General features: G+C 32.9%; 2 protein-coding genes across 5 annotated transcripts; one reads left to right on the forward strand and one right to left on the reverse strand.

Moving 5' to 3' along the window:
- Positions 1–39,287: 39,287 nt before the first annotated feature.
- Positions 39,288–109,964, reverse strand: LOC118185925 (dnaJ homolog subfamily C member 11). Of its 3 annotated transcripts, XM_085818115.1 has the most exons (18): positions 109,862–109,937; positions 105,223–105,341; positions 104,138–104,267; positions 102,236–102,309; positions 97,060–97,161; positions 92,260–92,321; positions 87,680–87,851; positions 78,092–78,159; positions 69,107–69,171; positions 68,895–69,019; positions 62,967–63,046; positions 62,670–62,786; positions 60,099–60,254; positions 56,416–56,485; positions 54,722–54,840; positions 52,885–52,978; positions 43,023–43,152; positions 39,288–39,483 (listed from the first exon to the last, which is right to left on the reverse strand). In XM_085818115.1, coding segments are annotated over exons 2-18 (1,626 nt in total). In that variant the 5' UTR covers positions 105,283–105,341; positions 109,862–109,937; the 3' UTR covers positions 39,288–39,481. The 3 variants fall into 3 exon arrangements, with proteins under 3 accessions (XP_085674241.1, XP_035211787.1, XP_035211786.1); XM_035355896.2 differs by lacking the exon at positions 105,223–105,341 and having other exon boundaries at positions 109,862–109,964; XM_035355895.2 differs by lacking the exons at positions 39,288–39,483; positions 105,223–105,341 and having other exon boundaries at positions 43,015–43,152; positions 109,862–109,964.
- A 352-nt stretch (positions 109,965–110,316) lies between these two features.
- On the forward strand, positions 110,317–243,574 carry LOC118185924 (cotranscriptional regulator ARB2A homolog). 2 transcript variants are annotated; one of them, XR_015041574.1, is made up of 12 exons: positions 110,317–110,511; positions 115,734–115,797; positions 121,322–121,417; positions 127,155–127,255; positions 134,944–135,009; positions 140,926–141,053; positions 149,838–149,976; positions 150,460–150,582; positions 152,392–152,508; positions 191,859–191,946; positions 210,413–210,496; positions 242,904–243,574. XR_015041574.1 is itself a non-coding variant. In XM_035355894.2 (11 exons), exons 2-11 carry the CDS (start codon positions 115,755–115,757, stop codon positions 243,011–243,013), a joined length of 1,011 nt encoding a protein of 336 aa, XP_035211785.1. In that variant the 5' UTR covers positions 110,319–110,511; positions 115,734–115,754; the 3' UTR covers positions 243,014–243,574. The 2 variants fall into 2 exon arrangements, 1 of the variants encoding a protein (XP_035211785.1); XM_035355894.2 differs by lacking the exon at positions 210,413–210,496 and having other exon boundaries at positions 110,319–110,511.
- Positions 243,575–243,793: the final 219 nt, after the last annotated feature.

The following is a 243,793-nucleotide window of genomic DNA, read 5'->3' on the forward strand; positions in this document are numbered from 1 at the left end:
ATGTAAAATTATAAAATTTATCGCGGCACTAGGTCAGGATATCTGCCAGCCCATTTAATCAACATAAGGTTTTCCACTGCATTTATCCAGGAAACTACAATTTACACACGCATACCTTATATCTTATACCTAAACAGAACTTAAACTGGTTTGAGAACTCTTGCACAATAGCAAATATTTAATGAACTTTAACGCTGTCATGTGTCCTTATTAGTTCTATACAAGCACAGAATTATGTGCTTTTGTCAGTATTATAACTACTCTGCAGCATGTCTTCCTATTAGCATCATATCAGCTCTCTGTATCATATGTTTCTATTAGCACTTATTACTCATATACTATCATATGTATCTTTGTCTAGCTTAATATTTATTTGCACAATGTGCTTTATTCGTATTATATCTGCTTTGCTATTAGTATCATATCAGCTCTGCACCATGTATATTTATTGGCATCATATTTACTTTGTACCAAGTGTTTTTACTCGTTCTTCACCTGTACTGCATCTACTCAGCACCATGTCATTTAATTAGCTCTATATTTGTTCTGCATCATGTATATACATTAATATCGTATTTGCACTGCATTATGTATTTAAATCGTATGACAGCCTAAGTTCGTGCACTATGAGTTGTCTAATCCTAAGTTTTTTTTTTTTTTTTTTTTTACACATATACTATCATATGCATTATGTGAAACACTAACTGTTTACCCCAAATATTTGTCTGCATTAAATATTTTCATTTGTATTACATCTACTTTACATCATGCGTTCCTATTAGTACAACATATGATCTGTACCATATGAGCCTATAAGCTATTTATCTGTTCTGCATCATGTATATTCATTAGTATCATATCTGTTCCGCATCAAATGATTTTAATCGTACTATACCTGCTCAGCGGCATGTGGCCCTTTTTTTTTTTTTTTTTCCTCATATCTGATCTGCATCATACGTGTTCATTAGAATTTAAACTGCACTGCATAATGTATTTTCATGTATCACTATTAGTATTATATCTGCCCTATGTCACGTTTTTTAATTAGCTCTATATTTGCTCTGCATCATGTGTATATACCAGCATCATACCTGCTCTGCATAAAGTGTTTCTATCATGTGTTCGCCTAGGCTCCTGCACTATGAGTTGTCTCATTAGAATATTACTACACACATACTATCATATGTTCTAATACCAACTGTTTACCCTAATATTTATTTGTATCATATGCTCCTATCTGTATTACATCTGCTTTGCATCATGAGTCTCTATTAGTATAACATATGCCCTGTACCATGTGTATCATATTCATGCTTGCATCATGTGTTTCTCATTAGTATTATCTGTCCTGCATCATGTGCTTTTAAATAGCATCATCTCTGCCCAAAGTCATGTGTTTTTATCAGTATTATAGTTGCCCTGAATCATGTCTTTTATTTAGCTCTATATTTGCTCTGTATAATGTGTATATACTATTAACATATTTGCTCTGCATCATGCACTCCTATCATGTGTTAGCCTAGATTCATGCACTATAAATTGTCTCCCCATAAGTATTATTACTCATATACTACCATCTGTTTCATATGTAAACCAAAAGTTCATCGCTAATAATTATTTGCAACTTATGTTATTATCTGTCTTAAAACTGCCCTGCATCATGTGTTTGAATTAGTATACACGCGTGTTTTATATCTGGCAATGTTACACGCGTGCTTTATATCTGGCATGCACCATGTGTTTTCACTAGTATCACCGCTTTATCTCTGCTCTGCATCCTGTGATCTTACCAGTTTTATTACACGTTTTTATATGTCACATAGTATTACATCTGCCCAGCATTATATGTTCTAACAGCATCACATGAATGCATTATTAGTACTCTACTTAGTAGTTTGTGAGTATGTTCTGTGTGTTTTAAGTGTTTTTATGTGTACTGTATGGTCTAAATTCAATGTTGTTATGTGTATTATGTCTTACATTATTATGCCCCCCTTTTTTTAAGATTTCCTGTAACCACTGTAATCCTAAAACTTTCAAATGTCGTACACATCACTCGTAATGTAGACTATGTCAACCGCCCTTGTATGGCCATGTAACTTTCTCATTAAGATTCAAATATACTCCCGAGGCAGCCTGATGAGGCTCCAGGGAGTTGTTGCCACTAGATAGGGGAGGACGCGGGGCATATGCCTGTTTACCTATGTTAAACATCAGGCGCCCTCGTCCTCCGTCACTTGTCACCTGTATTTTCTGTATTGTATTTTATACTTATTACTGCAATCCCTGTGTGATCCTTTGTGAGATGTGAGAAATTGTTTCTGTTTTTAATTAAAAAAAAAAAAAAAAAAAAAAAAAAACATGAATAACATGAATAGGTCAAACTTAGTGTGTAAAAGCAAATAAATTTAAAATAAAAATATGATAAAATTAAATTAACCTTTAACTGCTGTGAGCGGTCTCTCAGACCGCGCGACTTTTTCCATTAAATTCTTCCACCTCTTAGAATAATTAATGGGTATTGCCATTCTTACTACCTTCCTAAAACAGTTGTCCAAGGTCACATACCAAGTTGCATTTGGCTAGCTCTATTTCTTGTTTTTTTTTTTTTTTTTTTTTTTTTTCACTTTTCGTTGTTGTTACATATTTTACTTTTTTATAAATATCCTTGAAATTGCTTCAAATGCGTGCAGGAAACGTTCTATATATCTTACTCAAGACCAAATTGAATAAATAGTTCGAAATTGGTCTAATTTAGAGTTCTCTGATGAAAGTTCCTACGATGCAATTATTGAAAGCGACCACGACACAAATTCAGAAATATCTGTCGATGAAAATGAAAAATCCAATTTGTCAATAAATTAAGTCAATTTGTGCTCCAACTTCAATGCCTTATTGCCGAGTGAGACCAACAATAAATTTTCAGTTTTATGCACTGAAAAATCGGTCTTCATGCCTGCTGGCCGGACTGCATGTTTTTTTGCGTAGAAACTCTAATTTTAATAGTGAAAAGGGAAAAAAAAAATAACTGTTTTTAACTCTGTTTGGTGTTTTATGCTTTCCTGCGTTTTACAAGTTTAATGAAGATGTTTTGAGTTTTTAAGTATTCTTGATTTGCCGCGAAGTTAGAACTGAATTAATTCAATGAGGAAATTCGAGGAAATAAAGTTCAAGGCAATACAGCAAAAGAAAATGGCTATAATTTAATAGGTCGTACAAAGAAGTCATGTGGTGTCTGCATCAGATATTTATATTATATACACTCATGTCCATAAATTAAGGATAATGCAAAATCAGGCAAAGGAAGAGTTAGAAGCAAAACAAATTTGACTTATTTGTAAAGCTTATTTATTAAACAAAAGGTAAACAGCAAAAAAAGATGCTATATGTTTGATATTATTAAAAAAATTAGCGATTTCTTTCTCCCTGGAGCAAATTACAAAAAAAAAAAAAAACCTATTTACAAAAAACCAATATTACATGGTTGGTATGATTGTTAATACATTGTATGTTTCCCAGACGATGCAATACAGTCCGTACAACGCCTAGGCATGCTGAGTATCAAATTATCGATCAGATAGATCTTGGGAGATATTACACCACTCAAAAAGCAATGCTCTCCGAAGTTCCGGTAGACATGTAGGAGGAGGTTGACGGGCTGCAACTCGTCGGCCAAGCATGTCCCACACGTGCTCTACTGTATTCAAGTGCGGTTAGAATGCTGGCCAGTCCATACGGGTGATATCCTCCGATTGAAGGCATTCGCTTACGATGTTTGCACGGTGAGGACGGGCGTTGTCATCCATAAACACAAATTGTGCGCCCATGGCGCCCCGAAACAAACGTACATGTTGTTCCAGAATGACGTCCCGATAGATTTGGCTTGTCATGATTCCAATTTGAACATGCAGGTCAGTTCTGGGACCCAGAATAATTCCACACCAAACGAGCAGTCCTGCACCACCGTAACGGTGTCGTTCAATGATGTTTTCTTGGTGGTAACGGGTACATGGAGCTCTCCTAATGAAAGTCCGGCGAGAATCAGACTGTAAGCTAAACCTGGACTCGTCGGAAAACATCACACAAGCCCACTGTTGCGGTGTCCACAATGCACGCTCTCTACTCCAGGCTAACCGCAGGCGACAGTGAGTTGCAGTAAGTGGAACGCATCTGACAGGTCTACGAGCATATAGACCAATCTGCCCTAAGCGTCTCTACACGGTCTGCCTAGAAATTGTCGAACCAGTGGCTGAAGAGAGCTGACGAGACAGGTCTGAGGCTGTGCTCCGCTTGTTTCTTTTGGCAGTAACTGCCAAATGCCGGTCCTCATTCGGTGTTGTAACTCTGGGGCGACCTGTGCTGTAACGTACACATTACCATCATCTTGGAATCGTTGCCAAAACTTGGAGATGACACTCTGGGCAATTCCAAGGTCGTCTGATACTTCCAGTTGGGTACGCCCATATTCCAGACGGCCGATAATTCTACCACGTAAAAAATTATCCAAATGCGTCCTTTGTGTCATAACTATTCGGTTATTGCAGTGAAATGCTTATAAAGCGCCTGCGAAAAATTTTACTTCTTTGCCTGTATTCCTTATATATCACTCTTACACTCTCGTCATTCTGACGTACCATCGGTGTCATCTGGTTACTTCCTGAAATTTGCATATGATTCTTGAAGATGTGTGTAGTGATTTTACAGGTGATATATTTATTTTAAAGTTCGATTTCCGAGTGACTCCGAATTATCCTTAATTTATGGACATATGTGTAGATTGGTGCAATTTGGATTTCACTCGTCAAACATTTGAATCCCAGCAAAAGCACTTGCATTTTTCTGTGTTTCACATTCCAAAAAAGCCCTAGTGTTTTCTATTAGTGTAGAAGAACTATTATGAAAACGCTGCGCAGAATTAATACTATACGAGAGACAATTTCTCTGCGGGCACATGATAAGCGCAGCAGCTGAAAAAAAAAACCGACTTCGATGCCATGCCGGTGTCGGTCTTATGCAGACCTGCAAAAAAATAATAGTTTGATCAAATTCTTTCTTGTTGATTATGCCCATTGCTAATGGTAAACCTCATCTACGGTATAGTAATGTCGTATTAATGTAATATACCATTGCTAATGGTCAACCTCGTCTACGGTTATGCTAATGTCGACTACATGCCGTATCCAGCCTCTGCCGTATCCTTCCTGCGCTATGACGATATTGTACTGGTGTCGATTTTATGCCAATATCGAAATGACGATTTCGTATAGGTAATAAATATTGCTGTGAATTTTAATATAATTATAATTAAAATTATTGTATTTTTCTGTATAATGCAGCGTGAGACAAATTTTAAGAGAAAGCCATGCCGGAAAAATACAGGGGCTCATGCATTTAACATTGAGTAAATTTGTTTAACGTTTGTAGTGTAACTACCCATTATACTGTGTGATACTGTGAACACTGGTACGATTATTTCTGTGGAAGATTCCAGAATTCTGAAATATTTCTTTTGATAAAAAAAATAAATTTTGTTAACCTATTATCGGATTTATGCATTCAGTTTACTTTATCTAGAAATGCTAATTAGCCCACTAACCCTCCCGTAGGCGAATTATCTCTCTGTCTGAATGCCTGAAGCAACGACACTCATGAAACGGTTAAAGTACCTTTTTATTTAAACATATTTTCTTTTATATAGTTAAAACAGAAAGCACTCTTTGCTATACGTTTCCCAACTCGTGGTGATGCGAAATATAATAGAACAATTTCCAAAATTAAAGTTCAATGGGAAACATCAGTACTTAAAGACTACAAAATTAAAATTAATTACAAGATTAGCAGCTGGCTCACTATTCTACCGAGCGCCAGAATTTAAGCGTTGGCAGCGATAGAAAGCAAGATCGGTTAATTACAACTACCAGAGCTAGCAAGAAACTAACAACCGCATGCCAGAAACATGCTCTGTCTTAAAATCTAAAAAAACCTTCAGTTTAAATATGGCTATTCATATGCACTCTGGTGAAGAATACGAAAAGGAGAAGTTACAGTAAAGGCTGAAATTATAAATAGCGGTGTAATTAATACAGTACATCTCCAGTTATCCGAACTTCGACTATCCGAATCGCTTTCACAATTTCACAATTTCTCAGAATTAACTGAAGGAAAGATGGAAAAGGAAAAAGAAGTTCGAAAAAAGGAAAGGGAACAGCTAGGAGAAGATGAGGATGACGTGTCACTTGAGGAATTAAGAAACATTCTTTTGAAAATTCCTGGATGTTCAGAAGTTAGTGCTGAGGATACAGCAGAATGGATGGCGTGTGATTCGTCAGACCCAGGGTTTCAAGTTCTAAATGATCATAAACTTATTGTGTGAGAGAAGAAAGTGTCGAGGAAGAAGATGACTTTAATGTCGATGTTGAAACAGACACGGGACCATCAACTAGTTAAGCGTTCGCCGACCTTGAAACTCTGTTGAAATGGATGGAGCGTCAGCCCGGGTGCTGCAACATGCAACTTCACAATCCAATTATCCGAAATTTTGATTATCCAAATGGGGTCCGCCCCAGTTCATTCGTATAATTGGAGTTATACTGTAAAATCTTGCTTACAATATCATTATAGCTTTCTATTCTCCATCGTGTCGGTAATTATTGCTGTTCACTTGATAGCGACGATTCTGAGCTAGTATTCGATTCTACGCAGCGTCGATGGACCTGCTAGAACGTACGATTTTTATGCAGGATGGCGCTCCACCCCATATTGCTAGACGCGTGAAAGATTTCTTGCGCGCGTCGTTTGGTGATGATCGTGTGCTCAGCCTCCACTTTCGTCATGCTTGGCCTCCCAGGTCCCCAGACCTCAGTCCGTGCGAATATTGGCTTTGGGGTTACCTGAAGTCGCAAGTGTATCGTGATCGACCGACATCTCTAGGAATGCTGAAAGACAACATCCGACGCCAATGCCTCACCATAACTCCGGACATGCTTTACAGTGCTGTTCACAACATTATTCCTCGACTACAGCTATTGTTGAGGAATGATGGGGAACATATTGAGCATTGCCTGTAAAGAACATCACCTTTGCTTTGTCTTAATTTGTTATGCTAATTATTGCTTTTCTGATCAGATTATTGCTTTTCTAATTATTGCTTTTCTAATAAAACCCCATGTAATTCTAAGCATGTGTGTCAATTTTTACCTCTCTATCTACATTATTCCGTGATTTATTAAGTTTTCAAATTTATACTGACTTTTTGATCACCCAGTATTTCTCAACTAACCAATTCAATTCTGCATTCGCGGAAAGGCAAAAATACATAAAAACTCAAAACATCTTCATTAAAAATTGTAAAATACAGAAAAACATAAAACACTAAATATAGTTAAAAACAGTTAAAAAATCTTTTACAATTAAAATTAGAGTTTTTACGGAAAAACATGTAATTCTGCCAACGGGCGAGAAGACAAAATTCGCAATGCACAAAATGGAAAGTTAAAACTTACTGAATAGGTTTTTGTATTAAACCTATTCAATAAGTTTATTTAAGTATCTATTTAGTTAAAACTTATTGAATAGGTTAATTTGCATGCAACAGTTGTAGAATTATAAACGATTTAAAAGTTTAAATGATGTTAGGCCTAACAAGGCTATTATTTGCTTAGATTCGAAACTCTTAGTAGAACAGTGAATTTAATCAGTTGGTGCCCGAACTTCAGAGCATTTTTAAACAGTGGTACCAAAAGTTAAAGCAAAAAATGTCCAATTTGCCAAAATATAAGAATAAAAAAAAAGTGACCTCACCGAGACGGGTAACAGAGTGGGAATACGTTTGGTGAGGCCTATTGCAACGAGAAAGGGAAGTGCACAATTAAATGTTATAGCAATGCCATATACATAACTTCAATGTCCTACGACTCTTAGTTTTTGAGTTATAGGAGGTACGTACGTACGTACGTACGAACGTCACGAAAAAATATTTCTTCTGAATCCATTTCACAGTCCATTTTGGGAAAAAGAGTCCTTACGTAAAGATTTTTTACGTAGAGATGCCACGCAAAAGCATCGTTCACGTGGTTTCGAGAGCGATCAAAATGGATATTTTTGATGAAAAATTCTCGGTATCATGCTATCAGGAATTTTTTGGCGATTACAATACTTCTTTTACTTTGTACAAAAGGTAAAAAACAAAAAACAAACCAAAAAAAAAAAAAATCTGAAATGTTTCAGATTTTAAATTACGTCCAAAGGGGCGTTTTTTAACATTTTGTGTGTTACCTTTCTTTATTAAATATCATGTTCCTCGCACTTAAACCATAAGATCCAGTGCAACAGCAATATCGCAAAATAGTTTTAAAACGAGCATATCTTTAGAATTTCCGATACAGAGACTCACGCGCTGGAGATAAAAATGTTTTTTCTGCACAACGTTGCCATTGCTCGCTTTGAAATCCTTGAGTTTGTTAATCAAAAATTCGTCAAAGTTTTAAAAAATAGGAAATCGATCATAAAACAAATTTCAAATTTCAAATTTGGTCTTCCACATGCTCATATTCGTTGGAGGATTACGTTATTCAAAATTCGATGACTCTATGTACCGTTGTTTTATCACAATACGAGAAATATACATACATTTATGCAGATTTTTCATTATTTAATTTCTTCAAATATAATGCAGGACTCTAACATTTTATGGCAACAGTTTGAAAAGTGAACCGACATTTATCCGTCCGACGCAAAATGCCAAAACGAAACTAAGAGTCCTTCGGGATTCAAATCCCTTTGGACTAAAAAAAAAAAAAAAAAAAAAAACTCAGATAATTTTAAATGAAAGAAAACATTTCCTACTTAAAAAATGTCCAGTATTTATTCGATGCAATCTATTTATTTCTCCAAAATATGATTTCACTTATGTACACGCTAAGCAAAAAAAAATGGGGGGGAACAGTTCTATATCTCCCGTTCTACTAGGCCGATTGGCGAAATTTAACTTGCATTTTTAAGGCTAGAAAGCGCAACTTAATATATGTATTAGACTTATATATAGCATTGTTCTGATAGAGATATTGTGGCATAAAATCGGACTTTCTTTAAAACGACATACCGATTTTTTTTCGATTCTACTACTCAAATTATGCCGAAGTGCTAAATTTTGTAAAAATCACACACATATTTTTAAAAAAATCAACTCTCAAAATTTTAGGTTTTTCATGTTAATGTTAAATGAATTTGCTTACTTCTTTCGCAACTTGAAATTTAGGATCAATCCAAATAAAATTCGAAAATATTTTCTGATTTAGTTTTAAAATTTGTACTTTTTAGTAATTTTTAAAAGTTTTTCAAAAAATGTTTTTAATTGTAAATTTAAAAATTTTGCCATCACCTTAAAGCAGATGCATTTCTAGGCATACCTGCAAAAAATTAGAATTCTTTATTCACAATTTCCCAAGTGAATTCATGTGTAGGTGGCATATTTACTGTAAGCGAGATTAATATCAAATGTGGGTTTATGCACTTATTAAAAATTATTTTCAAATGAACGAGCAAGTTTTGTTTCCTATTAAAACGAGCAAGTTTTGTTTCCTATTCAAACGAGCAAGTTTTGTTTCCTATTCTTTCAGTGTGAAAGAGAAAGGAGAATAGGTTACCGTAAATTAAGAATTTCGCAAAGTAGATTATTCTTGGCGCAAACTGAACAAAGTGCGCCAAGATAAATCTTTTAATTTCTCGAAAAATTTCTCACCAAATTTTACAAAATTTAACATTTAGGCATAGAGTCGTAGAAGCGAAATAATAGCAGAAGTACGATTTTTTGTGGCAAAATACCTATGTTAGAACAATGGTAAATATAAATCTAATATATATCCTAAGTCGCCCTTTCGAGACATGAAAAACGCAAATGAAATTTCGTCTGTCGGCTCAGTAGAACAGGAAGTATATAGTACTGTTCCCTTTTTTTTTTTTTTTAGCTGAACGTAAGTAAATGAGACTACTCCTTAGAGGCATTTGGATTAGTATATACTTCGTACCCTCGTAAAGTAAATTATAAATTTCAAATAACAAGTCAAATTACCGTATATACCCGCGTATAAGTCGACCCCCCACTTCCGAAATCGATCGAGAAACTTAGAAAAAAAAATTTTTTTTAAGTACTACATTTATTCAAAATCATCTGAGAAAAAAAGTAAATATACGATAAAAAATATAATTGGTAAATAAACAAAATCAAAATCCTTCAACGTCCGATTCATGGTCAGATTCGCCAAACATTTCATAGAACTCATCTGTCGTCATTGGCTCGTCATCATACATATTTTCAGTCTCGAACTTTGTATTGTTACAATCACTACTAGAGCCTTCGTCGTCATTTTCACTTTCAAAAACAGCATCATCTTCCGTGCCGTCTAGTTCGTTGCTAATACAACATTTTTTAAATGATTTTATAATCATTTCAGAGGGTATTTCGTTCCAAACATCTTTAACCCACTGAGCAATTAATGTAATATCGGGCTTTTTATTGTTCGGGGGCCGAAAATTCTTTGGTTTAATCGAAACTATTGCTTGTTTACATTTGAAACAGCAGAATAGTGGATTTGTTGCCAATCTAGAGAGACTAAGCTTCGCAACACAAAAATAACGCCTTCATTTATTATTGCGAATTAAATCGTGCTTAATCCTTTTTGGAATTTTTTCGAGGAAATAAGTGTTTAAGATTTACTTCGTAATTTTTAATGCAGATATTTTGAGTTTTTATGTATTTTTGCCTTGTCGCGAAGTCAGAGCTGAATTAATTGAATGAGAAATACTAAATCGTCTGTGAAAAACTGTTTCTTTTCTGCTTTGTTTGCTTAATTTCTTTCATACATCGTTTTAGCTTTATTATAGTATTTGAATAGAACATGTAGCAACGATAATTCTTCAAATGATATAAATTTTGTGCATTCAGAGTGTCCTTATAGTAAACAAATATAGTGAATTTTAAAGAGTGCATTTATTCTATTGTGGTTTATGCGCTCTCGACGAAGTAGATTTAATTCAATCCAATCAATTTAAATGAAATTCAAGAAAAAATGCGTATAGTTTAATATTCCGTACAAGGAAGTCATGTTGTGTACACATCAGAATTTTTCATATATTTTCATCGAAAGTATTTTTATCATTATTAATTATTTATTTATCCCGTGATCCGCCATTAGGACTATACGGAAACAGAGGAATAATCCGGTGAAGGGCGTTTTAAAAGGAAACGGACTATCCGAGTTGCTTTAGTTTGGTTTAGTTGATAAGAACAAAGCACACTACGGCTATCTGCCTAATGAGAGGGACGCCTTCGTCGAGGACTTTTTAAGGAAAAGTTGGCTCGTATACACGTTACAATGATGAAAACCACGAAAACGCCTATGCAGCCAGCTCGTTCATCGGAAATCGAAACCTGGGCCGGACTACCAGTATTCAGCATATTTTACGACTCGTTCCCTGTTGAGCGTATCTTTGTACCATTAAAAAATAAATTTATCGTACAATAAGCAATCACGCGCATTGCAGTACACCCTAAATCATTTATTAAAAAATTTCGATTCTTCATATTGAATTTTAGAAGTAAGGTTATTTGTCAAGCTATCCGAAAATGTAAAGATCTAAATTATTAAATGGCCAGTTTGATAGTTTAACAAACATGTGCTAAAAAAATTAAATTTTTAAAACGTCTGCACCGAATGTTGAAAAATTTTTCGAAGAATGTTGCATTGCCATACAAATAACCACGTATGAAAAATTCCAGGAAAATTGTGTAGATGAAAGAAGACTAAAATTAATTTCGCAATGTGATGCAAAAAAAACAAAGGAAGCCTAGCAGATAAAACAGCATAAATAGATTTTAAAAACCACTTATCTTAAGACCCATTCAGTTGATGTTATTTTCAAATAAATATAGTAAATTAAATCAACAACTTCCTATTAATTTTATTAATGAAATCTCTTCTTCTTAAATAATTGTAATGTTCTACTTATTTATTTATTTATGTTTTGAGACACTGACATTTTTTTATCGTTCCATAACTAATATGTTAGAAACTAAAACACGATTTTTGTTTTAATTCAAATCCTTTTTTACCAGTTTTAACGGATAAATTAATAAGATTACTCTAACGCTTTGTTAAAAAACTTACATAATTGTAAGAATTCTAACGGGTGTTCCAAAGCATAAAAAAGATCAAATTTTTCGAAATTTTAATTAATTATCTAAAATTATTAGGTTAATAAGTACTAAAAAACAATATTTTATTGCCTAGGTTAAAATTTTAATATTAGTTTAGATTTCAGAACATAAATTTAATAAAAGCATAAACAAAACTAATAAATAATACTAATTCATAATTTAATAATAATAATTTATAATTTAATAATAATAATAATAATAATAATTAATAATTTTAATAAATAATAATTTAATAAAAGCATATCAATCTTTGTAAATTACTTACGAAAAATTTTGAGTTATTTCCATGCACCAAACAGGAATATTTTTGAATGTTTAAAAAATATTGATTTCTTAATTAAAAATAATAATAATAATAACTTATTTTCTAAAAGTATCAAATATCTTAAGGAAATAAGCAAAATAGAACATAGATCATTCTATGCGAATGAAAACTCAAAACAGCATAAGCAAATTAACCTCGAACAGAAACATTTTCAATCAATACAGTACGAAATGTGAGAATCGTCCCTTGAGGAAAAGAGCGTCGCGGTGTCAAAACATCGTCTGCGCTCCAGAAATCTGAGCTTTCGTACGGCACCGACGATTTGTCAAAGCGCCTTGCTCTTCGACTCGAATTAGCATTTTGATGAGAGTGAAACGGAGCGGTTCGAAGCTGAGGCGAAAAGATATTAGTATCTTGTCGAAAAGCGGATATTTTCTCGAATTTTAAAACGATTCCGGCAAAGCCCAAGATTGCGAGAGACGTCACCCGGAAGTTCTCTGATATTACCCAGTCGCTCCACAAACCGATCTCTTTCGAATAATATTGATGCGCAGATTTTAAACGCAGATCTGAAACACAGATGTTTCTACAGAAAAATGCTGAGTATTTATTTGAACACGATAAGCCATAGTTTGTGCTGTATTGCGAATTGAATTCTATTGAAAAGATTAACTCTGTTCTGACCTAGTTGATTCTGCAATAGTGAGTAGCTTAAGTAGGACTTTTACAACTAAACATCACAAACTTCTGTCGCAGTACTTGTCAACAATTTTCACTTCATAGATAACTCACAAGCATGAATAATATCACAACAAATAATAAAACACCATTTTCTATTTAACATGAGTAATTTTTTTTTGTTTCATATTTTAAATTCAAATGCTAAGATCTTTCTTTCAAATATTTTTGCATTGTAAGATGCAAACATATTAGTTTCAGTTAAGTCTTCCTATGGACATATTACACAGTCAAAGCATTTCGGAAAAGCAGCTGTTTAGTAAAATTTTTTTTGCTTTGTCACGTGATATAAAAAAGCCAATCACAACGGATCACTTTAGGGTTACCATGCAAAGGAGAAACTAGTATCCACTACAAACAATGACTGATGATGCGAGGTTCGATGCTGATAAGAAGGAAGAAAAATCGTGCATCTTCCTTTCAGTGGTAAAGAAGGTAAAAAAATTGTTCGAAACAGTTGTTCGTCCAAAACAAATGGATGTCTGATAGCAGCCTTATACTACATTCAATATGGACAAAATAAACGAAATAAATGGGATGAAAATAGCTAATCCACACATGCTCAGCGATTACTATCTGACGAAAATTTTTTGTCGATTCTTGAAATAAACTGTCAGATTTGAATGGGTGAACCTGTGATTAAGTTTTTAAAACACTATAATATTAATATATGTAATATTTATTTACAAATATTTCCTTTAATATAATTATATATAAGTACGCTAATAAAAATAATTTCGTGACAAAATACATGTTTTAATATAAATATTTGCACTTTTCGTTTGGCATAATTAGCACGTATATTATTTCCTCATTTTAGTGAGATGATATTTCACTAAAATGAGTTTCTTCAATGATTAATTTTCTTCATTTTAGTGAGACACTTAGCTTATTCTTATCTGTGTCTCGGGTCGAAGGAGCTTCCCGCAGTTCATTACAAAAACTTTTCAAAAGTGATGTCTTAAAATTTTTGCAAGTGATGTCTTAAAATTAAAACTTATTTAACGCATGTATACAGCAGCAAACAATAAGAGAATGTTTCTAGGTTTTTTCGTCGATGGCCGGAAATCCCACTTTTGCAGTAAATCTAATACATTTAATTCAATGCAATCCTTCGTTGATCAGTTTTCCTTCTTCCCTTTTTGAATCCTTGACAAATCATAACTTGTTGCATCCCGGACTATTTCTCATTCTTTTTTTTAATTCCTACTGTTACTACTATTAGCTAACACTCTCCCTATATCTTGTTCAAGTTTTCAATCATTAATAAAATACTTTTTATTCATCCACTCAAGTTTAAATACCTTTTTAAAACTGTTAGTGGATGACACCTGATGTTAATAAACAACTTATAAATAACGGTACACGACTGTGATAAATGGGATTGTAGTATTTAACAAAAATAAGTGGCAACAGTAAGTTCTAAAGATTTTTAAAGTGTATGGAATTAAAGAATTATAGTTTTATAGATTTGGATGACGCGGATGTAAGGTCCCATTATGTAGCGAAAATTCTCCCTATATTTCTATGTTAAAATATAGAGAGAATTTTCGCTATATATGTTTAAAATATATGTTTAAATATAACCCTTTAAAATGTCCCTTGCTTCACAAACGGAGAATGCGAAAAGGAAACGAAAAGAAACTACACAACGCAAGCGACGATTAGGGAAAGAAAAATAGCAGCAGGTCAAACATATGTCGCCTTGAGTCGTGTGAAATTATTAAATGGAATATTAATTGAAGAACTGAACTGCTCGAAACTCACTGGAAAGGTTGCTTGCAATAATGAAGTATTACAAGAAATAGATAGAATGAGAAATTATAGACCACCATCAGCTTTATATATTAGAAACGAAAAAATGTTAATAAAAAGTAACTAAAAAATATTTTTCTTTGTTGACCTAAGTAGGAATTTAATTTTTTTTATATTACTTGTTAGTACCACGCTGTCACACATGTTTTAGTAGCATTATGAATTAACAAGAATTAAAATCTGTAAATCGTTTTACATTTTAATGAACAGATATTTCATCAACCACTGCATAAATGCACTTCAGCAAATGTTAACGTAAATCATGTACAGTGCATTTGCACCAAGCCAGTTTTGTCTGTAATCGAAGTTTACAAGGAATGGCATTATATCGCTGTACGTCACATTTTCAAGGCCACAACCCCCGAGAAAGCCGTAACATTTAGCTTTCGTTTTCAACAAACAAATTAGTGTCATCAGTTCCAGGTCACGAGCAAGTATTTTACGAATCACGCGTTCGACACACTTCAGTTCGAAGCTAACTGAACCCTGCAATTGGGAGACCTAACCTTAAGCCGGTCGTTGTTTAGGAAAATGGATACCATAATACTAAATATTAAGTGGAATGCGGATGACCTGTTACTCAATCCATTCCTCTATATTCTTTGTTGAAAGTGGTTATCAAGGAGAAAGATTTGCACTTATGTTAAGAAAGAAAGATGATGCGAGTTTTACACATGAATTGCCATTCTAGCTAGTAATGTAGGGGAAGTTCTTACGTCACTTTTTATGCAACAGCATTAAGCCTAATTTGGCAGAAGATGTACACACAATAAACGCTTGTTTGGGTCTTGGATCATAGCTTTACTGCTGGCTTTAGCTACTAGGAGCTCTTACCAGTATATTATCATTATACCATAGGCCATAAAGTTAAAAATTTAAGAGGTGTATTTAAAAATACACCGCGACCGAAGGCAAGATCAATAAATGAGAGAACTCATAAAATAAGTTTTGCTAAATTGCATATCATGGCATATCATGGGTGATTATATCAATGGCGGCGAGAGGCGAAATGAACGTCTAAGCTTCTGGGTGAGTCTAGAAGAGCAAAAACACGTGATCAGCGTCCGGCATTAAGATTGTTCGAGGAGTCAGAGTTCGAAAAATGAAGTTTTTTTTGTAGTTTTTGGAAATAAATAAAGTTCGAAGATAGTAAAAGCAACATCTATCTGCGAATTTAAGGGGACTCATACACCATAAACCCCTCATGATCTTCGAATATGTGTTGCAAGAATTGGGATATTTTATTTATTTTAAAAGCAATTACTTCCAACTTTTTACAACTGACTACATAATATAGCTGCTTTGGAAACTAGTAACCAGAAAGTTTGTGCTGTCACAAATATTTTTGTAATTTAATCCTCTTTGTGACAAAATATTTCGCCATGTTTCCACTTTGCGCGCATGATATTTTAAAAATGGCTAATGGTACATTCTTGAAATTTAATGGAATTCTTTATGTGGGCACTATTTTCTAACTGAACCTACAATCTAATGAATATTTTAATATTGAAAAATTTTATGGACAAAAACATTACAAATTTTTTTAACAAAATACATTTTATAAACTCAACGCAAAATAAAATAAAAATTTAACATGAAATTTTTAGAATTTTAGGTTCACAGTAGTTTCCAAATGTTATAAAAGCTATATATTAAATATGGAACTAAATTATGAAACAGAATGTTTTAAACTGTGCGCGCAAGTTGGAAACATGACGAAAAATGTTGTCACAAAGCGGATTTAATTATAAAAATATTTGTGGCAACACAAACTTTCTGATTACTATTTCAGAAAGCAGCTACATTATGTAGTCAGCTGTAAAAAGTTGGTAGTAATTGCTTTTAAAATAAATAAGTTATCCCAATTCTTGCAACAGTCACCTATTCGAACATCTTATGGGTTTTAAGGTGTATGAGTCCCCTTAAGAGTCCTATGTCTTTTGAAACACTTGAAAATCATATAAACTTGCAATATAATCATTAAATGAATAGGAAACTGTAAAAGGCGAAATGAAGTCATGTGGCTCACTAGGGCTAATGAGTGAGAGTAATTTGCTCAAATTATTTTAACTTAATTAACCGCTTCCTCACGGCAAGCTGAAAATGATATAAAAAAATTGCAAATGTTGAAATTGAGTATCTCCATCAAATTTGTAGTCAGAGAGACAAACTTCTTGTATTTTTATATTTTCATAACGAGAATGAAACTTTCCCAAATATAAGTATAGGAACCGGGAAGGCCACACTAACAGTTAGATTCGTTATACGCCCAATAAATTTGCCTTGAAGGATTATTAAAAGAAAAATTTCAGATTTTAATTTTTCTTTCTTTTTATTTTATTTTTTTTTTTTTCACTTAACATTGCGAAGACATGAATATTTTCGTCAATTAAAACACTTCTGTAACTCTAAGTATATAACTACGACCAACAATTGTGAAAATAAAGGCCTAGTAAAGACTTTCAAGCCAGGTAAGGTGAGTGCGTTTATATATATGTTTTTAGCATTGCCGATGGAGTTGCAAAACTAGATGTTATAGCAGTCCCACATACAAAGTTTTAACGCTCTAAGTCTAATTGCTTTTGAGCTATGCGAGATGCGTACGTACGTACGTACAGACGTCAAGAAAAAAGCCTATTTTAAATCTACTTCACAGTGCGTTTGGGTAAACAAGAATCCTTCATTCAATCCGTACATACAGAAGTCACGCAAAAAATAGTCAAAATGGATATTTCCGTTGAAATATGATAGCCGAAAATTTTCGCGATTACAATACTTCTTTTACTTCGTAAAGGAATATTTCGCTAGGAGCGCTCAAATTTTTACTTTTATTAATTACTGGAGGACTCTAGCATATCTAATGATAAATATAATACTAGCTCGTACACTTAAAACATATTTCATTAAGATCACATATTAATAATCGTAAATAAAATTCTTCATAACACAGGTAAGATCCGGAGGCTCATAAAAACGAATAGTTTAACAAAAACTCGTTAAACAAAAAATCAGTGTTAATTACATCATTTGCGTGTGAAAAATGAAAGATAATTAATGGCTTCGAGATCACAAACCCATTAATCAGCATTCTTAATTGATGCAAACGTGATTGCACATCATTACTTATTCTGATGCACCTACTGTATAAGCTGCTTTTATTCCTGAAGTGTGGTTAAGTTTCTCGAACGTACGTTTTTCCACAAAAGGATTTAGGCTGTTCTAATTCTCTCAGTAATACGGTTATAAATGGAAGCAACTTCGCATACAAGCCATACTTTAAATTATACAAACATGAAGTTTTTTTTTTTTTTTTTTTTTTTTTTTTTTTAAACTCTGTTCCTCTGTTTTAAAAAATCTGTGATGTGGACACAGCATGACTTGTAGGGCATATTAAATTATACAGATTTTTTGATGCATTTCAAGTAAACTTATTTCCTCGAATTTCATTATTGATACATTTCTCATTCAGTTAATTCAGTTATCATTTCGCGGCAAGGCAAAAATACATAAAACTCAAAATATCTTCAGAAAAAATTGTAAAATACAGAAAAACATAAAACACCAAATACAAGAATAGTTAAATTTTTTTAAACAATTAAAATTAGAGTTTCTTCGCAAAAACAAGCAATTCGGCCAGGGGGCAGAAAGACATACTTTTCGGTGCACAAAACTGAAAGTTTACTTTTAGTCCCACTCGGCAAAAAGACACTGAAGGTGCAGAAACTGACTTCAGAAATTCACTACTCTACCATCACTTTCAAATAATTCTACTTCACTTTTTTTTAGGCTTAGTAGCACTTAAACAATTTTTAAATTGTTGATCATTCTACAACTATCGCATGCAGATTAACTAAAAGCATAAGAACCGTAGCCGAAGCATAAGAACAATATAATTTAATCACTTTGTAAGATTCTCCACTGTGTACCTTAAGTTACAGTTGAATGTGAAGAATCTTAAGAACTAGTAAGCGAATAATCGCTTGAGTTCGTGAGATAGAAAACAACAACTAAGAGGGGTGAAATAACCCTTTATTATTCTAACTAAAGTTTAACAGAGCTCCGTCTTGGAGTTGTACAATAAAGCCGACACTCGGGCTTCAACTAAGGAAACTAAGAATTAAAACTTAACTAAAAGGATATAGCCGAAGCTATCAAGATTCTAACGGAGTTGGCCCCTTAACACTAATTGACTGCGAAGATATTAAGGATCTAAAGCACGGCCGAGCGTCACAATAGCTTAAGAGAGGGTAGCCTAAAAAGGCGGACGCGTGCTAGCTAGAATCTCTGGTTCTCTCTGTCTAAGACAGTAGAACTTCGCGGTTAAATACCACTCGTCCTCAATTTGTATTCAGACGTGATTCTAAAGCTACGTTCTGGTCGGAAGTGGTAAGTTGAAATTAAGAAGCGATAGGAAAGGAAGTTTAACTCAAAATTGAGCTGTTAATAAAATTGACATAATCCGTACAACTTACAAAGCAAAAAATGCACAATTCATCAACATATAAGAATAGAAAAACTGAGCTCACCGAACCGGGTAACAGAGTGGGTATATATATATCTCTTTATATACTTTTAGCGCGGCTGATTGTAACCAAAAAGGGAGATGCACAACTACATATTATAGCAGTAACATACATAAAGTTTCAACTTTTACGATTACTCGTTTTTGAGCTATGCGATGCGAGGTACATCTGTATGTGCGTGTCACGAAAATATCTCCTCTGAATCCATTTTAAATCCTTTTTTCAATCTGTTTTGGGAAAAGGAGTTCTTTGTTCTGCCCATAGGTACAGATATCATGCAAAAAAATCGCTCAAATTGATTCGAGAGCGGTCAAAATGGATATTTTCACCGAAATATGATATCCGGAATTTTTCGCGATTATAATGCTTCCTTTACTTCGTACGAGGAAGTAAAAAAGTATCTCAGAACATTTATAGTCAACTATATATTAAAACTACAAACACAAATAAATAGTAAAAAGTATTATAATAAATAAATGACTAATAAACAATTGTCCCCCTCCCGGTTCTCGTAAGTTAATTTATTCTCTAATAAGCATTCCTTTTAGCTGTAGAACTTCTCGTCGTTTTTGATATTCGGAAACAGTTTCAGATTTCTGAACAATTCGAAAAAAATTGGGGTGGGGGAGACTTCCAGTTTGAAAGAGTTTATCGTTCGAAAAATAAATAAATAAATAAAATAAAAAACATGAAAATTGCGAATAATTTCTCTTATCTTCTGATATAAAGATAATACCTACCGTCGTCACATCATAAAACTAAATCTGCATTCTTAAATAAAAAATAAAACTAAAACTCAAAAACAATTTCAATTTTAAACGCGCCGCAGCTTTTGAAATTGAAATATTTCTTGAATTAAATTTTAGTTTTGTTCAAAAGCATTTCTCTTCTCTGCATTTCTTTTTCTTCTTTTCATATTATAAAACTTTAAATTTTATACAATAGAGGAATATTAAAATACTAAAAGTATATATTACTCTTGGAATAAAATTTAAAAGATATAATGAGGAAAAATAAGAAATGCTTCATTATAAATATTATTATAGAACATCATCATAATTTTTTTTTTTTAATTTAGATACAGACGATAGCAGACACAAATTAGAAATTTTGCTATCGATCTTTTATACATCATTAAAGATGCATTTTCTTTATAAGGTATTTCTAATGCCTTCTTGGCGAGCCTTCGTGGTACAGTCGTCTGCACGCTTAGCGCGTAATTAAAAGGTCCGCGGTTCGATTCCCGGCGAAAGCGTAGCTAATTTTTCATCACTCTTGCTTCCGAAATAAACCTAATGTCTACAGTGGCGCTCGAACTAAAAAAGGTGAATGATGATTCTCCTCACCCAGGAGTTGGCGAATGGGTCCCCTAAAAACCCTAGTCGCCCTTTAAAAGGGGGAGTATACAAGGTATTTCTCCCGCTTTCTTGGTGAGCCTTCGTGGTGTAGTGGTCTGCACGCTCAGCGCGTAATTGAGAAGTCCGCGGTTGGATTCCCGGCGAAGGCGTTGCTAACTTTTCATCACTCTTCCAAAATAAACCTAATGTCTCTACATCTTTATGACACTCATTGTATATAAAATGATATCAGTTGCATAATATCACAAAGACGCGGAGAAAATTGTTTATCGTATACATTCAGCAACACACTATTATAATATTAAATGAAAGATGTTATCTATCATCAGTTGGCAACAACATCTATTTATTGAGAAAGTGATTTTATCCAAACTGGATGGAGTACTATTTCGAAGAAGTTTTCTTTCAATGTGTTAAAAAAATGGTGTATATTTTAAGGCTGAAAAAGGCTGCCAAAGAGGAGATTCTCAAAAAATTCTAGAAATTTACCAGCGAATAAAAGGCTTCTTTTAGCCATAAATCCATATTTATGCATATGCAATTATTTCAAAAATGCCGCACTATAAACCAACCAAACTTCCCACACAAGATCCTTATCAAAATTTGAAGTTACTTTTTATCTCGAAATGTCATTCTTTTTTAAAAATCTTATTACTGTCTACTGAGATTTAATATCCTGACTTTGTTTTGAAACATAACGGAATCGAATTTGACGTGTTTCTTTCAAAGTCAAATCGGAAGTCCTGACCACATGCAAAATCGTAGTAAGTATATTTACGAAAGTTCCCAGAATCTATCCTTCTCTCTTTCCCCCCTCCCCTCCGAATGCTTGGATAAATACAATGCTTTTTCTTTGCCCTGATTTCAACGCATTTCTCTATTTTCTCTGTATTTCCTATTATAGATTAGTCATGATCTATAATGTTATTAGTTAGTTATAGATTAGTTCATCATTTAGATTAGTCGAATGGTCGTTTGTTAGTTATGTCGATTGTCGTCGAGATTTGTTAGTTATGGCGACGATTTATTGGTTATGACGAAAGTCAGTTACATAATATGTCAGTATGGGATTTCAAAAAACCCATGTTTGCGATATTATCGTCATATGAGGATTTGTAGGTACTTTATTTTTGTCGACGATGTTTTTAAACTGAGAAGTTTTTGAACCGCATTATTTTCGACGACGATGTTTTGTATCACAATGTTTTCGTTTTTGCCTTGCGTTGTTTTCTCCGCGATGTTTTCGGCTGTAACCGGGTAGTCGGTGCAACTGGCGTCGTGAGTGCAAACCTCGTTCTCTGAGTCACCAATCAATGGTCTCTGCGGCTACTTGTATCCCGATTACACGTCGAATCGTTGGTGATGATGAATGAGTTACTGCAAGAGAAGTGCTGACAATCGCTTTGTCCTCTTTCTAGCCTGACCACTGACTTCTGACGCAGCTGCGGTTCAAGTCCTGGTTCGAATCCAGGAGAGGGATGGGTGTTTGCAAGTGTATAGAGTCTATTCGGCATAGGGGGTACTTAAAATTAGTGAGCCGTAAGTCTCTCGAGTAGTTTTGTTGTAGGGAAAGATATGTGTGGGATCCTTGGACCGACCCCGAGATGTTTCCCCATCAAAATTGGAACGTAGTTGCACAGTTCAGTGTGGTGGTACTATACCTATACGACCAATGATGAACTTCTGGCGTTCCCCCCACTTGTATCCGCTAGCATCTTCGAATGGTTGAGCGATCCTTCGATGTGATCATCCTGTTTGTTTCGGGTCGATTGCACGTCTCACAGCTGATGACATGCGTTCACACTTTGTCCAAACATGTTTGCGAGCTATTGGTATAGTTGAAGTAAGTAGATGGAATCAAATCTGAATTGAAGGAATGTCCTAGAATTGGAATTTTTCCTCTATACATCATCCGAATGTTCATTTGCTGAGCTCTGTATCTCCCGTTACTCATTCATTGATCGCAAAAAACTAATCATTCGTGAGTTGGATCCAAAGGCAATCTTATTTATTTATTTATTTATTGTCTATCAACTGAAAGGGCAAATTTTTCAGAATCTTTAAACAGGTTACATTTTCCCAAAGTGTGATCCTATTTTCCATATGCTTCACAATGCTCTCTAACTGCCCTGTGGGCCGGTAACGCTCCTTTATACCTCCTCAGCGCCCGTGTTGGAGAACTATACTTTATATGTATCTTATGATAACTATATTATAGAAGACACCGAACACACTTTAACTTCTATTTCAGTTTCATGATATAAGCATGTTCTTATGCTATTTCCTTTTGCTGATAAAGATTGGAAACGTCGTGGATCGTGTAACAATACCAAGGAGGTTAGATGTTAGAATATATGGAGTAAGCACGACGTCACGAAAGTGACGTGAAAGAAATGTCAACAGAGTGACGTAACGCTATACAATGTACGGATGAGATCACGAAACATATTGTTAAATAAAATTACACTGATTTTGAGAGCAAATATCTATGTCCGGAGGCTGAGAAAAGTGTCTTTAAGCGTAATTTGCGTAAAATACCACTGAAACTTTCATTGGTATTCTAGATTTTACCTTGTCTTATAACTACTCAGGGGCGAAGCTAGAGTTTCCAGCGCCCGGGGACAACTGATGAATTTGCGCCCCTTTCTGTGTGCCAAAAATGGAAAACATTTCATTAAAAAATTTCGTAGCATCAATTTGGCACCCCTTGGATCAATTTGGCGCCCGGGGACAGATGTCCCCCCTTGCCCCACCCTAGCTACGCCACTGTAACTACTACACTATGATCAATGCTTGGCTTGTGGGAAGTACGGAAATGCAGCTCATTTTATGGAAGAATGTAAACTGACCGAGAGTCTGAGGACGAGATTTGGAAAAATAAATGAACAGAATGTAATTGAAAAAAAAAGAAGATTCTTGAATAGCTATGCAACAAAAATTATGAGGATAGTGAATGAAAACAAGACTATCACAGGAATAGGACATTAAATATTTTAGTTTATCTTTTATTTACGAGTTTATGCGTTGGGTGAGTGAGTTATGTGTCGTCTTACTATTTTTTTGTTTTCTAACCGATTATGCTTATGATTTTCCTTATTTTGTTTTGTGTGAGTGTATTTTTAAAGATACACAATCTGTGTTAATCTGTATTTTAGTCTTTTGTTTTTATCTTTTAACTGTATTTTTGTTTGTCTGCGTCGGGGGTGCTGCGTTAACCATGAGACCGATTATTATCAGCCAGGAGGGTTGCAGCATACAGTGGGGCAACAGCCCTAGTGGGCCAAGGCTAGCAGTGCCCCGAAATCTGCTTTCTTGACCGTGGGCCCTGGGGTGCGTAAGCATATGCCCTGAACAAGTGGTCAGCTCAATCTCGAGCATATCGTAAATGATCTGTATCTGTATCAGGTATCTGCAGCGGGTGTAAGTTCTCCCCCCGGGGGTCGACGTAGAGAACTCTGCGAAGCTACTGGCTAGGATCTGTACCTAGGCAGTCTCGGCCACGGGGGTATAAAATTTATAAACTTGGTGGTTCTGAAGGCTCTGGGAAAGGTCACTTATTGGCCGGCCCCGGAGTCTGGCAAGTCCTAGCGCGGCGTGGTTCTAGTAACCCAGGGGTCTCCCCCGGGGTCGCTGGGTAATGTCCCGCTGCGACGGGCTCGCCCAAGCGACTGGTAGGAGCATCAGACGACCGGTGCTGTCTGGGGTCTATCTCCAGGTGGTGAGATGCTCTCCTGGAGGGTAATAGTGGAGGTTGAATCTCCACGATGTGCCCAAAGGGGGAGTAGACCTGTAGTGGGCTTAAGTTCCCGGAGCAGGGAAGCCAAAATCCTCTAGCGGATGTAAGTAGTATTATCAATGTATTCAGCATCATGAGTAACATATCTACATTAAGTGTACTTGGCATTATGTATCCTGTATATAGTCAACCCAAGTTTATTCTGTATATAGTCGTCGTAAGCAGTATTATCAGTGCATTCAGTATTATGAGTAACATACATTAAGTGTATTTGGCATTATGTATTCTGTATATCGAATGCATATTCAAAAATTGATCCTCAGCATAAGTACTAAACTACACACAAATGTGTGCTTAATGTGCTAATTATGTGTATCTTCCTTCTGCTAAGTGCATGTACCTCCTTTATTAATAGTGTTTATGTGTCATGTATGTGTTATGTTAATGTTTTTTTAATGTGCAACCAGTATGTTATGTAATGTATACCTTGCAAACCTAAAATCTGTAATAGAACATAAACAGCCAATGTATCTCTCATCTGCCCCTGTATGGCAAAGTAATAATTCTTTTAAGATCTCAATAAACTCCCGGTAGATAGGGGAGGGCGCGGGACATATGCCTGTTTATCTCTGTTAAACACCAGGCGTCCCCGTCCTCCGTCACCTGTCGCAGGACCCCCAATGTTTAGTCCCCAAGTGAACTTGGTACTCATTTTATCGACCCGCGAGATGGAAATCAAAGGATGAAAGGCTGAGTCGACCTTGACCAGCCCGGGGATCAAACCCCGAACCTGTGGTGCTGCTATGCGTTGCGGTAGCCACTGCGCCACCTTATAACTACTATTTACACATTTTATGTACTTCGATTTTAATGAATTTGAAATAGTTACTTGGAATCCTTGAGATCTTTCTATGTATTAAGTAGAAAGCCATTTATGTTAAGTACTAAAATTAGAACAGGAGACTTACAAACGTTCCTTGATGAAAGCTAACATGTAGAAAAAAACCGATTAGAATGTAAACAAAACCCACGAGAAGTTCGCCTGGGGCAGCGGCTATGATAAGTCGTGATATCATACCGTGACGTTTCATTGTGCGGGTCATACGGAGGGGGCTTACTCCATTGATTCTAACCTCCTCGAACAATACCAATGAAGAGCCTGGCTACCCTCTAATAGAAAGCTCATGGAGGTAGGAAAGGGAGGAGGGGCCATTCCGCGCTAGAAGTGAAGCACTGCTTTGAAGCTTGGGTCACCAGACGGGGTGTTCTTTGTTTACATTCAGAAGCTCGCTTAACAAGATTCTGATAGTATTTCGACACACGACAGTTCCATAGAAATCGAAAAAGGGACACTCTCGCATGAAAGAAACATTCATAGTGTGATGGATAATAGCAATTTGTATAGTTTACTGACATTTACGCAAAAATCACATCTTGGTTATTTTTCGATAACTAACAACAGCGATTTTGATTATGAATTTGTCTTATAAAATTCTAAGCTGTTGCACTACAAAAATATAGATTTTAAGAAAATTGCTAAAAGAGATCTGCCAAAATTTATTTTCTAGAACATTTGAAAAGTTTGAAACTTGATGGCTAAATGTAAATATAAAATTATGTATGTTAAAATATTTGTAATTAGGCACATAGGTCAGATTAAGTTTTTATTAAATAGAGTAACGCATGCAAGGGATATCTGCCTAAAGAGAGAGATGCCACCGTGGAGGAATTTTGAAAAAAAACTGACCTTTGAGTGGGTATTAAAAATAATACTTATAATTTTCATTCAAATTATATTCATATATATTTTTTATGTAAAACTTTCGGGTGTATGCTAAATTAGTGTAAATTACTTTACACGAAAAATATAGTGAATGCACAGAAATTAAAGATTTCCACATGCCGGAAATGAAAAATAGGAAATATGTATGGGTATTTATGCATGTGCTTGCAAAAAGCTTTGACAAAATACTTAAATATTCATTAAATTATTTATAAATGTATTTGAAATGAATTTATTCACTTATAAACAACTGTGAAAGTAATGCGAAGAAATCTAATTATTAAATGTATCTAATTTATAATGATTATAAATGTTATCTAAGTATATAATAACCTTAATATTGACTTGTAAACATAAATTGAAATCCTGTTGACAAATACGTTATAAAACTATTTAAGCAAGAATTGTTCGTATTGGAATGCAATCTGTTAAAAGGTTTTGTAAAGCAAATGCTATGAGATGCGCACTTAAGAACGTAATAAAGAGTTTTGGAATATGTATTGTTGAAATGAAGGGTAAAAAAAAAAATATCTGATAAGTATAATTAAAAGAATTATTCCCTTTACATTTTATAATAACTCAGTTACAAGTTTTAAATAATACTTAAAAAAAAAAAAAAAAAAAAAAAAAAAAAAAAAAAAAAAAACTTATTTTATTCCCTTTCAGAAATGTTCAGAGAAAGTCAAGTACTATTTAATACCTATTTAATTATTAGGAATTAGCGAAATACTTATTTAAAGTATTTCGCTAATTCCTAATAATTCTCTAATTTAAAATGAACCGAATAGAGCATTAATTATAAATTGACTTACATTTTTCGATTTAAAAGAAGCCAAAAAATCATGTCATATTTAAGAAAGTATTTTAGGAAGAAGCTCTATAAATAGAAAAGAAATAATGCATAATTTTAATATTAATAATACAATAAACTTTGATCTTAATTTTTGTACCTTAACCGAATAAAATCGAATTACCTTAATTTTTTTTTTCTAATGTAATTAACGAAAACTTGTGAAAATATTTCGTTCAAATTAAACCATTCTGAGAAAACTGTCCTGTGAAAAGTATAGCATTTAATTCCGTTCAGAATGAAATGTTGTTTTCACATACTTAGGACTCTGAAGTGTTGTAGAAAAAGAAAATATATACATTTATATGTATATTTGCGACGTAATTACAAAATATTTACACCCGAACGCGTCAAATCCCATAGAACTCAATGGTAAATGACCCAATGTTTTGGTCACCACGTAGGGATCGCCGGTGCTTCAGAGCAGGGTACGGAGAAACTTGTTTATCGCGACTCCATCTTACTTCCTACCTCCATGAGAAAGCTTCTTTAACTAAGTGGTGCGGGAAAGATTTTTTGCTCCGACTTAGACTGAAATTTATTTCTTATGTAAATGGTTATTTTGCCCACTACACTGCAGAAATCGCTGGCCAGTACTTCATTTCCTTAGAGTGATAGTTTAATTTGTCATACGTATTAGTCTAGAATGAAAGTTTCAAAACTCTACCTACACAAGCACATCGCTTCGTTCAAAAGTAGCTGTCTAAATCATCTATTTTTAAATTAAACGTATGTTATAACTGGCGAAAATAGTTGCTTCTGAAAAACTATCTCAGAAGATAAGCATAACAAGAGAAAAATGCAGACATACAAAGCGCCTTGTTAACGGGCTTTTGGAAGATTTACTACCGACCACCATTCCATAGCTAGTGGACGAGAAACCGCCATTTACAGCATCACCATTAAGGAGGAGTCGTGTGGTCCATCTTCAACAAGTTCCCATTCCAATGTATATAATTTGGCGCTGGAACTGGCGTGCTCTGCTTTCCAATCCGACCTCTCCACTCTTTAATTTGCCATTTATTGACCCAATGGTTCTCCAGAAAAGAAAACAGGAATAAGAAAAAAAAAAAGACTTCGATCGTTTTCCACCCATTATGCTTTCTGAGAAGCAAGTGAATAGTTTGCGTTCAAAAAAGAATGAACGGTGGTTTATTTTGCTTACGCCCATATATAAAACTTAAATAAACGAATCACGAATAAACTCAGAAAACCTATTTTGCTTTATACTGAAAGTAATTTAGAGTATAAATAAGAACATTCGCTGGTATTATGTTAAAGACAGCGAAAGGTTAGTCTGCATCAGATATTCTGCACTACATAATAAAATGCAATCTAATTTATACATACAGTCGATTGAATCGAAGAGCTACTTCGGAGACGTTCTCCTGGCAGAAGGAGCAAACATATTTTAAAATAAACAAGCAATAACCTAAAATATAGACTTTTTTTAACTAAATGAAACTGAATAACAATTGAAAGGTAGCAGTCAGTTTAACGCCTCTGAGAAAATTTCTCCGACAGACGATGTGGGCATGTTTAATTAAAAAGTTTTCGAAACCAGGAAACATGAAAATTTAATTGTGTTCTCGCTGGGTTTCGCACCACGGATTATCTGCTTAGTTGGTCCGGTTAAGTACTTATAACACAACAGCACGCACAGGAGAATACGATAATTTCTTACATTATCCTCTATGTTAAGGAGATTGGGAAGAGGCATGAGACTCAGTCGACTAAATCCAGGTGGTTACGAATAACCGTCCGACATATTTTAGTTCAGGCACCAATATAATGCACATTCGGTTTTTCGATGTTAGAAACTTGAAAAACCAACAGTGCCTCCAACGGGATTTGAACTACGGATCTTCCACTTTCTAGCCACTTACACCACGATAGTAAGCACAAGGGAATAAGATAATTCCTTACAATATAATAAATAACAGAATTTAGCTACACATTATATTTTAGCAGACAAAGCTAAGCCAGTAACAGTCTGTTTCTTCTTCTTCATTGGCTCAAGGGCTCGGGTGGGCCCTGGGCTTTTCCAGAAGTTTCTGCTTTTGTCAAAATTTTCCAGTTTTTGACTTTTAGAATGTTTAGGTGATTTTCAGTCCGTCCATATCACCGGGTCATTCGATCCATATCACCGGGGGGAGGGGGTCTACCTGAGGTCTTGTTTCCATGGGCTTTGCCAGAACGATTTTCTTACAACACTGATCTAACGGTCTGTTTAAAACAGAAAATACAGGGTGACACAAGAAACGAAAATTTTTTAACAATCCAATAAAACCAAGAGTGAAGGAAGAAAAACATTTTATTCATAGTAATTGAAACCTTAAAACTTGCCATTTAAAAAACATTAATGGAATTAATCATATTTTTAAAAAATTACGTCCTTTAGATGGCGTCTTCCTGTACGAACGCATTCTTGAAATCTGCTGTTGAGATTCCTCATTGACCGCTGCAACATCTCAGCTGGGATTTCATTCCGAATTCTCTGTTTTAACTCATCCAGAGTTCTTGGTCCAGTCATGTACACTTTTACTCTTGAGATAGCCCCACAAGAAAAAAATCTGGCGACCTAGGGGGCTAGGGAACGTTACCGAATCTTGAGATCACACGGTTACCGAACAAGTCTCACACAGCTTCCATTGATTGCTGTGCAGTGTGTGATGTCGCTTCATCTTGTTGAAACCAGGTTTCTTGGTGTGGTGTATTTAATTATGGCAAAGCACACGAGGGCTATCTGCCTAAAGTGAGGGATGCCTTTCGTGGAGGACTTTCTAAGGGAAACTGGCTCGTATACACGTTACACATGGGGAAAACCACGAAAACGCCCAAACAGCCAGCCCGTTCGCGGGATTCGAACCTCGGACCGAACTACCAGTGTTCAGCGTCTTTACCGCTCGGCCGACGTGTGGAAAATTGTTCAATTCAGATGTAACGAAAGATTGTAACAAATCCACGCAACGATCCGCCTTGAGAGTTACAGTGATCCCCTGTTCATTTTTAGAAAAATAAGGTACGGTGATTCCATGTAATGAAACAGTAAGGTGACCATAGTGCCCCTTACTAGCGTGTAAAGAGTGCTTATGAACTTAATTAAAGCATTTGTGGTTAATTAGGATTTGCGTCTGCTGCCCGTTCCACTGATCCATGGTTACTAAAATGGTGGAGTGTTTACTTGCTCAAGGTCACTGTCCCGCACGACTGCTGCCACTACACATTTAAAAAATTCCCGTTATTCTGTGTCACCCTGCATTTGAACACATTACATGAAATAATGAAGTTTTGAAAAGGTCAAGTAAAAAGCGTGTTGACTAGCATTCTATCTCTTGGATAACCAAATAAATTTTGACAGCAGTTCATGGAGGAAGGAGGGATCAGAAATGGGGATGTCTTAATTTTCAAGAACAAATTTCATAAATTTCCAAAATAAAGTTATATGCTCCAGAATATTTCCAAGATAATTTTAGGCCATGACAAGATTACGAGATTCAGAATCTAATAGCTTTGAGACAAGTCCGCTGTTTGCGCTATTCAAATTTGATCAGAAAGACGATTCGAAAAATTTGTTGCTTGAGCAAAAACTGAAGCCATTTCAAATTTCTGACGTCATTTAAAATTATGGTGAGATAAAATGTTAAAAACTTAAACCAAACAAAATAACTTTGGAGAATGGTAAATCAAAAGCAAGGTCACAGCCACATCTAGTGGCAAAATTTTGGCAGGCAATAGCCGCTTCTAATCATGAAATTTATGAAGGCATAAGACTTTTCACAGCTATGCGAAGATATGGCAACTCATACAGAGACCAATATGAGGAGAGAAAAAAATACAATTTTTTCATGCCCGTGAGTGGGAATAAAAATTTAATATTTGTACCTGGCATATCTAAATGTAGCTTAGTAATGTTAAACAAGAATGTCTGAAATTCTTCAAAATCTCGGAGGAAAAAAAAAAAAAAAAAGCAACATGGTTAAACGCTTTTAAAATCTTCTCTTTAGAACAAATTGACAGATAAAATATAGACTTAACTCTGTTTCACGCCGTGTCTATATGCGTTGTTGTTGTTGCTAATGCTCACTTGTATTAAAAAGTCCTCCACGAAGGCATCCCTCCCTTAAGGAAGATAGCCATCGAGTGCTTTGCCATAATCTAATAAACAAACCAATGCTCACTTGTCTGACCTATATTCAGCCCAAGCCCATGAAATTACTTTTGGTAAGTAGTGTAAGTTTACGCCTGCCGTTGGCAACAGCATTGAGCACCTTACAGATGGCCCTGCGATTTAGCTTACTTCCGCCCCCAATTTTGATGAAAAGCACCCTGGGGAGGAACAGATCCAAGGGTCTCTCATCCCCTCTTCCCTTACCACAACCTCTCAAGAGGACTTTTGGTTAGCCGCATATTTAGAGTGCCCCCATGCCGCACGGACCGTATACATTTACAAACATCCATACATTCTCCGGGATTTGAACCCATTCCTTCAACATGGCAGTCAACGACGCTAACCACTATACCGGATGAGTGGTTGGTGTCAATATGTTATTACTGACACTGTTTGAACATAATTAACTAAACAAATTTTGAGAGAAGGGGAAAAAAAAAAAAACTTTTGAAGTACATTAATGAGATTTTCCCACTCTTTCATAATTAATATGGTTTTATAATTAATATAAATATAAATAAACAATTCTTATTTTTTCCTTCTTTATATTCAGAACAACATGTCTGCAGGTTATATAAATTTGAAACTATTGCATGATACAACACAACGTCCATTTTCAGACTTTCTATATGAAATGGAATTGAAAGAACACATAATCATCTTTACAAAAATGTAAAAAGGTTTTGCCCTTGAGTGAAGAATAAAACAGTAATTTGAAAAAATAAATTCAGTGATTTTTCTCTAACTCATACGCACACTCCTCTGGAAAGAATGAAATAAGAGATACACGACAGCATGCATTGCGAAGAAAATGATATTTCAAAAGATGAAATTACCTCAGAATGAGCCTTGTAAAGAATTATAGCATGTTTCCGTGAGTGATATCATAGTGTAAATGATCAATACGTCCAGCTTGTAACTGGAAGATCCATAATTCAGATATCGGAAACACAGTCCATTTTTTGAGCTTCCAGCCCTGAAAAATACTTAGTGGTCTCTAAAATTTGTCAATATTTTTACACTTTTCAATAAAAAATCGCTCCTCGAGCAGTCTCTGGCAATTGAGCGTTTTAACTTTGAATGAGAGATACCGTGTCTTCCAAGGCGAAGGCTCCTTTACTAGCGCTCTGTAAATATATAATGTCCATGCTGCATGGGAGCACTCTAAATATGTGGCGAGCCGAAAGTCCTCTAGAGAGGAGAGAGATCCTCGGATCCGTCCCGAGGTACTCTCCATCAAAATTCGGGGCGGAACTGAACTAAGTTGCACTGTCACCTGGAAGATGCTCAAGGCTGTTGCCAACAACAGGCATAATCTTGTGCTCTTTGCCATGAGGTATTTTGTGGGCTTGGGCTGACTATAGGTGAGACTATAGTGAGCATCAGTCAACAACAATGTTTTAGGTATCGTTTATAATTTAAACAAGTATAAATATTGTTGTAATTAATAAAAATGTTAATTGAAATAAAATTTTTATTACTGCTTAATAAGAAAGTAAACAATGCAATTACTTTTAAAAAAAGCTAGAAATTTGCTGCAGACAATGACTGATGCATCTGTAAAATGTTTCACAGTAAGTAGTACAGAGGTTTTCAATGCCTCTTACAACCAGTCCTCTTCTTTCAATTTGGGTTAATCTTCTTTGCAAAATCAAACAGTTCCTATGCCAATTTTAACAATTTGTTTAATTTCTTGTAAGTAAGTTCTTGTAAGTCTTTATCTTTTTCACTATTGGTTGCTGTTATAAGAATTAATTCTTTGATTTCTCCTTCTTCCATACCTCAAAATTCTTCACAGTCAATGGCTTTTGAAATTTGTACAATTTCTTTTCACTTTATTTTCAATTGATGGAAATCCATTACAACTGTTGACAATTTCTAGTCACGGCTGATCCCAGCAAGCATTCAGTGTTGATGAATTTATTTTTCCTATACAATGAGTGAATAGCTGAATAACTGAAATGATGTGCATGGTCTCTTGTAAAGAGAATGTTGCTATGGTAATGTGACCAACACTTTGAAGTATGAAAGAAATTCTAGCATTGAACAAATTAAACAGAAAAAAAAAAAAAAAAAAAAAAAAAAAAGATAATATATGTGTGCAAAATAACCTTCCACAAATCCCCACTTGGTAAAGGTTACTGCAATATGAAATTTGTACCTTCAATATCTATTTGTGCAGAGGTCAGACTATATGGAGATGCCGTCCATGCAATCCAAGTGAGGCCAAAAAGGGGGTGGGAAGCACGCCCTTAGTAGTCGCGGCTTAGAAAGATTGATGCACTCTTCAACCAATGAGGCAGAACCTAACCACACCCAGTTTCCTTCCTGTCATTTGTAAGATTTTTTATTGTAGGCACACTATCTTTAAATCTGAAATGAGTAACTTACTGTTTTCATAGTCAGATGGAATTTGTGTGCATTGTGGTTCCCAAATGAAGCTTGTTATGTTGAATGAATTGCACATTAACTGAAGTTAATTATGTAATCTACCAAACTTTTATCTGTTTTATTTACATTTGCAATTTGAAGCTTCTATGCAATACATTTTATTATTTTTATAATTACTGTGGCTTCAATGACACAAACATATTTCTTCCTTGAAAACTTACACAGTAATATCATGTTATTATTATTATTTTTTTATAAAATGGTATTATAATATGTTATAAGCTAACTAGTAGTTATATACAGGGTGTCTGAGTACCATGGTTCAGAACTTCTAGTATCATTACGGTGCACCCCGGTAAATCGGAACAATATCGCAATGCAAGTCGGAAATGCTCTCCTGATGCGTTGATGTACTCATGTTTTCCTTATGTAACCATATATCTTAAATAAATATAAGAATTTTTTGTGAATAAAAACGTTTTACTGATGATTAGTTTTTGATCTTTTAATGAATAAGCATCAGTCCATCTTTTAACATACAAATATGATTTAAATTTTAATATAATAGGCTAAGTGCTATTAAAATTCCTGTGCAATAAATATAATGACTTAAACATGTATCAAACAAATGTATAAACTAGGCTGAACTTCTTAGCAAAAGTGGAAAGATAAAATGAACTAAATTATAGTTTACAATTTAAATTATTCTGAAATGAGAGTGGGGGGATTACACACACAAAGAGACTGATTCTATTGAAATGAGTTAAATAAAAAATATATTATGTAAAAATATGTATGCTATCATTAAAAAGTGCTAGCATAAAGTATTGTTAACAAAAAAGTAACTTAGTACTCAAACCATACATTGTTAATACTTTAATTGTTCTACATTATTATAACATGGATTATTTATAACCTGTTATTTAGTTATTTCCATGTTTTGATGTTATAATAATGTTTCCCTGTAGTACTTATGTTTGGAAAAATTGTAACTAGAATGAACAATAATTAAAAAATACTTAAATTCTGCATTATTTTTAAAACTCGCACAACAAATCTGACTAAAAATCACATATTTTCACACAAAACGTAAAGTCTCTATCTTCAAATCAAATCCTATTATTAAATATTTCCTTGAACAGAAAATTAAATAAAGTGAATTACATAAAATATAAGACTTGTAATATAACATGATCACACTTTAAAGTAGACTACTTTCTTTTCCATAAAGAGGTAGCCGCTCCCCATACCCTTTTTTACTATCCATGTTGCTTTTACACCTCAGTTAAGAATATCACATTTATTATTATTCTGAAAAGAAAATCTAAGAATTACACATTTCTTCGTGCACGCTACACCAAGGAAATACTCGCACTCTTTGCTGACAGCTTTTCAAACACATACTTTAAATATTCTATTTATTTATGCATGTTTAACCGGCTGATGTTTAACCTTACTTCACTTAGTAAGAATAGCATTTTCTTGCTCTCACATGGCATGGCTTATTTACTTCTCCTAGCATCTCCTAGCTCTCCTCCTACTGCAATAGCAGAGATGCCATCTCCATGTATTCTAACACCCTTACTATTTTCATAAAAACTCCAGTTATAACAATAAAAATATTTTGTGGGTAAGAGCAAGTCAGTGATAGACTAGATGGGATGATCAGTTATGGAATGAAAGATCCACACCCAGATTTTTGCAAAAATTCTCATAGACGATATCATATATTTCAGATAGATATATGAGCCAAGCTTTTATTAATCATAGACATTTTATGAAAAATTTAATATAAAATACTAGAATACATCCTTCCACTACATTTCAAAGTATATAAGACACTATCTTCATGCCCTAAGATCAATCAAAATTCCCAAGAAATTTTTAAGTGTGAACTACAGAAGAACAATGCTTAAGTTAATTAAATGCTTTGCAGTAAATGAATGTTATGTATTAGTTGAAGAAGGCAGAATTGTGAGGTTAGTGCGCAATGCATATAATTTTTTTCTAAATTCTCACTTTACTTTCACTTTTTTTTACAGTACGCATTCATAAGTTATGTCAACTGGTCCAACATGAAACAAATGTTGATGGAAATCCATTACATCAGTCAATTTACCATGAAGTACATGAATTTTCAGTAAAAGTGTGTTTGATGATAAACCAACTGGATTGGAAATCAAACATGACCACAAATCTTTTTATCAGTTTTGAAAGATGCATTTCCTGTTTTCAATAAAAAAAACCCGTATTCATATCTGGTAAACTTTAATGATGGGGTAAATGCAGTTGAAGATTTGAGTTAAAACCAAGTGTCCACTTGAGTTTTGCAGAATATGGCATTTTGAAGTGGTGACTATCTGATTTGGAGTCTGCAGGCATCTGAGATACTGTAAATGTAGAAAATAAAATGAGCTTCGAAACTGAAAGTTTATGAGGAAAACTCCAATAGAATTTCCCAATGCATTTGCATGAAGTATGCAGTGAATATTAGCACAGTATTCTATTGGGTTACCCATTTCCCCTAAGGACTTGTCAGTCATAAAAGATGACTGTTGGTTATGAAGACAAGAAACATCAACAGACAAAAGAAGATTATTATTTGTACTGGGCTTAAAAAAGGCAGAAAATCATCAATCAGCCAGAGAGGAAATGTCACAATTTAATCAGCATTGGTAAACCGTTTTCACAAAACCTTCATAAAAAAAAATGATTTGTGTTCAATGAGTCGCTCATTATTTGATAAGACATTGTTGAAATGACAGTTCTGATCACAATAGATGAAAGAAGGAGTTTTGTGAATCATTGTGAATTCCAGTGAAGAATATCATCCTTTCCATGACTCAAATTTTGACATGCACATTCTCTACAGTAAATGATGGCATCTGCCTAAGATTGCCAATATATCATCATGAAAGAGACATTTGCATGTAGAAAACTGTGAATGACAGCAAAAATTGCACAGAAAAAAGGCCTGACATTTTTAATGATCAGCAGTTCATTTTGAATGCTAATGCACACCTAATAGGGGAATTTGTGACAGATCTGCTGATGAAATATGAATGGAAAATTTTACTTCACTCATCACAGAAACTGCATATGAATCTGCCAGGCACCAAATATTTTTCAAAATTGCAAAAGCCCCTACACAGGCAGCATTGCCCTGAAAGATGATCGTTCAATGGTTATCTATGCTACATGAAGATTAGACTGTATGAGGAATGCTAATCTTCCGAGACATAGACTATGGCTATTGGAAAGCAAGAGCATTACACAGGACAATAACGATAATCTGCCTCAAGTAAAATAAACCTGACACAATAAAATCAGAATGCATTATATTTCAAAGGATCTTGATTTTGTAGTTTGTGACACTCTGTTTGTCATTACCTGATTTAAAAGTAACATGACCATGTTAGTAATTCACAGAAATAAATATATTTGCCATTGTGTTTGTTACTCTGTTGGTTAGTGCATGGTAAACAGCTTGAAATCAATTACATTATTGCACACAAAAATGTAATTTTGAAAATTAAACTGTCGATTGACACAGATACCCCAATTTCTATTTCAATATCATTGCATTTCAAAAATAAAGTTATTTTGCAAACAAATCTTAACCTTCCAGCCCGCGCATCATGCACAAAGTTTACGACAAATTCGGTTTTTAATGAACATTTTCCGCATATCGCAGCCGAGACATCTAAAAGTCATTTCTATTCCTCTTTTCAACCCTTTCTTACATCATGGAATAAGCCAATAAGAAGTCATATACCTCTCTTTTTTTTCTTTTATTGGGCTTTTGTGCTACGTGGCAGCTTCTTCGTAAAAATTACGATGCGCACATGGTTGTGGGTGAAAATTTGAAAATGCTTTTTTTTTCCTCAAATAGTTTGTAATTTTGTGTTATTAATTGGTGTGTATTATTTTAATTTGTATAAATTTGACTCTATAATTTTATATTGGTTTTCATAACAAAAAATATGAGCAACCAGCTGATTTTGCTCGCATTCTTCAAAAATTATCTGAAAGAGAAGACAAGAAAACCTTTAGATGTGAGAACAATAGCGGTTTGAGTGAAGAGAGTATAGAGATAAATAATATCTGTCGTGAATCTGAACTATAAATTTTGGATGATGATGATAATAATGATATAGAAAAAAGGAATGATTATGATATGTTCTTTGTTTGTAAGGATAACTCTTCTAAGTGGCGAAAACAAAAGTATGTAAACTGCTCAAAGTCGAATAAGATGAATATTGTGAAAGTGCTACCTGGCCTAAAACACCATGCCAAGGATATAGAGGATGAAATATGATCATTTTTGAAAATAATTGATATAAATAATGCTTGATGAAATTTTGGAATGTATAAATAAACATATTTGTTTGATAAAAGCCAAATATTCAAGAGACAAAGACTGCACTGTTACCTCAATAATGGAAATGCAGGCACATTTTAGATTGTTATTTATGATAGGAATAAAAAAAGGACAGCAAGTAAATGTAAAAGAATTGTTCTCAAGTGATGGTACTGGAACTGAAAAAACAAAAGAAGCGATGAGCTACAAGAGATTTTTATTCCTGACAAGTTGTCTTAGATTTGACGATAATCAACAATACAGGACAGATGAATATTAAAAATAGCTTGGACTTTAAAATACAGTTATTAAAGAATAAATTTAAAATTATCAATAATGAAATACATAACTAATATAAGCATTTAAAAATAATTTACTTTCATTTGAATGTGACATCATTTGTATTTTGGAATAATAAGGTTAATATTTTATTTCTTAACAAATTTATTACCAATATTCGCCCATTTATGTCGTTTTTTGTGCCAGAAAAGGTAAAATAACAGATGTCATAAAAAATACGATGTGCGCATACTCATGTAAAATTACCAACCGCGTGTGCTGGAAGGTTAAATTTGTATCAATTTTTTACAATGAAGTGGAATTTAAGAGGCCAAAGGGATATATGAAACTCACAAGAAATATCTAAGTGGACAGAGAAAGCCACAGTTTGGCCATGTTTGTTCTAATGGTTTGTGATAAGTTTTCCATCATTCTGCAATAAACAAATTTAATTCATCTAGGTACAAGTTCTTTTCATTAAGATACTTCAAAACAGCAAAAATCAAAATCAACATAAGTATCAACATTAAAAAAAAATTATTAATGAATTGAACTTAACAATATAAAATTGACTTTTGCTGTTTGTCAGAGCTAAATGTGCCTTATTCTCTACACTTATTCCACAATTTTAATAGAACTGAAAATCAATGATATTTACTGATTTGGGACAATGCTGATTATAATTCACTTATAATTTCAACTACACAAAAGAAAATGAAGTAATTAATACAAATATTGAGGTATCTCATAAAATGTAAGTCAGGAAAGCATTAAATAATTTCACAGGAAATAAAACAAACACAATTTCAGAAGAAAATAATGTATATTTTTTATGAAACATTACAATAAAACAAAATTTATTATGATCTATTTATAGCATGTGAAAATGATGCCACTAGATAGAAATCTACACAAAGTAGTGTTCACTCAGTTTTCTTTCTTTAGATATATTTAAAACTCTGACAATTTTCAGGCTTTAAATATTCCAATTTCTAAAACTCTGAAATAAGAAACAAAAAAGTTCTTAATTATAATAAAAGTATTACAGGACAACAATGCAAAAATTCTTTAATTTTTCATTCCGATTAACAATCCCATCTTGTTGCTAAATGTTTACTTAGTGCAGACGTATATTTGTTTATAAATTTCCATTTCCTAGGTCCCATTGAAATGTTTGCAGAATTTCATACATGAAATATTTGTCATACAGTCAATGAATGCAAAGGGAACATTCCATAGTGCCATAAGCAATATCATTTATTACTAGCTGCCATTTGGTAAGAACACCATTAACACCATTTTATCTTTGTATAATTGACACTAATTCTAAAATACAACGGAGCTTAAATCTGAGCAAATGCTTAGACATGACTTTTTATAACTTGATAAAGTTGAACTATATGAATAATGAAAGATGTAAAAAATTTGCATGGTGTTTTTCAGAAAAATTCTCCTTCTCAAACCAAAGTATCCAGGTGATGGTGAGTTCAAGAGGGGGTAATATTCTTTGTAAAATGAAGATTGGTTGTATTGACTGGCCACCACTTGAACTGATTAAAACATCATGCCTGTCAAGCAGATGTTAGAAGACAATATAATAAGAATATAATTTATGATCAAATTCAAGGCATTACAGATATTAAATTGCCAACTATTAGAAATATTCTTCATGAAAAACCTGGCATCAGAATGTTTTTCAATTCCTCATTGCCTAATAGTTAAATAAAGTGGTATTCAAACTTCATGGAAATGCGACCCCATAAAAATGCAAATGAATTCAAAAACAATTTTACGACTCCAATCGGAGCATCGAGCCTTAGTTATATACCATCAGTTCAGATGTTTTAGGAATTTTAGAATTTTCATGACTCTGCATGGAATTTATGACCCACAGTTTGAATACCAGTGGTTTAACACAAACACTATTAAGTACAAGATGTATTCAATAAGTTTTAACTTTAATATATTTGTACAACATAAATGTCTAAAATTACTTTTTAAGTTTTCTATGTAGTTAATCTTGACTGAAATGCATTTAGCACAATGAATTATTAAGCATCAGATTCCAGCAAGGGGGAAAAAAAACTGTCATAGCCTTCAAACCATTCCTAAATGGCATCCTTAAAAACATTGTTCTGTAATGTGAACTGCATAAGTGTTGTTCGATTTTTGAAATCAAATGAAGTCACTTGGACCTAGGTCTAAACACTGGATGGAAGATGAAATTTGTGTTGCTGAATAACAGCCTCGGAATTTAAGCTTTGTGTGCTTCAGCACTGTTGCGCAAAAGCAACAACACTGTTCTGCTGAATTTGTCAACAGCATTTTACCTTCATGGCTTGTCAAAGTTGAGTCACTATGTAAAAATAATAAACACATATTAGTGTACCACTGTATGGCATATAAGCAACAACTGCATTCAGTGACATATTAGTCTGGGATACTGTGACAAAATACTCTTTAAGCATGTACAGACAAAAATTTCTCAAATAGCCATATATGAGAAATATCTAAAAGTACATCTATCTCCTATAAAAAGGACAAAAAACATAAAGCAATTTTTTCCCTCTAAAATACAATATGTGTTTGCTGCACAATGGTTGTTCTTACATTCTCTAGAAAGGTTGATTAAAATAAAAATATGAAAAGACATACGAGGGTAAGTTGAAAAATAAGTTTCCCCTGTCGACTGTGGTCAGAGTTGTGTATGAAAATCAAAAAATAGAATGAGACATTAAAGATATGACATACCATTATTTTTCCACATAGGTACCAAGTACATTGAGACATTTGTCATATCACTTGATAAGCTTCAAAAAGCCTTCCAGGAAAAAAATCAGGGCTTTGCATATGGAAGAAGCATTGAACGGCTTGTTTCACTTCAGTATTGCTTCCAAAGCACCTTCCCCCGAGATTTTTCTTCAAAGCCGGAAACAGATGGAAGTCGCTTGGTGCGAGATCAGGACTGTATGGCGGGTGGTGTAGGCGCTCCCAACCAAGAGTTGCAATATGGTTTTGCGTTGCCGTCGCCAAATGTGGTCTGGCATTGTCATCCAACAGCAGAACGCCAGATGTGAGAAGGCCAGGCTGCTTTTTCCGAATCGCCTCTTTAAATTTCGACAGGGTGTCACAGTAGCGTGTAGCATTGATGGTTCCAACCTCCAAAAAGTCCAGCAACAAAAGTCCTTGGGCGTCCCAGAAAACTGTGAGGAGCACTTTACCTGCAGAGGGAGTTGTCTTGAACTTCTTTCGGACAGGTGATGACGGATGTTTCCACTCCATAGATGCGGTCTTTGATTCTGGTGTGAAATGAGGGACCCACGTTTCATACCCCGTCACAATCCGAAACAGAAAGTCATTGCCATCTTCATGGTAACGCACGAGATGCTCCAGGCTAGACCCCCATGCGTTTTTGCTTGTGTGTCAAGGTCAATTGTTGGGGCACCCATCGTGCTGACACTTTTTTGTATCGAAGAATGTCGTGGATGATGTTTTGAGCTCATGTGAGATTCCAAGTTCTTCCGCTACTTCATCGATAGTGATATGCCGGTTTGCTCTAATGATGTCATCCACCTTCCTGACATTTGCATCTGTAGTGGCCGTGCGCGTCCGTCCAGCTCTCGGTATGTCCTCCACTTGCTGACATCCATCACTGAATGTACGACACCATCTCTGCACCATTTGCTTCGACATCACACCTGGCCCATAGACTTCCACGAGGCGGTTATGAATTTCTGTTCCTGATACTCTACGTGCCCATTCATAGCAGATAACCGCTCTCACTTCCTCCTTTGACCATGAATTCAAAACGCACCTTCTCTCCATACCTACCGGGGCTCAAATGAGAGGCTGGTCTCTGCTTTGCGCAGGCACTGCAACAGCACCATCTGCTTGATTTGCAGCGACCTCTACCCAATGGTGTATCGGTGACTCGCGCGTTTTCCTACTGTGTCGCCTTTCAACGCTTCTTAATAATAATAAAATAAAGGTATGTCATATCTTTAATGTCTCATTCTATTTTTTGACTTTCATACACAACTCTGACCACAGTCGACAGGGGAAACTTATTTTTCAACTTACCCTCGTATATTACAAAAGGTTGCCAAACTATGAAGTAAGGCTAATATCTAACATCAAAGAACATATTTCAAATAGCATTTTTTACAAAAGGTAATTAGATTATGAATAATAAAAGATATAAAATAAGACACAAGATGCTCCCTATTCTCTTTTGTTAATAACATTCTTGGAAAAAGGCAGTAATATGCATTTTCGCATTCTGAATAACGCACATGAAATAATTTGATCCTTGAAAGGTCTTCAAATCTGAGCATAAAGTATTACTCATACAGTTTTTTTTTATCAAATCATTCACCTAATATCTATTAATTAGATAATTTTAATAACAAAGAGTAAAAAGGAGAATAATGAAAATGTAATGGCATGGTAAAAAATAATTAAACATCTTTTAATAGATAATTTGTTATTCATATAAAAGCTATTATATCAAAGGATGAAATCCAAAATCTTGCTACTTACAATTTCTTGGTATCCTAAGCATTTCATTATCTCCTATAGTTATGGAATGAGTTAGTTTTCTGTACATATAATCCACACGTAAGCATTTCTCTTCACCCAAGCAAGGGTCATAAAATCCAGGCAGATTACTCTAAGAGATAAATATATACATATTTATATTTATATGAATAAACAATTTTCAGTACTTTTATGTATTATATGAATAGGCATTAGTAATTCATTGAAATGCATCTGTAATCATACGAATACTTAATATTTAATCAATTTATTTACATACAATAATGCCTCAAATCTGCCAGTGATACATTCCAAGCCTTAATAATGAATGACACACATTGTCATTCATCATGGCCAATAGTATTCCCATGAAATTGAGGTAAAAATGTATCATATGAAACTGGCCACTGCATATATAAACTATCACATATACCAGGGATGGCCAAAGTACGGCTCTCGTAGGCGATTTGTGTGGCTTATGCATATAAAATATATGTATGAAATATGGTAAACTAAAACTATTCAGAGTCCCAAAGGAAGAAATTAATTAGTTTAGACTCTTTTTTACAAAGTTATCAGCGATTTCTTTCTATTTAAAACCTTCTCCACTGCTTCTATAATGATGTAAATATGAACTTGTGGCTTTTAGAAAATCTAGATGAGGCTCTCGAACATTCCTAAATCCAAACGTGCGGCTCTTAATGACATGAAGTTTGGCCAACCCTGACATATACAGTGGAACCTCGAGATACGAGTACCTCTATATACGAGAAATTCAAGAAACAAGGAAAGCATAAGCGAAAATTTTGTCTTTAACCCTTTCAGGACAGGCGTCCCATATACGCATTCCTTAAGAACGTCTCTTACAGCCGGGCATCCCATCCACACATCACTAGAGATTGTATTCAGAGGACAGGTGATGCGCATATGCATTTTAAGCTGGAACATTTTTCTGAAGGCCACTAGATGGCATTCTATGTCCATTACTTTTGAAATGAACACAGTTTTAGGTTCCTGACCTTGAGTTTGATATATTCTGTCTGACTTTGGTATTTTATTTATCAACTGTTGCGAGGGTGGGGAGGGAGGGAAAGTATAAACAGAGGTGGGCTCTTTATTCGCCATGTGCTAATATAAATATGTCTGTTTTATATCCAATTCCTTTTTTTATTCTATTTTTTCCTCTACTATATATGGTCTTTTAGGGTTACTAGATAGCCCGATCAGTTTTGCATTGCCTTCAGATATATTTCCGTTTTTTCTCTTTTTATTTCGGAAAGTCTCACCTCCAGTCTATTATGGCGGGAAGCCACTATTTATCAGAGGAAGAATACCCTCGTATGGTTAATGGATCATTTACTAACACAGATGAGAGTGATGATTCATTTTCTAAAGAGTTAGAAAGTGATACTTCTCCATGCTTCGAGATTTAACTCACTCAGTCTTCATTTTAAATTTTGTTACTTCTTACTGTAAATAGTCTTTATTGTGTTGTTTTATTTTTAAACTTTATTGATGGATTTTATCAATTAAAACTTTGGAATAATTTGAATAGCGCTTCCGAAAATTATTTTACAAGATAAGGAAATTTTTAAGTATATTATCATGTAAAATAAAGAAAAAAAAAAAAAAAACGTTATTAAGTGTTAATTTTAACATATATAAGAGCTCAAGTAATAATCTAAAATGATACCAAAAAATTACGATGCTAGAAGTGAAATTTTTTTTTTTTTTTCTGATTTTTTTTTTTAAATATAAAATTAGGCTTAGCGATGCAAAACCTCCGTCCTGTATGGTAAATGCCTTTGATTCCCTTCCGTCCTGCATGAGCATCTTAAACAAAGGTGCGCCGTCGCGAAAAGGTTAAATATGAGCATTTACTCGAGTAACGAGCAACGAGCCAGGTTGTTGGTATGCGTGGTGCCATTTCTGATCCGGCTCGACTCGGGAATTCCCTTGTCAGATCATTCGGTCTTTTTTTATCTATGTGCTTGTGCGTCAATTGTTTATAACATTTAACGGGAAAATAATCATTTCGTGAGGCCTCACTCTACAAATTCATTTTCGAAGTCAGTCAAGAACTTCTGTGTAGAACTGTCCATTGATAGTCATGTTATAGGAGGAAGAAATTTATCATGAACGAGTCCATCGCAATCAAAGAAAGCGATTAACATGACCTTGATTTTAGACTTTTCAAATCAAAATTTTTTCTGTCTTGGTGAACTTGGAGACCGCCATTCGAAGCTTTGACGCTTGGTTTCAGGGTCATATTAATAACACCAAGACTCGTCTCCCGTGACTATCCTATCCAGCAACACAGGATCAGCATCAGCGCTTTCAATAAATTCGCCACATGCGTCCAGTCTCAATTACTTTTCTTCGTCCCTTAAATGGTGAGGAACGAATCTGGAACAAATCTTGTGTTTGCCTAGGTCTTGCGTAAAAAATTTGCCAAACAGTCTCTTCGTCCATGTTCAATTCATTGCCAAGTACTCGAATAGTCAATCGACGATCACATTTCACCATATTGTGAACTTTTTCAATTGCTTTCGGCGTGCTTACAGACTGCGGCCGACCTTTGTGTGAATCATGTTCGACGCTTTCGCGCCCATCCCAAAAGCGTTTAAACCATTCAAAAGTTCTTAAATGGGATAATGCTTCTTTGTCGTAAAATTGTTTTAACATTTCGTAGGTTTCTGCAGCTGTCTTGTCCAATTTGAAGCAAAATTTAATGTTAATTCTTTGCTCCATTTTCCCTTCGACAATAGGAATTTAAGAGCTACATTTTAATGCGCCTTTCCACGAGAACCACTTACTTCAGAACGGCGCCGACTGCACTGCACATGCGCAAGAAAACGCTCTTCAATATGCAATCATTAGAGCCATCTTCTAACTTTTTGTTCTTCTACAGTTACGTCAGTCCTGGAAATTAATAGCCGGACTTTGTATATATTGTTTTATAAGAAACTAATAATAAAGTTAAATAAATAATTAAAGAATTCTCTTACAGCATTGCTGCAAGGAATGAAATTTGAATTTACCAAATATTCTCTATTATATAAAGCTAATTTAAATTTTGAACTATGAAAATTTAATTGTATACAAATGCATAAAATTTTTTTAAAACTTTTTACCACTAAAGAAATTAAAGTAAACCAAACTATTAGAACATGAAATATGTAGTTACTATTTAAAATGAGAAATATCAATCTAGGTAATTAGCACTAAAACTTAATTTGGTTTAGTTTAATTTCTTTAGTTTGTAGCCTTGGCTACTAATGTTTAAAATTAATTTAGGAACAGCATGAATTATAAACAAATAGCTAAGTTTATTGCATTTTATTTTCCAGCTATTGAAATGCGACGCTACTAGCAACGTTTTGAAACCAAAACCTTAGCAATCATTAATCAGAACTAGAACTAGTTGTCATTCAGCATAAAGAAATTTAAATATGAATATGAACTACTTATTGCCATTCAGCATAAAAGAAATATAAATATGAATATTAACAAAATATGAAAGTTAATTTTATAAAATAATTAAACACAAGAACAAATATATGAAATAAAAAATAATTATTTCTCATGCAATAACTGGGCCACTACAAGTTTACCAGTAAGAAGTTTTAAAAAAATTTTATGCATTTGTATACAATTACATATTTTTAGTTTAAAATTTAAATTAGCTTTATATAATAGCGAATATTTGTTAAATTCATATATATATATATATGGGATTCTAACTCCGTAGCCTAATATTTTTCTCGTGAGGTACTTTGATTTTAACTGTTTACTGCACAAGTGAAATTGATGGAACTCTCGCTACTTTCACGAAAGTGAGATGAACGATGTTATATATGTGTTAATAGATGAATGATGTCATATATGTATTAATGTTTCGTTAAATGTGCTTTGTTTCAAAATGAATTGTGATTGCCCAAGACAAGAACCCACATATACATGCACCAACTGAAGTAAATTTAAAGATATGTTAGTACAATACCTGCTGCTTATTAAAATTACTGCAAAATTTTTAGAATTTAGTGAAGCATCAGGCAACAGAATTTAGGATTCACAGAGATTGTACTAGATGGCAAAATGTCTATACATGGCACTTTTTAAACATAAGCATCTTTTAGGCAAACTTAAAATCTTGGATTTATCATTAAGAATATCTGCTAGGCATTTAACAATGGAATGGGTATTTATTTCTGTTATACCAGAGAAATTCATTACATCATGCTAAGCATCATATATGATGCAGCATGCTCAACTGTTATTAAGCTGTTTCCAATGTTCATCCTATTTCTTTAATATTAGGTCAGTTTACTACAGGTATTGTGACTGCTGTTAGGTAGCTCTGAAGCGCATAACTAGACTTTGTACATTTGTGGCAACCCTGTAGTTGCGCTCTGTTCTAGAGAATTGTAGCAAGAACCGACTGAGTCGGTAACAATGATCTGAACTCTCGTTTGAGAGTAAATTAAAAAATTTAAAATTTTGTAAATAAATTTTGTATATAGTTTTAGTTCATGTGTGATTTTCACATACTGAAGTGACTTTATTGAAACGTATCTTGTGAGGTAAAATTATGACTAACCTGCATTTGAAATGGATTAGTATGGGTCCTACGCGACAGGACTGAAAAACTTTAGCAGGTAAGCGCATGCTTATTTATAGGTTAGGTTATTTAATTACAGCAAAGCCTCAAGGGCTATCTACCTAAGGGAAGGGATGCCTTCGTGGAGGACTTTCTAAGGAGAACTGGCTCGTATACATGTTACACATGGGGAAAACCATGAAAACACCCATGCAGCCAGCTCGTTCGCGGGATTCGAACCTCGGACCGAACTACCAGTGTTCAGCATCTTTACCGCTCGGCCACTATTGGGCCATGTTTATTTATAACTTGATATATTTTGATATAGTTTAAGGTAGTGGGAAATCTTGATAAATTGAAGCGGAAACGCGCAGTTTTGCGTACCGCTACTACAAAACTGTTCACAAAAAAGCCATTTTAATGAAAACGTCGGAATTGAATCATGCACAAAAAATTGATCAGTTACGTTTTCTCAAAGACCAGTTAATTGAAATGTATGATGGTCTTAAACAACTTAATTCTGAAATTGAAAATGGTTTAACTCTTAAATATATTGAATTCGAAATTGAAGTTGTTGAGGATTACAATGAAAAAATTATTGAATAGAAAATAGAATTACTCGGTATTTAGATAAAAATTTTAACTCTACCCTCAAATTAATTCTCATGATTTTAGTGTTTTAAGTACTGAAAATAATGTTCCTAGTAATAATACTTTACCTAATTTTAAAGCTTCCAAAACTTACGATTGAAAAATATTATGGTGATTTTTGCTTATGACTTGAGTTTTGAATCCAGTTTTCAAATGCTATAGATACACTGACTACCAATAAGTATTTGGACACCTATGCAAATGACGATATCTGCGGTCCTAAGGTATGTCACAGACTCCGCCAGTATATATCGTGTAGGAAACAGCATCGGCTTTAGTCGCATGCAAGATGCCTCGAAGTTCGGAGCTCTCTGATTTCGAGAAAGGTGTAATTATCGGGTATCACAAATATGGCCGATCCATAAGGGACATATCTAGCGATCTGAAGTACCCAAAATCGACAGTGGCCTATGTGATTAACAAGTGGAAAGTGAGCGGTGATTGTCGGAATGTGCCCTGAGTCGGCAGGCCAATGAAACTGGGAGATAGAGACCAACGAGTGCAATCCAGAGAAATTCGTAAATTTTAAGTACTGAAAATAATGTTCCTAGTAATAATACTTGACCTAATTTTAAAGCTTCCAAAACTTACGATTGAAAAATATTATGGTGATTTTTGCTTATGACTTGAGTTTTGAATCCAGTTTTCAAATGCTATAGATACACTGACTACCAATAAGTATTTGGACACCTATGCAAATGACGATATCTGCGGTCCTAAGGTATGTCACAGACTCCGCCAGTATATATCGTGTAGGAAACAGCATCGGCTTTAGTCGCATGCAAGATGCCTCGAAGTTCGGAGCTCTCTGATTTCGAGAAAGGTGTAATTATCGGGTATCACAAATATGGCCGATCCATAAGGGACATATCTAGCGATCTGAAGTACCCAAAATCGACAGTGGCCTATGTGATTAACAAGTGGAAAGTGAGCGGTGATTGTCGGAATGTGCCCTGAGTCGGCAGGCCAATGAAACTGGGAGATAGAGACCAACGAGTGCAATCCAGAGAAATTCGGAAGAACCACACCCAACCAATGGCCCTCATCTGCGAGGAGTTTCAACAGGCATCCAGGAGTATTGTTTCAATGAATACCATCCGTAAGGAAGCACATATGCTTTGTTTTCATGGTCGTGCTGCTGCCCATAAGCCTTTGATCACAAAGTGCAACCGCGCTGCTTGGTTAATGTGGTGCAAAGCACATCGAAATTGGATCGTATATCAGTGGAAACGGGTTCTTTGGAGGGACGAATCAAGGTTCACCCTTTACCGTTCAGATGGCAGGGTTTGGGTCTGGCGTCTACCTGGAGAACGTCTCCTGCCAGAATGCATTGTGCCAACAGTCAAGTTCGGCGGAGGTGGAATTATGGTCTGGGGGTGTTTCTCCTGGTATCGGCTGGGACCCTTGGTCCCCATTCATGGTAAGCTCAACTCCGATGCCTACTGCACTATTTTGGATGACAATGTGCTTCCTACGTTGTGGCAGTTTTACGGGTTGGATGCCTGTTACTTTCGGAACGACAATGCCAGTTGTCATGCTTCGACGCTAACCATGGCTTGGTAAGGTGCCAATGGAGTTCATCGAATGGACTGGCCTGCCCAGAGTCTAGACCTGAACCCTATCGAGAAGCTTTGGGACGAGTTGCATCGCCGAATTCAGGGCTGCACTACCCGTGCAAAATCGGTGAAAGAACTTTTATGTCTTCTCCAAGCCGAGTGGAAGAAAATACCACTAGCTGTCATACAAAGACTTGTGGAAAGTATGCCCCGGAGGTTCCATGCTGTAATTACCTCTCGTGGAGGCTCTACCAACTATTGATTTTGAATAAAGTTAGTTTTTCTTTTCTATCACAGGTGTCTGAATACTTATTGGTAGTCAGTGTAGTAATGAGCATTTGACTCCATTTGATAAATTTTGCTATTTAAAATCATTGCTAGGTGGAAGTGCAGCTAATGCTGTATCTGGGTTTTCATTAACTAATGAAAATTATAGTTCTGCTATTGCCCTTTTGAAAGAACAGTTGGTAGAACCGATATCATGATTAACGCCCATATGAATAAGTTTTTAAATTTGAATCCGGTAAAAAATTCTGCTGACTTAAAAGCTTTGAGAGAGCTCTATGACAACTGTGAAATTCAGATTCATAATTTAAACTCTTTAGGGATTGCATCTGGAAGTTATGGTCATTTATTATTATGCAAAATTTTACTTGATTCCGTCAGATATTGCTTTGGAATTTAATCGAAAACGTGCCAAAAGTTCGGACTGGGACATTAATGAACTAATATCCTTTATTAAAGAAGAAGTAGAATCACGTGAAGTTACGATGCATTTGAATAGTTCCGTAAAGATATCTCATGATAAACCAGAAAAATATAGAAACCAAAATTTTAAACGTAATATTCCTACAGCATCTGCTTTTTCAACTAGTGTTAAGAATAACTGTTTTTTTTTGGGGGGGGGCAGCAGTTCAGAACATAATACTAATTTATGTAAATTGCTTTTGATTCCTGAGAAGCATAAAAAACTAAAGAACAAAGGGAAGTGTTTTGTATGTTTTAGAAAATTCCATATTGCTGCAAAGTGTAAATTTCTAAATGAGTAAAATATGTGGTGGTAAGTTTTAGAATATTTCGATATGCATGAAACCAAAAGAAAGGCCCCCTGAAGTTCCTAAAAATGAAAGTGATACCATAGTAACTTCCATTTCTCAATGTGAGAAAAACTCAGATTCATTTAATGAAGTTGTATTGCAAACATGTTCCGTAAAAATATCATCCGATTTAATGTCAAAAATTGCTTTATGTCTTTTTTACAGTGGTAGTCAACGGACATTTATTACAAAAGAATTAGTATCATATTTAAAACCCCCAGTTATAAGAAAGGAAAAATTGCTAGTATACTCTTTCGACGTGATTAAAGCTAAGCAAAAAATTTATGACGTCGTCAAAAACATGAAAATTCCCAAGCGAAATATAGGGATTGAGGCATTGGTTACAGATACAATTTCTACCGCTTTGATTTATCCACCTAGACTAAACACAGATGTCAAAAGCAAATTAAAGAAATACAAGCTGTCTAATTGGAATACGTCATGTGGCTCTCCTGTACATTTATTGATAGGCACCGATTATCCCTGCCAAATCAACAATCCAGGCACAGTAGAAAAAATAACAAAGTCGCTCTTCGTGTGTGAAAGCTTATTTGGATGGTCGCTTAGTGGTTCTGTAACTAATGATGAATAGCGAAAAAATAAAAATGCTTCCGTTTTCAAGTTAGCTGTTGAAAATGCAAAAGAGGTAGATTTAAAGAAATTATGGGACCTTGCAGAAATTGGAATTAGTGACGATGAATTTTTGAAAATAGAAAAAGAAATCATTAATAAATTTGAAAACGATTTAAAATTTGTTAATAACAGATACGAAGAGAAATTATTGTGGAAGGACAGTAAGGAAGGGTTAGAAACTAATTTCAAAATAGCGAATAATCGTTTTCCAAATTAAATCGTAAGCTCGCGAAAAATGACGATCTTCTCCAACAGTATAAAGATACTGTTACTGAATAAAAGGGAAATAAGGTACTTGAAGAATGTTCAGATAATGACGTTGAGAATGGTTATTTTATGCCACATAGACCCGTTATGAGGGATGACACATCCACCACTAAAGTGAGGATGGTCTTTGATGCTTCTTCAAAAGAAAATCAGTTTAAATCTTTAAATGATTGTTTATGGCCAGGGCCAAATATAAACCAAAACATTTTAGATATCAATTTTTGAAAACATGAAGTCGCATTTTGTGCAGATCTAGAGAAGGCTTTTCCCCAAATTGGCTTAACACCAGAAGACCAAAATTATCTGAAATTTTTGTGGTTTGATAATATGTCAGTTGATTCATTCAAAATTCTTAGATTTATGCATGTACCATTTGGTGTTACTTGTAGCCCCTTTATTTTAGCTGCTACTATCAAATATCATATACAGAAATATAAGAAGGAACATCATAAAGTTTACGAAATGTGATATACATGCCTGTATGTTGATGATTTAATTTCCGGTTCAAACTCAGATGAAGAGGCGTACTATTTATCTTCTACTGCCGCTAAAATTCTGTTCTAGAGAATTGTAGCAAGAACCGATTGAGTAGTGAACAATGATTTGAACTCTCATTTGAGAGTAATTTAGAATAGTTAAAATTTTGTATATAGTTTTAGTTCGTATGTGATTTCCACATATTGAAGTGACTTTATTGAAACATATCTTGTAAGGTAAAATTATGATTAACCTGCATTTGAAGTGGATTAATAAGAGGTATGACACCAATTGGGAAGAGTCTAACATATGCAGAAGAAGGATTCTCTTTTGTTTTAATTAATAATATTTATGTATTTTCATACAATAAATAATGTGTAAACAGCTTTACTCCCTTTATTACATCTATCTCATTCCTTTAAAAACAAAATCTACATTTAAAATAACATTTACATTTAAAATTTGATTGCAGAAATCATATAAGTAGTAACATTTAGCTTATAAAGAATTATGTAATTCTTCACATTCAAAATTTAAGCAACAGAAACTAAACTTTAATAAAAAGAAAAAGTAATTTTTGATACCTTAGATCTGTCTGGAAGAGTTAACCTAGAGTCTTTAACTAAACACTGTAACTGGACTGTAGCATCTAAAATATTCTTTTTTGATTCTATATGACTAAAAGAGAGGAAAAAGATCAATCAAATTAATATAACTTTGATTCATCAATAAAATGATTTAATAAATCAATAAAATGATCAATAAAATGATATCAATAAATCAATAAAATGATAAAATGATAGAAAATAAAAACCCAGAGAGATTTCTTAAAAGTCAAAATAAATTTTGACATAGCCAAATATAAAATTTTGAAAAAATGTAGAAATAAAAATTGCAAAAGCCTGAAAATACTTTAAGCAGCAGAGGAATAAATAACAAAAATATTATTTTAATTAAAATTGATATTACTGAGGTTTAATTTGTGGCTATTTACTATAAATCTATATAAAATTTTATTTGAACTAAAATTTAACACATCAGAATAAAAATGATAATATCAAAGAAGCAGTTTTTACTAAAGAAGTAAACAATAAAGCAATGAATTACTGAATTAAACTTAAACAAATTAGCTTTTAATGAGTGAAAAATTAAGCAGGAATAAATATTAGGTTGAAATATTATTGAAAAAATAAAATCACAGAATGGAAATTTATCAGCCTTTGCTGCCATCTGTAAGGAAAGCAGCCATAAAAGCTATTTTAATTTATGCATTGGTTGATGCTTTCTTAATTACTTATTATTTTTAAACTACTTCTTATGCTATTATCACTTTATCTTGCTGTAAAATCATGGGATAATTTCTTTATTTGCTCTCCATGAGGAAGAGACCACAGATTTAATTTTGCTCTTTTTTCAAATAAAAATTTTTGTACTAAGTACATATTAATGCAACCACCTTAGTACAGTGATATTCTTTAGAGAACAAAAATATGATGATTTATCATTGCAAACAATTATTTATTACACACATGCACATTCAATAAATATATTTACTTTCAATAAATATATAGAACTCAAGGTGCTGAAGAAATGGGGGGTGGGGGAGGTAGCCCCACAGATATCAAGCCATAGGTCTTTTAGCTTTTGAATTTCTTAGTATGATCTGACACTCATTTATTAGAAAACATTTTTATAAGGATTTTTCTGAAGTAAATAAAAATAATTTATTAATTATTATTCAATAATAAAATATGATGTAAAAAATTAGTAAAATGATTTTGAAAAAATGTTTATGAAAATATTTACCAATAAATAAATATCAGATCATACCAAGAAATTCAAAAGCTAAAAGATCTATAATCAGGTAGATAAGGCTTGATATCCTTGAAAAAATTGCAATGAAATACGGTGATTCAGTCATAGCAAAATTAGACATTAATGACAAGAAAATGAATTCTTCTTGCAAAAAATATATTACAAAAGATTTCTGATGATGATATTAAAAATGGAAAATATAATGATGGAAAATGAGATTGGTGAATGGATAAATGAATGGTGATAAATGAGATTTGAAAACAGATAAATGTTTTGATTATTACATATTTTTAGTACCAGAATTCTGCATAAAATATGCATTATTTAAAAATTTTTAGTGTCATTTGATAATTTTTATGTGTAAAAAATGTATAAACTATATATGTATAAACTAAAATTATTCTATCAACTTTCTAAAAAAACAAGAGCTCTTAGAAAAGCAAAATATGAAGAAATATTAAGAAAGCAAAGAATAGTAGCTTAACAGAACATGGAAGCTGAATACACAGCATAAACGGATACTTTACATATATACTATTAACAGGAACCTTTTAAATAGGGTAAAAAGTATAAATATTAAAGTAAGTAATTAAATTAAAAACATACTCTGGTTCAAGATTTGATATTTCTTCACTATTTCCATAAATAGCTTGTAAAATAATTAAACCATTTTTAGCTTCTTCTTGAGCTCTGATTCTTTTATAGGTTTCTTCCATAAGTGATACCTAAAAACACAAGTTTGAGTAAATATTTCCAGTTAAAATACTGATTTCAGTACACGACAGTCACGACAACATATGGGAATTTTACATGAAGATTTTGTTAAAAGCCTTAAATAAATATATAAATAATAAATAAACTTATTCTTACAAAAGACTAGTTAAAAAAAGGAATGAAAATATTTAGAATTTGAAAGATAATTTAGACATCCTTACATTTTAGATAAGAGCTGAAATAAACTATGAAAAATTAATACATAAATAATAGATAAAAAAACTTATTCTTAAAAGGTCTGATAAAAATAAAAATGAATGAAACTGCTTAGAATTTTAAAGATAATTTAGATGTCATTACATTTTAAGATATGAGATGAGATAAAATATGACAAAATACATAAAAAATTATTTAAGTGGTTTGTATTATAAAGTTTCTAAAAACAATACAGAGAATTTTATGAAAATAATTTCAATACAAGACAACTATATTTAAAACCAGGACACCAATTATATTTCAGCTCAACAAATCTAAATGCCACTAAAATTTCACTCCAAAACTCAACACAGAATTATGTGATTTCCAGAAATCTGAACTGCTTTTGGCAAAATCCAGCATTTTACTTTTATGAGCAAACTTAAAAGCAAAGAGCTGAAAATATTACAGACATAATGGTTATCTTGTTCAAAACCTACAAAGAAACTTCAAATGATTCCTTTACAATAAAATGCAATTTTTTAAGTGGTCCTTGAGGAGCAATGGTTCCAATTATTAAAATATTTACCATGCATTTATGAGTTAAGAAGTTCCATATCTTCAAGTGCAAAATTTGGAGAAATGGAAAATGATGTAAAAATATTATACTCTAATATGTAAAAGAGTTTTCACTGGTTAAATTTTTTTTTTTTTTTTTTTTTTTTTTTTAATAAGACAAATATTTATAGCTCTGATGCTACACACATACTTTAAGAAAGTAAAAACTACTACTGCCTTACACCCGTTTGGGCTAATAAAAATTGTTATAATGGCACAAATTCTATTTGATATACAGATTTCTGTTTTCCATCAAATTAAAAAAATTTAATTAAATTTATTTAGCACATAAACTAAATCAGCAACAATAAATAACCATAAGGCATTTTTTTTTTAATGCAGCACAGTGAACATATGATCTATAAACTAGCTTTCAGCTTTTTTAATTAAGCAAATAACTATCAAACTCTATCATTTTCAAAGGTGCAAAGACATGTTTCTCTTCTTACACTGCAAATATCAGAAGAATAAACATAGTTAGAAATGAAGAAATTTATTTCATTTTTGATGGTCATCAATGAGCTCAGCTTGCATTCCAGTTACACACTGAAGAGGAGGCAAACGAATACAGATCACATTATAAATTTACAACTGATAGACATTTTGCATATTTGGAAAAATTTGCTTAATCTCACAAATGTTGAAGGGTTAAATAAAAATTAATTTAATCTTTTACTAAAAATTTAAGTTCAAATTTAAATAGTAAAAAGGCTACTTCAATAAAAGATAATTATGATGCAACAAAATTAGCAAGGTCATATGTAAAAACTTACTGCTATTTCTGCTTCTCTCTTCCTCTCTTCCATTTTCTGTGCATTAGCTTCCTTTGACTTTTCTGCCTCTCTAAATGAAAAAAATATATGTGTAAATCAACATACAGAGAAAAAGCCAGTATTTTGCATCAATAAATTATTTTTAATACATTTCTCTATATCCAAACTTTATTGCAATCTATAATATGCCAATTCCTTAAATTAATGATGATTACATTTGAAATTTGTAATTCATGTGAATCTGACCACAGTATTAAGTCGAAAATTATGATCAACTCCTGTTTTGCTGGGGGGAACAGCAGATTAACTTTGAAATAAAAATCACCTAAAAAATTAATCTAAAAAAAGGAAAAAGAAAAATGAAAATGTAAAGGGGGAATTCTGCTACCCCCCAAAAAACTTTTAATAGACGTTTTTTTGAGTTCGGTTTAAGATTGTTTGTAACTTAATTTCTTCTTTTCTAATAGTGTTTGTTCATTTTCCAATGGCTTCTTTTTGTTTTGTATGCAGATTTAATTTATGTGATCAAACATACTTATTCTCCAAATTAAATTGCTTAAAAATCTAGGTAAATTATGAACACTCTTTTTTCTTAATATGGGTTATTTTTCTTTCCTAATTTTCTTTTAACTGCCCTTGGATTAACTACGATTTTGAATTAACAATTATGCCACCTCTGAGTGCTCTGAAAATAAGCTGTATGTTATTGAACTTAGTATTATAATGATGGATGAAACACTTTCTTTCAAAAAGCATTTTTTAATGCTGCACAGTAGACATATGATCTATAAACTGGCTTTCAGCATTTTTAAAGCAAAAAAGCAACAAACTCTATCAGTTTCAAAGGTGCAAAGACACGTTTCTCTTCTTCAGAAACAAAAAAACTTTTTCCTGTAAAAATGACTGATAACTAAAATGACTAAAGAAAACGAAATCAAATATAGTGCCATTTCTTGTGGAAAATAGCAAAGACATTAGACACACTTTTTTTTTTCATTTGTTTGTTAATTTATTGCATTCTACAGTTAGTAAATTGGTAATATTTTGATGAGCAATTGGACAGGAAAAGTACCAGTTCACTTAGCAGATGCATAATATAGTCTGGTGCCTGCTAGGTGTTTAAACTGACAACATAAAATTTGAAATTTACGGTTACTCACAATTTAACTAGATCACAAGATTTTACATGGATTACGTAATTAAACGTTAAGATGAAGATTATTAGGTGGACATAACTGTGGGAAATATTTACTCATGATTACATAAAAAATTCTAACTGCTTCTTTTCTACACACTAATCCTTTCATACATTATTAGGATTTACAATTTTACAATTATAATTTTATCTCACGCTGCAATGGATATATATATATATATATACACACACAGATAACTTGTGAAACTTGCTCAAAATTTAACAACAGATGCAAATGATACTTCTTGAAGTTTACATTTATTATCATTCTATTGAGGAACCATCTTGATAAAAGTGCATTCATAGACTTATTTATAAAATGTGTAATACTGAATTTATATTTAATTTTATTTATGCAAATAATTCTATTGAAATTAATTTTTTTGTTAATTTAAAATATTTATTAAATATAATAAGAACATTTTCTTGTGGGTAAATAACGCGCAACAAATCTATATCAATATAATACTGTAATTATACATTTCCATGTATAATAGCAATATGTTAAAAAATATTTTAATTATTTCATGTAAAGAGATTATCATATTTCTGGGCATTCTGATATACTTCAGACAAATGGAATATTGGAAAATATTGTAATTTACTTTATATATACCTTTGTTATTTTTGTCTTGTCCATGTATTTCATGGCAGAATGGTTGCCAGAGCCTCAAGGAGGTTGACTTCTACTTCCCATTCCCACTCTTAGGCCAAGGGTCTCCCACTCTTCTCCCCTACCACCAAGCTACACGAGAGGCCTTTCAGCTCACCATTATATTTTGAATGCCCCCATGCCGCGAAGGCACTATACATTTACAAACATCCATGCCTTCTCTGGGATTCTAGCCTGAGCCCTCCAAAACTGCACTACACTACCATAACTATGTAATGTCTGGGCAGCTATGCTTTTGTTAAACTTTATATATTATGAGTAACCTTCAATTCAGAAGCAATTCTCTCTTTTTTTTGGTCACATCAAATGCATGAGTTCTACTCATCCCATAAGTACACTTGGAAATGCTATAAATGATGACATAATATCTGTAAGCTATTATAGCTTAATTTTAGCAATTTTCATGGTGCAGTATCACTTTGAAAGGTGATTTGAGTTTTTGGCTGGCTGCTTTAATTACACTTATTAACTTTTCAATAATATAATTTTATTACCCAATTATTTTGGAAAAAAAATAATTAATTGAATGAAAATGTTATTAGTTCTTAATTTATAATATATAACTTTTAATTTCAATTCATACAAGAGAATGCAATCATTTAAATATTTTGGGGGAAATTGTGAGATATTTAGATAAGAAGAATTAATGTTATTTGAAAATATTAGATTTCATTTCAACTCTGAAAAATTAGAATGGTGACTTCATACATCTTTCACTAATCCAAAACAAGTTTCATTATATAATAAGTTTTCTGAAAAAGATTGCCAAGGACACCTATGATAATTCTACTGAGTTCATACAACATCAATTACTTCATTCAATAAACAGAGTTTGCATAATTGTAGTAACATTTGTTTTGACTTAACTTATTTTTTAAACTTATTTCAGAAATGTGCTGCATAAATATAAATAAATTTGAATATTTTAAGAAAATCTTTAGTTATATAAAATATGTTTCAAAAATTTAGGTTTTAACTATTCAGAACTACAAAGTTATACATAATTCTTATTATAAATAAATGACAGTATGAGCATTATTTTAAAATTAAATGCATAATAATCAACCAGTCTTAAAAACAAACTAAAAAAAATTCAGATTTTAAATTACGTTCAAAGGGGCATTTTTTTAACATTTTGTGTGTTACCTTTACTTATTAAATATCATGTTCTTCGCACTTAAACCAGAGGAGAATTCAGTTCAAGAGCAATATTGCAAAATAATTTTAAAATGAGCATATCTTTAGGATTTCTGATACACAGTCTTTCACGCTGGAGATAAAATGTTTTTTCTGTACAACATTGCCATTGCTCACTTTGAAATCCTTGAGTTTGTTAATCAAAATTTCATTAAAGTTTTACAACAAATGAAATCGATAATAAAACAAATTGCAAATTTCAAATATGGGCTTCCAAATGCCCATATTTGCAGGAGGATTATGTTATTCAAAATTTGATGGCTCTAGGTACCGTTGCTTTATAACAATGCGAGAAACATACATATATTTATTCATTTATTTATACATATATAAGATTCTTCATAATTTAATTTCTTTAAACATAATACAGGGCTCTACTATTTGGTGGCAACAATTTGAAAAGTGATTTGCCGTTTATAGTTTTACACACAAAATACCAAAATGAAATTGATAGTCCTTTTGGGCAAATTGCCCCTTTGGACTAATTATCATTTAGATAATAGAAATCTTGTTTAGCATACTGGCTTTTTTAATAATTTAGTATATATATATATGTTTAAAAAAACTGCACACAAATAATAAAACTGGAGGAAGAATTTATGAATTCTTATTGCATACTTTTTCTTTTGCCTCTCATGGTATGGATCAATTACAAATTTTTTCATAACAAACCAGCCTAAAACTGGAGTTACTGTAGCATAAAATACAGCACTTGGAACTATATCTTCAGACAATAAGATAGGGAAAAGGTACGTTTGGTTTGCTCTAACTAATCTGAAAGACAGTAAACAAATTAAAATCAATTCTTGAACAAATATTATTTATGTTTAGGTGATTAAATAGATGGAAAAAACTTAAATTTCTATCAGTTAATTTTTAAATATAAAAGTATCAAGAAATATAATTTTTCCAGTATAATAACAAAACTTATAAATAACTAGCATATTCTAAAAAAGCACTCTTTTTAAATTGTCATAAAAAATACAGGGCATTTGAAACAACAAACCCCATAACTACAATAATTATTATTAATTAAAATAATTCTAATAATTAAAATAATTATTAATACATTATTGAATTTTCCAAAGGGCTGTACTATGTATATATAGTATTTGTATGAATGATCGCATTACCTATACAAAAGAGGGTAATGCAAGATGTATTTATTGGTATTGGGAGATTTCTATATTTTGTAATTTAGTTTAAACATTCTATTTATATATACTTCTTGCAGCATTCTTATACTTTTGACAACAATTTATACACTTCTGGCAGGAACATTCTATTTATATACTTCCTGTTACTAACTTATCCATTTTAGTCTCAATAGTAGCTAATACTGAGTGACGATTTTCAACTGTACCAATTCTTATTTTGTGTTTCCTTTACTTTGGCAGAAAAAATTTATTAATAGTTTTGTTTAACTCCAATACTTGTTCTGTCATTTGCAAACTCACTACCTCATGTTTCTTAGTAAAAATTATTCCCACCAGTTTCACCTCACTCCACAGCAATTGATTAATCTTTGTTAGCAGCCAATCAGAACTCTTCCCTTTAAAAATCATCTCATCAAATCTGAAACCACTAATAGAGGGCCATATAAAACTTTCCCCCATCATTTAGTATTACAGCCTTTAAAAGTTTGCAACCTAAGGGCAGTGTTATAAATGAACATAATTTTTTTAAAGAAAAATGACTAACTTTAGAGTGCCATTGCTGGAGTTTAATGAAAAATGTAAGTAAATTTGATTTTTGGCCATAGTTTTGTAATTATTTGTGACATAAGACAAATATTTTTGCTATTATGTTTGTAATAAGTTTCTAGTTTTTAAGAAGTTTGAAATTTTTTGCATATCTTTGTTTCAAGTGTTTAGATTAACAATCAGAAGAATTTTATGGAGAAAATGAAATGCATATTCTGAGAATTCTGAATATTCTGAGACAATTACATGGGAAAAACTCTTAACATAAAAACTAAACAGAAGACATTTTTAAAAATTAATTACATCTATTTTGCTTTTGCTAAGAACTGTTTTGTAAATTGTGCTTTATAGCATTATACTATGTTTATTTTTCAGATTCAAAATATTATATAATTAGTAGCCAAAATGAAACTTTATAATATGACAGCAAAAAATAAAAATGTTTCAATTTTAAATTATTTTTTAAGCATAATTTCAATATATTACCATTATTTTAATGAAATTTATCAATGTTACGTTTTAAAAAAATCGTCCACAAATTCCTAGATCTGGGAATTAAAAATTTCTATAGAAGCTTATCTTAAATATGACTAAATATTGATAAGTTACCAAATATAGAACCATTTAATATAAGAATTCCCATCCCCAAAAGCAAAATGGCGTTCAAGAGCTCTTCATTAGAAAAAAATGAAGTTATTTTGAAATGCTTATGTTTCAGTTCTTGCTCAGAAATTCGAGTATTCCAACATTTATATTAAAAACAGGAAAAAATTATAACCCATTCAAAAGATAACCATATTTATCATGAATCGCCAAACATTTTCCTTCCAAATGCTAATTCATACTCAAACCAAAGGACTCTTAAGGACTATACAAACCCTATTCTATATATTATTGTGACTGCTTACCTGATAAATGACATTACTGCCAATACCATAAACTTTCTACAGTAACCTTCAGCTTATTTTGCACTGACTAAAATAAATTTAATAATTATATTAAGTAAAAAATTGTTTATGAAATTTACTTACAGTGTATTATTTGCAATTCTTTATTTTTCTTTTCCTGATACATTTTACAAGGGAATGAATGCAATTCAAATTTTAATAATTATATAAATTTACTTCTAGATTTTCTTAACATAACATAGAATGCAAACTTAAAAATGCATGAAATGCAAACTTAAAAATTGTCAAAATGGTAATTTGGATATTTATTTACAGTAATGAAAAGCATTTCATGATAATTCAATTTTGCTTTTTTACTTTATTTTAATATGAAAAAATTAAATAAGATTTTAAAAGATATTTGGAATGATTTTTCTTTATAAAACAGCGTGAGGAAAATAATATAACCTTGAAAAAATTTTAAATGCAATAAATAAATAAATATAAAAATTGAGAGCTGCCTTTTAACCAGATCAAATTGATGTTCATTTTTAGAATACAAATTAAAAAAAAAAAAAAAAATACAGAAAGATGCTTACTTTAACTTTAGGCTGACACCTGAAGGCACACCTACCACCACTGCAGCACCTACAGTGCTACGCTGTGAGATTTTTTTATCACAACCATATTCTAAAATAGCACCAAAAACTCCAAATCTTTAAATACAAAAGAAAATATATTTTAATGACTTACAGATTACTTCATCAAAATTTTAACAAATACACTAACAATCAAGACTATTTCAATACCAATACATGCATTATATGATATATTCATAGGAAATAAATAAATTACAGAAATTTATTTTAAAAATAAATAAAAATTTAAAGGCTTACTTAATAGCACATTTTGCTCTACTTTCATCTTCAAGTTTTCTTGAATAGCTGAGTGTAATGAAACTTCCTCGCTTTCCAACCTAGAAAAAACATATAGTTTATAATACTAGGCCATGTGTCATAATATTTTTTAAATAAAAATGTTAACAATTCATGATCACTTAAAGAGTTTGCTCATCACAAGAGCTACATGTAGGCAATGAGTTAATGTACTTTCATTTTCAAAACTTTTTTTCCCAATTTTTTATTTACTGATAAGTGAGGATGGTGGTGTATTGAGAATATGGCAAAGCAGACTAGGGCTATCTGTCTAAGGGGAGGGATGCCTTCGTGGAGGATTTTCTAAGGGGAACTGGCTCGTATACACGTTACACATGGGGAAAACCATGAAAACGCCCATGCAGTCAGCCCGTTCACGGGATTCGAACCTCTGATAAGTGAGGAAGATGCTACATCAATCATCTATGAAAATGACCGTAAAGTGAAACTATGTATACATGTGCATGTGTAGGTATGCATGTCTGTGCAAGGTAAAAGTATGTAAATCAAAATTTTAATATTAATTTGTAACAGTCCTTTAATCCTTATTCTAATCTAGACATTTCCCTTTTCCATCTTTTATATGACATAGACATATTTTATTTCTAAAATAAGAAGTGCTGGAGCCCTATGGAAGACCGTCAGCAAAGAGGAACTAGAGTAACTAACTAAATAAATAAAATGACTATTAAAACTCATTAATAATTTAAAAATTAAATAGTTAATTTTCAACAAATTAATTACTAGCTATTTAATTAAGGTTTATAAATTATTATTTAATCAATAATTATTATATAATTAATTCTAATTTAATTGAAAATTATTATTTATTGAAATAATTAAAGATTAAAGTAATTAAATAATTAAAATTAAATTAAATGTAAAGAGATAAATTAAAATTTAATAAACAATTTTAATATAATTTTATTGCTAAAAAATTTTTCGAGATAAAATTTCTACTGAAATTGTTATTTAATTACATAAAAGAAGTGCCACAGGACTCTTATTTAGGGCTCCAGTGCGTTCCGCCTAGAATTATGATTTATTACAAAAACTAAGAAGCACCGGAGCTGGGATCCGGTGGGCTCCGGCCCAATTTAAGATTTGATCGTAGGGGGAAAAAGTTCTTTTATCATCCCAAAAATTAAATATACTTAAAATATAGCTGATGAAAATTCAGATAATGCTAAAAACAGGGCGAAACAGAATGATGGTATGAGTGGATGGAAGCAAAAAGTAAGAGGATTCTTCGTGAGAGAGAATGTTCTCTTTGACCGCAGCTCTCTGCTGATATAATTATAGCCATCAAGCGGATGTATGTCATTGGCAAAATGAGTCCTGAATCTGACTCCTAAGGATGAATGTAAAATTGCTGGTTACACTTTTTAAATTACATTTAAGAACACAAATTTTCCTTCCTGCGAGGATACCTAACTGTAACCATCGATAACAATATACTAGGTACGATAGCATGGCAAGAAATTTACGCGTTCCTAAACAAATTCCCCCAAAATGCCCTTCTTAAAGGGAAAGGTTTCCACATATGAGTGAGGGGACTTTATCTGAACGTCTCATGAGTTCGTATTTCTAGGGAAATAGAGTATTGCAAAGTCTGCTTACTGTTAAACTAAAACGTTAAGAATTCTATTTTTTTTTTTTTTCCTTATGAAATTGTGGCGCAATTTTATAAAAAGAAGTACCGGAGCTCATCTTATTTAGGGCTCCGGTGCACTCCGGCTAGAATTGTACTTTATCTTAAAAATTGAGAAGTACTGAAGCCGGTCTCCGGCATAATTTAAGCAATGGACATAGATAATAAAGAAGTCGACAACTTTCCTTTCAACTGATCTTCCAACTGAAATACATCACCCTTGCTTTTTGCCCTTTGGCCTAGCCAGCATGATGCTTCATCTCTCTTCGAAATGATATACATAGGATGTTTAAACATTTTCAATATGATTTCAGAGTTATTTAATTAATGTTTAAAATGTAAAGAGTATTTTTTAAATGTTCAACCTGATAGCCTCTTTTCTCAATTATAAGCCTGCATCATGATTCCCATGATTTGATGATGGGCTTTTTGTAAAATTTCCTGGGACTGATTTCCATTCCTCTCCCACTACTTTCCTGAGTCCAACAATCAAGTGGTCTTGTGCTTAGAAAGAGCTCTTTAAAAAAACTTCAAAAACCACAATTGCCAATAGGTGAAACGTCAACAGGAATTCATTTTATAGGCATATATGCAATTCCTGTATCAGTCTTCATTTTTCCAAGGAATGAAGTGGTACTTTGTCTTGATGAAGTTTGATTCTCTGAAAGTGTACAAAGAAGTGAAATTTCTTCTGCAAATATCAGACACAAAACTTTCTTTTTATAGTACATTGAGTAGATGTTAACATTCCCCCCCCCCCACGCATTTATTTTTAATTTCCCACTGTAAGAGAATTATGTGACAATAATAAACCCATTGCAGAAACTTTCTTTGCAGTGACAGAACAACTTATACCTTTTTTTTTTCTCTTTGTTTTCCACAATAAATAGACCTCTTCTTGTTGCAGTCATTTAGGTATAGCCATGCTTCACTAAGGGTCGCAATATATTTCCATTATCTCCTGCTAAACAATTTTCATATATCATTCTACAAATTACTCTGTATTGAACTACATGCCTCAGCAAAATTTGGTGAACATTATGTTTTTTTAGCTTTTTAAAGTTCTAAAACTTGATTTATTATTTTATTTATTGTTGCAACAAATTTATTTAAAATGTTTGCAATTGATTTCTGCATCAGCAGATTTTCTGTTGTTACCAATGATTTAACTTTAAAAACAGTAGGTATCTTTTTCAAGAATTCACATGCAATTTCGGGAAGGCTTCTTTCTATGTAGAAGTGACAATTATAGTTTTTTTCTTTCTAATTAATAATGCCGCTTATTTTGGCTTAGAAACTTTAATATCCTGCATTTCATAACAATTTTTTAAATTATGGAACAGAAATATTTCTCTTTGGAAAATACAAAAACATATCATTCAATCCACAGCTTGTTAATATACAACATTTTGACAGGCCAATAAATTTAAAAGTAGCAGATGATATTTTTCATTTCAAATAATAAGCTGTTCATAGAATTTTTTATTCCAAACATTTGCTTTTGTTTAATTCTCTATCAAAATCATTCTAAAAATAGGTAAATACCTTCTACATATCGTAAAATAAATAAATATTGTAAATATCCTCTACATATTGTAAAAGAAATATCGAGTTTTAACGAAAATTTCCCACCACCGCAAATATCTTCTGTACAAACAGTCTGCATTTCTGCATTGTCATGTTTAATCATATTTTGTCAAACGATTTTTGGCATTTGAAAGAAAGAGACTTGCTTTAGAACATTGCATTGCAAAAATTTGTAAAATAATATCACTTTCATTAAGTAAAAGATGGCTGAAATGGAACTATCATGCTACCAGATTAGAACCATCATTTACTTCCAGTTCTGTTGCAAAAAGTCAAATACAGAATGTCACCAAATCTTGTGTATAGCTTTAGGAACTAATGGTGCATCATATGACACTGTGAAGGTTTGGAAGCAGAGCTGGTTGGCCTACTGAGATTGACGAGGCCCGCATGTGAGAACTTATGAAAGAACATATGCAACCACTCGAGAGCTTGCTAAGGATTTAGACATCAGTGTCATGCCATTAGTCATGCTATGCATTGCATAAAATTGATGTACAAGTTCAATCGCTGAGTGCCACATGAGCTGACTCAAGCAGATAAGGACAGACAGGTTTGGGCCTACCCTAATCTGCTTAAATATCTACGCAAGGACAAAATTCTGGACGAATCGTCACTTCTGATGAAAAGTGGAGCTACTTGAACAACACAACGAAAAGGGGATTGCTCTGAGTCCGGTGAGTCTGTCAGCAGCGTCGCAAAGTGCAATTTGACTAACAAAAAGATCATTCTTTGCATCTGGTGAGATTGCCACGGTATTAACCATAAAAAGTATCTGGAAAAAGGTAAAACCCTCATCAGTAGTGTGTACAGAAGGATGCTAGTCCATGCTGATGCTGCTATCACAGAAAAATGTCGAACTGAGTTTTGGTGCAAAAAGATAATGTTCCATCAAGATAATGCAAGATCATGTGTGCCTGGATTCCCTGGCTGTACTCTGTGCGGACTTGATTGGTTCTTTTGCCATACCCACCATATAGCCCCAATATAACTACTTCAGACTTCTGCTTTTTTTTCCTCACCTGTAGCTACATCTCGCTGGTGCTATCTTCCATTCTGCACAGCATGCCCAAAATGAGGTTGAGCTGTTTTTGGAGTTGCAGCCACCAAGTTTCTGGGCTGAAGGCTTTGAAAAACTACCAAAACATTGGCAGAAAATCATAGATCTGGGTGGTGATTATTACCCATACTAAAGGTACTGCTTTCATGTTTTCTTGCAACTTTATTCAGAACAATTTTTGGTGAAAAACTTTCGTTACAACCAGAAAAATATCATAAACACTCTTTACATTTTGCAATATAACATTACAAAGATTGTTAAGACACTGTTATTTTGTGTTGACTTGAAAAATTAGTGTCAGTTTTAAATAAACAAAGGAAATATTTAAACTGGGCTATGACTTCAACTTCTTCATTCTGAATTTACAACATATCATGACTTAGTATTTTTATAGTATGCTGCATCACCTGTTTTCAAACACATTTCTAAACTGTTACACACGCATAAGGATCGCAGATGCAACATAAAAGTAGTATTTAAATAAAACCATACTTTTTGGCAAATAGATAAGTGGTTTAAGAATACAGTTTGTAACACTCGCAATTTTTTTACTGTTGGGCAGAGGTTTGGTTCATTTGATTATGGCAAAGCACACTATTTGCCTAGAGGTTGAGTTGCCTCTGCAGAGGACATTCCGAAAGAAATTAGTTCGCATTCATGTTAACATGGGGAAAATCACAAGAACAACCATAAAGCCAACCCGTTCACCTGGAATCAAACTAAGATCGAATTACCAGTGTTTAGCGAGTTTACTGCTCAGCCGAAGTTGGGCCCTGTTGAACAGAGGAAGTGTGAAGAGTAACTCGACCTTCGTCAAAATACTAAAATAGTTTTATGAGGGAAATATGTTCTCTGTATTTGACCTGACAACTAAATAAGCAAATAGCTGGCTCTGAAAAGATTATGGAAATAGATGAAATTGTGTTCAACTGGCAGCAGAAAAGAAACCAATGCTGGCAAGGTTCTTCTACAGTAGTGGATATTTGGTGGATTATGTTGAGAAACTGGGAAATGCTTTCTTATTCAGATTCCAAATGGACAGGCAAGTATACTTACAGCAAACATTTTGGACTATGTATAAGAGGGATTGATGATTAAATCAGACTACTGGTGAGAATACAAAACAAAGGAAGTGGAAAAAGCAGGCTACAATTATTACACTGTGAACCAGATATTTGATTTCAATGATCCAACAATGGCTGCTCATACACATCTGTGTTAAGTGTTAGAATAAAAGGCATGGATTGGCATTATCATGAGTTCTACCATGCAGAATTCATGGGGTGAAAGTCCTTGGGCTAAGAAAATGTTTTTGATGCCATATTAAAAAGAAATTGCAAAAATATGGCAGCCATAAACTGTGTGCAAGAATTAAACATGAACATTGTGATAATCTTGGCCCCATCTAAATAATAGAGGCGATAGTAATAAATAAGTACCTTTTTTACTTTGTCATTAGTACAAAAGAGAGATAACAGATAGCTCAGCATACATGAACCTCATTTAAAATACTTGAATTTTTTAACAAATACTATGCATCATAATTCAACAGATTTAAAAATAAATTAAAAGTTACTAAAAGAAACTACACCTGTAATCCACCAACAAAATGGCCTTTTTCAGAATCATGCACAATCATTGTATTTACAGAGGAAGCAGTTCCAGCTTTCCATGTTAAATAGCCAGCAGTATGTTTGTCCAGCTGACGAGCCATCACTAAAATTAATTTCAGGAGATAATTAATGCAAAAACAAGTTTATGTAAATTAGATTAATAGTTATTATATAATAAAACAGAACATACTTAATTCTAGGCCAGGAGCTATCCCTAAACTTGTAAACTGGAAAGTTGTCTGAAGAGTACCAAAACTTTAAAAAAATAAAATAAAAGATTTCAGGGAAAAAAACTATCTAAAAAGCATTTTTAATACACAAAGATGAATAATTTTGTTATTTATTTATATTATTTTATTATAAGCAATTTATTTTATACTGAATAAAATGTATAGCATAATATTCATCAATTACAGAGACTGTGTATGAGGTGCACTACAATACTGGGAAGATAAAAATTTCTCAAAATGCGAATGGCATATATGGAATGGATGCAGCTCAAGGTTTTATTTTCAGACATTATACGCTTAGGATGAATTAAGTCTGTAAGGGATTATTAATATTTTTTTTCATATGTTCTACTAACACCGAGGCCAACATACATAGCTAAAGGATTAGCATTCTGTTGTTATTAAGGACAAACCTAACTTTTTAAGACTTCCTGGTAAAAAAGATCATACAGCCAGTAATAACAAAACTAAAATGTCATAGATGATACTTCGTCAGAAATTGATTAGCCCAACTAAGTCCTTCTCGTATCATAGTCAGCATATCCAGCTTGCAATATAAGACTTTAATTTTTGGAGGGGGTACAGTTGATTTCAAGATTTCTTGCTCTACACAAAACCTAATGACTTAACAGTCTGTAGTAACATTACACTAAATCTTAATATGTTCTAAAATATCTCAGATTTTGTTTTCAATTTGTTTACAAAAGTGTTTAACATTTCTTTTGTTTTTAAAGTTTTCCTTCCATGGATTAAACTGAAGGATATTAAATAAGATAATGGTGGAAATACTGCTTTTTTTTAGAAATAATTTTGGCTGAAACAGCCACAATACTCACAGAAATTTGTAAGGTTAGGTTAGCTTATTAGAATATGGCAAAGCAACCTAAGATTATATGAATGAGGGGAAGGATGCCTTCATGAGAGACTTTCTATAAGAAACTGGCTCATATTCATGTTATATACAGAGAAACCACAAACCACAAAAACCAACCGTACATTCAGCTAGTTCACCCAGGATCAAAAAACAGCTAGTTCACCTATTCAGACTCCCAGAATTTAGCAGTCTTAACCACTTGATCAGTAACAGGGTGAAATTTCAAAGGACAGTGCTATGAATGAAATATATTTGAGACATTTATTGTTTTCAAAGGGGGCCAAATATCAATTGAAGGTTATGTGCATCTCAGTCACCTTTCGTCATGTAGACAAGATGGAAATATAGAAAGAATTCACCAAGCTATATCTGAAATTGCTATCAGATCATTTGGCTTATCAAAACTGGTGATACACAATTCAAACCAATGAAAGACTTTACGAAAAAATTAATTGATGAAATTAACATGCAATCTGATTATCATTGTTAAAGAAATAATGTGCACACTAAGCTTTTCATTTGTTCTCATGAATAAAATAGCATCTCACTGGGAAACATTTAACTGTTATCCTAGCAGCTTGGTGAACACATTGCATGTAACTGACAGCATTCTAGATGATTATTTTTAATAGTATCAAATTAAAAAGTTGCTATAACATGTGTTCAAAAAGAATAATAACGAAGTTATAATATATAAACTTTTTAGAATAATATAATTAAAACCATTTCCATTCCACCACCCATCGTTAATATTTTTTTGTGAGGGGGGGGACAGAGAAAATGACATTATTTAGCTACTCATTACTGCATACAAATCAATAAATGAAGGACACTTAACATGCATTTACAAAAATTTTAAAATTAATTTCATGTTAATTTTGAATTATTAATTGTTGAATATAATATTATAATATATGGTTATTATAGTTATAATACTATATATTATAATTTATATTTACATACTGTAAATATATTATGCATCAGAGGATTTCATATTTTAAGCAAAATCACTTTTTTTATTCAAAAATACAAAACTATGAATCTTTGCAAGATTTAAAACATTTCTGTAATCAGAAGTACATCTCTACAATAAAAATAAAGGCTGGATAAAAAATTGAAGCTTGGTCACAAAAATAAAGGCTGGGTTAGGGCTTTTGAGGACACAAGTGTGTATTAAAATATTACATTAGCATACTTGCCAAACTACAACACTAAACAAATCAGGAGATTTTTTAAACAATAAAAATGTATTTTTTAATAACAAATTAACTTTGTAGAGTTATTAATATCTGAAAGCTGAGTAACTAATTCTTATATGCAAACAGTACAAAAATACTCACATGTAAAAAACATTTTTATTATTTGCATCTTTTTAAAGAACAATAATGCTTTAATCAGTTTTCGTACAAATGCTCTGAACAGTGGCAGACTTTGCTTTCATTAAGAAAAAACTTCATAATTTTGTTCATAGCAACTGCTACACAGGCCTGCTTTTACTAATAAAAGTTTTTCTAACGTGTCATCACTCATATTAGGTCTAAACTCAGCCCTTGCTTTTGCAACAACACTGAAAATCCTCTTGAACTCTGCAATACTATGGGGAATTGTCAGGATGGCCAATAATATTCTAGACAGTTCATTATACTTTAAAACTCCATCAACACCTTTTCATTATACTTTAAAACTCCAACAGTTTTCCAATTAAACTCCACTGGGGTCAATCCTAGCTGGTTTTTAAAATTTTACTCAAGTTTTCTAACTGTAACCTGCAAAACTGCTACTGCAATTTATCAGTTGCAATATTAATATCATTGTCTTTCATGACTGAATGGAGCAAAACTGAAAACTATTAAAAAATATATTAGGAAAAGATGCATTTGCTACAGCAGAAACATCTGCAACTTTCACATATGAAATCACTTCATCGTTGATTGGAAATTTATGCAATATGTAATCACATATCTGGCAGAAGTAGCTTCTAATGTAGAATATAAAACTTATTTTTAGCTTACTCTGAAAAGTACTTCCCCTACTTTGTCAGTTGCAGCTCCTATTACCAAATCTTCATCTTTCTTCTAATTTTCTCTTTCATCATAAATCACATTATATACAGAATTAATTGGAAGACAAATATTGGTTTTGCAAACTTTGATAAAATGTCTTTAAACAGATGCATAAATTACTGGTTGCAAAACATGAATTAATGGAATTCTGCTTTGTAGAGCTGTGTTAAGAACATCAGGTGATGGCAAAATGAATTTTAAAAAAAAGCAAAAACTTTATTATTTAGGTTCGAAGACAAAAACATAAATGTTCTTTCTTCCCAAGATAAACTTACAGTAATTGAAAAATGTTTCCCAAGTTGAGCATTTTTTTAAAAAATTTTATTCAAGAAAAATTTGTATCAGCTTCAATCTAATATTTTGCAGTATTACTTTAAGAATTGTTAATTAAATTGCTCACTAGTGCAGAAATTACTTAATTTTTCTCAAACCTACTTTTAACAGTGGAAGTAGTAACTATATTTCCATTTACTTTAGTTATTGTATAACTTTTGAAGTCTTTCAACTTAACTCTACTAGCATTTATTTCTTTAAAAAATGCAAGAAATGGGCTCCATTGGTCGAAGGTTCTAGATAAACATTTCTTTAAAGATAGCCAGCATGTACATACATGCTTCAAAATTTTTCTTATTTCAGTATTATGCAGCTGTTGGAATTGTTTCAATTTTTCTTTCCTTTTAGAGTTTTCAATAATAAATATCGACAAGCGTTCATCTACACTTATTGATAATGAAGCTGCTCTTTCTACAACTGCTAAATTTAAGAGGTGGCAGGTGCACCTTATAATCTGCAAATCTTAATTTTCTTTTTTTAAAATGCCTACAGCAACAGTCTTCAAGCCTACCATTACTGATGCATTATTGGCATCAAGTCCTAAACAATTATCCTCAGCAATTGCATTTTCTTTTAAAGTTTTAATAATTAGCTGAGCTATATTAAAGCCTGTCAAATGTCCTCCTGAAGTGTGGACAGAAAATAAATTACACTCAGTTTCTAAAGACACTGGATTTAAAAAAAAAGAAAACAAAAAAAAAAGAAAAGAACTTTGAACTGGCATTATTGGTTCCATCCATAGAGAAGCAAAATGGAACTGTTTTAATGGAATCAGTAACTGAAGATTTATTTTTGATAGCTATTTCTTTAACAACTGCAGCCATTTTGGTCCTTGAAATTGAGAAATTCTTAGTAATTTCGCAATCGGGAAAATATTTTTTTAATAAAGCTGCAGTATGATCTAATGCATTCAGTGGCAGGTTGTGCACCAGTAAAAAGGCTGAGAACAGGCATCCTGCATTAAAAAATTTTTGGTCTTTTGTTTCCAAGGAATTTAATTTTTCAGTTTTTCAACAGAACTCATGTTGTCCTTGTGTATGCACATGTTTGAGAACATAGGCCCTTCCACTGTGTGAAATCAAAAAATTGCAGCGACACATGTTACACATTGCAAATATATTACATTTCCTTGAAGAAATAACAGAAATCATCTGTGTATGATTTTTGAAAAGTACATGAGTATTTTACCTTTTTTGCAGACATAAACAAAAGATCTCAATTTCTTAAACTATTTTTTGAAAATATATGCACTCACACCACTCAGTGACACGATGAATGAAATAACAGCCTTGATCTTACTTCTGTGCTCATTGGCTAATACAATGCCAGATGACAGGCAGTGGTGCTCGATGCTCATTGGAGAACTGGAACACGAGGTTTTCGGACATATGCTCTCACTCACAAAGAAGAAGCATGCCATAATTTCTCACATAAAATGACTTTGTTTTCTTTTGTATGTACTCTAAAGAAAAACCGAGGGCTTTCAGATGCCCCAAATCACATTTTTGGGGGGAGGGGGCAAATAACAAAGTATTAAGCCAAGCTACATAAAAATTGCGAGAAATTTTAAAAATTAGAGAAAGTCGGGAGAAATATGTTGTAAATCGGGTTGATGGAAGAATGGTTGGAAATTGGGAGAGTCAGTTACTCTGCATTAGTATTTTCAACAGAACCTACTTGTGGCTTTTAACAGAAGCTGGATTGAACAGACAAAACAGGAAAACAATTTTTTTTTTCTTTTTTTTCCAATGCAAAGCAGTTTTCTTGTGAAATATTTTTAGGGAATATTTATATTATTATTGTTCTTAATATAATTTCCTATGAAAAGTAAACAGCATAATCTCATGGCATGCAACACTAATAAACAATTTAGAGTTTACACTGAGATACTTGAAAAAATTCTAACTGTACACTTTAAAAGGAAAAGTCCATAAATTCTGCTATAAACACCAAATCTCCTTCCCACCAAAATAGAAAGATATTTTAATGGTGTAGTAAATTTTCTAATGTAATAATTCTAATTTGATGTAATAATTCTTTCACAGTGTTGTAAACTCACCTCTTTCTTTTCTAGTGTCATAACTTTCTCTTATGTTCAGAAAAATGAAGAAAAATTATTCCAAAAATTGAAACGTCTCATTACCAGCGTCTTGGTTCACAGATCATACTTGGCAATATGACAAAATACTTATGAAAAATAAATAATAAATTTCTACATAACCTTATTAATTAATCACTCGTAATTGCCATTTTGTCCTACTTCTGTAACTACTTTTGTACAGCCTAATAAATTTTTCAGAATTAGATGATTGGGAAACATCGGTTGGATGTCACATTTTTGGATCAATTTGGTGAACCAGTTTATTCTTTATTCACATCTGATCGCTGGATACTTCTCATTTCAAAACCAGCATTATATAATAAAGTATGGAAGAGAGAAATATTTAGATTAAATTAGAGAATTAAGGGATTATTGCAAATTAAGTTAAAGCTAGTACCTGGATTTACATACAGTTGTTACACACACACATCATAATTCTGTTAGAGATGAATTAAGAGAAAGCATCAATTGTTTTTTAGTCATAGCCAAGATGGTTATAGATGTTGCTGGCATACAAATAGGAATACATAATAACTTTAGGGAATTTGGGAAACTACAAATAGCTGGATATTTACCACATAAGATTTATTCCTTGATGAATAATCTCTTAGAACGTATATTCTTGATTTACACATTACTATGGAGGTAACAAGTGCCCCACATTTTACATACAACTTACCATATTTCAAGACAACAGACATACACGAAAGCAATGAGATGCACTAGCAAGGCATGAGCTAGCAGAAAAAGTGACTGTACATTTCAGCAAAAGGGTACATATCTATACAGAGTTGAAATCGTTTGTTTAAGATCTGAACCAAGATTGGGCAAGCGCTTATGGAGCACACACACATATATCATGGAATATCAGTAAATTTTACACTAACTAAAAGTTGATGTAATAAATATATGAAGATTATACAAAAAGTAAGTTTCCAAATACAATAATTCCTGTACTTGACAGATGGATACACTACATCTTCAATGACTAAAGAATGTGTCATATATAAAAGTTCATATTTTGAAATGCTGACAAGTGTAAATCTTGCATAGAAGATGTTTAAGACTACACAAGGTCAGATCAACTGCTAAATTCGTTCCATAATTTATTTTTTGAATGCAAGAAATATGCAACCATGTAAAACTGCATCTATGTGGGGGAATGTAGAGAAGATGGGTCAGTCATTCAGTTCAGGCAGAATGAATGTCCATAATGAAGCGAGAAGCGTACAGCCATTTGCTGAAAATAATGAAAAGGTTCATGAAACTCATGCAAAAATTTATGCCAACAAACATTTCCTGATCTCCAATCCTTCAGTGGTGATTCTTGAAATTTTGTGTATTGCTCTGCATGAAATTTTACTGAATGCTAAGGTTACAAAAAGTGTGAGCAAAGAGGGCACCGAAAATGTTTACACAAGAGCATAAAGGTAAATGCTTTGATCTTTCTGAGCTTATATGATGTTGAGGGGAATGAACTGTTGAACCACATTATCAATGGAAATGAGACTCTGATTTCTCATGTCATGCCATCATTGAAAAGAGAATAAATGGAATGGAAGCAACCTGCCTTGCCAAACTGGCAGATGTTCAGATAGACCATTTTAACATGGCAAAATCATATGTACTGTTTTCTGGAACAAAAAAGTTGCCATATTGGTGGATTTTATACCCAGAGACAAAACTGTCAATGCTGCTACTTATGGTGCAACATTGGAAATAAGAGACGTGGTTTGCTGAATGACGGTGTCATTTTATTTCCTGACAATGCCTGATCACATTCCACTGATGTAAATCAAGGTTTCATTGAGTCCTTTGACTGGGAACAAATGAATCATACACCATATAGCCCTGATCTGGAACTAAATGACTTTTTCTTATTCTTACACTTGAATCGATATTTGAGCGGCCAGCATTTTAATGACAATGAAGAAGTGAAAGATGCTGCAACATCCTGTCTAACCTGATAGGTGGCCACCTTTCATAATGCTAGCATAAAATCATTGTTTCTTGATATGATAAATGCTTTAATGCGCTAAGTAATTATGTTGAAAAGTAGTGTAATGTTTGTAATGCAACTTACTTTCTGAACAACCCTAGTATTTTCTATTTTCAGATTATAATTTAATCAGCAGATTATAAAAAACAATGGGCCGCAGGAAAAGCATGGACAATCTTTAAACTTGAAATATAACTATAGAAACAGAGAAAATTTCTGATCAGTATAGTAATTTTGACCAATACATACATCCCTTTTCATATGGAATTCTGACTGAATGGAGCATAACATATTTTACTTCTTCTCAATGACATATAATATATAAATTTGTGGTTTTACTTGCAGCACCTGCATATAAACTTATAATGATAATATATAAAAAAAATGAGGTACTATTCCCTTTTGAGGGCCGTAAAAAAATTGCAGCGAAAATATACGCGCAAAAGCACCAAAACTAGCAAACGCGCCCATTTAACAGCGTGCCAAATCTAACCTACGTGCTGATTTCAGATTGCATAAGTTTATATAGTTCAATATTTCTTAAGACGCTGCTGAAATACTAGTTTAATTTTTAAATCCTTTTTTGATTTTAGATTCTTTTTTTGATATCCTATGGATTTAACAATTTGGGAATTGCCCATGATGAAAAGCGTGCAATAGAATTTTGGGTAAAGTGTAGAATCACCCACTGCTTGACACGTTTTTAAGAATTGCACATATTCGGTATCCATGTACACATCGACCTATTTTCACTTAAAAAAAATTCCCAAATTGCACAAAAATGGCACTGCGCACCTTCTTGACTTTAGCTATGTACACATCGACCTATTTTCATTTAAAAAGTAAAAGAAAATTGACAAAAATCCAATTGTTTTTAACCCTTGTAAAAAGTGGCAAACAAATAAGTGGGCGATTCTGCACTTTACCAAGAATTTTTTTTCAAAGAAAAGGCATCATTCATTATAGAAAATTATGTTTGAACAACCAATGAGATGAAACTATGCTTTAGCAATAACTCGGTAGCAAAATAGCGATGCAGGCATCCATTCAGTTATGTTTAGCAATTTTCATATAAATTATAATAATAATTTAAAATAGTTATTTACTCTTATGCTTCCATTCAGTCATGTTTAGCCTTATTTATATAAATAATAATAATAAAAAGTATTATGTGAAATTAACCTTTCATCTAAATTAAAACATCAATCTTAGATAGTTATTTACTATTATACTTTCTTTCTTGCGTTAGGGTTGCCACAATTATTTTTGGCAGCACTTATTTTGGTATCAACAATAGTTTGGCGATTTTTTACAGCCCTCAAAACCATATAGTACCAAAAATGAAAATATAAGCAGAAAGGTATATAAATTCTAAGCTGCTTACAGACTTGAAAATAAAGAATTTCTAGCAAAATTATGCACTTTAATTTTAAAATAGCAAGATACAAAGCCATATTATTATTATATATTTCTAATATTTTCACATGAATAAAAAAAAACATACTACATATACAATCAATTACAATATGATTAATATAGTTATAAAAATATTTAATACATCAACTTTCATCTTACCATAATTTTGTAAAAGTGCGGTAACCTTTGACTGAAAGTAGAAGACCATTACCAGCACCAATTCCACACTGTAAAGAAACATTATCTATCAAAATCAATTTGCATAAAAAATTAATTTATATAAATAGTTATATAAAAACTGGTGTTATACCATGTGCATGGATATTTCTAATATTTTATCACTGATGTGCAGGATGATTTTCCTAAGCAATCACACATTTTCAAGCAGAATTACTTACAGATTACAATGCTAACTTATTTGGTGCTGCATAAAATATTACAAATGGCATGCAAATAATTTTTAGATACTTGTCATAACACAAAAGTATTAAACTAATATATAATAATCTGAAATCTTTTGCAAATATAACGCTGATTTTTGTAGCTTGACATCTAAATTAATCTTTACAGTTTACTGAACAATTTTACTCTTTTTTCAGTACAAAATTCTTTTATATATTTTATAAAATTCTTATAAACTGACCATTAAAATACTCAATAATTCAAGTTACTTAATTGTCAAATAGAAATAATAAGCAAAAAAATAAAAATATATACAGTCAAAAGTCTTTAATCTGGATGTCCATAATCCGGAATGATCTATAATCCGGACCTCAAAGCTACAAACTTTCTGCGCATGCGTTAACGCATGCACATAATACCTTTATGCATGTGCATATGCATTTATGCATGCGCGTTTAATGTATAACGGTGCAAGCTAAGCTAAAATTATCTAATTATCTACTTCAGTTAGATCATAATCTATCAAATACAGAAGACAAATTCTTAAAATTTTCATTATTTCATTTGGTAAACAAGAATGATGAATTACGAGGGCCATCCAGGAAGTAGATTACGTTTCCGTCTGTGTCCGCTAGGTGCGGGGCTAGCGCGGCCATCTTGGGGTCAGAGCGTTGCGCAGCTCAGTCTGCATCTAGCCGTGCTAGTGAGAGGTTCGTGCTGTGCTCTGTTCAGATACTGTGACGGTTTGAAATGTCTGCGTTAATTGAAAATCCCGCGAGGTGCGCTCAGTAATAAGGTTTCTGACTGCAAAAAACTGTAAACCGATAGAAATCTATCGGCAGCTTCGTGAAGTGTATGGGGACAACATTATCACTGAAGGTGGAGCGCGTCAGTGGGTCATAAGATTTCAAAATGGCCGAACCAATGTTCACGACGAAGATCGAAGTGGGAGACCCAGCATAGTGACCGCCGAACTTCTCGAAAAAGTCGATGCTAAAGTCCGTGAAAATCGAAATTTCACAATAACGGAACTTTCTTTGAGTTTTCCACAAATTTCGCGAAGTTTGTTGCACGAAATCATCAGCGAAAAGCTTGGTTACCACAAGTTTTGTGCAAGATGGAAGGCAAGAAGAGGTAACGAAGTGGTTGAAGGCGCAGGCGGCCGAATTTTTCGACGAAGGAATTTCCAAGCTCGTACAACGCTACGATAAATGCCTTAATTTGTATGGTGACTATGTAGAAAAGTAGTATTTGAGTGTGGCTTTCATCTGTATATAATAAAATTTGTTTCCTATACTTTGTTTATTTTTTTATTCCAAAACGTAATCTACTTTCTGGATAGCCCTCGTATAATACTTTTTTTAAACTATATGTATACACAATAATTGGGCGAGTTTGCCTAATTTCAATTAAAAAACACCATAAAACCATAGAAATGCTCAAATATCTCAAAATTTAAGTAATTTTTCTAAACTTCTCTTTATTTATAAGAATAAATATATTTGCATTGTTAATATCCGGTGGGTTAAGTTAGTTATTGTTAAAAATAAAATTATCATGTGATCAGACGCCGTGATAAACGGTCGTCTGAATTCTTTTTCCAGCAGACCTTGCAGCAAACGTTTATGGAAAAATAGACTTTAGATTTTGGGTGTAACATATTTTCTTGCTTACTAGGCTAGTTTTATTTCTTGTTCTCAGATTAATTACACATTATTGTTAATCTCAGATTAATTACGCTTGGATTTTTCAGTATAATATGCTGTGTGTGATGTCAATCAAAATCAGAAAAAACTAGACAACATGGTCTTCATTCAAGAATCTCGTTCAATTTTCTAGTGATGATAATGTGATTTTTTTCATGGTGCCAAAACCCGAGAAGGCTTATTTCTTTCGGATTGCACTAGGCTAAAATTTGAACACTTGGATTGCAAGTATTATAACTTTGTAATTTAATAGTTTTTTTATCACTTGAATTGTTATTATTTTTAATTTGGTTTCATGTATAAAATGGAAACTCTTGATAAGTTGAAATACAAGAGGAAGGTTATCAGAAGTGCTTGCACGAAATTAATTACTAGAATTGACTCTTATTTTGAATCTTGAATTGACTCTTAGTCTGGATATTCATAAAGATGAAAACATTCAGGAGAATTTGTCGGAATTTTTGTTAAGTTTTGAAGAAAAACAGAATGAACTTCTAACTTTAAACTTGAAAATCAAAGACCTAATTCAAGATAGTATAATGTTCGAAATGGAAGTTCACTCGAGTATAATGAATCTATAAGTAATATTAAATTCAAAATTAAAACAAACTTAAAAAGGTATGAAAGTGAACAATTTAAATCTTCTCAAAATGTTAACATTTGTAACACGAATATTTGCAATACATCATCTTCTATAAATTTGCCTAAATTTCATATTCCCACTTTTAATGACGATTCTAGTTTATTTCAAGAATTCTTCAATAGTTTTTCAAGTGCAATTGACTCTAATGATTCATTAAGTAATGTTGAGAAGTTCATATATCTAAAATCTTTTCTTTCAGGTGAAGCTTACAAAATTGTTTCGGGATTTGCGCTCACAGACAAAAATTATAAATCCTGTTTGAATTTGTTACAGGAGCGATACGGTAATCAAGAACATTTGATTAGTTGTTTCATGAATAAATTATTCGAAATTGAGCCAGTTAAGTTTTTTTCAAAATCTCCTTGCGCTTCGAAAATTGTATAAAGAAAGTGAAATTAGTATAAGAAATTTAAATTCTATGGGAGTTGCATCCGGAAATTACACTCATTTGCTTATACTAATTTTATTAAAACAATTACCTCACGATTTAGTAATAGAATTTTATCACAAAAAAGATCCTAAAAATTCTAGTGATATAAATCAGCTAATGAATTTTATCAAACATGAAACTGAATGTAGGTAAGCTGCAAGAACTGATTCTGGGCTTTCTGTAAAGACATGGGAACCTTTAAAAGGAAAGGATCACTTTCAACCTCAGGCTAGATTTAAAACCAATATTCCAACACCAGCTGCATTAAATACGGTAGTGAAAACATGCAACTTTTGTAATTCTAATTCTCATTCCAGATTAAAGTATAAAACGTTTACTGATGAATAAAAGTGATACAAACTAAAAAAAGAGGGATGCTGTTATAGATGTTTGGTTAACAAACATTTAATTTCGCAATGTAAAGTAAAAATAGAACCTTGTGAAATTTGTCAGAGTTTATAGCATAATTCATTATTCTGCCCCATAACAAGGAATAAACATACATCAGAAATTAAACCGTCAGTAAAGGCTGAACTTATTCAAAGTTCTAATAAACAAGCTGTTATGTCTTCTGTATTTAAGTCACAAAACTATGTACAAAATTACACTACTTTACTTCAGACTGCTTGCGTACAAGTGGAAAATAATTTTAAGCGGTTAAGAACTTGATAATAATTGAAAATAATTTTAAACGGTTCATTGATGTTATTTGATTCGGGCTCGCAGAAATCATTTATTCGAAAAGATTTAGAAAGGGCTTTCAATTCCCTTAAAGAAAGAAAGGCTTTTATTTTATACTTTCGCAAAACATAACCCTTATGAAAAGGATTTTGAAGTCAATAATATAACTCTTAGAAGCAAATATCCTCCTTATTCTAGCATAGATATTCACACTTTAGTATCTGATGAAATCAGTGGAGTTCATATGTATTCTAATATCAAACGTGAATTATTAAAAGATTTAACTCCATGTGGCTTTGAAATTTCTGAAGCATTACAAGATAACAAACCAGTCCAGGTACTCTTAGGCACCGATTTTACGTTTTCGACAATAATCGGGGAAGTTAAAAAATAAATAAAAACTTATATTTTCAATAGACATTATTCTGTGATAATATCACAAGGCAGATTCCGGAAAATCATCTGCATAATTCTACTTCCTGTTTGAAGATTGCATGTACTTCGGTAGAAAATGATTTGGAATGTTTGTGGAGTTCTGAATCCTATTTTCTTGAGAATGGAAAAGAGAAAATCTCGGATGATATTACAGAATTCGAAATGCAGTTATGGTTTATAAATGGAAGGTACAAGTCACCACTTTTATGGAAGTCTGAGGCTTTACGAGAAAATCTGTCTAGTAATTTAGAAATTACGACTAAAAGATTTGCTGCATTAGAAAAGAAGTTTAAGGCTGATGAGTTATTATTTGAGAGATATAATGCTCATCAATTATAATAATAATATTGAAGGAACAACTAAATGAAGGAGTTATTGAAATGTGTAACAATAGTTGTTTCACTGGATATGTAATGCCTCATAAAGAAATTTTCACGGAATATTCTTCTAGTACTAAAACTAGGGTAGTTTATGATGCCAGTAGTAAACAAGGAAGTTGTAATAGTCTTAATGAATGTCTCCTTGCTGGAAAGAATTTAAATGCTAATTTTTAGATATTATTTTGAAGTTTAGAGAACATAAAATTGGATTCTGTGGATACATTGTGAGGGCATTCCTTCAAATTCAAGTCACGAGAGATGACCAGAATTATTTATGTTTCCTGTATTGTAAAAACTACGACAAAACCCAACCGATAACCATGTATCATTTTAATAGACATTGTTTTGGTGTCACTAGTTCTTACATTTTGGCTGCAACATTTAAAACTCATATTAATACTTACAAGAATAACGAAACCTCTTGCATATGAAATGTTGAATAGTTCTCTTTATGTGGATGATCTTTTTCATGGAAGTTCCACTGTTCAAGAAGCTTATGAGTTATCTTGTGATGCTGTTTTGATTTTAAAGGATGCAAACATGAAATGAGAAAATTTGGCACTAACTCTAAAGAAATGAAAGATTTATAGAAGAATTCTAATTCAATAATCAAAATAAATGAATATTCTGATTCTGATTTAAAAGTATTAGGACTCAGTTGGAATAATATTGAAGACACATTAAGTCTAGACTTAAGGTCATTCTTATCCACGTTGGATGGTAATGAATGTATTAAAACGTACTACACATAGCCATAAAAATATTCGATCCATCTGGACTTATCTCTCCATTTCTAGTTCGAGTGAAGTGTATGTTATACATGTTCGAGTGAAGTGTATGTCATATTACAAGAGCTGTGGCAGTTAGGGGTAGAATGGGATGAGATGTTTTTCGGAGAAATTAAAGAAAAATGGCATGCATGCATGGTGTAATGAAATTAAAGAACTTCAAAATTTGAAAATTCCTCGACATTATTTTCCTGGCACAAATCTGAAGAGGGAAGAAGATTTACACATCCATATATTCTCTGATGCTTCATTAAAAGCTTTTGGAGCAGTTGCATACTTTAGGTACAAGACATCGTATGGCACTTTTAAAACTAGCTTCATACCTTCCAAATCACGAGTTGCGCCAATTAAAAAGGTGACGTTACCCCGACTAGAATTGATGGGTGCAGTAATTGCAGCAAGATTAGCCAAATATTGTAAAAATCCTTTTAAAATTTTAGAAAATATCATTCTATGGAGTGATTCAACAATTGTGTTACACTGGATAAAAGGCACAGCATCTAAGTGGAAGCAATTTGTTTCAAACAGAGTACAGTCAAAAGTCGTTAATCTGGACTCGTCGGGACTTCGGCGATTCCGGATTATCGATTTTTCCGGATTATAGATCATCAGTTTAAATCTCGTAAGATGGCATGCAGAAATTCTAAAATTAAAAATATGAAACCGTAATTTATGAAATAAAGAACAATTATAATCTAAAAGGTATCAAAATTTACAAAAAAAAAAAAAAAAAAAAAAAAAAGCTTAATATTTATTTGTTTACTTTAGTAAACATTTCTGTCAATGTAAGTTGTTTAAGTTGCTTCATTTTATGTGATAATACTCTCTCTTTAATTCTATAAAAAGACATAATTTCTTGTTCAGTTACTAAGTTCCGCTGTTCAAGTCCCGTTAATTGCTGTGCCGAGAATACCGACTAACTTGTCAATCGAAATTTTTTCGTTTTCACTAACCTTGCTGTCACATTCTTCATGTCTTTATCCATTTTTTGCAGCAATTCCACTTTTTGTTTGTTGGACATCGAAACATACTTTCGTTTTGTAGATCCTTTGGAAGTTCCAGCATCGGAAATTCTATTTGACATAATCGAAAGTTCAAGTTTACTTTTATAAAATTTCTCTTACAGTCTGCAAAAAATGATAAGCCTGATCCAATTCCAAGATTAAGGAACAACGCAATCTGCAACATTAACTGAAATAGATAATTAGATAATTTTAGCTTACACTGTCCGTTATACATTAAACGAGCTGGCGAAAACGTATTCTGCACTTGCGCACACGCATATGCGCAGTAGTCAAGGTCTTACGCGCACGCGTAAAACGCCTGTGCGCATGTGCCAACGCGGTGCATGCGCAGAAAGTTTTTAGCTTTGAGGTCCGGATCGTAGATCATTCCGGATTATGGGTGTCCGAATTAACGACTTTTGACTGTATTAGAAATTCATAAAACTACAGATCCCAGTGCATGGAGACTGTGAACAGGTAAAGAAAATCCCGCTGACTTGTTAACAAGAGGATTAACTAGTAAAGATTTGCTAACTTCAAAAAAATGGTGGCAGAGCCCAAAATGGTTATTGTACCCAGAGAATACTTGGCCCCAGCTGAAGAGATTTGAATATGACTCAATAGACCAGGAGATTGAAGCTGAATATAAATCTTCTGCTATAATTAGTTCTGCAATTGTTTACAAACAGATAATTGATGTTAATAAGTTTAATTGCTTACACAAACTACTGAAGGTGATTTCTTGGGTATTGCGGTTTGTTGATGTTCTTAAGAGGAAAACTAGTACAATGAGTGCTCTTACTACTGAAGAATATAATCGTGCTGAACAGTTCTGGGTCAAAGCAAAGGGACTTTTTCTCTGAAGAAATTAATTGTTTGAAGAATGGCAAGCCTTTACCAAGACTCTATGTTGTTGTGCTTAAACCCATTTTTGGAATAGGAAGGTGTATTGCGAGTGATAGAAAGGCTTGAGAAAACTCATTTATCTAGGGATGAAAACCACCTTTTTATACTACCGTCAAAATCTAAACTCAATTACTGATTTGGAAATCCCATAATAAAGCATTTCACTCCGGCGTATCTCATATGTTGGTGCAGGTGATAGAAAAATACTGGAGACTAAAGGCCAGACAAGTTATAAAATCTCTTCTAGGTAAATGTGTTATTTGCAAAAGATTCAGCATTTCTCCAGGAGACCAGATGGTTGCTCTATTACCAGCTCTTCGAGTGGAACAATCAGCCCCATTTACAGTAATTGGGATTGATCATACTGGTCTCTGTTATTTGTGAAAGATAGTAAAAACAAACAATATATTCTATTGATAACCTGTGCTGTTACAAGAAGTGTTCCTCTGGAACTAGTCAGTAATATGACGGCAGATGCATTTTTGCTTGCCTTCCGATATTTTGTATCTCGAAGAGGCGTGTGTTCTGTGATCTTTTCTGACAAAGCACGTACTTTCAAACGTGCTGAACTTGAGCTGAAATAAATTTGGTCAGTAATGAATCATCCCGAAGTAAAAACATTTTATGCTGCCAACGGAATTAAATGGAAGTATATTGTGGAAAGAGTGGCCTACTGGGAAGGTTTTTGTGAATGCATGGTGCGTTCCGTGAAAGTCGCTCTACGGAAAATCTTTGGAAAGTCATCTCTAACCACTGAGCAATTGCAAACTGTTCTTATCGAAATTGAAGGTATGATTAACTCTCAGCCAATTTCCTGTGTTGGAAGTGACTTGGATGAACCACATGCTTTAACTCCACATGCTAATTTCCTTTTAGGGAAAAGAATATCATTGTTCAGGGAGACTTCAGTTTTAGTTTTAGTAATAGTTTTAGTTAAGGAGGATCATTTACCCCGAAATTTCTGGAGATTAGGGAGAATCCTCGAGTTATTTCCTGGAAGAGATGGCAAGGTGAAGGCTTGCAAGGTAAAAACCGAGTCATCGGTTATCAGACGCCCTGTACAACTTTTGTACAATTTAGAACCTCAGAGCTAAAGTGTTAATCGTCAGTGTTAATTTACAAATATGTATTGTGAGTATATCTTTTTATGGCTGTTTATTATTTTTTGAATTATTCTGTTAAAATTTGTAATTCTAATAATTTCCAAGCACAAATTTAATAATTTAAAGTATACTTAAGTTCACAGAGTCATGGTATGCTCTTATAGGGGGCCATTGAATAATCTTCTAAAAAAGTGAATATTGCTTTTTTGAATTTGATAATGTTATATTTAAATTACTTAATGTTTCATTTGAATTTTCAGTTATTTAGATGATATATATTTTTTTCTTGTGTCTAGAACTCGAATGTTTTTTGTAGTATGAATTTATACTGTTTATATACAAGTTTGATGAACCCCCTGTGGTTCATGGGGGGGCAAGTTGTTAAAAATAAAATGATCATGTGATCAGACGCCGTGATCAATCGTCGTCTGAATTCTTTTCCCAGCAGGCCTTGTGGCAAACGTTTATGGAAAAATGGACTTTAGATTTTGGGTGTAGCAGATTTTCTTGCTTACTAGGCTAGTTTTATTTCCTGTTCTAGGATTAATTACGCATTATTGTTAATTTTGGATTAATTACTGTTCTCAGATTAATTATGGTTAGATTTTTCAGTATAATAGGCTTTCTGCGGGTGATGTCAATAAAAATTAGAAAAAACTAGACAGCATGGTCTTCATTCAAGACTCTCGTTCAATTTTCTAGTGATGATAATGTGATTTTTTTCAGTTAGGGCCACTAAGAAAGTATTTACATACCTGTAATGTCTGAATCACACTTAGTACTGAAGTGCAATAAATAACTAAACAAACATAACAATTTAAAATTATTAATATTTTAATAAATCTGTGAATTTTACATCATTTCCTCTGCATTTCAAAAGCAAAATATTTAAAATTAAAATTATATTAAAAAATATTCATTGGGAGAGAAAAGTAGAACATCAGACTGCTGAAACATTATATGGAATATTTTAAAATTAAAATAATTTTTCATTAAATTAGATGACCACTAAGAAAAAGGTTTTTAATTTTTTTTCTAGCAATTCATCAATTATATTTTAAGTATTGATATATTCAATAATTCTTATTCTATATTAATACAGCCATATAGCTCTTTGCCCACACTAGACCTTTAGTCATACTCTTTCACTTCTTAATCTCCAAATATAATTCTTTCAGCTAAAAACTTATTTACACAAGTTAGTTATTATTTAAGCATTCATCCTACTAGACAATAGGATTTATATATTTATACAAAAAAATTATTTACCTCCATCCAGCTACTAGCTGAAAAAACATTTTTCCAAGAACAAGCTATATTTCCACTGCCTGTACCATTCTGTGTATTAAGATTACCACTCAAAGATAAAGTGTCTTTAACACTTATGGGAGCTTCAACAGACTGAGATATTGACATAGAACTAATTTCAACAGCTGGAAAACTGGAACAAATTCATATGTTAAATGATAATTTTATCATTATTATTCCAACTGAAAATTATGATTAGTGCAAAATTTTTTCAATAACAATTCATGTGAAAATTATTGAGAATACAATACTATAATTTGTAAATATAATACAATGAGAAGTTAGAAAAAAAATCTGATAGCATAAGACTGTAGCGTGAGATAAATTTTATAAAGGATAAAATAATATTATAAAAAGGGAAGGCTATACCAGAAAAGTAAGAATACAGGGGCATATGCATTTAACATTGATAAATCTCAATGTTATCTCAGTAATTTGTATTAAGATTGAATAAATGTAATTGACCACTATGTTAGCTGTAACAGTTATTCCACCCTCGTATTGCTTTCCAGTAATTTGGAGAAGCAGAAAGTACTAGAAATATCTCACGGCCGGTTGAAACCTATTTACGCCCAAAGAGAGGGCATCTGCTCTCAGTTGTTTAGTTAGCTGTCGTTGTTATTGTTGTGAGTTCAGCGTGAGATTGGATTAGCTTTCTCTTTAGATGCGCTTTGAATTGCATTGTGTAAAGTAGTTTGAGTTGTAACTACTGATTACACTGTGTGATACTGTGAACACCTGTATAAATATTTCAGTGGAACATTCTAGAGTTCTGAAATATTTCTTTTGATAAAAATAAATTTTATTATCTAATATCGGACTTGTGCATTCAATCTATTACAAACTGTATGCACACACTAAAAATTTAGAAAAATTATAAAATCAGTTTAAAATATTTATAAATTTTTATAATTCAGACTACATGCTCTTCAGCGGTTACCGCTGAAATAATGGTTTTTTAGTTTTAATGAATAATACAAAATATTATTAAAAGACTTTTATAAAATGCTTTTAAAACAATTTTAATATGACATGCAGGGTGATTTTCAGACTGCTGCATATTTGACTACATGCACAACTGTCGAAAATTATGGGATCCAGCCTGGAAAAATGGAGCAACTTAGCGTCGCATGGCATGCGCAATTCAGCAGAAATCTGGAAAGCTACTGAGCTATGTCACCTACAAAGCTGCTCAAACTTTCCTCCTTATTTTTAGTTTTCTGAAGGGACCTTTTGATCCTTTCTTACACATCTGAATCCTATCATTTTATACCAGCATTGTGTCTTATAGGATTAAGTTATTTTTTCTAGTTTTCTAATTAATTTATAGTTAGCCTAATTAGGCTTGTTTATGCCAACTTTCAAGGCAGAGTCAGCTCACATGATAGTTAACCTGTGAAGCCATTAGGCTATAATTTCATTACTTCTCAGTCTTTCATTACCTTTTAAATTAAGTAAAAAAAGTTGGCTTTTTAAACATGAGTTGATGCCATCTGCGAACTGAGTTAAATCTTTGCGGCATGGTGGTCAATATATGTCCTACCTAATTAATATTTATTTTCTCAGTTAGCAATTTCCGTTAGAAATTTTCTAATCTTTTAAAAATAATCTATTTTAGTTATTATTTTTCTCAGTATATGTTACTACTATACCAGGGCTTAAGTTTATAAGCAAAAAATATTCAAAATAGGATCACAAGAGTGATATCCATGTATCTCGCATTTTTTAATATTTTAAAAATTTTGGTATACAATTTATGATACGTATGATTCTTTTTAATATTCAAAGGTATTTTATTTTCAAAAATCTTAATTGGATTCAATATTTTATAACATTAATTTTGCAGTTGAAATAAGTGGGTTAAAATTTGTCCCACCACACACTTGAATTTCCGCTCAATAGATGGCAGCACTCACGATTATTTTTTCTTTTCTTTTTTGCATCTACTTTTTTCGTGATTGTGCGCGCTTTTACATCCGTTGTATGCTCTGATGTGCTAAAATGTCTAGAAAAAAATTAACAACTCGGGAAGCTTTGAATCTTTTTGCTGAATTGCCATCCGATTGCGACTCAAATGCTTCAGATGTCAGTTCTGATTCAGATGAAAGTGAAATCCAAGAGAGAATAACTGAGGTTGAAGTTATTGCTGAAGAAGAAAGGGAAGCAGTTATAATTTCGCTTTTTAAAGACACAGACTCATCTATGCATGTGGCACTGTAAATGTGGATCGGAAGTATCTACCCAAATTTTAAAAGACAAATTTATGTCAAGAGAATATATAGACTTTACAGTTAGCGATGATTCAATTTATTGCATAAAATGGAAGGATAAAAGATCCGTATCTATCCTGTCTTGCTTGGAAAAGGCAACTGAAATGAAAGAAATTAATAGAAAAGAGTGAGATGGAAAGACAAAAAAAAAAAAAGTACTGTGCCCAAACAGCATTATTCCATACAATAAGAATATGGGATATGTCGACTGATTGATCAACTGACAGGGCTATATGAAATAGACCGCAAAAGCAAGAAATGGTGGCACATGATTTTTTTTTACTTTTTAGATGCGAGTATAGTAAACACATTTATTCAAGTTTGTTTGCGAACCTGATCATGATGTAAAAACAATGAAAGATTTTCTTCTCTCAGTTATAGAAGGTCTAATGGCACTTGCAGGCAAGAAAGAGCTGAAAAGAAAATTGAAATCCCCAGTTCAAATAAAAACCCGTTCGTACAACCAGAAAAGAGACTAAAAAATGTAAGCAAAACGCCAAAGAGAACGAGCAGGAGAAGATGTGCATATTGCAGCATATCGAAAGAAGAACGACGAACATTTTGGATGTGTGAAATATGTGAAGTGCCTCTATGCTTACAAAAGAATGAAACAGCATGTTTTTCAAAGTTTCATAAAAAATGATTTTTTTTCAATTTTAATCATATATAAATGTTTTTGAATCAAGTGCCAATTTCAATATTTTATTTAGTATCATATGTATGAGTATCAAATTTTAATCTTAAAATAATATTCAAGAAAATATTTTCTTTTGTTCCTAAAATTTAAAAATATTAAATATATACTATATGCAAAATATGCATATGCAAAATTTTACAAGTCATGCATATATGCAATAAGTACAAAATGCATTTTAGTGTGTTTATTATGAATATTTTAGAATGAACGCTTTATTTTGTTTATTCATTCCACATATGATTTTTTTTCCTGCTATACACCAATATGCTATAAGACATGTGCTAGTTGCATGGTGGGACAAACGGTATCCCACCTTCCACCGTAAAAAATAAAAGCGCAGAATTTTTTTCAAGCCTTAAAGGCACTTAAGTAAGTCCATCTGACTTATTCTAAGGCATTTTTTTAAAGATTAAAATATATTTTAAATATGCGTGTCGCAAAGGGTTAATAAAAGGTTCTTTATACCCTTCTCCTGATTTTGTACTTTAAAGACTTATAAATTATTCACTAAACAGTCTTCTAACGTCGAGCTCAGTGTATGATAGCCAAGCATTCAAGATATTATAATGCTTAAAAGTTTAAAATACTTTTTTTATATTAAAAAATGTTTAATAGATTTAAAAAAACCTAATGTTATTTATAACAGAGACATTAATTCCATACAAAAAAGAGGCAGCCATAGCATAGCAAGAGATTAAATGTATTCACATATCACAAGGCTAAATTTTATACAAATGATAAGACAAATATATTACATAGAAAAATATCAATGAATATGAAAAGTTTAATGAATTTAATATTAGAAAATGCATAATTCCCCAATACTTTTATTCTAGTAAACGGGTTATAAAAATTAGATATTATGTTCATAAAAAATGTTTTAAATTCTGCTATTTCATTCAATATTTCATTTTTATAATATTCTTCATTACATAAAGTAAGTAAAAAAAAAAAAAAAGAAAAGAAGAGAAAGAAGCTTCTTGTTTATAATATTAAGTAATAATTCAGAATATATATAATTATGATGATACTTTTAAATGTTAAAAGCTATGCTATGTATGACTCTTGCTATGCTATGTAAAATACTAATAAGCTGTCCAAAACTTTGAATTTCTGCAGCATTTATATATATAAACATTTTCTGAGAAATAGTTCTAAATAATTCAAACAGTTACTAGAGTAAACATTGATCATTCAAAAATTCCATCTTGTTGGTGCAGTTGGTCAAAACATAAGTATTAATAAAATTATTTACATGAAAATCGCTTTTTTGGGGATCACAGTATGAAACTCCCTGACTAAAATATTTAAATTTTTATTAAAATATTTAATAACTTTTCCCTGACTTTTTTGGTCAATTTTTGAATTAAGTTGCTTTTCCTAATAGCATGGCAACCCTGAGTTAAAACGCTATTGCAATTTACAAAGGCAGAAAACAAACAAAAAAAAAAAAAAAAAAAAACAAGGATTAAGTTTCAATATAATTTAAAGAATCCAACAAGATGCAGTTTAACAGTAATTATATGCTCAAAATTGAAAAATGCTTTCTATTAAAAATAAAAATTTCTTCTTACCCAGTATCTATATCATAGGTTTCAAACAGATCTGTTGCATTAACACCTACACTTATGGTACCCTAAAAAAGTGTACAGTTATCCATTATACTGCTGTGTCAATAATTTATGGTTTGAAAAAAATTTTCATTAGTACAAAACTGATGTATTTCCAAATGGAACAAAATGTAATTTTAACAATAAACTAAAATTCATATAGTAAGTCATTTAATAATTCATTTTACAATATAATTTTTATTAAGGTAATACAAGAATAGTTACTAATACTTTATTTAAATTTAATAATGAAGCATTTATGCTAATAATTTTAGATAATATAAAATTCCAATTCATTGTTGTAGTAATTCACGTTATATCATTAGCAGTGCTGTTTTACATGCTAGTTTGCAGGAAACTTTTTAAATGTAGTAAGTCAAAAGTAATTCAGTTTTCGATTTAAAATACTGAGTTAAAATTTTGATTAAAATATTCAGTTAGCAGTGGTGCAGTTACAGCTTTTGCTGCCCAGCATGGTCCACCTGCAACCCCCCTAAATGCATGAGAAAATTAGACCTGTAACATAGCAAAATAACATAAAAGAAATAGATAAAAGATCTGCATTAATTTTTGAAATAACACTTTAATACCAACATTCTTAAGTGTTATTTACTTTGTTCGTTTTTCTGCTTGCAAAATCATTGATGACATTCTAGAAGTTTTTTCATTACTCCAGTTGCTTTTCTCTAGATAGTATAGCAGTTATTAAGTATAAGATACTCATTTTTAGGTCTTATGTTTTAAGGTTATTATTTAAATTAACAAGTTGTTCATATTTACAGCCTTCACCGTAACTTCTCCTTCCCATTTTCTCACCAGATTGTAAGTGAGGTTAGCTAGTATTTAAACTGAAGTTTTTGGATAGTAAAACAAAGCGTGTTTCTGGTCTGTGTGTGCAAACTACATTTAGTTCCTGCCAGTTTGATAAGTTGGAACTATTTAGCTCTGCATTTTTTGGCTACTATTCTACATCTTAACATGAATTTGACTATTCTGTTTAGGTACACTCCCATGAGCTGTAGTTGATATGTAATTTTATTGTAATCAGTCTTAAGTTAGTTGAGATACTATTTTGAAGCTTTGTATTTTTCGATTCGGAGTAGGGTTTACCCAGGTGTCTTACACACCATTCAAAAAGAGAATGTTGAGTTGTTTATTGATGAAAAAGAACCAGTAGATCACAGATGAAAACATACAATTCCTGAAGAAATTATCTCTAAAATAAATGAGTTTATCAACTTTCTCAAGAGGAGAATTATTCCTTAAAACAGAGTAAGACAATATACATGCCAGAAGAACAGAACACTGCGAAATGACATCACATGTACAAAACGAACATTCTAGATTTGTATGATAAATTCAGAGATATTTTTATTTTAAACTTCAAATTTGATTATTCAAGAAAGAAAAAGCAAAGAATGACATGCTTCCTAAAAAACTGGATTCATTTATAATGCAAATTTCATTAAATAAACTTGAAAGTTTATTACAGATTTTTTGATGAATTTATAATAATATTTTCTTCATCATTAAAAGTTTATGAACATAAATGGTTTTTCCCTCTGGGTCTTCAAATCCGATATTTCTATTTAATCACAGATTATCATGCAACTCTTATTATGCATATGCATCAATATCACTTCTGCAAAACTACAGATCGATTGATAGTGAAATGTTGGTATTTCAAAAGAAGTACATCATCCTCCAAAATTTATTAAAACTATTCTGAGGGCACAGGATCTCAAATTTTGGAACTTGATTAAACTTTTGTTAACGTCTGACTATGAGTTTAAAAATAAAAAAAGTGCCCCATAAATAAAAGAAATTTACATAATGAGAGTAGTTTAGGAAAAACTGAAATGTACCAAAACTGATCCATATCAATAATATCAAATAGAAAATATTCTTTATAAAAATAAAGAATATTTTCTATTCAAAACTAAAAACCTAAACATACAATGAAATATTTATTAACCTGTTATCCAGGTTATGGTTCTTGGAAGTTTAGAGGACTCTATTGACTTAAAATGATTCTAATCCAGGTCTTAATTTCTAAAATTACAAGAGCCGTAGCCCTACCGTAGACCCTCAGGAAAGAGGAGCAAGAATAAATAAATAAATAAAATAATTAATTATTAAAATAATTAATGATTAAAGTGCTTAATAATTAAAGAAATCTATTAAAATTTATTTCTTTGGTGATTTTAAATAGTAGATTATTAGTCCAAATCGTCTCCTGGTAGAACAGTGCTTCGGTACACCAGGGTACCTGGGCCGGAGGCCATTAGTCCAAAGTCCCTGAGGGATTTGTTTTCATTTTGTGATTTTGTGTCAAATCACTCTGAATGTCCATTTCACTTTTCAAACTGTTGCCACCGAATATTATCGCCCTGTATTATATTTGAAGAAATTAAATAATGAAGAATCTGCATAAACGTCTATGTGTTTTTCGCATTTTGATAAAACAACGGTACCTAGAGCCATCCAATTTTTACTTCCTTGTACGAAGTAAAAAGGAAGTATTGTAATCGCGAAAAGTTTCAGGTAGCATATTTCAACGAAAATATCCATTTTGACCGCTATCAAATGCAATTTAACGATGTTTTTGCGTGATATCTGTACGTAAAGACAGAATAAAATACTCTTTTCCTCCAAAAAAATTATAAAACTGCTTTAAAATGAATTCTGAAGAGAATTTTTAATGGCGTCTGTACGAACATATGTACGTACGTACATATGTATGTATCTCGCATAACTCAAAAACGAGTAGCCTCAGAACACTGAAATTTTGCATATAGCACTGTTATAACATGTAGATGTTATATTGGTTGCAATCGGCTGTACCAAACGTATATAAATATATTTATATATATATCCACTCTGTTACTTGGCTCAGTTTCTTTGCTCTTATATATTTGTAAATTGTACATTTTTTGCTTTAAAAATGATTGAATTATGTTGTTCTTATCTTCTGGTTGAGGTTTTTATGCCTTTAGTAAATCTGTATGCAATATTTTTAGAATTATCAACAATTTTAAAATTGTTTAAGTGCCGCTTAGCCTAATTTGATGGCGGCCATTGCTCTTGTTTACATTTGAAACAGCTGAGTAGCGGATTTGTTGCCAGTCTAGAGAAACTTAGCTTCGCAACAACAAAGATAACGCCTTCATTTATTTTTTAAATCATGCTTAATCCTTTCTGGAATTTTTTCGAGGAAATAAGCATTTAAGATTTACTTCGTAATTTGTAATACAGATATTTTGAGTTTTTATGTATTTTTGCCTTGTCGCGAAATGAGAACTGAATTAATTGAATGAGAAATACTCAATCGCCTGTGAAAAACTGTTTCTGTTTTGTTTTGTTTGCTTAATTTCTTTTATATATCGTTCTAGCTTTATTATAGTATTTGAATAGACCATGTGGCAACGATTAGATAATTCTTTAAATGATATACATTTTGTGCATTCTGAGTTATAATATGAACGAAATATAATACTGTTAAGTGAACCTAGCGCCACAGAGTTGCTTAGCTAAACAAATAGAGTGAATTTCAAAGAATGCATTTATTCTATTGTGGTTTATGCGTTGTTGACGAGGTAGATTTAATTCAATCCAATAAGTTTAAATGAAATGCAAGAAAAAATGCGTATAATTTAATACTCCATACAAAGAGGTCATGTGGTGTGCACATCAGATTTTTAATGACATAATCCTACTGCGAATATGGGCATCTGAAAGCCCAAATTTGAAATTTGTTTCATTATTGATTTCATATTTTGTAAAGCTTTAACGAATTTTTGATTAACAAACTCTGCGATTTCAATGGCAATGTTGTACAGAAAAGACATTTTTATCTCCAGCACGTGAGACTGTGTATCGAAATACTAAAGATATGTTCAATTTAAAATTATTTTGCGATATTGATCTTGAACTGAATTTTATGGTTTAAGTGCAAAGAACAGGATATTAACTAAGTGAAGGTAACACACAAAATGTTTAAAAAATGCCCCTTTGGACGTCCAAAGGGGCGTTTTTAAAATCTGAAACCTTTCAGATTTTCTTTTTTGTCTTTTTTTAATTTATCTCTAATTTTAATAAATCTAATAAGCAATTTTTAACATAATTTTATTGCTAAAAATAAAATTTTTGAGATCAAATCTCTACCGAAATTATTGTTCAATTCCATAAAAGAAGTACAGAAACCTTCTTAGTTAGGGCTCCGATGCGCTCCGGCTAGAATTAGAATTTATCCTAAAAACTAATAAATACCGCAGCCCGGCTCTGGTGGGCTTCGCCACAATTTAAGCTCTGTTCAAATCACACATGAAACCAATCTGAATTAACATCTGTTCTTGAACTCATGTATTTGTGGAAAAGCAAACTGATTTTTTAAACCTCTGAGTGGCATGACTAGCTTTATTCAGTCATGAGAATTTTTGTCATTTGGTATTATATTAGTTTATAATTTAAGATATTTTGCTTCCTTACTTCCTCTAATAATGAAAATGTCATCTTAACAATACGTTTATGAAAAGAGATTGAAATAAGTAATTATACAAATTTAGGTAATAAATGCTGTTTAAATACACATCTTCTTGACAGATCCCAAAATCAGAATTCCTCAGAGCGTTAAATATTCCACAATGATTTTGTATTACATTACATTTGGATATTTTCTTCTAATAAATTTATGAATTTTCTTTTCAAGACTACGTTATCTGCTAAATAACCAAACTAAGCCAAAATAAAATGAAAGAAAATTACTTTCGGATTTGTTCTTTGTTGTAGTCTTCTTTCTTCTCTTTCTTTGAGTAGCTGCTCATATTCTTCTCTGATTTCTTGAGGAGTCTTTGTCCTCTGGACTATCTACTTAAAATAAAATATATCCTATTATAATTATCATAGACATGAAATGCTAAACTTCCTATAAACACTAGCCATGTAAATTGTAATGGAATTTATGAAGGACAGAAAATTTTTAATGTGAATTACTTTTAAAATTTCAAAATTAAATATCAATATATCAGGCATATAAAAAATCCCTCTAAGCAGCAAAATGCACTTATTTGCTTTTCTGTACATAATTGGTTATGAAACAAATTTCTGCCAAGAAATTAAAAATATAAATACAGTTTTCCTTTTTTTAAGATATAAAAATTTTTCTACATTAAAAAATATTTAGTATACAACAAAAACATAAAACTTTCAAAAATAATTTTTCTACATTTGCAAAAAGTATTTAATATTTACCTTTAATAAATCTATTTTAACTGTTAATCAGTATGCATCCTAACAACTAAAAATTTTGACAGTAAGAATTTTCTCTTCTTTTTCCAAATGCAATTATATATAATACCATATTTACTCAAAAATAAGATATCATTTAAATTTCAGGACAAATTTTAAGAAATAGAAACAAACAGGTGAATATTTGATGAAAGCATGGTTCTGGTTAGAACTGATGTATAATCCCAACTACCTTAGTAAGACTAACCAAATTTTCAGAATATACAAAACACTAGAAACCATGTGCATACAATTATTCAATCTTTAATAAGCAGCATCACCATTTTCATATACATTTTTTTATTGTAGTTCATGTTCCAAAGGGTTTTATAGACAAACTGTGATATGATATATATGTAAAATATAAGAAAATATGATGACTTTGCTCTGCATGAATAGGCAACCTATAATTAAATTTCCGCAATTTTAGGATCTTTCCCTAGACCAGTACTTTTGAGAACATTTTGGCGTGTTATATAACTGCACTATAAATTGAGTATGCCCCATTTTTCGTGTTCTTGAGCTTTGTCATTCCTGTTCCTGCCTCCCAAAATATTACACATTATACAGTCAAAAGTCGTTAATTCGGACACCCATAATCCGAAATGATCTATAATCCGGCCCTCAAAGCTAAAAACTTTCTGCGCATGCGCCAGTGCAGAATACGTTTTCGCCTGCACGTTTAATGTATAATGGACGGTGTAAGCTAAAATTATCTATTTCAGTTAATGTTAATGATTGCGTTGTTCCTTAATCTTCGAATTGGATCCCGCTTATTATTTTTTGCAGACTGTAAGAGCAATTTTATAAAAGTAAACTTGAACTTTCGATTATGTCAAATAGAATTTCCGATGCTGGAGCTCCCAAAGGATCTACAAAACGAAAGTATGTTTTGATGTCCATCAAACAAAAAGTGGAATTGCTTCAAAAAATGGATAAAGACATGAAGAAGGTGACAGAGTGGTTAGTGAAAACGAAAAAATTTCGATTAACAAGTTAGTCGATATTCTTGGCACAGCAATTACGGGACTTAAACAGCGGAACTTTGTAACTGAACAAGAAATTATGTCTGTTTATAGAATAAAAGAGAAAGTATTAGCACATAAAACGAAGAAACTTAAACAACTTACATTGAAAGAAATGTTTAATAAAGTAAACAAATAAATATTAAGTTTTTTTTTTGTAAATTTTGATACCTTTTAGATCTCTTTATTTCATAAATTACGGTTTCATATTTTTAATTTTATAATTTCTGCATGCCATCTTACCAGATTTAAATTGATGATTTATAATCCAGAAAAACCCCTAATCCGGAATTGCCGAAGTCGCGACGAGTCTGGATTAAAGACTTTGTACCGTATATATATATATATATATATATATCTATATATGTGTATATATATATGTGTTATATTATTATATATATATATGTGTGTGTGTGTGTGTGTGTGTGTCTAATAGAAACAAATTCAGAAGCACTTGATGTAGGAATGCAGATAAATTGATGGTGCAGCCTGTAAATAGCATAGAACTTAGATCCACGTTAAAGAGGAAGAATTCTGGTTGCGTAGAATGCTAAAATGTTGAATCCATAATGAATAGGAAACTTGGCAGCCAAGTAAGACTAAATATTCATTTTTATTTCAATTGACATTTGTGGCCACAACTTACTTAGCACTCTAATTGTGCCTATTTCCATTTTTGATACTGTTGCAATAGAAACAGAGCATAATTAAATAGCATCCAAGCAGCACAGATATAGAAGCAAAAGTGTGCAATTATCCAATATGGAAGCTCACCAAAAGAAGGTTTTGGTTTATGTTAGAAAAGTTTCAGACCTCAAAATGTTGAGTTGAAGTTCCAAATTAGCTACATCTTCAGCATTACGCAAGCCATGTTACATAGACTGATCTAGAAATGATGCAGTTCAGAAAAGTTATTATGATTTTTAGAATAGAGAGGATTGAACTAAAAGCTGTAATTAAATTATAAAGCTGATTTCCATATTTTTTCTTATATATATGATATATATTTAAATGAATAAATACAAAGAAAAAAGGAGTTTAAGACTGAATCCAGTTACACACTAAAAGCAGGAACAAGTGGTGGTAATAATGCAAAATAAATTAAAATAATATGTTTAAAATACATCCCATATTCAATTAAAAATGAACCATATGAAAAAAAAAAAAAAAAAAAAAAAACCACACACACACAGCAGCAAACTGTATGACAACAACTATATGAAAAAATGCAAAAACTAAAAAAGAAATTTACACCTTTTGCTGCATCATCATCGGGGGTTGGTGCAATGAAAGGAGTAAATACATCAGCCAGTTTCTAAACCAATTGAGCCATGAAGTTTACTACTTAAAATAATCTCACAATCTCAAGAAATTTCATAGTAATCTGCATTTTTATCAGACCACATATTTAAGCAAAGTCCAATTCCTAGAGGTATGTAGAGCAAAAAATTTCCACCTATCATAAAATTCGCCCCTGTTCCTCTACTTTTCTTTCTTTTGTTTTTAATATGGTTTGTTCTAGATTGAATATGGGATGGATTTAAAATTATTTTGCATCATAGATACAGTACGAAGTCTATAATCTGGACGTCCATTATCCGGACCTCAAAGCCACAATTTTTTTTTTTCCGTTTTTTGTGCTAAACGCATGCACGTTTAGCACAAAAAACGAAGCAACTTAAACAACTTACATTGAAAGAAATGTTTAATAAAGTAAACAAATAAATATTAAGCTTTTTTTTTTTTGGTAAATTTTGATACCCTTTAGATCATAATTGCTCTTTATTTCATAAATTACAGTTTCATATTTTTAATTGTATAATTTTTGCATGCCATCTTACCAGATTTAAATGGATGATCTATAATCCGGAATCGTCGTCCCGATGAGTCCGGATTACGGACTTTATACTGTATATGTAAAATATAAAATATGAAAGACAATCACTAAACAAATTTTGACAACAGACCTTTAAATTTCTGATTTAAAATATAAATACAGCCTCTTCAAGGCATCCACACTCCCCTGTAGTATTTCGCATCACAAAAGCTTTTGCCCAGTCACCATCCAGAGCTCAGAGACTTTCCGAGCTTAGAAATACTACTGCAACTATTACACATCCTCTTCTGCTGCTTGCTTATGCATAAGAAAGCCACGTCTCTCACTTAACTGCATTTTTCAACAATTTAAAATTTAAGCTGCGTATTTTAGAAATTGTGGGTCGTTTACAGCAGCTCCAGTGTTACATCACAGATATGTTCTATAAAATTAATAAATTATATGTTGAACTTACCCCATTAACTCCATCATTCCATTTATGCAAGTTTCAAGTTATCAGCTATCTCTGTCCTCACTACAACTGCTACATAATTGTTTTTTTCACAATCCCATCCAAAAGATTATCTCATTTGTATATATATATATATTATCTTTTTTTTATTTTAAAATATGCACTTGTAGGATTTGCCTGTGATGCCATGAAATTTCCACCAGAGCAAATGAAAAAAGCTTGTCTTAATAAGTATTATTGATTTTCAGAAAAATTCATAGTTAAAGACTAAAAATATATATATCATTCATGTATGCAACAAATAATTTCAACAATAAAACCAAACCAACCAAAACAAAAAATCTGATGTTGCCAAAAAGGTGTTCTGAATTCAACCTTTATGTCAAAAGAAAAAAATATCACATAAAACTTTCAAAGTCCGAGTCAGTAGTATCCAACTTTCCAAATAGTTCATAAAATTCACTTTAACTCATTGGGATGTCTGGATGTACATTATCATCACTTTCAGTACTAATTCAGAAGTCAAACAACAAAAATCAGCGTTATATTTACAAAATTTTCACAGGACTAGTTTCGATGGTCTCACCGAACCACCATCTTCAGCTGCAAAACCACAAATGAACAAGATAGGAACAAGATAGGAAGATAGATTTTGTTGTTTGACTTCTGAATTAGTATTTATTCGGCGTGTTATTGTGTCTTAATCACTTTCAGTACTATAATTTCTGTCCTTTTCATACACAAAATTGTCTTCATTGCCATCCACACAGTTACTGATTGTACAGCACTTTTTAGTAGCCCAAACTAACACTGGCAATTCGATTTCAGGCAAATAGGCTGGCTACAAGGATATTTTTGTAGTTCCCTTGTGTGAGATATGAGCTAGTTTCCCCAAGAAAGTTCTTCCTGAAAGCACTCATCCTCTTAGGCAGATAGCCCTCGCATTCTTTGGCAAACAAACCCAGATGGAACCATCAAAATTCTGCTTTTTGCCAGAGTTAAAACTAATGTATTGGCCTCTGAATTTTAAGATCAATTTGCATACACAATTTTTTATTTAGAGATTTGCAAATTTTGTGTTTCACTTTACAGCAATACGATTGGAAAATATTTCAGCCATTTTACCTGCTTGGCAGTATTTTTGCCCTCGTGATGACATGTTTGAACATAACACAGAATTTCTATTTTTTTTTTTTTTTTTTTTTTTTCCATTTTGGCTTATGTGCAGGTTTTTAATTTTGAATAATTTTTTGAAGAAAGCACACATTCTCTGTTTATAAAAGATCAGCTGCTTACATTCAGAAATATACGATAGTTAGCATAGAATACAGTAAAACTTACCTGCCATCCTTCTGTTTCTAAACCTTTTAGACCTAGTGTATCATATATGGCACGCTGATGTGGGTCACTCAGGACTGAAAAACAGGACATATTATTTTAAAAAACAAGAAAAAATATTCATGGCCTTTTTTATGTTAAAGCGATACTACATGAAGACTTTTTTTTAAAATTTAGATCAGGGGTCCTCGCATGTTTTAGCCAGTGGGCCATATTGGCTCTTTCACGGAGCTTTGAAGGCCAAGACCCAGTTAGCTCATCATATCGTGGTGAATCATACATGTTTTTTAAACAAGGCAGCAAGATTTTTGGTTATTGAATCTATACCAATATGATGAAATAAAGAGAATTTTTTTTAGACTTTCATGCAGTTCACCTAGCATAAATTTCTTAAAAATGTTTAAGCATTTGCAAAAATATTCTTGTCCCAGAATACCAGAGATTTCTTCCATTTGAAACATTTTTTTAAATGGGTTTAACTCCCTGTTGTAACAATTTATCAGCACATTTTGTCTTCATTTTGACGAGGTGCCGATTTTCACTCAAAGTTATTTCATATTTTGAGCAAGTTTTATGGGGGGGGAAGTTAAAAATTAAAATAAATCACAACATAAAGCAAAAATTAAGATTTAAACAAAATTGCTGCTGAAAATTTCTATGAACAAACATAGAATACTACTATGAAAGCAGTTAAAGATAACACACGAAATCTTTATTTTCATAAAAAGTATGACAAATTCTTAAATATAGTGTTACTGATTACACTTATTGAAAATTTAGAAATGCTCATAATGCGCTTTAAGAACGTGCATGAGAGGCAATATATAAACTGGCTGTTATATAAAATAGTTAATCTGTATTTCACCTTGCTTACATAAAATTAGTTTTAAAAAAAACCTTTAGCAGGGTGGATTAATAGTACCTGCAGGCCAAATCTGGCCCATAGGCTGTAGTTTGGAGAACCCAGCTTCAGAATATTTCCTCAGTACCAAGCTTTGCCAGTTTTGGTTTGACATATTTCCTGATGATACCTGTCTTTATAACCATCCCTCAGGCAACCAAACTTTTTTTTTAATCTAATCTGCAATGTATTTCACTTTCTAGTATTTAGAATATTTCACAGTACAGCATCCATGCATACATAACTCAATCTTCTTCAGCAGAAAAAAGAATGGAGGCAAGTTAAACTTTTATTAAAAAAAAACTTGTAGTTGATTCCCTGTTAATGTCAAAATAAGAAAGAAGCTCCACATACAGATAATTCCCCAAAATAATGAGAACAATTTGCAAATGAACTTCTATATGACAGTATTGGACAATCTACTATTAACCATTTGAGTCGCAGGGGTATTGAAAAAAGACCATCGAAGAATCGCAAACGATGCAATCGTGCTTTCTCTAAATGAGTACGAAAAGACCCAAGCAATACGATAACGCTTGTTTTATTTTATATTGAGAAATACCAAGCGTTGTGATAGCACTTTGTTTATTTTACATTGATGTGATTTAAATCAAGTGCCCACATTATCAACATCAAGTGCACCATTAGTTGTCTACAATGTTCAAAATGTACTGGATTTTCTCGACAGAAAATCTCAACAGCACAATCGCGCTGCTTGGAACTCAAATGGTAAATGAACTTTTAATATTTTAAGATTTAGTGATAAGTAATATCAGATTTAATAGGAATATATTAAAATATTTGTATGCTGTAATATATTCCTACTAAATCAGATAGATGCCTGGTCATTTTTTAAGGATATTTTGTCACATTTTTTCATATTATTGGAAAAGCAGGACTACATTGTACATGATAAAGAATGATCAAAGGAAAATTGTTTTTCAATATACAAAATACTTTAGATGTAATTTATAACACATCATTTGAAACAAAGTAAGCTATACCTTCATATGCTGTTTTTGTTTTATTAAAAAGAATTTCAGCATTCTTTTTTTTAATTGGATCTAAATGCTTATCAGGATGATAAAGCTTGCTGAGGCATCTATAGGAATTTGTAATATCTTCAGTAGTTGCCTAAATAAAAGAAAAATAATAATTTTAATAGAGGGGGAAAAACGATATTCAGATTATTTTTAACATAATTCAGTATGAGCTGTATCATGTACATAAATGCAGATAATAATCAAATATATATAATCAAATATATATCAAATATCAAATATATAATCAAATATTTATTTTTCAAACTATGTTTATTTTATAAAAAAATAGGATATAAAAAATATTTATAATATAATATAAAAAAATATTTATTTTATAAAAAAGGAGGTTAAAAATTTTATTCATTTAAATAACTTTAGTCTTCATGCCCCTCTTAACTTTTAGCATATTTTAAATTCATCTAGTTGTATAATGACTAAAAATTAAATCACTGACAACCAGTGTTTCTTAATCTAATATACTGCCATTGTCTATCACTTTAAAATAGGCATTTAGGGTTATTTGTTTCATAACCATCATAAAGATAGCTACAGCAGATGGTTGAATCTCCTAGTTCTTTTTTCCTTACTTCATTTCAGTTTCGCTTGATGAAAAGTATACGAATGAAGGCTGACTTGAACTATAGTCTCAAATGAGATGGAGACAATAGGTCTTAAGCAGTGAGGACAAAATGTGTCATTTTGCACATGAGGGAGTGTCAGAAAGGCCTATTTTAAAGTAAAAGACTATAGTTATCAGGATTTCAATATATTCTTAAAATACTATATAATAACTTATACATTCCTATAATGCCCTTATGTATTATCCCGTTGACCGTGAAATTTGACTCTCATCGAACCACGAAAGCTCGCAGAGATCCTGCAGAAGTTGCATTGATCATTTCTGCAGAATTCTGAAGCAACTGATGGTTCTTTATTGAACAAATAAACAATATTAGATACTCGTAAAAAGCTTTTGCCTATTTCTGCTATTTAGTTAGCCCTCCAATTTTACTAGAAGCTCTGTTTAGAATATTATAAATACAAACTTCCCACAGATTATTGTTCCAATCTATTAGCTTTTTGTTGGCCATATTGTATCCATTCATGCACAATGGTTTTAGTCATAGGATCCCATAACTTTGAAAATAATCCACCTCTTCCTCTTCTGAAAAAGAAAAGCCTCAAATTTTAATCTTTTTTTTTTTCCAAAATACAAGAAAAGCTTATAAATAAAAGTTAATTCATATCCTTATTCATAAAAAAAGAACATGCCTTAGTGGGCTTACATCTAAAAAAGCGTAAGTGCTCTGAGTGTGCTGTTATATCATGCTTTTCCATAACTGATTTTAAATCGCACTGCTTGGCGATAGTTTCACAGTCAATGGGATAATTTGTAAGTACTTGCCCTTACTTAAAGTCAATACAGTCAAAAGTCGTTAATTCGGACACCCATAATCCGGAATGATCTATAATCCGGACCTCAAAGATAAAAACTTTCTGCGCATGCACCGCGTTGGCACATGCGCACAGGCGTTTTACGCGTGCGCGTAAGACCTTGACTACTGCGCATATGCGTGTGCGCAAGTGCAGAATACATTTTCGCCTGCGAATTTAATGTATAACAAACAGTGTAAGCTAAAATTATCTAATTATCTATTTCAGTTAATGATTGCATTGTTCCTTAATCTTCGAATTGGATCTCGCTTATTATTTTTTGCAGACTGTAAGAGCAATTTTATAAAAGTAAACTCTAACTTTCGATTATGTCAAATAGAATTTCCGATGCTGGAACTTCCAAAGGATCTACAAAATGAAAGTATGTTTTGATGTCCAACAAACAAAAAGTGGAATTGCTGCAAAAAATGGATAAAGACATGAAGAATGTGACAGAGAGATTAGTGAAAACGAAAAAATTTCGATTGACAAGTTAGTCGGTATTCTCGGCACAGCAATTAACGGGACTTGAACAGCGGAACTTTGTAACTGAACAAGAAATTATGTCTGTTTATAGAATTAAAGAGAGAGTATTATCACATAAAATGAAGCAAAATAAACAACTTACATTAAAAGAAATGTTTAATAAAGTAAACAAATAAATATTAAGCTTTTTTTTTTTTTTTTTTTTTTTTTGTAAATTTTGATACCTTTTAGATCATAATTGTTCTTTATTTCATAAATTACGGTTTCATATTTTTAATTTTAGAATTTCTGCATGCCATCTTACGAGATTTAAACTGATGATCTATAATCCGGAAAAATCGATAATCCGGAATCGCCGAAGTCCCGACGAGTCCGGATTAACGACTTTTGACTGTATTCTTTCCATTTAATTTTTACTTTTGCCAATGGATAGACATTTGCTCATTCAGCATTTGTTAGGAATTATAATCAAACTCAATGGTCATTTAGCCAACCCATCAATGAGATAAATGTCCCATTATATAATGAATATTTCAACACATTCAACAATACCACAGATAAAAATATATACATATAAGTTAATATTTTGAGTGAATAAATTTTAATTAATGATTAATATATTTAAATAATTAAAGTGTTTTCATCAATTTTTAATAGACATATTTACATAGCATTATTTTAAGGTTTTGTACAAATTAAATGCACAGTCATCAACTTAAGACAAAAACGGAATAGTTGTCAACTTAAGATCAACAGAAAATTAAGACTCAGTACACGGAATAAGAAATAAAATCTTAATTCTTATTAAATTTTCATTAATGTTTTACCTTAAAACATACATAGAAATTCTTAGAAAATAGAAACTTCCATCAAAATCTGAAGTCCCAATCACATTATGTTTCGGCTATGCAGGACTTGACGTCGAAAGGGACAATTCTCAGAACCCGCACAATTCCAGGAAACCCACGTTGCTAGGTTACCATTTTCCTTTACTACAAAGACTTGAATGCCTAACACTAATCGATTATCGCTCAGATTGGGATTACATGAGGCTTCAGAAGCAGAACTTTCGTCTGATTGGTTGTCTCTACCCAGGATTGAGGTCCAGCCGAGACATTTTTGGTGAAGTTTGAAAAAATCCTGTGTAACCGCAACATTGTTTCTATAGCTAGGCGGGACTTCACTTCAGGTGCGGCTCTTTTAGGTCAGACTTTGCTTCAGGTGCGGTTCTTTTTTCTAGGAATCCTCCCGTTTAAACCAGTGCTACAAGAATCTCGTTTCTCAAAAAAGTTCCATTTAGCAGGGACAGTAGCCATGTTTGATAAACTCTTTACTTTCTTCCTTTCATACCCACAGGATAGGATTGAATTGATTATTTATCTCGAGCAAAGCACATGAAGACTTTCGACTATGCTCCATCCCAGTCAGTGATATTAAATAGGAAGCGTTAGATATACAGTCAAAAGTCGTTAATCCGGACTCATCGAGATTTTGGCAATTCCAGATTATCGATTTTTGCGGATTATAGATCATCAGTTTAAATCTGGTAAGATGGCATGCAGAAATTATAAAATTAAAAATATGAAACAGTAATTTATGAAATAAAGAACAATTATGATCTAAAGGGTATCAAAATTTACAAAAAAAAAAAGCTTAATATTTATTTGTTTACTTTATTAAACAATTCTTTCAACGCGCGCATGCGTAAAGCATACATTACACATAGTCGAAATTAGAAAATTGCAACCAGAAAACTATTTGATGTGTATTCGTGATATTTATAATGAATTTGATTTAAATCATATAAAAGACAGAGTACATCAAGATGAAATACTACATTTAGTACTGAACTATAAGCCGAATAAAATAAAAACAACTGCCCTGAAGATATGGATAGTGCTGACAGATCAACTTCCAGTTCATTGCACGCTGCGACACTCCCCTCCCCCGCAGAGCAGCGTGAAATTGATTAACAGATTTTGGAATGGTTAGAGAAACAAAGGATATGCCTTTATCCATTTTTTGCAGCAATTCCACTTTTTGTTTAATGTTTGTTAATACTTTCGCTTTGCAGATCCTTTACATATTAGTAAATATATATCGAAAATTCTATTTGACATAATTGAAAGTTCAAGCTTACTTTTATGCAATTGCTCTAACAGTCTGCAAAGAATAATAAGCCGGATCCAATTCGAAGATTAAGGAACAATGCAATCTGCAACATTAACTGAATTAGATAATTTTAGCTTAGCTTATACCGTTCATTATATATTAAACACGCATGCGTAAACGTATTATGCGCATGCGCACACGCATATTCGCAGCCGTAAAGGTCTTACGTGCATGCGTCAAAGCGACGCATACACAGAAAGTTTGTAGATTTGAGGTCCGGATTATAGATCATTCCGGGGTATCATTATGGGTGTCCAAATTAGACTTTTGACTGTATCTCCTAGAGGTGTGATGTTCTAGAGAATCAAACATATCCATTTTAACTTTTTTAAACTCTGAAAAAGAAAGTAGAAACTGATTGTGATTTTTAACTCGCACACATGATGATATTCCTATTAACAGTCTTCGGACCACACTGAAGTGTCTAGTCCAACGACCAACCTTCATCATACTTTTGAATACATCACAACTAAGTTACATGTGATTTAGGAGGTGTTGCTTTACAGTTAAAAATAGTAAGTAAATTAAAATAGTATCAACAGCGCTACAACTCTTTCAAAATTAGTAAAAAGAAAGTTGTTAACCAGATAAGATGAAATCAAGCTGAGGAAACCACTAATTGGTAGCAAACAATGTAAGCAAATAAGCAGCAGAATGAATTAACAGTATATATATATATATATATATATATATGAATGATAAAACGTCCCTTAAAAAAGGGTAAAAATATCATTCTTGTTTTTTTGGCGATTCTTTTTTGACACCCAGATTGGTGCCAGGAAGGCACAATTTAAAAATAGCCACTACACAAAACCAAAATAAGAAGTCAAAGGCTTGCACAAACTTGATGCTCATGTATACATCGATCTATTGTCACTTTAAAACAAATTAGGAGAATGATGATGTCATATAAGATTAAAAAAGGTACGGTAACCCTAAGGTGACCACAATGGAAGCTAAAACCAAATTAAAGTTATCATGATAACCAGAAATGGGGTTCCATTGCCTAAATTGAACGAAATTTGTCTCCAATTGAAGGGGCACCCAATTACCCAATTCTACACCAGAGACAAAAAAAAAAAAAAAAAAAGAATTACGTCAATGTGCTATATTGAAATGCCAATCTGAGAAAGAATATAAAGCAAAACTGAATGTTAAAAGTATTCCTACATATTACTGATAAAGCAAATGCTCAGTACTTAATAAATATTAACAAAAAAATGAAAAAAACAAAATACAAATTTTAAAAAATCAAGATTCTTTCATATATGATTCCATTTATCATTTTTGATCATTCGGTTTATCAACCATATTAATTTGCTAATGTTGTATCTTAGTTATGATAAAATTAGAGAAAACAGAAAGAAGAGATGTAGGGTTTAAACAAATTGAAAGAAAGAAATTTATCATATCAATCTTTACATAAAAATTAAATATTTAAATCAATTTTGCTTATAAAACTTCCCAAGAAGAGTGTAAAATGTAATGTAAAAAAATTATTATTTACAATATACGTAGTTGAATAAAATAATTGATAATTTTATTAAAATAAACACGGGTAATAAATACTTGTAGGATTTAAAATTAAATTACATTTTTGCCCAAATTAAGTATAGCATAATAATCGTCCTCTAGCGAAGGGTCATCGAAATTTTCCAGCGGCATGGAGTGCGCCATGTTTATTTACTGTGAGTTGTTGCCAATTAGAAATAGTGTTAAACACTTAGAGAAAAATAATTAATTAAAGAAATAAAAACTGTATTACTGATAAATTATATTTAAAAATTCTAATAAAGTAAATTATTTTGGAAAGCTTCTTTTAATTAAGATATTCATAGTTCATTCTATAGAACATTTCTATAGACTATAGAACTTCTATTTCTATTTTTCATGAAAATTTTATGGAACATATCAATAGATTTTGGGAGTTTTGATAGATATATATTATAAATATGACAGCGTAAGTATTGTCGAGAAATTAAAAAATTACTTAATCTAGGAAAATTTTCCAAACCATCAAAATAAAACCAGGGCAGCAACACCTCAACTTTAAACTTGCCGCAATTTTCGCATTAAATGCGCGATTATATGTTGTGATTAGTTTTGTGGTTTTGAATTAGTCATACGGTTTGGTGTGAAGTTATTAACTAAATTTCGTCTTCTTTTACTCAATCAGTATTATCCTGAAGTTGTTACGATTAGCTTTAATATTTTGCCTATCACTGTGGCTGTACAAAATTGTAGTGAGTTAATTTTATAGTAATTTCTTTTTTAAAAATATATGTAGCTTCATTCCTGTGATTGACATCTGTTGTACAGTTATGATACTGTTTATAAAGAAGCATTTGTATAAAGACCTCTGTTTGAATTCATAATAGCATAGTTTCTGCAATTTTTATTCATCCTGTCTTTCAAATATTGTAAAAAGAAATTTCATTCAAAGGAAATAAAAAGAATTCATTCAAATTTCCAGGAGTGATAAATTGTATATATTTTAACATCGAAAGTCATTTGCAAATACCAATGTATAAAATCGGGCAAATTTAATTCCTAAATAATCGAAAAATTAGATTGCCATTCTAATTTGTTATTAAATACATTTTCATTTTAATGTATAGCTCAGATCTAGTTTAAATAAATAAGCTATTAAAGAATTCAAACTGTACTTAGTTATAAATTTCTTTGTAATTTTGTTTATCCAAAGTAAATTAATACGAATAAACAAAGCAATTATATTTTACTCTCATAAAAAGAAATCGGTCATTTTTTATTATTATTCATGTTATGTTATTTTAATTGCCCTGAATACTGATGGATCTCAGTTTTCAAAATATTAACGAATGTAAAATATGCATTTTTCTGTACTCTTCTGTTATTCGGACCAGACTCGGAAATGTATGTGTGCAAGTACATACATATATACATGCATATGCATAGACTCCAACTACTACGGATTCTCCGTAGTTTCTACGGAAATTCATGAAAAACTACGAGCTACGAAAAGTATGGAAAAAACTACGGATTTTACAGAAACAAGAGCAGGAGAACCAGTACGCAAAACGGAACCAACTAATTCATCCGATGATTGGCTGAATACTCGTATTATCATATATCACGTGTTGAGTGCGTTCCTAGTTTTGAAGAATTAGCCAATCGTAGATCAGTAACTCCAACCGTTAATGACTTATCAATAGTTCCACCCAATTGTCTGTCTCCCAGGTTCCTCGCTGATGCGTGTTTAGGCTGCATTGTGTAGTTTACGGCGAGAGCTTAGCGTGTGTCTTGTGAACTGTGAATCAGGTGAAAGATTGGTACTTTTCCGTTTTGCCGGCGCAAGCGATAAAATCGCCAATAATGGTACAACCGATGCCAAACGTAATATTCTCGCTGGTAACCTTTTACGCCTCATTTTCAAAACAAGTCGCAGCTTTTTCTTATCAGATTGATTGTTTCTTTCAATACTGGCATATAATTTCATAGAATTTTTATCAGATAGTTCAGTTTTATGTCTAAGGCCATTTTCGGTAATTAAGTCAATTAGGATGCAATCACAGCGCTTACCCGAAGCCGAAAATATAGAAAAGGTAAAGTCAAGGGTTAAATTCATCAATTCTAATGAGAATGCATTAGCGAAGTAAAGCACTGCAGTTTTACAAAATTTCTGAGTAAGCTATTCGTACGAATTAAAATTTCTTGCATTTAAACTTGTGTTCCAAATTAAGATTTAACTTGAAATTAATGTAGATAATTACTGAGAGCATTAGATTTTTGTAGAATAGTTTGCGTGAGATGAGATCGCTTGGGGTCACGTGATGTGAACCGGCGAATCAGGATGTTGAACCATGAAAGCATAGTAAATTCTTAAATTAGTGTCTTTTTATAAATGTATTGTCTTTATTTATTGGCTTTTTATAAAATTTTAAGCAATATTAAAATGTTTATACCTTCAAAATAAAAAATTCTTAGAACTAAAATTTTTTAAATATTTTTTATGTGTATACTGTATGTTGTCGCCAATAAAGTCTGCTTGGCGAGATTTGCGCCGGCGAAACGGAAAAGTACCGAAAGATTTTTAATCATAATGCTGCCTCGAACGAAGAAGCCAAAATTATCAAAGCAGAAGTTTAAAGATTCATATTCTTCAGAATTTCCATGCATTAAAGCGTCTGAAATTTCTGTGAATCACGCACACTGCAGTGTATGCAACAAAGACTTCTCAGTTGCTCATGGCGGAAAAGATGACTGTAAACGGCATGTGTTTTCTCAAAAGCATATAGAACTTGGCACCGTAAAATCTAAAGAAATAACAAATTTCTTAATAAAAGATGATGAAACAGATCCTATAAAAGCCGAATGCTATTTTGTTCGTTTTTTAATTGAACATAATCTACCGCTTTCTGTTTCGGATCATTCCAAAGAGCTTTTCAAAGCAATGTTTCCGGATTCTGCCATAGCAAAAAAATTTAGCTGCGGTCATACCAAAACTGCTGCTATTGTGAAAACGCTTGCAGAAAATACTGTTGCTGATATAAAATCAGTGTGCAGTACATCATTTTCTCTAAGTACTGATGGAAGTAATGATAACAATGATAACAAACTGTACCCATTGGTTATAACATACTACAGTAAAGAAAAGGGAGTGATAATTACTTCATTGATTTCTATTTTAGAATGCACGAATAATACAGGAGAAGGTATTTTTAATTGTATAAATGAAAACTTTAAAAACAAAGGTTTAGAATGGAAAAATTGCTTATCATTTTCTTCAGATAATGCTAGTAATATGATTGGAAAGTTTAAAGGTGTAGCATCATTTATCAAAATGCATCAACCAAGTATAATCACCCGAGGTTGTCCGTGCCACCTCTTGCATATAGCTGCAAAAAAAGCTACTGAAAAATTAATTGGCTCAGAAATTGAAATGTTGATAATAGATATATATTTTTACTTGGAGAAAAGTTCGAAACGGAAGCATAGCTTCAAAGTTGCTCAACAAATTTTGGGACAGAATGCAAAATCTCATAAAATTTTGAAATATTGCAGTACGAGATGGTTGTCTCTTTTAGAATCTATAACAAGGATTTTGGAACAGTGGGATGCTGTGATAAATTTTTTTGGAGATAAACCAGATAACAGTGAGAATGAAGGAAAGAGATTGCAAAACATTAAAAAAATTTTACAGTCACCGACCACCAAATTGTACTTGTTATTTTTGAAAAATACTTTGCCTTTGTTTATAACAGTAAATATTAATTTGCAACAACAAGCTCCTTATATACATAAATTGAGAAGAGAACTTTTTGAACTTTTAATGAATTTATTTGTTAGATTCGTAAAACCATCAGTAATTTCTAAAGAAAATGAAGATGTTACTCTAACGTCTATTCCATTTCAGAAGTATAGTAAACAAAAAGAAAATGAAAATTTAGTGATTGGTGTGGAAACAAGACTATATTTAAAAAATGCCAAGTTGAATGAAAGTGAAGTGAAATCATTTTTTAATTCTGTGCGAGTTTTTTTGTAACTGCATGTTCATATATAATTGATAAATTTCCACTGAGTGATCCATTTCTAAAACATGCTGAAGTTGCTGACATCAACTTGAGAACTGAAGTCTCATTTTCATCTGTTCTTTACTTGATGAATACTTTTCCATCCATTATTGATGAAAAATGTCTTAATCAAGTAGAAATTGAATTTTCCATGTATCAAGTAGATGATTTGAAAGAAATTGTAGATTTGCGTATTGATATAGCATGGGGAGAAATTGCCAAATTAAAAAATATGAATGGGTGTATTAAATACAAAGTATTGCCTTCTGTAATGCTTGCTGTCTTAATAATACCTCATTCAAATGCAGCTTGCGAAAGAATTTTTTATATTGTTAAAAAAAATCAGACGGAATTTCGACCAAATTTAGGTCTTAAAACTCTTGAAGCAGTTTTGATTGAAAAAATAAATATGCAGGCAAATGAAGAACTGTGTTATAAAAAAACATTCTCAAAATCAGAACTTAAGCTTGCTAAGCATGCTACATATAAATCTTTGCATTCATAGATTATGCGTATTTTGTTTAATACTTATATGTATCATTCTTGGTTATTTAAATTTTATTTCCCTGTAGAAATCATATCCAGAATAAAGATATGATTTATAGCTTCTGATTTTTTCTATGATTAGTAGTGATTTGAAGTACTTTTTATTAGTGAATGCTTGAGGAGTTAAAAGAAAATTTCTAATTAAATGTGCATATAATTTACAAGGTATATTTTTAATTATTCAGTTTTATATGTATATGGATTTTAAATGTAATAAAATTGATTACAATTAATTATTAATTTAAAATTAATGAATGGTTAATTACAACATACGCTACGCGCACATTTTCAAAGTTGTAAAAATGTCGTTCGCGCGTTGACTACTGACAAGGTTTGCTGAAGGTTGGAGTCTATGCATATGTGAACACATCCTTTCATACATACCCAATAACTGAATCCAGACCCAATAACAGAAGAGTACCAATTTCTCCTTTTTAAACTAAAGAACTCGGTGGCACAACAGCCCTAGTGGGCCACGGCCTGCAATGCCCCGAAATCTGCTTTCTCAACCTTGGGCCCTGGAGTGTACCAGCATGTGCCCTGGACAAGTGGCCAGCATGTTGCACAACCCCCGGTGTTTAGTCCCCAAGCGAACTTGGTACTTATTTTATCAACCCACTCAAGGGATGAAAGACTGGCATCTATTACTTCTTTTATATTAAAAAAATAAGCTATAATTCATTATGTATATTTATGAGGGAGTCGAGTCGGAGTCATTAAAATTCCAGGATTCGGAGTTGGTCATTTTCCCTACTGACTCCACAGCCCTGATTTTGAACTAACATTTTTATAGCAGAATAATTATTTTTTGACTTTTTTCTGGTTTTCATATGTATCCTATGAAGGAATGTAAGTAAAGTTAATACTGTTAAATAAAGTATAATATATTTTTGAATTTTCATCCATTTTTTCATTGCTAATCATTTTCTGTGAAGGGTAATTTAATATTCAGTCTGGAAATCTGATTTTCAGATTTAAATAGCTTCACATTCTATGGTGTTTCATCTTGAACAGCATTTCATCTGAGCATCATGAAACATTATTTCTTTTTGTATGGGATTTGAGATGTGTGATAACATTTTCTATTGTGATTGAATTAGAATATTTTTTAAAGTGCAATAAGTTGTGATAATATATAAATAAACAGAAGAATCGGCTTTAACAATGCTGTGTTGCTGAATGTCATTGAAAAATTTAGTTATTATCTGGATACTTTAAAAGCTAGAATGTGTTACATTTTTAGATCAGATATTAAATGAGATGTTTCCATTTCATGCTGTCTAATTGAAAGTGTATGTCATTAACCACAAAAGAGGCAATACTCACAATCATTATGTAAACTGACAAATAATATCTTATATTTTCAGATCGTGTTTTTATCTTCCTATATGGTGGATGACATTAAAAGTACTAGCACTGAAGTTAATTCTAGTAAGTTGTTAAAGAATAATTTATAATTCAATATAAAATTTAACTGTACATATTTTATGTTTATTCATTTAATTTAAAAACTTATTAGTATTATTACTAGTTTTCATTGAAATTATATGTTTTATAGAAGTTTACATAAATTTGTTAATAAATTGTTAAATTAAAAAGAGTACTGTTATAGTCTTTATTATATATCCTTTTTGCTTAATATACAGCATATGTATGTTATTGTCCAGAAATTAAACGCAAACGCTATTTCTGCAATTGAAAAATCAGGTGCAGTTGATAAAAGACAAAAAAAAAAAAAAAAAAAAATTGTGTGTGAAAGAGAGAGAGAATTAAGTGAAAAGTGTTTAAAAGAAATTCTTAGTATGAGAATAAATTATGAATGTCTAATTACCATCCTGTTTCAAAGGCTTCATTTGTTTGATTTCATGTTTGAAATAAAATGTTTAAAAGACCATAGACTAATTGCTATTGCCAAGTAGCTTGAAAATAGTATGTAATGTGATGTCTTGGCTCTAGGCAGTGTTTGAAATGAATAGAATGTGCTGTTTGTAGTCCTGTATCTGTTCTTGGATTCTGAAGTAGAGCTGTTCAGACTTGGAAAATGTACATGAATTTCTCAAGAGCTGCTTCTGAGAAATCAACTCCTCTTCCTCCTCCCATTTTAGGGTTTCTACGTGAAAGAGTTTGATAAAGCTGATGTCCTGTCTAGCTACATGGGATTTTGAAATTGAGACAAAACTGTTTTGCTTAAAGCCATGCCCATCATAGGGTTTTGCCAAAGAACTGATTTCATCCTGAAAGTGAGAACTCACAGAAATATTTCTTATAATGATCTGTTGAGGGTAAGCAATAAAATGTGATACTAATTTGATTTCAATAGGAATGTGAATATACTAATAAATTTTTAAAATGTAATAGCTCTGTTTAAAATTTGTCGAGACTGAGCTTCAAATCTAGCAAACTTGAGCAGTGGCATATCGTTATGAACTGGAAAAGTAAACATTAAGCCATCATATTCAGAGCAGATAAAGAGTCTGTTTATTTGTCCTCAGATTCTATGTGTCAGTTAATCTGACAGAAAAGATGTAATGTATATTTTGTAAGAATCTGCAAGAAGGAGGCACATTTAATGTTGTTAGGCTATTATAATGAAGATGCTTCAATGCTAAATAAATGCATCAAACTGTAGGTATAACAAAATGGTTTAATGCCTGCTGAGCAGTTTTGTAGCAAAGTTCTTCAATCTTGTATTTGAGCATTCCATTTTTACTGTAGTGGAAGAATTTCTTTTCAATGATTATAATTCGACATTTAATTTTATAATAGCAGATACATCTCTGGAAACTAAGGTATTGAGTGGTCAGTAGACTGTAGGCTTCTCACATCTTAGTTAAAGCAATGATACCATTTTTTAAAGTCTCAGAAACTAGAAGAATTGTGATCTCATCTGATCTGTGTAGGAAGTGTGGTTAAAGTATATTTAAGGGTGTCCCCGTTGGATTATCGCTTAGTTGTCATTTCATTTATCACCAAGTTGTTGTTTCATTTATGGTAACCTAAATAGTTGAATGTTATGGAAACCCTATTATGATGTAATTGATTGGGTAATTGCGGTGAATTTGACTGATGGGAAAAGGTTTGTAAATGCTTGTTTGCTTGTTTGTGTGTTGGTTAGGAAGTATGTTGCTTATTTTGTGGTTTACACGGTAAAATGGCTGAATGTCATAAGATTAATTTGAAGTTTCTGTGCGATTTGAGACGAAAGAAAGAAAAGCATTAGTTGACGGGTGTGTAAATGAAGGTTTACTTAGTAGCCATTATAAGTGTCCTGTTTGTACGAAGGAAATGTGTATGGTTAAATGTCGGAGGATATTTTTTACTCTTATTTTTGGAAATTTATGTGGCGACGCCAGTATACAGATAATTTTGGGAAGTTTTTTTTAGGTGCTTACTTTGACTTTTTGAGTGAAAATAGATCGATGTGTACATGGACAAAGCCAAGGGAATGCACAATGTGAAGTTTGTGCAATTCTCTGATTTTTTTTTTTTTTAAGTGAAAATGGTCAATGTGTACATGGATACCGAGTTTGTGTAATTCTCTACTTGTTATTTTGTTTTTGTGTAGCTGCGTTTTTTGGCACTAAAACTGGCACTACACCAAGCCAAAATAACAAGTCAAAGAATTTCAGAAACTCGGTGTCGTGTACTGCCAAAAATCGGCAATTTTTGCCAAGGGCCACCCATAAATATATTTTTACCGGAAGTGTTAGTTTGTCATGGGAACTCCTGAATCTTTTTGTCCTAAGCAGAATGCAACTCAGTTTAATGTATTCTTTACTGAGATTTCTCACCTCCTATAAGAGATAATATGTATATGTGACTATTATTATATATGTATTTATATATATATATCATTTGCTTCCTTGGCCAGCTGCCTAAAATACTTACTATAAAAATAAATATATATATATATATATAATATGATTTTAATGAGTCCACTAGTAATTAGTAATAACAGATGAAGGATGCATTTATTACTTCTAAATTGATTAATTTCTTAATCAATAACAGACAAATTAAATATGAAAAACATTAACTATATTATGCTCTAATGAATGATCCCATACTGGCTTGTGGAAGATAAAAATGTTTTATTTTGGACTGTGGCAATATATTTCTTTCAAATCATTGAGTTTTCTGATTAAATTTGAAACATAAATATCTAATGCTTTGCCAGGAGCCAACATATTCTTTTAAATTACTTCTAAATTGATTAATTTCTTAATCAATAACAGACAAATTAAATATGAAAAACATTAACTATATTATGCTCTAATGAATGATCCCATACTGGCTTGTGGAAGATAAAAATGTTTTATTTTGGATTGTGACAACATATTTCTTTCAAATCATTGAGTTTTCTGATTAAATTTGAAACATAAATATCTAATGCTTTGCCAGGAGCCATCATATTCTTTTAAATTATCAAGTTTATTAATCAAAATTCGTTACAACTGTGATATACGCCCTAATTTCACCAAATGTGGCGATATGTGCTCTGCGCTGGTTTTTGGCGCGATTGTGTGTTGTATGGCAACTCTGTTGATGTTGAAAAATTTTTCACTGGAGTTCGTTGGTTCCCGTCATGCTTTGTGTCTGAGAAGCTAGGGGGGGGGAAAGATTTAATGGTGAAAGTTGTTGAATTGAAGTTCGGCATAAGGAAATATCATCGTGGCCATCCTGTTGAGGGGCAATGGGTATTTGGAGATGTGGAAAGAAGGTATGGGATATTATTTTTAGTGGCTGTGCATGATAGAAGTAGGGATTTGTGATTATTTATTATTTTATTTATTTGTGAACCATAGTATGAATTTTCTGGATAGTGTGTCTGGCTGTCATATAAATACGATAGTGATTACGTGGCGGCATGTTAAAGGCGGTATGAAATTGGTATTTCTGCTGTTCAAAAAAGCATTAATGGTAAGTGCATTTTATTTTATTCTTGTTCTTATTTTGTAGAATGTTATGTTCATTGTTTTTTTAGTATGAATTTCTGTCGTAATTGTTGTTTTTTTGAATTGTTTGAAATTTATTTTAGTTATTTTGTTGATTAGTGCGTACCGTCTAAATTGTGCAATTCGTAGATGTTTTTTAAAGTTGAAACAGAACGCTGTGTACACGGTATTCTTTGAAATTTATTGTTGTTATGTTAATTCATTAAAGTGAGGTGTGCGTAGTTCGTAGATTCGTTTGTTGCCTAAATCGTGCAATTCGTAGATGTTTTTTTAAGTTGAAACAGGATGCTGTGTACATGGTATTCTTTGAAACTTAGTGTTAAGTTAATTTATTAAAGCAAGGTGTGCATAGTTCGTAAATTCGTTCGTTGCCTAGATTGTGCCATTCGTAGATGTTTTTTTAAGTTAAAACATGTCGCTATGTACATGGACTCTTGTCAAATAATTTTGGTTAGAAACTTCACGGTTTTGCTATCTAAATTTCTTGTTTTTGTTTCGGATTTTTCGCTTAAATTGTGTGTTCAAAACGTGGTTTTTGCATTAGCGAAAACCGTGTTTCTGGAGACATTTTAGGCTTAAAGTTCGAAATGTAGACAAAAAATTTAGATAGCAATATGGCAGCATAGAGTTTCTTGCCAAAAATATTTGGCGAGAAATTTGGCGCCTTGAGGGCGCATATTAGAGTAGTTCCCAAAATTCCATTAAATTTGCACAAAATATTAAATGGAAAAAAAAAAATTCAAAGTTTGTGTTTCAAAGTGCACATGTTTGGATAGAAGACTTTTTGTTCAAAATTTGATGCCTCTTCGTGCTGCTGTTTTTCCACAAGGCAAGAACATTCATACACATATATTCTTCATTGACTAAAATAGAGAATTACTGTGCATCCATTTTCTGGCTAGGGCTTTCAAGCATTTCTTACTCTTAGAAAATACATAATAAAATTTAATTTGTTCTTAATTTATACATTTTTTGGAGGAGATAGTGTAATGTCTCATGTTGTTAAATTTGCAGTGCTTTTATTTGCATATTGCAGCCATGAAATTTTTTTTTATGTAGAGATGCAGCGTGTAGTTAAGTTTTAGACATCAATATTCAGAAAGCTCCTGATGTGTGCAATGTTTTTTCCCTCCCCTTTTGCTTGTGCTTTTCCCCCTTGTTTAGCATGAGTAAAAGTAAGCTTCCTATGCTGTCTTAAAATGTTGCAAATAATTTTAGCTCTGAAATAGAGGCTGGTTACTTGGGTTATCTGTTGGGAACGAGCTCATGCATTTGTTTTTCATGATTATTTCCAAAATAATTTATTCACTGTATTCATTGCCTGAATATTATTTTAATCACAGAAACAACATTCTATCGAAAAGAGTCTTATTTAGCAGTACTGTGATCTAACATTCTAACATATTTGAACTTGGCAGTTGTCTTGTGAATAAATAACATTGATGAAAGTCTGCCATACTGAAAACAAAATTCTGAAATGCATAAAGTTCTGAGATGGTTTTTAATATTTTAAATATGGCCCTTTTGTTTCATTTCCTATTGCCTTTGCCATTTGTAAATATAGCAAATGTTTTCAACACTTAGCAACCAGTTTAGAATAGGCTGTTTATTTTTCTTACATGTATTTGACATTATAGTTAATCTCATCAGTAAAACAGGCAATGCACACTGAACAGGCTTCTTGCTAATTAAGAAATGAAAACAATTCTTGAGCAGTTTACTGAAATTGAAAGGAGAAACTGCTGTGAAGTATGACAGTCATAAAACCAGTAAGAGGAAGGTTGAAATTCTATTAAAAGCTCGACACATTATAGCCTCAAGAAAAATTAGTAGCTGCTGTCTGGGAAGTTTTGACCATATATTCTGCATGTATTGAATGTTTTGCAGTGTTGCACGAAAGTGGGAAACATTCTCTAAATTCGGTATGCAGGTGTATTATGTGCTTTTATTTCTGTTTACTATGTTAAGTATCTTCCATAATATATTATTTTTAATTGCAGATCAAGACGAGGAAGGAAATTCAATCATGAGCAAAATTATATACTATGATGAATTTCCTAAAACATTTGAAGAATTTGGGTATAAGTTTAATGAATGTAAGTCTTTTATTCTTGCTATCCTACCTCATTGTTAAAGCAAATCTTTGAAATAATTTCTCAGAACAAAAAATAAATAAATAAATAAAATGACAATTAATAATTAAATGATTAATGGTTAGAATAATTAAACAAATAATATTGAAATTTAATAAAATGTAGAGATAAATAAAAATCTAAGTTATTAAATAAATGGTAAATAATTAAATTATAAAATAAAGTACTGGATCTTGACTTGTTTGGGGTTTCGGTTAAAATTACAATTTCACACAGAAAATAAAAAATAGCTCAACTGGTGTCTGGTTTTATTTGAGCTCTGAATATAATGCACTACTTCAAGGGATGATAGATATAGACTGTTCTTTTTCCAGCACATCAATAAAAAATGTTAAAATGGTTAAAGTGTCAAAAATGAAAATATAGAGAAAATTTTAACTGATGACCTGTAGTTATAAAAACAAAAAGAGAAGTATCCAACATTTCCTGACCACAATTTCCTCTTGGTATAATTTTAGCTGTCAAGCAGAATATGACAGGGAAGCAAATTTTCACTGAATCCGTGAGTTAGCTGAAAAAAAGAGTGACAAGTGACAATTCTGATCCCCCATCTTTGGTTACATTGTTCCAAGAAGTCTGCAGGTGCTCTTTTGCAGGAAGACACTGTGTAATAAATAAATAAGCCTTTGGCATGTGGGAGGGGGGGCTTTTCTTTCCTTAAAAGTCTCGACCTTCATCCAAGAGGGATTCTCAAGGAAAGAGGAGCATGCATTCAGAAATTAGATTTTATTAATATAATTTTATTAATATAATTTTATTATTAAAAATAAAGTTTTCGAGAATCAGATTTCTGCTGGAATTGCTTTCTGTTACATTAAAGAAGTGCAGGAGCCTTCTTATTTAGGGCTCTGGCTATATTTATGATTTATCCAAAAAGTAAGAAACACCAGAGTCAAGCTTCAGTGGGCTTCTGTACAATTTATGCTCTGCTTGGTAGTTTATTTTGATAATTTATCTATTTTGTTTTAAACTTAAATTTATAAATTTAAATATATAGCTTTGTATTTAATTGAATGCATTGCTCTGCTAATTATTAATAACTTATAGAACCTTTTATTTTATTTATTTATTTATTTTTTTTTTTTTTTTGTTCTTTTTTAACTGATTTCTAATTCCAAGGGGTTTGATGTTGGTGACACTGAATAGAAGCTCTACAAAATTATGATAATAATGTGAAGATGTGTAAATGTGTCACTTAATAAAAAAATCTAGCATTTTAAAATTATTGTCAGTTACATATTTTTTTTTTTTTTTTTTTTTTTTTTGGTGAGCAAAGAAATAGTTTTGTCACAATTTGTATGTACTTCTATTTTCTTTACTCTGTCACATGACTATAATTAATTGCTGTAACATTTTTAAGTTCCAATATTTAACTATTGATAAGAAGTATTCTTTTGTTTTGCAACAAATCCTGTAGGCAATTTTGTTCTGGTAATGATCTCCCACCATGGTTCTTTAAAGCCCAATTATCTCCTAATAACCTCCCTAGTAAATGAGATTTCAGTAACTTGTATAATTTTATTTTCTTCACCTGTCTTTTGATTTTCTGTCTTATCCAGTAGAATGCTAACAGTTTCACATAGATGATTAAGCTAGTCAACTGTCATTTTTGGTGACAGTTTGAATTCCCTTTCTGAGTTTTTCATAGATATAATTTCAAAATACCAACTATAATTGAATCTTACAAGACTTCGAAAAATTTTTTACTATAACTCGTGTCAAATCTTAACGTGATCATATCACTATTTTGACAAGTTTTTATTTAGGAAGCATTAAAGAAACAAATTTAGTTTCTATGTCTACCCATGGCAAAATGTTTGTTATTCTTGCTTCTGGTCATCATTATCAAATGCTTAATTGAGAAAATGCAGAAAAATGTTAATATGAAAGTGATAGGTTCAACAGTCATGATAAATGAATTATAGTAAAAAAAGTACTTATGTATTAATGCAACCACCTTGGCACCATTTGGCAATTTTTTACGGATGAAAAAGGAAAAAAAGTATCTGGTGCAAGTTAGTGGTTTTTGTGACTTTTTTTTAAGATTCCTAAACTATTGATATTGTAAAGTATCGAATACTACCAACATATGAAAATGAAACATAATTAGTAATTTAAAATATATTTTTTTAAAAAAATAAAACGCATTTTTCCTCCAAATCTTTCTGTAATTTTTTTTTGTGTTGTTCTTTTTCCAAGTACACAGTAATATGTTTGTACTTAAAGGAATATCAGAGAATTGCATAGATATGGCATCACACAAACTTCGGTAACATTGGATATCTACCAAACACATCTCTTTCTTCTCCGATCTAGATATTCTGTATTCTTGAGGAAATTTTACTGCAGTTTCTTCCATTACTGGCAAATTCCACAAGTGCATATTTTGAGATTAAGTTCAAGTCATAAATTATCACAATTTGTTTATAAGAGCTGTTGGAATACAACAAAAAAGAATGCATGCGAAAACAACAACTTTGCTTGACTGAAGGATTGTTATGGGCATGGTTGCCAGAATTTGGCACATTCTGAAAATTTGGTGACTTGCGATAACATGCAAGCATCATAAAAACAGGTGTAACCCTGGAAAATAGTGTGGTAAACAGAAGTAAATGCACAAGGAGGTGAAGATGTTTTCCTTTGTCATTAAGAAAGTATAACTAAAGATATTCAAGGAGCACCAAAATATTCATGCATATTTTTGAGAATTCAAAATGGATTATTCTTCTAATACTGGAGGAGCTTGTCAAAAACATTTATATGCATATAGTTCAAGTAACAAAATTTATATTAACCCTTTCAGTCCTAATGGGCACATGCGTCCGAAAGATTAGATTCCTTTCCCTATTGGGTAAATAAAACCCCACTTTTAAATGCGTGTTTTTTTTTTTTTTAATTATGTTTGCAGTTTTTTTAAGGAATTAGGGAACAAATATATGACTAAAAGATGGCATGCAGAAATTCTAAAATTAAAAATATGAAACCGTAATTTATGAAATAAAGAACAATTATGATCTAAAGGGTATCAAAATTTACAAAAAAAAAAAAAAAAAAAAAAAAAAAAAAAAAAAAAAAAGCTTAATATTTATTTGTTTACTTTATTAAACATTTCTTTCAATGTAAGTTGCTTCATTTTATGTGATAATACTTTCTCTTTAATTCTATAAACAGACATAATTTCTTCTTCAGTTACAAAGTTCCGCTGTTCACGTCCCGTTAATTGCTGTGCCGAGAATACCGACTAACTTGTCAATCGAAATTTTTTCGTTTTCACTAACCTCTCTGTCACATTCTTCATGTCTTTATCCATTTTTTGCAGCAATTCTACTTTTTGTTTGATGAACATCGAAACATACTTTCGTTTTGTATGATCCTTTGGGAGCTCCAGAATCGGAAATTCTATTTGACATAATCGAAAGTTCAAGTTTACTTTTATAGTATCGCTCTTACAGTCTGCATAAAATAATAAGCCGGATCCAATTCGAAAATTAAGGAACAACGCAATCATCAACATTAACTGAAATAGATAATTAGATAATTTTAGCTTATATCGTCCATTATACATAAAACGCGCACGCGAAAACGTATTCTGCGCTTGCGCACACTCATATGCGCAGTCGTAAAAAGTCTTACGCGCACGCGTAAACGCCTATGCGCATGTGCCAACGCGGCGCATGCGCAGAAAGTTTTTAGCTTTGAGGTCCGGATTATAGATCATTCCGAATTATGGGTGTCCAAATTAACGACTTTTGACTGTATAAGAATTCTGTTGTCATTTCTTTCTTTGCATCGATTAGCTATAAAATTTCAGGTACTCTTCTGTTATCAAAACTGGATTCAGAAATGTATGTATGCATGTGTTCATGTGTGTGGTGTATATAAGTACATACTGAGGTATGTATGTGTATTCATCATCAGATGGCCCCAGTAGCTTGGCTTCCTTCAGCTCATTCTTATTGCCTTATTTTATCTTAACACTGGCTTCTCTTTCATCATTTGCACTTCTGCATCTGAAGAAAGAGGTTCTGCATTTAAACCTTTGGAACTAGTCCTGCAAATTTATGAATATTATGCTGATTCTTGTTACTTTAACTCCTTCAATAATCATTATTAGTATGTTATTTTAACTTAGATACAAAAAGTTATCAAACTCTGTAGCAAAATAAAAGTTGAATAATTGAAAAAAAAAATGACTTAACTTCAAATTATTATTTTTAAGGTCAAAGGAGGAGAAAAAAAAATTCCCCTTTAAAATTATCCATTTTATTTCTAGTACTGTTGGTCATCCATTAAATTTCTTCCATTATTCCTGATAATACTTCATAATACAGTACAAAGTCTTTAATCCGGACTCGTCGGGACTTCGGCAATTCCGGATTAGGGGTTTTTCTGGATTATAGATCATCAATTTAAATCTGGTAAGATGGCATGCAGAAATTATTAAATTAAAAATATGAAACCGTAATTTATGAAATAAAGAGCAATTATGATCTAAAAGGTATCAAAATTTACAAAAAAAAAAAAAAAAAAAAAAAAAAAAAAAAACTTAATATTTATTTGTTTACTTTATTAAACATTTCTTTCAATGTAAGTTGTTTAAGTTTCTTTGTTTTATGTGCTAATACTTTCTCTTTAATTCTATAAACAGACATAATTTCTTGTTTAGTTACAAAGTTACGCTGTTCAAATCCTGTAATTGCTGTGCCGAGAATACCGACTGACTTCTCAATCGGAATTTGTTTTGTTTTCACTAACGTCTCTGTCACCTTTCTTCATGCCTTTATCCATTTTTTGCAGCAATTCCACTTTTTCTTTGATGGACATCGAAACATGCTTTCATTTTGTAAATCCTTTGGCAGCTCCAGAATCAGAAACTCTTTGTGACATAATCGAAAGTTCAAGCTTACTTTGTATAAAATTGCTCTAACAGTCTGCAAAAAATAATAAGCCGGATCCAATTCAAAGATTAAGAAACAACGCAATCCGCAACATTAACTGAAATAGATAATTAGATAATTTTAGCCTAGCTTATACCGTGCGTTATATACATTAAACGAGCATGCGTAAACACTACGCATGCACAGAAAGTTTGTAGCTTTGAGATCTGGATTATAGATCGTTCCAGATTATGAACGTCCGGATTAAAGACTTTGTACTTTATACAGCAGTAAATTCTATCTGCAAGTTTAAATTACTCTTCCAATTTAATTGCTAGATTAGAAAGGGAATTTTTTAGATGATAAAAGAATTAAATCTATGTAATAGTTTACAGAAATAAATATGATTCCACATTATGTTTGTGAAAAATAATCATTAAATGGCCTTACCAAGTTTTGTTTTTTATTCATTATGCATTAATAGTTGCTGGTTGCATTAATAGTTGAAAAATATAGAATAATTGTCTTATTAGCTAATTATTGTAATATATTTTTATTGTTCTGAGTAGTGTGAAGTTTTAAATTACTGGTTGACAGAGAAATAAGTTGCATGGAACTTAAATATTTCCTTGATAATAAAGGCTGGTTTATAAGATGAAACATGTAAGGACTATCTGTTTAAAGAGATGATATGTATAAAACATAAAAGTGTTTATTTGAATAGAATAGAATAAATTAGAAATAATTTTTATCTTAAAAAATTGTATTATATATATAATTATTTATTTTCCATCATAATCCAGTTGGACAGCTACAACATATCACAACTGGAGAGTCCTTTGTATTTGATGTAAGAAAAGATGATCATGTTTACAACCAAAAACGCTATGAAGCAATTGGAGAAGTATGTAGAATAATATGAGATTTATTTATTTTTAATATGTATTAACATATCTTTTGAAATACTTTTCATGTTATATAATTCTGAAATCTGTTGTTTGTGTTTTTTATAATTCCTTGCTGAAGAAATTTTAAATTTATTCATCTTCTTCAAATTATGATTTTTATTTTTCCTGAAACTTGTGAATCATATATTATAATGGATTTATAGAAAATGTATATACATTATATCAGTGTTAAGTATTATTTTGATAACAATGTTTAATTAAATTAAATAAGCCTTCCTATATATTTCAGTTACCGCATTTGACGGCATATAAGACGCACTTTTTTTCCTAAATTTGGTCTCAAAAAAGTTACCTGCGTCTTATACGTGAAGGACACAGGTTAACTTTCAATACTGAATGCTATTTTTAGCCCGGATAAAGGTCTAGACACACATAACTGTTTCCACATCTGCCATAATTATTTTGTGCATGCGTGAAATATCTGTCGCCAAAAAGCGCCAAAGCTCGAAGCTGATGTCCAGGTTCGACGGTCACATTACGTCTATGGAGCCTTTCCTTCTTTACATAGACTATTTTGACTCAGCCGACACACTTGTCGGTATCAGTGCTTAAATCTATTTGTTTTAAAAAAATACCCTGGAAACTATGACTGCAGGAAACCAGAGATTAAGCTATACAATTCAGTATAAACTAGGAGTGTTTCTTGTTTTCGATTATGATGATAGTGAAAAGGATTTTTATGGTTTTGAAAGTGATTAAAGTCTAATTTCATGAAGGCAACGTTTTCCTCGAATCTGTGTTTTTTGTTGTTTCTGCTTTATTTTGTATTATGTTTGATTGCTTGCCATTCATTCATTTATTCATTATTGAAATTTACATATCATGTTCAAAATAGTTTGACGTTTGTTAATTTTCCTTAATAAAAATCTGATGTGTACACCACATGACTTCCTTGTACGGAATATTAAATTGTACGCATTTTTTCTTGAATTTCATTTAAATTGATTGGATTGAATTAAATCTACTTCGTCGACAGCGAATAAACCACAATAGAATAAATGTACTCTTTAAAATTCACTATATTTGTTTACGACACTCTGAATGCACAAAATTTATATCATTTGAAGAATTATCGTTGCCACACGTTCTATTCAAATACTATAATAAAGCTAAAACGATGTATGAAAGAAATTAGCAAACAAAACAGAAAAGAAATAGTTTTTCACAGACGATTTAGTATTTCTCATTCAATTAATTCAGTTTTCACTTCGTGACAAGACAAAAATACATAAAAGCTCAAAATATCTGTATTAAAAATTACTAATTATTAAAAATTAAGTAAATCTTAAACACTTATTTCCTCGAAAAAATTCCAGAAAGGATTAAGCATGATTTAATTCGCAACAATAAATGAAGGCGTTATTTTTGTGTTGCGAAGCTTAGTCTCTCTAGATTGGCAACAAATCTACAATTCTGCTGTTTCAAATGTAAACAAATATGTCCACCATGTTATTTAAAACTTAACCGCACCTAAACAGCTTTTAAATTGTTGATAATTGTACAAATATTGCTTCCAGAATTATGAAAGGCATAAAAACCTTAACCGGAAGATAAAAACAACATAATTCAATCATTTTTAAAGCAAAAAATGTACAATTTACCAGCATATGAGAGTAAAGAAACTGAGATCACTGAGCCGGGTAACAGAATGGATATATATATAAATATATTTATATACGTTTGGTGCGGTCGATTGCAACCATAATACAAGGTGCACATCTACATGTTATAGCCGTCCTATATACAAAATTTAAACGTTCTGAGGCTACTCGTTTTTGAGTTATGTGAGATACACACGTTCGTACAGACGCCACGAAAAATTCTCTTCAGAATTAATTTTTTTAGAGGAAAGGTGTATTTTATTCGGTTGATCTTTACATTACGGTAACTTGGCGATTTTTTGGCGAAAATTTGGCGACCAACTCCCCTACAGCAACCCTCTATTTTTTTTCCCCGCCGCCATTTTGTCTTCACGAAGTAAAGACGTGTTTCTTTTCTTCTTATCTACTGAACACTTCTTCCAACAATCTACTAGCTGAATTACACTTATGCTAGAAATTTTATCAAACAAAATTGCTTAATCATGACAAATATTCACTGCAAAATTCGGAAAAAGTGCACAATACCATACACCTTACGCGTTTTTCAAAATAACACATACACATAAACCATGTACACGCCGACTTATTTTTACTTAAAAAAACATCCCAGAATTGCACAAAAATGGCATTGCGCACACTCTTCACTATATCCATGTACACTGCTTTTTTCTCATAAATTCGAAAAATTTCACGAAAATACATGACAATTTTCTCAATCTTTAAACCCGGTAAAAAGAACATATATGAAATTACCTGATCGCGAAAAAGTATTTACCCTTTACAAATATGAACATTTCCACATATAAAATAAATAAAATATCCAAAAACTTTTACCTCTAAATCATCTATTACATTATACACGTCACCAACGAATTCATACATGAAGCATTACAAATATTTAGTATCAAATATTTAAATTATTTCCATGCACGTTTATTTCAACTTAAACGTAAACCAAATTCCTACAAGCATAAAATTCACAAAATAACTACCATTTCATTAAAATATCACTGAACCATGTACACGTCGACTTATTTTTACTTAAAAAAACATCCCAGAATTGCACAAAAATGGCATTGCGCACACTCTTCACTATATCCATGTACACTGCTTTTATCTCATAAATTAAAAAAATTTCACGAAAATACATGACAATTTTCTCAATCTTTAAACCCGGTAAAAAGAACATATATGAAATTACATGATCGCGAAAAAGTATTTACCCTTTACAAATATGAACATTTCCACATATAAAATAAATAAAATATCCAAAAACTTTTACCTCTAAATCATCTATTACATTATACACGTCACCAACGAATTCATACATGAAGCATTACAAATATTTATTATCAAATATTTAAATTATTTCCATGCACATTTATTTCAACTTAAACATACACCAAATTCCTACAAGTATAAAATTCACAAAATAACTATCATTTCATTAAAATATAATTAAATTCAAAAACACCACTTAAAATATACATGAGCACATACATTCAATTAATAAAAATTACCTTACAATCCTAATTACTTTAAACTAAATCATTGCTAATAACAATTTTCCCAATAATACCAAATTCCTTTCCACCTTACATTTCCAACAATGCATAAAAATAATTAAAAATACTAACTTACCTAATCTCCTTCAGAATCTTCATTACGTGGCGGATACACTTTTCTTCATTCTCTTTCAGAATCTTTAAAATCATACTTATCTTTCAAAGCAAGATACCAGGTAAAATAATAAAACATGTTTATTTCTCTCACACACAACCTTAAAAAACATTTCTTACTATCCTTTTCAATACCACTAAATACCCATTTCGAATTCACTTTACTTATGGCCATGGGATCCAAAAATTCACAAACACTATTTCATACAACACAGAATAAAGCCAAATACAAAATTTCCAGATTTTTTCCCAATTTCCCCCCTTTTCCGATTAAAGAACCGTAATTCGTCCATTAATATCACATGACATATCCCATGATCTCTCATTTCCCCCACACAAAATAATGCGTAATCGGAACTCAGTACTGCTCACATTATTACCAAAGTCCCAGGTAGTAACCTTTATCGCCTCCAAAATGTCGCCAAACTACCAGTTACCATAATGTAAAGATCAACCTTTTATTCTGTCCTTATGCACAGATATCACGCAAAAACATCTTTAAATTGCATTCAATAGCAGTCAAAATGGATATTTTCGTTGAACTATGCTGCCTGAAACTTTTCGCAATTACAATACTTCCTTTTTACTTCGTACAAGGAAGTAAAAATATGTTTGGTAATTGCATTCAATGATTGTTTATTTGGCTTTTACGAAACGTGAGAACTAAAAGAAACCACATTTTAAGTTATTGTGGTACCGCGCTGTCGCGCTGACTATTAAAATTTTTTTCCTTGCGTGTGGCCTTCTAAATAAGGGTGCGTCTTATATGCCGTCAAATACGGTATATGCGAAATATAAGTACAGTCAAAAGTCGTTAATCCGGACTCGTCGGGACTTCGGCAATTCCGGATTATAGATCATCAGTTTAAATCGCGTAAGATGGCATGCAGAAATTCTAAAATTAAAAATATGAAACCGTAATTTATGAAATAAAGAACAATTATGATCTAAAGGGTATCAAAATTTACAAAAAAAAAAAAAAAAAAAAGCTTAATATTTATTTGTTTACTTTATTAAACATTTCTTTCAATGTAAGTTGTTTAAGTTGCTTCGTTTTATGTGATAATACTTTCTTTTTAATTCTATAAACAGACATAATTTTTTGTTTACTTACAAAGTTCCGCTGTTCAAGTCCCGTTAATTGCTGTGCCGAGAATACCGACTAACTTGTCAATCGAAATTTTTTCGTTTTCACTAACCTCTCTGTCACATTCTTCATGTCTTTATCCATTTTTTGCAGCAATTCAACTTTTTGTTTGATGGACATCAAAACATACTTTCGTTTTGTACGATCCTTTGGGAGCTCCAGAATCAAAAATTCTATTTGACATAATCGAAAGTTCAAGTTTACTTTTATAGTATTGCTCTTACAGTCTGCAAAAAATAATAAGCCGGATCCAATTTGAAAATTAAGGAACAACGCAATCATCAACATTAACTGAAATAGATAATTAGATAATTTTAGCTTACACCGTCCATTATACATAAAACGCGCACGCGAAAACGTATTCTGCGCTTGTGCACACGCAAATGCGCAGTTGTAAGAGGTCTTACGCGCACGCGTAAACGCCTATGCACATGTGTCAACGCGGCGCATGCGCAGAAAGTTTTTAGCTTTGAGGTCCGGATTATAGATCATTCCGAATTAACGACTTTTGACTGTATATACATAAATTGGAATAAACTTTTGTTAAAAAAAAGGGGGAATGTAAAGAGCTCAGTACGTACGTACTGTCGCAACCATCGGGGCGTAGCTTTGTGATTTTTTTAATGGATGAAAATATAAAAGTTACTTTCCAACAAGCACGGTAACGTTGTAACGACGTTGCAAACTCGTGGCAGATGTCGTTGCAGTGTTTCGTCTTTAAGGTGCCCAGATGTCTGCAAAACTCCACTGTTTTGCAACCGTTGTAAAGACATCTTTATTACATCTTTGCAGATGAGGTTTGTGTTGAATAGACATTGTTATTGTATCTTTCTCAGGTTGTATTTTGGTTGTGAAAGCATTATATCATGTCTTAACGACGTCTAAATGTTCACAGAATTTGACCTTTTTGCAACAGTTGTAAAAACGGCATTATTATGTCCTTGTGTTACATAATGATTTATGCAGAAAAATAAGTTTAATAATTAATTTCTTTTTATTCTTTTTTGAAATTTTGTATTCCTTGTATTTTTCTAAAGTAAAACCAGAAGATCATACAATTTTTTCTCTGTAGTCTAAATATGCATAGTTAATAATAGCCTTAATTATTTTCAGTACTTTAAAGTATGTTTTTTAAATAACTTAAAATCTAAGTTATGATTATTTAAGATTTCATCATTTTTTTCTTAATCTTTTAGTATGTAAGTGAGAGTAATTATGAAAGTGGTTATTATAAATATATAGCAATAATAGTAGGCTTTAAGTAAATAAAACTCAATCAGACATAAATAAAAGTAAAGCTATATATGTGGGTAAAAAAAAAGAGTGTTTCTGATTATAACAGCATTATCACATTTACTTCTGTTAAATCTGAGAGACAATGAAAATTGCCCCTGTCATGATAAATTAGGAAGCATAAGGTAACATAATCAATATTTTACCTGAATTCGAGTATAAATTTATTCTCGTTTCATAGTAAAAAATATAACCATTAACTTTTTTATCTCCAAGATATGCAAAGGAAAGACTGTATAAAGTAGTTAATAAATGTGATCAAATACAAATCAGCAAAAATAAACCTAAAACTAATAACTAAAAAAAAAAAAAATGCTTCCCATATTCATATTGTTACAAAATGTACAGGCGCGGTGAGATAACTTCCCTGCAAAGCAGTTTTACAGTTGCCATAAAAATGGCAAGGGAAGGCAGGGTTACCACATTTGGCAAGAAATCGCCCATTTGGCGACAAAATTGGCAATATACCATGGATGGTTGGAGAACCTTCTGGAACGAATTCTTACCGGTTTAGCCTAGAATGTTCTCAAACACAAGTCGAAAGCTATATAAACCCTGTTGGTCCGCAGTCAGTTAGTGTGTGTGCCTCGTCTAGCGAGCTGATAGTCAGCCTTCGGGAGAGTGCCTCGTTGAGAGGGCGAGTGAGTGTGTCTCGTCTAGAGTGCGAGAGTATCATCTAATTAGTCCGTGCGGAGACGATCGAGTTGACAGCCGGCCAGCTAGTGCCGAGTGTGTCGTCGAGTGCACCAAAGGAGTCTCTTAGTGCATTGACGAGAGAGAGTGTTGAGCTTCAGGAACGACTGAAATGAAGAGTCGAGTGCATCGCGAGTTGCAGCCTGGAGAGTCTCAAGAGTACGTGGAGTTCTGAGAACGACCAAGCAGAGTCGGGAGCTGTAAGCTCTGGTGCTTTGCAGGAAGCTATCTCCACTGTGATAGCCTGATAACCTGAAGGCTGTGTCGCTGATCGTGTCAGCGTGTTTATAGTAGTTCATCGACGAATGTAAAACGTGTTTTGGAGCTGTCCTGACAATACTGGTTAATAAAGTGTGTTTCGATACTTCATCAAGTGTCATCGTTATTCACTCCAAATCCACACAAACTCCGTACGAATATGAAGAAAGAAAATAACAAGCAGTTTTAAGGTTGCCGTGAAATGGCAAGGAAGGCAGGGTTACCACATTTGGTGAGAAATCGCCCATTTGGTGACAAAATTTGTTATATACCATGGATGGTTGGAGAACCTTCTGGAACGAATTCTTACCTGTTTAGCCCAGAATGTTCTCAAACACAAGTCTAAAGCTATATAAACCCTGCTGGTCCACAGTCAGTTAGTGTATGTGCCTCGCATAGAGTGCGAGAGAGTCAGTATCGAGTTGGTGTCTCATCTAGCGAGTCAATCAATCCCTGCGGAGTCGATCAAGTTGACAGCCGGGCAGCGAGAGCTGAGTGGGTCGTCGTATTGCACCCAAGGAGTCTGTTAGTATATTGCGGTTAGTGCATCGTCGAGAGAGCGTGTTGAGCTCCCGGAATTCTAAATCAATTTCTTGTTTATGCAAATTAATCAATAGAATAACTCATCAAGTTTTAATACCTCTGTTGTGTTGAGAAAAAATATTTTTATAATTTCAAAATTTTGAAATATTGAATGCAGAATTTATGCTAAACATTAGTATATGTGTTTCTAATTAACTTTAGGAACACTTGCAGAAAATGCTGTCGTGATGTTTAGAGAAAGTGTATGGAATTAGATGGAAGTTTTTTATTTTTAGTTCTTGTTTGAATCAGTAAAATATTTTTGTGTTATTTTTTACTTCAAGAAAATAATAGACATTTCAAAACTGTAATGCTTTGGCAATATAGTTTCATATTTAGATTAAAGAAAATAATATTTGATTCTTTTTCAGCTTGTTACTGATTATGTGTATAATTTGCTGATTGAGGAAGGAAATTTGCATAAGATGACTTTGCCTGTGAGTATCTTCATTTGCATTTCCTTTATATGAAACACAAGTAAATTTACATATTATTTATGATGTATTTGTCTAATAAGAGATATAGAAATTATATGTAAACTTTATTTTATGAAAATAAATATAATTATCTTAATATTATTCTTGAGATATAATACTTTCTTACTTTATTAATACGAAATTTCAAGGTACTTTTATTTCATTGAAAAATATATTCTGAGAATTTTAATTCAGTTTAACTATTCTGCTTTAATTATTTATTCATTTTTCAGAAAAAGACTGCTTTAAAAATTTATTTCCAACTGCTTGCTAAGAGGTTATTACATAAAGAAATCAATATGGGTATTGGTGCTTTATTTCATGCTATAATCCTTTACTTGGGTGATGTGGTGGTTTGGTTAGAAAACTTTTACTTTAAGGCTTTAACTAACATTGATGATCATTCATTTAGGGCTATTTTTTCATGTTATTTGACTCTTGATTTCTTAATACTTTGAGATAACGCTTATCCACTACACTTTGCATTTACTGTAGCGACTTGATTTTCTTCTATGAATTCCAAATTCTTTGGATGTTAACCATGTCAGTGTGGACTGTTGACTTTGAAGAGATTTGTGCAGGCATGTTAAAATCATGAAACCGAAATAATAATGATGAAGACTACTATTTATTCTTCAGTAGGATGATGCTTAAAGCTTAGTAGAAATATTGTGTTAAAATATCAAATTAATCTGAAGCAAATAACCAGTAAAATATTTGCAGACCTGGGAAGGAAATTCTGTGATGTATATTTAAAGGAATTATTGTCTTAATGCTTCACATTAGATTTTGAATTCAGTGTAGTATATGAATTGAACCTTCCAGTCTTCATATTTATTTATAGGTTAGATTCTTTTTTATACTTTAAGCAAATGGAGAAAAGTAACTTTGCTGTTGGAAGGGTTAAGAAACTTAACTGTGTTTTTCATAAAATCTGTGAATAAAAATTTTCATGCGTTCTAAACTTATGGTATTATTTGCAGAATGTTTATTATTCACATTCTGTTTGTTATAAAAAAGGAATAAAGAACAAAAGAAAAATGTCAGTTAGAGATATAATTTTTGTATATCTAAATATGAAGTTATTATTATCCAATAATTTAATTCTGTTTACTAATGCCAATAAATTAGACCTTTCTGAGAGTTAAGTATTTGTTTTTTACTTTTCTACTTAAAATAGATAGAAAGAACAATGTACTGTCATTGTGTTTTTTAACTTTGTTTTGTCTTCCTAATAAAGCAAACTGGCTGCCTGGTGTTTTTTATATCTTTCTGAATCCTATAAAAGCCACTTAATTAGCTATTATTTACATAGCGTATTCGGAAACTAAGTGCCATTTCATTCTAGCGCCATCGCAGCGCTGTGGTAGGCGTTCCGTGCATACACACTAGTCTTTCTTGTTCACTGACTTTTAATTGTCGTCATATTGGTTGCTCTATGTTGTGTTTTCAGTTTGCTGTGCACATTCAAAATGTTTAAGACAATTAGTTCTCCCGCTGACTGTGAGATTCGTGCCGTGATTAAATTTTTGAACGCGAGGAATGTTAAACCGGCCGAAATTTATCGTCAAGTGACAGAAGTTTACGGTGAATACGCGATAAGTGATGGAATGGTGAGAAAGTGGGTAAGAATGTTTAATGCAGGTCGAACAAATGTCCACGCCGAGGCTCGGATTGGTCGGCCTTCTGTTGTCACGGATGATTTGGTAAGGAAAGTTGATGAAGCAATTCATGAGAACAGACGCTTCACAATGACAACTCTTTCAGAGGCATTTCCACAAATTTCACGCACTGTTTCGTTCGAAATTGTGTCTGACCGCTTGAATTATCGCAAACTGTGTTCCCGATGGGTTCCAAAAATGCTCACTGATGTTCACAAAACAAAGCGACTTGGTAGTGCCCTGACATTTCTCACGCGGTACAGTGATGAGGGAGAAAACTTTTTAAACCAAATTGTGACAGGTGATGAAACTTGAGTATGTCATTTCGCACCAGAATCGAACAACAATCGATGGAGTGGAGACACACTCATTCTCCGAAAAAACAAAAGTTCAAAGTGACAATGTCATCACAAAAAATCATCTGCACTGTCTTCTGGGATAGGAAAGGCGTTTTGCTTACTGAATTTCTTCCCGGAGGTGAAACCATTAATGCGGCACGATAATGTGAGACTTTAACAAAACTAAGGCCTGCCATTCAAAACAAATGAAGAGGAATGCTCAGTAAAGGAATTGTGTTGTTCCATGACAATGCTCGGGCCCATACTGCTGGTGTCACTCAATCGTTAATTCGACAGTTTCATTGGGAGCAGTTCGATCACCCGCCGTACAGCCCAGACTTGGCGCCGCCCGACTATCACTTGTTCCTGCACATGAAGTGCGAGCTTGGTGGCAAGCGCTTTGGATCTGACGATGACATGAAAAATGCTGTGGAGTCATGGTTATCGAAACTGGCGGGAAGTTTCTTTGACGATGGTATACAAAAACTGGTCACCCGCTATGACAAGTGTTTGATCATTGGCGGAAACTATGTTGAAAAATAGTTTAAGACATGTATTTTCATGTAAAAATAAAATTGGATTCGAAAAAATTGTTTTACTATTTTTTTTTTTTTTTCAAACGGTACTTAGTTTCCGAATATGCCTCGTACTTTCAAATGTTAGGCAGTGGGCAGTTACGTCTTATATATGTAGTATAAACAACTGACTACATGTCATAAGATGACCATCATTTATTGGTTGTCCCAAGCTACAAAGGAAGGCGAAAAAAATGAGCATCTCTGTCTAATATGCTTATTTGCGAAGTGGAAGAGGGTGCAAAACGACATCTGAAGGGTGCATGGGCCATGCGAGCAGTATTTTTGTGCATGACCCACATCCGCCACACTGTGCTTGTGTCTTAGTTGAGCCAAAGAAAGTGTATATTGAGCTTTGCCAATGCAGGAGTGGCTATATCAGGCCACAGAGGGAAAAGTATACTCTAAGTTTACTTTACAGGCCTATCCAGCCAGCCTTCATACTTTTTTCTGCATGCATGAAACAGTAGTCCAGCCGGTTTCGAGGGACACATTTGTCAAAAGTTCAAAATTCTGTGATACTGTTCTGTATGAGTTCTTATTACACAAATTATGTGTTTTTTTTATGCAAAAATTAGTGGTTGGCCTTGTTAAGTTACTTTTTCCTTCGTAATGAGTTTGGTGAAAAAACGCAAATACAATTATGATTATATTAAATAAAGTTTTGTTGCTATACAAAAAAGTGTCGACCAGCCACAATGTATTATTTGTTACGGAGTATTGAGCAATGATGCTATGAGATGACCTGGTCGAGAGCGACACAAAACAAGCCGAAGGAAGTTTTTTGCTGCAAAATGTGCAAATTTGAAGCATCTGAAATTGGATAATACTGGATCTTTTGCTGAGTCATCTGAATAAGCATTCGAAGCTTTGTATGAGTTAACCCCATTCCTTGCAAAGACCAAGAAAAGTCATATTATTGGAGAATGACTTGTCAAATCTTGTCTATTGAAAGCAGCTGATATTGTTCTTGGACTAGAAAGTAAACAAAAGTTTTCACAAATACTGCTTTCTGAGAACACTGTGAAAAAAATCACATTGATGATATGGCTAAAGACATAAAAAATTAGTTAGTGCAGGCCATGAACTAATCAAATTTTTTCACAATACTGTTGGATGAGAGTACAGATGTTGCAAAATGTTGTCAACAGTTAGTTTTTGTTCAATTCATACAAAATGAAACAAAGGCAAGATGCTGTTTTCTGCAGGGTTGACTACTTCAAAAGCAATTCAAATAATGACAGCAATCTCTGGATTTGTTTGCAAATATGTACTGTCATGGCAAAAGCTGATAGGCATATGCACAGATGATGCTCCATTAATTAGATCTTGCTCAGGATTCACATAGACGGTCATATAAAATATACCAATGCTACAGCTACTCATTATATTATCCGTTATCAAGCCTTGGCAACTAAGACACTGCCAAACAAATGCAGCGATCTCTTAGAATTATGCATCAAAATTGTCGATCATATTAAAAAGAGTGCTTTAAATACTCAAGTTTTTATAATCCTGTGTGAAGATTTGGGAACAGAATATAAAAAATTTGGGAACAGAACGACTTTTTATAACCCTTCTGTTATTTCATACAGAAGTATACTGGCTCTCGAAAGGAAATATGTTAGGAAGATTATTTGAACTTTGAGATGAAGGGATTCAGTTTTTGGAAATTCTAATTCAAACTGAATTATATGTAGAATTCTGAAAGCCAAGTGTTCAAGTTGTATTGGTTTATCTGTCCTATATTCATTTGTTGAACCATTGAACTTGAAATTACAAGGTGAAGGTTCAAACATAATTTATCATCAGGATGCCATGCAATTATTCCTGCTTTCCCGAATTATTTCGAATCCTGAAAAAAGGGTGCTTTAAGGAGGTTAAGGATACTGATACTAAGAATAAAATATCAGATTATTTGCAGCACCTCACTGATGAATTCAAATGTGACTTCCCTAACTCATGTGTTAATATTTATAGAATGATGGCGGATCCTTTTCACGTTGACATAGATGTGGTACCAGAAACACCACAAGAGCAAGCTCTGGAAATTAAAAATGATTCTGCAGCCAAATATGGCTATGGGAAGATGGATAAGCCATTATTTTGGGTAAAATATCTGAGAGTTTACCCCAGCATAACAGAACAAGTGCTACAACTGTACTTAACATTTTCAAGTGTGCTTAATGTGTGAACAACTAATTTAGATTTTTCTCTCTGTAGCCTAATCTCCAACAAAATACAGAATACGTCAAACTCTGCTTTACCTTCTGTTAATTGTCACTGCTGGTAAAAATTGTTCTTTAATTCACTTTCATTAACTGCAAGAATATTAACATCTGCCGACTGGTAACGTACCAAATATTATAAGATAGCCAACAACTGCAGTTTAATTTATGTAGATTTCAGGATCTTACAGACTTAATGTTAGTAAAAGTGCTCTGAAATTTTATTTGGAAAACATGATTAGTTCAATAATTCACATATATTTGATTCAGACTTTGAGAAAATTGCCCAACACTTAATAAAGAACATAGACACTGAATATAGTGGTATAGAATTGGATAAAATTATAAGTATAGTCAATCTGCAGTTTTCTTATTTTTAGTTTCAGAAAAGATTTGTTAAATTATTTTTGTTATTCATATTTGTAACATAGTATTGAACAGGAGAATTTATTTTGAGTGCTTTTTGAAATTAATTTGATTAATTTGAGTTATTAAAAACTGTTAGAGGGAAAAATCGTTACTTTTCTGATTAATTATTTGCAACTTCAACCGAAATGTTGTGAATTTGTGTCTCACTCATATGAATGAAAAACCAAGAAGCATTAATAATAAAACACTTGCCTTTTTAGAGAAATCATACTTCTTTGTTCTGTTATTCACCCCATGTATACACCAATCTGTTTTCTCTTAAAAAGTCATCAGAGAACTCCATAAAATCCACCTAGCACAATATTGGTATTGTTCACCATCCAAAATAGATGTGCTACTGAGATTTTCTTAAAGAGTTCTGAACACATTTTCATTAACTCTTTAGGAGAATTAATTGAATAGCTCATTCTCTAATGTAGTTAGCAATAAATATAAATTAAATGAAATATTTTAGTTATTTAATGTGTGTCATAAAAAAATTAATGTGATTTTATTTTTGCCATAATCTTTTCTTAAATAAATTTAAAAACAAAAACTCCATGAGTATTTCTAAGACTCTTTCTGTAAAAATAGCTTAAATGTTTGAAATGTTTGAATATGTGTGTAATAAATAATATTAATTTACTATGATTTATTATTTAATTAGATAGATGCTAATGAAGATAGGGAGCCAACTACATTCATTTTTCATAGTGATGATGCCTTTACAAATGATAAACTTGTTATTTTAATACATGGAAGTGGTGTAGTTCGAGCTGGACAGTGGTCTAGGAGGTATAGTAATTTTTAAATATGTTCAAAGATATTGGTTCTAAAGTTTAGCATATTGTATTATTTTAGAATAAGATTTAAAAATATGTGTTCTGATAGTATTTGATTCACAACTTGCGATGCACTCGACACACAGAGCACAGCTCCCGACTCTTCAGTTCATTCCCAGAGCTCAACCCGCTCTCTCAATGATGCACTAACCGCGATACACTAAGAGACTCCTTCAGTGCACTCGACGACCCACTCGGCACTCGCTGCCCGGCTGTCAAGTCGATCGACTCTGCAGGGACTAACTCAAGACACACTAACTCACACTCTAGACGAGGCACACACGCGCTCTCTCGACGAGACACACTGACTGACTGTGGACCAGCAAGGTTTATATAGCTTTTGGCTGGTGTTCGAGAACATTTTGGGCTAAACCGGCGAGAATTCGTTCCAGTAGGTTCTCCATCCATCCATGGCATATCGCCAATTTTGTCGCCAAATGTGGCAACCCTGCCTACCCATGCATTTTATGGCAACCCTAAAACTGCTTTGCTGGCAGGCCATCTTACCGCTCCTGTACATTTCGTAACACTTATTATTGCAGTTCTGTTAAAACAGCATCACCAGTAAATCTCAATGTGTCATTTCTAAAGGCATGGTGATGAATGATTTTATGGCATTGACTACTGTCATTTTATAAAGTTCCTAAATTGCCTAGCATCTTTTCTACATAAATTTCAACTAAATAATAAAAGTGCTTTATTATTTAGTTGAAATTTGACTATTATTTTTTCGTTGCAGTTTTCTTTTTTCGATGATGATATATAGCACGTCAACCAGAATGGGCTCTACATTGGTCGCTTTATTTAAACCAACCGTGTTAAGTATTCATTCTGACTGAAGGGAAAGCAAATTTTACCCTTTTTAAGTTCTCATTAAATTAAATTGATAAATAAAAGCAAATGATCAGTTATGAATATAACCAAAATAGGTTTGAGCACGTAATGTAAAATATATGAAAAACAAGCATAAACATAGAAAGAATGGCAGAGATTAGGCAGAAATAGGAAGTTAGCTGAAAAAGGGATTTCTAATATACAGCAGTTCTGAAACTGTTTTTTGTGTACTTTGCTGTTATATTTATATTTTCGTTACCTCTCTTAACTTTTTAAAAGCTATTTGTTCTGTTGATAAACTTTTTCTCGATGGTTATTTATAAAACTCAAAAAATGTCATCAGAACTCACTGAACCATTCAAGAGTTCAGTGAGTTATTCTTTCTTTTTTTTTTTTTAATAATAGTTGTGATTTAATGATTTTTAAATACTTCATAAGAGTTTAATTGTTGGGAAAATTTTGCATGTCTTTTGTGTGTATTTTAACTGAAATTGATCAAACTAAGACCACTTTGTAATTTTGCATTAAAATGTACGAGTCTTATATCAGAAAAAGAAGAATTAATAAATCTCTTAAGCTTTTGATTATTTTTTTCAGTTCTTCTGTCTTGTATTTACTTTCTTAATCTCTATAGTTAACAAGTTAAATTTCTTTGGATCTTCCTACATTCATCCAGAATCTGTTTTTAATTCTTTTAATTTTGATTGAATTATTTAAAAGTTGATCACTTTAGTTTCATATTTTCCCTTTTCCATTTAATTTTGTTTAATGAATGTAAACAAGTGATCATTTGTATTTAAGGCTTCTGAAATAGGGTAGAATACTGCTTCTTAGAAAAGGGAATACAATTTCAGATCTCTTGAAATATCTAGAATTTTAAAAATCACTGAAGACTGATTTATTCTTAAGTTTAAAAAACTGCTTTTTGTTTGTTTATTTTTTAATATATATATAAATTTAAAAAAATAACATAATATAATCGTTCCTAGTATTTTCATGCATTAAGATGCTGAAAAATTATTAGTAAAGACTTAGAATAAGAAATTTAGAATCAGTTTTATACAAAGACCAAAAATTGAAATTCATAAGTAGTAAATTTCTATAAATCCTATAAATGTATAAAAGAATTCAATAAATGTTGAAACTAAAATACTTCAAACAAATAAAACCCTAATTCAAAAAATTAATGAACAATAAAAAATATAAAAGAAGAGGAAATCAGTCAGCTTCAATACCACTTTGTCAGGAGGAGAAACATTTGTTTGAAGTATTTTAATTTTAACATTTATTAAATTCTTTTATACATTTATTGGATTTTTTTAAATTGATTAATTATGAATTTCAATTTTTGGGCTTTGTGTAAAATTGGTTTTAAATTTCTTACTTTATGTCTTTACTGTCCGACCATATATTCCAGGTTTATGTAAACATCCAGTTTGGGGCCGAAGTGGGCATATCTATCAGTGATGTAGAGGGTGAGTGCAGTAGCCCGGTTAGATTTAAATGGTTCTTCCATTTCACGCTCTATCTTTCAAGTGCTGCGCAACAGGAAATTTTTTTCTGCACTTTATACATTTTTAAGCTGATGTACTGTGAAATTTTAAAATTATAGAATTAAATTAAAATGCATAGAAACATCAGATCATGACATTTCAAATAAAAACCATTAAAAGAACTGTAATAGTAAACTATCTGTCTTAATACAATTCATCATCAGTTTATAAATATTTTAATAGATAATATTAATTTAATAATTTAATAGATAACAATTAAATTAATAATAATTTAGATAATGCATCATAGTTAATTTTTAATATTTTCAAACATTGAATGAAAAACTTTTATCTGTTAAATATTCTTTAATAAATTACATTTATTAATATAATCAAATGATCTATAAATAAAATAAAGCAATTTAGTGAGAAGAGGTTGCATAAAAATTATTTTAGTTATAATTAGACATGGCATACCTTCCCCCCCCCTTTACATTTATTTTGGTGACACCGCATTAAGGATCCTCAGAACTCGTAGAGAATTCAGAATCCGAATTGTCGAATCGAATTTCTAGAGCTTTCTGGACACTAGAACTCATCGTAAAAATGAAGATTTAAAAGTAAAAGGTCAGTAACAGCATGCTCAATGATTGTAAGATAAAGCACTAAATGACCCCAGACCTCTGAGAGGAAAAAATACCCATGCTTTTCACCCACACCCTGTGATACTTCTTAAACAATTTGAAGTAAACTCCAATGATGGCAATAACTTTTATTTTACACTAAAAAAAATGGCGACATGCAAACAAGAGAAGAAAAGGTATAAAAACTTATTTTAAAAAAATGAGTACGTGCTTCGTGCGAGAAAAAGCATGCGGCTCTCGAGCCTGCATTTCAATATTGCCAGTAACCTGTACATTATTATTCATCTATTTCAAATGCATGAGAGATTAATAACGATATTAAAGCTGTTACAACTGCTAAGACCTCTGAGAGGGAAAAATACCCACACTTTTCACCCACACACCTTCAATTAACCCTTTGCACTCGAGTGGTGCCTCTCAGGCACCACTGCATGTGATGCGATAACTCGAGCGGTGCCTGAGAGGCACCATTCGAATCGATGTGTTTATTTGTGTTTGACCTAAGGAATATCGCTTGAGAGATCTACTTGGCCTTTTGTAGATCATATTACGAGGTGTCTGAATAGCTATAAGGGTGTCTTATCTCAAAAATACTTGCGACCGTGGGTAGGACTGTGTCTTCAACATCAGTTCGAACTCAACCTTCTTGCCGATCGCAGTATATCTTTCAAAGTTACTGAGCCCAATAAGTATGGAACACGACGAAGAAGTTACTTCTAACGAAGATGAGTTTAATTTTTCGGCAATAACGAACGAAATTACGTCACCACATAGACAGCTTGCCCATGAGAACGAAGACGGAAGTGATGAAGATAGTGACGACGTTAGAGGAGCAAGAAGACGAAAAATCCGAATAATTGATAGTGAATCTAAAAGCCAAAGTGATTGTACAGAAGAGACTGAACCTTCAGAGTGGACAGTGTGTCTAGAATCCGAAGAAATCCCCAGAAGAATAACGTTTGTATCCGGTGAAAGACAAGTACGACCACACGTTTTTGCACACATAAAAGAACCAAAAGATTTTTTCAAATTATTTTTCACCGAGGAATTAGTTACTGACATAGTGCAGGAAACTAATAATAACGCTGCAAGGAAGGTGGAAAGGAACACCTTATCATCCCGTTCTACATGGCGATCATGGTACGATGTAATAGTTACTGAATTTTGGGCGTTTATTGGGGCAATCGTAAATATGGGGACAATGCCAATGCCAAACATACAAGAATACTGGTCGAGAAATGATACTAGTTATATTCCGTTTTACTCAGACACGTTTACGAGAGACCGATTTTGTCAAATTTTTGGAGACTTCACCTCAAGACAATACCCTCAGAAAACACAAACCCTAGAACCCGTTTGCAGTTAGTATCTGGTTTCCTCGAGTATATAAATGAAAGGTTCTTTAATTATTTTGTACCCGGAGAGCATATTTGTGTGGATGAGTCAACTATCAAATTCAAAGGCCGCATATCATTCATTACGTACAATCCAATGAAACCTGCAAAATGTGGTTTATGCGCTCGCAGATTCAAATACTGGCTTCAATTGTGCTATTCTGCCATATTATGGATCTCTAACAACAGAGACTTTGATAAGACCCGATCTGCCGGTATCAACCAGAATACCGCTACATCTATACAAAATGATACAGAATAAAATTCCCGGTGTTCAGGGACACCACATGTTCACGGACCATTATTATACGAGTTACATATTGGCGGAAGAGTTATGCAAACAAAAGTGCCACTTAACTGGGACGATCATGACAAATAGAAAGCACCTGCCATGTGAAATACGAAAGCCAAAATTTGAGAATCCAACCACATGTGCATATCGTAAAGGTAGTATTTTGGTTCTTGCGTGGAAGGACAAGAGGATTGTGACAGCATTTACTACATGGAATAATGCGAGAATAACTCCTGTAAGAAGAACTCTATGAGGCGGTATTGAAGTCGTTATAAAAAAGCCCAATGTTATTGTAAATTACATTGAATTTATGAGCAGTGTTGATCCAGCTGACATATTGTTTTTTTAAGAAAATCCGAAAATGGTGGCGAAAACTATTTTTTGGGGGTTTGGAAATCTGCTCCATCAATTCATACATTCTTTATAAATCAGTAAAGAAGCAGAGAAATGAACGGCCGCTTAGTTACTTACAATATTTGAAAACTTTAGTGTATCAACTGAGAGGAGACTTTCGACAAAAACAACTCAGCACAGCTTCACACAGCATTTCTGAAGCAATCCGACTAAATGGAAAGCTGCATATTATTTTGATGGGGCAAAAAGAAAGATTGCAAGGTTTGTTCCCAAAGGCGACAAACTGTATACTACTGTGACACATGCCTCGACTAACCAAGGATACATATTAGAGATTGTTTTGTAAAATATCATACAAAGCAAAATTTTAGAACGTAATGTTTAATACATATGTTTCATAAAAGTTAAAAAAATATGTATAATGTTAAAATATACGAGTTTAAAGTGTTTTATTGTGTCTAAAATTATTTTAAGTTAAGAATAAGGAACTCATGATATAAGCAGGAGTGTCTACTCTCGAGTTGCTGGTTCACCCGAGAGAAAAGCGCCTCGAGCGCAAAGGGTTAAACTGACCCATCTTGGCTCTCAGCCAAACTGCTCTTGCTAGTGTGGTTAGACAGTATATACAGTCGAAAGTCGTTAATCCGGATGCCCATAATCCGGACCTCAAAGCTACAAACTTTCTGCGCATGCGTCAACGCATAATGCGTTCACGCATGTGCATATGCGTTGACGCATGTGCGTAATACCTTTACGCATGCGCATTAAATGTATGACGGACGGTATAAGCTAAGCTAAAATTATCTAATTATCTATTTCAGTTAATGTTGCAGATTGCGTTGTTCCTTAATCTTCGAATTGGATCTGGCTTATTATTTTTTGCACACTGTTAGAGCAATTTTATAAAAGTAAGCTTGAACTTTCGATTATGTCAAATAGAATTTTCGATGCTGGATACTGCCAAAAGATCTACAAAGCGAAAGAATGTTTCGATGTACATCAAACAAAAAGTGGAATTGCTACAAAAATTGGTAAAGGCATATCCTTTGTTTCTCTGACCATTCTGAAATCTGTTTATCAATTTCACGCTGCTCTGCGGGGGAGGGGAACGTCGTGGCACGCAATGAACTGGAAGTTGATCTGTCAGCACTATTCTTAACTTCAGGGCAGATGTTTTTATTTTATTCGACTTATAGTTCATTACTAAATGTAGTATTTCATCTCAATGTACTCTGTCTTCTGCATGCCATGTTACCAGATTTAAACTGATGATCTATAATCTGGAAAAATCGATAATCCGGAATCGCCGATGTCCCGACGAGTCCGGATTAAAGACTTTTGACTGTATATTTAATGGTCTTGGAAGTGCAAAATATCTCAAAAAATAAATGAAATTTATTTGAATAAGTATGCATTTCTGTGTTACTGTAACATTTTAATTTATGTAATAAAATATTGTTTGCAAAATTGTATTTTTAATCCCTAACTATATGGTTCTTGTTGTTGTCTTGTCCGAAGAGGCAGTACAGAGGAGTCAAATAGGACCAAAAGTATCCAAAACAGCCGCAGCAACATCAATAACCTTCAAAGAATAGAGGAGTTCATGCGAGGGAGCTATAGATATACTAAGGAGCCTGGACAAAATAGCAGGACAGCCGAAGAGATGGCCTGAAGAAAGTTGGATATCAGTACAGCGAGGACAGCTATTATAATTTCGCTGGCCATCAGGGAATATTTTCATTCCTTTAAAGTGTTTTGTCCTCAGTCTGGCTATGGTAGTGGAAATGACATGGTTACAATTTAGAGCAGGAATGGAGTTCTTGATTGATTCAGAGTTCTTCGGCTGGCTATTGCATCAGCATCGGTAAGGGTTAAGCTGTTGGAAAGTTGAGAACTATTTTAGGCGTCTTTGGCGAGGCCATCAGCCTGCTTTTTTCCGTAAATATCGACATGCACTGGTGTCCACTGTAGTGTGCAGATCCTTTGGGCTGCAGTAGTTTTGTTTATGAGCATGACAATGTCCTGGGTAAGTTGGGAGTTGCCCCTTAGAATTGCTTGGAGCGCAGATTTAGAATCAGAGAATTAACAAGAGGCCACTGGAGTTCTGGATTGGCTTGAAAAGATGGATAGCTAAAGCCTTTTTGATTACCATGAGCTCACAGGTATAATTTGAGACAATTTTACCAACACATATTTTATGGGATTCAGATTCACCGTTAGCATGAATGAAATAGATGTCAGCACCGCCCTTGTCAAGGTCTGATTCGGAGGAACCACTTGTATCCATGGGAAAGGAAGTTTGCCAGAGCCGAAGAGGTTGGACTTCTGCCTGTTGGTACGTGGAGAGTATTTTATTTCCCCTCAACCACCCATTGGAAATCCAATAGTGGCATTCCCTGATCCACCACTTTTGTAGACCTTCCGATCTTAATTCCCAATCCACCACTGTAGTGGTTACAGCCCCAACTCCCCGAGGGAACTACATGGTAATGTTTTTGTAGAGGTTATTAGTTTTTAGCATATTTATTTATTATTATTTATTGACTTCCCATTTTGATCGATAGGCAGGGTTCATATGATCCTTAAAAGCTGCGTTCCCACTGGGGTTTATCTGAGCTAACGAACACAATTGACATAGCCGACCCATCTCCAAAACCAGTTTTTTCCCATAGGGTGGAAGTTGAAAAATCTGAACTGCAGGCACAGCGGAGCTAATCGACACATGGAACTGACTCCGTTAGCTCAGATAAACCCCAGTGGGAATGGGCCTTAAAAGTCCTTTAAGTACTTTTAAGGCAAAGGACTTTAAGGATCTAAGTACTTAAGGTTTAAGGGTCTTTAAATAATTAAAGGATCTGGATCAAACAATGTACAGCTAATTTTCAGCACTTATGAGGCATACCAATAACAGCTGTTGACATCTGTCCTGATCAATGGCTCTCTGTCTGTAAGCAAGCAGCTGTGGTGGCAAGAACCAGGCTTCTGTTATGACTCATGTTGATTATTATTTTACTGCACAATTTAACATGTGCCACATGACATAAAAATTTGTGTGTACCTGTGGACTGAGCTAGTACGTGAAGAAATAACATAAAAAAGAAAGAATCAATATAAAGCTGTTTGTAAAATATAAATGTATTAAGAAATTTTATAATTTAATGCTAATACTTAAAAGAATTGATGAATTTAATTTAATTTTTGAATCTTTTATAATTGAGTTAAATATTAGATTGTGTTTAATAATTATACATCTTATTTACAGATTTATTTAATTATAAGTTACAAAATTAAAATTCATTTGTAGATAATTGCTTTAGCTTATTCATTTCCTGTTTGCTTGATAGGTCCTGAATTTTTTTCATTGATGGCCCTTAAAAGTACTTAATTTCCATGTGCAGAAGTATGTGCAAACCCTGCTAGGTGATAAGCAGTCATTAGAGTATTTATTCTGTTCAAACTTTATAATTTTATAATTTTTATAGTTTAGGTGTTATATTTCAAAGCTTTTTCAGGTATAGAATATGCATTGATTATGGGAAAAAATAGATAACATTACTTTATATGAATTATTAATATATTTTTTAATTATTAATATATGTTTTATTTTGATAAGCATGATGTCACACAAAAGGGCATAATTTATTTGTTAAATTATTTTCTAGATCTCTCTGTATGTAAAATAATATGCAAATATTTTTATTTCAATGTTTCTTTTTTCTTTTTCAGGTTAATTATTAATGATTCCTTAAACAGTGGCACACAGCTGCCATTTATAAAACGTGCTAAAGGACTAGGATATGGTGTAATTGTTCTCAATACTAATGATAATGGCAGAGAATATTCTAGGAATATTATAAAAATCAGGGTATGTTGATAGAATGATTGATATTCTGGCTTGCATTAATATGCTCAAATTTTTCATCTATTTTTATGTGTTACTATGTAAATGATTTAATGTATTTCTGATAAATTTTGTATGGCTTACTGATGCCTGAATTCACATAATTGTGTATTCTAACCTATTCAGTTTGCACAAAAGGGCATAATTGTTTTTATATTGAAATGTTATTTATTTATGCAATAATTAATGTATGATCATAAAGATTTTAATTTTTTACAGTTGCTAAACCCAAAGTATATAAAAGTCTTTTCTAAATCTGAGTTGCATATGTATTTAAAACTAAAGCTGTAGAAGTTTTTTAGTATGTAGAAGTATGATTATATTTTAATTCAGCTGTTGCATAAAGTAATTAAAATTAGTATTTTTCAATGCATTTACAAACACTTTTATAGATTTCGTTCTTATTTTCTCCAGAGCATTGCCATTAATATGTTGTAATTTTTTCAGGGTAATGAGAGTCCTGAGAATCATGGGAATTATGTCTGGAGAAATTTAATCCTTACAAAAGCAGCCGCTAAACATATAGCTATTGTTGCTCATAGTTATGGTGGAATTGTTGCTGTAAATATGGTAAACATATAAAATTTTAAATGTTTTGTTCTTTATGTTTGTTGTACGTAAAATGAAAAGAGGTTATTTCATATTATCCCTTTGACCACAAAACTGTCACCAAATGCTCTGCAATTCCGTGCTATTTTGATAAGCATGATGTCACAACACCCCTCATAACATCTACGCTTTCATTTGATGTAATTCCGATTGATTGTGTATAAGCCATCTTTTCTTTTTATGAGCAAAGACATAAATTAATTGCTGTTGCTATATTTTTTCTTGTATTTTGGAAAAAGGATTGAGTTTGAGGGCTGTAGAACAGCATTTGTGATTGCACTTTGCTTCATGTACAGCTGGCCAAGAGAATTAATATCTGTTAATTTGGGGGGGATAGTTGGATATGGCTGGCAAAAAAGTAATAGACTAGAACAATCACCTGAGAAAAGTTTGTAGTCATAGCATTCTAAACAAAGCATCTTATTAAATCAAAGGTGCAAAAAAATGAAGCAGGATGAATACTTCTTCAGCAGTGACTGTCCAGTAGATTGTGAAGTGTGATTGGTGAATCTTTTATTGTAAAAGTATCAGATAGATGTGCTGCTTATAATTATGCAGGAATGACTGGCAACTTTGGCAGGAATCGTGGTTCAGTGGTAGCCAACTTCCATGGTCAATGGAATAATAAATATAGGGGGGAACATTCATAAATTTAGTATGTTGTTAACATTAGCTAAGTGAAAAAATTCTGACATTTTTATGCAAAAAAGTAAATATGCAAATACATATTATAAGTAAAACAAATTAAATGGGAAGAATTTGTTTATCAAAATAAGGTACTTATGTGTTAATGGAGATGAATTGGCTAACTTCTAGCAGTAATTTGATACAAACAAGTTGCCGACTACTACATGACTAGAATAAAACCACATTTCGTGAAAACTGGAATATTGACAGTTATTCAGCAATATGTTATGCGGCACACTCATATATTACATTACATTCCATTATTCTTGTAAGAAACTAATACTATCACCTTCATTGTTTGGTAGATCCCATAGACCAATAAACAAATTCTAAACTGTGGAGGGGGTCTGTGTTCTTAAAACTGTGGCTTATGTGTGTTCTTAAAACTTATTGACATCATACAGTTGCAACAGCAATTAATTTTTACCAAAATTGGCAGCTCTTCACTCTTGTTTAATGAATTTTGACTTATTCTTCATTAACGTGCAAGTAGCAAAAATAGCTACCTACTAGCAGTAACTAAAAAAACTTTGCAACTCCTTTTCGACACTTCATGTACTTCTACAGTATCGACTTGACAGATAACTGGCCAGTTTGAAATACAGGTGATAATTCAGATCAAAAGTGTCGGGAAAATGAAAGACTCTTATTTATTTAAGATTTTGATTTTTGCCAGGATGTGTGCTTCAAAGCCTCATATTTAGTATGTAAGAAAAGAGTACCTTTTCAGCTCACTAATATCTGTTTTTCCAAAACTTTTTCATTAACCTATTGAAATTGCCACAGTGTGGATAATGATAGATATATTGATTATAATGATAGATATTTAATTTTTTTAACTTCATATAATCTGGGAAGTAAGAAAAAAGATTTTCCTTCTGCGTCCAACTAATATGTGGAAAAAAATTCCATGCTTAGGCAAGCATGCCACAGTTTATTTTCTGTGTAACAAAAAAAAAAATAATAATAATAATTTAGAATTTTTATATAATGGTGCATTAGTGTGTGAAATAAATAAAAAATGTTCTTAAAATCTTACAAAAATATATGTCAAGAACTAAAATGTTTTTGTGAACTTTTCAGTGTAAAACATTTCCTGAGTCATTTCGAGAGCGTGTTATTGCCATCGCTTTTACTGATTCACCACACAGCCTAGTTGCTCAAGGCCTTCCTCCATCACTTATAGAATGGTTACGCACAGTAAGATATTTTACTCTCTTTTGCATGCTTATATTATGCAGACCCTGATATATATATATATTGGCTCATTGCAAATTTTTTAAGAGTTTTTAACCAAACAAGGGCTATTAGTCTGGGGATTTTATGTCAAATCACTGTAAATGAGTGGTTCTTAAGTCTTTAGACTGACGTGTACAGTCTAAACAAAAATTGAAAATTTTAAGTACACCACTACATTTTACAATGATTATTTTAAAGTTTCCCAATTGAAACGTTAATTAATATATATATATATATATATATATATATTGCCATTTGCACAAGTTATTGGCTATTTGTATTAAAAAGCCACACATAAAAAAAACTTAGATAAAAAATTGGTAACAATTTTACTTATCAAAATTAAAGTTATAATACTTTAATTCTAAAATTTAGTGGGAAATTTTGGCCTGTTTAAGAGAGATCAATTTGTTTATGTCATGGTCATATTTCGCATAGTTTTAACAGTAAATTAGGATCCACTTTTAATTTTGTTCTGCATTTATTTTTCAAATATAACATGGAAGAAAATCCTTGCTCACACAAACAGGTTGTGGAAAAATGCAATAAAAATTTTATAGCTTTATTTGAAGTGCCTTTAACCCCCCCCCCAGTTCAGCCAAAAGTAGTTAGCATGTGTTAACTAATTAATTTTTTATTCACAAACTAAATGTGTAGAAAGCAATCTCTGACAACGCTGTATGGAATAAAGCATTTTTTTCTCCAGCTCATGAGACTATCTACTGGAAATTCTAAAGATATACTGTTTTTAAATATTTTGTGAATTTGCTGTTGAATTGAATTTTATGTGGAATAAATGCAGGTAATGCGATATTTAATAAATAATGTTAACACATGAAACGTTAATAATAAAAGGACAAAAAAAAATTTGTAAAGCCATCTTAGTAAGAACACAAACAGGCTGTGGAAAAACGCAATAAAAATTTTATAGCTTTATTTGAAGTGCCTTTAATCCCCCCCCGGTTCAGCCAAAAGTAGTTAGCATGTGTTAACTAATGAATTTTTTATTCACAAACTAAATGTGTAGAAAGTAATCGCTGACAACGCTGTATGGAATAAAGCATTTTTTCCTCCAGCTCATGAGACTATCTACTGGAAATTCTAAAGATATACTGTTTTTAAATATTTTGTGAATTTGCTGTTGAATTGAATTTTATGTGGAATAAATGCAGGTAATGCGATATTTAATAAATAATGTTAACACATGAAACGTTAATAATAAAAGGACAAAAAAAAATTTGTAAAGCCATCTTAGTAAGAAAAACTGAACATTGATATGATAAATTTTAAAAAGACTGAAAAAAATAGAAAAAGTGTATACCAACACTTAACATTGTATTGGAAATTCTAAACCTGTGCTTCTATGCTGCTGTTGGGCCCACCAGCGGCCGAGCGGTAAAGTCGCTGAACACTGGTAGTTCGGTCCGAGGTTCGAATCCCGCGAACGGGCTGGCTGCATGAGTGTTTTCGTGGTTTTCCTCATGTGTAACGTGTATACGAGCCAGTTTCCCTTAGAAAGTCCTCCACGAAGGCATCCCTCCTCTTAGGCAGATAGCCCTCGAGGCTTTGCCGTAATTAAATAACCTAACCTAACCTAACCTATGCTGCTGTTGAATTTTATATAGCTTAAGTGCTAAGAAAATGACGCTTAATAGTAATGTTGTAATGCTAAAAAGACAAAAAAAAAAAAAAAAAAAAGTGCATGACACAGCAGACCATTACCAGCAAAAGTGTAAAGAAACCTTAACAAACCCTTTTGGTTGACTGTTAAAATGTGAAACTTTTCAGTTTTTTGGGGCGCAGCTCAGTACTAATTATCAACATCGAAAATTTGAATAAATGAAATTTAAATCTGTTTTAAAATTACTTGAGACAGTATTTTGCTGTCTTTTCAACTGTATCAAAAATTGGTTAATATGATGCATTGTTTATTTTTTTATTTAAAAGTATTGGTGAAAATTTCATCAAATTAAAAGAAAAAAATTATGAATGTTTAATTTTTTATTAAAATTATAAATGTTTAATTTTTTTCCCATTCATAAACCTCCATTTTTATGTGTGTATACATGTGTGTGGGGGCGTGATTATATATATATATATATATATATATATAATTTTAATTTTATGGAAATCAATGTGCATATGGCAGTAATATCAAAATATTTTTGTGTTTCTAATACTCTTCACTTTAATTATTGAATTTGCCTCTTATATACGATTGCTTGCTAGGATGAGAGGAATATATTCTCACTAAAACAATATGATTTTCGATAGTTTACTTTTTTTAATAAAGTAAAAAGTCAAATATCTTGTTAACTTAGAAAATTTCTTATTCTATTTGCAACTTTGGGTATTTTAATCCAGAGTTTATTTGAAGCTACAAATATAAATAATATTTCACAATTTATTTCATATAATGACAGAACTAATTAACTAACATGAAGTAAAAAACTTGTTTATTTGCTAATCATAATTAATAATACTTAGACTAATTTAGTCTAAGTTTTTGTCATGCAATTTTTGCTTTTGTGTATAGCCATCAGTAAGGAAAGCAGTGAGTTTATTAATTGTGTCATAATGATATTGTTTTCTTTAAAATCTAAGATAATATCAGTATATTTTACTATTACACTACTTATTTTTTTCAGGGAGGGCTAAGAGCAAATAAACAGGTGATTTCAGAAATTCCTGTGTTGAAAAATTATAAGATCATTAATGAAAAAAGGCATCGGATTTTGACAGATTGATTCTTATGGTTTCATTAATCTCTATAGATTTAATTCTTTCTCTTTTTATATATATAGAAAGAATTAAACAGAGACACTAGTCTAATGCACATGATGCTTACGTATTTTTTAATTTTATTTAATTTGACTATGGCAAAACACTCGAAGGTTATATGCCTAAGGGTAAGGATGTCTTCGTGGAGGAATTTCTGAGGGAAACTGTCTCATATACATGTTGCACGTGGGGAAAACAAAGAAAACGCCTATGCAGTGAACTTGTTTGCCGAAACTCGAATCCTCAGTTGAATTATCAGTGTTCAGAGACTTTATTGCTCATTCGCTAATAGGCCAACGCTCTTGATGCGTTTTATTTAATATAAGTTCTGTATGTCCAGTCGGAAAATTGAAAATATTTTTTTCAAAATATTATAGTTAAATAGAGGTAATGTATAGTTTTACTAAACATTTTCTATCAGTATTACTTTCAGTGTAGTTACCTAATACAGAAAAATAAAGTTTTATAAATATTTATATTTATAATTTGGTTTTCGGTATAATGAATTAAGATTTCCCAGAACTCTATACATTCTTAAATTTCATTTTTCAGTATAATAATATGCAATTATTTTTAAGGGTGTAAATAAGGAAAATTTTGAAATATGAAAAGAAAAAAATTCTGTTTGCGCTAAAAAAAATGCAAATGATAACGAATTTTAAAATAAAATTGTATAACTGGTCATGATTAGATTCATTTTCCTTCAATTAGGTTTTTCTCAAGAATATTTATGTGTTAATATACATGCTCAAAGTGTGAATATTAGAAGTTATATAAAGAATGAAGTAGAAGAAAGCTTTGAAACAAAAATTCAACTAATTTCAACGAATACCCGAGATAATATGATCACAATCTATCAGAATATTTAAGAAAGTCTTGGCAACAGGTTTGCTTCAAGTAGGCTCATATTTATTTATTATTACGTACATGTGTGACTTCTATTTTTTTATACAAAGAATGTTTTCCCTATCTAGGCTTTGCAACAAAAATTTAAAGATTTTAATTTCCGTAAAACAAAATTCAAAACAGACATTTTAAGGCAAAACTGAAGTGTAAAACCTTTTTATTAACCAAAATGCACAATATATTTCTACTTCAACTAAAATAAGCAAAGTTTTGTTCGCATGGCTGGCTGGCTCAGTTAGAAATAAATATATAATCTTTTTTTTCCCTTCTTTGCTGTAAGAAACTAAAATTCAACAAGATACTTTTTTTTTACAAAACTTAACGCCTAATTTATTCATTTTCAATAAAAAATAGTTTATACTATTTAGATATTGCAGAACATAAGCGAGCTACTTGTTGCAAACATATCAGGGCTGCCATCATGAAGGGCTTTCTAAGGGAAATTGACTTAGAAAATATATTGCACAAAATACCTGTGATGCACAATTGCACAAAATACCTGTGATGCAGTCATCCCATTCATCTATGTTCGAACCTAAATGAAACTAAACTATCAGCAAGTTTTTTATCATTTGGCTATTAGCAAGGTTCAACTAGACTCAACTAGACTAGTTCAAAAATTTTATTCGCATGCAGTACTAAACTCGACACCCACAATAAGAGAATTTTAGTCTTACTATATTTCTTGTGCTCTGTAGTTAGCTAATTTTAATGCAATTAGCAAGTAATATCGATATTGGAAAAATTTTAATGTAAATTGCACTTTCGAATTTTCTTTCGGATCATTCTAAATTTCACAATGTGATCCCAGTTATACGAACAGAAACAGATAATAGTTATACATGTCCAGGGTGTACTGTTTCCCTGGATAGCAGAAAAGAAGTCTTTTTCATCAAAGGTACCATATGTAATACGTGGAATGGCAATGCACATTGCCTTTCATTCTTCCCTCTTCTAATTTCAACGCGTATCCTATTCATTCTTCTAGTCGTTTTGCATTACCGCTTCTTTTCAACATACACCCTATTTGAAAATACTTGATCTGTTTTTAGAAATAAAGGCTAAACTTTTCTATATCATAGGAGAAAAATGTTCAACCGAATGTAAGAACGAATTTCTTGAGTTCAACTTTGTAGGAAAATCTTCTGCAAAATGCTTCAATTTAATAATAAATATGTGCATAATATATACAAAATTTAAGAATGGATTTTATAATTTTATATATATATATATTTACAAATTTATTTTTCAAAATCATAGTTTTTTTAATCCCAAAGGGGCACTAGAACAGATGGGCTACTAGTCTCAAAACGGCATTTTATACCGTTTCACTATAAACAGCGAATCAACTTTTAAATTGTTGCCACCAAATATTACCACCCTGTATTATATTTAAAGAAATTAAATAATTAAGAATCTTCATGAATATATGTCTTGCATTATTAAAAATACAGTACCTAGAGCCAACAAATTAAGAGTAACGTAATCCTCCACTCGAATATGCACACTGGAAACTTGAATTTTTAAGTTTGAATTTGTTTTATTATCTCTTTCATATTTTGTAAAAAAAGCAGTGGTAACACTGTAATGAATAAAATATTTTTTATCTCCAGTGTGCGAGACTGTTTATCGGAAATTCTAAAGATATGCTGTTTTTAAATATTTTATGATGTTGCTGTTGAATTGGAATTTATGTGCTTTAATAGCGAAGAATATGGTATTTAATAAATAAAGGTAACATGCAAAGCGTCAAAAAAAGTCCCTTTGGGCGTAATATGAAATCTGAAAGCTTCTGGATTTTATTTTAATGTTTTTAGTTTTAAAGTCCGAATGAGCGGTAGTACAGAAGGACTATTAGTTTTGAAATAGCATTTTGCGTCGAATCACTTTAAATGCCCGAATCACTTTTCAAACTGTTGCCACCAAATATTATCACCCTGTATTTATTTAAAGAAACTAAATAATGAGAATCTACATGAACGTATGTATGTTTTTCGCATTGCGGAAAAACGTTACCTAGAGCCATCACATTTTGGATCACATAGTCCTCCACCCAAACAAGGACACTTGGAAGCCCGAATTTAGAATCTGGATTTTGTTTTTATTCTCTATTTCATATTCTGTAAAGCTTTAAAGGATTTTTGATTAAAAAGCTCAACAGTTTCAAAGCGAGCAATGGCAACACTGTAAGGAATAAAACATTTTTGTCTACAGCCTGCGAGCCTGTGTATCGGAAATTCTTATTATATGCTGTTTCTAAATATTTTTAGCCGAAAGTGGCATTAACCCAAATGCTCTCGAAACATGTATATGTCTGTAAATGAAACAAATTGCCTGTTTGGACCTAATATAAAATCTGAAAGCTTTGTTTTCATTTTTTTTTTATTTGTTTGGGTAGTGAACCCAGCTTTACATAACTTTTCAACCAAATATTTTGCGCTAGCATTATTTTCTTATTTTTTATAAAACATTTTAGAAAAGTATTTAAAATAACTGATCTTATATTAAGTTAAAGAAAGTGCGTAACTGTCATAAGAAAAACTGAAGCAAGGAGGATAAAAAGTTTCACAGGTCATATTTTTAAACTAATCTGATTAGCTTATTGTAAGATAAAGACTGTTATTATTTTTTTGTGATGATAATAATAGAAAAATAATGGGAATAAAAAGATGCCTGCAGATTTTTTTATGTAGAGTAATATATTTATCTTAAAATAAATTTCATAATCCTTAATTTTAATGAAATATAATTGTATTTGCATGAGATTTGCATATTTCATATAAAGCATGTCCATATTTGTATCCTATGAAATAATTTGTTAAAATTCTACAGGGTATTTGAATGGGCTCCAGACACTCTATTTCATAAAATAACAAGCAAATATTTATATTATATGCAACAATGCCTTTAATATATTAATTCACCAAATGCACATGATATACATATATTCTCTTTTTCGAGCTTTTATAAAAGGAGAGTTATATAAACCATTTAGTAGGAATGAAACTTTTTACAACTCTCAGCGGATATTATGATGATGCATTATAATGTTGTGCTGCCATTATTTACTTTCTTATGCAACTGAATGGATTTAAAAATATTTATTCCTCTTCTTAAATTTATTTCATAGCTCTAAAATTATTTTCGATCATAATTTGGCGAAATAAATAGTTTGTTTTGAGAAGGAAAAATTATATCTCAAATAATTTTATTTCTATTTTAGAAGAATGCCTCTTTATCTGGGAACATCTTAAAAAGAGTACAAGCGGTTATGATTTCAATATAAGAAATTAATTGAATAAAATTAGGCTTTCAGTTATGGACTATTTCGTCTACGAATGCATGAGAGCCATGTGTGAAATTTAACTGTCTGCAAAGTCGTTGTATGAAAAAAGTGCCATTGAATGTGTTGTTCCTTACCTTGCTAAAGAAAATTTAGGGAAATAAGACAGTTCATAGCACTTATAAAAGATGCTGAAATGATCAAAAACTGCATTTAAAAACTTAATGCAACTTCTGTGTAGTTAGTGCTTGAAAGTAATATTTGAAATCTCTCCTGCAAAATTTTGATTAAAAATATATACAGTCAAAAGTCGTTAATCCGGACCTCAAAGCTACAAACTTTCTGCGCATGCATCACGTTGACGCATGCGCGTAAGACCTTCACGGCTGCGAATATGCGTGTGCGCATGCGCATAATATGTTTACGCATGCGCATTTAATGTATAACGGATGGTATAAGCTAAGCTAAAATTATCTAATTCATTTAATGTTGCAGATTGCGTTGTTCCTTAATCTTCGAATTGGATCCGGCTTATTATTTTTTGCAGACTGTTAGAGCAATTTTATAAAAGTAAGCTTGGACTTTCGATTATGTCAAATAGAATTTCCGATATATATTTACTAATATGTAAAGCATCTACAAAGCGAAAGTATGTTTCGAAGTTCATTAAACAAAAAGTGGAATTGCTGCAAAAAATGGATAAAGGCATAATCCTTTGTTTATCTAACCATTCCGAAATCTGTTTATCAATTTCACACTGCTCTGGGGGGGGGGAACGATGCGGTGCGCAATGAATTGGAAATTGATCTGTCAGCACTATCCTTATCTTCAGGGCAGATGTTTTTATTTTATTTGGCTTATAATTCCTTACTAAATGTAGTGTTTCATCTCGATGTACTCTGTCTTTGCTATGATTTAAATCAAATTCCTCGTCATTATAATTCGCTTCCGATAGTGAAGAAAGTGACACAGAGGTTATTGAAAACAAAACATTTCGATTGACAAATTAGTCGGTATTCTCAACACAGCAATTATAGGACTTCAACAGCGCAACTTTGTAACTGAAGAAGAAATTATGCCTGTTTATAGAATTAAAGAGAAAGTATTATCACATAAAACGAAGCAACTTAAACAACTGACATTGAAAGAAATGTTTAATAAAGTAAACAAATAAATATTAGGCTTTTTTTTTTTTTTTTTTTTTTTTTTGGTAAATTTTTATACCTTTTAGATCATAATTGTTCTTTATTTCATAAATTATGGTTTCATATTTTTAATTTTATAATTTCTGCATGCCATCTTACCAGATTTAAACTGATGATCTATAATCCGGAAAAATCGATAATCCAGAATCACCGAAGTCCCGACGAGTCCGGATTAACGACTTTTGACTGTATCAGTTAATTTGCGTCAGATGAGTATGGATTTCTTATTCTAATAGCACACTGAAAAACATATTATTTATTGACATATTTATTTCTTTTGCAGAACGAAAAGAAATTTGCTTCATTTGTAATAAAATGAGTCAAAAACTGTCGTTGTGCGAAAGCCTATTTTATTTTTATTTATTTATCTATTTATTTGAAATTGGAACCATGGTTCTGCCCAGAACGGTGAAAAAATAGTTTAGTCGTGCAATCTTTTTGAAGTATGTGTTCATTACAACTATCATGAATCTACTACCAAAATGCACTTTAATTAACAATAATTACACATTAATTTAGTGAATACTATGTCTTTTTGTTACTCTATAATACCAAGAATACATTTTTAAAACTGGGAAAGACAATTATATTTAGAATTGAAAGAATTTGTGAATTTAGAAAATTTTTCGCATTTTGCAAAATATTTAAGAATTGATACAACAATACTAAAATAAAATATGAAAAGATATTAAAACACAAAGTAAATGGTAACAAATGACCCAAGATATAAGAAATTTGCTTTTTTATAATACTTATTTCATCATTTCTTTTTTATTTGTCCCCAAATTGATTTCTTTCTCAATGTATTTTTGCTCTGAAAGTGAATACCAAATCCTACGATTAGTATCATTGACAGTGACAAGAATAATATTACTACATTTGCATTAATTACAGAAATTTGAGCCAGTTCTGCTTACAAAGTCCTCAGTTGAAGCTTTACTGCTCTTAGACACAGAGCCAAGAGTATTGATTGTTATTGATGCCTATTAAAACATATATTATTATGATAATTATCTCAAAATGTGATATGCCCACCAACGGCCAAGCAGTAAAATTGCTGAACACCGGTAGTTTGGTTTGAATCCCAGCGAACGGGTTGGCTGCATGGACGTTTTCGTGATTTTTCCATTGTGTAACATGTATAGGAGTTTCTCTTAGACAGTTCTCCATGAAGGCATTCCTTCTTTGGCAGATAGCCTTCAAGCGCTTTTTCGAGTAAACCAAACCAAAGAGAAATATTTCAAACAAAGCATAGATATTAAATTTTAAATAGTTCTATTTTTTTCTTAGGCTGTGAAATTATTTGAGTGGACGTGAAGGAAGGATACCATTGAAACTGCACATAAAATGTTAATAAGATGTGAAAACGGATTTTTAAAAATACATGTATATATAGACCTCTTTAGTAAAACCCCAATCACAAGTATTAACTAATTAATTTAAAAATAAATGGTTATCAGTACCTAATTTAACATAGCTCATCAGTCCTTAGTCGTAAATAACGTCCACTAGCGGACGAGTAGTAACGTCACTCAACACTAGTAGTTTAATCTGGAATTGCGATTTCCCACGTGTATTTTCAAGAAGGCATCCCTTCCCATACAGAGACAGCCCTCCCTTTTTTTTAAATTATAAACCGTAGTCACAAATAGCAAATTGTTTTCCCACCCAAAGTCCTCCATGAAAGTTAAAGTTGTCTATCTTTATCTGAGCATCTAATTGTGCCATTTCAAATCTTGATATAGGCAAATAATCAGAAATTCTTATTTCCTTTTTTGAAATTTTTTGCATCCCCAGATCACCATCATATTTTTTCCACCTTCGTATAATGCTTGCCATGATTTTATAAAAAGCTGTTTACATTTCTTTTCTACTAACAACTATTTTTCATAAATATTTACTCTTACCTGCTGAGAATTTTATGTCCCAACCATTTCAAAATTTGGAAGTAAACACATCTTCATAATAGTAAAATATTCATAATCAAATATTGTTCCGACCTTTTTATTCGATAACACTTTCAGTAAAACGGAAGTATTTTGTTTAGGGTAAAAAGTGCATCATACGATTTCATGTACCTTCAGTACTTTATTTTATCAACACCAAAAAGCGATTTAATCAAATACGATATTATTTGCGAATGATTTTCAAATCATGCCAAGGAAATTTCTCTGTAGTTCATTTTAGACGAGAAATCAGAAAAGTAAATGAATTTTTCTTTAAGGAAATGCACCTTGTCCTTATATTTCAATAATAAAATGTCTATACTTCACATTCACACAACTAAATGAATTTAATACAAATATATAAATGACGCATTAGTTTAAAATGGAATTACACAATTTGAACTTTTTCAAAAATCTCATTTTTGTTTCAGAACAATTACTCAAAATATATATTGAAGTAACTCTTTTTGTGAACTGTTATAGTAAGTAAAATATACAGTATTTTTAATCAATATGCACAACTAAAATAAAAATTATATCAAATTTCTCTGTTTCTGTAGTCATTGTAAGATACCTGTTTAAGTATTTATTCTATGCTAAAAGAAATTATTTGTAAATTAGGTGATGCTAAATACTTTAAAAGTTAATCATGGGTTCCGTGCAAATTGCATTTACTTTTGCAGAAGAAATTTTGTTTCGCAAATTTTTCGCATACACAAAGGTTTGCGTTGAAGGCTTTTTAGTATATTCCAGTTTCGGCACGAAAATCGCCTTCCACTCAGCAGATGGTACGGCTGTATTTAATGTTTTTATTTATGACCCTCCCATTGTAACATCTTTCTCTAGCAATCACTGTTTCCCCACTACCAATTAAGCGCAACAGGTGGTTGGGGGGCACGACAGTATAGAATATTTCGTCCTCGACGATTTTGAGGAGGCAAATGCAAGGCAGAAAAATTCGTTTGAAACGCTTTCGGATCAATCAAAAGCTGGCAAAATATTCTGTGTGTGACAATTTGGAAAGCCATCTTTCAAAACGGAAAAATCCGTCGGTAATGCTGAGAGGGTTACTGATAATATTGCATGTATTTGTAAGAAATTCCTTCATAAAAAAGTTATTTGTAATGATCTGAGATACCAAATATTAGTTACATATTTAAAGTATTACCTAAATTTAAATACAACTAAAATTCTATACTTTTATTGAATAATTGTAATACTGTAAATAAATTAATATGATCATATGATACACTGTTACTAACCAGATCAGATGACCAGCATTAAAAGTTTGTGTCAATATAAGCAGGATTGTGAAAATTGTAACAGACAAATGAAGAATGAATTACAAATAACTGTAATAATTAAGTATTAGAAATGGTGGTGCTTTTTGATGATCTGCACCCCCCATCAGAAAATTGTGAATTTATTGATAAATGGGTTGGCAATTAATTTTTAACCAATCAAGTTCGATCTAATTTCTCTAATCTAATTTTTTGACATATCAGATTGTAGGCCTTACCGTACCCTGTAAAAAATACTCAGTTCAGAACTGTACAAGCTTTATAAGCAACCACCAATAACACAAGCCATCTGTAGTTATAGATAACGTAGCTGGGCCATGTTTGGAGAAATCAGAAAGATAATCTAGGATCTTGATGTTCAAAAACCCTGAGGCATCCCAAGTTAAAGGAAGACCACTGACTAGATAATTAGATGACATTGAAAATTAAAAACTGGAGTCGCTGCAGGTATAAGATGCTGGAAGGAGCACATGGTTGAGGCAGCCAAGGCATGTAAGGGGGCTATTGTGATTGTGAAGAAGAAGAATATGCAAAGGCAACAGCATTTTCAAAATGCCAGTATACTAAGAATTCCATACAAGAACAATTAATCAGTAAAATTTAAAAAGTGAGAAACATCATTAATCACTTATCTTTTTTTAGAAATCCTTTTTTATTCTATTGTTGTCTGAGGTTTCCCCATAAATTCTTCTTAACGAAATTGTTGTTTACCACATAACTACTTTACTGCAGTTTGATGTGCTGTTTTGCTGCAGTTTTTCATTTCAGATATGGATTATCAGAAAGTACTGAAAAGTAATAAAATAAAATCGCTAAAGTAGGTATTTTTAATAGTCATAAATTATACCTAGGTAGTATGTTAATAATTAAAATGCTGTCAGAGTAAATCTTGTAACCTTTCTTTCAAATGCAATTTCTCAGCTTGGTTTTTCACATTGAAATGACATAAAATCTAGCATCACTCTACATCAATGAATACACACCTCTCTACACCACTACATCAATGATATGGGTAAAAGCTCCATATGTGAGTGGAAGAAAAAAGATATCGCAATAATTAACATGCCAAATAATGAATGTAATTTGTGGAAAAGAATAATGAAATGGCCTATCCTAAAAGAAAGTGTTGCAGCTGGGTCCTAGAAAACCTCTAAAATCGTTAGTAACAGCATTTAGGTACATGTAGAATTCAATATTTATTTTATGCTCTTTTTAAGTCTATCATATATCCAGTGTATAATGTGCACCTGTAAATTTTGATCCACTTTTTGTATTAAAAGTGTGCTTTATACACCAGAATATACGAATTTAGTTTCTAATGTGTGTGAAGCTATGTATCCAAGCATGTTTTCTTGCAAAAGCAATCCATTATCTTCGGATATAATTTTTCCTGTTTTTAAAATTTTTTTAAATAGTTCAGCACCTATTAAAAATCTATTTTCTTCAGTTTAAAAGACTGAGAATCAACCAATTCTATATTTTTTGGAATGGTATTATTTAAAATCATTAGGCGTTTTGATAAAGTGATATCTGTAATTTTAAAGACAATAAGAAAATTTAAAATCCATTCAAATTTTTGTTCCTTATTTGATATTTTAGCTTTTATTTTTGACTTGTATGTTGTGATTCATTCATTAAATCCAGAAATTGAAGTATTAGTTTTCTGTTTTCATAAACCCAGTGCATCAGCACATGAGGCAGCAACAAAGTTAGCTTGCAGAGCAAGAGTCTAAAAACTGCTAGTATGGGACACTGATAATTTCTGGTATTGCAAAAGCAAACTATAGCTGTACAGTTTTGTTTTTAGTTGAAGTGATCAGAGAGCTTTGGCATAGAAGATTATGAAACTGGGGGGGGGGGTCTGTATCTCTCTGATCCTCCTGTTACATCTACCCTCTTGGGGAAGGAGAAAATGATAGTTGAAGGTTCAGTTCACAGTTCAAGCAGAGGGGAGAAAACTGTAAGTCCTCTAGAAGGATCTCTCTCTTTAGCACTAGTATACTGAAGTAAGAAAGTAATGCCAACCCCCAAGGCAAACATTTTTTTTTCATTTATTTATTTACAGTCACCTACCATGTGAAAGGATTACAAGCAGTTAGAAAAATAGCTAGAGCTTATGTTTCCTAACAAGCTGAAATCTTTTTTTTTTTTTTTTAATTGTAAAGTTTCTGAATGCTATATATATATTAAGTGCATAAAATGACATATTCTGCATTAAACTTTTCCGTTGTTAGATATAACTAGAAAGCTTTCAACATTATTATATGGAAAATTTGCGAGATTATTCAAATTATTCAAAACCTTGTTAATTTGTGATATATTTCTAGTGATGTTTTCTAAGACCTCACTTCTTTTTTCTAAGAAAGAAAAAATGAAGTTGCTTAACATTGGAACTTCGGTTGAAGTAACCAACAACTGGAACTGTTTGCATGATTTAAACAGTCTAACAAATCACATAGTTCTTTAACTGATTCACATTTTAATTTTGGATAACTTACGATATTCTGAATATGAGTATCTACTAAAATTCTTCTATTTTTGTATCTTTCTTCTAGTGCTTTCATCAACAATTCGTAAGTGTCGTATGCAGTTCCAATCTGCTTTGCATTGTCTTTTAAAGATGCATGCAAATAAAAAACTTTCTGAGAATTGGATAAATGTTCATTAGAGATCAGATGTTGAAATGTAATTTTAAAAACATTAAAATCTTTGTAATAACTGCACAATTGTGGTATTGGAATTTGTGTTAAAGGAATTTTGACTTGTTTTTGACCTTGCGATATTTATAGATTTCTCTGAATTTAATTCAGTATTGTATAATTCTAATGTATTAGAAATGAGGTTAAAAAAACTTGCCTTATTATTGTCTATTCTTAAATCTATGCTCACAAGTTCCCCATCTGTTTCTTGCAGTTCTTCATGTAAGCTTCTTGGTAGAATTCATTCCATAGATCCTCCAGATCCTTTGCTAATTTTCTTATGCAGTTCAGTTTGATGCTTAGTTCTTTAAATCTTGTGAAAAAAAAAACTTAACTGATATATATAATTACAGCTTTCACTGGTAAAAAACAAAGCACCTCTGATGATCTATGTTGTACCTTCTAAGTTAATTTCAGGATTTAAGGCAAGGCTATCTCCATATGTTAGCCATCACTTGTGCGTGAAAAATTATTAAATTAATGAAAAATTAATTTTGAAAAATTATGCATGAAAAATTAATTTCACATCATTTGTGCATGAAAAATTAAGTATTTTTAAGCAAGAATCTTAACGAGTTGCCAATTTATTTTAAAATAATTTTTATAACTTGACTGCAGTTTCTACACAACATGGATTATCTGTATCAATCATGTCTTTATTTTTTCAGGAGATGTGTGTATGGATATAAAGAATAAACATAAATGTTGCTTAGTCAATAATAAACATGAATGTTGCTTGAAGGAGTAACATGAATATTTCATGTGGTTTTAAAAAAATGTGAATCTGACACCACATGACTTCCTTGTATGGCCTATTAAGTTAACACATTTTTTACTGCATTTCATTTAAACTTATTTTCTCAGATTTCATTAGAGATATATTTCTCACACAATTAATTCAGTTCTCACTTTGCAGCAAAGCAAAAATACATAAAAACTCAAAACATCTTCATTAAAAATTGTAAGATACAGAAAAACATAAAACACCAAATACAGTTAAAACAGTTAAAAAAAAACAATTTTTACGATTAAAATTAGAGTTTCTCCACAAAAACAAGCAATTCAGCCAATGGACAAGAAGGCAGATTTTTCGGTTCACAAAACTGGAAGTTTCCTTTTGGTCCCGCTTGGCAAAAAGGTATTGAAGGTGCAGGAACTGATTGAATTCACTATTCTACTGAGTTTTAGATGTAAACAAATGGCGGTTTGTTAACTTTTGAATTGTTGATAATTCTACAACTATTGCATCTGTTCTTTTAGGCCCTCAAATGTTTTTCCTTAGCTCTCTGAGTGGCATGATGACCTTTATCTGGTCATGAGATTTTTTGTCATTTTGTATATATAATAGTTTATATAATTTCAAATATGTTGCTTTCTTACTTTCTTTGATGATGAAAATATCATCTTGAATGTAAGTTTATGGAAACAGAGGCTAAAATAGTGATTATGCAAATTTAGCAAATAAATACTGTTTAAATGCAGGTCTTAATGAGCAGAAAAGCCTTGCTGCTGAGTGTTATATTTCCTCATGTTTAGTGTGCATATGAGCCAGTTTCCCTTCTGAAATCCTCCACAAGAGCATCTCTTTCTTTAGGCAGATAGCCCTCAAGTGCTTTGCAGTAATCAAATAAACTAACCAACTGCCCTGAAGATTAAAAATTTTATACTCTTCACTAGAGCTCAAGGTGCCTTACCCCAACTCTAACATGTGCAAAGTAAGTACCTGCAATGCTGTGCCATAACATATCACTGTGTGTACATCAAGAAAGTTGTGTAGAATGTTTTGCAGGGGATGAGTTGATATTGTGCTTGTAACGGGGGGAGGGAGTAATAAACATTGCACATGCAAACATTGTTGCATTCTGTGAGATTGAGAAATAATGAACCTGTGACTTCAGAAGGTGGTAGCACACTGATTGGGCACCTGATTTACCATGTAAAATACGTTAGTTGTTTCGTCCATTTTCTGCAGTCCCGTGATGCTAGTGTGGAATGAAATGACTGCATGAGTTTTCAGTGAAACTTTCTATGTGATAAATTTTTGTGTTTAAAAAACTTTATGAAGTACATATTTTAGGGGGGGGGGTAATCACAATATTTAAAACCTTGAGAGAGTATGTAGGCAAACTCTGTTTTGCTTAATTTGTGTGCGGTGGATATTGATTAAATTTTAATCAATGCCAAGTACTGTGTATCTGTACTTTTTAGAATTCTTTGTTTAAAGGACAGTACAATCATGCAATCAAACTCATTTATTTTAAGAGTTACTTTCGATTTAATGCTACCTGTGTTATATCATTTCTGAACTCATTTGATGTAAAGTTACTTTTGTAATAAATTGCATTTTTAGTCGCTTACTATTATTAAAATGTTTTGTAAACTTCTAGTTCACTCGTGTTTCACTGGGACTGGAATTTTTTCATTGATTTTTAAACTTCTTGATAAACTATTGAGTTCAAATTTTGTACGCGCACTTATTTGTCAATTAAAACGCAATATGTTAAGTCAATTAGAACGCAAATGTTATATTTAGAATCTTTTAATTTGATGATTTAAACTCTTTTAATTTTTAATTGATTTCTAGCACATATCTTCTTTTTTTTTTTTTTTTTTTTTTTTTTTTCTTTTTAAAGGAATAAACTAAGTGTATGAGAATTTTACTGTTGCACCATGATATAAAGTGGGAAAAAAATCCTTTCAATGAACTTATAACTTAATTTCTGAATTTGTGATGAATTTTCGAAAATCACTCGATTTTTGTAGACTATTTGAATTAACTAAAATATTAATAGAGCAATTTACTACAATTTTTTTTTAATGTGTTGCGTTCTGAAGTAAACATAAGAAAAGTGTTTCTCATGGGAAAACTGCTTTTGAGTTTGCCATATTGGCTAAATTAATGATGGATTGGCAATATTAAATTTTTCATTTTAGCTTCAACTAAAATGCTTGTTATAAACATTATTATTACATCCAATTTCCGAAATTGAATATTCAAAGCTATTTCTTCATTCTCTGAATGATGTTCAGTTATTTTTCTTTATTTCATAATTTTTATATAATTGATTGATTGTATTTGCATAGTGAGTAAAAATTTCATCAGTGATAATGTGTAATTGAGACCCAAAAAAAAAGAACAATATAAAAAAGTTTTTTATACATTAAGCTTTTGTTTAAAATAGGCATAATAATTAATACACTAAAAAGAGAAAAAAGTAATTTATTTTGCATGCATACAAGTTTGTAATAGACTGAATGGAAACAGAATTGATGATAGCTTGATAACATTTATTTTACTAATAGAAATACTTCATTGTTCTAGAACTTTCCACAAAAATAGTCATACAACTTTTCACAGTATCACAGAGTACAATCAATAGTTACACTTAACTACTAAGAATGTTAAACACAATGCAATGCAAAGCGCATCAAAAGAGCGAAGCTAACCCAGAGATTGTTACAGCCGAAAACATCGCAAACGAAAACGTCATGGAGAAAACAATACAAGGCGAAAACTTCAGGGTACAAAACATCGTGGGAGAAAATAAAGCAAAGGGAAAACATCGCAGTTCTAAAACATCATGGTACAAAATATCATCGTTGAAAATATCATGGTAAAAAAATAAAATACCTACAAATCATCGCAGACATGCGTTTTTCAGGCTTCAATAATTGTAAATGGATGTTCGCATAATGATTTGTGAGTGCAAGATGAAAAGAAGGATAAATTTTAATTTCATATTTTTTATTAATACTTATATAATAAAACATCACATTTCGTTTTTATAATAAAAACATTTTTGTTTTTAAACACAGAACAAGAAATTTAAACAATATAAGAATTAATTTTCACTATAAGAGTATCAGATTAACAAAAGTGAAGAAAATGATCTCAGAATTAACTTAGTGGTTTTTTTATAAATAAGGTCATACAATTACTTTTTTTTTCTTATACTTTTTATGAAAAATTACCAGTAAAACTTTATTAACAAAATAATTTATTAATGGCCTAACTTTGTCAGTTTAAATTTCTATTAAGTTTTATAAGTTGCATTAATTTTTATACTTAATTTTCCATTTTCAGCAAATATTTATTAATAATAAAAAATATGAAAGAAAAAATTATTCTTCTTTCCATCTTGCACTCACAAATCATTATATGAATATCCATTTGCAATTACTAAAGCCTGAAAAACTCATGTCTGCGATGTTATCGTCATGCGATGATTTGTAGATACTTTATTTTTTACCAAAATATTTTTGACGGCGATATTTTGTACCACGATGTTTCAGAACTGCGATGTTTTCTCTTTGCTTTATTTTCTCCCATGATGTTTTGTACCACAACGTTTTTGCCGCGATGTTTTCGGCAGACACCCCCATAGATATCTCAGTACTCCGAACCCACTTTGAACTAACAGCTGAGAGCAGTTACTTTGATACTTGTCAGTTATGCTGCCATCAGCGCGATATCTATCGCGCTCTTACCAGCACCTCATTTATCCCTGGGTAGGGCAAATCTCGCATGAAGATCTTAGAGTGGTAAACTCTGTAAGTGAAATTAGAAGTAAATTAGGCCCATGCCTGTGAGAATTGAAACTGCGAGAAGATAAAATAAATGTGCAATAGTGGAAAGGAATATGCCAATTATTTAGATATTGTATGTAAAAAGATGAGTAGCATACGGGCGGAGATTAACGTTTTCTTCCGGGAGTTCGTACCTAAAATTATCTGCATAATTAGCAATGTTAGTGTTGGTGGCCTTGGTATAAAATATTGGTATAAAAAGTTATTCTTTATTTTCCCAATGTAAGTTTTGTTGTCATCTAGTTTTAGATCTTTGTGTAGGTCAGTGTTTCTAATGAACCATAGAGCTCCGGTTATTTTTCTAAGAAAGTTATTTTGAAAAGTCTGAAGTTTGATATAGTCAGATTTTGAAGCCCCGCACTAGGCTGGGGATGCATAAGTAAGAACTGGGCGTAAGATTGAGATATAGATCCTTCGTTTCCTGGCGAGATCAAGCGTGGATGTTAATATAATAATGTTGTTAAGTTTTCCTTGCCACACCTGTTGCTTTGCCTATGGCTGTCGTAACGTGAGGGAACTGAGAGCAGATGGCTGTCTCATGTCTTATATACTTTTTGCCCGACTGCCAAGATGTTTCTAGTACTTTCTGCTTCTTGAAATTACTGGAAGGCATGTGAGGGTCGAATATGGTTACAGTCACACTGAGCATCAATTACAGCTATTCAGTTACAATAAGACCAAAATGTTGCTAAGTGGTCGTCAATTGGTCAAAAAATAGTTCCCAAAACCGTTGGCGAAATCTTACTGAATTAGCGAGAAAGCCATTTCCTCAATATTAAATAGATTTTCTCCTGTATTCTTAGTTTCCCAGCACCGTATCATGTCTCTAGATTTTCTCTTACATTATACAGAAAAATGCAACAATTTCACTCAGGTTATGTATATATTTGCAAAATTCATAGCATAGCCCCCTTCCCAACGTATCGAGTCTTCATCTTCTCTGTCTGCAAGTTGACTCGCTCTCATGCAGAATTGTGCCTTCCATTAAAACGTGCCTGGAGATGTTGGACGTACTGTTTGGACAATGAAGGTACATCCGGAGGGTGACCAAATAAGAGATTACAAGGCAGACGATGCGTGTATCTCTACCTGCCAGTATGTAGTCTAGTGTTGAAAACCACTTGCCTCCAGAAAAAGTTTCCAGAATGTCATCAATTCTAGGGATAGTGTAGCTGTCTTTGTTCGTAACCTGTTTCAACTGGCGATAGTCAACGCAAAATCTATTTGAAACAGCCTTCTTTTTGACCAGGACGATGGAAGAGGCCCAAGGGCTAACTGAAAGCTGGATAACGTTGCCTTCTTGCATATCGATCAGAAATTTTCCTAATACTTCCTGTTTAGCAATTGGTAGATGTCTTGGATGCTGCATGATTGGTGGATGGCCCGTTGTATCAATTCTATGCTGTGTCAAACTGGTTCGATCTACATCAGAAGACGAGTGGCAGAAAACATCTTGAAATTCTTGAATGATATGTTCAGCAGCACCTCTGATATTAGGGTTTCCGAAGACACAGAGATTGGCTCATTTAACACAGGTCACTAGAAGTACACTGCGCAAAAAAAAAAGGGACAGTTCTGTATCTCCCTTTCTACTGGGCCGATTGACGAAAGTCAACTTGCGTTTCTCATGTCTCGAAAAGATATGTTATGATACTTAGGATATGTATTAGATTTACTATATATAGCATTGTTCTAATATAGGTATTTTGACACAAAATCGGACTTTTTCTGAAATAACATGCCAGGTTTTTTTTTTTTTTTTTTTTTTTTTCCCCATATTTCGATTATCTGATTCAAATTATGGCAAACCACCAAAGGGTACATTGGCTCCTTTATCAATGGTCATATTGCCAGAAATTCCCAATTCATATGTCTAATGATGAAGAGTCTATTACTGCCACTCATTGCAGAAATCTGAAGCATTTTAAAATGGGGCTTCTCAGTATCTGAGAACCTCCGCTCCGCGAAATGGCTAATAATTCATTTCCTGCGTCCTTGCTGGGGAGTGATCTTATTTTCCATGCGTTGCGGTGTTTTGCAGTTCCTTTGTATGTGGTCTTTGGCACTTCAGGGTTGGTTGCGTTTCACTGCTATTTCATCTCAAGGACTTGTCTGGTTAAATCGCCTAGACGAGCAGTCATTTGATCGACTGACTCTTGGACTTGAGCAGCTCTGACTGAGTGACTGCCTCTAAAGTTGCTTGCTGCGCTGTCTAAATTTTCTGAGATACACTAAAATGCTTTTTACATCTTCAAAATCCAACATTCTCGTAGCTTTCTGTATCTCGGAATTCCGGCTGCCATCGATAAAATACTACAAGGACAGGATTTCCCTTGTTTCTGAGAGGAAGTCCGAATGGACGAGATGAGACAGTCTTTCAACATCTGTGGCGAGCTTCTTTAGTGTTTCCATGGGCTTCTTTTTGTGAGATTTTAACTGTAGCCTTTTATAGACTTTTTAACACTTTTCGCCAAAGCACAGCACCAGCGCGCCGGGTAGAGTTTCGAAGTCTAACCTTTAGTTTTCGGGTTAGAGTTTGAAAGATATCCCCTACATCTGCTCTCAGAAAAGTGGCTAGATGGCAGGCCTTAGCTTGGGAATCCCATCCATTTTCGTCGGCTCTGTAGAAATTGAGTTTTATACACTTGGCCAAGAGGTCTTACCATCTGCATAGCCTTAGAGAAAGACGAGAAAGTATGGTTAAAATTTTAAAAGCATGAGAATTGCTTCCTGCTTACGCTATGAATTTCTTTAAGGTGTAAACTTCTTTGGCAACAGAAGAACTCTTCGATTTGTTCTTTGATAGAAGAGACTCTTTTTTTCAGCTTCTCCAACTTTGTTTTCAACCGTGTCTGTTCTCGCCTTCCATAGCTTCAGATTTGTTTTCTAATTATGGCAGTAATTTCTCTTTTCTTTTCATCTCTTCTTTAACAGACTTGGCTGTCCCTTCCATCTTTTCTTGGCCTCCTTTCATCTCCTTTTTTAACACAGTTGACGCCTTCTCCCATCTTTTCATGGCACACTTTCATATCTTCTTTGAATGTGGCAATGGTTACCTCGAGCCGTCTTAGTTGCTCCTCCATCGCTCTTATCACCGGCATAAAATCCCACTTCTGACACCAAAAATTATTGCATGTATACGGGTTCATAAATAGATTGAATATGCACAGAATTTATGATAGCTTGATAAAATTTACTGTACTAAAAGAAACACTTCACAGTTCTGGAACTTTCCAGAAAAAAAGTCGTTCAACTCTTCACTATATCACAAAGTACAGTCAGTAGTTACAGTTCGAACTACTAAGAACGTTTAACACAACGCATTGCGAAGCTCATCTAAAGATCGAAGCTTAATTGGTGTAATCCTAATTCAGTAATCCTAACTGAAGTTGTTGTTGAACTAGTTGTTGCTGAACTAACAACTAACAACTCAGAAACTTATGCTGTCTCTGGTCTAATATAGTTTCATCTGGCCGCCAAATATTTCTAGTACTTCCTGCTTAATCAAAGGCGTATGAGGGCAAAATGCGATTACAGTTACACAGAGCATCAATTACAATATCCAATTCCAGTTGTACAGCGACCGGACCAAAATGTTTCCAGACATTTACCGATTTCTTCTCAAATTTGGCGACAAAAAAATAGCCAAACTGGCAACGGTTTTGGCGATTTATGGCCAGCATATTTCGCCGATTTAACGAGAGAGTCATTTACTCAATGTTAAAAATAAACTTGCCCCTGTATTCTTATTTTTCCGACAGAGCATTGTCTATCTAGATTTTCATGTTACATTATACAGAAAAATACAATTTCACATATAATTTCACTAAAATTATCTAGCCTTGTACAAAATTCGTAATATTATCATATAGTTAAATGGAAGTAATAGATTAAATAATTCTATGTGCAAAATTAATGCAGTGTTATAACGCGAGCTATAAAGGCGTGAGGCGCATAAATAATTAAATCTATTAATTTAATTGCAATGCCGAATGTTTAAGCCAATATAACGGGTGGCCATAATTAAACTGACAGTGCTCACAGTGTTCTGTAGCGCGATCTATATGCGAGAATGACGCCACATTTTGTAGGAAGATTAAACAAGACGGGAGACAAAGGATTCCGCGAAAAAAAAAAATAGTTCCAAAAGTCACCGCTAGGGGAATATTTGGCGCTGTATAATAGAAAATAGAGTGTTAACAAATGCAAATCAATACAGAAATTACCTTTTATTTTGCATTCAGATGAGATTCAATGTGGCTGCCGTTGTTGTGGACCACATATTTCATTCTGTGCACAGTATGCACAACAGCAGAAAGTAACATGTCTGCAGGAATCTCCCGTACAGTCCGTGATATGTTATCCTTCAACGTAGCCAGGTGCTGGACAACTCCTTGATAGGCCTTGGACTTAAGGTATCCCCATAACCAGAAGTCGCATGGGGTAAGATCAGGCAACCGAGGTGGCCATGCAGTTGGAAAGTAGCGGCTAATGACTTTCTGTTGGGAATTTGTGTCGTAGCATCTGTTGCACCCGTACAGCAACGTGTGGAGTGCATGAAAATGATTTCCCCCAGGCAATGTCTTTGCTGAAGTGCCGGAATGACAAAGCTGTTCAACATGTGGCGATATTTCTCTATAGGTTATTTTTTCCTCTTTTTAGTGCATTAATTATCATATCCATTTTAAACGAAAGCTTACTGTATGAAAATCTTTTCCTTTTGTTATTTTAATAGCCCAAAAGGGGCTATGAATTACGAAATAAGATTTTATGTTGGTTTATTATAAACGGCGTATCACTTTTCAAATCATTGCCCACCAAATGTTACCACCCTGTATTACTTTTAAAGAAATTAAATAATGAAGAAATTGCGTGAATGAGGAAATGACGGTACCTAGAGCCATCAAATTTTGAATAAACTTTCTATCGAATTGGAATTTATGTTATTATTTATTATTTCATATTTTATTAAATTCCAGTTAATTTTTTATTAACAAACTCCACGATTTGGAAAGCGAGCAGTGTCAACACTGTTCTAAATAAAACAATTTTATCTCCAGCGTGCGAGACTGTTGCCAATCTGATAAATGTAAGATATTTACCTTTCAGTTTTAATTAACGAACTCGCCTCTGTGACAGCAATGTCTTGCTGCTGCTGGAAATAAAATAACTTTATCTTCAACGCGCCAGCATATCGGTGTTCGGTAAAGCATAAGGTAATTACAAATTTAATCTGGTACTGTGTACTGTATCTAGGTATTGCAAGCTATGGCCCACTAAGGTTGTTTCTTCACTGAGTTTAGTTTAGTCTAGTAATAAAGTTGTTAGTTTAGTTTAGTAAACTGAGTTGAGTAATAAAACTAAGGGATTTCAAAGCAATAAACACAGCTCTTAAAAATATTTTTTCTGCTTTTTAATATGGTTGATTTAAATAAACGTGTATTAAGATAACTACCAGCTTCGCTGCCAGCCTTCGTCTGGCTTTTAAATATACCGGAAAAATGGCTGAAGGTAACACCAAACGTTAAATTTTAAAACTGCGTAGAATTTTACTCTGCAGAAAAGCTTCATAAAAAAAAGTTATTATGTATAACAAAATTACAATGAAATAAGCTATATATATCCCTTAATACAAATATTAATTATCCTAATAAAAAATTAACCAACTTTCCGTTGAAGGAAAAAAAAAAATATATGCAAAACTTTTCAATATTTTACAAACAGTGAAATAAGCAAAAAATAACATGAAAGCAACTCAAAAAACATAAAATTCCGCGCAGAATTTTACTTTACAGAACAACTTTATCAAAAAAAAAAAAAAAAAACAATAAAAAATATATTGTATATATATAAAAATGACAATTTCAAATATGCCAATCTCTTAAAAACAGTGACATAAAAAATACGATGAAAAATTGTTGGCAAACCCATATTTCTAAAAGAATGAAACTATTCAAAATGATGCGATTTCATCAAAACTCTATCAACAGCAATAAGACAGAAAATTTGTTGCCAAAATCACATTTTAAAAGATGTGAGATGCGAGAAGTGTATTCGGAAGCTTCATTTAAAAAATTCTTTAAAAATACAAAATATTTTTTTAACATTTTGTGTGTTACCTTTATTTATTAAATATCATGTTCTTAGCACTTAAACCATAAAATTCAATTCAAGAGCAATATCGCAAAATAATTTTTAATTGGGCATATCTTTAGAAATACCGATAACACAGTCTTGCGCGCTGGAGATAAAAATGTTTTTTTCGGTACAACGTTACCATTGCTTGCTTTGAAATCCTTAATTAAAAATTCGTTAAAGTTTTACAAAATATAAAATCGATAATAAAACAAATTCCAAATTAGGGCTTCCGCATGCTAGTATTCTATGGAAGATTACGTTATTCAAATTTTGATGGCTCTAGGTACCGTTATTTTATCACAATGCGGGAAACGTTCTTACATTCATGCAGATTCTTCATTATTTAATTTTTTTAAATGTAATACAGAGAGATTCTTCATTATTTAGTTTCTTTAACTGTAATACAGGCCGATTTGGTGGCAACAATCTGAAAAGTGAAACAATGCTTATCGTGAATCGACGCAAAAATGCCAAAACGAAATTCATAGTCCTTGTGGGCAAATTACCCCTTTGGACTAAAGCTAAAATGTGTGGAAAAGTTTACTTTATCAAGAGTGAGTGCAAGAGCAGACTGAAGACCACTAGAGTGGGGTCAGCCGAACGTTAAATAATAAACCCTTTTGCGCGGTCGTTATTATCTGAAAACTTTCAGATTTTTTTAAATTTTAAATAGCCCAGAAAGGCTATTAATCTCGAAATGGTATTTTGCGTCGAAGCACTATAAACGGCTGTATCACTTTTCAAATTGTTGCCACCAAATATTATCGTCCTGTATTATATTTAAAGAAACGGAATAACGAAAAATATGCATGCTCGCATTGTTATGGAATGGGATATTCGAGATAAGTGTCGCCGAAAAGACTAGAAGTGTATCATTTAAGAACATAGTTATCGTGTTTCAGCGCTGCCATACTCAGTACCAATTTTTCCCGAGTCGATTTATTAACAGTCCCAATCAAGATGTGTACTGGCGAGCTTCAATTTGTTGGTTGCTTTCCGCATTACCGTCTCTTCCAGCTTCCGACCATTAGTTGAGTTTTCGCTATCTGCTGTCGACGCGAAATTCGGCCCCCGAAACTCATCAAGGCCCCGGCATGACCTCCCGACCCCTCTGCGGTCGGAAATAAAGGCCCAATCAAGCGGTAGCGGAATCAGTCGACCATGCTGCCTGAAGTAGTTATAAATCACTTATGACACTGGCCTCTGTGTTCTTTAGCTTTCACCGTTGTCTTATCCTGTGCACTTCGTTCCAGAAGTCTTCCTAAAATAAATAGTCTTTGCTGGCAGAAACAGTGGTTTTGCTGAATAGTTCTCTGCAGTGGTGGAATTTATGTTTTCTCCCCTTGATGCGTAATATATTTGAAATGCTTAATTATAAATGCTGTGCTAATTTTTATTCTTCTGAATACTTATGTGCGTATAAAAACATGTTTTTGATTGATATTTGTTATTCATGTTAAAGGGAAATATTTGTCACACGATAAATATTGATCAAATTTTATTTGAATATTTTTTTACGAAATAAATTTCTTATCAGTAAACCACAAAAGAAGTGTTTGTTATTCTTTTATAAAGTTACAGCTCGGAAATATATGTAAGAAGATATTTGAGGATTAAATGGAGGTACAAAGAGAAAAATTTTACAGAGCATAACATCTTCCTGAATTTATTTTCTTATTTAATTTCATTTAACTCAAAAATCTGGGGGGGAAAGGAAATGCCATAAAACTTTAGCAATATACGTTCTGTACGTTTATTCAAAAGTCAGTTATTTAATAGCTCCACAGTTGGTCGATTAGATAAGACTGCTAAACGCTAGTAATTCGACCCAGTTCAAATCTCGCCGAAGGGGTTCGTTGCATAGGTTTATTGTGATTTCCTCATGTATAACCTAAATCCAAGCCAGTTTTCCTAAGAAAGGTCCCCCAAGAAGGCATTCCTCCGATAAAGCCGATGGTTTTCATATGCTTTGCCATATTTAGTAAACCTTATCTGACTGAACCTAAGTCAACCATTAGAAAGTTCTGGTAATGCAGACTGTGTTCGTTTAACTCTTTGCGGCATACTGTGTCCGGTCTGGACACACCTAAAAATTTCCTTCTGTACGCACAGAAAAATTGAATGAAAAAGGATTTATAGGTTACTCTGAACCTTCTTTAATTATAGTAGATGGCAGCTCAACACAAACAGTCCATATATTTTAACCATGTTTAGTTTTTTAAAACCCTCATTTTTCAAAGAATTCTTCCAAATTTTTTTAGGGTATAAAAGGAATTGTTTGAAAAGAAATTTCTATGTTATTTTTTGGCTGTATGGTAATCTCCTTATTGTATATTAGTTTTAAATTTTTACCTTGAAATCTTGCCTAAAATCAAGCGGCGAACCCTAGGTGTGCCCAGAACGGGCTCACCGATCATCTAGGACAACTGAGAATCTGTAGTCTTTGTTTCTCCGCATCTCATCGGTCAGTTCATTGACAACAATGCTCGTTTCAACTCTCTTTTCGAAGCTCTATTCAATCAGTGTGCCCACTTTGGGCACACCCGTAGAATTAAAACGATAGTGCTGTCTTCACAAAATTTTACTTGTGTACTCCTCTAGGCGTAATTAGACTGCTTACCTTTTCTTTTTCTTTTTTTTTTTTTTTTTAAATCAAAACTCCATCCTTAAAAGGTAGCTTGCCGGAAAGGGTTAAAGGACTTCACCATAATGCAAAACATTTCCCAGCTAGCTACTAGAAACGTTTTTAAAATTTTTGTAATTTTCCTGTTGAATTATATGTAATTTCTAAGAAAGCGATGCGTAATAGTAGAGCAAAAAGAAGTGGATTAACAGGAGTTGGTGCAACAGCAGACTGGTAGACTGCGACCTTGGCGACGACGTAAAAAACCTTAAAAGTTCTTTTAGGCACTTTTTAAATCTGAAACCTCTCAGATTATTATTATTATTATTATTATTATTTCATCATTCTATTTTTGAAAATTCAGCATTTGCGCATATTTTCAGAGACCATTTATGTGCGAAAGTGTAGAGCCGCTTGTATTAAATTTCTCCAGCTCGGAAGTCTAATTTCAGCAAACCCAGCAACTTATAAATTGTTACCATTTCTCTTTAGTTTTTGCTTCCTTGTACGAAGTAAAGGAAGTTTTGTAATCTCGAAAAATTTCAGGTTATCACATTTCAACGAAAATATCCATTTAGACTGCTTTCGAATCCATTTGAGCTATGTTTTTGCGTGACATCTATGCGTACGGCCATTGTAAAATGGATTCAGAAGAGTCCCCCCCAGGACATCTTATGTATCTCGTATGACTCAAAAAGGAATAGCCGTAGAACGTTGAAATTTTGTATATGGAACTGCTGTAACGTGTAGTTGTCCACCTTCCCTTTCTCGTTGCAATCGGCCGCACCAAACGTATGTAATTATATTATATGTATATATATATGCACGCACTCTGTTACCCGACTTGTAGAGCTCAGTTTGTTTATTCTTATATGCTTATAAATTGTGCATTTTTTGCTTTAAAAGGGATTGAATTATGTTATTCTTATGTTCCGTTTAAGGTTTATCTGGCTTTAGTTAATCTGCATGTTGTAGAATCATCAACAGTTTAAAAGTTTTAAGTTGTGCTAGGCCTGACGAGGCCACTATTTGTTTATATTTAAAACTTTTAACAGAATAGTGAATTAAGTAAAGTAGTGCACTAATTTCAGTGTCATTTTGCCCGGTGGGACCAAAAGTTAACTTTAAATTTGTGCACGAAAATTTCTTCTTCTTGCTCGTTCGCCGAATTGCTTGGTTTTGCATAGAAACTCTAATTTTATTTGAAAAAAAATTTTATTTGGTTTTTAGAAGTTGATTGTTTCAGCGTGTTTTTCGACGACGAGTGTAAACGTGTTTTTGGAGCTGTTCTGAGTACTACTGTCTAATAAATTGTGTTTTTATTCTTCATCAAGTGTTGACGTCAATCACTCCAAATCCACAAAACCCTGCAGAACGCAACATTATGCTTATTATGGTTTGCTTTATTCCGAAATAAATCAACGGTCACATCTGAAAGATTTTCTTCTCCGTTATGTTATCTTATGTATCTGCACAGCTATCTTCAAATCCTCAAGTTATCTCCAAGATTTTATATATACATATATTATTTACTATAATGAGTATACTATTTTATTTCTCAACGGTACAGGTTATCCCTTTATTTTTACAGATTAGTGATTAGTGAATTTCAGTATACTGTAGAAATTTGAAATGATGCATTTCGGAAAGCATTTTGCTATTTTTAGAACAAAAGGGCAAATAATCAAATTAAAAAGAGTCTTTAAGATTAAAATAAATAATTATATAATTAAATTTTAAGATTATAAAAAATTAAATTTTTGTTGTACGTATTCTCCACCTTAAAAAGAAAAAATCTGATGTGTACACCACATGACTTCCTTGTACGGAATATTAAATTATACGCATTTTTTCTTGCATTTTATTTAAACTTATTGGATTGAATTAAAACTACTTCGCCGACAGCGCATAAACCACAATACAATAAATGCATTCTTTAAAATTCACTTTGTTTACCATAGCGACACTCTGGTGCTAGGTTTACTTAACAGTATTATATTTCGTTCATATTATGACTCAAAATGCACAAAATGTATATCATTTAAAGAATTATCTCATCGTTGCCACATGTTCTGTTCAAATAGTATAATAAAGCTAGAACTATGTATAAAAGAAATTAAGCAAACAAAACAAAAAAGAAACAGTTTTTCACAGACGATTGAGTATTTCTCATTTAATTAATTCAGTTCTCACTTCGCGAGAAGGAAAAAATACATAAAAACTCAAAATATCTATATTAAAAATTACGAAATAAATCTCAAACGCTTATTTCCTCCAAAAAATTCCAGAAAGAATTAAGCATGATTTAATTGGCAATAATAAATGAATGCGTTATCTTTGTTGTTGCGAATCTAAGTTTCTCTAGATTGGCAACAAATCCACTAGTCTCCTGTTTCAAACGTAAACATCAATGGCCGCCATTAAAAACAGACTTAGCGGCAATTAAACAACTTTAAAATTGCTGATAATTCTAAAAATATTGCACACAGATTTACTAAAGGCATAAAATCCTTAACCGGAAGATAAAAACAACATAATTCAATCATTTTTAAAGCAAAAAATATACAATTTCCAAACATATAAGAGTAAAGAAACTGAGATCACTGAGCCGGGTAATAGAGTGGATATATATATAAATATATTTATATACGTTTGGTGCTGCCGATTACAACCAAAATACGAGGTGCACATCTACATGTTATAGCAGCCCTATATGCAAAATTTCAACGTTCTGAGGCTACTCGTTTTTGAGTTATGCGAGATATGCACGTACGTACATACGTTCGTACAGACGCCACGAAAAATTCTCTTCAGAATTAATTTTAAAGCAGTTTTATAATATTTTTGAAGGAAAAGAGTATTTTATTCTGTCCTTACGTACAGATATGACGCAAAAACATCGTTAAATTGTATTGGATAGCGAACAAAATGGATATTTTCGTTGAAATATGCTGCCTGAAACTTTTCGCGATTTCAATACTTACTTTTTACTTCGTACAAGGAAGTAAAAAAGGAATTTTCTGTCGAAATCGACAAGGATGTGTACGGTACTTTCCATTTAACAATATCTTAATGTGCTTGATTCTGCTAACGCTTGCATTGTTTTTTTTTGTGAATATATCGGCCGTAGTCTTCGGCTTCTCTTTTTTTCTCTTGCGAATTATCATCCTGTCAGTGTGCGAAAGGTGTGTTTAAAATTGCTGAACAATGGGTGCGCTCATCTTAGCACTTACAGTGCTTCATTGTGATAATGACATTACGGGTTTTGTCCGAAATAAAAATCATCATCAGCGCCACTTTCATTCGTCTGCATAATCACCGAAATCTCCTATTGTTTATTTATGTATACATCTGTATACCACGATGTGATTTTATTTTATTAAAAAATTTATTAGTTTGGTTTACATCGGTGTAAAGATTTTACGGACGTGTATGACTGTCGTGCCAAGATCCCTGTAAGCTTTTTAACTCCGTAAGAAGGATTAGTATGTGTTAGCGAGTTAAAAAGAATAATCTAGTACCTTCCTGCAATGAAACGTAAATGCTGTGTCTACATTTATTGGCAATGTTCGTGTTGTTCATAAAATCGCTGTTAAACGAGTCCTAAGGCCTTAAGTGAATTAATTATCAGTATGACTTGTAAAGTATCACAGAGACTGAGAAAGGATGTGAGGGACCTTTTTATTGAACTCTGTCGAAAATTAACAGAAGGCACCACTTGTGCATACAAAATAGCCAGCCTTTATGGCTTAAATCAAAAATAATGAATTTGACTTCAGCCGTCAGGGCTTACACATATGGAGAATCGCGCAAGTTGGCTTTAACACCTAAAGTCGGCGAGACTAACGCAGCGCCGCAAAATACTGTTCTCGAGATAATCAAATTAGCAACAGGGCTTTTTGCTGGCGGAACGCGCCCTGATTCTATCCTCTGAAACCTTCCTTTAATTACTATTTCCTTTCTTACCTCATCTGAATATATGGGAGCTAGAAATTTACATTCTGGCCGGAAAATGAGAAGCTAGATGGACAGAAAAGGAAATTTACGTAAAGTAACTGTTTAGTGAAACTAAGCAAATCCTTACAAACGCAAAGTTATTCTGCCAAACTTTAAACAAAAAATCGCTAAATTGCCTACTGTGAAATTTTTTAAACCTTTTTTTTTAAGCGGCTAATTTTTACATAGACTGTATTATATTGTTTATGTATAACTGAGACGAATTTGGGATTTCTTCTATTGTAGTACGACACGCACGAAACAATTTTCTCTAGAAAGATACTCGCGCCAACTTAATATTTGTAGTTAGAGAATATACTTTTATCGTCAACTCATTTTGACTGTGGTAAAATTTTTCAAAACATAAGATACATATATATCTTAAGTTAGTATTTTAATAAATAAAAAACGAAGTAGAGTGATATACTTTGCATCTTTTTTTTTTTTTTTTTATTGCTTTAAACAAGAGCGTTGTTGTAACACGACGACGATATATTTTATTTAATGGTGGCCAATAGGCAGCGTTAGCGCATATACACTGACTACCAATAAGTATTTGGACACCTGTGATAGAAAAGAAAAACTAACTTTATTCAAAATCAGTAGTTGGTAGAGCCTCCACGAGAGGTAATTACAGCGTGGACTCTCCGTGGCATACCTTCCACAAGCCTTAGTATAACAGCTAGTGGTATTTTCTTCCACTCGGCTTGGAGAAGACATAGAAGTTCCTTCACCGATTTTGCACGGGTAGTGCACCCCTGAATTCGGCGATGCAACTCGTCCCAGAGGTTCTCGATAGAGTTCAGGTCTGGACTCTGGGCAGGCCAGTCCATTCGATGAACTCCATTTGGACCATACCAAGCCTTGGTTAACGTCGAAACATGACAACTGGCATTGTCGTCCTGAAAGTAACTGGGGTCCAACCCGTAAAACTGCCACAACGTAAGAAGCACTTTGTCATCCAAAATAGTGCAGTAGGCATCGGAGTTGAGCTTACCATGAATGGGGACCAAGGGATACATACCAGGAGAAACACCCCCAGACCATAATTCCACCTCCGCCGAACTTGACTGTTGGCACAATGCATTCTGGCAGGAGACGTTCTCCAGGTAGACGCCAAACCCAGACCCTGCCATCCGAACGATAAAGGGTGAACCTTGATTCGTCACTCCAAAGAACCCGTTTCCACGACCTACGGTCCAATTTCAATGTGTTTTGCACCCCATTAACCGAGCAGCGCTGTGAGACTTTGTGATCAAAGGCTTATGGGCAGCAGCCACGACCATGAAACCCAAGCAGATGTGCTTCCTTACGGATGGTATTCATTGAAACAATACTCCCGGATGCCTGTTGAAACTTCTCGCTGATAAGGGCCGTCGGTTGGGTGCGGTTCTTCCGAATATCTCTGGACAGCACTCGTCGGTCTGTATCTCCCAGTTTCGTTGGTCTGACGACTCGGGGCACATTCCGACAATCACCGCTCACCTTCCACTTCTTAATCACATAGACCATTGTCGAATTTGGGTATTTCAGATCGCTAGATATGTCCCTTAAGGATCGGCCACATTTGTGATACCCGATAATTAAACCTTTCTCGAAATCAGAGAGCTCCGAACTGCGAGGCATCTTGCATGCGACTAAAGCCGATGCTGTTTCCTACACGATATATACCGGCGGAATCCTTAACGTACCTTAGGACCGTAGTCCTAGTTAGATATCGTCACTTCCATAGGTGTCCAAATACTTATTGGTAGTCAGTGTATATTTCTATAGAAAATGGTTTGGTGCGTGCTGTCTTTTAACGGAAAAGATCTTGAAATTGCTTTTAATTTACATTAATTGTACTATTTAATATCTTACTTCTTTAAATGTAATATTTATTACTTCATGCTTCCTCTGAAAAGCTTCTAACTGTCTGTCTCTTGAAAAAGTTCTGAAAAGGTTTCAGCAGTGTTATCATAAACTTAATGTATTTTAATTTATTACTTAATGTAATTTAATAGTGGAATTATATGTGGAAACTGTAGTATTTTTTGTATAGTATAATATGAAATGCTTGAAAAAGACGAAGGCTCTGCCTGAAAAATAAGATTACAGGGGCAGGTCTATTTAACATTGAGGTAAATTGGCGAGATATCGCCAAGCTGGTGATCGTTTAGGCTGCTAATTTGTGTCGCCAGATTTAACGAGAAATTGCCAAACGTTACCAAACTTGATGACCATTTGGCGGTATGTTGGTCCGGTTAACTCATCTCTACATGTAACTCCGCATCCGACCCCTTATATGTAACTTTAACCGTATTCGGTCTGTACAATTTGACTAGTAATCTAATGTTGCTCTTTCTGAGCTTCTGGGTCATTCTTTATTTCCGTTGAAGGTGTATAGCCCCTGTTGAAGCATCTTTGTTTTTCAAGTATCTGCCAGTTCTTCCCTTAACTGTCATGAAACCGAGCGTACCTATCCAGCTGAAAATCTTCAATTAATAGATCTCAGTATTTGCAGCAAGAGTGAGTTATTTCAACTTGGTAATATTTCTTTGTTTTATGAATGAGCTTTTCTTTTATGCCTATTTGATCTAATCTAGAAAATCACAAGGATTTGATACGAAAGAATGAATTTCCTTTTTGGGGAGTGCCGTTTTAGTTTTCTTAATCCTTCTTAACAAAGATAGATTTCGTATGTTATTTTAATTATTGTGTAGTCTATTGTTAATTTTCTTTTGTATTTTGTTTTCTATTGTCCCATTACTCGACTTTATCTTATAATTTATAGCAGTTTCTTTCATGTTCGGCTTGCAAAAACAATAAAAATCAAATTTGATATGAAAGAAGATTGCTATTTGAGAAGAAGTAACTTGGAAATGCTGCTGGATCGTATATACTCCTGCGATTAAAGAAATATATGCCTTGAAAGGGCTTCTTGCAAAATAATCCAAAAGGACAGATATTTTGCACTACTCATGTAGGTATTTAGTCCGATAGTGTATTCTCAGGGAGATCTTTGAATTGTATTCTTGTTTAGATAGCTACTAGAATACGAGCTCTACTATTGGTAATTACAACCCCCTGCTATTGTAACAGCTTGTCTGTTTAGATATTGGCAGTTTAGTATATGAAATGCGAATCCGGCTGAAATGGGTTTAAATTTAATAAATAACTTCCACATACGTGGTGACTTTATTAAGTAACTTATGTTAATTAAGTATGTTACAAATTTCTGTATGTATGTAAATAATTTTAGTGGAATTCTATGTGGAAACTGTAGTATTTTTTGTATAGTATAATATGAAATGCTTGAAAAAGACGAAGGCTCTGCCTGAAAAATAAGATTACAGGGGCAGGTCTATTTAACATTGAGGTAAATTGGCGAGATATCGCCAAGCTGGTGATGGTTTAGGCTGCTAATTTGTGTCGCCAGATTTAGCGAGAAATTGCCAAACGTTACCAAAGTTGATGACCATTTAGCGATATGTTGGTCCGGTTAATTCATCCTTGTATGTAACTAACCGCATCCGAACCCTTATATGTAACTTTAACCGTATTCGGTCTGCACAATTTGAATAGTAAATCTAATGTTACTATTATAATCATATAACTTACATGCTTTACTAACTTTTGGTATATTTTATTTATCTATTGGTAAAGTAAATTATTTTTCTGCAGGCGAATTCGTTTGCCATAGTACAGTTTATGCTAAGTTATCATATTAATTCCACTGGTATGTTACAGAATTAATACCGTACTTTTTATTTCGAAAATTTTGCACTTTCGGAAACATAAAATTATTTTCTGTTAATTAAAGTGTGGGATTGTTTCAAATTTTCAACGGATTGTTATTCTCTGCTGAGTTTATAAATGAAAGCATATGCAGATGCAGATTCTTTCTTTTGGGTGAGTTCGGAATCAGATCAGTTATATGTAAGAGCTGAATGCAATCGCATATATGTTAGTTATAAAGAATGTTCGCATAACTGAATGTTTTTACATATAACTGAATCCAGAGTGATGTTTTAGTCTTCGGAATATGTAACAATTTTGTCGCCAAATGGGCGATTTCTCGCCAAATGTGACAACCCTGATTTCCCTTGCCATTTTATGGTAACCCTAAAACTGCTTTGCAAGGAAGCCATCTTATCGCGTCTGTACATTTCGTAACAATACTTCACAAATTTCAGCGAAATCAATGAGCTGCCATGCACGCGCACGATTTAAACGGAACATTAGTTGCCAGCATTTAATCGAAGAAATCTGTAATGAAGATTATGACGAGGAGATTCAAAAAATAAATTACGCTTGATACTCTAATCCAAGAAAACTTTAGTGTGATTTGCTTACATCACACTATTTTACACAGTCATCAACGTTTCAAGGTATGATTATTCAACATTACTTTCAGTTAAGTGTTCGATTTCCAGTCGATAGCAATTTGCTTAGTTTTGGAGTTTGCCATAGAAATCCACTATTCGTACTTGTTCATCTTTGGTAAATTTATAACAAGACACAAAACCCGGTACAATACCTGATGCTATGTGATGTGCTACAGAGTTTGCTCTTCCCGACCTGAAATCTTTTAGCATTGAAGTCTGTGACCCGTGGTCTGCTCCGAAGCAACTACTTCCTTTATATTCTTTGTATATCTCCCTCATACCTAAGCCAAATAACATCTTTGAACTCTAGCGTTGGGAAGAACATAATTTTGCATGTCTGCTAACCGTGATTTAGCAAACTACAGCGCAATGTCTTCTAGGGACTCACGTGGAGCGATTTCCTTACTGATTCACGTCAGTCAAATCTGTATGGCAGTTTTTCAACTGCTGGTATACAACTGTACTTGGACGTGACTTAGCTTTTGTTGTGCACTTTTACGATGAATCTTTGCTCAGTTAAGACATTTTGCTTATAATATCGTATTATTTCTTGTACTTCAAGCATAGATTAAATTTCCATTTGAAACGCCAGTTTCCTCTTATGCTCTTCATGCTTCATAGAAAGATGTGGTCATTATCTGCATTTCTATGCTTGAGGTGTGAGTTGTTTTTATAGCTCAATTCAGTCAGGTTGTCAGGACTTTTGTTCCTCTTGATTTTGCTGTGGAAACATGATGTGTCCTGAATAAGAACAGGGAGCTTACTCAAGCTGTGTTCAAGATTTGTGTGTAACAGATGACACAAGCAGGAAGGGTATACGAAACCCTTTATTTTCTATGCTTTTACAAGTACTCCCGAACTTAGGGATACAGAGACCAACCACTTGTGGTCTGAACGTAAGAATATAAAACTACTAACAAAAACTCTAACTAAAGCTAACTTTGAATTAGTATACAAATGCCTAACACTAAGACGGGACTTTATTTAAAAGGGTACGTATGTAGTACGCCGTGCTGCTGAAACTACAATACGTTTTCAAATATCAAGAGGGCTAAACCTCTGGCCTTAAAGGCAACCAGCAACCGAGTGAAAACTCGTAAAACTGCAGTGGCAAGCGGCTTGCTTCCTAAATCTCTTTCTCTCTCTAACTCTTGGCAAAAAGCCACAACTTTAAGTACTTGGGCGTTAGCAAGACTATTTGCATAAACAAGTTAAAGCATTTAATTCTGGTCGGAAGTAGAAAATAAGAAGTGTTAGTACAGTTTTAAAATAAAATAAACGTTAGTAAAACTTAGGATCCTTACAAGGTTATAATGATAGTTGTAACTTCGCTTCTGAGTCTCTTATGAATCTGTAATAAATAGAGCGCTGTATGCTTTTACAAAAGACATGAGAAATAAATTCCAACATCATTGAATAATAATGCACTGGTCTCATTAGTTAAAGGATAATGACAGAAATAATACGTAACTGATATATAATGAAAAATTATTAATAGAAATTCGTAGAATAGCATTAGTTAACATAAATTACAATGTCTGGCTGTTGATTATTTGCAAAATATTGAAATTAAAAGCAAATTTATGGAAACTGGAAAATGTTGTGAAGATTAAATCACCTCTTGTGGAAAAAAATTTTACTTTAATATGGTGTATGGTCACCTCGGACAGACATGCATCTTGATTTCATAGACTTAATCAAAGTGTTCATTAAGTCATGTAAAATTGCACGCCACTCTTCTAAAAGTGCACTTTTCAGCTTTTGGAGAGTTCAGGGAGAAATTTGACGCGCTGAAATTAACCGCTGTAAGGCATCCCACACATGCTCAGTTGGGTTCAAGTCGGTTGAATAAGGTGTCCAATCCATTCGAGTGATACCGTCTGTTTGCAAGCATTCTGACACCACATATGCTCCGTGAGCCCGAGCATTGTCATTAGCAAAAACTCTGGGCCAACAGTACCCTTAAATTGTCTAACTTGGGATTCCTGTACCTCGTTCACATATCTCCGACTTGTCAGAGAACCTCCTTTGAAGATATGCAGCTGGTTGAGGCCATTTGTCGTGACTCCTTCCCAAACCATTAAACCACGGCCGCGGAAACGGAATATTTCACGGGCAAGAGAAGGAAAATTGCGTGCTCCAGATCAAAACACGTCTAGAATCTCTCTTCATATTTTATCTGGATTCGTTAGTGCACAAACTCGGGCTCAATCATCTTGGCTTTGTTGAACACGAAGACGACACCAGTTTAAACGGGTTACCCTGGAAACTCGAGTGAGTGGGACACAAACTATTGGTTTTCTCGCATACAGTCCAACCTCGTTAACCTTGATTACGCAAGGAAGTCATTTTGGCTGCTTTTTAATTTCAATTAGGAAAACAATTATGTATATAATGACACAATTTCTTAGAATTTTGTGACTTTTTGTACATCGTATAAATACGTTTATTAATAATTGTAGTTACCCCCCTCTTTCATTTCCGGTATGTGTATGTGTTATACCTATATTGCCAAATTTTAAATAATCAAATGACTCTAATTATTGAATTCAGTAAATTTCTTATATGACCAGTTCGGCTCTATATTGAAATAACAGTTTTCATTTCATGAAACAATGAAACCTCATGAAAAAATCGATCGTCATCGATACGATAAGATATTCCTGTAGCATTTATGTTGGACATATATATATATTCTTGTGACATTTATGTTGGACATATAACCGGTGAAAGGCAACTTCCATGGCAGAATCGCGACTAATTCCTCCGGTGATGGACTATTCTACCAATATGCACGCATCCACAGTTATCCTGGTTTATTATATGTTTCTTATCTGTTTTTGTGTAAATCTCACTTTTGTGCACATTAAAATGTGCCTTATTAGTAGTGTTGTCCGCTCTGCCACGACTGTACCAATATGATGTAAAGTGGCATTGTATATATATATGTGATGTACCAGCTTTAGTCGTAGCTTAAATTATCAGACGATAAGTTTTAAAAAAATAAACAGGATCCATTTATTATCATTCAGGACAAATAGCAGTTACAAAATCAGATATCCGGAGTAAATAAAAAGAATTACTAATAACTTTTTGTATGAAGTTTACTGCATCGTGACATTTAAGAAAAAGCCCCGATATTCTTTTGCGAGTCCTTTTATAGCCTCTGGAAAGGCAGAGCTTCCAAGAAATGACGTCAGCCAGTCCAGTTCGCCTTAAATACTTCCAGAACATTCTATAATTGTACGTGTAGAAAAGGCAGGAAAAATAACTTGACTACGGGGCTGTGGATTTAATTCCACGTACTTTCAAATAAGAGAAAGTCGCCATTAAAAATGAAAAGAACATACAGTTAGAATTTTAAGTGTATTCTTGACTATGGAATTTTATTATTATTATTATATATATATATATATAATATATATATATACTTGTTTTCTATTATAAACTGTAAATCTTCCTTTTCGCTGTATTTTCAGGTGTCTCGGAATTGGGTCTCCAGTCATAAGCCTCTGGATACACCTCTTATTCTAAGTAATGTTCACGAAGTTGAGTGTTACTCTGCTGGTAAGTCATATATTATAAGAATCCTGGGCTACGGCATTTCAAAAATTGGAGTTAAATAATCTGTTTACGTGTAGTAAATAATTATGGTAATTTAAGTAATGCATAGTAAGTGGAGCTATAGGAAGTGGTACGTGCATAGTAATATAGTTATAAAACTTTTTTCTATCAAAAATAGGTATTATTCAACCATTTTACTAATCAAACAAATGACGAATAAAATTTTACAATGTAAATGAAAATTTTATTGAAACAAATCGTTTATATTGTTACGAAATGTACAGGCGCGGTGAGATGGCTTCCTCACAAAGCAGTTTTAGGGTTGCCATATTTGGCGAGAAAGCGCCCATTTGGCGACAAAATTGGCGAAATACCGTGGACGGTTGGAGAACCTTCTGGAACGAATTCTTACCGGTTTAGTCCAGAATGTTCCCGAACACAAGCCGAAAGCTATATAAACCCTGCTGGTCTGCAGTCAGTAAGAGTGTGTCTCTCATCGAGAGTGTGTGAGCCTCGTCTAGCGAGTCAATCCCTGCGGAGTCGATCGAGTTGAGTGCCGAGTGTGTCGTCGAGTCCACTGAAGGAGTCTGTTAGTGTATCGCGGCTAGTGCATCGTCGAGAGAGCGTGTTGAGCTCCGGGAAAGACCGAACCGAAGAGTCGGGAGCTGTGCTCGTGTGTCGTCGAGTGCATCGCGAGTTGTAGCGTGGAGAGTCTCGAGAGTTCGTGGAGCTCCGAGAACGAGCAAGCAGAGTCGGGAGCTGTACTCCAGAAAGCAGAGTCGGCTGCTTTACAGGAAGCTGTCTCCACCGTGATAGCCTGATAATCTGAAGGCTGTGTCGTTGATTTTTCCAGCGTGTTTATAGTAGATCTTCGACGACTGTAAAAGTGTTTTCGAGCTGTCCTGATTAATGTTAATAAATAAAGTGTGTTTCGATACTTCATCCAGTGTCGTCGTTATTCACTCCAAATCTACGAACCCCGTACGAACGTGAAGTAAGAAAATAACGCAACAGCTGGTGTCAGAAGAATGGGAAAAACGTAACAATATGTATAAGTTAATTTCTCCTATAAGTTTTATTCTTCTTCTATTACGACAGAATTTAAGAAAATATTTGCCATTTATGATTAGAGCAGTAGTTTTAGAGCGGATTATTATTGCAGATTTAGCGAAGTTTCTTAGCTTTTGCGAATGTGGTAAGAATCTCAAATTCTGGATTTTTTTCCCTATCACCTCCCCCCACTGAAATTGTTGAGGGGCCTTTTTTTTTTTTTTTTTTTTTTTTTTTTTTTTTTTTACCTTAAATCAGAATTTCCATAAAATTATGCTGAGGAGTAATTTATTTCAAAATTCAAACTAGAAAATTGAATCACTAAGTTTTGCCGTATTTCTGGAATACGGTCTTTCTACGGAATTTCTGGAAAGTCGTTTCATGAAATTAAAATGAAGTCATGCCCTGTCAGTAACGACAAATAATTCGATACCGAACGATCTTATTCCCGTCCCTTTATGTGTACTACAAAAGATGTAACTAAATTTTATGCTAAATGTTTTGTTTTAATTTTTTATCATTTTTGTAAATTTTTGTTCGCCTGTGTGTGTTTGAAAAAGAAATATGTGCTCAAAGATTCCTTTTATTTTTTCTACTCAGTGCAGTGCATTTTTAATTAGAACGTTCATTATTCTAATAGTAACTGAAGCGTGGATAATTACGAGGGGTACTGAGAAAAAAAAATCAGTGGGTAGAGCTTTTGAACTACCGCGTTTTGCCGCTAGGAGCGTAAAGAGCGAACATTCCTGAATCAGTAAGCCAAATGCCGTCGCTGCAGAAGGTTAAGACAAGTTTCGGCGGAATTTTATGGTGACAACTGTTATGTGTGGTTGTCAATTTCGCCATGGCTGATTTTCGTGAACAGCGTGTGGAGCTGAAATTATGCTTTTTGCCCGTAAAAAGTGGATCAGAAACTCTTAAAATGTTAAAAACAGCGTACAAAGACGATGCTATAGGGAAGCGTCAAGTGTTTAATGGTTTTTCTGTTTCCAAAATGGTGAAATGTCAGTTGATGACAAACCTCGTCCTGGTCTTCCTTCCACGGCCCTAGCACTTGAAAACGTTGAAAAAATTCGTGCAGTCATCAACGAAGATCGACGACGGACCATTAAAGAAATTGTGGATTTGTCGGGAGTGACTTGGAGTTCATCGCAGCCAATTTTGACTGAAGATTTGGGAATGAAAAGGATGGCTTCCAAATTCGTGCCATGATTGCTGACTGCTGAACAAAAACAAGATCGTAATTATGAAAGAATGTCCTGGAATGAAAACAGACATCAAGGGAAAGCGTTTTTTTGCTGAGGTGAAGGGGAAAACGACGGAGGCGCTGTCAAGCATTACAAAAGATGAATTTAAACAGTATTTTGAAAAATGGAGTAAACGATTAGACAAGTTTCTTGGTGCAAGTGGAGAGTAGTTTCAAGGGGATTGAAGGTTTGTACTTAAAATGTGAATAAATAAGTTTAAGAAAAAAAACTGAGTTTGATTTCTTTTGGGTACCTCCTCATACACTTTTGACAAATATAAACTTATTATCCGTTGCATGGATGTAGCAGATCATTTTAACTAAGCTGACTCTTCGTAACAGGAAATTGATAGTAAAACGTTCCTAACGCGTGAAGATTTTGTTTGATAAGTGTAATAAGCATTCTGCGCCCCCCCCCCTCGCGAGAAAGAGAACTGATTTTGTTAAGGTATCTGCCTACATTCGGAGCACTTTTTTTTTTTTTAAACATAGAATTCTGATGAAATATATATTTATTTAGTCAAAATATGATATCAAATCATGGAAATAGGTAAATTTTTAGGAATATTTTCATAAATTTTTTTAATATATGCAATTTTATGCACATTTTTAGGAGAATTTAACACTTACGTTAAATGTCGTATATTTTTTCTCACAGCATATATTTCAATTTTATTTATACTGTATACTACTACAACACTCATCTGTGTTATGAACTAAAATGTTTATGATATTTCTAAAATTTACTAAAATATGTGTAATTACATGAAAAAACACGGTTCTTTGTAAAATATTTCTTATCGTTTTATATAGAAATACTTATAAAACAATCAAATTAATAAATATTACCTAGATTGTAGCTTAAAACCTAATAAATAATATAGAAAACACTTTAGTGAAATTTAATAGAGATACCTTTAGAACATTTTGAGTAATTACATTTCTTGTATGTAAAAACACTAGAAAAATTAGTTTTTCAGAAAACGCATTTAAAGATTTCACATTAACAGAAAAACTGTTCTGTTGTATTTACACACTTAAAATTCTCCACATTTGTACATCACACCCTCCATATCTTTATACTTAAGTAATTTTGATTTCCTATTTAATTTTAATTTTAATTTTTTTTTTTTTTTTTTTCTGGCTATTTTCGGAATGAGCGAAGAATGACGTTTCGAGTTCTTTATTCTTTCGTTATCAATTCCAAAGTAATTTTTAATCATTTCTTGTTCAATTGATATGCCTAAATGTTCAAACACAGGAAGTAAACCAAGATACTCTGAATTAAAAATTAAAACGGCTATATATGCACCCAGCTTTTCAAATAATTTATACCTAATCGCGATGTTGCCAGACCCAGTTCAAAAAACCGCAATGTTGCCAGTCCCCGTTCAAAAAATTAAGGCAAATAATTATTGCCAGAAACAAAAAAAAAAGTACCCAAAATTAAAATGAAATATTTTAGCACAATTTACACACAAACAGGTAAAAAAAACACGGATAACAACATTGTTTACCTTTAAGCTGAGCCTTTTAAATGGCACTTCCGGTCTTTCTGCTTTCACTTCCAGTGCAGTTAATTGGCTATATCTTCTCTTCTAATTATCACAAACGTAAAAATGAACCATTTTCGGAATCCTACAAATCTGGTCTTTCAAATTGGGCAATTAAAAAAAAAATCGAATTTTTTTGCCGAAATCGTTTTTTTAACGTAGGCAGATAGATACCTTAATGCATGATTTTACTTCGGGGGTTGACTCAGGCGAATGCCTGGGAAGTACTGGTTAGGATCTGTACCTAGGCAGTCTAGCCCGAGTATTGTACTCAGGTTGGTTCAGGCTTGGCAGGGACCGTACTGGTACTGCCGTGTCTGTTCCTTCGGCTGTGGTGGAGCTACATGGTACATTTGTCGACTGAGTTCCCGGGGGTTTGACCCCATTCAGTTCTCGTGGCGGGGACTGACAAAGCGGACAGAGCACCTTTCTACAATGTGGTTTTGCCGATGGAGTGGTGCCCGGAGACAAGGTCACAGCGTATCAAACATGGAGGTAGGAAAGGCGTACAGCGTATCAAACATGGAGGTCTTACTTCCTACCTCCATGGTATCAAACTAGCAACGTATCGTTCTGCCCAATGGCTTAGTAAAAACTGGACGGGGACTGCGGGGGTTGCGCCTGTGAGAACGAGGTCCCACGGGCGTTGGATATTTCAAACTCTGAATGGGTCCCGTATAATGAGGACCTGGGATGGAGGTCCTTCGCCTGTTGTGTCTGTCACTTATCAAGATAGTTAAACTTCATTTAATGTGGTAAAGAACAAATAGAAATGTTGCTATGCATTGTAGAAATACATAAGTAAATAAATAAAAGTGCAGAATTAATAGAGTACATTCAGTATGTTATTTATATTAAATATTTACTGATGTTAGAATAAATCGTGGGAGCGATATAAAAAGCATTCTGTAGTTATTTCTATCATGAATTGCATTAATTTCTCCAACGAGAAACCAGCAGTAGTTGTTCATGATGATCACCTTGATAGCTCAACATTATTTTCTAAATATACTGAAGAAATCGCTTTCCCTCTTACAGCTTCTTTCCTTAATTATCAACAAATATATATATATATGTGATGTACCAGCTTTAGTCGTAGCTTAAATTATCAGACGATAAGTAAAAAAAAAAAAAAAAAAAAAAAAAAAAAACAGGATCTATTTATTATTATTCAGGAGAAATAGCAGTTACAAAATCGAATATCCGGAATAAATAAAAAGAATTACTAATAACTTTTTGTATGAAGTTTACTGCATCGTGACATTTAAGAAAAAGCCGCCGATATTCCTTTGCGAGTCCTTTTATAACCTCTGGAAAGGCGGAGCTTCCAAGAAATGACGTCAGCCTCGTCAGCCAATCCAGTTCGTTTTAAATATTTCCAGAACATCCTATAACTGTACGTGTAGAAAAGGCGGGAAAAACAACTTGACTACGGGGCTGTGGATTTAATTCCACGTACTTTCAAATAAGAGAACGTCGCCATTACACAGCAAAAAGTAGAATTTCCAATTGCGATATCATTCGAAATGAAAATTCTCCTTTTATTACTTGCTGCTAACCAGTCTCTCGATTGATTGGAAACTCTCAACTTTCATTTTTGAGGGGGGAAAAATTCTAAAACTGTGATTTTGGACGCAACTTGAAATAAAATTCTTGAGGGCCATTGCTTCCATAACAATGGGAGCCGAAATTGTGAAAAAGAGATGGAGGGGAGATTTCATAAATATATCTCGTTTTGCCTCATTGTATGTCATAATTGAATTACTTTTGAGTCATATGAAATATGTTTTATAACAAATTAAACGCGGTACGAATCGTAACTGTACGATAATTCACGTTGCGCATTTAGGCAGTTATGCGAATATACATAAGTTTCGTTAGCAATGTCTGTGGGGTTTCAACTTTTATCTATCAGCTAAGTGTGTATGAAATCTCGCGAACTGGGAACCGCTTTAGCTCAGGAACAGAGACGTAAACTCAAGAAGGGTTAATTACTCTTTATTTCTCAAGATAAGAATTTTAACAGTAGTCTCCTTTCTTAGAGCGTACAGAAAAGTCTCCACTTGAGCTTGAACTCAAGAGTACTAAGAAATAAAATTTAACTAATGCTTAGCTAAAAAGATATAGCTGAAGCTGTCAAAATTCTAAGGAGTTGGCCCATAAATATCAACAAATCTTGCGAAGCTATCAAGGGCCTGAAATATGTAGTCATAGCTTAGACAGAGTGTAGCTAGTCACAAGGCAAACGCGCTCTAGTCAGAATCCGTGGCACTCTAACGAAGTCGGTGGAACTTCGACTTAAATACCGCTTTTACTCATTTGCATCAACCGCGATTCTGAAAACATATTCTGATGGGAAACTGTAAGCTGAAATTTGGAGAGACTGGAAAGAACCGGTACTATTCGGTTTTGAGGGCCGTAAAAAAATTGCAGCGAAAATGTATGCGCAAAAGCGCCAAATCTAGCAAACGCGCCCATTTAACAGCGTGCCAAATCTAGCGTACGCGTTGATTTCAGATTGCGTAATTTTATATAGTTCTATATTTCTTAAGACGCCATTGACATACTGGTTTAATTTTTAAATCCTTTTTTGATATCCTATGGATTTAACAATTTGGGAATTGCCCATGACGAAAAGTCGGCAATAGAATTTTGAGTAAAGTGCAGAATCACCCACTGCTTGACGCGTTTTTAAGAATTGCACATACTCGGTATCCATGTGCACATCGACCTATTTTCACTTAAAAAAAAATCATAGAATTGCACAAAAATGGCACTGCGCATACCCTTTATCTATGTACACATCGACTTATTTTCACTCAAAAAATAAAAGAGAATTGACAAAAATTCAATTGTTTTTTACCCTTGTAAAAAGCGGCAAACATTTAAGTGAGCGATTCTGCACTTTACCGAGAATATTTTCAAAGAAAAGGTATCATTCATTATAGAAAATTACGTTTGAACAACCAACGAGATGAAATGATGCTTTAGCGATAAGTCGGTAGCGAAATAGCGATGCAGGCATCCATTCAGTTATGTATAGCAATTTTTATATAAATTATAACAATGATCTGAAATAGTTATTTACTCTTATGCTTCCATTCAGTCATGTTTAGCCTTTTTTATATAAATTATAATAATTAAAAAGTATATGAAATAAACCTTTCATCTAAATTAAAACATCAATCTTAGATAGTTATTTATTATTATACTTCCTTTCTTGCCGCAATTATTTTTGGCAGCAATGGCATCAACAATTTGGCGATTTTTTACGGCCATCGAAACCGAATAGTACCAAAGAACCTTTAACTAAAGATAACTATTAAAAACTTAGGATAAACCTTACAACCTCTTAACGCAATGTCGAAGAGATTCAATTAGCAACGTAGCCTTTAGCTGGCGGAATATTATCTGGTTCAACCTTCCTTTAAATACTCTCTCTTCCTACCTCATTTGAATATGTGCGAACTAAAAACGTAAAGGAGAAAGACAGTAAAGCTATTGAACATAAAGGTAACTGGTTAGATTAATCCTTAAAACCTTAATATTGAGCAATGAAACATTTTTATAGCCATTTTCATAGTTCAAAGCGTCAGCAGAACGTATAAATTGATTTAATACGTCTACTTTTACCCATGGGGCAAAAGACCCTATTAACTATCATTGCTTTCCTTGCTGTTTTCATTTAAAATTAATTGCTAATTATTGCGGTAAAGAAAAACATTTATATCCATCTTAGATTTCTAACAATATGTTATTGTTAAGCTACAATGGTCTCCCGTTTAACCGAGAATCTACCCCGGGGGGGGAACGTTCTAACCAGTATTTTATGCTACTATTGCATATATAACTATTTAATGGCAGTTATAAATTAATTCATAATTTACCGTTATATGCGTGTGTGTTTATCTATATTCTATATCACGACCATAGTTCGGAAAACACTCACTCCAAATACACTTAGTAAAAATATATGTGCATTACTCGCCAAATTGGTTCCATTTATATATAATAGAACGTTGATTTGGTAATTGTTTTTATCAATTAATCTATCATATTGCGAGAAAACAACTTCGTCGCTCTGCATCGTATTTTCAAAATAAACAAACAAACAAAATCGTCCGATTATTTTTCCAATTCTTTATGAAATTCAGCAGATTTTTAATCTTATAGTGGTTGCCTTCGAAAGTGAAGTTATGTAAATTTAAATGTTTTGTTTCTTAAGTAGGAAACGTAAATTTCTATGCTTCTTTTTATTGTTAAAGGGAATACAACTTTTGGGAACGTAAGCTGTGGTTTTTGAATTTCACGAAATAAAAAGGTCTGCATTTTCGTTGAATACTTAACCGAAATTTCCATCCTTTAACGCGGACTTCATATAAACCCAACTCTCCTGTGTGCATTATCATATTTTGCCCTCCAGCGAGCCGAGATTACCCGGGCAGCCACAGTGCAAAATGCCATGCCGGTCAATACACAGACCGTGCTGAGAAGTAAGCCAATATACGTGAAAACAGGCAGCCGCCCTCAACAACATGATACACTGCAGCGATGGTCAGTGGTCTGGAATGCGGCCATCCTCACCTACCCCCCTTCCTCATCTCGTCCCCTCGCGTGTCTGCTCGACCGTGAAGGCTCGGCCGCCCCAGAGATTGAATTTCTTTGGCGCCCCTCTCTTCCCACCGTCTCTTGTTGCAGATGATGATGGGGCGGCCAAGGAGACATTCCATCCTCCATCCAATCCCCCCTCGTCGTTTTTATGCGTTATGGACTAGTTTGACTCCTTCTTACTAAAGAGAAGAGGTACAGAGTTTGGATTTATTATTATTCCGTATATTGTCGACGTATGAAATTGGGTTTTTCATGTTATGCCACTTTATCGAAGTAGCGTTGTTAACTTTTCGACAGCTTTGGGTCTGCCGTTCGGCACTGGACTGAGTATTTTGCGCGATGCAGCCGAAGAGTTGATTTTTTGGTTTTGTGTATGTGCACGTTTTAATTTAGATTAATCCATATATATAGTATCTAAATAAATTGATTGGGTTGGTGTCCAGTTAATTTTATGTTATTTTCATTACATACCCATCTACAAGTTTTATTGTGATAAAGCTATATTAAGAAACAATATTTCAGACTTATTTAACTATGATGAAATCCCAGTTTTCGCTGACTCACTTTCTGTCTTTAATTTACATCTGATCCATCCGGCAAACCGTATTTCTGTCAATTATAATATTTATGATCCTTGTTTAACGGAATACCAAATTTTTACTGATGGATCGGGTTATGAGGGCGGGGTGGGCTCGGCTTTTGTTGTATATTATTTTGATACTGAGATCTATCACTATACATTGGGCCTTGAAAAATATAACTCTGTTTATCAAGCCGAGCTCATCGCCGTCCTCTATGCCCTTAAATGGATATTGAAAAGTAATTTTGCAAGAAATTCTAACTTCTATATTTTTACAGATTGCATGTCTTGTTTAAATGCACTCTATTAATGCAGAAAATAATAATGGTCTGATTATCGATATTAAAGATCTTTACCAAAAACTATCCTTATCCTTTAATATTAAGTTTGGCTGGGTTAAAGCCCATATCGGAATATACGGTAATGAGAGAGCGGATGTGCTCGCAAAAAAGGCTGCCACAGGGAGTGTTTCGGGGACGCCCTATGTTCAGGGTTAAAAAAAAAAATAGCAACTAAAGTTATTTATTCGTATTATTTTAAGCAATGGCAGTTACAATGGAATTCTTCTGAAAGGAAAAGTCGCTATTTGATACATTTAGAACTGATTAGGAAAAAAAAAATTATCTTTAATGATTTTGAAGTTAACCAGTTTCTGACCGGACATGGGCGTTTCCCGGGATACTTCGCTAGGTTTAAGATACAGAACGACGATAAATGTAGACTATGTGGTCTGTTTGGTGATGCTAAGCATTTCCTCAAGGTCTGTCCCTACTTTGATGGCTTAAGATAAAATATTGATTTTGAAAATCCCTTTTTATGCTATAAAGATTTCGCACAGTTATGTAAATCTGTGATGAAATTTATTGACTGTGAGCGCCGGACAGTGGGAATTAGTGTATGATATTTGCATTTTATTGCCATCACTATTTGTATATTTTACTAATTTGTTGTTACCATTGTTTGTGTTTGTTATTTGCGTTTTTGTTTTTGTCTTTGGTGTCTGCTCTTGTCTAAATGTTTGTATTTGTTCCTTTTCTTCACTTTTATGTTTATAGTTATTATTTACACATGATTATTCTCATTTAGATATTTTATGTTTAATTTTTTCCTTTGTTGAAATGGGCGTGGCCTGTCATGACCATAAGAGCAACTTGTTTGGTTAGGCGGGTCGGGCTGCGCCCGCTACTGATACTGATACTGATACATACCCATCGTTCCTAAAATAAATTCAAATAAATTCAGAACTATAACTTCAATAATTAATTCTTTTCTTTATTAAATAAGTGGTATTCATTTCCATGTGACCTAGATTTACGATGAAATGATATCATAGCGAAATTTTTTCGCTTACCTTTTGGCTTTATCATTTTGAGTAAATTTAAATTTCGCAAATTTGGTATAAGATTTTGTGTTCTAAATATCCATTTTGGGGGAACTCTTTAAATTATAGGCTTGTTGTAATTGCTGAGGGTTCCTCACCTGTGATCCTCGAAGCCTATCCTTGTGGTCTTGTAGATTTGCAAATATGTCCTGTTAATTTGTAAACAAAATTAACAAAATTTGTCATCATTTCTTGCTGATGGCATGTGACTAAGTATGTAGGATTCTATTCATTTTTACTAATAGTTATTTTAATTCGTTAGACTTTTCTGCCTTTTCTTATTCCCTTCGCATATCCTCTCCAGCATGTAAATTAGTTAGGCTAAGTCAGAGTATTTTTAAACTGAGGTCGCGAAAAGCTTAGTTAGGGCATGGTTTCGCTGTTATATGAGCGCATGCTATTAATTCTACCAGCTGTTAATTTTGAATCTCGGCTTCGCATTCTTGCCGACATTATTATTCTGCCAGTATAGGTTTCTGAGTCTACCTGTTAAGTTAAATCAAATTGAATAGTCGTGGCACTACTATTGTCCTTAGAATTTAGTTGTTGCACTATTGTTTTAAGTTCCTCACCTCAGTTATTTGATGACTTTGTAAGCACGTAAGTCCGTGTATTCTGTAAACTATTGCGTTAAATAAAAAGGTCTTTTACATCCTTCCCTTGTTGTATTTATCTCTGAGTCTTTGCGAAAAGTTACGACTTAGATTTTTAGATCTAGTTACATTGTATGTTTGCAAAGAAGACTAGATCCCACAAGTGTATTGGCGTATCTTTGAGGCGTATTCTCAAAATTTAATGAACTAAGTCTCTGTCTACAGGGTAATTCTTTGGCTGTTATCATTGCCCATACGAAAAGGGGTTGTAAGGCATTTTCTGCCTCCTTTCTGCAAGCCTTCGTGTTGTAACGGTTAGCACACTCGGCGCGTATTCGAGAGATCCAGGTTAGAGTTCCGGCGAGGGCAGTGTTGGTTTTGCATATCTTTTGCTTCAAAATAACCTAATTACTATACAGGGTTTGAGAGGAAACTTGGTCTGTGGTTTAGTTCTGAAAAACAGAGAAATTTTTCACTATTTCCAACATTGGAGTTTTTTTTTTATAAAAAAAAAATATGATGTGTACACCACATGACTTCCTTGTACGGAATATTAAATTGTACGCATTTTTTTCTTGAATTTCATTTAAATTGATTAGATTGAATTAAATGTACTTCGTCGGCAGCGCATAAACCACAATAGAATAAATGCACTCTTTAAAATTCACTATATTTGTTTACTATAACGACACTCTGAATGCACAAAATTTATATCATTTGAAGAATTATCGTTGCCACGTGTTCTATTCTAATACTATAATAAAGCTAGAACGATGTATAAAAGAAATTAAGCAAACAAAACAAAAAAGAAACAGTTTTTCACAGACGGTTGAGTATTTCTCATTCAATTAATTCAGTTCTGACTTCGCGACAAGGCAAAAATACATAAAAACTCGAAATATCTGCATTAAAAATTACGAAGTAAATCTTAAACACTTATTTCCTCGAAAAAATTCCAGAAAGGATTAAGCATGATTTAATTCGCAATAATAAATGAAGGCGTTAGTTTTGTGTTGCGAAGCTTAGTCTCTAGATTGGCAACAAATCTACAATTCTACTGTTTCAATTGTAAACAAATATGTCCGCCATGTTATATAAAACTTAACCGCACTTAAACAGCTTTTAAATTGTTGATAATTGTAAAAATATTGCTTCCAGAATTACAAAAGGCATAAAAACCTTAACCGGAAGAAAAAAACAACATAATTCAATCATTTTTAAAGCAAAAAATGTACAATTTACAAACATATAAGAGTAAAGAAACTGAGATCACTGAACCGGGTAGCAGAGTGGATATATTTATAAATATATTTATATACGTTTGGTGCGGTCGATTGCATCCAAAATACGAGGTGCACATCTACATGTTATAGCAGTCCTATATACAAAATTTCAACCTTCTGAGGCTACTCGTTTTTAAATTATGCGAGATACGTACGTACGTACATACGTTCGTACAGACGCCACGAAAAATTCTCTTCAGAATTAATTTTAAAGCAGTTTTATAATTTTTTTGGAGGAAACGAGTCTTTTATTCTGTCCTTACGTACAGATATCACGCAAAAACATCGTTAAATTGCATTCGATAGCGGTCAAAATGGATATTTTCGTTGATATACGTTGCCTGAAACTTTTCGTGATTAATATACTTCCTTTTTACTTCGTACAAGGAAGTAAAAATGGTTTCATTATTGACAAACGAGGCTACAGTTTAAGACTTATCTTTTATACGGTAAATATAGCGAATTTTCAAGAGTTCTTGATCCCATCCGTGGCAGTTTTGAAAATTAAAACTGTCATCAAATGAAAGAGAGCAGTTGATGAATCCCTGTAATGACACCAGACGTAAAATGAAATTTCTAGCAAAAAGTATCATTAATTCCTGGGTCTCATTACCAATTAAAACGGAATGTACTGACTTGTATAATAAAGCTTCCAAATATGCTTCCGTTTTCTTTTTCCTATCTGGATAAGAAAGGATTTTTCATTCCTAACTCAAATAAAAGTAAAGTACCGAAAGCTACTTGATGTCTGATTAATAATTGTGTAGTATTTACGCGGCAAGAATTTCGAAAACGCTACCAGTGCTTTGTAAGGTCCCCTCACTTGAAATTCTAAGTTAATGTTGGAAGTGAGGAACCTAGGAACTGATAAGCGAATAATCGCAAGAGTTCGAAGACGGGAAACAACAAGAGAGAAGGGTAAATAACCCTTTATTATTTCTGTAAGATTTCACAAAAGTCCGCCTGGGAGTGTATAATTAAAGTCCGCACTTTGGACTTGAACTTAAGACTAAGAATTAAACTAAAACTAAGATTAACTAACTAAGTATAGCCAAAGCTATCAAGGTACAATGAGAGTTGGCCCCTTAACCTATTTTACTACGAAGCTTAGCAAGGGCCTGAGTATGGCCGAGCGTATAACAGCTTTGAGAGAGAGAGAGCGGCCAAAAAGGCAGACGCGCGTAGTTCAGAAACTCTGTTTCTCTCTCTGTCTCAGTAAGTAACTTCGTGGTTTAAATACCTCTCCTTCTCATTAAATATTCAGCAAATTCCAAAACTACGTTCTGGCCGGAAGTAGTAAGTTGAAGTTAAGAATTTGACAGGAAAGGAACTTAAAATTTAACTGTTAATAAAATTAACATAATCCTTACAGCTTGAAATTTTATGTGACAAGTACAGTCTTCTGCAAATTATTATGAATTTCTGAAAAACGGGTTGCTAAAGCATATATTGCTATGATTAAGAATGATTTATTATACGTTAACTATATTTAATTATATTTATATACAAAAAGACTTGTAATTAATTATATTTTGAGCAATATTATGACCTTTTGGTAATTAGTGACTCGCTTTGGCTTTTTAATAAAGGGTGGATTCTTTTGATCTCTCTTTTTATGAAGACTTGGTAACTCTCTGTTATAATGTCAAATTCTCTGGTCTCACGAATAGCCAAGTTCTTAAGATCATTAAATACTCGGAATTGAACCTGAGTTCCATCCCAGGCAAATGAGTTGGCCAGTAGAAATTCTTAACGAAGCCCATGCTCCGATAACCTAATCCATATTCTCTAGGTTATTTCAATTAGTTTATACATTTGTATTTCTTTGTAGGAAGTAAAGAAAGTCTTGTAATTACGAAAAATTTCAAGTGTCGTATTTCAACGAAAATATCTATTTGAACTTTTTTAATCTAAAAGGGCAATTTGCCCAGAAGGACTATTAATTTCGTTTTGACATCTCGGCTCACTTTTCAAATTGTTGCCACCAAATATTAGATCCCTGTATTATGTTTAAAGAAATTAAATAACGAAGAATCTGCCTAAAAGTATGTATGTATGTTTCTCGCATTTTAATAAAACAACGCTACCTAGAGCTATCAAATTGTGAATAACGTACGTTTCCATCCCAATATGGGCATCTGGAAGCCCAAATTGGGAATTTGTTTTATTATATATTTCATATTTTGTAAAACTTTAACGAATTTTTGATTAACAGAGTCGACGATTTCAAAGCAAGCAATGGCAACACTGTACGAGGGACCAAAAAAAAATTTTTTTTTTTTTTTTATCTCCATTCCGTGAAACTGTGTATCGGAAATTCTAAAGATATGCTCATTTTAAAATTATTTTGCGATATTGCTGTTGAACTGAATTTTATGGTTTAAGGCGAAGAACACATGATATTTAATAAGTAAAGGTAACACACAAAACGTAAGAAAAAAAAAAAAAAAAAAAAAAAAAAAACCTGATGTGTACACCACATGACTTCCTTGTATTGGAATATTAAATTATACGCATTTTTTCTTGCATTTCATTTAAACTTTTGAATTAAATCTACTTTGCCGACAGCGCATAAACCACAATAGAATAAATGCATTCTTTAAAATTCACTCTCGTATTTGTTTACCATAGCGATTCACTTAACAGTATTAATAATTATATAACAATTAACTTGTATAATAATTATATAACGGAAAGTATGTTAACTGTTATATAATCCAATAATTATGTAACAGTTAACTTATATATTTCGTTTATATTATAACTCATAATGCACAAAATTTATATCATTTAAAGAATAGAATTATCTAATCGTTGCCACATGTTCTATTCAAATACTATAATAAAGCTAGAATGATGTATAAAAGAAATTATGCAAACAAAACAAAAAGGTAACAGTTTTTCACAGACGATTGAGTATTTCTCATTCAATTAATTCAGTTCTCACTTCGCGAGAAGGCAAAAATACATAAAAACTGAAAATATCTGCATTAAAAATTACGAAGTAAATCTTAAACACTTATTTCCTCGAAAAAATTCCAGAAAGGATTAAGCATGATTTAATTCGCAATAATAAATGAAGGCGGTATCTTTGTTGTTGCGAATCTAAGTTTCTCTAGATTGGCAACAAATCCACTAGTCTCCTGTTTCAAACGTAAACATCAATGGCCGCCATTAAAAACAGACTTAGCGGCAATTAAACAACTTTAAAATTGCTGATAATTCTAAAAATATTGCACACAGATTTACTAAAGGCATAAAATCCTTAACCGGAAGATAAAAACAACATAATTCAATCATTTTTAAAGCAAAAAATATACAATTTCCAAACATATAAGAGTAAAGAAACTGAGATCACTGAGCCGGGTAATAGAGTGGATATATATATAAATATATTTATATACGTTTGGTGCTGCCGATTACAACCAAAATACGAGGTGCACATCTACCTGTTATAGCAGTCCTATATACAAAATTTCAACGTTCTGAGGCTACTCGTTTTTGAGTTATGCGAGATACGTACGTTCGTACATGAGCCACGAAAAATTCTCTTCAGAATTAATTTTAAAGCAGTTTTATAATTTTTTTGAAGGAAAAGAGTGTTTTATTCTGTCCTTACGTACGGATATCACGCAAAAACTTTGTTAAATTGCATTCGATAGCGGTCAAAATGGGTATTTTCGTTTAAATATGCTGCCTGAAACTTTTCACGATTACAATACTTCCTTTTTACTTCGTACAAGGAAGTAAAAAGCGCCCTTTTGGGCTTAATGTAAAATCTGAAAGCTTTCAGTTTTTTTTAAATGTTATGTATTGTTATATCATCTTAAAATTATTAATTACTTGCTATTTTTTCCGTGATATTTGTACGTGCGGGGAGAGAATAAAGGACTTTTTTTTTTTTTTTTTTTTTTTTTTTTTATCCTTTTTCAGAATTGAATTCAGAAGAAATATTTTCCATGACGTCTGTACGTTCGTATAACTCAAAAGCTGATAGCCGTAGAATGTTGAAATTTTCTATATGGGACTGACTGTTATAACATCTAAAGCAACCCCCCCCCCTTTTTTTTTTTTTTTTTTTGGCAATCCCGCCACACCAAACGTATGATCAATGGCAATGATTACTTGCTTTCAATTTAATTTCTTTTTACAATTGAAATTTTGTTATTCATGATTTAATTCAAGTCCCCGTTAAACATTTTTAACAATTTACATTCAAGTTACTTTAAAACAATTTTTGGAATTAAACGTACTAACTATGGATTCACTCTTTTTAGATAATTCTACTAAAATTAATCTTAGGAGATAATATAATCAATATTTCTTTAGTAAATAAATTATTATCTTACTTTGCAGCTATTGCGCAAGTAGTAGAATAACTTGATTTCGCAATAAGTGAATTTAAGATGATACAACATTTGATATATACACATATATATAGTATGTACACTGCTCAAAAAAAAAAATGGGACAGTCCTATATCTCCCGATCTACTGAGCCGATTAACAAAATTCAAATTGCGTTCTTCATGTCTCGAAAGCGCGACTGAGGATATATATTAGATTTATATATAGCACTATTCTAACATAGGTATTTTGACACAAAATCGGACTTTTTCTGAAATAACATACCAATTTTTTTACATATTTCGATTCTACGACTCAAATTACGCCTAAATATGAAATTTTGTAAAATTTGGAGCAAAATTTACGGAGAAATTCGCAAATTTATGTTGGCACTTTTTTGTCAGTTTGCGCCAAGAATACTTCACTTGGCGAACTTCTTAATATATGGCAACCTAGTTTCCTTAGGAAAAAAAGTCACCATCGTTCCTTTTTTCCAAATAATATTCTTTATATTATATTTTTAATTATAACTTATTATTTTAAGTAATTTTTTCTTTTTCGAATTTCATTTTAATTGTTTAAGTTGCACTTTTTTTTTTTTTTTTTTTTTTTTTTTGAATAACTGTTTTAAAATTTCTTTTTACCTATTCGAACTGCGTAAATAAAAGTGCAGCGTTTATTTTTTTTTTTCAAATAGTTTTCTTTATATATATTTTTCGTCATAGCTATTATTTTAGGTCATTTTTAAATTTTTATACTTTTATTTTAATTGTTTGTGTTGCATTGTCTCTTCAGATAATTGTTTCAAAATTTTCTATTTATTCCTTCGAACTGAGCATTTTAAATATATTTATTAATATCAATTTTCCAGAATTTGATTTTATTTATTTGAACTGCGTTTTTTTCGGAAGAATACTTTGTAACCCAGACTACGATGCGTTTGAAAACTGCATACTATATTAAAAGAGAAAATACAGTAAAGCACAGTTTTACACGCCTTTCAATGTTCCGTTCAGAAAAAATATATATAAATAAAAGAGATGTATAACCGATATTTTAAGTTAGGATGATTTGCATACACTGCTTTAAACAGTTTTATCATTGTGCCCATTGCTTTACACAATTTTATCCTACATTTGGTTTCTTAAAATGTTATTAATATTTGAGTCAAGCCCACCAGCGGCCGAGCGGTAAAGTCGCTGAACACTGATAGTTCGGTCCGAGGTTCGAATCCCGCGAACGGGCTGGCTGCATGGGCGTTTTCGTGGTTTTCCCCATGTGTAACGTGTATACGAGCCAGTTTCCCTTAGAAAGTCCTCCACGAAGCCATTCCTCCCTTTAGGCAGATAGCCCTCGTGTGCTATGCCATAATTAAATAATCCAATCAAATCCTTAATTAAATATAATTGATTTGTAAATTCTACTAGAACTGACGGTAAGAACTGAAGTGGAAATAAGTAATATGGTTTGCAATCTTGATTAATATAAAATTAAAAATATTTGCATAGAAAAATGCTTGCATTCAGATAGAAAGTTTTTTGAAATATTTGCAATTACTTTATAAGAAGGATTTATTAATAACCGTAATAATTACTTATTATATTACTGATGATTAGGATTCAGTTCTTGACAATTACATTTTAAATTAGAATTTTAAGGATATAATGAAAAGACGCTACGCACAAAAATACATTTTAGGATAAAAAATGAGTTGATTTTTTATGTTTTAAAACTTCTTAAATTCATTTAGTAAACATCGTATCCTCGTTGTTTATTGAATCCAGAATGTTGGTGTCGTTTATATAATTATTCTTACTTGTCCACAGAATCTGCTGACTTATCCAACCATTAAGTAGCTGCAGATCATTTCTACATAACCATTGAACTTCCATGAATTCAGTCTCTAGAGGGTTGTATGTTTATATCATAATTTGACTTTCATAAAAAATGATTATTCTAAATATTATGTTTCTATAAAAATATATTGTGCTTTAAAAATATGGATAATAGTATCAGCCGCTCTTTCAGACACTTCAAAATCAACAGTTTGTTTAGAAATAAATTATGCAGTTAATGTCATAAAATTCAAATAAATATCAAACGAAAATTCTCAGTTTTAGACAATTCGATTTAAACGAAGTAAAGTAGCAGACGATAAAACGCCGAAGGTAAAAATTTACTCTTAAATTTTTAAAAAAAAAGAAAAGATACGAGAGAAATTAAAAAAAAAAATAGTTAAAAATTTGAATAATATCATCTATAATTAAAAAAAAAATAGTTAAAAATTTGAATAATATCATCTATAATTTAAAAAAATAGCCTTTCATATAGTATTAATAAATATTTATTACGTATCATTGAGGGAAAAAATGTCATATAATTAATTCTCCGTAAAATTTTACTTGAAGTTTAAGGTTAAAAATAGCTGTGGCAATTCAGTGTAACAAAAATCCATAGACCACATTTGGCGTTATTATCGCTCAAAAAAAAAGGTGCCAAATTTCAAAACGCGAAATTATGTAAATTCGTGTGTATCTTAGAAAATTTTGAATAAAAAAGTCTAATTTTTTGCAGATATGCTTAAAAATACACCTACTTTAAGATGATGGTAAAAATTTTATAGGTTATAATTCAAATTTTTTTTCGAAAAATCTATAGAAATTATTTAAAAATAGAAATTAAAAAAATAAAACGCAAAAAATGGGTAAATTTTATTTGGAATGAACCAAAATTTCGAAATGTGAGAGAAAAAATCAAAAAAGTTTAATAAAGAAAGAGATATTAATAAATATTTGCCAAATTCAATTAACATTGAGGAGCTAAAATTTTGAGAGCTAATATTTTAAAAACTATTCGTACGATTTTTACAAAACTTGGTATTCTGGCATAATTTGAGTCGTAGAATCGAAATATGTAAAAAGATTGGTATGTTATTTCAGAAAAAGTCCGATTTTGTGTCAAAATACCTATGTTAGAATAGTACTATATATAAATCTAATATATATCCTAAGTCGCGCTATCGAGACATGAAACACGTAGTTTGAATTTTGTCAATTGGCCCAGTAGAACGGGAGATATAGCACTGTCCCATTTTTTTTTTTTTTTTTTTTTTTTGAGCAGTGTACATACATATATGCACACAAACACACACACATATATATATGTACATACATACCGACTCTATGAGCTCGGGTTTCTTTTTTTTTCTTCTTATTTGTTGGTACATTGTGCATTGTGACTGAATTATTTTGGTCTTATTTACTAGTTTAGATTTGTGCGACTTTAGTTAATATGCATGCAGTAGTATCAGTAATTTAAAACTGGCACGAGGCTTAACGTGGCTCTTATTTGTTTACATATGAAACTCTTAGTAGTATAATTAAGTCAGTCGGTGCACCACTTTCAATGTCTTGAAAAGAGAGTTCAATGTCTTCAAAGTGACCAGTGATACTACATGTTAGCTTTTAATTTTTGTGCGCCGAAAATTATTTCTTTCTGCCCGTAGGCCGAATTGCTTTGTTTTCCTGTAGAACTGTAGAAATTCTAATTTTAATTGGAAAAATTGTTTTTAACTGTATTCGGGTTTTTTTTTTTTTTTTTTTTTTTTTTTGTATTTTAGTGATGAAGATATTTTGAGTTTTTATGTTATTTTTGCCTTGCCGCCATAGGAAAACTGAATTGATTGAACAAGAAATATATCTCTAATGAAGTTCGAGGAAATAAGTTTAAATAAAGAGCACCCACAATGTGTATAATTTAATAGGCCGTTCAAGGAAGTCGTGATGTCCACATCAAATTTTTGTTTTTGCAAATATTCTATATTTCTTTAGTGGGGTTCATACCAGGACTATTTCCTTTGCTGTTGATCCTATTGGATGCAAGATGATTGAAGCATAGTAAAATTTTATGTTATATTCACGGTATGACGGTAGGAAAAAAGGTCACGTGACTCCCATGGAAGAAAAACTTCATTGCTCCAACAATGTCTTATGAACTTTATTTTAAATAATTTTCGCTTTTTTAATGTTTTGTGGTGATTAATGATTACTTAGTATGTTTTATGTGCAAGTCTTAGGAAATATGGATATTATATATGAAATTGAAATCGGAAGAAATATTATTGGGAAACAGATATATATATATGTTTCCGATTTTTACTGAACTATTAGAAAATTAATTGTTTGAAATTTTCCGTACTTCCGAGATTTTTCCCCCGTCTTAATTTCCGCCTGTATAATAGCTTTTTCTGCAATAGTTTTTATGTTGCTAAAAAGCTGCACATACAGGAGCATTCGAAAACTTTTGCATTGCAGTTTAATGCAGCGTAATATGCTGTGTTAAAACTTATCATTTGTGAATTATCTATATGCGCTGTTAATTAAAATTTCGTGCTTTTTATAATGGTATTTAAATTTGTTCTTTAAAAATGTTTTGCTGGTAGTTTGTTTTAAGCTGAACATTAAGCTGTTAAAAATAAATTATACACTCAATCATATTAAGCCCGAAATACAATTCTTCCAATTATATAGATTATTGTAATGTATAGTGGTACTCATACCATTTGTGAAGAAAACCCTTTCCCCTCCCACAATCCAATGAAAGGAGTGGAACTTCTCTTGCTTTGGGTCTGCCTTGACGGTATATCATCATTCGGATCTTGATTCCGTTTCTTTTTACCATTTTTATGAGAATTCTTTTGGAAAACATAAATTATTACAACTGGTAATGATATTTTAATAATGCAACGAAAATAATATGTATTAAAGCATAATAAAGAGAAAATATAGTAAGCTAATGAAAATAACTGACTTTAGCAATTTGTTACACAATTAGAAATTTTCAAATGCAGACGATAATTTTTGTGATATATTTTCAGTTAAATCATTTTTTTTTTCTTTTTTAATTCTGAAAGCTTTCAAATTTTATATTACGCCCAAAGGGGCGTTTTTTTTAACGTTTTGTATGTTTACCTTTACTTATTAAATATCATGTTCTTCTCACTTAAACCATAAAATTCAATTCAACAGCAATATCACAAAATATTTAACAGAGCATATCTTTAAAATTTCTGATACACAGTCTCGCGCGCAGGACATAATTTTCTCCACCCGTACAGTGTTGCCATTGCTCGCTTTGAATTCGTTGAGTTTATTAATCGAAAATTCTTTAATATTCGACAAAATATGAAATAGCTAATAAAACAAGTTCCAAATTTGTGCTTCCAGATGCCCATATTCGAATGGAGGACTACGTTATTCAGAATTTGATGGCTCTAGGTACCGTTGTTTTTTCACTGTGTGAGAAACCTACATACGTTCATGCAGATTCTTCATTATTTAGTTTTTTAAATATAATGTAAAGCTGTAATATTTGGTGGCAACAATTTGAAAAGTGAACCGACACAAAATGCCAAAACTAAATTAATAGGCCTTCTGGGCTAATTGTCTCTTTGGGCTAACAGGGCACAATGCAGTACACTAAGCCAAATGGATAACTTTTAATAATATTGTAAATGGTATGGTGAAAATAATATATGCGACTATACGTAGTTTAATTCACAGCGTAGATTAATTCATAAAGAAAAATGAATAAGCCATCGAATCGCAGCAGAGAAAGAATCGATGAATCATCGATTCCCGTTACTACTGTTTTTCTTCGGACGTTAGCTATTTCTGTAGCCTAGCCTGGTTTATTTTTCGCGTCGTTATTAATATTGTATTAGCCAATCTTTGCCCATGTTACCTAATTCAACCAAATTTTCAGTTCTGTCAATTGCTGCCTTTCCATATAACTAAGGAATAGTAATTTATCTTTCAGATTATAGCAATGTTCACACACTGGCCAACGAATTAGAAACCCAAGATCAATATTTTATTGGATCACCTTTTGCACCGGTAACTGCTCTGATTCGTTTGGGCTTCGAGCTTAAGTTTTTCTGGAGTGCATTTACGTCCAGAGAATACTACGCATTGGCTATATAGCTTTTTAGAATTATGTAGAAGAGGAGAGTGATGTGGGATGCATCTTTCCACCATATCCCACATATTTTCTATGAGGTTTTGATCCGGGCTATGTGGTGGCCAGGGAAGGTGTTGGAAGTGAGACTGATGTTCATGAGCGAAGCAATTTTCAACACTTCTGGCACGATGTATAGTTCCATTATCGTCGATGAAGTATCCGGTCGCCATATCAGGGTAAAAATGCAACACTGCAGGGTGCACTTGATCTGCCATTATATTTAGGTATCTATGTCATGGGTGTTTGTTTACCCTCGAGGAACACCAAGGCACCACGTCCATGTCAGCAGAACATGCCCCATGTCATGATATTCACCAGACCCTTGCACATTGCGAGTAAGGCAAGATGGTTTCATGGCTTCATGGGGTTCTCGCCAAATTCGACGTCTTCCATAAATCCAAAATGAGGTGTAGCGTGATTCATCTGACCACATTGTCCATTTCCAGTCCTCATATGTCCAATGTCTTCTTTCCCAACATCACTGCAAACGAATTCTTGCATGTCGGGCCGAAATGAGTGGTTTTTCTCTCAGGCAGCCAACTATACATTTCTATCCTCTGCAATTCTCTGCGCATGGTTCGAGCTGAAACCGCTGAGGAAGAGCCTTGGTTGACGATCTGTGTCATTTGAAGCACAGTAGAGTCCCTGTTTTGCCGTACAATTCGTCGAAGACGATGGGGGAGGAACTCTAGGAAACTACAGGAAACTCTAGGAAAACTGTGTTAGAAACGCAGTTGCGTCTGCTGGAGAAGGAATGTGGGTTCTGATTCCAACTTTTGAAAAACCTTTGATATGGCTGCTTTTGAGAACCCAGTGAGATTTGCTCTCTTCGAAATCGAAGCCCCTGATAAACGGACACCAACAAAAAGGCCCTTTTTGAAATGGTGAAAGATCTGTCGTTTTTCCCATTTTACTTCATTCATCGTGAAAAGCTCTCTTACATCTTACTGGTACTAGCATTCTAACCACGTGTAACCCACGTCATAAAAAATAAAAAAAATATTGCATACTTCCTCCCTCGCACGCATTCAAGTGAAGATCTCAAATGTTTCTAATTCATTGGCCAGTATGTGTATTATTGATAACAAACTCGGCAGTTTCGTGATTGGAATACTTCGTCAGTAATTCTTTCAACAAGCATGGATGTAAAGTTCTGTTTGTTGAATTGTTTCCTCGTGCTATTTAGAAGTTATATACTATTTTTAAAACGTTTATAAAAGTAATTCCTTCCCAGAGGGGACTACTACCTGTGTCTGTTGCTTATATTAATCCTAAAACATAGTCTTTTTAGAAGTCAAACAACAAAAATCAGCGTTATATTTTCAAATTTTCACAGGACTAGAATGGAAGAGAAACACGCCGATGTAACAATCAGAATCTCAATAATAACCTTGTATTTAGCGTAAGTATATTAAAACACTCAATCGATTTCGAGGGCAGCTGAAGGTCCCTCCTCATCAGGAGAACGAAATTCCTAGAAAGGGAAAAAAGAAGAAAAATAAAGCATCGGCAAAGGAGTCTCAGAAACACGTGGTCCTTATCAGCACTGTACGTGGTCGTAACCGGATTTTGAATCAGACTTATACTAGTCGCCTACTTTTACTCAGCCAGGCTATCTGATCAAACATATGACACATAGACTAAAACGGAAGAAAATCAGCGGAGTCAAAAAATAGGGAGCGAGGGGCAACTGCACTTTCACGCACCGAGTCTTCGAATGAACTTCTTGCGTTTTAGTATATGTGTCATATACCTAATAGCTCTACAAAACAACTAAAAAAACTGAACTGAGTTGTTTCTCTCCGGCTTTTATAACTTTTTAAATCGGTCACGCAAGCAAAAAGAGAATTACAGTTACAGCTAACGCAGTAGTCATTTATTCAGTTTAAATATAAATTAGGAGATATCTATTTATTAAATGTGCGTGCTGCTGAGTTTTACTTTTCCGGCAGAGCTTTCTCTTAAAATATGTCTCGTGCTCCATTGCACAGGAATATAAAACAATTTTAATTATAATTCTACTAAAAATAGCTAATTAAATACAAAATCCTTAACAATATATTAAGATGTGTACAAAAATATTAAAACGGTTTATGCAAAAATGAAGCGGTGATTCTTTTACGTATATAAAATTAGTGCATTATATTAAATGTCTAATGCTAACCGGTATCGAATATAAACATTTGTTTGCTGGTCCAAGGTTGGACCATCGAATGTATATTTATGCAAACCTCAATTCAACTCCATATCAGCTAAATAAATGGGCGGCTGAATTGTAACAGAAGGAAAAACATTTCGTTAGTTTCAGACGGATTTCTTACTGCTGGATGCCGGATGACGTCATTAGGGCGGAGCGAAAGCTTTCACTCCACTAATCACGTTACTCTTTCGGCGACTAATGCGAGGTCAGGGGAGGTCACATTTTTCGATCTGAAACCGCCTTTCAGATGATGTGCGATGCTCTCCGCTTTGACTTTTCGAAAAACAGCAATCTGTGTGATTAGATCCATGTAAGAACCAGTGAAAAAGTGTGTGTAAAAAGGGTTTCAAGGTTTTCTTGAAACAATGAAAATGTACATATTGAGCAAAACATTCTTCACAGTAGGAGTAACAAAATGCTGTAATACGTAAAAGGTTCTGTAATTCTCAGAGATATAAACATCTGGATTCATTATGTGCAATGTAGATGTGTCTTCGATTATGTCTGTGTTCAAATTTCCATAGTGTTTGTCAAAACGACAGAAATGTTCTTTTCTAATAATCATAAACTTTCGAATTGTATATCTATGTATATGTTACCGTGAAAGACAGAAATTGGAGAATGTCGACTTTCACCGAAGAATGTCAACATTCACCAAATACGTCGGTGAAAGATCGAATATTTCACTACATTCTTGTATATTCGGACCCTCACCGGTGTATGTCGACAATCACAGATATGCTCTGGTGAAAGTCGAAAAGAGAGGTCATAAAGTGTCATAATAGTTTAAGTTGTTGCAATAAATAAGATTTGAATCATCTAATTTAGTAAGTTTTTTATTACTGTTATTTTATTTTCTCATTTAGAACGTACTGTATAATTAAGTAAGTTTTTAACTTCTACTATTTTCCTTTCTCATTTTGAATGTATTGTGTGTTTTAGGTTCTTATGTTCTTAAGTTCTTATTTCAAGACTCAAGTGCGTTTATTCGCGACTGAATTACGGAGAAGAAAATATAATATTGTTATATGTTCAACATTCACCATTAGTACATGGTGAATGTCGACATTGACCGGTGTAAGTCAGAAATAAGAGTATTTGGAAAATATTTCGGACATACACCAAGAGACTATGTGAATGTTGACATTCACCTGTGAGAGTCGACATTCTCCAGATTTCGGTGTTTCACCGTAACATATATATATAAAGAAGAATGTCTGTGTGTTTGTTCGCGATTAACTTAGTTACTACTGCGGCTATCGTAACCAAACTTTCAACAATTCTTTTCTGGGGCCTGGGAAAGGTCGACGTCCCTTTTTTTCCAAAAATAAATAAATAAATGGCTAAAATCAGAGATATTAATTGAAAATTCTGAAAACGCTAATTTCCGCCCTCTGTTTTCTTAGTGTCAACTCTCTCGCACGCTGGAGATAAAAATCTGCTTTACTTCGAGAAGTGTTGCCAGTGCTCGCTTTCAAATTGTAGAGAGTGTTAATAAAAAAATTTCTAAGTTCTACAGTGAAATAGAAATACCATTGCCAAGCATTAAATACATTATTCCCGACTCCAAAAATTCGTGGGAAGCCGTTTCGACTGCTTCCATCTTCGTACGACTTTAATCGGCCGAGATATTAATTAAAATCTCTGAAAGATTTAATTTTCGCACTCATTTTTCCGGATGGCAACAGTCTTGCGCATTGGAGATAAAAATGCTTTATTTCGAAAAGTGTTGCCACTGCTCGCTTTCAAATCGTAGAGTTTGTTAATCAAAAATTTGTAAGTTTCACAAAATCTCTCTCTATATATAAAGAAGAATGCCTGTTTGTGTGTTTGTTCGCATAATTGATTTGTGATCAATTATGATCAATTTTTTGCCGCATTGAATCGACTAAAATTGAATATAGGTGAAATATTGGTTGGAACTTAAGCTTTTACGTCCATTTGATTAGAAAGACCATTAAAAACTTCGTGCCATTGTTGCTGATATATAGAGATAATCGCATCGTGCAATTCTTGCGAAACTTTTCAGTGCGAAGTTAGGATTGGATTGGATTGGATTATTCAGTTATGGCATAGCACATGAGTGCTAACTGCCTAAAGGGAGGGATGCCTTCGTGGAGGACTTTCGAAGGGAAACTGGTTCGTATACACGTTACACATGGGGAAAACCACGAAAACGCCCATGCAGCCAGCCCGTTCGCGGGATTCGAACCTCGGACCGAACTACCAGTGTTCAGCTCTTTACCGCTCGGCCGCTGGTGGGCCATTGCGAAGTTAGATATCCTATATAAGCAAAATTATGTATGCAAATACTAGAAGTTTTAGCATTTTTATTGCAGTCTATGTGAAAAAGATGGTCTGTAATAGCAACCAATGCACAGTTTTATTCAAAGTGAACTTTCCTAATTTGCATTCCTACACATTTAATGTGTTTAACTTCACATTAATAAATGTTCACTCTTAAATGTAATGCCTGCGCAAGAAATAGTCTCCAAACAGAATAAACTGATCTTATTGTCAACGAATATATTTTATTTATTCATATATAACTTTTAATGTTAGGAATAGGTATATAATCAGATCATTCACAATATATGTTTTGAATCTTACGGTTTAAAAATCAAAGGAATGCAAGCATAGTGATAAGAAAATACTAGATTCATTGTAACACTTCCAGTTATTGCAGTTATTCTGAGCTCAATTAAAAAAAATTATACACTTTGAATTCTCTTAATTCACAGGCGTTAGTAAATGCATAATAGTCAAGGCTATAATTTTCTGGATCTAAACAGCCGTAATATGTCAGGAACATTAATCCGAACGTCCTGTGCGTGGTACGTTTTGCGAAAGTGAAATCTTGACCGTTAAATAAACTTATAATTCACTGCGAGATTTTTTACTAAAATTATACCAGCATTTATACTCCATACATATGCAAAATAAAACGTAAACAACAATATGCGCTTATATGCACAGTTTCAAAGATTCAGTGTCACAACAGCGATAGAAGCTCATTGCTGCATTTTTCCTCCCCCAGTGGCGATACTGATGTGCACTTGTGAATTATGCTCCCGGTGCAGCTTCACGGTTTGGCACCGGCTTTGAGTACACACGAACTCATTTACACTCTGGCGGGAAATTGGAAAGAGAAGAGAAGTGAGAGTACAGATTCAAAACATGAAATAACTAGTTATTTAAATTTAAAGAAATCTCACAGATCTGTGCGGTAGAACTAACTCATTGATCCATTAGAAAATTTAAACTTTATTTTCCTCCTCTCTTTCCTATATACTAACCACCTTGCTACTTGCATTTGTTTTATATGATGAGAAATTTTAAAATTTCTTCGTTATAAAACTTTTTTGGAAATTGTTATTCCCTCCTCTTGAAGATGAAGAATTCAAAAATCGACTGAAGTTTCATCTCGGCCATTATTTTTAAGGCACATAAAGGACGATGTGAAATTCCTTTATTCCTGCTTTGATTTCCCCTCGATGCAACAAATCCTTCTGTCTTTAGCTAGTGAATAAATAAAACCTTTTTTCTGTCTTTATTCCCATTGACATAAATATAATTTTACTCAGACTGAAAGTCATGTTGGAGACGATTCTACATAAAACAGACTTTTGCCCTCGCGACGCCAGGGGGGGGGGGAAGTGCTGCGTTGGCGAAGTTCGAACGAAACATGGTAAGGAAAAGTGATGTAAAAGCTTAAATTGTGGTAGGGAAATGTCTTTCGAAACTTAGCACTGGAGAACTCCCTTTTATATATAATTTGTAATTTTATACTTTTCGTCGCAGAAGAATTTAGGAGTTTTAAGGCAACCGTGCAATCATCGAAATTAATTCATTCTTCTTCTTTACATTCAAAATGATATTTTTTCGGTGGAGATAACAAAAGAAATTTTTTCCTTAATCACAGTGTAAAATAGGTATGTTTACATTGTGGTAATAGGTATGCTACCTATAATAAAATAGGTATGCTACACAATGTGTAGGATTTCCGCAGTTTACTCTATCATGTTTAGTGTTAATTCTAATCGATAGTTCTATTTGAGAGAGCAATTTCGGCAGTGTGTTCGATTCAATCATAACCTCGATGTAGTCTTAATGACTATTTATTTTTCACACATCTTTATATTTTACAGTATTTACCTGGTAAATGATAATTATTTCAATGACAGTACATTTTAGTTATTAACGTCATAAGTTTCGAAATCGAAGTTCGTCTTTACGCTCTCGCGAGCGGTTCGAATCTCCTCTCGTTCCCTAATCTCAATTAGGGAAAAAGAAAGGAAGAATGCTCGCCATCTAGCGGCAAGAATGGAACATTTAGCCCAATTGTTAGCGCTGTAAAGTGTTCCGCGATATCACTCATTGGCCGTTTCGGAACAGGAAAAGTGAAAAATTAACTGTCCCTTCTCCAGGATTTGAACCGCGGGTCTTCCTATTGCTAAATAGACATGGTAATCACTTACACCACGTGAGCATGCATGGGGGAATGAGATGATCCCTCATACCCTTAGGCAGACAGCTTTTGTGTGCTTGTTAATATCTTAATGACTCGGCTTGTTCATTTATTAAAATTCAATCGTGCAAAAATGTTCAACTCAGCTTTAGCAACTTGTTCTAAGATTTTTTTTAACTCCTAATTCAGAAGTTACCGCGATTTATTTGGGGAACATGCAATTTTGTTTCGCGCTTGATGTCTATTTATGTAATTGATTGCCCACGAAAATGGTTTCTGTTGAAAGTATTAGTTAATATACATTAGGGATTCTTAACATGGATTGGAAGTTTATTTCGAACTCAAGTTTTTAGCATATACATGTATCTTTTGTGCTATGGAATAAATAAACATAAAAATGCTCTAAATGTATCTTCTGTGCTATGGAAAAGGGATATGTAATCTAATATTAAAGTCTTGAATAAAAATTTGGTGAAATTTTTTTACGGTTTTTCATCTCAAATAGACCAGAAAAACGAAACATATTCATCGACTTTTATGAAGCTTTAATTCAGTTTTCCCTGATGAGTTCTAAATTGGAATTTCAGTAAAAGGGAGATTCATTTTTATTTGTATAATTTTGTGTATTTTCCCTTTTGAAATTTTATTTTTCGAGATTGTTCTGCTATGAATTCTCTCTTTAGTTGGACGACTTTTGATATTGTGTTAAACTTCTTATACACGGTTGCAATTGTTATATGATAGAGGAATTGTCTTGCTTTTATTCCAATTTACATGTTTATTTTACTTCAAACCGCTGCTAAATAAGTTTATTTTACTTCAAGCCTGCTGCTAAATAAGTTTATTTTACGTCAAACCTGCTGCTAAATAAGTTTATTTTACGTCAAGCCTGCTGCTAAATAAGTTTATTTTACTTCAAGCCTGCTGCTAAATAATTTATTTTACTTGAAACCTGCTGCTAAATAAGATTATTTTACTTGAAACCTGCTGCTAAATAAGTTTATTTTACTTCAAGCCTAAATAAGTTTATTTTACTTCAAGCCTGCAGCTAAATAAGTTTATTTTACTTCAAGCCTGCTGCTAAAGCGCAAGATATTTACAGGGGTTGGACAAAAATATGGAAACACCTTTAAAAAAACATGTTTCTTTGCTTAATATGGTGTAGGAAACCCGTTGGCATCCAAGACAGCTTGCAGTCTTCTCGGAATGGATAAGTACAGTTCCTGTATGTTTGCCAAGGGAATATTATACCATTCTTCCTGCAAAACGGTGGCAAGTTCAGATGACGATGTTGGCGGTGGATAACGAGAATGCACGTTCCGTTCCAATGTAGACCACAAAGGTTCGGTAATATTCAGGTCTGGTGACTGTGGTGGCCAGGGGAGATGGGACAACTCATCCTCGTGCTCAGAAAACCAGTCCTGGACAATGTGAGCTGTGTGAACAGGGGCTTTGTCGTCTTGGAAGACACCATCACCATCGGGGAACAAAGTTTGTACCATGGAATGAACTTGATCGGCCAAAATGTTCACATAAGTCTTGGCAGTCATGTGCCCTGACACACTTATCATGGGGCTAGCAAAGCACCACGATATGGCTGCCCAAACCATAACAGAACCCCCGCCATGTTTCACTCTTGGCAACAAGCAGTCTGTATTATAGGCTTGAGATGGCGTTCTCCAGACGGCCAGAAGTGGGGAAACAATGTGAAAGAAGACTCGTCAGACCATATTACTCGCTTCTCCTGCTTTATGACTTAAACACCACCTTTTCCTGTTACGGGCATTAGCATCACTGATGAGTGGCTTCTCGATTGCAGCACGGCCAGCAATTCCCTGTTTATGAAGCTCCCTTCTAATTGTTTTGGTACTCACAGGGTTCGGTAACACAACATTCATTTCAGCAGTAACTTTTGCAGCTGTGGTCTTGTCTTATTTTTCGTCACAATTGCCCTTATGATCGTCTATCACGATCACTCAGGACACACTTTCGTCCGCGCTGTGATTTAGCAGATAATGTTTTTCCGCTTTTCAAATATGCGGAATAAATCTTCGATACAGTACCTCTTGAAACACTAAACACCTCGGCTACCTTGCTTACGGAAGCACCTACAATACGTGCTCCAACAATTTGCCCACTTTCGAAGTCTGTTAACTCTGACATAATGCAATGACAACCTCACATAATAGTACTCCGACAACAACTGAACTGTTTAGCACATTTACGAAGTTGTATAAGTGGCGTCAGTAGTCAAAAACGCCAGCGCAACCTACATATTTCATGAAAATCAATCTTTCTTTTCAAACATGCATTTCACAAGGTGTTTCCATGTTTTTGTCCATCCACTGTATATTCCATTTTTTTAATTCACATTTTTAACATATTTATGTATTTCTTTATATATATATTTTAGCCCAAAGCGACTATTACTCTCGAAACGGCATTTTGCGTCGAATCACTACAAACGGCTGTATCACTTTTCAGATTGTTGCCACCAAATATAATCACCTTGTATTATACTTAAAGAAATTAAATAATAAAGAATCTGCATGAATGTATGCATGTTTCTCGCATTGTGGAAAAACAACGGTACGAGAGCCATCAAATTCTGAATAACGTGGTCCTCTACCCAAATATGAGCACCTGGAAGCCCGAATTTGGAATTTGTTTTATTGTCTACTTTATATTTTGTAAAACTTTAAGGAATTTTTGGTTAAAAAAACTCAACGATTACAAGTAGAGCAGTGGCATCACTCTAGAGAATAAACATTTTCATATCCAGCGCGCGAGACTGTCTATCGGAAATTATGCTGTTTTTAAGTATTTTTAGCCCCAAAATACTCTCAAAACGTGTATATGTCTGTAAATGAAAATAAACATTCTTGTCTTCAGCGCGAAAGATTGTGTATCGGAAATTCCAAAGATATGCTGTTTTTAAATATTTTGTAATTTTGCTCTCGAATTGAATTTTATATGATATAAGTGCGAAGAACGTGGCACTTAATAAATAAAGTTAACGTATAGGACGTTGATAGCAATTATAATTTTTAAAAATTCTGAAAGCTTTCAGATTTTATATTACGTGCAAAGTAACTTTTTTATTATTATTATTATTTATTTATTTACACATACATACGCATTTCGAGCAGCATATCTTTAGAATTTCCGATAGATAGTCCCCTCCGCTGGGGAAAAAAATATTTTATTCCGTATAGTGTGTTTCTACCGCTCGCTTTGAAATCGTTGAGTTTCTTAATCAAAAATTCGTTAAAGTTTAAAAAATATAAAATAGATTATAAAAAAAATTCGAAGTTCAAGATTCGAGCTTCCGGGGGCGTGGGTTTGGATGGAGGACTATGTTATTAAAAACTTGATGTCTGAAGGTAGTGTTGTTTTTTAATAGTGTGAGAAACATACATATATTCAAGCAGATTCTTCATTATTTAATTTCTTTAAGTATAATACAGGGCGATAATATTTGGGGGCAACAATTTGAAAAGTGATACGCCGTACATAGTGATTTGGGGCAAAATGTCATTTCGAGGCTAATTGCTGTTCTGGACTAACGTCTCTTTTCGCTAAAAACGCCGGTTTGGGCGTATTTTTTGGGGGAAGGGAGGTAATTTTCTCCACTCAAAGTGACTGAGGAAATTAACAGATACAAATTTCTTGAATGCAAAAAGGGGAAACAAGTACTTCATTAGCTGATTTTTAAGTTTAGTTTAAACTTTCCGCTAAGACTTTTCAGGCATATTTGTGGAAATGTTGAAATGTGAAAAATCGGGATTCGAACCATAGGTCTTTTAATTGGCAGCTGAACAAGCTAACTACTTACACCACAAGGATTCGCACGGGGAATGCGATAAGTCCTAATATCATCATTTTGTTAAAAGGTGATTGGGAAGGGGAATGCTATTTAATCGATCCAATAAATTATACTTTTAGTTCAGGCACCTGCAGAGATTAAGTTTTTCCCATGTCATGAAACATAAAAAACAACTGTACCTTCCCCGGCTTTCTAACCAACAACAGCTCTAGGTGAAACTCCAACAACAGGTCTAGTTTTTCAACACTAGCTCTAGTTTCAACAACGGTTCTACCTTTCAGTTGCTGGATGGTCATGTTAACCACATACATCTCGCCAGCACGCATGGCAAACGCAATCATTCCTGTGTATTGTATATTTGAAGTTTGGATTGTTCAGAGAGGGTAGAAGAACAAACAGAATATTCATTCATTTTTGAGATGATTAAGATGTCTTTGCGATTTATGCGTATGCTTTAATAAGCAGCACATAAAAAAGCAACCATGCCATCAATTAGAGCCATGATGGAGGCAATACTGTTTTATGGTGTAGTGAAAAGTATGTGCTTGTATATGAGATTCTGTGTCTATCGTATACGAATGCTCCTGGAAAGTTGTTTGTATTTGTCTTAGCGCATTTTGTCTCGAAATGGTTCAGATTTCTTTTTTTTTCCTCGCGAATCCCTCCCATCTTGTCCTATTCCATTTTGACGTTGGTGCTCGCCAATTTCGTTCGCTGTATAAATCATGGAGTCAAAATCGTGGTTCAAGAGGGGATAGGAGGAAAGAAGAGAAAAAAAAAAAAAAAAAGATCTCTTTTTCTCTCTCTCGAAAGAGGAAGGAGAATGTGGTTAGGCAATGTTATTGGTTTAAGAGCAAAAAGGGGATCAGTGCGGGGTTTTATAAAGGTTTATGAGGCGTGAAACCTCAGGTCGTGCGTCTGAATTTTTCCTGCAGGCCGCGGAGGGCGCTGTTTTAGAGAAGGTTACAACATTGGCGATCAGCAGAATTTCGTGTACGTTTGGCGAGTTTCTTCTGACATGTTATTTCTCACTCTTCATAAAGTCAGTTGTGAATGATGTGTGATAGTAGTGTGAATGAGGAATTTGTCAGTGTACAAGTGAAGTTATTTTGCTTTTAACGTTAATAAGGCTAGCCATACTTTTCTCAGGTATTGGAGCAGTTTACGATGTTTTAGAATCTAAAAATAATACCTGCTGTACATATGAAAAATTCCACTCATACCTTGAGCTGTGGTGCTAAGATAATTAATTCCAAGTGACGGAGTTGGCATGCAAAACGACATTGAGATAATTATTTTCGAGTTCTACTAATAGTTAAGCATTTCCTATCGTCTGTTGTTTTACGTAGCATGCATTCGCTCAGACGCAAATTAAAAGCTCGTGAAAGAGTTTAAAAGCTAGATAAAGTAGCTGACTCTTGCGCCTGTCGAAATGAACGTCGCCTGGTGCCTCTGATAATCGTACCTCTAGATGTAATATTTTTCGGATATCGTATTATTCCCACTTGCTATGCGAGTTAAGAAGTTAAATACATAGTTGGCAGGAAAAAAGTTGTTAAACTTTCCTGATCGGAACCTCATCTGAAAACTCAGCGCTGGATCATGTCCACGAAATTTAGCGTGCTCGAGAGGCAAGAAATATCTCCTGGCCTAGCCTTGGGCAACTTATTGATGACAATACGAGTTTGTTCCCTTCCGTCCCGGTTTTGATGGTGAACACTCCGAAGATCTCTTAATCCCCTTTTCGCCTAGCTCAAACCTCTGGAGAAAACTTTCGGCTGGATAGTATTCTAAGTAACCCATGTTGCAAAGACACTTGTACAATTATAAACATGCATGCCTTCTTCGGTGTTCGAACTCAGTCCAAGGCAGCGGCAGCCTACTTCTACGACCATGCCAGCTGGGAGGCAGGAAAATAACTTAGTTGGTACCCACCAGCAGAACAGGTACCAACTTAATAAACTGTTTAGAACACGACGTTTTCAACTAAGGGTTGGGCGACCCTCTCTGTGACCCCGTGCACTTTACTAAACGAATAAACAGTTGATTCCAGAAAACGGAGTTCCCCTTTTTATTTCCTTGCATACGAGGTAAAAAGGGAGTGTTGGAATCGCGAAAAATTTTGGATATCATATTTCAACAGAAATATCAATTTTGACCGGTTGCAAATAAATTCGATTTTTTTGCTTGACGTGTGTACGTACGGACTCAATAAAGCATTCTTCCCCTCCCCCCTCCCCAAAATGGATTTAAAGTGGGTTCAAAAGGGATTTTTTCGTGACCTCTGTACGTACGTATGTATGTATCTCGTATAACTCAAAAACTACTACTCGTAGAACTTTGATATTTTGTACATGGGGCTGCTATAAGTAATTTTGAGCCTCGCCTTTTTATTGCAATGAGCTGTACAAAACGTGTATATATATAGTATATATATTCTCTTACCCATCTTAAAATTGTCACCCTGCTTTTATTTTCGCAATCGTTGGTCTTAGTCATATACATCTCATTGCAGAAGTGTTTTGAGGTTTAATTGGATTAACTGATTATGGCAAAGTACACTAGGGGTGATCTACTTAAAGCGAGGGTTGCCTTAGTGGAGGACTTTCTAAGGTAAACATAGGAAAAACCACGAAAATGCCCATAAGTTTAAATGAAGTGCAGCAAAAAATGTGTATGATTAAATAGGCCGTACAAGGAAGTCGTGGTGTCCACTTTTTCTTATTTTTTATTTTAATGCTTAGCGCTCTTACAGTTCACAGAAAGCTCATGTTGGAAGTATGCAAGGAATAGACATACGTTATTTGTTCACGAAGTGGGTAACTTAAATGATCGAAGGAACGCCTGATTCGCCAAAAAAAGAGCCGAGTTCTTTGAGTTTCACCTAGAGCTGTTGTTGGAAGCATACCTGGAAAGTTCGATTCCCATTTTAGAGGAGAAAAGAATGGTTATTTTCCCATGTTAAAAGTGAGTTTAATTTTTAAATTTCTCAAGTGTTTGAAATCTTTTTATTCTGGAATTTTATAGTTATTTCTGTGTGGAAGGGAAGTTTGAGGAAATTTCAAAATTACCGTTGAAAGATATCAGTTCTGAAAATTAGCGTTTGAAGCAGTCGATTCTTCTGATCACACTGTTCGTTCAGTTCTTTTCGCCGTTCGCTCCAATCTGCGAAACCTTCCCGATCACACTTCTCGTTCGATTCTTTCTGCTCTTTGCTACAACCTCGCTAACCGCTTTGTCTTTCTCCATTTAAAATAGTTAAAATATTTGTTTCCTGTTGGAGGACTCTGACGCACATGATACTTTGGGCAGATTACAGTTGTCTCCTGAAGGAAAAGTCATAGTACAGTCAAAAGTCGTTAATTCGGACACCCATAATCCGGAATGATCTATAATCCGGACCTCAAAGCTAAAAACTTTCTGCGCATGCGCCGCGTTGACACATGCGCATAGGCGTTTACGCGTGCGCGTGAGACCTTTTACGTCTGCGCATATGCGTGTGCGCAAGTGCAGAATACGTTTTCGTGTGCGCGTTTTATGTATAACGGACGGTATAAGCTAAAATTATCTAATTAGCTATTTCAGTTAATGTTGATGATTGCGTTGTTCCTTAATTTTCGAATTGGATCCCGCTTATTATTTTTTGCAGACTGTAAGAGTAATACTATAAAAGTAAACTTGAACTTTCGATTATGTCAAATAGAATTTCCGATTTTGGAGCTCCCAAAGGATCGTACAAAACGAAAGTATGCTTCGATGTCCATCAAACAAAAAGTGGAATTGCTGCAAGAAATGGATAAAGACGTGAAGAATGTGACAGAGAGGTTAGTGAAAACGAAAAAACTTCGATTGACAAGTTAGTCGGTATTCTCGGCACAGCAATTAACGGGACTTGAACAGCGGAACTTTGTAACTGAACAAGAAATTATGTCTGTTTATAGAATTAAAGAGAAAGTATTATCACATAAAACTAAGCAACTTAAACAACGTACATTGAAAGAAATGTTTAATAAAGTAAACAAATAAATATTAAGCTTTTTTTTTTTTTTTTTTTTTTTTTGTAAATTTTGATACCCTTTAGATCATAATTGTCCTTTATTTCATAAATTACGGTTTCATATTTTTAATTTTAGAATTTCTGCATGCCATCTTACGAGATTTAAACTGTTGATCTATAATCCGGAATCGCCGAAGTCCCGACGAGTCCGGATTAACGACTTTTGACTGTAGTTTCTAACTTTTAGTTAATTTCTCACTTATCACAAACGCCTGACAAAAATTAAAGCATACTGTTATAATTTCCCCATATTTAGGGGTTAGAGCCGAAAACATAGCAGACGAAAACGTCGCCGAGAAAACAAGAATCGTGGTAGAAAACATCTTGGTGAAAAACAATCGTGGTAGAAAACATCGCAGTTCTAAAATATTGTGGTACAAATTATCGTGGTCGAAAATAAAGCGGTTTAAAATCATCGTCGTCAAAAATATCGTAGTGAAAAATAAAGTACTTACAAGTCATCGCATACATGCTTTTTTCAAATTGCATAGTGACATATTATGTAACTCACTTTCGACATAACTAACAAATCGACATCCAAAAAATTGATTTCACGCTATACATGAAAATGTTAACGACACTTTAAGAATAAACGGGAAAAAAAGCAACATATATTATTTCATGTAACAACATTTTCATTAAAGCAATATCAGATTAACAAACGTGAAAGAAAATAATTTGATCATTAAAGAAGCAATTTTTATAGAAGTAACCTCATGCAGTTATTTAGATTCCTTTTTCTAAGCATTTTTAGACTGTACATTTCATGAAAAATCATCGGTTAAACTTTGTTTTAAAAAAAAAAGCTTAATTTGTTAATGACCTTTGTTAACATACTACTATACTACATAAATTTAAAATTCGATTAAGCTTTTTAAGTTGCATTAATTTTCTACTCATTTTCAATTTTTAAATGCTTAAGTTTCATTCTTATTTTTTCAACAAAAATTTATTACTTCGTTCAAATATATGAAATATGAAAGTAAAAGAATCCATCTTTCTTTCTTGCGCTCTATGATCTTTATACGAACATGCATTTACTACTTTTAGAACCTGAAAACGCATGTGTGCGATGTTATCGTCATGCGATGATTTGCAGGTGCTTTATTTTTTACCACGATATTTTTGACGACCATGTTTTTAAAGTGCGAAGTTTTTGAACCGCTTTAATTTCGGCCACGATGTTCTAGAACTGCGATGTTTTCTCTTTGCAGTGTTTTGTATCACGACGTTTTCGGAGGACACCTATTTAGGTTCTGTTACACATAGAAAATGCCGTGGTTCGCAAAGCAAATGTTTATTATTGAGATACGCAGAGATACACGCAGTGTTACATGCAAAGAAACACAAGCAACGATAAGTACAAGCAAGGATAAGCGGTTACAGAGGTCATATATATAACTTTAGAACAGATCATGGTTTAACAAATCATAAACAAGACACAATAAATAACCAATCAAAAGTAACATACAGAATGAGATTTAAGTTTCAGAATAACTCGGACCTGGCTGAAAGCTAATGAATGTATCGGACGTGACAGAAAGCTATACTTCCTTTTAACGAGTAAGAATGCGATTACAAATATCCCAACAGGTTCCAACCATCCACGCTGTTTGGCCAATAAATGGCTTCTGAAAGAAATCGGTATCCTATGAATGGATATCGTTTGGTTTACGCTATTAAATATGAGACCTAACATGTTATTTTGGAGTTAATAGGGTCAAGAATTTCTTTTCTAAATTGCAAAGACACTGTAGTTTGAATCCTTCTGTGTTTTCGCGAACACAAAAATTCATAATCTGTGGTGGGGGGGGGGTTCGCGTCTAAGAGTAATAATTATTTATTGAAAAAATTTCACAATTTGAAGGCTGTGCATTAAATTCTTTGCGTCTTTGTTATCTTCATTTTCTTAGAATTGACCTTACTTTAAGTTTTAAGAATTTCGACGTTCAGATTTTAAGAATTCAGCAAATTCTTGTCATCCACCCCACTTCACCTATGCTCCAATTCGATTTTATGAATCGCGAAGCCTTTCAAACCATTCTCAGTGCTGGTTTAATCACGGACGTGTTAGGCATCCCGCCGGGCTTCCTCTTCCGCTCTCTTGGACATACATGTATATTTCACGTGGCGCTGCATTTCAGTATTTTAAATCCTTTCAAGTTTCTCACCCGCCAAGCGATTACGCGAACAAATGACTTGCTGATGTCGAGGCTTTCGAGATCTCTTTTATCTGGTGTGAATTTGCAGTTATGGTCTCTGGATGAGAATTTAATAACGCTGGTCTTTTGAAAAGTATGGAGGCTCCTACAAGACAGATAATCAAATTCGCTTTTGTTTTCCTTCGCTCGACTGTTTGATTAGTCCATCTTCATCTGCATGGAGTACGTATGTATATATATATATTCAAAGAGAGAATCCGTACAATTCGTAAAAAACTTCTCAATTGTGTTATTAATTTCAGAATGATAAGTGCTTAATTTCTTTTCAAAGTTCGTAAGAATTATACTGCACCTTTTCTTTCGTAGATTTAAGTGCAAAAAGTCCTTTCTAGAGAATCGGTGTGAAATTAATTGTTAAAAAGGAACCTTATGTGCAAGGATCTTCCTGGATGAGATCTTAAAGTCGCATTTAAATGTATTTAAGGGCTGAGGAATATTCATAACAGATAGAAATTCGTGTAAAACGTTAATATGAAAATAGTGGTCAGAAATCCTTTGAAATCCAAAAGAGTTTTTATTTATTTATTTTTTTTTTTTTTTTTTTTTTTTTCTTTTTATGAACATACGATTTAAAGTATCCGATTTCTGGACAGATATTAGCCTATTAGATGAGTTCGAAACATTATGTAATTTTTTTTTTTTTTTTTTTTTTTTTTTTGTAGGTATTTGTCTGCTTATGTGGAGTAATTATTTCTTCCGTAGTTCCCTCGGCTTTTCGTTGTGTTCGTATTCGAATGCCCTTTCTGCAAATTAAAAATGCTTTTAATCGCTTTTATGCTGCTAAAATGCTTTCTCTGTGTGCTGTAAAAATAATAGTCGTTGAAAGCATCATAAAGGACTGAGCGCAGATTTAGAATTATAAAATTTCCCCCTTCGTTATTTTACTGAGCTGCTGTGGTTATCGTGTAGCATTTCAATTTGTTCTTAATTATGGATTATATTAGAGTAAATGCATTCATAAATACAAGTTGTGACAGGTGACGGAGGACGGGAACGCCTAGTGTTTAACGGAGGTAAACAGGCATATGTCCCACGCCCTCCCCTATATAGATACAAGAACTCCCTGGGGTCCCACAAGGGCGCACCGGGAGTTAAGAAACGAGACTGTGTAGCTTGAAAAAAGAGTGGAGTTGGCAACAACTGTTTTTTTTTATGTCATGCCACTGTGATGCTTCTTTGGCGAAATGAAGCAACTCCAATGATGGAACACAGCAATAACTTTTATTTAACACTCAAAAAAATGGCGACATACAAACAAGAAAAGAAAACATATTCTATCATTTAAAAATAAATTACATTCTTCGTGCGAGAGTCGCACGAGGCACTCGAGTCTGGTTTCAAATATTGCCATTCACAAGTACCTTAATGTTCATCTATTTAAATTATTTAAACTACAAGATTTTAATATTTTTTAAATCTGTTACACCACACACCTCCGGCCCACCAGCGGCCGAACGGTAAAGTCGCTGAACACTGGTAGTTCGGTCCTAGGTTCGAATCCCGCGAACGGGCTGGCTGCATGGGCGTTTTCGTCGTTTTCCCCATGTGTAACGTGTATACGAGCCAGTTTCCCTCAGAAAGTCCTCCACGAAGGCATCCCTCCCCTTAGGGACCCCCATTTCGGTGTTCTCAACTCCAGTTGCCCTTTAAAAGGAGGAGTATAATAAGATACTTTCTCCCGTCTTTCCGCATGCCTTAGTGGTGTAATTGGAAGCACACTCGACGCTTATTCAGGAGGTCCATAGATCGAATCCGGCGAGGTTCCTACCCGCCCCACCCCCCAAAACAAAACTGAATGACTTTAGAACTTACTCATATGCTTGCTTAAGGTTTATAAAAGTGAATTCTCCTTCAGCAGGTATTCAATTATTAAACCAGTGATTATATCACGAAAATTCGAAGATGGAATAGAATGTGTATATGCAGAATATCACTAGGTTTGTGGTGCTTTTAGTCAAGAATTTTTAGTTACGTTGCTATTGTTCTATGTGATTTCCCAATGAACATCAATGTAGGTTGATTTCGGAGCTGCAATGCATTGTGGGTAAGTAGCACTAGTAATAGATTACTAAATGGTTTCCTGAAGCTCGTAAAAGTGACACCAGATATCTGCTTGATACGCAACGAATTATCTTGGAGATGAACTGAAGGATTCGCGTCTGTCTGCGAACAGATTTGCAAAATGGAATAAACAATATGGGCATTTGGAATGTTACCCCGAACTTAAGACATTGTTTATCACTTGTTTTACTGATTCAAAAGTGTAGCACCAGCGCTGTTTAAGCAAATTAAAATCCTGTGGTTTGTTTTCAACAATGGGTTAATTTTAAATTTACTTAATTAAATTCAGTTTGTACGTCTTTACATTCCGGCTGATGCATCTGTAAAAAGTAATTTTGTGAACCGTGTTGAATTTTCATTAGTTTTCTGCACGTTTTTACTTACTTCGAAATATTATAATCGCGAAAAATTGCCGGTATTCAACAACATTCAATCTTAATTTCGTGCCCCGAAAATATTGACACTGCCATTGTTGTAGGCCACATATTGCATTCTGTGCACAGTATGCACAACAGCAGAAAGTAACATGTCTGCAGGAATCTCCCGTACAGTCCGTGATATGTTATCCTTCAACGTAGCCAGGTCCTGGACCACTCCTTGATAGACCTTGGACTAAAGGTAACCCCATAGCCAGAAGTCGCAGGGGGTAAGATCAGGCGACCGAGGTGGCCATGCAGTTGGAAAGTAGCGGCTAATGACTCTTTCTGTTGTGAATTTGTGTCGTAGCATTTGTTGCACCCGTACAGCAACGTGTGGAGTGCATGAAAATGATTTCCTCCAGCCACTGTCTTTGCTGAAGTGCCGGAATGACAAAGCTGTTCAACATGTGGCGATATTTCTCTCCGGTAACAGAACAGGTTTCCGGTTTTGTCGGGGTAAAGTTCTCATAGAAGAATGGACCTACGATAAATTACGCTGTGAACCCACACCAAACCTTTGATGAATGTAAGGGAATTGCTGTGACTGCATGTGCTGATTTGTCATCCCAAATTCGGCAGTTCTGGGTATTCACAGTTCCGTTCAGGTAAAAATGGGCCTCGTTTTCCCATAAGATTTTCCACGTCCAAGCATCATCCACCTCCATTCTGGCAGGAAAGGTGAGAGCAAAAGTCAATCCCTTATCATGGTCGGGCTACAGTAACTCCTGTACACGGCTGATCTTGTACGGATAATCTTTCGTAAGATTTTCCATACCGTACTGTAAGGCATATCCATATTCCATAAGGCATATCCATAATAAAAGGTAATTTTATTCCGCATTAATTTGCTCTATTTTCTATTACACAGCGCCAAATATTTCCCTAGAGGTGACTTTTGGATTTTTTTTTTTTTTTTCCCTCCCCGCGGAATCCTTAGTCCCCCGTCTTGTTAAAACTTCCTACAAAATGTGGCGTCATTCTCGCAAATAGATCCTTAGTCCCCCGTCTTCTTAAAACTTCCTACAAAATGTGACGTCATTCTCGCAAATAGATCGCGCTACAGAACACTGTGAGCACTGTCAGTTTAATTATGGCCACCCGGTATATACAAATATGTATTTGTATATTATTAGCCAAATTGGCGTTAGTCAAGAAGAGATATTGGTCTCAAAATGAGATTTTGCGTTGAATGACTATAAAAGTCTGAATCACTTTTCAGATTACAGCCACCAAATATTATTATTTGTACTATGTTTAAAGAAACTTAATAATAAAGAATCTTCATAAAACGTATGTATTTTTTTTTTTTCGCATTGTGAGAAACCAACGGTACCTGGAGCCATCAAATTTTGAATAATGTAGCTCTATATCCGAATATGAGCATTTAAAAGCACGAATTAGGAGTTTGGAATTTCTTTTGTCTATTTTTATCTCAACGCGCGAGACTGTTTATCTGAAATTCTAAAGATACGCGTATGCTGTTTTGAAATATTTTCAACCCGAAGTGGCGTTAGCCCAAATACTCTCCAAACATGTATATGTCTGTAAATGAATATTACGCACTTTGAGCGTAATATAAAATCTTAAAACTTCCAGTTTTTTATTTTTTTTTAATCCAAAGGGGCTTTGTTCCTGAAGGACTATTGTTTTCGTTTTGCGATTTTGCGTTGAATCACTATAAATGTCCGTTTCACTTTTCAGATCGTTGCCACCAAATATTAGAGCCCTGTATTATATTTAAAGAAATTAAATAATGAAGAATCTTGCATAAATGTATGTTTGTCTCTCGCATAGTGATAAAACAAGGGTACCTAAAGCCATCCAATTTTGAATAACTTAATCCTCTTGCGAATATAGGCACTTGAAAGCCCAAATTTAAAATTTGGAATTTGTTTTGTGATCGATTTCATATTTCGTAAAACTTTAACGAAGTTTTGGTTAACAAACTCGAGGATTTCAAAGCGAGCAATGGCAGTGTTGTACAGAAAAAACATTTTTATCTCCAGCGCGCGGAACTGTGTATCAGAAATTCTAAAGATAGGCTCATTTTAAAATTATTTTGCGACATTGGTATTGAACTTAAATTTATGGTTTAAGTGCGAAAAACGTGATATTTAATAAATGAAGGTAACACACAAGACGTTAAAAAAACGTCCCTTTGGACGTAATTTAAAATCTGAAACCTTTCATGTTTTATTTTATTTTATTTGTTACGCTATAACTTCTAATTCTGTACATCCCTTTCTTGTTGCGATCGGTAGCACCAAGCATATATATATAGTATATGTTCCCACCCTGTTATCCGGCTGGGTGAACTCATATTCTTATATGTTGGTAAATTGTGCATTTTCTGCTTTCAATGTTATATGGTATTTTCTCCCTAATTCCAGTATGCCTTCATGGTGTAACGGGTAGCACACTCGGCGCGTATTCGAGAGGTCCAGCCTCTAGTCCCAGCGTGAGCATTGCACATTTTTCGTGTTTCCTACTTGAAAAATAACCTAATGCCTCTACAGAGTGATTGAATTATGTTGATTTTATGTTCCGATTTAAGTTATCCTGCAGTTTGTTTTTAGTTATCCTGCATGCAACAAATGTAGAATTATCAACATTTTAAAAGTGTAAATGGAGTCTAGCCCTGTATCTCTTAATGAATTCAGTTGATGCACCAGCTTATTTTTGTCCAGTGGGACTAAATGTTATCTTTCGATTTTGTGCACCAAAAATTTTGTCTTCCTGTCCGCTGGCCGAATTGCTTGTTTCTGCGTAGAATCTGTTCTTTTAATTGTAAAAGTTGTCTTTGTAACTATATTTTGTATTTTAGGTTTTTCTGTATTTTACAATTTTTAATGATGAGGTTTTGAGTTTTTATGTATTTTTGCTTTGCTGCGAAGTGAGAACTGAATTGATTGAATGAGAAATATCTCTAATGAAATGCCAGGAAATAAGTTTAAATGAAGCGCAGTATAAAATGTGTGTAATTTAATAGGCCTTACAAGGAAGTAATGTGGTGTTCATATCAGAATTTTTTTACTTCCTTGTACGAAGTAAAAAGGAAGTATTGTAATCGCGAAAAGCTTCAGGCAGCATATTTCAACGAAAATATCCACTTTTGACCGCTTTCGAATGCAATTTACGATGTTTTTGCGTGATATCTATACCTAAAGACAGAATAAAAGACTCTTTTCCTCCAAAAAAAACTAAAAAACTGCTTTAAAATGAATTCTGAAGAGAATTTTTCGTGGCGTCTGTACGAACGTATGTACGTACGTGCGTGCGTACGTACGTACGTATCTCGCATAACTCAAAAAGGAGTAGCCTCAGAACGTTGAAATTTTGTATATAGGACTGCTATAACATGTAGATGTGCACCTCGTATTTTGGTTGCGATTGGCTGCACCAAACGTATATAAATATATTTATAAATATATCCACTCTGTTAACCGGTTCAGTAATCTCAGTTTCTTTACTCATATACGTTTGTAAATTGTACATTTTTTGCTTTAAAAATGATTGAATTATGTTGTTTTTAGCTTTCGTTTAAAGTTTTTATGCCTTTCGTAATTCTGGAAGCAATATTTGTACGATTATCAACAATTTAAAAGCTGTTTAAGTGCGGTTAAGTTTTAAATAACATGGCGGACATATTTGTTTACATTTGAAGCAGCAGAATTGTAGATTTGTTGCCAATCTAGAGAAACTTAGCTTCGCAACAACAAAGATAACGCCTTCTTTTATTATTGCCAATTAAATCATGCTTAATTCTTTCTGGAATTTTTTCGAGGAAATAAGCGTTTAAGATTTACTTCGTAATTTTTAATATAGATATTTTGAGTTTTTATGTATTTTTGCCTTGTCGCGAAGTGAAAACTGAATTAATTGAATGAGAAATACTCAATCGTCTGTGAAAAACTTTTTTTTTTTTCCCGTTTTCTTTGCTTAATTTCTTTTATACATCGTTCTAGCTTTATTATAGTATTTGAATAGAACATTTGGCAACGATTAGATAATTCTTTAAATGATATAAATTTTGTGCATTCTGAGTTATAATATGAACGAAATATAATACTGTTAAGTAAACCTAGCGCCAGAGTATCGCTATGGTAAGCAAAGTGAATTTTAAGGAATGCATTTATTCTATTATATAATTCTATTATATAATAAGTTTAAATGTAATGCAAGAAAAATGCGTATAATTTAATATTCCGTACAAGGAAGTCATGTGGTGTACACATCAGATTTTTTTAACTTAATGAGAAAATTTTTTGGATTGCGATTGAGGATTCGGGCGATTTTCGAAAAGAATCCTTTTAGGTGTTATTGAGCGAAATAAAAAAAAAAAAATGCTTTTGTCCAGAAGTTCTTAAATCAAAGCTTGAGTTGCGGCTACAAGAAAAATTTTTCCTACCTGTAGCTATTCAGTTTTTCTTCATGGAAAGAGCCTTAATCTTCTGAGAGAAAGAAAATTCCGACTTTCTGTCTTTTCTGCGGAAATGGAGAAAAGTGCAGGAGTTGCAACAGAACTCTCTATTAGGACCCGGGAAAAAATTGATGATGTCTGCCGATAAAATACGATATTATTATTCATGATAAGAGGTTGCCTCTCTTTATTGAGTGATTTTATTTTTTTATCGGAATTTTTCTCTTTCTGCACCGTTCGCCGTTCGGTTCCGTTTTTCCGTCCCCTCCTTTTCCTTTCTATTTTTCTTTACTGTGGAGCCGAATGACTGCAAAATTACCTTTCAAAAACATCGTTCGTTTTAAAAACATTGTTAATCTTTTCGAGAAAATGCTTGCTTGAATGAATGTTCTCATGCAAATGTTCCGCCGAAGTTGCCTGTGCAGGAATACGATGTGATGTTAGGGAAAAAAAAAAAAAAATGGTAAGATGAAATTTTCTTCTTGATTTCTTTTTAATGTAATTTTTTATGCGTGTGTATTTTGACCGAAGTGCGTAGGATAGATTTTTTAACCTCCCTTACCCCCCCCTCGATTTTCTTACTTAAGAAATTGGTGTTTTGTTTCCGGAGTTTTTTCCCATTATTGTTGTTACATCATGTGGAATGTAAAGTTAATAAGTTTTAGATTAAGTTTCCGAGCGTGTGTTCATTCCCCTGTCTCCTCGCCTGCCCCAAAGTGTTCTTCGCCAGCTCTAGATTTGTTTCCTAGAGAGCTTTGAGTTTGTGATCAAAACTTTTCTAATGTAGACGTTAACGTGGTTAGATATGAGATTGAGAATATTTTATCATCTCCAAATAACGTGATTTTTTTTTTGATAACTTAACTTTTTTTTTTTTTTTTTTTTTAAATATTTCGTACTTTTTCTCTTCACTGCGCAAGATGAACTACCTTTAATCTCGTATGTTTACCTTTCAGCTTTCTTCATTTCCTCTTGATTTATAAGTTTCTTGAAGTATTAAATTGTTGTCTTTCTTATGTTATGTTATGCACGCAAATTTGCTTCGTTATTTTGTTCTGTCTCTTTCCTAAACGCTGCCAGCTTTGCATCGGAGTAAACTCGTTTTTTCTCTTTCTTGATATTCTAAATTGCAAAACACGTTCTGTAGCTGAGCTGCTTCTTGAAGGTTGCATGAAATGTCTTTTTAATTTAACGTCAAGTGTATTTTAGCAATTTAACCTATTAACTGCTATGATCCCCATTTGGGGATTTGCCTTAGAAGCGGAAATTTGGTAAATTTAATTAGGTTGGCAATCATGTTTACTTTTTTACAATGATGTTTAAACCTTTCTTAAGCTTTTGCATGAGTTGTTGAGTAGTAGTTGTTTAAATGAGTGAGCTGGAGAGTATTATCTATGAAAAGAAGTAAAATTTTTGTGAGTTTCAAGATTTCAACATTTTCAAAACGCGGTATGTCATATTATTATCTACATCATTTCCAACGCGTGTGCACTGCCGTGGCTATCTAATGGTTTTAGAATATATTTACTAGCAATTTACTGTCAATGTGAATTTTATTTTCCGGTGAGAGCTACTTGAATGTCGGTCCCCATTTGGTGCCCATGGCAGATTCCATCTATAGTTCGGTTTCCAGTCTCTGTGTCAATCTAGACACCCAGAAATAAATGAAAATTGAGAGAAAAAAATCTGATGTGTACACCACATGACTTCCTTGTACGGAATATTAAATTACACGCATTTTTCTTGCATTTTATTTAAACTTATTAGATTGAATTAAACCTACTTCGCCGACAGCGCATAAACCACTATAATTCTTTAAAATTCACTTTGTTTACCATAGCGACACTCTGCCGCTAGGTTTACTTAACAGTATTATATTTCGTTCATATTATAACTCAGAATGCACAAAATGTATATCATTTAAAGAATTATCTAATCGTTGCCACATGTTCTATTCAAATAGTATAATAAAGTTAGAACTATGTATAAAAGAAATTAAGCAAACAAAACAAAAAAGAAACAGTTTTTCACAGACGATTGAGTATTTCTCATTCAATTAATTCAGTTCTCACTTCGCGAGAAGGCAAAAATACATAAAAACTCAAAATATTTATATTAAAAATTACGAAGTACATCTCAAACGCTTATTTCCTCGAAAAAATTCCAGAAAGAATTAAGCATGATTTAATTGGCAATAATAAATGAATGCGTTATCTTTGTTGTTGCGAAGCTAAGTTTCTCTAGATTGGCAACAAATCCGCTAATCTCCTGTTTCAAATGTAAACATCAACGGCCGCCATTAAAAACAGGCTTACCGGCAATTAAACAACTTTAAAATTGCTGATAATTCTAAAAATATTGCACACAGATTTACTAAAGGCATAAAATCCTTAACCGGAAGATAAAAACAACATAATTCAATCATTTTTAAAGCAAAAATGTACAATTTACAAACATATAAGAGTAAAGAAACTGAGATCACTGAGCCGGGTAACAGAGTGGATATATATATAAATATATTTATATACGTTTGGTGCGGCCGATTGCAACCAAAATACGAGGTGCACATCTGCACGTTATAGCAGTCCTATATGCAAAATTTCAACGTTCTGAAGCTACTCGTTTTTGAGTTATGCGAGATACGTACGTACATACGTTCGTACAGACGCAACGAAAAATTCTCTTCAGAATTCATTTTAAAGCAGTTTTATAATTTTTTTTGAAGGAAAAGAGTATTTTATTCTGTCCTTACGTACAGATATCACGCAAAAACATCATAAATTGCATTCGATAGCGGTCAAAATGGATATTTTCGTTGAAATATGCTGCCTGAAACTTTTCGCGATTACAATACTTCCTTTTTACTTCGTACAAGGAAGTAAAAATCAAAAGCAGTTAATGGGTTAAAAAGTTGTATTGTTTCTAAGATTTTTGCTTGTAAGTGTTTTATAATGACGAATCACGTGTAAATATCACTGTCGTGTGATAGTTTCGTTTTGAATACCTGATTATTTCAGTAAATTCCCAATTCCTGTTATACTAGCAGTTATAAACAATACTTTACAAATAGTATTTCTAAAGAGGACAATAATATGACACCTTGGCGAGCACCAAAAAATTATTAAATGTTTCTGGTATCGAACCAGAATAACACATTGCATTGCTCTGTTTGCAAAATGACTGTTGTTCCAAAATGGGTTCAAAAAGGGACTGCGCTTTTTCCAAAATGGGTTCAGAAGGGATTTTTTTCGTGACGTCTGTACGTACGTGTAAAACGAGTAGCCGTAGAACGTTGTGATTATGTATATGGTACTTGTATGTATGTACTTTTGTATATGGTACATGTAGTTCTGCACCTTTTTTTTTTGTTGTAATCGGCCACACCAAACGTATTTGTAAAGAATATATACCGACTCCGTTTACCGGGGTGGCTGAGCTTATGTTTCTATTCTTATATGTTGGTAAATTGTGTATTTTTTCTTAAAAGTGATTGAATTATGTTATTCTTATGTTTCGGTTAAGGTTTTCATGCCTTTCGTTAATCAACACGCAATAATTGTAAAATTATCAACAATTTAAAAGTGACGCTAGGCCTAACGAGATTGCCATCTGTTTACATTTGAAACTCTTAGTAAAATAATGAAATAGGTCAGTTGGTGCAGCAGCTTCAGTCTTTTTGCGCTGTGGGGCCAGAAGTTTATTTTCAGTTTTGTGTTCCTGTCAATTGGCCAAATTGCTTTTTTTTTTTTTTTTTTTTTCTCCGAGTTCAAGTGGAGCGTAGAAAAAAAAAAACCTTAACAAACCCTTTTCGGCGATCGTTAAAATCTGAAAGCTTTCAGATTATTTACTTTTCCCCCAGCCTAAAGAGGCGTTAGCCTAGAAGGGCTCTTGGTCTCGAAACAGCATTTTTCTCTGAATCACTTTTCGAATTGTTGCCACGAAATGTTATCGCCCTGTATTATATTCAGAAGAATTAAATAATGAAGAATCTGCATGAATGTATGGATGTTTCTTGTATTATGAAAAAACAACGCTACCTACAGCCATCGAGTTTTGAGCAACGTAGTCCTCCACCCAATTGCGGGCAACTGGAAGCCCTAATTTTGAATTTTTTTTTATTATTATCTATTGCGTATTTTAAAAAAAATTTAACGAATTTTCTATTAACAAAGTTAACGATTTGAAAGCGAGAAGTGGTAACACTGTAAGGAATAAAACATTTTTATCTCCAACCCTCTATCGGAAATTATAAGATATGCTGTTTTTAAAAATTTTAGCCGAAAAGGGCTTGAGAGCACAAATGCTCTCGAAACATGTATATTTGTAAATGGGGGGAAAAAAGCACCCTTTGAGTGTAATATGAAATCTTTTATCTTTTTTTATTATTATTATTATCTTTAGTTCAAAGATTTAATTGTGTGTTTTTAATAATCCGTGTGTTTTACATTAATTAGTCGTACTTCATTTGCAAAACTTTTATGTTTCGTCAAATTTTGTGGGAACCTGAGTACAAAATTATTGCAGTTTCCCTTATTAGCTTGTTTTAAAATTATTTATATATATTCGCCTGTTTTAAATTGTGTTTTTTTTTTTAATTTTTTTTTTTTTATATATATTTACTTCCAGGAACCCAAAGACACGATTTAACATCTTGGATGAGCTTTACTTCTGTTTACGAATTCATTGATGCAAAATACAGACGAGCCTTGCTCAGCGCGAATGACCGTGATCTGTGAAGAACGAAGCTCTTCTGCAGTATTTTTTACCCATACCGTCCATATGAGAATTCCTCAAAGAAAATACTGGGATGATTTTTCTGGAGATGCTCATCAATATTCCTTTCATTGTCTGTATGACTATTATTCGTTGGATCTCACAAAAAATCTGTATTGTAATTAATTAATATCGCAATTCGGAATGTTTGTTTTCCTCGTCAATGTCGGTAGATGGCGCAACTTGTTCTTCCAGTATTATTAAAATTTGTCGCGCGTCTTCCTTTTTAGTTATTTTTTGCTTTTGCTTCTTCTTATCTGCTAGGGAAAATTTTTTTGTTGTTGTTAAAAAATGGATCTGTAAAATATTAAAAATGTGAATATTTGTTTGTTAATCACATCATGTAACGAGGAGCGTGGGGTAAGTCTTTCATCATTATGTTAGCCTTTGTAAAGATATTTGTGCTATGTTTTTAAATGTCAATAAAAAGTCGTTTTAATTTTTTTTGTCTAAAAAATGTTTTTTTCTTGTTAAAATATTACTTGTTTTGATGTAAACTAATAAAAATAGTTATTTATATTCTGCTTGGGAATATTAAAGGATTCATTTATATTTCACCAAGTTTTTACATCATGTGACTCTCTACATTAAGAATTTTCCGAATTTTTCCAGATGATATTATTTCAAAAAATTAGCAGAGTTTTCATTTATCAATATTTAATTATTTAAAATAACAAATCCTTCTAATACACAGAACGATTGCGTTCTAAAATAGTTTATATGATATGTATTCATCCGCTCCG

Source organism: Stegodyphus dumicola, chromosome 6 (genome assembly GCF_044657685.1).
Source record: "Stegodyphus dumicola isolate Sdum_Otavi_A_Nest chromosome 6, ASM4465768v1".
Lineage (NCBI taxonomy): Eukaryota > Metazoa > Arthropoda > Arachnida > Araneae > Eresidae > Stegodyphus > Stegodyphus dumicola.

Bases quoted from the DNA above. Each gene is read 5' to 3' on its own strand.
- LOC118185925 (XM_035355895.2), bottom strand. From the start codon at position 109,945: ATGGCGCACTCCATGCCGCTGGAAAATTTCGATGACCCTTCGCTAGAG. The intron at 87,852-92,259 runs GTAAGAAGAAAT...AATTTGTTCCAG, and splicing joins ACCTATGATATAGATACTGG to TTTTCCAGCTGTTGAAATTA. The intron at 69,172-78,091 runs GTAAGATGAAAG...ATTTTTTTAAAG, and splicing joins CGCACTTTTACAAAATTATG to TTTTGGTACTCTTCAGACAA.
- LOC118185924 (XM_035355894.2), top strand. From the start codon at position 115,755: ATGGTGGATGACATTAAAAGTACTAGCACTGAAGTTAATTCTA. The intron at 121,418-127,154 runs GTAAGTCTTTTA...ATCATAATCCAG, and splicing joins TGGGTATAAGTTTAATGAAT to TTGGACAGCTACAACATATC. The intron at 191,947-242,903 runs GTAAGTCATATA...ATTTACTTCCAG, and splicing joins AGTTGAGTGTTACTCTGCTG to GAACCCAAAGACACGATTTA.